General features: G+C 38.2%; 2 protein-coding genes and 1 pseudogene across 6 annotated transcripts; all 3 read right to left on the bottom strand.

Moving 5' to 3' along the window:
• Nucleotides 1-85,042: 85,042 nt before the first annotated feature.
• On the bottom strand, nt 85,043-86,864 carry LOC122437804 (annotated as a pseudogene).
• A 23,985-nt stretch (nt 86,865-110,849) lies between these two features.
• TMEM168 (transmembrane protein 168) lies at nt 110,850-158,783 on the bottom strand. Of its 4 annotated transcripts, none has more exons than XM_043463161.1 (6): nt 158,139-158,480; nt 156,430-156,475; nt 152,837-154,090; nt 124,304-124,446; nt 121,993-122,267; nt 110,850-115,768 (listed from the first exon to the last, which is right to left on the bottom strand). In XM_043463161.1, the coding sequence occupies exons 3-6, from the start codon at nt 153,962-153,964 to the stop codon at nt 115,221-115,223; spliced, it is 2,094 nt and encodes a 697-aa protein (XP_043319096.1). In that variant the 5' UTR covers nt 153,965-154,090; nt 156,430-156,475; nt 158,139-158,480; the 3' UTR covers nt 110,850-115,220. The 4 variants fall into 4 exon arrangements, with proteins under 4 accessions (XP_043319096.1, XP_043319097.1, XP_043319095.1 ...); XM_043463162.1 differs by lacking the exon at nt 156,430-156,475 and adding an exon at nt 155,454-155,537; XM_043463160.1 differs by lacking the exons at nt 156,430-156,475; nt 158,139-158,480 and adding an exon at nt 158,655-158,783.
• Nucleotides 158,784-169,019: 10,236 nt separating this feature from the next.
• Nucleotides 169,020-246,617, bottom strand: BMT2 (base methyltransferase of 25S rRNA 2 homolog). 2 transcript variants are annotated; one of them, XM_043463157.1, is made up of 6 exons: nt 246,319-246,452; nt 243,273-243,311; nt 230,629-230,770; nt 217,212-217,382; nt 180,318-180,432; nt 169,020-172,260 (listed from the first exon to the last, which is right to left on the bottom strand). In XM_043463157.1, the coding sequence occupies exons 3-6, from the start codon at nt 230,697-230,699 to the stop codon at nt 171,631-171,633; spliced, it is 987 nt and encodes a 328-aa protein (XP_043319092.1). In that variant the 5' UTR covers nt 230,700-230,770; nt 243,273-243,311; nt 246,319-246,452; the 3' UTR covers nt 169,020-171,630. The 2 variants fall into 2 exon arrangements, with proteins under 2 accessions (XP_043319092.1, XP_043319091.1); XM_043463156.1 differs by lacking the exon at nt 243,273-243,311 and having other exon boundaries at nt 246,319-246,617.
• Nucleotides 246,618-288,358: the final 41,741 nt, after the last annotated feature.

The following is a 288,358-nucleotide window of genomic DNA, read 5'->3' as shown; positions in this document are numbered from 1 at the left end:
CCCTGACCTTCAGTCTTTTTGAGTGTTGTGGTTCATAATTCCTAGCTGTTTAGCTTGTTGGCCGGGGTTCTGACTCCCCCAGGATTGTCCCAAGTTTTGGTCTCTTAGATTTTTTATTTCTTCCTTTATATGATTTCTTCTACAGCACAGATCCTCAACTTGGGATCACGTATCCTTAAGGCATTGGCTAGAGATGGGGAAGCCTATGAAATTCTTAAATTGTATACGGACTTTTATCGATATGTGTCTGGAGGTATTTCTTTTTTTTTTCAAGATGGACAGAGCCTGTATTTTATTAAATTCTCAGAGGAGTTTCTAGCTATGAAACCAACCTAATTTTATAATCTGCTCATTTTTAATCTATTATGTGTATATTAAGTAAGCTGCCTTAAATTATTTTTAGAAAGATATATAAAAATATAAAATCATAACTTATTTGAAGGATTCATCATTAATTCTTTGTGTCAAACAGACTCTAATGTTGTGCTATGGTTTACATTAGCCATCTATGCCCAAATATAACTTCTCCATTCATTTTTGGGAATATTTAAAATGATTGTGATCCAAGATGATATCAATCTATTAGCAACTGTGGCCTACCTGAGGAAAATAGTAGAAAAAGATGGGAGAGAAAGAGCCTAGGAAGATGACAGATTTTGAAGGAAGGGCTTCCCTGATAGCTCAGTTGGTAAAGAATCCGCCTGCAATGCAGGAGACCCTGGTTTAATTCCTGGGTCGGGAAGATCCACTGGAGAAGGGATAGGCTACCCACTCCAGTATTCTGGCCAGGAGAATTTCAAGGACTCTATAGTCCATGGGGTCACAAAGAGTTGGACACAACTGAGCGACTCACACACAGGTTACAGTTGAAGGAAAGAGTGATATCACTTCTGAAAAGAAAGGATGGAGATAAAGAGAGATTCTAACATGGACCGAAGGTGAGATGAAGGGATACACAAGTGATGGCTCAATATTTTCAGGAAAAAAAAAGGGGAAGATTTTAAGTATGTGTAAAAAAAAATGAAACTGGGTTTAGTTCTGATCTATACACCCTATTGAGATGAGAAGACTCAATAAAAGAGTAACAAAAGAAAAAAGTTAGGCTGTCAGTTCAACAGTTCAGCAAATTTCTGTGAACATTACTGTGATAAGATGCTCTGTAGGCACAGGGTCAGAGAAGAGAGTCCACAGAAAGTGGGTGTCATGTTTAACACATAGGCTACGCTCAGGGCCTAGTTGGAGGCAAGTGAAAGTGAAATATTAGCATGAACTCAGAACAATCTTCAACAATGTTTGTTAGACTTAGGAGGAGAGAAAGTTGAGTTAAAGTCTTGAAGTTTCAGGTTTACTTAATGACCTTATGTGAGTGTTCCAGGCAATAACAATCTTTGTGAACAGGCCATTAGACTAGGAATGGTGTATAGACTAAGGGAAACACTGTTCGTGTGTGGAGGGAGTGGAATAGGTGTCCAGAAAGATGGTGCTGCCTTGCTGGGGGCCATCAAAATAGAGATCTGCTAAGTGATAAGAGGCCCCACAGTCAGGTCCTAATGGCGGGTCACTGAGACAGTGTGGAGGGGTGCTGATGAGCAAGAAGTGTTCTAAAGATGTAATAAGGGCTTACCCATGTCATAATGTGATCTAAACAAATAGGAAGTACACAGGGGCTGTGGGGAGTTGGCCTCCCCACAAATCTGAGACCTAGACATGTACGGTCCTGCTCTTGTGTAAAGATCTCTAAGTACAGGAATACTGATTCTAGAATCATCTCCATTATATTGGTTTGTCTTTTTAAGACAGTTGTTTCCAAGCTGCCTTACTATGAAGATTCATTACCTTTTCTTGGCTCTTCTTTTCTCTGGCCTCTTATCTGCTGCAGGTAAGGCTTTAGCCATAATAAGGGAAGAGCTTCCCACATAATATGGGAGGAGCCGACACAGATGAGAAGTCTGTGAAATGACACAAAAACCATCCATCGCCAATGGTAGTCAGTAGGTGCTCAGTGAATGTTTTGAATGATTGAATCATTGTTTCTTTACAGATAACCCCTTGAGAATAGAATAGAATTTGGAGAATTCTAAGATTCCCTTTCTTTTTGATACCAAATTACCTATTTCAGCTATGAGGTAGAATCTTATATCCAAGGGGAAATCTTAAAAAAAATGACTTTGAGACCTTCAATCCAGGGTCTTCTGACTCCCAGTACACCATACAAATTTCTCTAACACTGCTGCATTTTTCTGCCTATCTTAAGGAAGGTACAAATGGGGTCCATTTCACAGACTTCTACTGTGTGTCTTAAATGTGTTAATCTATGTAAAGGACCTTTAAGAAGTACTTGACAGCATTTAAGAAATGTTAACTATTATTATTATCATTACTACAGTTTTTACCTCTTCTTTAGTTGATTCCCTTTAGTAATTTTTCCTTTCAGTTCAGAATATCCTCAGTCAGTCAGAAAAATATGTGACTTTATTGTTCATCTTTAGAACTTCAAGTGCCCATAAAATGATAAGGGGTTGATAGGACTAAGAATGGAAAGCAAGGGATGGAGGAGAGAAATAATATCAGGAAAATGGAAACATAGATGGTACAAAGGTAAGAAGTGGGAGGAGCATCAATGTTGGCACTGGGGATTGGACTGAGTGATTTAGAAAGTTTTGGGGCCATTAATAGCAATGAAAATGCAGGGACAGGGAGCTAGGGGAAGGAAGCCAGTTAAAATGATTTTAGAAATGGTTACTTTGAAGTGACAGTAAGATATCCAAGTGGAAATAATCTAGTAGACAGACAAGTGGAGATACGAAACGAGGAGAAAGCTTGTGGCTGAAGATAAACACTGTGGGACCTACCAAAGAGTATGACAGTTGTGGTTATGTGAATAGGCAACTACTTCAAGGGTACTTCTCCCTCTCTCCTCTTTCCGGCAGGCATGTTGTATTCTGGGCATGGTGACAACAAACACTGTGTATTAGTGGAGGACAAAGGCAATGCCAGAAACCATCATTCTCTTTTTCTTTATCCTCCTCTCCCTCTCCTTCTCCTGTCTACTCTTCTTATGTTCACTTTGCTTTTCTCTATTTTTCCTGGTCTTGTACAAATGAGGAAGTTTATAAGTTGCATACAGTAAGTGTTCTAAAGCTAAGTAATTAGGAAGAAGATTTTGGCAGAGGAAAACGAGCTTAGTAAAAAGTGATTTGGAGCAGTGTTGATATTGTATTCCAAAATGATCCCTGGGGGAGGCAGCTGAAAGTGGAGGACAGAGGAAGTTGATGTGCATTTCAATTAGGAATGGAGTGGTTCCTCCTGAGACTCCTCACTTCTTCACTTCCTGTTGTCCTCATTTGCCTGGAATGGCAGGACACCCAGCATGGCATGATCTTTTAGAATGTCTACTATTGGCCATTCTCCTGGGATCATCCTATGTTGCTGAGCGTATTCAGTCCAAAGGGAGGGTGATCAGTCTTCTATACCTAGTCAGGAGACATGTAGTGTCAGTCTGTTCCTTCTGAACTGTATTTTTAAAATCTAATTAAAAATTATTTTGTTCCCATGGGTCATTGTTACTGGTAATTCCACAAGTCTTTATATTTGCAAACTCTGCTAGAACTTTGTGAAACATCTGCAAATCAGTGTGACCCCCTGTTTTAGCTTATATGTTTATATGTCTGCTTGATTTCAGGAACTGAAGATGATCATGTCATCTCTAGTTTTCTGGAGTGTAAAAATCAGACACTGTGTGATCCTTCAGATGAAAAACAAAACTGCTCTTACGCTAACAAGGAGGTTGGAATATGTGTCTTGCGTCTTAGAAAGCATGAAAAGCTAATAATCATGAAGAAATAGAAAATTAGGAAGACAAAACAATCAACTCCCTTGTCTCATTAAAAAATAAAGTCAGTCTTCCTTTCTCTTTTTGTGACACATTTACTTAAAGTTTAGACAAAAGTTTATCAAGGAATAATGAGAGAGGACATTTTCTCTTTAGTTCCAACAGATCAAAGAGTATAGATTAAGAAAACAGAAGAAGCCCGGTTCCGTCTGAGTTGGGGTGAAAAGCTTAAGGGAGTGTGAGATGCAGTTGAAAGAACCTGAAGAGGCATTTATACTGTGTGTATGAGACACAGAAAGGGTACACGGGGACAGGTCATTACATTTTACTGTACATTGTGAAGTCTTCCCTACCTGCTTTGCAGATTTTGGTAAAGTCTTAAGTTGCTCTTTAAAAAATTATTTCTTTGTACTTGGCTGCATTGGGTCTTCGTTGCTTCATGCGGGCTACTGCTTGCAGTGGCTTCTCTTGTCGCCGAGCACACTCTAAGCCCACAGGCTTCCTTGGGTGCCGCACCTGGGCTCAGTCGTGTGGCTCCCCGGCTCTAGAATGTAGGCTCAGCAGTTGCAGCACTTGGGCTTAGTTGGTCGGTGGCAAGTGGGAATCTTCCCAGACCAGGGATGGAAGCTGTGTCCCTTGCATTGGCGGGCCAATTCTTATCCATTGTGCCACCAGGGAAGTCCTTAACTTGCTTCTTAATGATTATTTTTGGCTCAAACTCTTTAACTGTAATTAACATGTTAGTGTTTGTATCATAACCTGTGATTCCTTTCCCTGGCTTTTTATGCCAAATACCCAAACACCACCAGGGCCTGGTAAAGTAGGGAAGTGATTCTTTGAGCCCTGGTTTCCTTCAGGCCTGGGGTGCCTATGTTGCCCATGATATCCGTAGCAAATATAATCCCTGCTTGGCGTGTTAGACAGAGGTGTCCTCCCCAAGTCCCTTATCCACCCTTATCCAAGTTCTCTTGATTCCAGAACACCAGCTTCCCTCTGAAACGGCTGTCTTAGCCTTTCAGAAAAAAAAATGTGACTGAACACATCCGATTTGGGTAAAAAAGACCAACTGCATTTTAAATAGAAAGCTTAGCACTTCTAAGTGAGTTTTAAGACAACTACAGTGAAGAATTTCAGGCAAACATGAGCCTATCAGTCGGGGTTCTGACTGGAACAACCTCGCCAGTCAGAGGTTCCCAGAGGTCTGGGCGGGGCTACAGCCCTCCAGCGGCGCCCTGTGGCGGTGGGGGCGGGAGTGGGCGTGGCTTAGCAACGTGGGCGGGACATTTCCCTGGTGCTCTGCACCTAGAGGCTCACAGGGAGCGAGGGAGACGGCGTTCTTGGACACTAGCACAGGAATGTAAGCGAGAGGCAAAGGTAAAAGTTAACAAGGAAACAACAATAATTTGTCTCATTATTAATAGAATGGGGGGCAGCAGTAGGCCAATAAGTGGAAATATTGGTCCGGATGTGCTTCGAGGAAAGAGTTTTTGTTCCAAGTATTCAGGGTAACCCCCGCAGGCTCCGCCTTTTGGGTCTAGGTGGCCTCCTAGAGAGGCACCGTCCTTTCTCAGGGTCTACCCCTCCCCTTCTCCCCGGGTGAGTTGGTCCTCAGGGTCCCTCTGTGACGCTGATCAAGGTGCCCAGGAGGGAGATGTGACAATGACTCCCTTCCATTCGCATCCTCAGTCTTCTCTGCTCTGGCGGCCCTCAGGCCCAGCCCCAGGGATCAGCAGTCCTGGTCCAGCTGGTGTTCAGCACAGAGCGGTGGGGATGCAGATGCAGTCCCAGCTGCAGAACGCGGCCCTCCCGGCGCTTTGCAGGGCTCTGATTACTGAGTGCAAGTGCTCCTGGATGATTCCAGATGCTGTCAGGGGCCAGGCTCCTCCGTCCCAGTTCCCACAAAGCCCTCCGTGTCCTGTGGATCATTGAGATTATAGCCCAGTTCCTAGTGTCCTGAGAAACATGGGTGTATCCAAAACATGTAAAATGTACTGTTCAGATTCTGGCTGCTATAAGTGCATCATTTTCTGGTTTCTATACTAGTCTCTGCAACTGCACCCCCACCTCCCCAAATGCAGAGAGGTGGTTGCACTGGTTTTCCAGGAGGCCTTCCAGCCTCAGGCTTGCTCTCACATTTATTCCTCATTGTCCACCAAAAAGGGGTGTGCATGTGTACAGGTGAGTTTGTGTGCATGTGCATTTGTGTGTGTGTGACTTATAGTCTCTGGGAAATGAGTGCCAGAAATTCCCCTGTGCCTTACTTTTGCTTTGGCAAACCAGGCCACACCAAAATTACAGTCCCTGAGTCAGAGGGGCCGACAAATTAGAAAGGATGGACTGCTACTCCTATGTGGCTATGTTGTAAGCTGGATGGAGTTGCAGATGGTAGGGTTCCTCACCTCCACTCCCTCTGAACGAACAAACAAACAAGTAAAAATGAAAAGCAATGGCAGAGACAACCAGGCACAAGGAAAATAATTAGCACTGATAGTACTTCTTCAATTACCTATGTGAGGTAGGTAGTATTTTTCACTAGTGTACAGATGAAGAAACTGAGGCAGCTGAGAGGTTAAAGAACCTGCAGTTTCCAAGGAGTGGGGCCAGGATTCAAATCCAAGCAGAAACTTTAACTCATTCTCCAAACAAAGAAGCTAGAAGCAATGTATCAATGATAACTACTGGAAGCAGTTCATTGGAGGCAAAGCTGACTAGCTTGAGTGAGTTAAAAGTTGTGGGGTCCTTCAATTTCTGTACTAGGGGATGTGTTAACCTTTTAAGTGCAGCAGTACAGAGCTTGAAACAGTAAGAATCTGCAAGTATTAAACAGAGAAGAAACCAATTTTAAACCAGAAAAATTACCTTTAGTCTATAATATCTCGAAATGTAATTCAAGAGGCTGCAATCTCTTTTAAGAAAAGTAATTATGTATATTAATATCAGAAAGATATCATTTGGAATAACCCTGATCTAGTCACATTAAGATTAGACAGTGAAGCCAAAAGTTCTTATTGCTCTTAAAATAAGGCTCTGTCATGGTCATTATAAGGGTGACCATCAAATGCTAGAATTTAATATGACTAAGCTAGATAATGTATTAAATTTTTCCTTCCAGTTTTAGGTTGTTGAACTGCTGGACATTCTAAACCAAGTAGAAATATACCAGATACCCAACCCAGATATTCCTTTGGCCCAACTGGTAATTTTTAACTTTCTTACCGAAGAGTCTTACTTTGGGTGGTGATAAGATGATTCTTGAAAATAGAGTTGAATTTCTGGAATGAAAAGTGCAAACTGTGTGTTATGATTTTCAATATAATATGAGTTTTGTTTATCATTATTATCCTAAGAAGTACTTGGCTATGAATACAAAGTAGGGTTTTTTTTTTGTGTGTGTGTGATTCAGAACAACTAGTGAGACTGGATGAGTGTCATCATTAGGTCTTTGTTAAATAAATATTTATGCAGCCTCATTCTGTTGGATTTGCCTTTGCAAAGAATAGAAGAAAACAGAAGCTAAAGTAGTAGATAGAAAAACCTAATCTATCTGCTCTGCTCAAAGAGTGTACAGCCTAATGAGGCTGATAAATATAAACACTGTGTAGTGTTGAGATCACCAGTTTTCCAGAGCAGTGCTTATCAAAAGGCTGCACATTAGACCCACCTGGGGAGCTTATAAAAGTTCAGATACCCTGGCTGTACATCGGAATGTCTGGAAATGTTACCTGGGTTGTGCAATTTCAATGGGCAGTGAAGTTGGAGCAGTTAGCATAACTGTGAATGTGTTAGCCATTCAGTTGTGTCCAACTCTTTGCGATCCCATGGAAGGGGAAGCCCATAGGCTGCTCTGTCCATGGAATTCTCAGTACTGGAGTGGGTAGCCATTCCTTTCTCCAGGAGATCTTCACGACCCAGAGCTCGAACCTCGGTCTCCCACATTGCAGGCAAAATCTTTACTGCCTGAGCTGCCAACTGTATCACCTTGTTAATGAATTTCATTCTTTTAAAGCTTGATAAAAGCCTTTTAAACATGAGCCTGAATTTAAAACACAGGTAAATTTTAATGTGGGGATCACAGAAGCGGATGTGGGGTTCTTTTAATACTGTTCTTCTGACTGCAAAAGGGAATAACTAGGAACTAAAATGGTGTGAATTGCAGGCAAGAAAGCAATGTGTAAAAAGATTCTTAATTCATTGTGATACTTTGAAACCCAGTGCCTTAGATCAGGGAAAGGAAAACATCTGAGAAAAACTTGATTCATGGCAGTGTCTGGAAATGGCATGCTCATCACTATGACTTGGAACCTGAGTGTGAAAAGAAGTCTCATCAAACCCTGTTGTCTTTCTTGTGGAGACACTAAGATGGTTGATTTTACAAGCACTCACTGGTTTTTGTTTTTGTGTGGTTTTTTTTGGTTCTAGATGATTTTCATTTATTCACATATTCAGACTTAAATAACTCTTCTGATGAACTTATTTTCTTTCTCTAAAAGATATTGAAGAGGTAGAACTAAAGCTATGCCAAGTGCTTGAATGTGCACTTTGAGAGCTTTATCTGAGGATCTTCTGAGATGATGCCCTTAATTTTGCCAACCCACACTTCTCTTAGCATCCGAGTGGTACTCCTCCTCCTTAGAAAGCCACCCACTTATTCTTAGCTCAATAGCAGAGATGGAGTTTTTGTACTTATGAGCCAAGATTGGTTTTCAAAAGCTCTGTGGAACAAGCTATAATAAAGCAGAAATTAGCCTCAAGGCATTTTCCCCAGTAAGCCTCTTCCAGTCCTCCTACCACCAAATTGGGTTTAGACAATTTTAACATATCATTGTCTAAGCCATTAATTACTAAAATTATTAGTTGGAGATTTTGAATGCCTTACTTTTATTAAATACCATAAATTTTGTTGGTCTTGTGTTTTAAGAAAGAAGAACAAGCCCATTTAAATTTATCAGGTAGCACATATTTAGAGGAATTTTTTTGTCTGTACTAAAGCTGTAGTTTCAGACAGTGAAATTCAACATGTTTGCAAATAATTGGTTTCAACAAATGTTATTCTGAGTATATATTGGCAGTGATATATGAAGGAAATATTATAAAACAATAAAATGGAAATTGTCATGCTTAAATAAAAGGTTATTAGCCAAAATTATTTTAGAACATATTACCCAAACCATCTTGGGCCTGACCACCATTTGAATAAATATTCATACTTGAAAAAAACCTGCCTGTTGAATTGTTGGATTGTTGGTCAGATTTAGAATTCCTTGCAACCTGGCTTTCTATTCCTCACAGTGATAAGGGACATTTTTCAGAGATCATGGTTGCCTTTCATGATACCTGAAAAAGTTAAGCTGTCACTTAGACATCTCTCCCTTTTTTATGCATTGGCTGTAAGGCATATGCTAAATATGTTAGCATGTTTGGAATTTACTTCTTGCACTTCTTCTCGTTATCCATTCCCATTTTACAAATGAGGAAACTAAGGCACAGAAATGTTCAATGGCTTTCTGAAGTCATAAAACTAGCAAGTGGCCATGCTGAGATTTAAACATAGGTAGTTTGACTTCCCCTTAACCACAACAGAATACAAAAAAAAAAAAAAAAAAGCCAAAGCTTTTGAGCCTAATAGCTTGAGAGAAGAGCAGTATTATTAATGAAAATGAAAGAACTAGAGAGATGATCTAGCCTGGATTTTTCTTGCAAAGGGAGAAGGAGGAAACAATTGATTTAATTTTGGTCATGTTAGAATTACATGTCAGAATATATAAATATCTGTCCTAGACACAGATGCATGTGATTAGGGCAGAATCTGCACTGGGGATGTGGACTGGAAAAATCTTTACAATAGAAAATGTAGGTTAATAGATGAGAAAGTGTGATTTTTTTTTTCCCCAAGAAAGCGAATATACAGAAAGAAGAGCAGAGGAGAAGGAGTTTAACTTTATGGTAAATGCAGAGTTAAAATGGGGCAAGTAGAAGAGAAGTCAGAAGCAATCATAAAAGGGGATGGAGAATGAGGATAGGACTAAGACCCCACCCATGAGAGACTTTCCCAAAAGGTGAGCATGGGATATAAGTCTTTCAGAGAAATGGAGGAGAATGAAGAAATACAGATTTGGTGACTTCCACAAACTATTATAAATAGTAACTATCAGTAGCAGTGGACATTGCTACGCTTATTTTGTCTTACTTGTTTTAAAATTTTATTTTGTTTCATTTCTGGTATCTGATTTAAAAAGATATCTTATTAAGGTAATAAGATATTAATAAAATATTAAAAATCTTATTGTTCTTTTTTGACAGAAAGAGTAAATGATTGCTTCTCAAAGTGTTTCTGAGTCAAGCCTTAGAAATCTTGCCCAGAACTTAAGTATCAGCAAAGTCAGAGAACCACATGAAGTTAGCAGTGAGAAGGCCCTCAGGTTCATCTTATTGGTGGGAAAGTCGAGGTACAGAGTGGTTGAGTGTCTCCCACCTGAGATGCTTTCTGAAATGGGCCTGGAGGTCGGAGCCAGATCCAGGTCCCTCCTCTTCCTAATGCGTATCCATGTGGCTTTGGAACGATAGGGAGAGTCAGTTTAAAGCCTTAGGCTCTCTTCTGACTAATTTATTCAGTCCTCCTTTGATTTCCACAGGGGCCTGGTCCCCCACTCAATACCAAAATGCTCGACTGCTCAAATCCCTTATGTAAAATGACATAGTGTTTGCTTATAACCTATGAACATCCTCCCATATACTTCAGATCATCTCCAGATTATTTATATTATATAATACAATGTAAGTACTATGTACATAGTTGTAAATACAGTGTAGGTCTGTGGGCATGGAAATGGCAGTTTCAAAGGGCGGACTGTACCTTGACTTGTGTCAATGTCACAGAACAGAGGGAGACCCTAGACCAAATGAAGCAAATTTTAAAGAACATCTTTCATTATTTTGAGCTGGGACAGAACCCAGCTCCTGATTGGCAGGTGGAGGTAACAGACTGACAAAAACTTCCACAGTATCCACTACAGGAAATGTGAGTCTTAATTTCAAAGAAAGGCAGTGCCAAAGAATGCTCAAACTACCAAACAATTGCACTCATCTCACACACTAGCAAAGTAATGCTCCAAATTCTCCAAGCCAGGCTTCAACAGTATATGAACTGTGAACTTCCAGATGTTCAAGCTGGATTTAGAAAAGCCAGAGGAACCAGAGATCAAATTGCCATCATCCACTGGATCATCAAAAAAGCAAGAGAATACCAGAAAAATATCTACTTCTGTTTATTGACTATGTCAAAGCCTTTGACTGTGTGGATCACAACATACTGTGGAAAATTCTGAAAGAGATGAGAATACCAGACCACCTTACCTGCCTCCTAAGAAATCTGTATGCAGGTCAGGAAGCAACAGTTAGAATTGGACATAGAACAGCAGTCTGGTTCCAAATCAGAAAAGGAGTACATCAAGGCTGTATATTGTCACCCTGCTTATTTAACTTATATGCAGAGTACATCAGGAGAAACACTGGGCTGGATGAAGCATAAGCTGGAATCAAGATTGCCAGGAGAAATACCAATAACTTCAGATATGCAGATGACACCACCCTTATGGCAGAAAGCAAAGAAAAACTAAAGAGCCTCATGATGAAAGTGAAAGAGGAGAGTGAAAAAGTTGGCTTAAAGCTCAACATTCAGAAAACTAAGATCATGGCATCCAGTTTCATCACTTAATGGCAAATGATGGGGAAACAATGGAAACAGTGGCTGATTTTATTTTTTTGGGCTCCAAAATCACTGCAGATGGTGACTGCAGCCATGAAATTAAAGGACGCTTGTTCCTTGAAAGAAAAGCTATGACCAACCTAGACAGCATATTAAAAAGCAGAGACATTCCTTTGCCAAAAGGGTCCGTCTAGTCAAAGCTATGGTTTTTCCATTGGTCACATATAGATGTGAGAGTTGGACTATAAAGAAAGCTGATTGCTGAAGAATTGATGCTTTTGCACTGTGGTGTTGGAGAAGACTCTTGAGAGTCCCTTGGACAGCAAGGAGATCCAACCAGTCCATCCTAAAGGAAATTAGTTCTGAATATGAATTGGAAGGACTGATGCTGAAGCTGAAACTCCAATACTTTGGCCACCTGATGTGAAGAACTGACTCATTGGAGAAGACCCTGATGCTGGGAGGGATTGGGGGAAGGAGGAGAAGGGGACGACAGAGGATGAGATGGTTGGATGGCATCCCCGACGTGATGGACATGAGTTTGAGTAAACTCCGGGAGTTGGTGACGGACAGGGAGGCCTGGTGTGCTACAGTCCATGGGGTTGCAAAGAGTTGGACACGACTGCCAACTGAACTGTAAGCTAGTGCATACTATAAAAGGATGTGTCTGCCATTTCAAACCACTAAACTCCTAGACTAGTGAGAGTTTGGAGCTGTACTGTGTAGGGATCTGTATGTAAAATGTGTCATCATAGACACATGAGCTTGCTTTGACTTATGTATCTTTGGACTGGTGTCAGTGGCATGGAGCTTCTCTGGTGGCTCAGATAGTAAAGAACCTCCCTGCTAATGCAGGAGATGTAAGGGATGCAGGTTCGATCCCTGGGTCGGGAAGATCCCCTGGAGAAGGGAGTGGCTACCCACTCTAGTATTCTTGATTTCTTGCCTGGGGAAATCCCATGGACAGAGGAGCCTGGAAGGCTATAGTCCATAGGGTTGCAAAGAGTCAGACATGACTGAGTGACTAACACACACATATTCTCACTCTCTCTCTCTCTCTCTCTCAGTGGCACTAGGGAGCCTAAGGCTGCTTCCCTGACATGGATGATATTAGTAAAAGGACAGAAAGAACTTCTGTTTTATAGTTTAAACTTAGCCAAAATCTTGCTATTTAAAACAACAAGAACAACAAAGCAAAAACAAAACCACAAAAACCTTAAGTATTTTGACACAACATTTTTCTTCCAGTTCTATGAGGGCCATTTTCATTTAGCAGTTGCTCTCCAGAACCTGAATCTCCACAAAAAGTCATCTAGCAATTAATAAGTGCCTCAAGGATAGCCTCCGTACCAAAGGTGAACCTAGGGGCTACTGCTTAGAATTTTCAATAAGGTGAAAGTTGTAGAAATTTGAAAAATCTTCTATATTTCCTAAAACAAAGATATCACTCTCAAATAATTAAATGAGAGACTTCTGTTAAGAACTGAATTTTTCTTTTCCATTACATTTGTGTCTAATAAAGTAAGCTTGGGCTTCCTAGTTGGGCTAGTGGTAAAGAACGCCCCTGCCAATTCAGGAGACATAAGAGATGTGGGTTTGATCCCTGGGTAGGGAAGATCCCTTGGAGGAGGACATAGCAACCCACTCCAGTATTCTTGATTGGAAAATCCCATGGACAGAAGAGCTTGTGGGCTACAGTGCATAGGGTCACAAAGAGTCGGACACGGTTGAAGCAACTTAGCATGCATGGACACACAAAGTAGGTTTAGGGGAAAATTATAAGCTTACAGAGAAATTAGCCCTTCTGACTGTTCCTCAACATCGTTTTATTATACTTACATTTTATTTGTATTATTATTACTGCTAAAAATATACTTTCTCCCTGAGCACTAGGCGTGTTTGGGGCCAAATGCTAAGCACTGCATGTAAATTATCTCACTTAGTTCTCACAAGAAACCTAGGAGACTGGCAGGAACCCCAGTAACTTAATACAGGTGGGTTAGTGGAAGCCCAGAGTGATTGTATTGAATGTAATGAGCCTAAAGTCGAGAAGCTGGTAATGAGGGAAGGTGGATCCACACTCAGTTCCCTGCAGTCATCCCACTGCCTGACTCTGAAAGGAACAGAGGGAAGGATGAGGTTTTTGGAGCTTCTCTAGGTAGGGCGATGTGCTAGTTACTTCCCTTGCTGATTTTGTTGCATCCTCACAGCCTCACTAGGTAAAGCTTGTCATTTACATTTGCTGTTTTACAAACGTGGAAACTGACTTCCCGTTCAAGATGGTGGAGTAGGACATGTGCTCATCTCCTCTTGTGAGAGCAACAAAATTGCGACTAGCTATGGGACAACTATCGACAGGAGGATGCTAGAACTCACCACAAAAAGATACCCCATGTCCAAAGATGAAGCCGCAATGAGAAGGTAGGAGGGGTACAATCATGATAAAATCAAACCCCATACCCACTGGGTGGGCGACCAACTAACTTACCAAAGAAATTCTCCCACATTGTGAAGGTTCTGAATGCCACGTCAGGCATTCCAGCCTGGGGATCTGGCAAAGCGACTGGGACTCCCCAGGGAATCTGACTTTGAAGGTCAGCAGAATTTGATTCCAGGCCTTCTACAGGACTAGGGGTTTCCATTCTTGGAGGTTCGGAGGGCACATACAAATGTGGAAAGTGAGGTTTCGGGGGATTAAATACTTTATTAAATAAAGTCACACAGCTAATAAGCGGCAGAGCCAGGAGACAGATTTAGCTATTTTCAAAGAGGTCATTCCCAGTCAACCACATGAGAAAACTTCTTACATCTCTTTTCCCACATAGAATTATAAGACCAAAATGTGTTGCCTCTTTTTATAACTGTACAGGATAATATGTACATTGCATGTGAAGACTCTCTACTCTGTAGATTCAAGCTGAGTTAGACTTTGAGGTCCAGCTTGGAGAACTCCACCAAGGGCTCAACATAATGCCCAGAGATTTTATTGAACACACAATCTAATGTCTTGGTAATTTCACGTTGAATCTCAATTTAAAATAAATTGGGAAAAATAGATTTGACACTCTAGTTTAAAATAAATAGTACTTTAAATATGTGTAGGAGGGATTCAAGCACAATACTGAAGTTTTCCCAGTCAAAAATGTTCTCTCATTACTGATTAGATAACAAGTGAAAAATAGATTTATCATAATTTAGAATATGTTTTTCCTACAAAATAATTTTTGAAGAAATTATAGAAGAGAAAATTTCTATGAGAAACCTGGCTTAAGAGTGGTATCATAGTTTATTTATTCAACAAATATCTATGAGTATACTTTTCTAGGGCTGAAGATACAGAAGTTAAAAAAGCAAAATCCTGGCTCTCCAGATTACTTTCTAGTGGCAGAATGCAGACCATAAACATAAATAGTGTATCAGAAGGTGAGCTGTACTATGGAGAACAATGAAGATGGATAACGGGAGAAAGGAAGTCTGGAGTATAAGAGGAGGTCATTGTTTAAATAGAAAAGTCAGAGATCTCCATGTAAAGTGAAACCTAAAATTTCTGCCTGAAAGCAATCTTGTAAAAATGTGGGATAAATAAAGGTATGCACAGCTCCCTATGCTGAGTGGAAAGGAGTATTATTCTATTTTGTAGATGAGAAACAGATGTGGATCAACAAGGTTGCATTCCCTCAGTTCCTGCTAACTGGCAGAGTGGAATTTGAACTCAGTTTTTCTGACTCTAGAATCTGTCATCTTCCTACCTTGCAGTGGTGCTGTTTCCTATGGGTATTGATCACTCTTGGGCGGACATTGAAGATAATACTTGCTTGCACATGAACCTAACATAAATGCTTATTTTTCATTTTCATAAATTTTTCTATGTGATGCATTTGTGTTTGAAAGTATGAAAAAAAAAAAGGTGCTAGTCACTCAATCATGTCCAACTCTTTGCAACCCTGTGTACTGTAGCCCACCAGGCTCCTCCGTCCATAAGATTCTCCAGTCAAGAATACTGGAGGGGGTTGCCATTCCCTTTTCCAGGGGATCTTCCTGACCCAGGGATCGAACCCAAGTCTCCTGGATTGCAGGCAGATTCTTTACTGTCTGAGCCATATTTACTGTTAACTGTAATTTTTATGTTTGTTAAATGTATTTTTAAAAATTATAATCTTTAAGGATGTGAACTGATTTATATTAACGTGTCACTGATGTTGAAGTTTTTTTTAATAACCTCATAGGTGTTCACATTGTTTTTAAAAACTGAGTGTTATTATAAGAAACATTTATGGGATAATGGCATAAGTTAGCCCTGAAGGAATAGCAGAAATTCTGGAGAAGTCTTGTAGAGTCCTGTTAAGATTAATAAAGGTGGTGATTTAAAATAAAGAACTGATTGTGCTCATCCATTATGGTTTACAAATATTGTTAGATATGTTGTGAGGGATTTTTATATTTAGCAGTTCTAGCTGATGATTCAATCACTCTTAAAAACTGTACCACCAAAGAAATGATAGAGAAAAGTACTTTATTGTGTGTAATCAAAGCTAATGATGACATATGAAAAGAACATTCAGTTATAAGCAAAAAAGTTTTACCCCAGGATAATTGGCAAATACAAATAAAATTTCTTTCCAAAATGAAGTAGAAATATTAAGGAAACAGTAAAAATGGGTTTGTGGTTGCTAGTAATCATAGAATGAAATTAAAAGGCAGAACAAGTTATTTTTCTACTCAGAGGAAATGATTGAGAACAATGAAAATGGTATTTTTTATGCCTTGCAAGTGGGAAGATGAGTGATACAGCCCTCAGGGAAGGCAGAGTGGTAACAGAAACCAAGAGCCATGAAAAGATTTGTAATGTTTTAACAAGCAAGTCAATTTATTGAATGCATTCTACCAAATTAAGCTAAAATAAAAGGAAAAACTTGTTGAAGAAGATGTTCCTTGTAGTATTATCGATAACAGGAAAAAAAATTGGAAGAAAAAATAACCCACAATAATATCTTAATAGGTAAATTGAGTGGACCTACTTGTTAGAAGACTATGCAATTAGAAGAAATGATCATGAACTTAGCAACATAGAAACGCCTTAAATAAGTGAAAAATAAGTACATGAAATTAGAATGCAGACTATTATTATAGCTATATACAATTATGTAGAGAAGCCTGAAAGGAAACATATAAAATAATTTGTAATTTTTTTAAGATGGTAGGATTACCTATTTCCCTATCTATTTTTGAATGTTCTGTACCATTGTTTTAATAATAAAAATGTTAATTCATAATATATTAATAATATTTTTAATTTATTTTATAGTAATATTGGCTGTAAATATGAAATTTCTTCCACACACCAAGATTTTCAAGAATGGCATATTCTCAATGCAGTATGTGGTAAGATGCATTGTTTCTCTCTGAATTGGGCTGATACTAATTTTCAAGCTAGTAAACCTGTTTCCTCTATATTAAGTTTCCACTGGAGACCTTACTCTCACTCTATAGAAGCAGTAATTAGCAAAAAGCCATTATTTTGAAATGTCAAGTGTTTCCTATACTAAAGTGTTTTTATACTTTCATAATTTACAATCAGCTTGATTAAAGCGCTGCATCTTCCAAGTGCGTTGGGACAACACCTTCATATGCTCAGGAAAAACCCAGATGTTCAAGTATAGAACTTAATCCCAGAGACTCAAATACAGAATTTTTTTTTTTTTTTTCTTTTAAAAATTTATTTATTTTCTTTTTTTTTTTTAATTTTTTTATTAGTTGGAGGCTAATTACTTCACAACATTTCAGTGGGTTTTGTCATACATTGATATGAATCAGCCATAGAACACTTATTCCCCATCCCGATCCCCCCTCCACCTCCCTCTCCACCCGATTCCTCTGGGTCTTCCCAGTGCACCAGGCCGGAGCAATTGTCTCATGCATCCCACCTGGGTGGTGATCTGTTTCACCATAGATAGTATACATGCTGTTCTTTTGAAACATCCCACCCTCACCTTCTCCCACAGAGTTTCAAAAGTCTGTTCTGTATTTCTGTGCTTTCTTTTTCTGTTTTGCATATAGGGTTATCGTTACCATCTTTCTAAATTTCCATATATATGTGTTAGTATGCTGTAATGTTCTTTATCTTTCTGGCTTACTTCACTCTGTATAAGGGGCTCCAGTTTCATCCATCTCATTAGGACTGGTTCAAATGAATATTCCTTTTGACGCTGAGTAAATTCCATGGTGTATATGTACCACAGCTTCCTTATCCATTCATCTGCTGATGGGCATCTAGGTTGCTTCCATGTCCTGGCTATTATAAACAGTGCTGCGATGAACATTGGGGTGCACGTGTCTCTTTCAGATCTGGTTTCCTCAGTGTGTATGCCAGAAGTGTTTGTGGGTCATAATGGCAGTTCTATTTCAGTTTTTTAAGGAATCTCCACACTGTTTTCCATAGTGGCTGTACTAGTTTGCATTCCCACCAACAGTGTAAGAGGGTTCCCTTTTCTCCACACCCTCTCCAGCATTTATTGCTTGTAGACTTTTGGATAGCAGCCATCCTGACTGGTGTGTAATGGTACCTCATTGTGGTTTTGATTTGCATTTCTCTGATAATGAGTGATGTTGAGCATCTTTTCATGTGTTTGTTAGCCATCTGTATGTCTTCTTTGGAGAAATGTCTGTTTAGTTCTTTGGCCCATTTTTTGATTGGGTCATTTATTTTTCTGGAATTGAGCTGCAGGAGTTGCTTGTATATTTTTGAGATTAATCCTTTGTCTGTTTCTTCATTTGCTATTATTTTCTCCCAATCTGACGGCTGTCTTTTCACCTTACTTATAGTTTCCTTTGTAGTGCAAAAGCTTTTAAGTTTCATTAGATCCCATTTGTTTAGTTTTGCTTTTATTTCCAATATTCTGGGAGGTGGGTCATAGAGGATCTTGCTGTGATTTATGTCGGAGAGTGTTTTGCCTATGTTCTCCTCTAGGAGTTTTATAGTTTCTGGTCTTACATTTAGATCTTTAATCCATTTTGAGTTTATTTTTGTGTATGTGTTAGAAAGTGTTCTAGTTTCATTCTTTTGCAAGTGGTTGACCAGTTTTCCCAGCACCACTTGTTAAAGAGGTTGTCTTTTTTCCATTGTATATCCTTGCCTCCTTTGTCAAAGATAAGGTGTCCATAGGTTCGTGGATTTATCTCTGGGCTTTCTATTCTGTTCCATTGGTCTATATTTCTGTCTTTGTGCCAGTACCACACTGTCTTGATGACTGTGGCTTTGTAGTAGAGTCTGAAGTCAGGCAGGTTGATTCCTCCAGTTCCATTCTTCTTTTTCAAGATTACTTTGGCTATTCGAGGTTTTTTGTACAAATACAGAATTTTTGAGGAAAGTACCACTTAGAAAAATCATGCTTTGTGTGTCAGGAGAGATGTACTTTGAAATCCAAGGTTTTCGTCCCTTGGAAGATGAATGAAGATCCCTTTGTTTTTATCTTTCACCTCCTAGATTTCCCAAAACCTAATTTGGAGAGAAATCCACTTCTGTGGGTTGAGGAGAGAAGGTTGCAACAGAAGTTACATTAGTTGAGTGGATAAATGATTTAATGAATCCTACAGTGTAGAGTGCAGATAAAGTTAATCTGATGCTTTAAAGAGATGCAGCTGTTTTTCATAGGTGGGAATCTTTAGGAGGGGAAAAACCTGGGAAGGGGGTGTTCATAGACCTGGCCCAGACTAGAGCTGGAAGCAGATCTCTGACAAGGATTCTAAAGATGTTGTTGTTGTTATTATTCAGTCATTAAGTTGTGTCTGACTCTTGGCGACCCCATGAACTGTAGCACGCCAGGCCCCTCTGTCCTCTACTATCTCCTGGAGTTTGCTCAAATTCATGTCCATTGAGTCGGTGATGCTATCTAACCATCCGAGCCTCTGCCACTCCCTTCTCTTTTTGCCTTCAATCTTTCCCGGCATCCAGGTCTTTTCCAGTGAGTCGGCTCTTTGCATCAGGTGGCTAAAGTATTGAAGCTTCAGCCTGTTTAGCAACAACCCTTTCAATGAATATTCAGGGTTGATTTCCTTTAGGATTGACTGGATGAGGAAACCCACCTGGGGACGTGGTGGGTGCTGCACTTGAGGTCAGGAACCAAAGAGATGGATTGAGTCAAGAATAAAGTCAAATATAGTTAGAGGTCCATAGATCCTGCATTACTGGGCTGGCCAAAAATTTGGTTTGGATTTTTCCGTAACATCTTACAGAAAAACTTGGATGAAGGTTTTGGCTGACCCAATATCTTTCCTATAGTTTCCCATGGATACTCTCTTCTAATAAGTGGGACCCAACTATTTCTTCTGGTAAGAACTTGAGGTAGAAAGAACCTATGTAGGTAGAGTAAAATCCAGTATTTTGACAGACAACTTTGACAGGTCACTTCCATGCCTGAATATTAAGGAACTTAACCAACACTTGCATGTACTGCTGGCTGGAAATGGACCAAATATTCCAGTTAGAATAAATATTGATAGAATATACAAAGGATCAGGTCTGAGTATGGAGAGTAATTGTTTCTTAGGAGCTATACTTAACAGATTACACCCAAGAGCCTAATCTGCACCTGGACCTAATTCCTAATATAGATGATGAGATTTTAGACTTTGAGCAGATGCTATAATGCAGTGAGACTCTTGAGAAAGATAAATGCATTTTGCATGTGGAAAAGATATGAATTTTTAAAATTTATTTTTTAATTGAACTACAATATTGGTTTGATTTCTGCCATACATGAATTAGCCATAGTATACATAACTCCCCTCCCTCTTGAACCTCCCTCCCAATTCTCACCCTTTTCTACCCCTCTAGGTTGTTACAGAGCCCCAGTTTGAGTTCACACAGCAAATTTCCATTTGTCTATGCTATATATGTTAGTGTATATGCTCCCATGCTGCTCTTTCCATTCATCTTACCCTCTCTTTCCTCCCCTCTGCCCTTGTCCATAAGTCTGTTCTCTGTGTCTGTGTCTCCACTGCTGCCCTGCAAATAGGTTCATCAGTACCATCTTTCTAGATTCCATATATATGTGTTAAGATACAATATTTGTCTTTCTCTTTCTGACTTACTTCACTCTGTATAATAGGCTCTAGGTTCATCCACCTCATTAGAACTGACTCAAATGCATTCCTTTTTATGGCTGAGTAGTATTTCATTGTATATATATATGTACCACAGCTTCTTTATCCATTCATCTGTTGATGGACATCTAAATTGCTTCCATGTCCTAGCTATTGTAAATAGTGCTGCAATGAACACTGGGGTACATGTGTCTTTTCAGTTTTGGTTTTCTCAAGGTATCTGCCTAGAAGTGGTATTGCTGGGTCATAAGATGGTTTTGTTCCTAGTTTTTTAAGGAAAGAGATGTGAATTATTGATTCCAGAGGATGGACTGTGGCAAAAAAACTCTAAGGTAGCCCCCATGACCTCAGTTTCCTGGTGTAATTACCTCCTTTTCCTGGACCTGTGACTTACTTGGTTCTAACAAATAGATTGTAGCAAATGTGTAGGAATGTCAGCCTAATGATTGTTATGTTATGTTAGAATCTGTCTGGCTAGCTGACTTTTTCTCTCTCCACCTCTGGTTTTTAAACAAGTCATCTTCCATAGATCCTATAACTTGCACGGAAGTGAATACTTCCAACAACCACATGAGTGATGGATCCTTCCCCAGTTGTATCACCAGGTGAGAACCCAGCCTTGGCCAGTGTCTTTGTATTGTAATTTTTTAATCAGCAATAGATAACTAAGGCATTACATTGGAGGCAGAAGCCCCTAGTAAACTCTACTTTCATCCCCAGTCTATAAAAATAGTTAAAATATTAAGTTTTAAGTGGGAAACAATTACATTTCATCTTGTCAAGATTTGTCAGATCTTTCTGAAGTATTTTAATAGGCTTCTATTCAAAGAAGTAAAGAATTATTAAAACCAGTTTTATTTTCAGATTAATCTTCTATTTTCTTCTCTAACTCTTTTATATCTGCTTTTCTTCACTTCCAATTCAAGCCATGTCCAAAGCCAACCCTCCTGATCTGATGTGAGGGTAGTAGGTCCTTCAATAGCATTTAGATTTCACTGTCTCATTTTTATTTTAAAAAATCTCTTTCTTTATAAATCTGTAAGAATTTCAGCATGTCCTGTAGTACCTTTTCAGTAAATTGAAACCACCTATAAACATCATATAAATGAATATTTATCAGAATATGAAAAGCATTTAATTTCCAGTTTATCCATGGCAATAAAATGTGAAGAGAGAGACTATGAAAAAATACACTTACTTTCCACCTTCTCTACAGTGACTTAGGATATAAGAGAAGCAATAAAAGATGCTAATAAAGCTGTTTCTTTGAACATTCTTAACCTGATAAATTTTAGTGTAAATAAATGACTAATAATAGTGTGCTATTCCAAAAATTCTTCCCTTTATCTTCTCTGCTTGCTATTATTTAGATATTGTAATTACCTCTCCCTATTTTTATGTATGGCTTCCCTTGTAGCTCAGCTGGTAAAGCTTCTGCCCCAGTGAACAATACAGGAGATCTGGGTTCAATCCCTAGGTTGGGAAGATCCACTGGAGAAAGCAAAGGCTACCCACTCCAGTATTCTGGCCTGGAGAATTCCATGGACTGTATAGTCCATGGGGTCACGAAGACTTGGACATGACTGACTTTCACTTTCATTTTTCTGTATGTACCACTATATATTTCCTTGACTAGTTTTTAAGTTAGTAAAAATTGTGCACCTTGGGATAGAAGAATGAAATATAGGAATCCTTAAGTTAAAAACTATTATATCAATAACAGTAGACTATAACTTATTTACTACCATATACTGTCTTCATAAAATGTGCCTTTACAAGCTTCACTTTCTGTGGAATAGATTGATGAAATGTTGTGTTGACATTATGAATAATTTATTGCCAAATGGTATATGCAGTTTTCTGTAAAGATGGGCAGAGCTAACATATGTAATTAATGAAAATGCATGAAGAAGATTGTTGCAAGTCTATAACTTGAGAAGCCCAAAAGATATCTGTTGCAGTTGTCTTACTTTGCAGGTGAGAAAACTAAGGGGCACGGTTTACATGGTCAAGTTTGGGCCACATGAATGGTGCTCCTGAGTTTCCAGTGCTTGGCTGCATGGTTAGTACCACCCTGTCAGTTAATGGTCAGGGAACAAAAATCCAGATCTCTGAGCTCCTGAGCTGGGGCTCTTAAAACTATGCGACTTTAGCCTGACTTGTGTCTTTTTTACTTGTTTTGATTCTGGATTTCTTTTAAACCTAAAGATTAACCACATTTAAAAAAAAATGAGTTTTATGTTTTCTAGGAAGTGTATTGTGTTAGAGCTCTTCTGTGGAATTCATGCAAAGAAACTGAAAGAGCCATTTATGATTTAAACTATGGCCTCCAGCTAAATCCTTCTCACATTTGTACCTTAATATTAAGAGGGGCTATCACTGAGTCTATTGGAGATGAAAATTATTAATTTGAGTGTAAAGATAGTGAAAAGGTAAACATAATTTTCAAAAGCTTCTGACCTCACAAATTTGAAATGAATACATATTCCTTCTATTGTCTAATGTTTTAACTCAAATGAGAAATGTGATGTGGAAAGCACTGTATTAGTGATTATAATTTGGTGGGAGAAATTTAAAAATTATTGCATCATGATAGTACTGCCCAAGCCACATTATAAAACAAAATAAGGCCCTGTATACAGAAGTGATGTAAAGGTATATTACATCAACTCTCAAAGTAGAATATACTAACATACCCTTTTTATACGTTAATTCCCTGTAAAAGAAGATACTTAAATCTTTACACTTTTAAGTGTCTTGGAAAGAAATGCATGAAAGAAATGTTTATTTTTACACTTGTTATTTCACTGTCATATTTCTTGCATCTATCCATTAATAAAGCATGAGATAAGTTGCAAATAGTCCTTTTACTTTTACCCCAAGCCTGCTTTGCAGAATCTGAAGCTACCTTTTGGTGTTATGGGAGAGGCACTCTTGTGATGAACCTGAAGTAATCTTGCAGAATACTTAGAGTTCAACTGAAAAAAAAATTATAAGATTTAGTCCTTTTGTTTAAGTAGGTTTCATATTTATGTGAGATCACATAGTATCATATAGTATTTATCTTTTTCTGTCTGGTTTACTCCACTTAGCATAAAAAACTTCCAAGTTTCATTTATGTTGCTGCAAATGGCAAAATTTTCTTCTTTATGGCTGAATAATATTCCATTACATAATGTGTGTATATACCATTTTATTTATCCATTCATCCATCAATGAACACTTAGATTATTTCCATGTCTTGTGTGTGTGCTGAGTTGCTTCAGTTGTGTCTGCTCTTCGTGACACTAGGACTGTAGCCTGCCAGGCTCCTCTGTCCATGGGATTCTCCCAGCAAGAATCCTAGAGTGAATTGCTGTGCCTTCCTCCAGGGGATCTTTCTGACCCAGGGATCGAATCCGCATCTCTCATGTCTCCTGCCTTGGCAGGTGGGTTCTTTACCGCTCGTAAATAATGCTGCAGTGAACAAGGGGGTGTGGTTACCTTTTTGAGTTAGTGATCTGTTTCCTTCAGATAAATACCCAGATGCAAGATTGCTGAATCATACAGTAGTTCTGTTTTTAATTAATGAGGACCCTCCATACTGTTTTCCATTCTGGCTGTGCCAATCTGCATTCCCACCAGCAGGGCACAAGTTTTTCTTTTTTCCACATCCTCATCGACACTTGTCACTTCTTATTTTTTTGATAATAGCCATTCTGACAGGTGTGAGGTGATACCTCATTGTAGTTTTGATTCACATTTCCCTGAAGATTAGTGATATTGAGTACCTTTTCATAGACCTGTTAGTTATTTAAATGTCTTCTTTGGAAAAATGTCTATTCAGATCCTTTGCTCATTTTTCAAATTAAATTGTTTTTTTTTTTTTTTCTGATTGTTTTGTTGTTTTTCTGCTGTTGGGTTATGTGAGTTCTTTATATATTTTGGATAGTAAGCCCTTATCAGATATGTGGTTTGCAAATATTTTATCCCACTCTGAGATAACCTCATTTTGTTGGTTTTTTTTTTTTTTTTTTGCTGTGCAGAAACTTTTTAATTTGATGTGGTGCTATTATTTATTTTAGCTTTGTCACTTGTGTTTTAGGTATTGTGTTTATAAAATCATTGCCAAAACCAATGTCAAAGAACTTGTTTCCTGTGTTTTCTTCCAGGATGCTTATGGAAGCCTTAGTAAAGTCTTTATTGTGTAGGGCTATCCAGTGCTTTCAAAGATGTTTAGCAGCATCCCTGGCCTCTATCTAGGAGATGCCAGTATCACTCTGTCTCAGTTGTCATAGCCAAAATGTCACTAGACATTGCTAAGTGTTACCTGGGGAAGCAAAATGTCCCCAGTTGAGAATCACTGCTTTATTCCTCTGTTTGGATTTATGTAAGGTTTTTGAAAAAGAATATGAGCAAAAACAGTCTTAGCTCCTGATATTTGAGAGTGCATATGTAAGTTAAGTTTTTCCAACCTTGTCAAGCTCCAGACCTCTTACAAACTGGATAGTTCTTGCCTGATATCATTTCTCTCTTGTAATAACTTGTCAAAAGGTGCAAGGAGCTGCAGCTACATGGTGATATTCTGGCTTTGTTTAACCTCTTCTCCTAGAAAGTAGACATATAGACATATGATTTGCCTTCCAAATTATCGCAGGAGATTGTATGTGTGTGTGTGTGTGCGCGCATGCACATGTACACGCTCAGTCACTCAGTCATGTCTGACTCTTTGGGACTCCATTAACTGTAGCCCGCCAGGCTCCTCCATCCATGGGATTTTCCAGGCAAGAATACTGGAGTGGGTTGCCATTTCCTTCTCTAGGGGATCTTCCTAACCCAGGGATCAAACCTGGGTCTCCTGCATCCCCTGTGCCTCTTGCATTGGCAGGTGGATTCTTTACCCCTGAGTCACCTGGGAGGCCCTATCCTGGGAGATCCTGTAACCGAAAGTTTTGCAGCAGCAGAACAAGAATCACCAGATTTTTTCGCTTGCAGTGTCTGTGTCCATTCTTCCTGCTATGACACTGCTAAGCCAGTACCATATTTTAGGCTTTTATAATGGCAGCACTCCACTTCTGAGTATCAGTCTCCGTTACAGGAAAAAATAAGCCATTTGAGAATTAAGGGGGAGAAGATTTGGACAGAAGGAACAGTTAGTGAAAAAGTGCAAAAGTGGGTGCACATTGGGTCTAGCTGAGGAACCAAAAGAAAGCCGTTTAATGGAACTCAGTGGAAAAGAGGTGGAGCAACCCGAGATGACGTCACAGAGGCAGGCAAAGCCCAAATAGGAGATCTTCCTAGCCAGGGTAACTTGTTCTAGGAGCAATGGGAAGCCATTGGCATATATTAGGTAGAGAAGGAGAAAAAGAAAACAACTTGGATCATTCTGGCTACCATGGGGGAAATGGATTATAGGGAAACTAGAAAAGAAGCAGGGAGCAGTCCTATAAGAAGTTCATGTGGGATGTGATGGTTGCTTATATGTGGACTGTAGTCAAAGAGATAGAAGGAAATTAATGGGTAAGGGATGTTTCGGAGGGAACGCTAGAAGACTCCTTGACAAACTGAACATTCAGTGTAAAGGAAAAAGAGGAATGAAGGATAATTCCTGGATTGTGACTTAATCACCTGGAGGAATAATGTTTTAATTTATTTAACTGAAAAAGATTCAGAGATAAAAACAAATTTTTTTTTTCAAATTAAATTTGAGATGGCATTCATCAACTATGTGCTTATATTAAGGGACCAATGTGCTGTATGGTTCAAGATTTCCAGAAAGATGTATGGCATAGGAATTTTGACTGGAGATTCATCAGTTTTTGAGGATATTGAAAGCCATCACCCTAAATGAGGTCATTATTGGAGAATGGAGAAGAGAAGGGTGTGTAGGATAGGTTCTGAGGGTTGCCAGCATTTCGGATGTGAGTACTATAGGAGGAACAAGTCAAGGAAACTGACAGGGCAGACTGAGGGGCAGGAAGAAGCAGAGATTGGGAGTCTGGGATGTACAATTAGAGGTGAATCTTCTTTCTATTCCTGATTTCCAGCTCTCTTGTCAGTAGCAGTTTCCAGGATATCCTTCCTGGAAGTATAAGCAGGTAGTTTTTTCCTAGAGAAGTCATAGTCTTTAATGATACTCAAATAGAAGATACCATAATATTATTCTGCAATTTGCTTTCTTAACAGTACATCTTTCCACATTAATATGCAAATGTTGACCTCTTCTATGACTTCACAGTACTTGAAACTTATCTTCAGAGTCTAAGAAACCCTCTAATTATCAGATGAGTCTTTTTAAAAAATACTCTATTTACACACACATACATCCATACACACTCACGATAATAGTATACTGAATAAGAAGCTACGCAAACATGAAGCATTCCAGTTTTAATTAATGAGTACTTGGAGCATTAGCTCTGACCTTAGCTTAAAGACTTAATAATTGAGGGCTATGGCAAGCCAGCAACAGTTTTTCTAATCTCCAGAAGAGAAAATGTGGAAAAACAAGGGACAGTGTTCTCTTGTACAGGTTTCATGTGCTCAAAAGTAACAGAATTAAATGAATACCCTCTGACAATGCAGTGGAATGGAGAGTTATTTTAACCATGTATTCCTAAACCCTGACTTCTGGGATCTTTGCTCCAATTAAGTAAATAAAGCAGCTTATTTTGGTTTTATTGAGTTATAAGTAGAGTCAACCTGCTGTTTTCTGAAAAAGTTAATAATCATGGGTCTAAAAAACTTCTTCTACAAGTATTTCTGAACAGTGATGTTTATTACTATAGTGGAGCAATGAGTTGCATAAAGAATGAATCACTGGTTGCTCACTTTATTATCAAGCTATTTAGATTCATTTATTAGATTGCTTATAATTGGAAAACAGTTTTTTGCACCACAGAAATAGACTTTTATATAATAATAAGTATACAGTTAGTCACCATAAGCAAACAAATGACTTAAAACAATAATGATGGTTGAGATTAAAAATTTCCCACAGTGTTGTTCACCCAGTGATCATTGCATTTGAGCATCATTAACGAAGCATTAGCAATTCACATGAATGCAGTTGAGATATCATTTTTTTCTTTAATAGGTTTGTAAAATATGCCTGACTAAGAAACATTTTTTAGATTTTACAGACTTCAACAGTCCTAAAATGGTTTTTTATGACAAGTAAATGCAGTAATAGATGAGAAGAATTTTAGTTACTTTTAAAAAATTCATTGTTATCATGAAATCAGCTTAATTTTGGGGGGTCTGTTGGTATAAACATGCATCAACACCAAAGTCTGAGAGCCTGGGGAAGGAAGGGGACTCGGTCCTGAATAGCTGAATCAGGTCTGCTGTGTCCTTTTATCCTGAAATTATGTTCTACATCCACACAGTGCAGCCCCCCCCCCCCCAACGATGACTTGAGTTCCATGTCTTCCCCGAAGGGCTCTCATTCTGATCTGATGCACAAGCTTCCAATTGCTTCAGGCTTTGCCTTCCTTTCACTCTTCTCCTCTCCATCTGGTCAAGCTTGTGTGTGTTATCAAGAACATTATCCTTAAAATGTTTTTTCTTATACCATCTTTGCTTTTCTTCTCCTGGTAGAAATTTGTAAAGAACAGGATCTGTGTGATTCTTTCAGCCCAGATCAAGTCTCTGTCCACTGACTGTATGGAAGAAGAATTCCCCCTGGGGCATACTTTATTTTTATCACAGATTGCATGTACCCAGTCTTGTCCCTCAAAGTAGCATTAATATATTTTTTTTCTTCAGAATTTTGTCTTACTTCTTCAGCCCACTGTTACTGTTTTCCCAAGAGGCAGGACTCTTTCCAATCATCAGTACTGATTGTTATTTGCTATTTATTTGTTTGCTTGTTTTTTCATCAGGTTTGGGGATAGGCTTCTTCAATTCTGCACCAAAGCTCTCCAAAAGTGAGAATCTTGTTTTTTACTCCACTCTCTGCCCAGTACCAGACTATTTTTGAAGAATGAATGGGTCTGACATGATAGTTTCAGAGGTATATTGAATGTGAGAGGATGTGTCAGGTATCCTTTAAGTCTCTAGAAGCTATATTCAGTGAGTGATGTGGACCTACTAGACTAAAAGCATCAGGGTAGGGAGGTGTCTATTACAACCCACAGCTTCTCATCCCAGTGAACAATGCTCTTTACAATCCATGGTCTCTCCTGCCCACCCAGCTTCTCACCAAAGGCTGCTTCTGGACCCCCTCAAATCTTAGCCAAGTACTGAGAATTACAAGGGGTGAATACCAGTTTAGGTACTTGGCCTGATTCAAATGAACCCTGTATGCTAAATGTTAAATACTTATGTACAGTTCCTCTCCACAAAATATCAGTTCAGTTGCTTAGTCATGTCCAATTCTGTGATCCCATGGACTGCAACATGCCAGGCCTCCCTGTCTATCACCAACTCCCGGAGTTTACTCAAACTCACATCCATTGAGTCGGTGATGCTATCCAACCATCTCATCCTCTGTCGTCACCTTCTCCTCCCACCTTCAATCTTTCCCAGCATCAGGATCTTTTCAAATGAGCCAGCTCTTTGCATCAGGTGGCCAAAGTATTGGAGTTTCAGCTTCAATATCAGTCCTTCCAATGAACACCCAGGACTGATCTTCTTTAGAATGGACTGGTTGGATCTCCTTGCAGTCCAAGGGACTCTCAAGAGTCTTCTCCAACACCCCAGTGCAAAAGCATCAATTCTTTGGCACTCAGTTTTCTTTATAGTCCACCTCTCACATCCATACATGACTACTGGAAAAACCATAGCTTTGACTAGATGGACCTTTGCTGGCAAAGTAATGTCTCTGCTTTTTAATATGCTGTCTAGGTCAGTCATAACTTTTCTTCCAAGGAGTAAGTGTCTTTTGAATTTTATGACTGCAGTTACCATCTGCAGTGATTTTGGAGACCCCAAAAATAAAGTGTCTCACTGTTTTCACTGTTTCCCCATCTATATGCCATGAAGTGGGACCAGATGCCATGATCTTTGTTTTCTGAATGTTGAGTTCTAAGCCAAATTTTTCACTCTCCTCTTTCACTTTCATCAAGAGGCTCTTTAGTTCTTCTTTGATTTCTGCCACAAGGGTGTTGTCATCTGCATATCTGAGGTTATTGATATTTCTCCCGGCAATCTTGATTCCAGCTTGTGCTTCATCCAGCCCAGTGTTTCTCATGATGTGTTCTGCATATAAGTTAAATAAGCACAGTGACAATATACAGCCCTAACATACTCCTTTTCCTATTTGGAACCAGTCTGTTGTTCCATGTCCAGTTCTAACTGTTGCTTCTTGACCTGCATACAGATTTCTCAAGAGGTAGGTCAGGTGGTCTGGTATTTCCGTCTCTTTCAGAATTTTCCACAGTTTGTTGTGATCCACACAATCAAAGGCTTTGGCATAGTCAATAAAGCAGAAATAGATCTTTTCTGGAACTCAAGGCTAGGTCAAGTGTCTGTAGGTCCTTTTGTAAAGCCTGTCCAAAAAAGTGGGGGCTGTCTCTGAAACCCTGGAGAAGAACTGTCCATGTTAGTTTTTGGGAAACATGAGTCTCAGGGTCTTGCCAATTGAAGGTGAAAAGGGGTTGGTAGAGGGGATGGAGGGGGATGGTGAAAAAGGCATCTTTGAGATCTAATACCGTGAAGTGGGTTGCAGTTGGAGGTATGGTGGACAGGAGGGTGTAAGGGTTAGGGACTACTGGGAATGTTGTTGTGACGGCCTCATTGATTTTTTGCAGATCCTGGACCAGTCTCCAAGAGTTTGGTCCCTTCCTCACTGCCAGAATAGGGGTGTTGTGTGGTGAATGGGTAGGAATTAAGATAGAGGCTTGAAGAAGACGGTCTATGATAGGCTTAAGTCCCTTGTGGGCCTCCAGGGTAAGAGAGTACTGTTGTTGGGTGATTATAGTCGAGGGGATAATGTTTGGCTATCGATGTGTGGTCAGTGTCCCAGACTTGGGGGTCTAAGGTGGGTGGATCCAAGGGAAGGTCAGGGGTGAGGGATAGGGATAGTCCAGGTGTTATCTGCATGCAGAATATAGAGACTGTATCGAGGAGGGGTATGGTAATAAAGACTCCCAATTTGGATACCAAATCTCTCCCTAGGAATGCCATCGGGCACTGAGGCATTATGAGGAATGAGTGTATGAGGGTCAGTTTTCCAAATTGACAGAGTAATGGAGGGCTGATTTTTGGCCTTAGGGGAACTCCAGAGACTCCCTTGATTGTGAGTTGTGAGTCTTGAGTTGGGCCAGAGTAGGAAGTTAAGAGAGAGAAAGTGGCCCCAGTGTCTACTTTAGAGGAGGTCTTTTTCCTGGCCACTACCCCGTCTACCCTAAGTTCCAAGCTCGTGTCTGGTACATGGGATGGGGGGCTGGAACCCAGGTCCCACCATTGGAACAACTCTCATAGGATTGGGCTGGGGTTCTGGGGAGAAGTGGGGATCTCCCCAGGGGCGCCAGGGCATCCCTGTGGATATTCCACTCTCCAGGTCTGGGAGATGGGGACCTCCCCAGCGGTGCCAGGGTGTCCCTGGGAACAGTCCATCTTCCAGTGTCCCCACTGACCACAGGTTGGGCATGCTTTTGTGGGGGGCCATGGGTTCGGGCATCCTTTTCCCAGTGTCCTGACTGGCTGCATCAGAAGCAGGGTTCGGGGCGGGGTTGGGGGGTGGTCTTAAGTCCCGGTCTGGGATGACTTGGGCCTGGCTGATCTCTTCTCTTAATTGCTGCCACCAAAAAGGCATATTTAGCTTTTCTCTCACAGTCTTTTTCTCTCTTAGCCTCCTCCTCTCTATTATTGAACACCTTGAAGGCTATTTCCAGAAGGTCTCTTTGGGGGAGTCTCAGGGCCCTTCTCTAGTTGAAGCTCTTGTCTAATGTCAGGGATAGACTGGCTGATGAATTGAACATGAAGGTAGAGTAACCAGCAGGAGTGGTGATATCTAGGTTGGTATACTTCTGGACTGCCTCTGTGAGGCTTGCCAAGAATAAGGCTGGGTTTTTGTCTGCCCCTTGGGTGGTTTCCCTGACTTTATCATAATTGACATGGATATGAGTATTTTTTCTGTATTCCTTCTAGAAAGCAGGTAATCATATGATTGAGTCTCCTGATACCTGGGTCACCGGGCTGGTAAGTCCAGTGGGGATCTAACTGAGGCACCGCCTCATCAGCAACTGGGCTGTCATAGTCTGGGTTATGTAAGTGATCAGCATGGCTTTTGCTGCTTGCCAGATACAGTCTTTTTCATCTGGGGTGAGAGTGGCATTTAGGATATAATATACGTCACTCCATGTGAGGTTATAGGCCTGGGAGAGTCTCAGGAATTCTTTTCTGTATCTGGTAGGATTTTCAGAAGATGATCCTAATTTTTCTTCTATCTGGCTCATGTCTGACAATGAAAATGGCACATGGACTCAGGTGGAGCCCTCTGGTCCTGCCACCTCTCTCAGGGGAAACATGTGTTGGGTAGTGCCCATGTGGCAGATGGGGAGGGAAGGGGGAGGGGGAGTCGGGGAGATGGGTTAGCGGGGTTGAGGGAGAGTCAGGAGAGGTTTCAGAGTCAGTAGGTGAGTTGGATGAGGGGGATGGAGAGGGTTGGCGAGATGGTGGGTAGGGAGGGGGCTCCTCCATGGGGTTGAACTCCGGGGACGTGGATGGTAGCTATTGGTGGTTAGTTGAAGAAGAGCCCTTTTGCTTGGGAGGCAAGGTGCATAGAAGGACCTCCTGGGTGGAGAAGGCCTGGCGTAGGGAGGGCCTGCTCTGAAGGGTCCAAAAGGCTTGGGCATATGGAAACTCCGACCACTTGCCATTCCATTTAAGGAAGTCAGTGAGATTTTAAAGAATGCTGAAGTCAAATGTGCTGTATTCAGGCTAGCGGTCTTGATTGTCTAATTGGTATTGATGCCAGATCTGTATACAGGGTTGTTTTAAGCGGTTAGCTTTGAGTTCAGTAAGAGCGGTTTGAGATTTTTGAGAACACAGGCCAGAGGGGATTCTTTTGGGACAGATTGGCCAGACCCCATAAGTGAAAGGCAAGCAGAGGCTCCTATTGGGAGTTCGAGTCGTCACCCTTAGTCACAATAGGAGTTATGAGAAGAGAGCTCTGTGTCGCGGTGGAGCATCCCCCACCATTGCCTACATGGTGGCCTTAGGCTGGGGGGTCCCTGGGACCCGGAGAGGACTGAGGTCTAGGGCGCCTCTAGAACACTGTCCAGATCGTACCTTAATCTAGGGGCCGGCTTGAGTGGAGTGTTGCATGTAGAGCAGTCAAGTGGCAAGAGTTGCCTGTTCCGGAGGTCGTCAGAGAGAGAGAGAGAGAAAGGGGATAGAGCCAGAGGCCTGGGAGTAGGCAAAGCACCAATAAAAACTTAGGACAAGGCTTGCACCGCTCATGAAGGCATTAGGCGGCCCGAGGAGAATTTATGAGCCCTGGCAGAAAGGGAGCTCGGCAGGGGGCAGGCATTGGTGCTCCCAGACTCTGGGAAAAGGGAAAACAAGGAGAGGGAGGGAGAGTAAGAGAGAGAGACAAGTGCCTCGCCCTCTCCTGGGTTTCGGCACCAAAAATCTAAGGTATAGTTCGGGCTGAGGCAGAAAAGGAGGAGAGACGACCTCAACGGAGGTAGGTTACCTTTATTCAGGCAAGGAGTTGTGGCAGTCAGCCTAATGACCAGGCTGAGCACGAGAGGGATCAGGGAGGCTCCATATTTAAAGGGAGGTTTGTGGAAGCAAAAAGGGAAATGTTAGTCAGGTGGGACATTTTGGGTATTCTTTAGTTGAGATGGCATTTGTGGTTGAACAGGGGGTGGGAGGTTTTGGGCAGGGGGTGATAAGTCCCCTGGACAAGGGGTGATAAGCCCCTGGCAGATGTAGGGGGTGGAAGGTTTCTGGGCAGGGGAAATAAGTCCCAGGTAGATACAACCGGCCAGGAGCATCAGGGCGGGACCTAAAGTTCAGTTTTGTTTTCTCTGAAGTTAGATGATTCAGCAAGGGCCTTTGAGACCGTTGTTTTTTTTTCCTAGGCCCAAAGACGCCTTCATATTGAGTACAGCACTTTCACAGCATCATCTTTTAGGATTTGAAATAGCTCAACTGGAATTCCATCACTTCCACTAGCTTTGTTCATAGAGAGGCTTCCTAAGGCCCACAAAAAAAGGCTTCTCCTCAATCATGTAATTTTTTTCCTCAATGTGAACAGTTGTGTGTTTTGACTAAAGAGACGTACCATGCCTGCCTGCTGTGTGTCTGGCCTTGAGTACAATCATGACAAATAATCTCTGCCCTCATAGGGTTTATGCTCAGGTGAGAGAAAAAAAGTAAATACAAATTATTATCTGCAACCTGTTTTGATGGATAGGGTGGAAAAATTTCAAATTCAGTATATCCTGGAGGATTCAGGGATTATTGATAACAGAGATGAAAGTTCAGACAAGTTTTTGTGTTTTTTCCCTTACACATTGGAGGAACAGATTGGTGATTGGTTTTTAAAAACAAAATGCTTTTGAAATTTTGCCTGAAATTCAAACAGAAGATTTGCATAAAATTTTGGGGCTTCGGTGAGGGAGAAAAACATAAATATTTGACATCCTGAGTATCTTTGTGTGTTAGGAATCTTTTAATGCCTCTTTTGTACACACTTAAAGATTCACACCAGCTATTCAGTTCATTGAATTTAGCAGCTGTGTCTTCTGCTTAGCTACTAGTTTATTTTTCCCTTATTCTTTGGAAATGAATGCTGTATGCAAATTGTTAGGTATACTTGGTAAGGTGTAGGCATACATGGTACAGTCTGGAACTGTTAAAATGCATTTCACGTATACAGCTGTTTCATGGAAGAAAGTTAACAATGACATTCTATTTACTACACCAGGAAAATTTGCTGTGTTCATTTTAGATCATTATCTTTTCAAGATGGTATTTCCAATGCCTTATCAAGATTTTTGCAAGAGGAAATTTAAATTCTGCATTATTGTTTTAAAAATAAGTATTTTTCCATTCCATTTCCATTTCACTGCATTGACTGGCAAGCTACTAATCTCACTTTCTTTGAGAAACAAAGTACTGCTTCACTTTTAGACTGGTGGCCTTTATTTGTCCTCAGGAGCCTGCTGGGAACCATTCTCTGCACAGGTTTTTAGATATTTGATCTGGAATCTAATGGAATTAGAAAACAGAAACATGTAGAAACATGACTTTCTCATCATCTGTCTTCTTCTGGTAACACTAGAGAGAGATTCACAGCTTGTCTTGTTTGTATGTGGCAGCCCTCAGCGCTTTCCTTGAGAGAGGAAGGCGAGTGTGATCTAAGGTCATCCACACATTACCAGGACAGGCATTCTGGGCTGACCTACAATCCTGTGAGCAGAGGGAGTGCATGAAATACTGCCTCTACCTTTCTTAGGCCCTATTAATCTTTGCAGAAATGCAAGACTGTAGATGGCTGCTCTGCACAGGTTTCTTCCAGTCCCCTATCTGGGTATCAGGAAAAATGTGCAACTAGAACAAGAAAAGTAGAATCCCATAGCCAAATACTTACTTGCTCAACCTTCTCGATCTGGGTCTTACCTTAATTCACCTTTATTTCTTTGTGGCTTCAGGTCCAGATAGAAAGGCACGTATACTATCTGGAAGTGAAGTGTTCTACATGTGGGGTGGTATGTCAGTTAGTGGTTGTTTGTTGCAAGCAGCAGACCAATAAAAAATGAAGCAGATCATTTGACTTCATGTATTTGAGAGATGAATACATTAATGCATTATGGCAATGGCCTCATCTTAACATTATAAATATACTGTAAAATGCTCTTCCATAAAAACATCCAAGTAAAACAGAATCTAGCACACAGAAAAGAACCCATTACTCTTGCTTCGGGAAGAAACCTGGCAATGTGTATTAATAGCTAGGAAAATGATCATACCCTCTGACATAATCTTAACAATCTTATAGCAATCAAAAAGGTTTGTTCTTGTATTAGGCTTATATTTTTGGTGAATTTTCAAAATGCATTTAATATTGACTTTCATTTGGAGAACAACTTCATAAATTATGATTCTGTGAAATTCAAAATTTAATCAGTATTTCAAAATATTTCTTGAATAGCTTTGTGACCATGGAATTTAACACTGTCCAGTCTGTGGCTTCAAAAAAAAAAGTCAAAGTGAAGTCGCTTAGTCATGTCCGACTCTTTGCGACCCCATGGACTGTAGCCCACCAGGCTCCTCCATCCATGGAATTTTCTAGGCAAGAGTACTGGAGTGGGTTGCCATTTCCTTATCCAGGGGATCTTCCTGACCCGGGGATCGAATCCGGGTCTCCCGCATTGCGGGCAGATGCTTTATTAGTATTGCAGTAATCACTCCCAAAGGGTACCATTCCCTGAGATGTGTGGACTCAGGCAGAGAAACTTTTTGCACAGAGTATTGGTTGAGCCAGCTCGCTGATTTTCTGAAAATCACAAACATACTGCTGCCTTCAGCTGAGGGTGCTTTTCACTTAGAATTTGGATCAAATTTAGCACCAAAAGTCTTCTGAAGTGAAAGGTCAGCTATTTAATAAATAGTTTTAATTAAATGATAATGGCTTTTGTGTTATATAAAAAGAAAGTAAGCAAGTTCCAAAATGGAAGCCTGAATAGCTAATTCTAGTGAGGAAACCAGACTTACGAACACAGCAAAGTTCTTATTAATTACTTTCTTTAATGAAAATTTGTTTTGTTCCGTTTACCTCTGCATTAACTTTTATAAATGAGTGTATTTCCTCTATTTATATCATGTTTTTAATTACAATAGGTATTGCTGAGTCATCGCGCTCAGAATATGAAAAATAGAATAGGAATACTGAAGATAGACTGCTGTTGCAACGTGAGATGAACTTTAAGTACATTGATTAAAACTCAATATTCTATTTCAATAGTCTTTTTCAAAACCAAATTTTTAAGCCAGATATATTATTTGAAGTCAAAATGATTTTTCCTCCAAAATTAGCCATTTATATGTCAAAACTGAAAATGTTTCTTATTTCAGTGAATAGAAATATGGATGTTCATTATTGAGTTTATGGTTACTATGGTTAATTTAAACAACAAGAAGCAGAACAATTTTGTGAAAATTTGTACTCAAGTGAAATTAACAATGGAATAATCAGCATATTTAATGTGCACATAAACAGATATGGTTACCACGGTTTACATTGGGATCACTTATTAGTGAATGTATTACCGACTCAGGTCCTTGGACTCTAATCAATAACAATCAATAAGGGGTATCAATTGCTCAGTTCAGTTCAGTTCAGTCGTTCAATCAGGTCAGACTCCTTGCGACCCCATGAATCACAGCACGCCAGGCCTCCCTGTCCATCACCAACTCCCAGAGTTTACCCAAACTCATGTCCATCGAGTCAGTGATGCCATCCAGCCATCTCACCCTCTGTCGTCCCCTTCTCCTCCTGCCCTCAATCCCTCCCAGCATCAGGGTCTTTTCCAACAAGTCCACTCTTCACATGAGGTGGCCAAAGTATTGGAGTTTGAGCTTCAGCATCAGTCCTTCCAATGAACACCCAGGACTGATCTCCTTCAGGATGGACTGGTTGGATCTCCTTGCAGTCCAAGGGACTCTCAAGAGTCTTCTCCAACACCACAGTTGCAAAGCATCAATTTTTTGGTGCTCAGCTTTCTTCGCAGTCCAACTCTCACATCCATACATGACCACTGGAAAAACTATAGCCTTGACCAGACAAACTTTGTTGGCAAAGGAATGTCTCTGCTTTTTAATATGCTATCTAAGTTGGTCATAACTTTCCTTCCAAGGAGTAAGCGCCTTTTAATTTCATGGCTGCAGTCACCATCTGCAGTGATTTCGGAGCCAGGAAAAATAAAGTCTGACACACATTTCCACTGTTTACTTGTCTATTTGCCATGAAGTGATGGGACCAGATGCCATGATCTTAGTTTTCTGAATGTTAAGCTTTAAGTCAACATTTTCACTCTCCTTTTACACTTTCATCAAGAGGCTTTTAAATAGTTCCTCTTCACTTTCTGCCATAAGGGTGGTGTCATTTGCTTATCTGAGGTTATTGATATTTCTCCCGGCAATCTTGATTCCAGAATGTGCTTCTTCCAGCCCAGCATATCTCATGATGTACTCTGCATATAAGTTAAATAAGCAAGGTAACAATATATAGCCTTGACGTACTCCTTTTCCTATTTGGAACCAGTCTGTTGTTCCATGTCCAGTTCTAACTGTTGCTTCCTGACCTGCATACAGGTTTCTCAAGAGGTGGGTCAGGTGGTCTGGTATTCCCATCTCCTTCAGAATTTCCCACAGTTTATTGTGATCCACACAGTCAAAGGCTTTGGTGTAGTCAATAAACTAGAAATAGATATTTTTCTGGAACTCTCTTGCTTTTTCAATGATCCAGCGGATATTGGCAATTGGATCTCTGGTTCCTCTGCCTTTTCTAGAACCAGCTTGAACATCTGGAAGTTCTCCGTTCATGTATTGCTGAAGCTTGGCTTGGAGAATTTTGAGCATTACTTTACTAGCATGTGAGATGAGTGCAATTGTGCGGTAGTTTGAGCATCCTTTGGGATTGCCTTTCTTAGGGATTGGAATGAAAACTGACCTTTTCCAGTCCTGTGGCCACTACTGAGTTTTCCAAATTTGCTGGCATATTGAGTGCAGCACTTTCACGGCATCATCTTTCAGGGTTTGAAATAGCTCAACTGGAATTCCATCACCTCCACTAGCTTTGTTCATAGTGATGCTTTCTAAGGCCCACTTGACTTCACATTCCAGGATGTCTGGCTCTAGGTGAGTGATCACACCATTGTGATTATCTGCTTCATGAAGATCTTTTTTGTACAGTTCTTCTGTGTATTCTTGCCACCTCTTCTTAATATCTTCTGCTTCTGTTAGGTCCATACCATTTCTGTCCTTTATTGAGCCCATTTTTGCATGAAATTTTCCCTTGGTATCTCTAATTTTCTTGAAGAGATATCTAGTCTTTTCCATTCTGTTGTTTTCCTCTATTTCTTTGCATTGATTGCTGAGGAAGGCTTTCTTATCTCTCCTGGCTATTCTTTGGAACTCTGCATTCAAATGGGAATATCTTTCCTTTTTCCTTTGCTTTTCACTTCTCTTTGTTTCACAGCTATTTTGTAAGGCCTCCTCAGACAACCATTTTGCGTTTTTGCATTTCTTTTCCATGGGTATGGTCTTGATCCCTGTCTCCTGTACAATGTCATGAACCTCTGTCCATAGTTCATCAGGCTCTCTGTCTATCAGATCTAGTCCCTTAAATCTATTTCTCACTTCCACTGTATAGTCATAAGGGATTTGACTTAGGTCATACCTGAATGGTCTAGTGGTTATCCCTACTTTCTTCAGTTTAAGTCTGAATTTGGCAATAAGGAGTTCATGATCTGAACCATAATCAGCTCCCGGTCTTGTTTTTGCTGACAGTATAGAGCTTCTCCATCTTTGGCTGCAAAGAATATAATCAATCTGATTTTGGTGTTGACCATCTGGTGATGTCCATGTGTAGAGTCTTCTCTTGTGTTGTTGGAAGAGGGTGTTTCCTATGACCAGTACGTTCTCTTGGCAAAATTCTATTAGCCTTTGCCCCACGTCATTCTGTACTCCAAGGCCAAATTTGCCTATTACTCTGGGTGTTTCTTTACTTCCTACTTTTGCATTCCAGCCCCCTATAATGAAAAGACATGTTTTTTGGGTGTTAGTTCTAAAAGGTCTTGTAGGTCTTCATAGAACCGTTCAACTTCAGCTTCTTCAGCGTTACTGGTTGGGGCAGAGACTTGGATTACCGTGATATTGAATGGTTTGCCTTGGAAACGAACAGAGATCATTCTGTCATTTTTGAGATTGCATCCAGGTACTGCATTTCAGACTCTTTTGTTGACTATGATGGCTACTCCATGTCTTCTAAGGGATTCCTGTCCACAGTAGTAGATATAATGGTCATCTGAGTTAAGTTCACCCATTCCAGTCCATTTTAGTTCGCTGTTTCCTAGAATGTCAACATTCACTCTTGCCATATCCTGTTTGACCACTTCCAATTTTCCTTGATTCATGAACCTAACATTCCGGTTCCTATGCAATATTACTCTTTACAGCATTGGACCTTGCTTCTATCACCAGTCCCATCCACAACTGGGTATTGTTCTTGCTTTGGCTCCATCCCTTCATTCTTTCTGGAGTTATTTCTCCACTGATCTCCAGTAGCATATTGGGCACCTACCGACCTGGGGAGTTCCTCTTTCAGTATCCTATCATTTTGCCTTTTCATGCTGTTCGTGGGGTTCTCAAGGCAAGAATACTGAAGTGGTTTGCCATTCCCTTCTCCAGTGGACCACATTCTGTCAGACCTCTCCACCATGACCCAACAGTCTTGGGTGGCCCCACACTGCATGGCTTAGCTTCATTGAGTTAGACAAGACTGTGGTCCTGTGATCAGATTGGCTAGTTTTCTGTGGTTATGGTTTTAGTGTGTCTGCCCTGTGATGCCCTCTCGCAACACCTACCGTCTTACTTGGATTTCTCTTACCTTGGATGTGAGGTATCTCTTCACGGCTGCTCCAGCAAAGCACAGCCGCTGCTCCTTACCATCAATTGCTATAGGTACTTAAAAACAAGTGACAGGTATCCTTGCAGGCTCCCCAAGGAGGGCAGGCTGGGGGTTCTTAAATGGGCTGAGGGTAGGGATAGACAGTTGGCTCAAGCTGGAAGGGAGACAGGTGGTTTGCCCACCTCGTTGGTGGTGCCATGTGTAAGCATCATGTGCCCTGCTTTTGTGCCCGGCACCTCACAAGAGGCAGTGGATTTTGGCCTTTTTGTGTCTAACTGCACATGCATGTAGTTACTTTTAGTTCCTTATAGTTTCTTCTGTTCTGTTGCTCCAGGAGACCTTTGTCCAGGTACAGGCACTCCAGAAAAGGGTTCCAGGTCCCAGCCTATCTCAGTAGCTTCCATCTTTTCAGCATTTACGTACCAACTGCCTCCACTTCTTTCTCACTTTCACCTTATATATATAAAAACTTAAAATCTTTCTTTTAGCCAAGTTACTCTATTGAAAATGTCCTGAGAAATCGAATGATTTCCTAATTGTCATTGTCAATAATTCTTAACATATTTTTAAATGTTTAACACTATACTTCGAAAAATGCAGATTATAACTGTACATCTCAGTGAATTCTCTCTTCTAAAGGTAAACACTATCCTTAACTTTATGTTTTAGTTTTGCTTGATTTTTAACTTAATGTAAATACAGCCTTGCAACTCCCTCCCCCATTTCTTTTGCTTCGTATGGTATTTTTGAAATTCTATTATAGAATATAATTTATCCATCGTACTGCTGATGGACATTTGGCCTTTGACCAGGTTTTGGCTGTTGTGAATAATGCTTCCATGAATTTTCATGCCCGTATTTCTGTTGAGTTATATATTTAGGAGTGGAATTCTATGTCATAGCGTGAATAGTTTCAACTGTTGTTGATAATGCCAGAAAGTTTCTTAAAATGGTGGTGACAATTTATACCTCTACCAAAGCTGTGTGTGAGTTCTAGTTCTATAAACATGTTATTTTGAGTCTTAAATTTTAACTATTTTGGTAGGTAATTAGTTATATCTCATTGGATTTTAACTCTCATTTCCTTAATTACTAGTGAAATGTGTCACTTTTCACAAGTATGTTGTTTACTGGGATTTCCTCTTATCTGCAGAGATGATTCAGGGCTCATGCTCATTTTTAAAAAATGGGTTGCTTGTCTGTTTCTTATTAATCTGTGATTATATGTGTACCCATATTGCCTTCTAGTCTGTGGGTTGCCTTTTTTGTCTTAACTGTGTCTTTTGATGAATATATATTTTTAATTTCAACAGTCGTATTTGTCAATTTTCTTTTATTATTAGCACTTTGTATGTTCTATTAAAGAAGTCAGCCTCTCATCCTGAAGGCATAAGAATATTTCCTATATTGTCTAAATATTTTATTGATTTGCCTTTAACAATCATTTCTGAACGTTGTGGTACAAACCAAACAAGGCTTGTAGGGACATTATCTAGTAAAAGTGGAGTATCTTAAGATTGATGATATGTGGCTCCAAGTCAAGGGCTCAAGCAGTTTTTACTTAAACAGAAAGTTATATACTCTAAGGTTCAGAAGAAGGAAGATATAAATAGCATTTTTAGAAACAGTAGTAGCTCATCCTGGCGACTGTGAGCTTTGTGATTTTCCACTTAATTGGACTGAAATATTCCTGAGTGTGGTCAAGACTGAGTTCTTGGGCATGTCAGGAATGTCAGTCCAGCTTCACCGAAAACCATCAGTGGGGGGCCAAACACCTCACACAGAGGAAGAAGGGCTTTGAACTTGCAAAAAAGGCAATCATCTCAACTAAGAAATATGTGTTTGGAGAAAATCATAGTCCTTGTTCTTTTCCATTCAGTTGGACTTTTATCTGAATTCTGGTGTTTGACACTTAACAGAAAATAAAACTTGAGTCATTTACTTGAGAGATAAATGTATTAAAGGAAATCATTTTCACTATTACTTAAAGTGGAATCAGTTCTATAATTTGGTTTCTTTTCTTTTTTTACAACTCCTATTTTACATTTTGAGTTATTAATACTTTCATGTATTAGCTAACAGATGAAATAAAATTATATATGTTATGAAGATGGATATACTGGTCTCATTTGCCTTGTTAAACTAACTTTCTGTCAGACAAAATAGTCCAGTGCTCCCGGTTAAAGAAATTAATAATTGTTAGAATGGTCAAGATTCCTGGAAAAGGGCAAGACTTGAACTGAGTCTTGAGTAGGTTTAGTTTTAGTCATTTGAAAGGACTTGAGTAAAGAAATGATAGCAGTGTGAATTACTAGGCTGGGTTCTTGATGTGTGGGGGATGGTGGGAACATTCACGTTTAAGTGAGGCCTGATTTGGAGGGCATCAGAAACTAGGGAGAGGGGTGTGGACTAGATACATCAGGAAAGGGGGAAAACCGTTAGAGAAGTTGAAGTGATGAAAGCGTTGTTTAAGAAAGGCTTACTGTGCAGTTGTGAGTGGAAGGAACAGCCATGGTGAGATGCTGTGACAGGCAGGCCAGCTGAGGATTGATCATGCGGACTGCACAGGGGCTTTCAAATCAGAAAAGCCTGGCTGTGTTCTCAACTCTGCCATCTAGCCTCTCTAAGCCTCTTTTTCCTGGTGTTAACCAGTAATCTTTTGCTGGCAAGTGATTGAATCTCTCTTCAATCTGTGTTAAGACAAAAGGCATTGTACAGTAAGCTGGATTAACTCCCAAAGCTGAAGGAAAGCTGAACAGTCAAGCTAAGGCAACTGCAGGAACTCAAGAAATGAAACTAGAGGTTTAAAACCACTAGGATTCTCTCTTCCTCTCTGGGGAAGGGCTGTGAGCAGATTTCACTATGAAGTAGGGGATGTGGTAACTGGTAACTGTAGCTCTTCCTGGTTTCTTCACCAAGAGAAAAAGGACTCTTTCTAGAGCCACAGTTCTAAGTTTTGAGGAAAAAAAAACTAGCTTATGACCATAGGCAAGTTCCTTAACCTGTCTGTGCTTCTGTCTCCTTATCTGATAAAGGGTGAAAATACTAGGACCTATGGCATAGTGCTGTTGTGAGGATTGAATATTGAAACTATTTGGAATAGTTGCCAGCACAAAGCTATCTTAGTTGTTGTGTCGTTGTCATTGGCTCATCCCCAGCCCATCATTACAGTTCTGTGGTTGACCTAGACATGCCTGGGAGGAGGGTTAATCAATGCTCTGTTGTTGGGAGTGGGGTGGGGTAGGAATGATGCCCCGAAGGACTATAAGAGGAAGGAAAGGGGTGCCAGGCAGACAGAGACAATAGCTCTCCTCCACACCTCATTTGTAAAAGCTTTACTCTTGAGTTATAATGTAACTTTTAGAATTAATAGTTGTGCATGTAAAGTGCCTGCCCCATCTCAGGCCTTTAAGAAATGTCAGCTATGCAATCTGCACATGAAAAAACCAAGGATGGCCTGGGCTGGACACAAGTTATGGGAATTAATGAAATATTTTGAAGGAAAATCAGATAGACTTGGATTGGTTTGTGGACTGTATTCATGGTGGACGTAGACTGACACGTTTTATCTTTTGTCTGTGTTTTACAGCAAACAGCAGTCATATCCATGTGCGTTGCATTAAAAATACGGGTTTTGATACTTTCTCCTATGGGTGGGAGGGTTCCCCAGTAAGAGGTGCCTCCTGCAGTCTCTCCGGCTGGGTGGCATTCGGTCTATTTTAATAGAATCAGGCTTTAGCCTCCTGCCGGTCCCCTGGGACCTGGGTTATAGTTCCTTCTATTGCAGGTCCCAGAAGACAAGGTAGTTTCTATAGTTGGCCAAAGAAAGAATGCTAATCCAAGAAAGTTGATGGGAAAGGAATCTTGTTTTTATGAGGCTCATGGGGTGTCGTGGCTCTTGCCAATTGCTAGCAGACCTCCCAGACATTTACTCTTTGCTCCACACCAACATTCACATTATTCAAAATGCAAACCAACATTTATATCATTATATTACATGATTCCCAACTTTGAGTCTATGGGCTTCTACTAATTAAATCAGCACTCTTGAGGTTGTGTGTTTAAAAATCCATTATATGGTGCATTGAGAAGGGAAATTAGGCCCAAGAGTGATAATCCCAGACCACCTCCAGGCTCAGAAATGAGAGGCCTGAGTCAAAGAAGGCTTCGGGTGAGAAGTAGGAAACTGTCTTCATTTCAAACCCTTTGGAATGTGCAAAGAAGCATGCGAAGATCTTTGTGTATATGATGTGCTCAAAATGAGCACAAAAAACTAGATTTCAGCAAAACTTACCATTGTGACATTGCTCTGAAAAAAAAAAAAAATGTATGTGAAAGGAGGAGTTGTGTAAGGCCCTGATTGACATATATTATCCTTGCCGAAAAGAAAAAGCCTAGGAAGAGAACGAGGCAGAAAAACTGAACTTGTGCTTTGTCCTACAAGGGCCCAGAGGACTAGAGGGAATTAAAGAAAGGAGGTTGGAATGAAACAGGGAAGGTCAAATGTAGGGGGCAGTAAAAGAAGCTGTAAACACTTGTAAAATGGGAGATTGTGAGGTATCTTTGCTTCAAGTCGATATTCTCTAACATGCAGAGAAGTAAAAGGAGTTACTATTTGAGATGTTTATTTGCCCTCATGTTAACTGTTTACGGCACTCATTGACTAGAGTATTATTTGACACACACAATGCGTGCTGCTGCTGCTGCTGCTAAGTCACTGCAGTCGTGTCCGACTCTGTGCGACCCCCATTATAGACGGCAGCCCAGCAGGCTCCCCCGTCCCTGGGATTCTCCAGGCAAGAACACTGGAGTGGGTTGCCATTTCCTTCTCCGATGCAGGAAAGTGAAGTGAAAGGGAAGTCGCTCAGTCGTATCCAACTCTTAGCGACCCCATGGACTGCAGCCTACCAGGCTCCTCCATCCTTGGGATTTTCCAGGCAAGAGTACTGGAGTGGGGTGCCATTGCCTTCTCCGGACAAAATGCTTAGCTTGTACTTAATCTTTCTCATTTCTTTTACAGTCTTAATAATCCCCAGGGCTGCCATATATATGCAGTTCACCCCGGCCCTCTCCACACACTTGTGTATATATGTATAAACATAATACCTCTTTTAGAGAAGACAAAAGCAGTGCTGATCACACTCATTTTGGGGGTGTGCCCATGGAGCACTTAGCTCATTTACTTAGTTATCAGTTTCATGTGAACTTTATGATTAATGCATCAGTTCACTTTGGAATTCAAGGCTTCTATATAAATTAGCTAATTGTATTGACCAAATGAATTAATAATCACAGTCACCATCCTAATTAATCAACAGCAGCAGAAGCAGTAGCAGAAACTGTTTCCAGCTCTCTACTGTTTTATAATTGACAAAGCGCTCTCACAGATTTATCTCGTTTGATAAATGAGCCTGCAGTGAGTGCAGCATGCCTTCAACCAGCTCTTTATGTAAACAAAATGATACATCCATGGTTTTCTCACAGCCATAGAGCTCAACTCTGTTCCAAAGACTATTTGAGTAAAAAGCTTCACTTCAGTTCAGTCGCTCAGTTGTGTCTGACTCTTTGCGACTCCATGAATTGCAGCGCGCCAGGCCTCCCTGTCCATCACCAACTCCCAGAGTTTACTCAAACTCATGTCCATCGAGTTGGTGATGCCATCCAGCCATTTCATCCTCTGTCTTCCCCTTCTCCTCCTGCCCCCAATCCCTCCCAGCATCAGGGTCTTTTCCAATGAGTCAACTCTTTGCATCAGGTGGCCAAAGTATTGGGAGTTTCAGCTATAGCATCAGTCTTTCCAATGAACACCCAGGACTGATCTCCTTCAGGATGGACTGGTTGGATCTCCTTGCAGTCCAAGGGACTCTCAAGAGTCTTCTCCAACACCACAGTGCAAAAGCATCAGTCCTTCAGCAATCAGCTTTCTTTATAGTCCACCTCTCACATCCATACATGACTACTGGAAAAAGCATAGCTTTGACTAGATGGACCTTTGTTGGCAAAAGAATTTCTCTGCTTTTTAATATGCTGTCTAGGTTGGTCATAGCTTTTCTTCCAAGGAACAAGTGCCTTTTAATTTCATGGCTGCAGTCACCATCTGCAGTGATTTTGGAGCCCCCCAAAATAAAGTCTGCCACTGTTTCCACTGTGACCCCATCTATTTGCCATGAAGTGATGGGACCAGATGCCATGATCTTAGTTTTCTGAATGTTGAGTTTTAGCCAACTTCTTCTTACGTGGACCAAATAACAATCACAACATGAGTACCATGATTTAATTAATATGAGAGACACGATGAGAGCAGCTTAACATCCAGAACTGCAGTAGCCTGCCTGCTGAGCACTGGACTGTTCACAGAGAGGTACACTGGCTCCAGTGCTGCTGAAGAAGAAATGGAATGACTCCTGTGATGCTTGAAAAATGTTAAATGTGCTTAGCACTCTTTCCTTTTGTGATTAATTTATGGCTGATTATCATTTAAAAACAGTTTTGGGCATGATGTTTTCTCACAGTTTTGCTGTTGTTCAGTCACTAAGTCATGTTAGACTCTTGGTGACCCCATGGATTACAGCACGCCAGGCTCCTCTGTCCTCCACTATCTCCCAGAATTTGCTCAAATTCACGTATATTGAGTTGGTGATATCTGTATAACCATTTCCTCCTCTGTCACCCCCTTCTCCTTTTGCCTTCAGTCTTTCCCAGCATCAGGGTCCTTTCCTCTGAGTTGGCTCTTCGCATCAGGTGACTAAAGTATTGGAGCTTCAGCTTTAGCATCAGTCCTTCCAATGAATATTCACGGTTGATTTCCTTTAGGATGGACTGGTCTGACCTCCTTGCAGTCCCAAGGGTTTCTTGAGTCTTCTCCAGCACAATTCAAAAACATCAATTCTTTGGTGCTCAGCCCTCTTTATGGTCCAACTCTCACCACTCTAATGAGGGTTAATTGACATATACTAGCATATATTTACAGTGTACACTTTGATGAGTTTTGACATACATGTGTTCTTGTGAAACCATTAGCACAACCAAGATAATGAACATAGCCATCACTCTGAAAATTTTCTCAGTGCCCCTTCGTAATCCCCTTCCCACAGCCCCCCTCCCTAGAAAACCACAGGTCTGCTTTCTGTCACCATAGAGTAGTTTGCTTTTTCTAGAGTTTTATATGAGTAGAATAATACAACATGTGCACTTCTGGTTGTGTTCTTTCACTTAGCATAAATAATTTGTCCATGTTACTGTGTATAAATAGTTCTTTTCTTTTTTATTGCTGAATTGTATTCCTTTAGGCAGATGATCTATGATTTGGTTATCATTCTCCAGTTGATGGACTTTTGGTTTTTTCTAATTTGTGTTCTTAGAAATAAAGCTGCTATGAACATTTATGTGCAAGTCTTGGTATGCCTATAGTCTTTCAGTTTTCTTAGGAGTAGGGTAGCTGGATCATATGGTAAGTGTATGTTTAGCTTTTTAAGAGACTACCAAACTGTTTTCTAAAATGGAAATCAAGCAGATTGTTTCAAAACAAACATTTCTTCAACATAAATTTTAACTTGCGACTATTTGAAACAGTTGACTCCTGGTGTGCTGGTGTGTATTGTTCAAACTAATTAATACAATTAGTCTTAATTGAGTTGATATTTTAAAATTTTTGATTGACATGCTAAAGTTTGCTCCAACAGATTTTTTTTTCCGATCTATTGAGAGCTAATATGCCGAATATCATTTCATTATCCATTTGCAGCATCCATTTCATTGCATGGGCTGTCACACAAATATGTTAGTCATTTGCTCTGCTGCTTCTTCCCTTGTTTATTTTGAGATTAACAGAAAGATTGTTACTAAAATATCCACATTAGGATTTGCATTCTATGGAAATTTTAGTTATAAATACAGATTAAATGAGACTGGGGATCTCAGAAAAAGATTCATTTCTGAAAATACACATCTCCTTAGAAACAAGAAGTGACCAAGTTTGACACACAAGCCATAGGACATATAGAGAGTTGGATGCAGATTTACAGGTGCCTGTCCCCTTTTGTACTCTTTGGGGCTTTCTTCCGTTTACATGAAAATGGATATTATCCCCATTCCATGCATGAAACCACCTTCCCAAGTGGTTTAGTGGTAAAGAAACTGCCTGCAGTGCAGGAGATGCAGGGCACACGGGTTGGATCCCTGGGTAGGGAAGATCCCCTGAAGTAGGCAATGTCACTCCAGTATTCTTGCCTGGGAAAACCCATGGACAGAGGAGCCTGGTGGGCCGCAGTCTGTGGGGTCGCAAAGAGTTGGACACAGCTGAGTACGAGCGTGATGCCTGGAGCCGGCAACCCTGCCCCTTTACGCATTGCTGGAGACTTGGGGGCCTGTGTTTCTCTTGTTCGAAGCTTCTGCTTCTTCTGAACTCTTGCTCTGTCTCCTGTGTCTTGCCTTCTGCAACTGGTTTCTTCCATCTGCCCCACATCAACAAAGATATGGAGCAGCTGGCTTTTCTTCAATACAGACGCAGGTCTCCTGTCTATTGCAGAGCAGTATTGCAGCTTTGGGGACACAGAGGACAGAGGAGGTGGAAATGTCAGTTGCTCAGTCATGTCCAACTCTTTGCAACCCCATGGACTGTACCTTGCCAGGCTCCTCTGTCCATGGAATTTTCCAAGCACGAATACTAGAGTGGGTTGCCATTCCCTTCTCCAGGAGATCTTCCTAACCCAGAGATGGAAACTTGCTCTCCTGCACTGTAGGCAGATTCTTTACTGTCTAAGCCACCAGAGATTGTTTCGCAGCACAGCAAACAATTGAATAAAAAATTGAACATTATGTTTTTTTGGAGGTCTTTAACCATCTGCCTTAGACAATTTTTGCCTGACACCATGTTGCTCTCCTCCTCACTGTTTATCTAGACCTTCATCAGTCTTCCCTTCTCTCAGCTATCTAGAACTTCTTAATACCTAAAGGTTTTCAGAAGTGCCTACATTTTCTTGCATAGACTAGAGCAGTGCCTTTCAGTATGCACATGGATCACCTGGAGATGGTGTTAAAGTACAGGTTCTGATTCATGTGTCTGGAGAGGGGCCTGAAATATTGCATTTCTAACAAGCTCCCGGGTGATGTTGGTTCTGCAAGGCTAAGGGCCATTCATTTAAGAACCACTGGCTTGGAACATTCAACTCTGTCTCCATTTCTAAGCCTTTGTCTATCTCAATGGTTTTCAGCTTGGGTCAATCCCCACCCCCCCACCCCCATTTTTGGTTGTCAGAACTGAGGGGGGAGTGCAACTTTAAAAATTATTTTGTGTCTCTTTTTCCTTCTTTGTAAATGAAGTGTTTAGAACAAAGGCTGTCACATGGTCAACATCCAATAAATGCCATGTTGCCATTAATTTTCTTTACAACTGAGGCAAAGAGGTGGTAGGGATTTTTTGGTGAATTTGGGAAGTGCTACAGAGAAGGAAATAGAGGGGATTGAAGAGAAAAGAATATTTGCTATATACCCTCATTGTTACAACAACTCTACTCAAGAATAATAGGACAAAATTCTATGCAATTAATAATTATGACTACCAATACACAGCTTCAGGCCTCTTGAGTCAGAATGAGAGACAGTCCCTTTGCTTTAGGAAGAAATTGAGTCAGGATCAGGAATAGTCCAAATAGCTAAAGGAGAAAAATGTGGGAAGGCTTTCATTCGACATTACTCAACATAGTATGTACTGAACACAGTGATAGGTGCCGGCAATGCAGTGATGAGTGAGATGACAATGTCTTGTCCTCTGAAACTTATTTATTACTCAGTGGGAAAAACAGACAAGAAAGCAAGCAATTACAGTGTGTTAAGGACAGGGTGATTACGGAGCATGTGTTTTGTGTTCAGCCTAGGATTTACTATGTTTTTCTGAAAATGTTGAAGGAAAATGTTCTGAAATTTTTAACGGTAACAACTGTAAGGGAGAAAGTCGTTACTATTAAATACCCTATTCTTTTTAAATTCTCTATTTATTTATTTTTGGTTGCATTGGGTCTTCTGGCTGTGTGTTGGCTTTCTCAAGTTGAAGTAGTTGGGGGCCGCTCTTCCTTGTGGTATGTGGGCTCCCCATCGCGGTGGCTTCTCTTGTTGCAGAGAACAGGCTCTAGGCATTCAGGCTTCAGTAGCTGTGGGTACAGGCTTAGTGCTCGGTGGCATATGAAATCTGCTCACACCAGGGATTGAACCCACATCCTCTGCGTTGGCAGGCAGATTCATATCCCTTATTGCATCACCAGGAAAGTCCAAATACCCTTTTCTTAAGATTTCACATGGGCCGTGCTCCTTTCCTGCAGACTCCAGGTGGAGCATGTGACTTCCCCAGGGGTCCCCACCAAGCTCGCCCCCTCAGCATTCCTTCACTTCCCACCCTATGCCAAGGGACAGGTCGGGAAGGAGGCATCTGTGACAATTTCCTGTTACCATGAAAGGTGGTTTTGGTTAACTTTGTGAGGATCCTGTGAAAGTAATGGACTAGTTGTTCTCTGTTAATGAGATTCCAGAGAAGATGGAGAAGTAGCCTGAGGTTCTTGAAGAATTGTGGCCAACTAGCTTCACTGTTCACCTTGTCCTCTCGTTCCTTCACTCCTGAGTCAAGTCTTAGCGTCTCCTTTTTGCTCCTGGATGCAGGTTGTGTATCTCTAGTACAAGAAAGACTTGCATCTGCACTCTAGCCCAGCTCCATGCCCTAGTCCTGAACAGGCTCACATATCACCTTACTTGATCCATACCTGCCTCATTTCATTTAAAAGCCTTCACAGAACTGACTTGACACCATACCCACAGATCTTCTCCCCTTTGCTGATCAATGCTTTGGCCATACGAGGAGCTGTGTGTGTGTGTCTTTTTAAGAAAACACTACTAATACTGTATCTATTGCATTACTCAGTAAAGATCAGTGTGATTATTTTCCCAGAATTTACTGCCAGACAAGTAATGGTCTCTGAAGAAAATAGTATAGATAGTTACAGCTGCAAAGCCACCTGCCTCAGCTGCAAGGAAGTTCAGAGCTAAATTTAGTACTTAGGCAGAGGATGACATCATCCTCAATTTCCTTTATTTCTATTAATTTAGACTCTGTCTTAATTTTATTTCCCTATGTATATGTGTATGTGCCTTTTCTATAAGAAGACTGGATTCTTTTTATGAAAGTAGGAAAGATATAAATTCTGTATTTATTTTTAAGGTGATAATATATTTGATAATTTCTACCATTTTTCAAGTCATCCAGGCTCAAATTTTATCCTCCTCTCTTCCTCCCATCCCCTAAAGTTATGTCACATCAATTTCTTTTTTCTCTAGAAAATCTTTATAGTCATTTTTTCCCCTCCATCCCCATAGCTCCTGCTGAAGTCCAGGTTCTTACCATATTCCACGGGGTTGTTACAACATCCTTCTATCTGACTGCTTGGTCTTATGTGTACCTGTCCCCTGAATCTAGCCTCAATATCCACACTCAGTAAGTGCTAATTTCATCATGTTACTCATATGTTTAAAAACTTACAATGATTTTCCATTTTTTTCTTGCCAAGTTTTACCTTTGCCAAGCCCTTTGGCCATATCTTGCTTGCTTGCCTCTTATTTCCTTTTAACTTCTGTTATACAAACTCTCTTCTTGTTTAGCTTGTTCCCTACCACCCTGTACCTATCTCCAAACCTTTCTCTCACCAAGGATGCTTTCCTCCCCACCCTCCCCTTGTCAGCTGTTATGTCTTTTTTTTTTTTTTCTAAGTAGTATTATCTTAACAAGTGGCTTCAGAGTTTCTCTTAGGAGAATCATCTTTGTTTAGGAAACATAAAGCTAAACTTTGACAAGTTGCTTGGAGTGAAAGATGGAACACTGAAGGCTTAGGTGAGCAGCAGGAAAAGCAGAAAAGCAGTACCTGGTGGCTTTGCACTAGAGAGGAGCAGAACTAAGACTGGGGAAGAACAAAGGAGGGCAAAGGGGCAGGCTGAGCAGAGGTGGGAGGTCTTAAGAACACCAAAGTCCAGTACTGAATTTGAAATTCTTTGCTGTGATGGAAATATCCTCCCGGTTTTCTCCAGACTTTGCTTTCACTTGCTTTCTGAGCACAGGCCTAGTAGGATGGTTTCCTGATAAAAATCACAGAAATGAACTGTTTCTCATTTGACTCAGTGCAGAACAGAAGATTGTTTTCTTCTGAACTAGACTTTAAGCTCCTCGATGGCAGAAATGACACATTAATTTCTTTGAGGTTCTTGACAAGGTGAAGCAGAGAGCTGAGAAATTACCTACCCAATTTACTAGTTATGATACTTGCCCTCAGGTAGATGTGATGAACGATTCCCAGGGATATTTACAACAGGCAGAGTAGATAACATACCCACCTGTTAGTTCAGTTCAGTTCAGTCGCTCAGTCATGTCCGACTCTTTGCGACCCCATGAATTGCAGCACGCCAGGCCTCCTTGTCCATCACCAACCCCCAGAGTTTACTCAAACTCATGTGGAAAGTAAACTGTAAAGCATGTTTTTAGGAAGTGAGCTACATTGTTCTCGTTTACAGAAGAGGTGAGCAAACATTTTCTGTTAAGGGCCAGATGGTAAATATTTTTGTCTTTGTGAGTGATAATAATGTCTTTGTCACAAGAACTCAAATCTGTGTTGTAATATGAAAGCAGCCATACACAGTAAGTAAACAAATAAGCATGGCTGTATTTCAATAAAACTTTATTTATGGACACTGAAATCTGAATCTCGTATATTTTCATGTCTCATAAAAGGTTATTATTCTTCTGATACTTTTCAACAGCTTCAAAAGGGCTTCCCTGGTGGCTCAGATAATAAAGAATCTGCCTGCAATGCAGGAGACCTGGGTTCAACCCCTGGGTTGGGAAGATCCTCTGGAGAAGGGAATAGCTACCTACTCTAGTATTCTGGCCTGGAAAATTCCATGGACAAAGGATCCTGGCGGGCTACAGTCCATGGGATCACAAAGAGTCAGACACAACTGAGTGACTTCCATTTTCACCAGCTTAAAAATGCAAAAACCATTCTTGTGGGCTGTATAAAAATAGGTGACAAGCCAGATTTGTCCCTCAGATCTTGGTGGGTAACCCCTAATTTAGATAATCTATCTTGTTTGCTCATGTGTTTTATGAAGTAAGCTCTTATTTTAAAAAATCTACACTCCAAGCTCCTATTTTTAAAAATCAACACTCCACTATGGGGATTCCATGCTTAATTTTGTTCGAAAAGTTTTCCTGCTTAAAAAATAAAAAGAGATATGAGAACTCTTAATAATGACTTACACTGTTATCAAATGGTTTTATTTCCCATAAGTCACTATTAGAACTGTGAACTGTGCATCACAGCAAGAAAATATAAATGACTCAGACACGTGGGATGAGAGAGAACACACGTGGGGCATTATTACGTAGGCATTTGTATATTTGATGGTCACATTTCATACACTGGGTTTTTTCCCCAAATCTCTAGAGCAGCTGGAGACTGTTTCAACTAACTGTATGTCCATTTGTGTCTGCTGGTCTTGGAGAACTTAAAATGTATCTACATTAAATTTGTGCAACATCCCTGAGCTTGATAGTTGGTGATTTTAGGAATATTATGTACGTTTTTAAGCCAAAATTCAAAAGAATATTTTGGCTTCAGACTGGAAATAATGCAAGATTGTAGTTTTCTTACAGAAATTCCTAAAGTTAGAGTTTGACTTGCCTCAGGAAGAAATTAATAATTCAGAAATTCCTGTTAGCTTTTTGGAAACCTAGAGAAGCTTGAGTCTAACTCATAAACTATCAAACTTTTTTGTTGTTTTTTTTTTTTTTATTTTCTCCCCCCAGGAGTCATTTAACTATAAAATCTCATTAATCATTTTCATAAAATGATCACAATATACAGAAGAGATTATTGTAAACATTTTAAACAAATCATTCTAACTCATGTTACATTGATTATACCCTTGACTCACTAGTTAGAGTACGTTTTGTTCTAAATTTGTCCCAAAGGGCTAGAGAAAAAAATGAAAAAAGATGGAAAAGGATCATGGTACCAGAAAAGCAAATACACTTCCATAAACCCATGGAAAAAAGGCATAGGTATGCTCATGTCAAATAAATGTGCATGTCTTAGGACCAAATATAACATGAATCATAACCTGATTCCCACCCCACACCAGGGTATATCAATGTGATTTGCCTTCTTATTGCTATATTGGATTATGTTTAGAGAAGGTAACAATTTCTTCCAGTTTTAATATTTTTCTTTTTTTCCTATTGTGAATAGCGTTTACTCTTTTTGTGTTAAAAATGTATGGAGTTCATATCACATTTAAAATAGCCAAACAGTAAAGAAAATTGAGGCAAGGAAAGAAAACCATTACATTTGGCTTATTAGAATTGTCTTTCTTCTATATCTTTGTGGTCTCTGTACGTCCCTCACACTATCACTGTGGCAAAACTATCAGAAAGATATACTTCATCTTCTAACAAGATGTATTCAGATCTAGGTATGTACACTTAAAGTGGGGGGTAAATGTTAACTGGATAAATGTTGATTCTCAAGCAATTAAAGCCAATGATAATTGAGTAAAGATGAGAATGTGTAAGGTTTCCAACTAGGAGCAAAGCTACCAGAAATCTCCGCAGAAACGAAAGACAGGTTTGGCTCCTAACTGTGATGATGTTTAGTGTCAGTTCAGTTTTGAAAATCCAGTCAAATTAACTTGTAAATAAGTAAAATAATAATTTGGTAGGTTGACTTTTTTACCTTTTTTAAACCAGTTTTCTATTCCTTAGTCATAATCTGTGTATTAGAAAATAATACAGTGATTAGAAGTGAAAGGTTATGAATGATAAGAAAGAAAGAAAGAGAGGGAGACAGAAAAGGAGCAAAAAAAAGACAGAACTTGAGAAAAGGAAGAAAGTTTCTTAGATGGGCTCCTGAGAAAAAGACTGGATGATTTTTCTTCCCCTACTGTCTAGTTTTCAAAATTACAGTTACCATAAAATTCACTCAGTTAAACAGTGAATTCAATTTTCAGTTTACAAGCTTGCCAAGCAGGTTCTAAACAGCTTGGGGGATTGTTTGTTTGTTTGTGTTTATGTTCTCAGACAATGCTAGAATTAATTTTAATTCTACATAGTTAGATTTGAGGGGTGTTAAGTGTTAAAACCACAAGTGCAATGCTATTGATAGTTTCTGCCTACTCCCACCATGATCCCTAAGTAGGATATTTGGGGAAAATAAATATGTTTCTAAAGTTTAATAATTATTTTAGAAAACTTCCCTAGTTAAATCTTAGTCAATCATAGTCAAAGATAGACATCACCAAATTATGGCTCATGGGTTAAACCTAGCCAACCATCTGCTTTTATAAGGTCCATGAGTTAAGATAGCTTTTTATATTTTTAGATGGTTGAACAAAATTGAAAGAATGTTATCACAAATAGTTTTTACATGAAAATAATATGAAATTCCAATTTCAGTGTTCACACTAAAATATACTGGAACTTTGGTTTGAAAATCTGTGTTCCAATGTCTGTTCATCATTTGTTAATAGGCTGTCTATGGCTGTTTTCATACTGCAACTGCAGTTGACTAGTTGAGACAGAGACCTTATGATCATAGAGCCTAAAATATTTACTTCTGGCTCTTTATAGGAAAACTTTTCCAATCTTTACTCTAGAAGAGTCATGTTCCCAATGTAATGTAATGTCTGTCATGCATGTAAGTTAAGGAAAAGATGAAGAGAAAAAAAAAAAGTCCAGTTATTGAATGATACAACAAATGTAAATTACCTTAGGCAAGTCGGTCTCTCTGGTCTATAGTTGCCTGGCCAAGAGATTGGATATTAATGGAGGGAATTAGAGTGGAAGACTATAAGTATCGTAGTGTTTAGACTAGATCTAGAGTTTATTTGTATAGAATGGGAAAGACTAGAGATCTCTTCAAGAAAATTAGAGATACCAAGGGAACGCTTCATGCAAAGATGGGCACAATAAAGGACAGAAATGGTATGGACCTAACAGAAGCAGAAAATATTAAGAAGAGGTAGCAAGAATACACAGAACTATACAAAAAAGATCTTCATGACCCAGGTAACCAGGATGGTGTGATTACACACCTAGAACCAGACATCCTGGAATGCAAAGTCAAGTGGGCCTTAGGAAGCATCACTATGAAAAAAGCGAGTGGACGTGATGGAATTCCAGTTGAGCTATTTCAAATCCTAAAAGATGATGCTGTGAAAATGCAGAACTCAATATGCCAGCAAATTTGGAAAACTCAGTAGTGGTCACAGGACTGGGAAAGGTCAGTTTTCATTCCAGTCCCAAAGAAACGCATTGCCAAAGAGTGCTCAAACTACCACACAATAGCACTCATCTCACACGCTAGCAAAGTAATGCTCAAAATTCTCCAAGCCAGGCTTCAACAGTATGTCAACCTTAAACTTCCAGATATTCAAGCTGGATTTAGAAGAGGCAGAGGAACCAGAGATCAAATTGCCAACATCCACTGGATCATTGAAAAAGCAAGAGAGTTCCAGAAAAACATATACCTCTGCTTTACTGACTACGCCAAAGCCTTTAACTGTGTGGATCACAATAAACTGTGGAAGATTCTTAAAGAGAAGGGAATACCAGACCACCTGACCTGCCTCTTGAGAAATCTGAATGCAGGTCAAGAAGCAACAGTTAGAACTGGACATGGAACAACAGGCTGGTTCCAAATTGGGGAAGGGGTACGTCAAGGCTGTATATTGTCACCCTGTTTATTTAACTTATATGCAGAGTACATCATGAGAAACGCTGGGCTGGATGAAGCACAAGCTGGAATCAAGATTGCTGGGAGAAATATCAATAACCTCAGAAATGCAGATTACACCACCCTTATGGCAGAAAGTGAAGAAGAACTAAAGAGCCTTTTGATTAAAGTGAAAGAAGAGAGTGAAAAAGTTGACTTAAAACTCAACATTCAGAAAACTAAGATCATGGCATCTGGTCCCATCACTTCATGGCAAATGATGGGGAAACAATGGAAACAGAGACTTTATTTTGGGGGGCTCCAAAATCATGCAGATGGTGACTGCAGCCATGAAATTAGAAGATGCTTGCTCCTTGGAAGAAAAGCTATGACCAACCTAGATAGCATATTAAAAAGCAGAGACATTCCTTTGCCAACAAAGGTCCATCTAGTCAAAGCTATAGTTTTTTCCAGTAGTCATGTATGGATGTGAGAGTTGGACTATGAAGAAAGCTGAGCACCGAAGAATTGATGCTTTTGCACTGTCGTGTTGGAGAAGACTCTTGAGAGTCCCTTGAACTGCAAGGAGATCCAACTAGTCCATCCTAAAGGAGATCAGTCCTAAATATTCATTGGAAGGACTGATGCTGAAGCTGAAACTCCAATACTTTGGCCACCTCATGTGAAGAATTGACTCGTTGGAAAAGACCCTGATGCTGGGAAAGATTGAAGGCAGGAGGAGAAGGGGTCGAGAGGATGAGATGGTTGGATGGCATCACCGCCTTTATGGACATGGGTTTGGGTGGACTCTGGCAGTTGGTGATGGACAGGGAGGCCTGACGTGCTGCAGTTCCTGGGGTCGCAAAGAGTCAGGCACAACTGAGCGACTGAACTGACCTGAAAGTTTATTTCGTATACATAATGGGATTGGCACTGGTTTCAGTCCCATCTGTGGGGTTTCACCCTTCTTCACTAGAATTTGGCTGGTTCATAAACAGCCACAGTTATATAGGTGAGGCTGCCTTATAGACAGTGATACAAATGTCAAGAATTAGGATATAGTTTCAATATACCCATCCACCAAAAACAGCAAATAAGTTAATATGGACACCCCTTGGAGAGTCTGGGAGGATGGGAAGGTGAAAGGGCCCATGTGTTTGGTGGGACAAGAGAAAGAAATGGAGCTAAATTTGCGTTTTTTAAAATAATGGGAAATCAATAGATGATGCTTAAAACAAACCCTCCCCCCAAATCAAGAAACAACAATACTAATATACTGTTGGATATAAGTTGATAATGACCAAAAGACATCTAGAAAAGATTAACATGGCTACCTTTCTGGAGGGGAAAATAGAGGACATGACTAGGGGCTGTATTTTGATCTTGTAACACTAGTTGAGTCTTAAACTGTGTGCAAGTATAGTGCTGACAAAAATTAAAACTTAAAAAAATTATGTTTTCCCTGGCTTTGGAGTGGAAAAAAAATAGCTAATAAGTGATCTCTAATTTCTTTTGATTGTGTGCCATCAGCAACAGAATTTATGGAACATGGTTCCCATTCTTTTTTAAAGATAACTTTCAAAAGTTATTGGAAGTAGAGCTGCTATAAACTTCTTCATACAAGGTTTTTTATGGACGTATTCTATCATTTCTCTTGGGTGTATACTAAGTGAGCCAGGACTTAACGGAAGTGGGGACAAGTTTGCTTTTCCCTCTGAGTGATACTTCATTTTATGAGCTGAGTGCTTATTGGAGGGAATGGAAGTAGTCTTCAGCTTGCCTGTCTTGGCTTGGAACCTCTGATATATAAGCTACCAATGAGTCATGGCAAAGGGGATGTGGGCCTCAGCATTCTTAGCATGCTATAACTTAAGGCAGAGCCTGCATCCCACTGGTGGGTGATGGATGGAAGGAGCAAGGCCCCACTTCTCAGCGGCATTCACTCAGAACTTAGCCTCAGCAGCAGGTATGGGGGCAGGATGAGAAATGTTGACATTGGGCTTCTCTTGGCTGATGGCCTCTAGCTGGGCCCTGAGGGGAGAGGGAGCCCTGTGTGTCTGCACCAGTCTGCAGAGGAGTTTTTGTGTCACTGAGCTGGGAGAGGATAGTAGAGAAGTGAACATCGGTTCAAACATCACAGTCTCTGTTGTTACTGTTTCAGTGGACTTTGAATTCTTTATTTGCTATGTATCCTTCGGACCATTTCCCTTGACTTTAAATGGTGTTTGTTTGTTTGTTTTAAATAATTTTCACCAGTTTCACTAGTGAAATAGAAGATGGTCTATGGAACTCCTTACAATATCTTGTTGGAAATAGAATTTAATTTTAGTTAATTGGAAATCACACACACATGCACACATGTGTATACATACACAGATGCTTTACTAGTATATTATGCATGCTATAAATAGGTTACTATATACATTTTTGAATGATAAAATTATTTCAAATGAACTTTTTAAAAGATACTTTGTATTTATTTGTGATAGAAATTATCTCACTGTTTTTTTCAGAAGTATTATAAGTAATTATAATGATACTAATATTTTTCCTGAGAGTAGTGTGACTGAAATGCTTCTTTGTTTTTAAAGTCCTGGTTCTGATTTAGTTTGTTTTGATACTTGGTTTTAATGGTGAATTAGCTGGGAAAATAGCTAAAATGAGCTCTAGATCTGAATGGAAGAAGTACTCATTGGATGTACTTACTAAATCACTGTTAATCCTATTCAGCAATGATGTAGACTTACTGAAAAGCGACTAGTAAATTTTCATCTTCCCTATCACTTTGCCACCTTCCCTATGGCTATCACTTGTTTTTGCAAATGAAGTTGGATGGTTTTGCATTTTAATATTTTTTTTTGAAAAGGGGCTCAAACCCAATGAAACTTTTCACTTGAAAGATTTTAAAACAAATGATAATGTCAAAGCTTTTAAAGTGTTCAGACATAAAAATGTATCTCTGTGATATATTTCATTGGTTTTGCCACAAAGATTGCATAGTAATGAAAGTATTTTCAAATATGTGTTTTCAAAGTACTGTTTATATAGTACAATTTATTTTGAAAGACTTTCCTTCAAAAATCTGGTGCTTTCTCTCTCTTTTTTACCTTTAAAGGACAGATTAGGTGTGTTCATTTGTTTTAAAACATTTGATGGATAGCATATTACTAACTGCCACCAGTCATCACATTTTTCTCAGGGAACAAGAAATATTCAGCATCTTTTAAATCTGGTAGTTCTCTTAAGTATGAGATAACCAGTGAATCTCTGCTTGAAATTTAAAAATTTACTATCAGCTGCTCATCTTTTTATAATATTAGGAATGTACTATATTTCGATATTCTGTTTTTATATAATTAATTGCATTGCTATATGCTTCAGCATTTTGTTCACACCCAACTTTAATACTTTGTCTGTAATAGTGACCTAGAATAATCTGTTGAAAATTGTTCCAGTTAAAGTTGCAGCTCCAACTAACACAGTTTTCCCACAGAACATTTTTTCAGCCTAAGACACCGCTTACTGTTGAGACTGTATCTTCTCTGACGCATCTTCCATTTGTTGAGTCACAAAACAGCAGCTCTGTGTTTCAGATTGTAGAGGCTCATTCGTAACAATTATGGATGTATATACTCATATTTCATATTTCAAATAGTATTCTTGGTTACTTCTTGCTTCTTTTTATTTTTGGCTGACTTCCTGTCAGATTTAATTTCATCGTCGTTGCTTCTTCATTGCAGCATGGCTACGAAGGGCTTATATTAGGAATAGAAGAATCAGGTCTGCGTTTTCTTACTGTTTACCTGTATTTATATTGTTAGGGCTATCTTTGTTCCTTGTCTCCTTTGCAGACATCTTTTAAAGCTCTTTATTCATTTTGTGAATATGAATAGTTTAGTTTCATCAAAATTAGGGAATATAATCTGGAAACTATGAGGTATGGCAGTTTCTAATCACAGAAGGATTTGCTAACTCACCAAAGGAATTGTAACTTACCAACTTTAAAATACCACTTACTATGTGCCAGGTACTGTTTTAAGCATTTTATACATATTATCTCATTTAATCCTCATAATGATCCTATGGTATAAGCACAGTTATTTTCTTAGTAGGGAACTGAAGCCCTGAAGTTGGGGTACTCTTATCTAGTACGCCCAGCTATCTCTGCTTATTGAACAATTACTAGGAAAGTGTAACTCCAGTTGCGAAGACCAATGGAAAATCAATCCCAAACCTCTTTCTTGATCTCACTTCTACCAAATCCAAGGTCAGAAATCCTTTTGTGCTTCATTCTAGGTGTCAAGCCCTCTCAGAGATCACTCTATTTTCTCAAAATAAGTCTGCCCTAGGGGATGTTCTGGGAATACAAGTGGAATTAGAGTATTTTTTTATTCTGATTAAAATAATATTTATTCTGGTTAGGATAAACTCTGCTCTTAGGAAAATCAGGGAAAGGGAGACAGAAAGTTATTAGAAATTAAAGAAAAATGAGAACCTGTGCTCCCAGGTGATTAGAACCTGGTGATTAGAAGAAAGAGGACAAGAAGGAACCAAAGTATGCTTTGGAGGGAAAGCAAATGGACTCAATACAGGTCCTTTATGTTTGAGGTCATGGGAAGGAGAAGGATAGCAAAATGATAAAGATGAAGGACAGAGGATTTGTCAGCAAAACTAGGGAAGTGAGAAGTAGATGTATATTTTTAAAACTTAATTTCATTTTTTAACCTTTAGTTGATTTTTTAAAAACCTTTTTATGATGAGAAATTTTAAATGGATGCCAAAGTAAAGATAATTATGTGCATGACTCCTTGCATAAACATCACCAGCTTCAACTCACGCCTCATTTTGGTTCATCTATAACCCCCAGTCCCTTTCCTGCCAGAGGATTTAAAGGAAAAATCTTACATGTCACATAATTTCATCCATAAATATTTTAGTGTGCATCTCAAAATGATAACTTTTTAAAAAACATACTTCAGTACTGTTAATTGCACAGAAAATTTAGCATCAAGTTCATAATATCATCACTCAGTTCAAGTTTCCCTGATTATACCATAATGTTTCCCAGCTTTTTTGAATCAGATGCAACATATGATCCACACAGTTGATATATCTCTTAAGTCTCTTAAACTGTAAATGTCCCTTACATTTCTCTCTTTAAAAAAAGAAAAAGCAGTTTATCTATTTTAAAAAGTGAGGGAGTATTAGGGTAAAATGATGATTTGGTATTGCTTATACTATGTCAGAGGTGCCCGTTGACCATTCAGGTAGAACTACTGTGAAAAAAGTTGACATGGTGGGTCAGGAGCTGGGGTCAAGGTGAATTATATTGATTTGGCAAATATTTGAGCATTGGTTTATAGTAGAGTCATAGGAACAGATGAGATCACCTCCTGAGAGGCCACAGGGCAAGAAGAGGACTTGCTCAAGAGTTCGGCATGGGAAGAACAAGGACAGCAGGGCCAGAACAAACCAACGGAGCAAACTGCTTCAAGAGATGTTGCCAACAGTGCCGATCTGGGAGCCAGGACTAAGGGTGATGAGTGATCAATGAATTCAAGTGCATGCTGACCCTGAGACCTCTGCAGTCAGGAGGAGGGATAGTACACAACTGGGGGGAACTTTGATTTGTTTTGCTTTTAGAATAGTGGAAGAAATAACCAGTTGAGAAGGAGAAACTTATGGCCTCTCCCTGCTGAGGGAGAGACAGTGGAGATGGGAAAAAGTCATCTAAGGAAAAAAGTTTTGGAGGTTCTGCATGCCATGGAAGCAAAGACACGTGTAGTGAAGTTGACCTTGGGAAGGTGGAAGAGTCTGTGCTCTCTGAGTGTGGAGGGAAGTGAGACAGGCTGGATGAAGAAAGAAAATGTTTGGGAATAGAGAGGAAGGGAAGCTGAAGGAGCCCATATGGAGTGGCCTTCATCTCCTAAGAGATGAGGAAAGTTGGGGGCAAAGAACAATAAATAGTGCTTTTTCTTGCTAACCTGTTCTCTATTCCTAACCTTATAATTAATACCAACCTGAAGGACAAAGAAGTATGGAGTTAGTATGTGTCCAAATATTGAACTTAAAAAACTACCTCCTAGCTCTGTATTCAACTTATCTCACTTTGATGCTTATGTTGAAGGGAATTCAGCTTGTGCAAACTTCATTGCTCTTCTAAAACTTTCTACCCTCTGATACATGATCTGCTTGACTCTGGTAAATTTTGAAACATGGAGCAGATCTCACTATCTGAACACCCTCTACTAAACAGGAGAAGACTATTGTTATGAACTGAATTGTGTCTCTTATCCCCCGAAATTTGTGACCCCGGTAACTCAAAATGTGCCTGTATTTGGAGATAGAATCTTGTTTTATCTGTTTATTTATTTATGGCTGCTCTGAGTCTTTGTTGCTGTGCAGAGTCTTTCTCTAGTTGCGGTACCCAGGATCCCCATTGCAGTAGCTTCTCTTGTTGTGGAGCACCAGCTCTAGGGCGCGTGGACTTCAAAGGTTGTTGCATTCAGGCTTAGTTGCCTCATGGCAATGTGGAATCTTCCTGGAACAGGCATTGAACCCTTGTCCCCTACATTGGCAGGCAGATACTTAACCAGTGGACCAGCAGAAAAGTCCTGGAGTTAGAATCATTAAGACGTGATTCAAGTAAAATGAGATCATATATGTAGGTCCTAATCCAATATGACTGGTGTCCTTATAAGAAGAGAAGATTGGGGATGCAGAAACTCAGAGAGAAGAGCATGTGAGGGCACATGGAGAAGACAGTCATTTACAAGCCAAGGAGCGAAGCCCTCAGAGGAAACAAGCCCTGAGATACCTTGACTTTGGATTTCTAGTCAGCAGAATTGTGAGGAATAAATTTCTGTTGTTTAAGCCATCCAGTCTGTGGTACTTTGTTATGGCAACCCTGGCAAACTAATGCAAGTACCCTCCTGTGAAAGTCATTTGCACCCTGCAGACATTGGAATATGGCTCCCTATAGCAACAGCCACAGCTGCAGGAGCATAAATAATCATGGCCTCAGGTAGCACTCCAGTGGAGAGGACAGAAGCGTCCCTTCAGGCTGAATAAATGCCCTCTTGGAAATCAGCACAGCTCTCTCTGGAGAAGTCATCAGAGCAAAGAGGGTGCATTTAATAAAAGCTGATTTGATGTGAAAAAGAACTAAAAGGAAATTGATGTATTGTGAGAAGTGAAACTAGATTTTGGACAGCCAATAAGTAAAAAGCTATTTAATGCAATGTTGTTTTTTTTTAACTTAACAAATAATCATTAGAGTCTTTCAAATTTACCAGGTGGTTATCAAGCCTGCAGAGCATTGCTTTTCTCTAATATGTGCTAAATCTAGTCATGAGACTTTGTTTTCCTCGTTTGTACTGCTAATTCCTAAGGTTTATAGTCTTCAAGAAAATTAGAGATACCAAGGGAACATTTCATGCAAAGATGGGCTCAATAAAGAACAGAAATGGTATGGACCTAACAGAAGCAGAAGATATTAAGAAGAGGTGACAAGAATACACAGAAGAACTGTACAAAAAAGATCTTCACAACCCAGATAATCATGATGGTGTGATCACTCACCTAGAGCCAGACATCCTGGAATGTGAAGTCAAGTGGGCCTTAGAAAGCATCACTACGAACAAAGCTAGTGGAGGTGATGGAATTCCAGTTGAGCTATTTCAAATCCTGAAAAAGGATGTTGTGAAAGTGCTGCACTCAATATGCTAGCAAATTTGGAAAACTCAGTAGTGGCCACAGGACGGGAAAAGGTCAGTTTTCATTCCAATCCCAAAGAAAGACAATGCCCAAGACTGCTCAAACTACCACACAATTGCACTCATCTCACATGCTAGTAAAGGAATGCTCAAAATTCTCCAAGCCAGGCTTCAGCAATACGTGAACCGTGAACTTCCAGATGTTCAAACTGGTTTTAGAAAAGACAGAGGAACAAGAGATCGAATTGCCAAAATCCACTGCATCATCAAAAAAGAGAGTTCCAGAAAAACATTTATTTCTGCTTTATTGACTATGCCAAAGCCTTTGACAGTGTGGATCACAATAAACTGTGGAAAATTCTGAAGGAGATGGGACTACCAGACTACGTAACCTACCTCTTGAGAAACCTGTATGCAGGTCAGGAAGCAACAGTTAGAACCGGATATGGAACAACAGACTGGTTCCAAATAGGAAAAGGAGTACATCAAGGCTGTATATTGTCACCCTGTTTATTTAACTTATATGCAGAGTACATCATAGGAAATGCTGGGCTGGAAGAAGAACATGCTGGAATCAAGATTGCTGGGAGAAATATCAATAACCTCAGATAAGCAGATGACACCACCCTTATGCAGAAAGTGAAGAGGAACTAAAAAGCCTCCTGATGAAAGTGAAAGAGGAGAATGAAAAAGTTGGCTTAAAGCTCAACATTCAGAAAACTAAGATCATGGCATCCGGTCCCATTGCTTCATTGGAGATAGATGGGGAAACAATGGAAACAGTGGCTGACTTTATTTTCTTGGGCTCCAAAATCACTGAAGATGGTGACTGCAGCCATGAAATTAAAAGGTGCTTACTCCTTGGAAGGAAAGTTATGACCAACCTAGACAGCATATTAAAAAGCAGAGACATTCCTTTGCCAACAAAGGTCCATCTAGTCAAGGCTATAGTTTTTCCAGTGGTCATGTATGGATGTGAGAGTTGGACTATGAAGAAAGCTGAGCACCAAAGAATTGATGGTTTTGCACTGTGGTGTTGGATAAGACTCTTGAGAGTCCCTTGGACTGCAAGGAGATCCAACCAGTCCATCCTAAAGGATTTCAGTTCTGGGTGTTCATTGGAAGGACTGATGCTGAAGATGAAATTCCAGTACTTTGGCCACCTGATGCAAAGAGTTGACTCACTGGGAAAGACTCTGATGCTGGGAGGGATTGAGGGCAGGAGGAGGAGGGGATGACAGAGGATTAGATGGCTGGATGGCATCACTGACTCAATGGACATGAGTTTGAGTAAACTCCAGGTGTTGGTGATGGACAGGCAGCCTGGCGTGCTGCGATTCATGGGGTCGCAAAGAGTCAGACACGACTGAGCAACTGAACTGATAGTTTCCCCCGATCAGTCTCCTTATTCTCCTCAGACTGCATTTTTTTTTCCCCAAGAGATAACTGATAAGGAATGGAAACAAGATAGGGAAAGCATGTGGGGAATTGCAGTGGACCAATACATTGCTGTGGTGGAGGAGATGGGAGATATGTACATTTATAATTTTTGTGATTATCTTAAAAGGAGCTCTTGAATCAGAAAAAGGAATTTGCCAAATGGCAAGGGCAAGAATTAGGATTAGTTAAACTGAAAAGAAATGAATCTTGGTTCTTGTATCTTCTGTTGTTTGCCTTAAATAGACTTTGTCCTCTGGTCAATGGACTCATTCTAGTTGAGATTGCTAAGATTGTAGTAGGATCTTTAGGGTATGATAACACCTGGCATGCTATCAATTGTCTGACATGATGACTAATTCACTTTGGTGGTTGCCAAGTATCCTAGAGGAGAGTAGAAGGTCACACAAGGTTCTAGTGAAGACCTGTGCCCCCAGGGATGTTTAAGCATTTTTTTGACTGGTGAGTCCTAAACCTAGTAAAATGCCTCACTCGGATTAGTTTTCTTCTGTAGAGAAACAGAACATTGTCCTTCATGTATATAGAGAAGTTAATAGTTAGAACTGATAGGCTGCTTTGGATTCAGTTATAGAGACTGGGGACAGTCTAGATTGGTATGTCCTCTGAGCAAGCTTGTTTAAAAGGAGACAAAAACCAACTGTTGTTAACTCTCTATTATTTAAAGCAGCACCATTCTTAACATGTTTTTGCTGCACTGTCTTCAGTTTATGCTGATATTGATCTCCTTTTGTGCTGTTTTAAAAGCTTCATAGGGATAGTATTAACAAGAAACAAATTGATGCTTGTGAACTGTGGTGTTGGAGAAGACTCTTGAGAGTCCCTGGACAGCAAAGAGATCCAACGAGTCTATCCTAAAGGAAATCAGTCCCGAATATTCTTTGGAAGGACTGATGTTGAAGCTGAAACTCCAATATTCTGGCCATCTGATGTGAAGAACTGACTCATTAGAAAAGACCCTGATGCTGGGAAAGATTGAAGGTGGGAGGAGAAGGGGACGACAGAGGATGAGATAGTTGGATGGCATCACCAGCTCAATGGACATGAGTCTGAGTAAACTCTGGGAGTTGGTGATGGACAGGGAAGCCTGGCGTGGTGCAGTCCATGGGGTTGCAAAGAATTGGACATGACTGAGCGACTGAACTGAACTGAATTCTTGGACAGATGTGACATCAACAGACTTAAGTCACAGGAAAAGTGTGTGGGTGATTTGGCATTGAAGAGGCCAAGCATATTAGTTTAGCCAAAACAACTTCACATAGAATCATGAGAAATGTGAATAAGTGCTCCATCCTCACATCTTTTAATCTGGTGATCTGTTAGCCAGCTTCTGTAAATGGTAGGAGAAAGGCAAGACCTAATGCTTTATCAAGGGTGTGCCATAGTTTATCTTCTGGGTGTCTATTTCCCAGAGGGATGGTAAGCCATAAAGCTAGTAGTAAAATAGTAAAACCGTGGCACTGCCTTGCCTTGCTGAGACCAGAGGGGATAGTTCCCATTTTAGCCTGTAGCAGGCTATCACTCATCAGCTAGTTCCCATGCAAGCCTCCATCCAAAATATAAAATAAAAACACAAAGCAAAAAGTTCAAAATAGAGTCACATAGTGAAGACACACTCTATTCAGCAAGTGCAAGTGAGGGAGGGAGTAGGATTCCAACTGCAGCTTGGCCACCCTAAAATGTGCCCAGTGACCTCCTTTTACTTCCTGGATCCTTTGAACTTGCAGCTTCCTTGAAAGTAATCCCTTGCAATAGCAGCTTTCTCTTTGAGTCTTGTTTTGGGCTCTCATTTCCTATATTTCCCCCACAGATCTGATCTTGTCTACTTTTTGTTTTTCAAGTATTTCTCAGAATTTTTGATCCCTTTATTATTATCTAGTGCTGTTAATAATTTATTCTTTTCAGAAATACATTTTTTTTTCTCTTTCCTGGAGGTTGGAAGGCATAGGGAAGTTTGCCATCTTGATCCAACTAAAGATGAAAATTTACTTTTGAGAGGAAATTAGAGTTTACAGGAAAAATCCAGCTATTTACACTAGGTGATAAGCTATCATCTTACCCATGAGTGCTGGATATTGAAATGACTTAAACAAATATTTTAGAAAACTATTTTCTAGGAAAGCATGTATATCAAGGTTGTAAAGGTCACAGTTACTAAAATTATGAGATTATTTTCATGTTGTATTATTATAAAGAGGCTTCCCAGTTTATATAGAATTAAAATCTTTCATGTTAAGGCAGAGGGAAAGTTTATTTATAGAACAGAAGGACTAGCATTGTATCAAGTTTACCAAACAGGTGCTTACATAAATATTCTTAACATTTTCCTGTCTACTCTAGTTAGATGTTCCTACTTTGCAGCTGGTTTTCCTATACTTGCCCTGTGTTGAAAGTTTAGCTGGTAACCACTCTAGAATGTAAGAAGTAGCAAGCTCTTTATTGTTAAACATACACATACACATGTCCATTTGACTCTTTATTATACGTCAACATTTAGAATTAAAGCAGTTTAAATACTGTGGGTACAATAATAATTGACTTTTCTAGTGGGCTGAAAATCAGTAAAGATATTTTAGTTAAACTGAACATTTCTTTCAGTTAACTGTCAATCAGATTTAACAACAACAGCAGGATATGCATTCTTCTCAAGCTCACATGGAACATTCTCAAAGATAGACTACATTCTAGTAATTAATACAGATAAAACATAACTCAAATATGAATGTATAGAAATCATGTAGAGTATGTTTTTAGACCACAATGAAATTAAACTAAAAATTAATTACAGAAAGAAAGCTGGAAAATCCCCACTATTTGGAGATTAAACAACAGACTTCCTAAAAATACTGTGGGTTATAGAAGGCTCTAGAGAAATATAAATGTTCTTTAAGCAGAATAAAAATGAAAATACAACTTATCAAAATTGTGAAATGTAGCAAAAGCAGTGCTTAAAGGGAATTTCATAGCTATGAATGCATATATTAGATAAGAAAGATGTGTAATCAATAATCTAAGCTTCCACTTTAAGAAACTAGACAAAGAGTAGTAATATAAACCTAAAGAAAGAAGAAGAAAATAAATGGTAAAAAATTAGAGCATAAGTCAATAAAATTGAAAATAGGAACTTAACAGAGAAAATTAACAAAATCAAAGCTGGTTCTTTGACAAGATAACACTGATAAACCTCTAGCCAGGTAGCCAAGAAAAAAAGAAACAAGATACAAACTACTACTATCCAAAATGAAAGAGAGGCCATTACTATTACTATTAATCTCATGGACATTAAAAAGTTCTGTTTATCTGATGGAAACCTGAATGAAACACATAAAGTTCATACATGTAAAATATGTAAATATATGTAAAATATAAGGTATGAAAGAATTTTCACCAAAATCTATAAAATGGTTGGGGTGGGAAGGACCGGGGATAGAGCTTGAACTTAGAATTGGATTTTAGTCATCAATTTTTTTTTTTTTTAATCAAGAGAAGATTTCTTGTGCAATTAAAAAACACTTTCCAAAGAAGAATTGAAACCCTGGAGAACCATCTAATCAACAATACACAAGGCAAAAATAAATGTCAACAAGGTTTTATACCAGTCCTTCATGCAATATTCTTCTTCATGAGGTTGTCAAAATAACTGACTGTAGTCATGTGTCACAGAGGTTTGGAAAACAAACTCCTTCGGGAGGACTATGGAGCTTCTTGCCACAATATTTCTCCTGTATGTTAGTCTGTTCCCTGAAGTATCCTTCCCTTGGCCCCTTTTCCTGCAGTTTCTCTGCATGGACTCTTTTCCTCCTTATCCTCCTGGTAGCTACTTTCTGTCGGCCTTTCTCCCTTCCCCCTCTGGCTGCCTGCCTCTCTTAACTCCTCCTTTCTGAATTCTTATAACCACATTCCTGAGTTAAAAAGCAAAATTCTTCATCGTTCTTTGTTGAGGGAGGGTCAGGAGAGGAAGTATTTACATTCTTGGTTAAATTCACGGCTGTGTCTGTTGATCAGTTCTTTCCTGACAAGGTAACAGTATTTTCTTCTTCCTGTTCACCTGCGCTATCTTTGTGCTTGCGGTGGTTTAGTATCTCCCCCTACATGACAAACACAAGTGTTGATGGAAAACTGCCTCTATCAGTAAAGAACTGCCAGCTGGTGCCTGAGTGCTTAGACTGACTATTGCTCTTGAATCGAGTGCTGAAAACTTGATAATGAAACCCAAATCACAGAAGCATAAACACAGCTGCTTATGCCTATAAAGTAAGTGGCTTACAAGGGAAAGCATGATCAGTAGAATCTAGTGTTTAGTCAATTACATTAACAGCAGACAAACAGAAATCATATGTATTTGACAGGAGGCCATTTTAAGAAACTGTGTATTTGTATGCTGCAAATGTAATGTGACATCTTACAAGGAATGTGATCCATTATTCATGAACTTGGAGAAAATACAAAGAACTATCCCAAAAAACCAGAAAATTTAAATTCTGTTAAAAATATATGAGGGTTTTTCTTATTGAAATATAGTTGATATACAATATTATTTTTTACAGGTATGAAATAGTCACAATTTTTAAAGGTTATACTCCATTTATAGTTATTATACTGGCTCTATTTTCTGTGTTTACAATACATCCTTATAACTTATCTATTTTATACATAGTAGTTTATATATTAAAACAAACTTAGTCCCCTACTCGTATATTGCCCCTCTCCGCTTCCTTCTCCCCATTGGTAACCACTAGTTTGCTGTCTGTGAGTCTGCTGCTTTTTTGTTTTAGTCAAAAATGTGAGGATTTTATTTCTTAAATTGATTCAGAGGTTTATTGTTTAAGTGATTATAACCAGAGATTTAATGTCTCTTAAGTATGCCAGAGGTATTATTTCAGAAAACACTGTATTTGGGGGAGCTCCAAGGCTTTAAGAAACACAATCAAAATCAGAACTTGAATTGGGTTGGAGAAGGGCCATAGCAAATAGACCCAGTGGAAGGTGGGAGATGATATAGGAAGTTCCCTCAAAGGATAAGGGAAGGTAATTCGTGAAGGCAGCTGGACCATCAGAGGAAATCTCATGAGAGTACATGAAGGTCAGAGGTCAAATCAGAAAGCTAAAAAAAGGCCCATTGCTGGCTCATTGGTGGGGTTTTGGCCCTTGGGGTCAGAACACACACACACAAAATCACTGATGAAAAAGAATCTGGAAAGACCCCTGTACTGGGACTTGGGTACAAAGATGCTACTACTGGAGTTGGAGCTCAGGCTGGAACATGGTACCAGGACCATTTTTAGGGTGTCCAGACCTAAGGTACAGTGGTGGTCATTTGTTTCTTAAATTCTACTGATTAAGGACTGTTGGGAGAGCCTGGAGTGGGGCTGAGTCTTAAGGTTCCAGGTACATTGTCATAATTACAACTTCTGTGGGGTGTGGGACTGCCAATTGCAAATGAAATTTTACTAATCTGGTATAACTGCAGTCGTGATAAGTCAATAAAGGATAAAGTTCCAGTTTGTGAAAAACTAGTAATGGCAAATTTTGCAAGGCATTTTTGAAAGGCTTCCTATATTTCAATTACTACAGGACTGGAAGTCCTTAAGGTATCTGTTAATAAATGATAGATAATAATAAGTAAATGGATAATAAAAGATAATAATAAGTGGGTAAGGTGCATGGTTGTATAATTAGCAGAGGTTCCCTAAAACTGTGCATGAGTCAATTGCATTTGAAACACCTGCTGGTGCTTTAAGAAACTCCCAAGTCTGCAGACAGCCTAAGGAATCAGTATCTGAGAGAAAGCCTAGAAATCTGAATTTTCTCTAAACTCCCCAGGGAACTAAAGACAATTCTTAGAACCCTGTCAAGTTTATTACTCATAACATTTCATCTGCTCCAAACAATTTGAAAGTTTGAAGACTTTATTCTCACAAATAGTTTAGGCATTCCTTTTCCAATAGTATCCTATAAAAACATAAATACATCTTATTATATCACGATGTGTATATACCAGTATATCACCTTTAGCTCAGTGCTTCCTAGAATTATCATGAATTCCAATTTCAGTTCAGTTCAGTCGCTCATTTGTGTCTGAATCTTTGTGACCCCATGAACCGCAGCACGCCAGGCCTCCCTGTCCATCACCAACTCCTAGAGTTCACCTAAACCCATGTCCATCGACCATGTGATGGTCGTGATGGCATCACGTGATGGCATCAGTGATGCCATCCAACCATCTCATCCTCTGTTGTCCCCTTCTCCTCCTGCCATCTTTCCCAGCATCAGGGTCTTTTCCAACGAATCAGCTCTTTGTATCAGGTGGCCAAAGTATTGGAGTTTCAGCTTCAATATCAGTTCTTCCAATGAACACCCAGGACTGATCTTCTTTAGGATGGACTGGTTGGATCTCCTTGCAGTCCAAGGGACTCTCAAGAGTTTTCTCCAACATCACAGTGCAAAAGCATCAATTCTTTGGTGCTCAGCTTTCTTTATAGTCCAACTCTCACATCCATACATGACCACTGGAAAAACCATAGCCTTGACTAGATGGACCTTTGTTGGCAAAGGAATGTCTCTGCTTTTTAATATGCTGTCTAGGTTGGTCATAACTTTCCTTCCAAGGAGTAAGTGTCTTAATTTCATGGCTGCAATCACCATCTGCAGTGATTTGGAGCCCAGAAAAATAAAGATAGCCACTGTTTCCACTGTTTCCCCATCTATTTCCCATGAAGTGATGGGACCAGATGCCATGATCTTAGTTTTCTGAATGTTGAGCTTTAAGCCAACTTTTTCACTCTCCTCTTTCACTTTCATCAAGAGGCTCTTTAGTTCCTCTTCACTTTCTGCCATAAGGGTGGTGTCATCTGCATATCTGAGCTTATTGATATTTCTCCCGGCAATCTTGATTCCAGCTTGTGCTTCCTCCAGCCCAGCATTTCTCATGATGTACTCTGCATGTAAGTTAAATAAGCAGGGTGACAATATACAGCCCTGACATACTCCTTTTCCTATTTGGAACCAGTCTGTTGTTCCATGTCCAGTTCTAACTGTTGCTTCCTGACCTGCATACAGGTTTCTCATTAGTGAACTCTTAATTCCAGAAAATCATCCCCTTAAAATCCTTCTATTCCTCTACAGTTGCACTATCCACCCCTGGGGTACATATTCCCATGGCAACAATGTCCTTGAACAATCCCAACTGTTTCTTTTTGTGTGTGTACCTTATTCTTCACTGTCTTTCTGGTCATGTGGAAGTAGTTTTGGTCTGATGTTGTTTGGAAGTGAGGAGAAGCCTTAATCCACTTTATCAGAAGGCAAGGATTCTACGTGCAGTCAGATTATTGTTCCAGCTACAGGTGAAGACATAGGTACTTGACTTGCCGTCCGAGTACATTTCCTACCCCTAGCCCTCTGAGCAAGTCTCTTGTCCAACTGACAGCTAAAAATGTTTTCTATGTCTGTTCACAACCCCGGGTGATCCCAGACTCCTGCATGGGGAATCAGAAGACTGAAGTCTTGGTTTTGCCTCCAGGACTAGCCAACTGTGTGGTTTTACACAAACAGCATCATTTCTCTGGGCTTTATTTTCTTCTAGTGGTAAGATCAAGGGTTTGAATCATGGTTTTGTTTTCTATTTGTGTAATTTGGGGCAGATTATTGAATACCTAGTGCCTCAATCTCCTCACTTATAAAGCAGAGATAATAAAAGGACCCACCTTAGAGTAGTTGTGGCAGTTTGCTCAGATGGTGCCTGAAAGTGAGAAGTCCAAGTGTTAGTCGCTCAGTCTTGTCCAACTGTTTGCGACCCCATGGACTGTAGCCTGCCAGGTTCCTCTTTCCTCCACTTTCTCCTGGAGTTTGCTCAAATTCATGTCCATTGAGTCAGTGATGCTTATCTAACCATCTCCTCCTCCTCCGCCCACCCTCCCACACACATATTCTTTTTCAGATTCTTTTCCCTTATAGTTATTACAAAATATTAACTGTAGTTCCCTGTGCTACACAGTACATCCTTGTTGGTCATCTATATGTAGTAGTGTGTATATGTTAATCTGGGCTTCCCAGGTGACACAATGGTAAAGAATCTGCCTACCAATGAAGGAGATACTGGAGGTGTGGGTTTGATCCTTGGTCAGGAGGAGCCCTTGGAGAAGGAAATGACAACCCACTCCAGTATTTTTGCCTGGAAAATTCTGTGGACTGAGGAGTCTGGCAGGCAAAAGTCCATGGGGTTGAAAAGAGTCAGACCCAACTGAGCATGCACGCACACATATTAACCCCACCTACTAATTTTTCCCTCACCCCACCTTCTACTTTTCCCTTTAGCAGCCATAAGTTTTCTATGTCTATGAGTCTCTTTCTGTTTTATAAGTAAGTTCACTAGTATCATTTTTCTAGATTCTACATATAAGCCGTATCATATGATATTTGTCTTTGTCTGGCTTACTTAGTATGATAAACTCCAGGTCCATCCATGTGTTGCAAGTGGCATTATTTTGTTCTTTTTAATGGCTGAGTAATATTTCATTGGGCTTCCCAGGTGGCTTAGTGGTAACAAATGTGCCTGAAATGCAGGAGACATAGGTTTGATCCCAGGAAGATCCCCTGGAGAAGGAAATGGCAACCCACTCCAGTATTCTTGCCTGGGAAATCCTGTGGACAGAGGAGCCTGGTGGGCTACAGTCCATGGGGTCAGAAAGGAGTTGGACACGATTTAATGACTAAACAACATTTCATTGTATATATATATACCACATCTTCTTTATCCATTTATCTGTTGATGGACATTTAGATTGCTTTCATGTCTTGACTATTATAAATAGTTCTGCAGTGAACATTAGTGTCCATGTATCTTCAAATATTGGTTTTCTCTGGATATATGCTCAGGATTCACTTACTAGTTTTTAAGTGAAATCAGGACTTTTTAAAACAAAATGTTTTTAGGAAGTTCCCCTGTGATCTTGATGCAGACAACAATTTGAGACCCACTAGCTGAAGAGGTGAGGAAGGAGTGAGATAGTGGGTCAGAAACAACCAGAGAGACTGGGCAATGGCAAGGCCGTTGAGCACCAAGGCAGGGCTGACTGAGCACCATGCCCACCCTATGGTTTTAGTCCCTTCTTTTTCAGGTGGGAATCTTCCATCTTTGGTGAGATCTAGCCTGAAAACAACAGTCAGAGAAAGTAATTATGTGGGAATTTTTACTTGATTCCCATAAAATTTAAACTGGGAATGGCTTAAAAAAAAAAATCAGGACAGGTATGGCTCTTAATATTGGTACCTAGTAATAGCCCAATATCTCAAGCACCTGGGCTGGTCTTTGCCCTCTTTCTGGTGTGGGTTGTCCACCACAGGTGGGAAGTGCAAACTTTGACTGATGTGTGAATCCTTTAGCTTGCTTCTCACATATGATCTGCAATCATTGTGACAGGCTGACTTGGTTCATGTGATTCAACTCATAGGAATATTCCACGCTTCCTTGAGCTCATACTGATGCTAAAGAAAAGGTTATGTTGTGTTGTGAGAAAGCCAGCCAGACTACATGGTCTTCTGAGATGGTTCGTTGCTTCTATACTGTAGTGATTGTGGTCACTGGTCATGATACAGTGAGTGTGTGATTAATAAAACGTGCAAAGCCTAATGATCTGTGGCTATCTAAGCTAAGAGAAGAGAATCATAGAATTGAGAAATTCACAACTCTCATTGTTGGTAACATGCTATAGAGCACCATAAGCATTTGTTATTTGTGTCTCCTGTCCCCAGTGGCCACAATCAACAGTTTAGAAAACTGTGGAAAGATTATCCACAAAACCCTAAAGTTAAAAAGTCCAAAGGCATAGCCTAGGATGTGAATGAGACTTCTACTCACATACTGATTGCGCTCTGACCAAATTCTTTGTAACACAGAGCTCCAATTTAATAAGAAAGAGAGGTCTCATAGTGAGGGTCCATTTTTGGCAGTATTATGGGTCAGATATTCTGAACAGCTACCCTGCTAAATGAAATGCACATAGATCCTGAACAATGAATATATAGTTTAAAAATGACTGAGTTTGCAAGGAAGTAAATTCTGAAGAGCAAAAGAAAAAAACTGTGAGCTGAAATCAAGGTTGTAAGTAAATAAAAGCCATCCCTATCCAGGAGCAAAGTGTGTGGGCTCAGTAGTTGCAGCTCATGGGCTCCAGAGCACATAGGCTTCAGTAGTTGTGGCACTTGGGCTTAGTCGCTCCTCGGCAGGTGGGATCTTCCTGGTCCAGGGACGTAATCCATGTCCCCTCCATTGGCAGGCAGGTTCTTAACCACTGGATCACAAGGGAAGTCCAAGAAAGCAAATTCTTGTTTGTTTGAGTGAAAGTCTGCAAACACAGCAAACAGTAGTTTAGATCACATGAAATTCAGATAATGGGATTTTCCAATATTGACAATAAAATAGCTACCTAAAGAAATAAAGAATAAAATAAAAAGAGGGAGAATGCAAAAAAGAATAGTGGCAAACAGAATCCAGTACTACATTATAAAACTAATACATCATAACCACATGAGATTTATTTCCGTGAATGCAGAGTTGATTTAGCTTTTTATATTTAGTAATATGATTTGCCATATTAATAGTTGGAGGTGGAGGCACACTTTTTAAAGTTTTATTGAGATATAATTAACCTGCAATAAGTAGTACATATTTTAAGTTTACAATTTAGTAAGTTTTGACATGTATATATACTCATGAAATCAGCACCAAAGTCAGGATAATGAAGATCTCCATCACCTGCAAAAGTTTCCTTCTGCCATGTTGTTATCCTTTTCTCCCCTTTCCTTCTTGGGTTCCCTCCCCATCCTCATGCAACTACTGATCTATTTCCTGTCACTGTAGATTAGTTTACATTATGTGGAACTTGATGTAAGTAGAAACACAGTAAGTGCTCTTAAGTTTCCTGGCTTCCACTCAACATGATTATCTTAAGGTTCATTCATGTGTGTGTCAGTTATTCATTCCTATTTATTTCTGAATGTTGTTCCAGTGGTTGGCTCAGTTTAGAAAATTAGTGGTGTGTGAAGTAATTAGCCTCCAACTAATAAAAAAATAAATTAATTAATTAAAAAAAATTAGTGGTAGGTCCTCTCTAGTGGAGTGGGCTTTACCTGCTGCAGGCTAACAGGTGATGGAAGAGTAAGAAAGACCTCCACTTGCTTCTTGAGATGTGGCTCAACAGCCATATGTCTGTGTGAATTCAGAAGCACCAATAACCCTTAAGTTTGGATCATCTCCTTGGAGTGAGTAGAGCTCATGTTGGAAGTGGTCTGTGGCTCTAACTTGTCCTGGTCTGTGTCTGCAGTAAGCCAGGATGAGCTGTGCTTCTAGGTGTTTCCATTGGGGGGCATGTTGGGGGATTTTGCCACGTAAGCTGGATTTTCTTCTTGATTCCTTCTGAAGAACCGAAATGAAAAAGCTTGGTCAGTCAACTCTGGACAGGTCCCCTCCCAACTCCATCATGGGAGCTCAGAAGGAAAGTAACCCAGCTTTTTTGTTGCAGATTGTATTATAGGGTAGGAGGAAGGAGAGAAAAGAGTTTTGAAATGGGTCACAATGATTGGTACCCCTCTACCCACTAGTATGCTTATCCTTCCTTCTATTTCTTGTAAAATGTTCAATCAGGGGAGGAGGATATAGAACAGAAGGCAAGAAAAGAGTTCAGGAGGACTCACAACTCTTCAAAGATAAAGAAGCCTGTGGGTGTACAACGATTTCTTCAATCACCTTTTATATTGAATTGGCCAAAAAGTTCATTTGAACTTTGCAAACATGAAAAAAACTTGATGGAACTTTTTGGTCAACCCATTTCTAAGGTGCAGACAGTCCCAGACAGGCCTACAGGAAGGCAGGACCAGAGAAACTGCCACAGGGCCCCAGTAAAGACTGTAGATTTGAGAGAGGGAGTCAGAACCATCTAGAGGTGAATCCAGTGATCAGCCTGTTCTGATATTCCAGAAAGCATTGAGAAGAGCCAAGACAAACATTGGCTGAGGGTCAGGACAAACTCTGAGTAGGTGTAGGGAATTACAAAGTGTGGAACGGGAGACAGAGAAACAGCATCTGACTGTTAGGAAAAGTAAGAATGACTGATAATGGAAAAAGTAAATCAACAATTTTCAGAGTTGAGACGTGTATTAGCCAAGGTCATTGGCCTTGTCAGCTCTTGCAATGAAGTCCCTTCCAGCACTGGTTCCTGGAAACAGTTCTCAGTTAGGCTGTCTCGGGCAAACTGGCACGGCTGCTAGGGGAATGTGGTAGTGGAAGGAAAATTTACTTTCTTAGTGATATTCCCAAAAAAGCAATTATTTGCTTAAAGAAGTTTTTTTTTTAAGAAGTTTTTTGAATGGTGGCTCTTCTAGTGTCTTAAAAATTATTTGATTTATATCCAGAATTCCTGATTAGTAACCAATGTAACATATTTTTGAAAGTACAGTAGTCCTTGTTTAGCCACAGATTTGCTTTGTATGATTTTAGTTACCCATGGTCAATCATAGTCCAAAAATATTCAGTTCAGTTCAGTCACTCAGTTGTGTCCAACTTTTTGTGACGCCATGGACTGCAGCATGCCAAGCTTCCCTGTCCATCACCAAATCCCAGAGCTTGCTCAAATTTATGTTCCTTGAGTTGGTGATGCCATCCAACCATCTCATCCTCTGTCAACCCCTTCTCCTCCCACCTTCAATCTTTCTCAGCATCAGGGTCTTTTCCAATCAATCAGTTCTTCACATTAGGTGGCCAAAGTATTGGAGTTTCAGCTTCAGCATCAGTCTTTCCAATGAATATTCAGGACTGATTTCCTTTAGGATGGACTAGTTGGATCTCCTTGCAGTCCAAGGGACTCTCAAGAGTCTTCTCCAACACCACAGTTCAAAAGCATCAATTCTTTGGCTCTCAGCTTTCTTTTTAGTTCAACTCTCACATCCATACACGACTACTGGAAAAACTGTAGCTTTGACTAGACAGACCTTTGTTGGCAAAGAAATGTCTCTGCTTTTTAATATGCTGTCTAGGTTGGTCATAACTTTTCTTCCAAGGAGTAAGCATCTTTTAATCTCATGGCTGCATTCACCATCTGCAGTGATTTTGGAGCCCCCCAAAATAAAGTCTCTCACTGTTTCCATTGTTTCCCCATCTATTTGCCATGAAGTGGTGGGACCGGATGCCATGATCTTAGTTTTCTGAATGTTGAGTTTTATCAGCGTATCTGAGATTATTGATATTTCTCCTGGCAATCTTGATTCCAGCTTGTGCTTCATCAAGCCTGGCATTTCACATGATGTACTCTGCATATAAGTTAAATAATCAGGGTGACAATATATAGCCTTGACATACTCCTTTCCCAATTTGGAACCAGTCTGTTGTTCCATGTCCAGTTCTGACTGTTGCTTCTTGACCTGCATACAGATTTCTCAGGAGGAAGGTTAGGTGGTCTGGTTTTCCCATCTCTTAAGAATTTTCCATAGTTTTTTGTGATCCACACAGTTTTCAAAGGCTTTGGAGTAGTCAATAAAGCAGAAATAGATGTTTTTCTGGAATTCTCCTGCTTTTCGATGATCCAGAAGATGTTAGCATTTTGATCTCTGGTTCCTCTGCCTTTTCTAAATCCAGCTTGAACATCTGGAAGTTCAAGGTTCACATATTGTTGAAGCCTAGCTTGGAGAATTTTGAGCATTACTTTGCTAGTGTGTGAGAAGAGTGCAATAGTGTGTGAGATGAGTGAAAAAATATTACATGGGAAATTCCAGAGATAAACAATTTATAAATTTTAAGTTGCATGCAGTTCTCTCTCATCAACCTGCCCCATCCCACATGGGATGTGAATCACCCCTTTGTCTAGCATATCCTGCCCAGTAGTCATTTAGCAGCATCTTGGTTATCAGATGGACTGTCATGGTATTTTAGTGCTTGTATTCAAGTAACCTTTATTTTACTTAATAACGGCCCCACTGTACAAGAGTAGTGATGCTGGCAACTTGAATATGCCAAAGAGAAGCCAAAAAGTTCTTCCTTTAATTGAAAAGATAAAAGTTTTCAACTAAAGAAAAAAAATTGTATACCAAGGTTGCAAAGACCTTTTATACTTGATTTTGTGAAAAAGGAAAACGGAATTCATGCTAGTTTTGTTGGTGTACCTCAAACCACATGTTACAGCCATGATGCATGTTACATGCTTTGTTAAGATGGAACAGGTATTAAATTTGTACAAGATGTTTTGAAAGAAAGAGTGATTACATTCATGTAACTTTTATTACAGTGTATAATAATTATTCTATTAGCCATTATTACAGTGTAGTAATAATTATTCTATTAGCTATTATTATTAATCTCTTACTGTGCCTGATTTATAAGTTAAACTTTATCATAGATATATGTGTATAGGAACAAATATATAGAGAGTTCAGTACTATCTGCAGTTTCAGACATCTGCTGGGGGTCTTAGAATTTACCCCCCAAGGATTAGGGGGACTACTGTAATAATCACTGTAATTTCAACATAACTATAACCCCCACCCTGAGGATCTCTTTAATGCAGATAAACAGGAGCTATATCTGTAAGTAGTCACAGCAGCAATAGCAGCCAAAAATAATTTGGCTTCTGTGTATCACAGAGGCTGTTCTGAATGCTTTCCAAATGTTAATTTATTTCTCACAGCAGTCTTTTGAGGCAGGCATCATTATTCCCATTTTATAGAATGACCTATTTGCATGTCACTGGACTAACAACACTTTCATTAGACTAACAGATTTTTTTTTTAAACCTTGCAAGTTTTTACTTATTTGTTTTTTAATTTTGGCTGTGGTGGGTCTCCAGTGCTTTCTCTAGCTGTGGGCAATGTGGCTACTCTTCACTGCAGTGCACAGGCTCCTCACTGCGTGGCTTCTCTTGTCCGGGAGCACGGGCTTTAGGCGTGTACAGGCTTCAGTAGGTGCGGCACGTGGGGTCAGCAGCTGTGGCGCATGGGGGCTTAGCTGCTCCACAGTGTGTGGGATCTTCCTGGACCAGGGGTTGAAAAATTTGAACTCTTTTCATCTAATGATATAAAGTTAATTATGATGATAGCCCTATTTTTTCAACGAACTTCATTAACTAGAGATGTTTGGAGGGTCATGCAATGAGAAAAGTATCTTAAGCAGAATGAACATTTAATCTCCGCTTTTGAAAAGAAGCCATTTCAACTTGCTTATGAAAGAAATAATGTTTAATTATTCTGGACACAAAGCAGAGTGTTTGGGTGTTGTTTTTGTTTTTTAACATAACTCTCAGTGACTTCTGGTTTTTCCATTTTGGTGACAATTTGCACTGGTTACCTAGTGCAGTTTACATTCTGTTAAGCACAGAAGATAGAATAAACAAATTACACTTTTGAATTCATTGTTGTATAAGTTGGGAAATTCTAGAAATGAAACTGGTTCTAACCAGTTTGGTTTTTAGAAGATTTGCCTCTTTAACAACTGTCATACTATGAAAAGATCTCATTTTATTAACTATTATTTTATTAAGGAGAAATTAAATATGAAATGTATGCTGAGTTATAAAGAACATAGAAATGACTTCTTGGCTAAAAAATGCACTTTACCAGTCTGACTTGGGGCCAGCTGATAGCTGGAAAGGCTCAAGCATTAAATCTATATCTTCCATCAACAATTTGGCATCATGTTCCATTTATACTATAACCCATTTTCCTAAATTTCCTTTCATCCACTGTTCTTGAAAGGAGGAGTGAAGAGAGAGAGATGAAGGGCTTAGTATTCCTGTGGGACAGGTCCAAACTGAAGACTTTAATGGGAGATACTGGGAGACTGGGCCTCACAGAGAACATGATGAGAAAGATTAAATACTTTGACAATCATGTAGTGCTGCAAAGAGCTCTTAGCAAGTGAGCTGGGCACAGTCCTTCATCTTGACTTTCCCCCTCTTCAGCCTTCCTCTAGAGGAGCTCCGTATTGTCCTGGCTTCTGAGAGGATCCACACTACATCCTGCTGATTGTCACATTTTTAATACCAACCCAAATCTCTCTTCTGAGCTGCAATTGCATATGACCTCACTGCCTGTTCAACACCTCCAACATGAATATCTCTGGAGGCATGGGTTGCAGCAGTGAACAACAACAACAAAAAATCTATCATCCTAGAACTTATATTCTAGCCCCTACTCAAAAATCTCCCAAACAGAGGGGATATGGGTATACCTATGGCTGATTCTTATTGATGTATGACAGAAAACCACAAAATTCTGTAAAGCAATTATCCTTCAATTAAAAAACTAAATAAAAAAATAAGAAAAAAAATTTCCGAACAGAAATTACATACCTTAAACTTGTCTAAGTCATTCAGTTGCACTAGCTAAAAATCACATCTCATTAGTTCTACATTTAAGGTGCTTTTCCTCTTCAGTGCCAACCCAAATATCCAAGAAAGCCATCATTTCTCTTCTAGGCATCTATAAAGGGTTCCTAATAGTCCTCCTTCATCCACTTTTGTTCTCCCCACCATCTAAGCCAAATGGTTACTTTATTTTCCAGGAGTGGTCCTTTTAAAGTGCAGGCTGATCATAGCAGTCCCTTACTTAAAAATATTTCAAATACAATTTGAATAAAATTCAGAGCCTACCAGACTCCGCAGGACCTGGCCCCAGCTTCCCCTGTAGCTTTCTCCCCTTTATGCTCTAAGTTCCAGACACAGTGACATTCTGTGAGTTCCTAACTATGCCAAAATCCTTTGTACCCTAGTGACGCACTTCTTCCCTTTGTCTCTGTTAACTCCAAATTATTATCAGATCTCAGGTTAAGCATCATTTTTTGCTAGTCTACAATTCCTGCCAGACTACTTGTCCCTTTACATGTACATTTGTAGCATTTTTTTTTTCGTATGCTTGCCAGCATTGTAATTACTTGTGTGATGATCTGTTTAATGTCTATCTTTACCATTAGGCTGTAAGCTCCATTAAGGTAGGAACTTTATCCATCTTTTTCACCACAGAATATCCAGTGATAATCACAGTGGGATAGTAGGCGCTCATTGAATATATGTTATATTTATTCAATATAAGGAAAGGCTTCTATAGCCAGTATTACAACACTAATAAGAGGTCATTTTGGGAAAGGAAGGAATTGTACTAGAGTAATTAGAAAAACTAATTTAAATAAAATTTTTATTTTCCAGGTAAGAATAGTAAATTAATACAAAATGCTGCAGGGGAAAATGAGTGTTGATAGTGCATAACTGATAGGAACATGACAGACATTGTAGCAGCTCCAGCCTGGATAGAATGAGAAGGGAAATATCATGAAGGATGAGAAGTGACTTTTGTATTTATGAAAGGAGCTGCAGACCACATAGTGATTATAAATAGGACTTCTAGGGACCTTCCTGCACCTGGTATTTTGGAAACTATGATCTGCATTCAGATATTCAGATGTGGTGGAATACAGTTGTGTAGAGAATAGTATGAAATACTTGACTGGGGAGGGTGGGACTCTAGGCAGCTGGTGTATGGAAAAGGCAGAAAACACTGAATAGTTTGCCCACAGGTAGATGCCTGTGAAGATTTTTCAATCCAGTTTAGAGTGCATAAATATTTCATGGACTGAAAAGCTTTGAGAGTGGTCCTGTACTGGTAGAACATGATTGACTCTTGCGCAGAACTCCTGTTGACTTCAGATTTCAAGAGAACAGATTGGGCCAAAATTACTTGCTGTGTAGTAATGATTTCATAATCAGAATATTATGTCTCAAGGCTTAGAATCTTCTAAATTATTCAAATATCTTCTGAAATTTTTATTTTTCAGCCTCAAAGACATGGTTTATTTTGTTTTGGGGAAGAGAACATGTGTCTATAATTCTGAGAGCTTGTTCTTTTATGAAAATAAATCAAGATAAATAGGTTATACATTTGGAAATATGGGAAGAATGTTTCCTGTATTTTAATCCCAAAATATTCAGTAAAACATTCAGAGTCTTCTCATTGCCAAATATTACATCAGTAGACCATGAAAACTCTACTAACATGGAGCTCCTAGGTCAACATTAAAAACAGTTGTGAAGTTTTAAGTTGCTTTTGTTAGTTGCTTTTTTTCCCCCAAAGACAACCTTGATAATAATGCACAGTCACCTTCTTTTATTAATTAAGCTATGATAAGAAGATCTGAATAGACTTCTGGTTTCCTATTTCCTGTAAAAGACCTAAACTTGAACAAAGATATATTTTCTTTGTCTTTATCTTGTCTGGTATTAACAATAAACAGAACTACTTTTTCTTTCCTGTTTTTTTTTTTTTTTAATGTGTAACCAGGCCTGACTGACTGGTTTTGTTGGTGAAGGGGTCATAGAGTTTATAGTTTGAATGCAGTTGGGACCTGAGGTTGGAAAGAACAGCCTCCCCTCCCTGCGTGGTGGGTGGCTCCAATGGTAAAAGAATCTGCCTACAAATGCAGGAGACCCAGGTTTGATCCCTGGGTTGGAAAGATCCCTTGGAAAAGGGAATGGCTACCCACTCCAGTATTCTTGCCTGGAGAACTCCTTGGGCAGAGGAGCCTGGTGGGCTACAGTCCATGGGGTCACAAAGAGTCAAGGACACAACTGAGCCACCTGTCTACCCACCGCAACCCCTCCACCCAACCAATCACCAACTGTGGCAGAGCAGCTTGGACGGTGACTGAGGAGCATGGGTGGGAGACATGAAATCTGGGGGCAGCAAGAGAGACAGTGTTAGTGCTCGGAGGGCTGAGAGGCTGCATGAATAACTGGAGTACAAACCTCTGTATCTTCCACCTAGATCTATATAAACATAGAGAGATAAGTTGTTCTCCTTTCCCTGTCTGTCCCTTCAGCTCCATGCTGCTTGCCACAGTTCTGGCTCCTTTTTCTATGTGAGGGTGAAGGGAAGGAGATGATGAGCGAGTCATCATCCAGTTGCAATCAGACCCACCTCCATCAGCTTCTGGATTGTCCACATTATTGCAGGATTCTTTAAGAGTCTGCTGAGTGCCAGGGTTCTCTGGCATCTGTTCCAAGATAAGCCACATGGCCAGGTCACTCATCTCTTGCACCTTGGCCACGGCCTGTCACTTCACATCTTCAAGGCTGTTGTGCTGGTGGTTCTGTAACACCATGACTGTCAGCTACGTCTTTACAGTTGGAGTCCAGGTCTAGTGCCTTATAGCGGACATCCATGGCTTTTGTGTAGTCCTTTGTTGATTCTTGTCCAACTCTTTTCGACAGACGCTTATACCATCTTATACTGCTTATAGGCAGACACTTTTACCATCTGAGCCACCTGGTGGCTTAGAGGGTAAAGAATCTGCCTGCAATCCGGGAGATCTGGATTCGATCCCTGGGTCGGGAAGATCCCCTGGAGAAGGAAATGGCAACCTACTCCAGTACTCTTGCCTGGAAAATCCCATGGACGGAGGAGCCTGGTAGGCTACAGTCCATGGGCTCAAAAAGAGTTGGACATAACTGAGTGGCTTCACTTTGTTGATTCTTAGGGCATCTGCTTTCCATGGATAACCCTTGGTGAGAGTCAGTTCTAACTGGATATATTTCTCACAGTCCTTGAGTGCAGCTGAAACTCTAAGAGTTCGAAGGAGCAAGCAGCTCACTTGCTGTACAGTTTGGTATCTCTCAGGTTCCCATTTGATGGTTTCCGGCCTGGGGATAGTCCCCTTTCTGAATGCATTCATTGCCTTTGTTCTTCTCTTCCAAAGTCAGGCCTGGGTTTATGTAGTCCAGCGTTTGGTGCTCTGCCAGAGACTTGCAGAAATGGACAGCATCCTTGTACTTTCCTTCCATGGAATAGGCTCTTCCAATTTGAGTGTAACATTTGGCAATCTGTTGATGATAGCCTTCTTCCTTGTTTAGCCGCTCTTCAAAGGCCTTCTCACAAATCTCCTGACTTTCACTCTGGTCATCCTTTGTGAAGTACCTGGCTCCTTGATTGGTCATTTGAGTCATGTTGGTGGGGTCCTGGTGTTGGCTCTGTTGTACTATTTAAGGCTGAGTCAAAGATTTTTTTTTTTCTCTTATAGGCATCCTTCCCCAACTCTTTTTCCTTCAGTGCTGTTTCTTATTCTCTGGAAGATTTTCTTCCATTGGCTCTGGCTTGGTTTCCTTTTTGGGAGAAGATGGTGGTGGTGGAGGTATCTCAGCTTCTTCCTCCTCATCCATACTGCCCAGATCACCTTGGAGGAGACACTGAGGGTAGTCGTGACCTACGGATCTTGCAGTTTTAGCCCAAGTCAGACGGCCTGTTGTGTGTTGCTCCATCAGTTCCTGGTAGGTGGGATCCATGAGCCGTGTCCTTGTCCTGGAATCACTATCCAACTTCTGGTATGGATCAGACATGATGAAATTTGAAGTTCCTCTCTGCTGACCAGGGCTCCATATTCTGTAAACCATCTTTGAGCTGAGGATTGAGGATTATTTGCTTCATGTTTAAACTCTTGTCATAGGTTTGAGTGGTGATTTTTGAATGAGTTTAAAAACTCAAGAGCTACTGCTTTGGGGGAATAGAGCCCTCGCCCCAGTCAGGTTTTAAGTCAACAGTTTTGTCACCATCCTTGTAAGCCTTCTGATGATCACCTTTCTTGGTGAAGGGCTCTGAGCAATTGCCGGAGAGCACACGGGGACCTAACTTACTGTTTGAGGGCAGCACTGTGGTGAATCATTCATGTTGCCAGCACTCAGGGCCTCGTCACCTTTGGCTTTAGCTCATTTATCTTCTCCATAGCCTGGCCTCGCCAAACCCATTCAATAGGTTTGATCTGCTCTCTGTTCCCAGCCTAGAACTTTTAAAAAGATAGTTCCTAGATACTCTGGAAAATAGTTTGGCAGTTTCTTAAACTAAATATGCAACTACTGTAACACCCAGCTGTTATACTCTTGGGTGTTTATCCCAGAAAAAATAAACTTTTCCTCATATAAAAACATGTAAATGAATGTCTATGACAGCTTTATTTGAAGTAGCCAACAACTAAAAACAGATCAAACTTTCCTCAATGGGTGAATGACTAAAGAAACTGGAATTCATATCCTTGAGTACTACTCAGTAATAAGAAGGAAATGGATTATTGATACATGCAACAAGTGGAATGAATCTCCAGGGCATTATGATGAGTGCAAAGAGCCAATCCAAAAAGGTTAGCTACCATCTGTATGATTTCGTTATACAACATTCTTGAAATGGCAGAATTATACAAATTGAGGAGAACTTGGTGGTTGCCAGGGATCATGGGCAGGACAGGGAGTGGAGTGGGAGGTACAGTGGGGAAGGGAATTGAGTGTCATTAAAGAAGGGCAACCTAGGATTCCTTGTCATGTTGAAAATATTTTGTGTCTTTATCCCTCCATTTGCCAGTGGACATTTGGATAATTTCCAGTCCTAAGCCTTTGACTGTGTGGATCACAATAAACTGTGGAAAATTCTGAAAGAGATGAGAATACCAGACCACCTGACCTGCCTCTTGAGAAACCTGTATGCAGGTCAGGAAGCAACAGTTAGAACTGGACATGGAACAACAGACTGGTTCCAAATAGGAAAAGGAGTATGTCAGGGCTGTATATTGTCACCCTGCTTATTTAACTTATATGCAGAGTACATCAGGAGAAACGCTGGGCTGGAAGAAGCACAAGCTGGAATCAAGATTGCTGGGAGAAATATCAATAACCTCAGATAAGCAGATGACACCACCCTTATGGCAGAAAGTGAAGAAGAACTAAAGAGCCTCTTGATGAAAGTGAAAGAGGAGAGTGAAAAAGTTGGCTTCAAGCTCAACATTCAGAAAACTAAGATCATGGCATCTGGTCCCATCACTTCATTGGAGATAGATGGGGAAACATGGGAAACAGTGGCGAAACATTTCCATGGGGAAACAATGGAAACAGTGGCTGACTTTATTTTCTTGGGCTCCAAAATCACTGCAGATGGTGATTGCAGCCATGAAACTAAAAGGTGTTTACTCCTTGGAAGAAAAGCTATGACCAACCTAGACAGCATATTAAAAAGCAGAGTCATTCCTTTGCCAACAAAGGTCTGTGTAGTCAAGGCTATGGTTTCTCCAGTAGTCATGTATGGATGTGAGAGTTGGACTATGAAGAAAGCCGAGCACCAAAGAATTGATGCTTTTGAACTGTGGTGTTGGAGAAGAGTCTTGAGAGTCCCTTGAACTGCAAGGAGATCCAACCAGTCCATCCTGAAGGAGATCAGTCCTGGGTGTTCATTGGAAGGACTGATGCTGAAGCTGAAACTCCAATACATTGGCCACCTGATGCGAAGAGTTGACTCAATGGAAAAGACCCTGATGCTGGGAGGAATTGGGGGCAGGAGGAGAAGGGGACGACAGAGGATGAGATGGCTGGATGGCATCACCAACTTGATGGACATGAGTTTGGGTAAACTCCAGGTGTTGGTGATGGACAGGGAGGCCTGGAGTGCTGTGATTCATGGGGTTGCAAAGAGTCGGACACAACTGAGTGACTGAACTGAACTGAATTGAACTTGGCTATGATGAATAATACTACTGTGAATATTCATGTACAAGTCTTTATATGAACATATGTTTTCATTTTCTTGGGTAGTCATCAAAGTGTGTAATTGCTAGCTGGTTGTGGTAGTGGTGGTCGTGGATTAGTCACTAAATTGTGTCCAACTCTTGCAACCTCATAGACTGTAGCCTGCCCACCTCCTCTGTCCATGGGATTTTGCAGGCAAAAATATCGGAGTGGGTTGCCATTCCCTTCTCCAGGGGATCTTCCTGACCCAGGGATCAAACCCAAGTCTCCTGCATTGCAGGCAGATTCTTTACTGACTGAGCCACCAGGAAAGCCCTATAGAATTGTAAGTTAACTATAATCATAGTAAGCTAATATTTAACTTTTGAAGTGACTGCCAAATTGTTTACCATTTTACATTCCTACCAGCAATGTATGAGGGTTCCAGATTCTTCTCATACTTGCTAACACTTGGTATTGGCAGTCTTTTCCATTATACCACTCTGATGAGTCTGGAATGGTATCTCGCTATGATTTTAATTTGCATTTCTCTAATGATTAATGAGGTCTTCCCTGTAGCTCAAATTGTAAAGAGTTCTCCTGCAATGCAGAAGACCAGGGTTCAACCCCTGGGTCGGGAAGATCCTCTGGAGAAGGGAATGGCAATCCACTCCAGTAGTCTTGCCTGGAAAATCCCATGGACAGAGGAGACTGGCAGGCTACAGTCCGTGGGGTCGCAAAGAGTCGGACATGACTGAGCAATTAACACTACTAATGATTAATGATATTGAGCACCCTTTCATGGGCTTATTAGCCATTCATATATTTTTCTTAATGAAATGCTTGCCAAATCTGTTGCTCATTTATAAATTGGGTTGCCTGAATTCTTATGATGGAGTTTTAAGAGTTGTTTTTTTTTTTAATCTATTCTGGATATCAGGCATATAACTTGCAAATGTATTCTACTAGTTTGTGACTTTTTATTAATGGTGCTTTTTGAAGAGCAAAAGTTTTTAATTTTATGAAGTCTGTCCAATTTATTCATTTTCTATTTTATTGATCATGGTTTTGGAACAAAAAGGATTTCTAAGAAATCTAACCCAGTATCATGAAGATTTTCTCCTGTTTTCTTCTAGAAGTTTCATATTTTTAGCTCATATATCTAGATCTGTGATCCATTTTGAGTTTATTTTTCTGAATGTTATAATATGAAGATCTGAGGTTTTTATTTTCATATGGATATTCAGTTATTTTAGTACCATTTTCTGAAAGGACTTTCTTTTTCCTATTGAATTGCTTGGTACTTTGTTGAAAACTGATTGACCGTAAGTATAAAGGTTTATTTCTAGACTCTCCTGTTATATTTATCTATATGTCTATTCTTAAGTCAACACTGCAATGTCTTGATTATAGCTTTAGCTGGGAGTTTTGGGGAAAAAAAAAAGTGTAAGGTCTCTAACTTTTGTTCTTGAAAAATTTTGACTGTTCTGGGTTCTTTGTATTTCCATATAAAGTTCAGTGTTGGCTCACCCATTTCTACCAAAAACCTGCTGAGTTTTTGATAGGGCTGACCTTGCTTCTATAGATCAATTTGGGGAGAATTGCCATCCTAACAATATTGAGTCTTCCAATCCATGAATGTGTTATGTCTCTCCTTTCAGTTAGGTCTTTGCTTTCAGCAAAGTTCAGGAGATAAAGTGTATGTCTCTTCTGCTGTTAGTTCATACCTATTTTATTGTTTTTGAAGCTATTGTGAATGAAATTGTTAATTTTGTTTTCAGATTGTTCATTGTTTTCATAGATATATAATGTAATTTTGTGTATTTTATATCCTGAAAACTTGCTAAACTGATTTATTAGTTTAAGTAGTTTTTTTGATTCTATAGGGGTTTCGGCACATAACATCATGCCACGTGCAAATAATAAAGTTTTATATCTTTGTTTCTAATCTACATTACCTTGATTTCTCTTATTATTAAGTTGGCTAAACCACCAGTACAACATTGAAGTAGAAGTAATGAGAGTATAGATATCCTTGACTTCCTGATATCAGGGAGAAAGCATTCATTTTCACCAGAAAGAATTATATTAGCTATATGGTTTTTTTTAATTTTGTGAGGGTTTGTTGTGTGGAGAAACTCAAATGAACTTTTTGGCTAACCCAATATATTCTCTGTTGGATAGAATGTGGGTGGCTATATGCATCTTAACTTACCACAATCTACACATTAGATTAAATGAATTGTGTTCAATTTATCTATGTCCATTTTGATTTTATGTCTGGTTGTTCTATCCAAAATTGAAAGTGGGGCATTATAGTTATTTAATTGTCTATCCTTTGTTCAGTAAGTGTAGATTAAAACTGATTTATTTTCATGATATATTGATTCATCATTATGAAATGTCCCTCTGTCTTTAGTAATATCTCTTGACTTAAAGTCCATTAATCCTAATGTAGCCACTCCAAGTATATTAATATCCTTTTATTTTTGAGCAGTTGTGCCTTGGACTCCGTATTGTGTCTCCATAGACAGCATATAATTGGATAATTGCTTTTTTTATCCAGTCTGACCATCTCTGCCTTTCAATTAGAGTATAATCACATGAGTGCAAATATTGATTTCATTGAAAATGTCTGCATTTTGCAGTTATCTTCTAGATGTCTTATATTTTTAAAAAGTTGAGATGTAATTGACTTAACACTTTATTAATTTCAGGTGTACAGTGCAATGATTTGATAATTTTATTGCAAAATGATCACAGTAAGTTAGTAGCTAACATTTGTCACCATTGTTACAAATGTTTTTGTGTATGTGTAATGAGAAATTTAAAGATTTACTCTCTTAGCAACTTTCAGATATGCAATACAGTATCACTAATTCTAGTCACCCTGTTGCACACTACATCAGCATGACTTACTTATTTTATAACTGGAAGTTTTGTCTTTTGACCCCCTTCACCTATTTTGTCTACTCTAATCCCACCTCTGGCAACATCAACCTATTCTATCTAGCTCTGAGCTTAGCGTTTGATTTTGTTTCTAATGTTCCCCATGTAAGTAAAATCATATAGTAGTTGTCTTTGACCTACTGCACTTAGGATAAGGCCCTTAAGGTTCATCCCTGTTGTTATAAATGGCAAGATTTCCTTCTTTTTTATGGTCAAATAATATTCCATGTGTGTGTGTATCACATCACCTGTGTTTGTTCATCTATTGACAGATACACAGGTTGCTTCCTATCTTGGCTGTTGTAAGTAATGCTGCAATGAATGTAGTGGTGCCATGTATCTTTTCAAGTTAGTGTTTTAGTTTCTTTTAGATAAATATCCAGAAGAGAAATTGCTGGCTCATATATGGCAGTTCTATTTTAACTTTTTGAGAATCGTCCTGACTGTTTTCCATAAGGCTGTACCAATGTATGTCACACCAACAGTGCACGGGTGTTCCCTTTTTTTCACATCCTCACCAACACTTGTTGTTTCTTGTCATTTTGATGATAGCCATCCTAACAGGTGTGAGGTACTATCTCATTGTGGGTTCAATTTGAATTTCCCTGATTAGTGATGTTGAGCATCTTTTCACGTACATGTTGGCCTTTTGTATGTCTTCTTTGGAAAAATTTAAATTCGGATTCTCTGCCCATTTTTAAATCAGATCGTTTAATTTTCTTTCTACTAAGTTGTATGAGTCACATTTTGTGTTTATCTGTTCCTTCTCTACAGCCTTCTTTTGTGTCAAACAGTGTATTATTTTAATTCCTCTGCCAAATTTTTAAGTACATTTTTAAAGTTATTTTGTTAGTGATTATGCTAGTTATTATTTTTACATCAAAATTTATCACAATGTACATCAGGTTAAAACAGACCTAATTCTGGTAAAATAGCAGCTTTACTCTAAGGTATCTTCCCTCTTTTTTGTGCCATATATTATCAATTTATATTGTAAACACAACAATATAATTATTGTTTTATACAATCTTTTATCTCAGAGTAATTATAAGAAAAATAAGAATATTTATACATGTTTATAGTTATTCACATATTTACCATTTCTGGTGCTCTTTGTTTTTTCCTGTGGTTTCAAGTTACCATCCTGAGTCATTTCTTATTAGTCTGAAGGACTTTATTTAGTATTTCTTGTTAAGCAGATCTAAGTTCTCTCAAAGTTTGCTGCATTTAGATTTCTTGGTTGATAGTTTTTTCTTCCCATACTTTAATACACTATTCCTCTGTCTTCTGTGCTCTACTGTTAAGGTAATCCTAAGTAAATTTGGCTCCTACCTTCTTTTTAAACTCACAATCCAGGTCCTTCCTGCTTCATGATCTTGGTTTATAGTCTTGAAAACCCCTGAGCCTTGTTATTGTGCATTATGAAAGGACTAGTCTGTGGAAGAAAAAGTGGACTTTACTTTTCCATGACAATAATGATGTTGAGAAGGCAATGATGGCTTGTCAGAAAGTTGAAAATTAAACTTTTTGCAGAAAATAATTGCTGACTCTCAATATAATACCTTTCTGTATAGAACTAGCAGTCTTTATACCAACTTTAATTTTTTTAAAATATTCTGATAGTATTAAATAAACCAGACTTCTAACTGGGTTTAGTTTTTAACCTTCTAAGACCCCCATCCTCACTTTATTTACCATTTTCAAATAGAAAAATTAGCCCTTGGGAGGAGCTAATGGGGCCTTTCTACTCATGTGTAATTCATGCAGTCACGGGTCTGACTAACATAGTCCATTTACACATCCAAAGGAAGCAAATGACAATCTTAATGATAAGAATTTTACCAAAAATTAAAAATGGAAAAAAACAATGCTTTACATGCTTCTTTGTTAAAAGAAACATTATATTTAACAAAAGCTTGATCTCATGGGAAGACTTTTGATTTAAGGACTCAGGAAGTGTGTGGCTATCTTAGGAGGCATGCCGCTTCATGTAAGTAAACATATTAGGAGACATGACCTGGTGTCCATCATTGTATCCATTTAGATCTAGTCATGAGACTAAGTCAGACTATTTATTTAACAGAAAATAGAACGTAAGTAATTATCAATTAAGTGTAAAGTTACTTTGGTGACTGAAAAGGCAAAAAAAGAGAAAATAAGGTAGCAGCTGCCTCCCTTAGAACTGGAAAAATAAGAGAAAGATGTTGGATGTACTTAAAACCTCTCTCTCTCTCTCTCTCTCTCTCACACACACCCACACACACACACCCACACACTTAAAACCTCTCTCTCTCTCACACACACACACCCATAATTGGCAGAGCTTAATAGGGAGCCAGTTGGCAAAGTGGTTTGCAAAGTCCCCACTCCAGCATCACATAACACAGTTAGAAGGGGAGACAAAAACCTAGTAACTGGCACATTTTCTTAATCCTAAACAAAACCTTTTCCCTATATATCCAGTTTCCCCTTTGCCTAAGGTTACCAGAATATTCTGATATGAAATAATCAAATATTATTTTGGCTTATTGTTTTTCCTATAATTTTAACAAATGTTGAATTCAAAGTTGACTCACTTTTTTTTATTGTTGGGAAGGATAAATAGGAAAGAGGGGAAGAATTACTTTTTATTTCCGTAGTGGATATAGTTTTGCTATTGATCATCTCAAATATGTCGAAGGTATATGGAGTATAAATTGTAAATAAGTAAAATTTATTAAATTTATTTAATAAAATCAGTAGTGCCAACTAATGAAAGAGATTCTCAACAATTCCAAATTGTCTAACCTGGGTGTGGGGCTGTGCAGTTTTAATGGTGAATATTTCAAGCTAGATAGCTGGGCATGATGGAAGAAAGAGGAGATGGTTTGAGCAGATTCATCATTTCTTCAATCTCAACTGCATTTCTCATTCACCTGAGGACCACCAACCTAAAGGAATACCTTCTGATTTCAGGATAGAAAAGTCTCTTGGGAGATACAGAAAATGACAAAGTACATACATATTTAAAGACCAAGATTTCTTTAAGTTAAAAGTCAGATAGAAATAATTTTACTCTGAAATCTTCAGAGAATTAGGAGGAGTCTTTAGTGTTTTTCCCTTTAACTGATATTTCTAAAATTAACAGCATCTTTATCAATCTAGATATGAAAGAATCATTAAAATTGCTGCAAAAAAATATACTGATACATCTTACATGATAGTACTTAACATAAAACAGAATGCTTTTACCCTTTGGAAAGCTTGTTACATAAGTAAATTTAAACATAGAACTGTCCTCCCTGCCATCAAAAAAAGTCTATAAATTCCTAAGGATCCTGAAACTTGAGCTTAAAAGTTTTGAGGAATTAGGGAAATGTAGATTATACATCCCGTTCATTCCCCTGCTAAGAATGGTAGTTTTCAACATAACATAGTCTTGCAGAAGGGAAGGGTAGAAAGGTATGGGTTATATAAAATTTTTCCTTGGTGACTTTGATATCCTCCCCTCTCATACAGCATTTTAAAAATATTTTCATCTGATTGTTTATGATTATTGTTTAGCATTATAAGCTACCTTACATAATGATAACCAGAGAACTAACAGCCACCCACCCCCCAAATATCCTCATTCATAGCTAGGGATTAAAATGGCCCATCAAGGCAAGCTGCTCAGAGTAGCTGGTGCGTTCTCAGCCGCTTCGGTCATGTCTGAGTCTTTGCAACCCCATGGACTGTAGCCCGCCAGATTCCTCTGTCCATGGGATTCTCCAGGCAAGAATACTGGAGTGGGTTGCCATTTCCTTCTGCACAGAGTAGCTGGAATCTGTGGTAAAGAATATTAGATTGCACAAAACAATAGAATAGGAATGAGGACAAAATTTTATCAGGTAAGGGCTAATCTTAGCTGAGATAGAGCCAAAGGACATGGAAATCAGAGCTTATGGGGCTGCACACTTAGTACTCACGGGAGGTAGTGAACCTGCCAAGCAGCCAAGAACTGCCCCAGGCCGGGGCACCTCTCTGGGGAGAGAGCCCTGTGAACAGGCTTTCATTGGTAATTTTTATAAAATACAGCCCGAAAGTCTCATGTTGCCAGGTCACCAGCCCATCTGAGGGCTTTTTCTTTTCTTTTCCTATTTCTGCAGTTTTGAATCCCTTGGACTTAGACAGTCTATGAAACAGCCAATATTATTTCCACATTATTTTAAAATCGTTGCCTCATACGCCTCCTGTATTAACTTATTTATGTTAGAAAAACTAGAAATTATCATAGTGAAGAAAGCCAGGCAGAGAAAGACAAATATTGCATGATATCACTTATATGTGGAATCTAAAAAATAATACACGTGATATCACAAAGTAGAAATAGTCTCACAGGCATAGAACACAAACTTACCAAAGGGTAAAGGGGTGGAGAAAGGATAAATTAGGAGTATGGGATTAACAGGTATACACCACTATGTATGACATAGATAAACAGCAAGGATTTATTATATAACATAGGGAACTGTATTTGATATAATATCCTATACTGGAAAAGAATCTAAATATATGTACATATATATATATATACACACATACATACATATATATATATACACACACACACACCTATTCACTTTGTTGTACATCTGAAACTAACTCAATATTGTAAAACCACTATACTTCAGTTAGGAAAGCTCATTATAGAACAGACTATCAGAATAACTTTGATATTTTTGGTCTCAAATTTTTATGGCACAACTTTTTACAAATATATAAAAGGGGTGTAGAACTATATTAAACCCTTGGCATTTTCAGAATATTTGTGGTACCCTCTGCATTCATTTTCACAAAAGTCCACATCATGTCGGCTTAAATTAAGATAATAAATGCACTGCAGTCCATAAAGTTGTTGTGAGGATTAAATGATATATAGTAGAGCACCGAGCAAGACTTTAAATGTCAGAGGCTGAAAGTCTGCAGTTCAGTCTTCTATTAGGGAAGAACCCACTGACAGGATCCACTAATTGAATTAATGATTGGCGCCATTGTAAAGATTCTTCAAGACTTCCTGCATACACCTGAATTCCTCCAAATGTGCTTCTGTGCCTTTGATGAAAGAAAACTCTTTGCCCTCAATTTGAACAATTGAAGAGAGACAGCACATTGGTTAGAAATTAGATTTCTCAGCCAGACCACCTAGATGGGATCCTTCTGTTTCCTACTGAAGGATCCTAGTGATTTATTATAGCCCTCTGCCTCATTTTCTCATTCCTGAAATAATGATAACAACAGTACCTCCTTCACATGATTGTTGAAAGAAATCAATGAGTTAACATATACCAAGGCTTACAACAGAGGTTGGCTATGTTAGCATTCCTCTATCCTCTAGGGGTAAAGTCAAAAATATCTCCCAAATCAATCTGGTTTTGGACATTTATTTTTAACTTAGTTGCAGTAATGGCAAAGCTAGCCTTAACAGTTTTGTCCCACCTCCAACTATAAACAAACTATCAAAAGCATGTTTGAAACCTAGTTTTCTACTTTTAAAAAATATGGCTCTCTATTAAAATAAAAAAAGAGCTATTCCAAACAACTCTAAAAAGCTCAATGGATTATTTACTGAGACTATGGAATTGGCATTTTAAAACCCATATGGAAAACTAATGTTTTTGGCTCATTGTAATCTGCTTTGTTTTTATGTGCAACAATTTCCAAATCTGTTTTCTTTCAGTCCGTGACAAATATGTTGGTGATGCAGATGGCCTCAGTGCAATATTGTCAGAAATCTTGGCTGAAAGATGCTGTGGAAATATGAAAAAAAGAAAGCAACGTTACCTCGATTTTCCAAAAGCATCTTCATGATATGTTGGTGATTTTTAAGGTCAATTCAAATACAGTGGCAATTATAGCTGCTGCATTCGACATTTAATCATTAGTAATTTGCATCACAAAACAGTACTGGCCCAGCAGCTGTTTCCTCTTTGTGAATTATTCTTTAATTATTCTCACTGATGCAGTGAGCATCACCATGTGACTAGTTCACCTTATAAAGCTTAATTGTAAATGTGTATAAAGACTGACAAGAGCTCATAAATGATGAACATACGCATTAAAAATCAATTGCTGATAGAACTAGGACGTAAAGTTAATGAGGCAGTTCATGTTTCCTGGTAGCTTTTCATCTGCTGCATGAGAATTTCCATTAGAAACAGAGCTTAAGGTCCATGTGTCATCCATTTATTTTTTTCTAGTGAGAATTTTTCTTTCTCCGACTTGTTCTCTTGTAATGGTCTTGGGACAAGCTATAGTCACTTCAGCATTATATTGAATAATAGTTCAGTCGCTCAGTCATGTCCGACTCTTTGCAGTCCCGTGGACTGCACCACACTAGGCTTCCCTATACATCACCAAGTCCCAGAGCTTACTCAAACTCATGTCCATCAAGTCGGTGATGCCATTCAACCATCTCATCCTCTGTCCTCCCCTTCTCCTCCTGCCTTCAGTCTTTCCCAGCATCAGGGTCTTTTTCAATGAATCAGTTCTTCACATCAGGTGGCCAAATTATTGGAGTTTCAGCTTCAGAATCAGTCCTTCCAATGAATATTCAGGACTGATTTCCTTTAGGATTGACTGGTTTGATCTCCCTAGAGTCCAAGGGACTCTCAGGAATCTTCTCTAATGCTAAGTTCAAAAGCATCAATTCTTCCATGAACAGTATGAATAATATAAAATTAACAGATTAGTATAGAGGGCACTAGGGATTAAGCAGTAGAAAAAAAAAGTGACAGAAATAAAAGTGAACATACCTGGAAATAAATGACTTGAAGGAAAACAATGAAAATCTTCCTTTTTTATCATTTGAGCAACAAAGTTCTCATTTTGTGGTAAATAGATAACACAATCCTCATTACTGAAAGAGCATAAAAATAAATTGAATACTTTTAAAAAGCAATATGGTTGGAAGATAACAGTGCTGTGTAAAAAATCATAACCAACACCAGTTTCTTCTTGGGAAGTCATTAAAAAAATTGATTAGCAAGTTTGATATTCTTTGGCATAAATTAGATTTTATTTTGCACAAATCTTGGCTGGAAATGAATTTGCAAATTAAAATGTCTTCTAATGTAATTACATTGTCCTCCCATATAAATCATTTCAGAAATGAAAACTCTACTTTTAACAAGAAATGAATGCATATTCTTGGCAGAATTAAATGGATATCCAAGGAGAAACTGAAATGCATATGCAGTGTGGGCCACAAAATGGAAAAATATGGGATGCATAGCCTCTCTGTAAATGCTTGCTTTGAATATGAGTAGCTGTGCACATGACTGTAGGCTAAGTTTGGTATATTTGTCTTAAAAATCTGTTTATTTAACTTGGAGGAACCTTAGGAATTTTAATTTTTAAAAGTTGGGTTTGTTGCAAAACGTTTGTCCATCTGTTTCTTCTGAGCAGTTAAAAGCTTAAGATATATTTAAACAACATGACCAAACTAGATTTATAAAATGGTAGGAATTGTATCATGGTGGGATGTATGCTCAGGTTGGGATGAGTTTGAACTGTTTTGAATCCTGTTGGTCGCTTACTGACTGAGCACCCTCTGGCAATCCTCACCTCCAAGTAGGGGGTTCATTGTGAGGATAAGAAGATAGAATGGATGCAGAGTGCCTTGTTGCTGCTCTGATACCTGAAGTGTTCACCAAGTTGCCTTTTTAAACTTCCATTTTAGGGAACTTACTAAAGAGGACTTCTTAGCTTCCCTAGTAGCCCAGTTGGTAAAGAATCCGCCTGCAATGCAGGAGACCCCTGTTTGATTCCTGGGTCAGGAAGATCCGCTGAAGGAGGGATAGGCTACCCACTCTAGTATTCTTGGGCTTCCCTGGTGACCCAGCTGGTAAAGAATCCGTCTGCAAGGTGGGGGACCTGGGTTCAATCTCTGGGTTGGGAAGATCCCCTGAAGAAGGAAAAGGCTACCAACTCCAGTATTCTGGCCTGGAGAATTCCAAAGAGTTCAACATGGCTGAACGACTTTCACTTTCACTAGGACAAAGTAATTAAGTCAGTTACTCTTTTCTGTCAGACTCCCATGTACTGTGCTCTAAGTCTTAAAACAGTAAATGTGGATTTAAATCTATCATCTTACGTGACTTCTATTCTGCCAGTTCTATGTGTTATTTTCACCTCTTTTTTGCTTTTTTAATGAAAGTCACCAAGTTTTAATTCTAGTTTTTCCGGTGTTAGTCTGAAAGTTAGGCATTTTTTAACCCTAGAAATTATAAGTTAATTAGTACTTTTAACACTCCAAATGGAAAATACAATCAATATGCTATTATTTACCTATGCTTTTAATACTCTCTATACTTTAAACCCTGGAGGGAGAAATGGCAACCCACTCCAGTATTCTTGACTGGAGAATCCCATGGAGAGAGGAGCCTGGCAGGCTACAGTCCATGGGGTTGCAAAGAGTCAAACATGACTGAGCGACTGTCATGATACTTTAAACCACAGGTTGTTATTACTTTACATACTCAGTGTTCATTTAGATTTACCATGTATTTATGGTTCTCTTGGGAATTCTTTGCTTCCTGCATAGCTAACCTTCTAACCAGTATAATTTTCTTCTGCCCAAAGAATATACTTAATTCCTAACTGAAGGTCTACTGGTAGCAAATTCTCTAATTTTTACCTTGTTGTTCAGTGTCCAACTCTTTGCAACCCCATGGACTACTGCACACCACGCTTCTCTGTCCTCTGCTATCTCTTGGAGTCTGCTCAAATGCATGTCCCTTGGGTTGCTGCCTAACAATGTCTTTATTCCATGTTTGTTTCTGCAGGATATTTGTGCTGGGTGTAGACTTTAAAAAAAAAATTCTATTTAGTTTTGGTTCTGCTGGGTTTTCATTGCAGTGTGCAGGTTTCTCACTGTAGTGGCTTCTTTTGTTGAGGAGGACAGGCTCTAGGTGAATATGCTTCAGTAGTTGCAGCATGCAGGCTCAGTAACAGTGCTTCCTGGACTCTACAGCACAGGCTCATTAATTATGACACACAGGCATAGTTTCTCCACGTGGACACTTCCTGGACCAGGGATCAAACCCATGTCCCCTGCATTGCCACGTGGATTATTATACACTCTGTCATAGGAAGTCCTGGGTGTAGACTTCCTATGTTGGTCATTATTTTCTTTCTGCATATTGATTGCATAATTCTATTGCCTGTTGATTTTTCTTGCTGCTGCTGCTTGCTGTTAAATAATGTTATTAGTATACATTTTGCTTCTTTGAAGATAACCTATCCTTTAAAAAAAATACTGGTTACTTTAGATTTTTCTTTTTTTTTTTCCTACAATTTCACTCACATGTCTAGATACAGATTTTTTTTTATTTTAGCTTGATCAAAATCTAACACTAAAATAATTTCTTTTCACAACATAGTTAACATGATAAGATCATTCCTAGTTGCAAATATATGACTTGCAAAAAGCTAATTATAACCACAATTTTCTGTAACCCTAATATCCTCTACACTAAAAATGATTTCTGGGCTTATAAAATAAGGAAAGATGGAAATCTGTATTTATTTTACACCTATCTGTGAATAATAAACTGTGAGTTTTACATTTACTACCTTTTTTTTAGGTTTTCCATTCCTATAGGTGTGAGATTAAAAACAAAGGGTGACTGCCCAAGGATTCAAAAGCAATTGAATGATTTTAATGAAGCTTTTTTGGGGGGGACTATCTAAAACCAGTTGGTCCTGAGAAAGAGGGGTATGAAAACAAACTGTTTTGAAGAACTTTGACATTTAATTTTAAATATTTTTAAATTATCCTGTGATTTTGTTCTTGATCCAGCAGTTACTTAGAAATATGTTATTTTTCTAAAAATTTGAAGACTTCTATAGATGCCTTTTCATTATTGACTTTTAATTTATTTATGTTGTCATAGAAAATATTTTGTGTGATTGCAGTCATTTGTAATTTAATGAGACTTACATTTTGACCCAGCATATGGTCCATCTTGGTAAACATTCCAAGTGCACTTGAAAAGAATGTATGCTCTGCAGTTGTTGAATGTACTCTAGAATACTAAGAACACTCCTAGAATACTAGAAGTATCATTTAGGTCAAGTTGGTTAAATGCATTGTTCAAATCTTATATAACCTTCCTGATCTTCATCTAGTTATGCTAGCAATTAATTAAAGAACAGTGTTTCAGTCTCCAAATATGATTATAGATTTTCTTTTCCCTTTGTTTCTGTCCATCTATACTTCATGTATTTTGAAGCTCTGTTATTAGGTGCATGAACATTTATGTCCTTTTAATAGGTAGATTCTTTTTATCATTATGAAGTATTTCTATTTCTGCAAATGCCCTTTGTCTTCAAATCTACATTATCTGGTATTAATATAGTCATACCAGTTTTTTTTATAATTGGTATTTGAATCCTTTCCCTATCCTTTCCCTTTGAGAATGTGCAGCATATTGTTGGATCTTGGTTTTCATCTAGTCAGGTGGTTCTCAATTAGGGGTGAGTTTTTAAAATTAATTTATTTTAATTGGAGGCTAATTACTTTACAATATTGTGGTAGTTTTTGCCATACATTGACATGAATCAGCCACGGGTTGTACGTGTCCCCTGGTCCCAAACCCCCCTCCCATGTCCCTCTGGGACATCCCATTGGGTTGTCCCTCTGGATTGTCCCAGTGCACCGGCTTTGAGTGCCCTGTTTTATGCATCGAATTTGGACTGGTCATCTGTTTTACATATGGTAATATACATGTTTCAATGCTATTCTCTCAAATCATCCTACCCTCACCTTCTCCCACAGAGTCCAAAAGTCTTTTCTTTATATCTGTGTCTCTTTTGCTGTCTCGTATACGGGGTTGTCATTACCATCTTTCTAAATCCCATATATATGTGTTAATATACTGTATTGGTGTTTTTCTTTCTGACTTACTTCACTATGTATAATAGGCTCTATTTTCATCCACCTCATTAGAACTGACTCAAATGCATTCTTTTTGATAGCTGAGTAATATTCCATTGTATTTATGTATCACATCTTTCTTATCCATTCATCTGCTGATGGACATCTAGGTTGCTTCCATGTCCTAGCTACTGTAAACAGTGCTGCGATGAACACTGGGGTACATGTGTCTCTTTCAGTTCTGGTTTCCTTGGTGTGTATGTCCAGCAGTGGGATTTCTGGGTCATATTGGCAGTTCTATTTCCAGTTTTTTAAGGAATCTTCATACTGTTCTCCATAGTGACTGTACTAGTTTGCATTGTCACCAACAGTGTAAGATGGTTCCCTTTTCTCCTCACGCTCTCTAGCATTTATTGTTTGTAGACTTTCTGACAGCAGCCATTCTGACTGGTGTGAAATGGTACCTCATTATGGTTTTGATTTGCGTTTCTTTGATAATAAGTGATGTTGAGCATCTTTTCATGTGTTTGTTAGCCACCTGTATGTCTTCTTTGAAGAAATGTCTGTTTAGTTCTTTGGCCCATTTTTTTATCATGTCATTTATTTTTCTGGTATTGAGCTACATGAGCTGCTCATATATTTTTGAGATGAATTCTTTGTCAGTTGCTTCATTTGCTATTATTTTCTCCCATTCTGAAGGCTATCTTTTCACCTTGCTTATAGTTTCCTTTGTTGTGCAAAAGCTTTTAAGTTTAATTAGGTCCCATTTGTTTATTTTTGCTTTTACTTCCATTATTCTGGGAGGTGGGATCGTAGAGGATCCTGCTGTGATTTATGTCAGAGAGTGTTTTGCCTATGTCTTCCTCTAGGAGTTTTATAGTTTCTGGTCTTACATTTAGATCTTTAATCCATTTTGAGTTTATTTTTGTGTATGGTGTTAGAAAGTGTTCTAGTTTCATTCTTGGTGGTGGTTGACCAGTTTTCCCAGCACACTTGTTAAAGAGATTGTCTTTTCTCCATTGTATATTTTTGCCTCCTTTGTCAAAGATAAGATGTCCATAGGTGCATGGATTTATCTCTAGGCTTTCTATCTTGTTCCGTTGATCTATATGTCTATGTTTGTGCCAGTACCATACTGTCTTGATGACTGTAGCTTTGTGGTATAGTCTGAAGTCAGGCAGGTTGATTCCTCCAATTCCATTCTTCTTTCTCAAGATTGCTTTGACTATTTGAGGTTTTTTATGTTTCCATACAAATTGTGAAATTATTTGTTCCAGTTCTGTGAAAAATACCGTTGGTAGCTTGATAGGGATTGCATTGAATCTAGAGATGGCTTTGAGTAGTATACTCATTTTCACTCTATTGAGTCTTCAAATCCATGAGCATGGTATATTTCTCCATCTATTTGTGTCATCTTTGATTTCTTTCATCAGTGTTTTATAGTTTTCTATATATAGGTCTTTTGTTTCTTTAGGTAAATTTATTCCTAAGTATTTTATTCTTTTTGTCACAATGGTGAATCAGTGAATGGAATTATTTCCTTAATTTCTCTTTCTGTTTTCTCGTTGTTAGTGCATAGGAATGCAAGGAATTTCTGTGTATTACTTTTATAACCTGCAACTTTACTGTATTCATTGATTAGCTCTAGTAATTTTCTGGTGGTGTCTTTAGGGCTTTCTATGTAGAGGATCATGTCATCTGCAAACAGTGAGAGTTTTACTTCTTCTTTTCCAATCTGGATTCCTTTTATTTCTTTTTCTTCTCCAACTGCTGTGGCTAAAATTTCCAAAACTATGTTGAATAGTAGTGGTGAGAGTGGGCACCCTTGCTTGTTCCTGACTTTAGGGGAAATGCTTTCAATTTTTCACCATTGAGGATAATGTTTGCTTTGGATTGAACATATATGGCTTTTATTATGTTGAGGTATGTTCCTTCTATGCCTGCTTTCTGGAGAGTTTTTATCATAAATGGGTGTTGAATTTTGCCAAAGGCTTTCTCTGTATCCATTGAGATAATCATATGGTTTTTAATTTTCAATTTGTTAATGTGTATCACATTGATTGATTTGCAAATATTGAAGAATTCTTCCATCCCTGGGATAAAACCCACTTGGTCATGATGTATGATCTTTTTAATATGTTGTTGAATTCTGTTTGCTAGAATTTTGTTGAGGAATTTTGCATCTATGTTCATCAGTGATATTGGTGTGTAGTTTTCTTTTTTTGTGGTATCTTTGTCTGGTTTTGGTATTAGGGTGATGGTGGCACCATAGAATGAGTTTGACAGTTTACCTTCCTCTGCAGTTTTCTGGAAGAGTGTGAGTAGGATAGGTGTTAGCTCTTCTCTACATTTTTGGTAGAATTCACCTATGAAGCCATCTGGTCCTGGGCTTTTGTTTGTTGGGAGCTTTTTTATTATAGTTTCAATTTCCATGCTTGTGATGGGTCAGTTAAGATTTTCTGTTTCTTCCTGGTTCAGTTTTGGAAGGTTATACTTCTCTAAGAATTCATCCATTTCTTCCAAGTTGTCCATTTTATTGGCATATAGTTGCTGCTAGTAGTCTCTTGTGATCCTTTGTATTTCTGTGTCTGTATTTCTGTGTTGTGATTTCTCCATTTTCATTTCTAATTTTATTGATTTGATTCTTTTCCCTTTTTTTCTTGATGAGTCTGGCTAAAGGTTTGTCTATTGTATTTATCTTCTCAAAGAACAAGCTTTTAGTTTTGTTGATTTTTGCTATAGTCTTCTTTGTTTCTTTTTCATCTATTTCTGCCCTAAGTTTTATGATTTCTTTCCTTCTAGTAATCCTGAAAGTGAAACTGAAGTCTCTCAGTTGTGTCCAACTCTTTGTGACCCCATGGAATGTAGCTCACCAGGCTCCTCCATCCATGGAATTTTCCAGGCAAGAGTACTGGAGTAGGTTGCCATTTCCTTCTCCAGGAGATCTTCCTGACCCAGGGATTGAACCTGGGTCTCCTGCATTGCAGACAGATGCTTTACTGTCTGAGCCACCAGGGAACTAACTAGGGTTCTTCATTTCTTCTTTTCCTAGTTGCTTTAGGTGTAAAGTTAGGTTATTTATTTGATTTTTCTCTTGTTTCTTCAGGTAAGCTTGTATTGCTTTGAACCTTCCTCTTAGCACTGCTTTTACTGTATCCCATAGGTTTGGGTTGTATTTTCATTTGTTTCTATGCATATTTTGATTTCCTTTTTGATTTCTTACGTGATTTTTTGGTTATTCAAAAGTGTGTTGTTTAGCCTCCATATGTTTGTATTTTTAATAGTTTTTTTCCCTGTATTTGACATCTAATCTTACAACATTGTGATCAGAAAAGATGCTTGAAATGATTTCAATTTTTTTGAATTTACCAAAGTTAGATTTATGATCCAGGATGTGATCTATCCTGGAGAATGTTACATGTGCACTTGAGAAAAAGATGAAATTCATTGCTTTGAGGTGAAATGTCCTATAGATATCAATTAGGTCTAATTGGTTCATTGTATCATTTAACACTGTATTTCCTTGCTAATTTTCTGTTTGGTTGATCTATCCATAGGTGTGAGTGGGGGTATTAAAGTCTCCCACTATTATTGAAGATACTGTTAATTTCCCCTTTCATACTTGTTAGCATTTGCCTTATGCATTGAGGTGCTCCTATATATTTGGGTGCATATATAATTATAATTGTTATATCTTCTTCTTGGATTGATCCTTTGATTATTATGTAGTGTCCTTCTTTGTCTCTTTTCATGGTCTTTATTTCAAAGTCTATTTTATCTGATATGAGTATTGCTACTCCTGCTTTCTTTTGGTCTCCATTTGCATGAAATATCTTTTCCTAGCCCTTCACTTTCAGTCTTTATGTGTCCCTTGGTTTGACGTGGGTCTGTTGTAAACAGCATATACAGGGGTCATGTTTTTATATCCATTCAGCCAATCTTTGTCTTTTGGTTGAGGCATTCAACCCATTTACATTTAAGGTAGAAATTGATAAGTATGATCCCATTGCCATTTACTTTGGTGTTTTGGGTTCAATTTTGTAAACCTTTCTGTGTTTCCTGTCTAGAGATGATCCAAATTCAGCGTTTGTTGAAGAACTGGTTTGGTGGTGCTGAATTCTCTCAGCTTTTCTTTGTCTGTAAAGCTTTTGACTTCTCTTTTGTATCTGAATGATATCCTTACTGGGTGTAGTAATCTGGGTTGTAGGTTTTTCCCTTTCATGACTTTAAGTATGTCCTGCCATTCCCTTCTGGCCTGAATGGTTTCTTTGAAAGATCAGCTGTTATCCTTATGGGAAGCCCCTTGTGTATTATTTGTTGCTTTTCCCTTGCTGCTTTTAATATTTGCTCTTTGTGTTTGATCTTTGTTAGTTTGATTAATATGTGTTTTGGGGCATTTTGCCTTGGGTTTGTCCTGTTTGGGGCTCTCTGGGTTTCTTGAACTTGGGTGGCTATTTCCTTCCCCATTTTAGGGAAGTTTTCAGCTGTTATCTCCTCAAGTATTTTCTCATGCCCTTTCTTCTTCTGGGACACCTATGATTTGAATGTTGGGGTGTTTGACATTGTCAGTCAAGGGTGATTTTGTCCCTCAGGGCACATTTGGAAATACCTGGAGAAAATTTTTGTTGTCACAATTGAAGGGAAAGGATTGGTGTTTCTGGTATCTAGTGGGTAGACGTCACAGAGGCTGTTAAATATCCTGCAGTGAGCCTACTGCAACAAAGACTTATGTGGTCCAAAATGGTAACTACTGAGCTTTCTCTAGTTGCAGTCAGCTGGGACTACTCTTTATCATGGCTTCTCATTGCAGTGGCTTCTCGTTGCAGAGCACTGACTCTCACCCAGAGGGTTTTAGTAGTTGTGGCACGTGAGCTCTAGAACACAGGCTCAGTAGTTGTGGCACAGGAATTGAACCAGCGTCCCCTGCATTGCAAGGTGGACTCAAGCACTGGGCCACCAGGGAAACCCCAATCTCTTTTAACTGAAGCCATTAGTTTATTTACATTCAATATACTTATCAATGGAAAAGCCCTGGTGGCTCAGGGGTAAAGAATCCACTTATCAATGCAGGTTCCATCCCTGGGTTGGGAAGATCCCCTAGAGAAGGAAATGGCATCCCACTCCAGTACTGTTGCCTGGAAAATCCCACAGACAGAGGAGCCTGGTGGGCTAGGGCTCTAGTCCATGGGGTCCCAGAGTCAGATAAAATTTAGCAGCTAAACAACAATGCTTATCAATAAGGTTCATTTTAAATTTGCTATCTCACTATTTTCTATTTTTCTTAATGGTTCTCTGTTCTTTCTTTCCTACTTTCTTTAGAATCAAATATGTGTGTGTGTGTGTGTGCATGCACATGCACATACGTACATTTAGTATTCTATTGACTTTTTAACATATGCCTCATTTTAATACAACTATCCTCTTGACCAGTCATGAAATACATATGTATGTGTGTATGTATAAATATACACATACACACATAGATATTCATATATATGTAAATCCCATGGACGGACGGAGGAGCCTGGTAGGCTACAGTCCATGGAGTCGCAAAAAGTCGGACACAACTGACCAACTTAATATACTATACTATATCTATATATCTATATATCTACATATATATCTCAGTATGAGCACTTAGTTCCCTAATGCTCAAGTTGTCCAAGCTCTCTGGAACTAATATATTCCAGGTTCATCATGTTCTTTTGCTGCTCCAGCAGAAGTAATCAGTTATTTCTCCAGAGAGCCTTGGATCCTTTTCAGTGGAGAATAATACTCAGAATAACATTCAGATCTGGGATCTAAGTGTGTTCATTGCTATGTGGGCACTAGTAATCTCAGACCTTCTTAGTAAACAAAGCTAGGGGCTATACATATAAAAACACACATTTCCTTACACGTATTACGTCTACATTAATTTCTATATCTAATACTTCCTCTCTCCAACAACTTTGACAATTCTAGTTCTCTCCATTTCCATGTTTGCAATTTCCTTCATCAGGAGAATCTGCTCCCATCATCTTAAAAATATTTTAATACTTGATAAATCCTTATGTAACCAATCTCCCATGATCATCTCTCCCAATCCCTGGTGTGGATGCCCTCCTTAGCCTATGCCACATCGGTCCTCTTTGTGGTTCCTGCTATACATTCTGACACATCCTGCTAGGGACTGACCCCCACCCCCCAAGTACCATCCAGTGATTTAAAATTTTCTGGTATATTTATTAGCAGTCCTAGAATCATCTATTTGGCTTGAAAATTCATCTGTGTTAGTAATCTACAAGTCTGTCTTTTGACGGCTTACTCTTGATAAAGGGTCCAGTTGCTTCCCTCTTTTGGTCTGTATTATGTATATAAGAAAGTGAAAGTCATGTCCGACTCTTTGTGACCCCATGGACTGAATACTAGAGTGGGTAGCCTTTCCTTTCTCCAGGGGATCTTCCCAACCCAAGCATCAAACCCAGGTCTCCCACATTGCAGGCAGATTCTTTACCAGCTGAACCACAAGGGAAGCCCATTGGAAAAGACCTGATGCTGGGAGGGATTGGAGGCAGGAGGAGAAGGGGATGACAGAGGATAAGCTTGCTGGATGGCATCACTGACTCGATGGACATGAGTTTGAGTAAACTCTGGGAGTTGGTGATGGACAGGGAGGCCAGCCTGGCGTGCTGCGATTCATGGGGTCGCAAAGAGTTGGACACAACTGAGCAACTGAACTGAACTGAACTGATGTATATAAGAACAGTATAATCGGTGTCTGTGCAGACACAGCATGCCTTTCTTTCTAGGTTCCGCCTGCAATGCAGGAGACCCTGGTTCAATTCCTGGGTCAGGAATATATCCACTGGAGAAGGGATAGGCTACCCACTCCAGTATTCTTGGGCTTCCCTGTGGCTCAGCTGGTAAAGAATCCGCCTGCAATGTGGGAGACCTGGGTTGGGAAGATCCCCTGCAGAAGAGAACGGCTACCCACTCCAGTATTCTGGCCTGGAGAATTCCATGGACTGTATAGTCTATAGGGTCTCAAAGACTCTAGGTGGTTAGTGTGAAGGACTTACCCTTCAGAATCCCCCACAAGTTGAACTGAGCCAGAGCTGAGCCAAAGGTTTAATTAGATTGAGTTCACCTTCAGTTAGCCCAGTTCGTAAACTCCCAAGCCTCATCTGCTGATAACCAGCGATTTCATCCTTTTAGTGTTTGAACTAAAAAGTGTTTGAAAATAAGTCTGTTTGACATAGTTTGGATTTAAATTTGGTTCCAACCATGGCAATTCAGTGTGACGGGCAAAGCTGCATGAATTCTCTTCACTTACAAGGCCCTCCTTCACTGCCACTTTCTTGACAAAATTCCAGGGAAAGGGGGCAGAATTATGTCAGCAGTTACTGCCCTTGCAGACCCGTCTCACAGACCCATAGTGCTGTCAAAATTTGGCTGGTTTCCTCTTTCCTGCAAAATTTCCCAGTCCATGGCAGCTCCAATTCTAACACAAACCATCAAGATGTGGGGAGTAGGTGGGATCTATTGCCAGACCAGAGATTTCAGCACACCTCCAGGAGACAGAATGGATACAAGAGTATGAACTGGGTGGCAGAGAAAAGCAAACAGTAGCCTAGCAGCCTGGCAGAAGATGCCCCTGGGGAGGTGTGTCTGAGCAGCCCAGTACAACTCCAAAAAGGCTTCAGCATGAGACTGCTGGAAAATTAAGGAAGAAGCTGAGAAATGGAGTTGGTATTAGCATAATTAATAACTGAAGATCTTTGTATCAACTAATTGCCTATCTTCCCTATACTTATATTCCTACAGTGGTGATGGTGTAGTCGCTAAGTTGTGTCCAACTCCTGTGATCCCATGGACTGGAGCCTGCTCCTCTATCCATGGAATTTCCCAGGCAAGAATACTGGATTTGAAAAAAAAAAAAAAAAAAGAATACTGGATTTGGGTTACCATTTCCTTCTTCAGGGAGTCTTCCTGACCCAGGGATCAAACCCATGTCTCCTGCCTTGCAGGCAGGTTCTTTACTGCTGAACCACCAGGAAAGCCATATGTGCTTATAGCCAGGTGTTTGCCCCCTTGACAAAATATGCAAACAGTTCTCTAAGGGCATGTAGGTATTTATACCTGAATAAAACCTTGTTTTGGTATGTGGGAGTCCCACAGTATAAAATCTGGCTTAAAGCTCAGTTCAGTTTGAGATGCAGTTTCTTAGCCTGCCACAGGTTGTGTCATTTGGGGAGAGTTACTTAAGTTCATTTCCTCAGTTTCCTTTTATTCATAGAAGTATATCCATCATAAAAAGTGGTTGTGAGAGTTTAATACAATCATGTATATGGAAGTGCTTAGCACAGTGACTAGAACATAATAAACATTCAATAAATGATAGCCATTGACGTTTTTATTGTTACTGATGAATTAGTTGTTTTACGGGGAAAGGGGGGAAAGAATCCAAAGGTTAGGTTTTGGAAAAAATATAGCAGTATCTCTTCTAATTAGGTAGGAGAGTAATAGGTGAGAATGGGTATGAATGCATGTGGATGTATAATAAGATTACAAATCAAAATCCCCACCCCACTTTCCTCACCAATACCTAATTGTGTAGAACAAGAAATCAATATGCATTAGGATTCCAAAGAACCTAGAAATACCTATTTTAAAATTGCATTAAGATGGTAACCACCTGAAATTCCATCAGTATTCAAACAAAATTATTTATTTAGAGAAAATCCACTGTGTTGTTTGCGTTTCCAAGACATGACAAAGGATTTTTTTAAATATTCAGTATAGAATACCATTAACATTGAAAACTGTGCCCAAAGAACGTAGTGCAAGATTAAAACTGCTTTCAAGTCTTGTGATTTACACTAAGAATTAATCAAATATTGCTCAGCATGTTGGTATGTTTTAATATAAAAATATTTTTAATTCACATGGAGTAAACATTGCTGGTCTAGGGAGATATGCCATGTTCCTCACTTACCCTGCCACACCGATTTAAAATTGATCAAGAGTTCTAGGTCCAGACCAAACAGCAACAACAAAAGTTTACTAAACTTGTCTACTTGCTCTTAATTAAATTCATAGTTAAAAAAAATATAATATTGCGAGGTCATCACACAAGATGACTGGCCAATTCAATTTTTTAAATCAATCAAAAGGGTTTTTACATATTAACATTAAAAAAGCTTTGCAATCAGCCTACACTGTTCGAGTTTTGAATCAGCTTTGGTCTAAGTAATAGTTCCTAAAAAACATAAATGTAAATGTTTATCAACAAAATAGCTGCTCAAAATAATTGCTGCTTAAATTTCATTCTTTCATACTTTATACCTATATGCTGCAACTATTGTGGATATGCCAAAGATGAGATGATTTTAGTTTTCTTAGCTTGTCATGAAACTGCTTATGTTCTGAGGTCCTTTTTTTTTCCTCTGATTTTACAATCTAGTAGTTACTGACAGGCACAGGCAAATGCTTTGTTCATCAGACTTTCTTCTAATAATTTCCATTTGTGATAAATCTCCAATCTGTCTATATGTTTCTAATGGGATATCAATGAAAGATTCAATCATACTGGAGGACATGATGAAAAGGGACTCAACCTTGAAAGAGCTACTTTTTGGTGATAATCAGGTATGTTTTCAATCAAACCTATCTTAAAGTTTTCCCTTCCTTAATCTTGATCCTTATCGCTCTTTAACTACAAATGTGATATTTGTTTTCTTTTCACTGATGCTGTAATTGTCTTTGGTAATTGTTAACAATGAGGATCTTGAAATAATACCCACTTAAGGTAAAACTGTCAAGAAAATGTAATAATTTACAATCAGACTATTCCAATTTCTCTTTAGGAATCTAAATTCATTCACTCAATTAAACATATTTTAAAAATACCTCCTATTATAAGCAAGGCACTCTTCTGGGTAACTGTATGAGAAATATCAAGATGTGTAGGCCTTTGCTTGAAGAGATGACAGTCTAGTATCTTCCAATACAGATGTTAAAAAGTGCTGACAGATTTAACTCCTTTGAGCATTTACTATCAAATATACTTAATCACATGCTTAAAATTAAGCCATTTTTTCCTGGCATATGTAATATTAACACATCACCTGTGGAAAGGTAATGTAGAACATTGCCTTGAAGGAGGTTAGGCTCTGTGAAAGAATACCTATAAAAAATGCAGTACCCCAAACAGTAAACATATTTAAGCCAAAATTTACAAATAAAATGTAGTAACAAATAGACTTTAATGAAGATTCTGGCTCAAAAAAATTCTACCCACTAATGCATTAGATATAAATGCATTTTAATTAGCAGTGTAGCTTTTAAAAAGTGTTTAACTTATGAAAACACTGTTCATAAAAATTGTTTCCTGAAAAAGGTCTTTTCTCTAGAATTTCATATTAAGAAGAGTGAGATAGAAAGCTATACAAAAAAAGATAAATCCAAGTGCCAGAAGAGTTTAGTCAGAGCAAATTAAAACAAAATTTTGAATGAAATAATAGTTTTTTTTTTTTAAAAAAGATGTTTTTAGACAGGTTTTTTTTTGTGTGTGTGTGGTTTTTAACAAGGTACCACACAAGGAAACAAGTCAACAGTATGATGAAAAACATCTCCATGTTATCTATTTCTTTTAGTGGCATGGTAAAATTTTGCCCTTTCACAATTTCTATCACTTTAAATAACCCCTTCCCAAACATACGATATATAAAACAGAGGCCATAAGAAAATTAGTCTCATTGTCACATCTGTTTTTGAATCCTTAGGTAAAAGTAAGCAATTATCTTTCCTGTAATATTCCTTCTCCAAACTATCACTTTGTTTCATCAAAGTTAATAAGTAGGCTCAAATCACATTTTTAGCCCAGACCTTTTTCAGTTGTACTTTATAGAAAATATATATCAAAGTATTAGTGCTGTGGCTGTAAAAATGTCTGCTACCTTTTGAATGCGATTTTTAGTAAAATCTTAGTTTCACTTTATAAAGAATACAGGATATATTTTTATATTTGGCTTTCTCAGAGTAAAGGGATATGCTTTAGTTAAAGCTCATTTGCTCAACACTGGCTTGGAATTTAAAAGATGGTTTTACTTAACATTAATTAAACTTTTGTAGCTGTAAGCTCATCATTTTAACACTTGGCTTGTCTGCTACACTATTTCTGAGTAGTAGTGAAACACTATACTATTTCATTTGGATGATGTTGATGTAAATATGTAACCAAATATTAGAAAATTTCATAATACTTGCACATTTTTAGACTATCCCTTTTAATATACTAAAATATGTGAAAAATTAATTTTTGACAAAATTTTATTCATAGCATTAGGAAAATCATACTCAAAACACAGAAAAAATCAGACTATGTAACAATGCTGCATAGATAGTGGTATACAAGTTCCCTGACGCTAAGTGACTTCTTTCTAACTAGAACTGCTATTTTCAAGTCACAGGTAGAAAATGGTAGAGGCATTATTTCCTCTCTCTGAGGCTGGAAAAAATGGCTTTTATGGTGAGAAATTACACCATTTAAACAGCAAAGATTAGAGTATCCTCCAGTTTAAATCTATTCCCTTCATGTTATTTTTCAGAAATGAAAACTTAGAATGTTAGGATTATTAGAAAGGAATAGGAGGTAAATTACCTTTTAGGAGATAGCCCAATCCATGCCTGCTTTAATTAGATAAAATATTGAAGTTTAAAAATTACAACCACACCGTTATGCTTAACTAGAATTGCCAGTATGAATACTTTTTTACATAATACATTACAGGTATACAAGGAAAAAAAAGAAATGACCCTGTTTCCAATCCTTTGACCTCAAGTAGAAAAGAGTGTTACCACTAATGGGGATCTGAAAAATTGTTTTCATGACACAGCATTAACTCTACAGAGATCAAAATCATTTCTCAATACTGAAAATAGTCTAAATCAATGACAAATGGCTACATTTCTTTCATAAAATTACATTTTGAAAGGGAAGACAATTTATTTGGGAGGAGTTTGTAGCTGAAAACAAACATTGTTACCCTGAGAACACTCTTAAAACTGCCAGTGCTTTCAGAGGCTCCCAGCAAGGCATGAAGGAGCAAGTTGTAGGCTCTAGCTTCTTACAGTTACCTATATGAAGAATGTATTTACCTAAACAGTGATTTGGGCTTCTCTGCGATACTGGTAACAGGTCACAGCCAAGTGTCTAAATGTGATGGACGATAAGCAAATTTTACATATTCATTTTAAAGCAGACTTCTTCCTTTTCCCTTTTCTGAGAGTGAGTCTGAAATTCTTCAAATGGTTTTGGACTCAAACCTACTGTTCACAAAAATAATCTTCTGTAAGCAAATTGGTAGTTTTCTTATTAATAGTAAACAAATTGTCTGGTTTACATTCTCTAATCTATGCCTAGAAAATAAGGCATTGATAATTCATTGGCCACTGCAGAGCAGAGACAAGTCTTCTTTCTAATCAGAGGCATATGCAAACATTCCTCAAAGTGCATTGTTATTGTTTTTTAACATCTCTTATGTATGGACAAAGTCAACATTTTGACTCCCTATATACTTTTAGTACAAAATGCTTACTCCCAACTCCTTACACATACCATAATTACTTGAGAAAAGACAAAATAAGATCAGCTACAGAAGTAGCAAGATATTTTTTACAAATAAAAATACAATATACAAAAAATGGCAAGTTAGTGATAAGTGGTAGAATAAACTCTCAATAATACTCCACTTTGGGTTCCAAATTAAGATTTGACGAGTTTGAAGCCTTGTCCTGTATCCAGCACAGCAGGAAGAAACCAACTCATTTTTAATCTTTTCAAGCACCTAAAACAAGTCTTGCAGATCCAAAACAGGTTCAGACCACACAACCAATTTGCCAAATGCACTAGTGGATACGTAATACGAGGAAAGTGCAGCATCCAGTGCTTGGCCACGTCGCTCCCCGTTGGCAGGTGCAGCGTGTAGTCACTCCACCGCTTGGACACGCCGTACACTGCTTTCACCGTGCGTCCCTTTTCAGTCCAGCAGATGTTGTTAGTGGTGTTGCAGTTATATTCTACCCAGTCTTTGGTGAAGTCACCCAGCTGAGGTGGGTCAGCTTCTTCGATATCTATTGTCTTTGTCATCTCTGCTCCTTGCACTGCAATATACTGGTCGTTGATTTTTCTTACTTCTTTCACCCAAGGAGTTGAATTCTCACTGTCTAATATGATAATAAGTCGGGAACAGAAGGAACCATTTTTTTCTCGCCACCATTCTAAAAGTGTGTCAAGGCGTAGTATGTCGCCACCTGTGAACAAAAGAAAGTTCAGTAGAGCAATTTAAGTGTCTTACTAACAATACTGTTTTGTCTTGAGTGTATTGTCTTTAAGTTTTCAAAGTTAAATATGTAAGAAAAAAGGTGCCTTCTTTTCAAAGTATCTTTACAGAAGAATTTTCAGAAACAGAAAATAGACTTTCAAATTCAAGTAAAACCAAAAAAACTAAAAAATCCAATCACCCTGTTTCCTAAAGAGATATGCTATGATTAAAAAAAATGCTATGAAAAAATAAGAAAATTATTTAATAAAGTCAAATTTGGTGAAAAGAAATTATACAGCAAAGCTAATATTCTACATTGGGCAGCAAATTATGACTTGTGGTCGTATCTAGCCTGCCGCTAGTTTTGCATGGCCTGAGAGGTAAGAACTGATTTTAAATTTTGAATGGTGTAAAAGAGAAGTTTGTGATGTAAAAATTAAGAGGAAATTTAAATTTCATATTTCTATAAATGTCTATGACTGCTTTTATTCTACAAAAAGCTAAGTATAGTTGCAACAGGGACTTTATGGCCTACCAAGTCAAAAATGCCTGATCCTTACAGAAAAAAGGTGCTTACCCCTCCCTGTTCTACATCTCTGATAAACTGTTAACTTATCCTCATATGTGGGGACCTACTAGATAAAACACTTTCCCTCCTAGTAACAAGAGTTTGGAATTAGTTTATTTTTAAATCAGTTTTATACCCCAAAACAACAAAGGATTAAAAAAAACATATATCAGAAATGTCTAAGGTAAAAATATTTCTGACCTAGAAAGCTGTCTTACAGCTACTCATTATACATTTTGTTCATATTGTATGGGGGTTTTTTGCATTAAAATTTTAAATATACTGTATTAAAATTTGATCACTTAATTTTTAGTACTCCATTAAATTTTGTGCCCCAGGCATCTGCCATTCTCACCTCACTCTAGTTCTGGCTCTGTCTCAAATGGTACACTAATCCAATCCTTCCAATTCTAGGAATTTATCCTAAGAAGAGGCAGGGATGTGGACAAAAATCACATATAAAGATCATCTTCCCACTGCTACCTCAGATAGTGTAAAATCTGAAACAACTGAAGGAATGGAAGTAATTATAACCTTATGAGGGAGTTTTATCATAAATCATATTTATAAAGAAATTTTAGTAACAAAATATGATACTAGGAGAAAAAGTATGACATAGAAGTGTATCTACAAAAATAATAGCAATAGTTATTGTCTGGGTATTCGGATTTCAGGTGGTTTTTGTTGTACTTTTTAATATCTTCCAAAATTTTTACATTGTTATTTTTATAATTAGAAGAAAGTTTTAACATGCTACAATTTACTAATACAAGCTCCAACAACCTAGCTCCAGAATAGGTATTTCTACCAAGAGCAACCATCTTCTTTGCTAAACTATCAAAATGACAATACTGGAGGGACAGGAAATCTTTTAGAATTTGGATTCTATCAGTAATATGATCTATCAAGACAGAGCATATATCACATTCTTTATGAATAATAAATACTCTTTTATTCACCAGACTGTGACAATGCAAAATTTGTTTCATGAATTGCTCTTACACACGTTTGTCATCTCTGAGGCGCTATTTTTCACGTATTACTAATGTATTGCTTCACAGACACCTCTATAAGGTACGTTTTTAAAAGGATCAAGCTCACTTTTCATTATTTCTACTTATATTAAACTTCTCTGGAGAGGACAACATAGATTATAAGAGTTATACAAATTCCATCTGCCATAAAACATTGTCTAACTTGCCTTCTACAACTATTTCAATAAATATTCTGTAGCACATGCTACACTAATTCTTATACACATGCTCTTTAGATATTAGCAAGAAATTAAAGGGCTTTTTAATGCTGCTTTAATACTAATTCTCTTGTCTTGTTTTGCTCTACTTTCTCCTATGAAAAGGTTCTATGTCAAATTTGGCTTTTGGCCCAGATGTAAAGTACTTACATTTATCTCAGTAACATCTGATGCTGTTCAAGTAATTGAGACTGTTTTTAAAGACTTTATCTGTGATAAACTGCTTTATAGGTTAAATAGATTGTTTCATTTGTCTCTCTTGTCATTACCAAATTGTTTTTTACCCTCAAGCAAAGAGGCAAAGATACTAGGTTCCACATTATGAAGTCCTACAAGTGTAAGAAGACTACATATTCTAAGAAGTACTGTGAGTAAAGATATGGGTAAGGGAGCACACACACATTTTTTTCTCACAGTGAGTTCTGACCTATTCTTAACCTCAAGTAAAATCTAATCCTGATGCTTCCTATCTAAAGGTTTTAAGAAAAAAAATTTTTTAAAGAAAACTATTAATAAGTTCTCACACTTAGCATGCACGCAGAGCTTAGAGTTCTTTGTCACTTAGACTGGAATGGAAAGCATTTTCTTCAGAGCAGGGCTGTTCAATAACATTTCTGAGAAAGAATCAACTTCTGGGGCTGTTTCAGGCAGGCCAAGGGAAGGAACTGATTGAAAACAGGATGCATTCTCTGGGCCTGGTTTAACCTGCAAGTGAGCCAGGTGCCTCAGGCCAGCGGGGAGTACATGGTTGCTGAATTATGGGGCAAAGCCGAGCCCTCTTGGGGACGGTAAGGCCTGTCAACCTATGCTTTCTCCACTGTTTTGTTCTACTTTTACAATAAAGTGTCTCACAGAGAAAATTACACATACAGGAACAAGTCTTCTTGGCTAACAGAATTCTGTAATGGTCTACTTATCCCATCTTTATAATATTTTTAATGTATAATATTGTAGAAGGTAACTATTAAACTATAACACTACTTTAAAGTGTCTTCATAAATTATTCTCAATTCACAGTGAAGGAAAACATAAGAACACTGATATTTATGCTACTGCTATTCATCTTGGTGTCTATTACATTTTCTAAGAAAAAACTACTATATCAGTAAACTGAACATCTAGAGTTTATTTCCAAAGCCATCTTTTAAAAAATGTTTGAGATAAATTAAGAGTTAAGAAAATACAAACTTTTGGGAAAATGTTTATATCAAGTAATAAATACTTCATGTAAACATAAGCTTGCTTTAAAAACTATTAGACCTAGAGACTGTCATACAGAGTGAAAGAAGTCAGAAAAACAAATCGTGTACTAATGCATGTATGTGGAATCCAGGAAAATGGTATGGATAAATTTATTTGCAAAGCAGAAATAAAGACATAAACAGAGAGGAAAAAAATGTATGGATACCAAGGGGGGACATAAGGGTTAGTGGCATGGATTGGGAGACTGGGATTGACGTATCAACACTACTGTGCATAAAGTAGGTAACTAATGAGAACCAACTGTAAGCTGAGGAAACTACTCCGTGCTCTGTGGTGACCTAAATGGGAAGTGAAGTGGAAGTCACACAGTCGTGTCTGACTCTCTGTGACCCCACAGATTATACAGTCCATGGAATTCTCCAGGTCAGAATACTGGAGTGGGTATCCATTCTCCAGGAGATCTTCCCAACCCAGGGGTCGAACCCAGGTCTCCTACATTGCAGGCGGATTCTTTACCAGCTGAGGCACTAGGGAAGTCCAACCTAAATGGAAAGGAAATCCAAAAGAGAGGGGATAGAGGTATACATGTAACTGATCTACTTTTCTGTACAGCAGAAACTTAACAACACGGTAAGGCAACTATACTCCAGTAAAAAAAGAAAAGAAAATATACACACAGATAATCAAATGAAAGCACAGTGCCACAGAACACTATGGATTAGATTCCTTTTCTTCAGTGGAATTCTTTAAGTATTAACCAATTTAACCTTTGGAAATGAAGTACCTGTCTTGTAATGGAAAAGCTGCATTTCATTGTGAAGCTATAATTTGTCCCTGGCTGCTTTATTCTTCACTAAAGCATTCTCTAAGCTTTGTATGTTTAATATTTAGCATATAATAAGAAACGGTATTTTAAAAAGTCTAGATATAGCAATGATCTCAAAGCCAATACCCGGATATGGTTTTCTTGAACTTGTTCGGGATAAGCTTGTCAGTTAGCATGCTCTCCCCGCTGCCTCTCAGCCTTCCTATTTCAACCTGACACTCCAACCCACACATCTGATATCATCAATAATGAAAAATTTTCCAGGTTAAGTCTAAGATAATAGCCCCCACTGCTGATCTAATATCAATCGTTGTTACTGCTCCAATGAAACATGTTTGTTATTTATGTAGAGGACAGTATGCTTTACTAACTATTCAAAAGTCAAGTCACTGGGTAGAATTCATTACTTCTCTTTACTACAATCATATACTTAGGAAAAAACTATAATTCATGCAGTAATTAAAAGAAATAGAAATTTAAAAAATGAAATTACTTTCTTATAAAAAATAACGAAGAATATATGCATGGCCACCAAAATTATGCCCCTCCCCTTGCATTTGAATTATTATAAGCATTTCAGTAGTACTTTTCAACTAATCAATCCCTGCTTTTAGGTTTGAAATATATTTCTGTAAAAACGTTTGAACTGACTAAAACTTTTTCTCTTGGGCTCTGAAGTACACAGAATGCTATACTTTACCTGAATTTGAAATAGCTGTAAAGGTTAAAAAGTTATTTTATATGTTGTCTTAGTAAAAAGTCATAAGTTGAGTAAATGATTTTATAACCTTATGCTGAAGTAGTTTTAAGCTGACTAGTTTCTTTCATATTACAGTATTTCAAAAATGGGTGAACCATGCTAACAAAAGTATCTTTGGAACCAGAACATATCATTTCTGTGCCTTTGTGGTTTTTACCTTTGGCAGCAACATAGTACAGTGGCAGGGAGGGGGGATTTTAGGCGTCAGGCAAACACGGACTTGAATTGTGGTTCCATCACTTAGGAATAGTATGACCATAGGTGAGTTATGTAACCCCTTTCAGCTTTCATTTCATCCTTTGAAAAATAGAGGTGACAGTATCTCAAAGAATTTCAAGTGAAGATTAAGTTAATGTGTATAAAGTACCAAGCATAGTAGTTACGTGTCAAACATATTCAGTAAGTATTGGGGCTTCCCTAGTGGCTCAGATGGTAAACAATCTGCCCGCAATGCAGGAGACCTGGGTTCGATCCCTTATTAGTTTGACTTTACTCTTTCTAGACAGCCATTGACTTATTCAGTATTTGTTAGACCAAAAAATTACAAAAATCTATTATAATAAAACCCTGGAAACCAATCTGGCACTAAATTAGTGAGACCATGATGGTTTGAAATCATGTCTACTTTAACCTTGAGTTTATTTCCTTTCTTCTAGAATTCTTGTATTGGCACTCTATCTCTGTCCTTCCATAATACTTCTCTTTATATTTTTCTGTGAGTATCTTTTTCTACTTATATTTTATGGCTATTTTATTGTGTTCATGGTGTAAAACATCTAAAAAATTTTTAGAAAAAAAGGATATAATTAAGTCTAAATGAAGTATTCCTAATCTAAAATAAGAAAATTACCCGTTTTGTCATGATTCATTCAATGATTTTATCCATCTATGTACTACTTAAGGAACCCCACTATTTGCCAGACTCTCTTCTAGCACTAAGCAAGTTATCTCATAAAACAAAGCCTTCGATTTACAGAGTCTCCTCTCTAGTTGGGAAAACCAACAAACAAATTTACATCTAAATCTCATTTCTCCCTTGGCAAGGAGGTTTAATATTACCCCTTCTATTTTCAGATGAGAGAACTGAAATAGAGTAATATTCCTCAAACAGCAGTGCTGGGGCAAATTAGGACAGAGTGAAGGTCTCCTGACCTAAACACTACTCCAACCACATCGTATCACCTGCTGCTTAAAATTATGGTGCGTTTTCTAACAAACAAAATTGAACATGGGAAGAACTACTGAAGTATCTATAATCTTAAAGACTTAGAAGTATTAGTCAAATAAGTTAATCAGCTTCTGAGAAATGTAACTATTTAATACTTCTGAAAATAGTTTAAAGGGAAACTAATTGTCTCATATCAAGCAGTCAGATTTTTTTTTCTTCCAATCAACACAAAATATAATTTTCGAAACCTTTAGAGATCACTAAAATTATGCTAAACAAGTATGCCAGAGAAAAGGTAAACGAAACAGTCATATGTATACTTGGTAAACTATAAAGTGGAAAATTGAGAATTTTGAAACATTGTTTCAGTGTGAAGGACAGATTTTCACAAACAGGTGTATCTTTACAATAGTGAAATTGCCAGAGGTGGACTTACCTGCAAGAGCCCACTCTCCTGTACCATGGGTGTGCCCACTGTAATATAAAACATACGTATCATGCCTAGGCCCATCCACAGTCCGAAGTTCAAGGAAAGCTTTCAGTTTGGAATGTAGAGTATCAAAAGACAGTCCACTTGTAGAATAGTCACACCCATAGGTCTCAATCATGTGATAAGCAAAAAATCTTTGGATAGCGTTGAGCATGCCAGTAGACCTCAAATTTAACTCCTGTACATGTTCTGGTGGAAGAAGCGTTGGCTGACCATCAGGACTGAAAAAGGAGGAAAAGACATAATTTTGGTGTTCATGAAGTGTTCATTCTATGTCACATGACTATTTTTCATTAATAATAAATTATCTAAGATTCCTAAGTTACTAATAACTAAATGGCATAAGCTTTTTTTTAAAAACCCATCTTTTCTAAATTTTCCACAGTGCTAAGAATTATGCTTGGAAAATCAAAGCCTAGTTTCTAAAAATTATACCTCTTATCAATAAGATCTGGTGCTCTGTGACAACCTAGAGGGGTGGGATGGGGGCGGTGTGTGGGACGGAGGTTCTAGAGGAAGGGCATGTATGTATACTGATGATTGATTCATGGTGTTGTATAGCAAGTACCAACACAACACTGTAAACCAATTACCCTCCACATAAAAAATAAATAAAACTGAAAGCTGGGAGGATATCTCCAAATGTGGATTGTACTACTCTTCATTCTTTATTCTCATCTTCTTACCAAATGAGATATTAAACAAGACTTTAAAAAGCAAGACTGTACTAATTTTACCCCCCAAATGTTTCAAGAACACTGGATTGGGGACAATAAGGAAAGTACTTTTTTCTTGAGAAAAAACACAGTATGGAAACAGTATTTTAAATTAATTTCCATATTGAAAAATAGTCTTTATTAAGTGTCCAAGTTTTACTAACTTGAAGTACACAAATGACAGAACAACTTACCTTTTAATAAATGACATTTAAAACAATTATTATTAATTTAGGTCCATTGCCTTATACTACTGAACACTAATTGAAGACAGGCTTGATCCTGGAATACATGTAAAATGGTACGTTGGTAAAGATGATAAACCAGTTCTTAAAACTAGCAGGATCAAATCAATTTTCAGGGAGAAAAAAAATCATCACACCTATCCAGAAACTGGATTTCTAAATAGGAATTTTGAAAAGTTTACATTTGCTTCATGTATTATCCATACTATTCTGATAATTCTACAAAAGCTTTCATTAAAAAACAAAACATTTTGTCCCATATTTTATCATTTAACAGCCACAAAACAGTAAATGGGTAAACAATCATATTCAAAAATTACAATAAAAATCTGTAGATTACTACTTTCACATATTCTTCCTAGAGAGTTGTCATATCTTTATGGAATCTTTTGAAATGTATTTCTTTTACTTCTCATAAGAATCTTCACTTTATCAAATCTTTAATATGGAGGAAAATATTTACTACAAATAGTCAACTTTATGGTTTTATGTCAAATATTTAAAATCCAATAAAAACTTTATGTTCAGTTTTCTCCCACCTCTGCCAAGGAAAATATGATGACTACTTTGTCAGCAGAATTCACTACTGGCAGGAACTATTTTTTTTTTTCTATTTCAAAGGTACTTAAAACTATAAAAGAAAAACTAAAATTTGGTAATGATTATAGATTGAAACAGATTAGCCACATATTAGAGTCAAAATTATTTAAATAAAACTTTGATGAGATATTTGATTTTATTGTGAATGTTTCTGAATTCCTGGTATTTGGACTACATTTTCAAGTAGATAGTATTTTTACATTCATATTCTCACGACCGCTTCATGACATTCCTCTGTCTGCATTTTAAATTAAGACACTGAGGTTGAGAGAGGTTATGATTTGCCTAAAGGAACACAGAACTAGAATTTAGGAAGCTCAGGTCCAGTGTACATTCTGTTACCAGTGTACATTCTATTACACTTCACCATGTGGTTTCACAACTCCTTAAACAAGATATTCCTAAGAAAATGGAAGAACTTTACAAAGAAAATCTACTCATATTTTTATGATTTTTTAGCTAAAATATACTCTAATCACATTTACCAAAAACAAAACTTTAATTGAACCTTTAAGATTACTACTCAGAGTAGATAAAGGTTTTTAAACATTTGGGATAAATGAAAAAAATGCAAGAGTATTATATTTTGAGAATATTATAGCTTTGAAAAAATGAGCTATCAGCTTATATTCATACAAATATTAGAAGAATGTTAAGAGTCAAGGTGCTATGACTAATTACACTAGGTTACTGTACCTGCAAAAATTGGTGGGAATCACAATAGCATATCCAACAGATGTTCCTCCTAAACAGCTACCCAATTCATGGAAGAGGCCATGAGCCATAGATTCCAAGGGCAAAACAATTAGAAACATGCTCAAGAAGATTCCGTTTGTTGGCTAAAAAAAATTTAAACAGTATGTTTACATAGCATGTGTAATTAAACTTATGTATGTGATTATGCATATATATTTATATAAATCCATATTTATTCATTTTTTGCCCCTACTTCCAAAAAGGATTAAAAGGATAATTAATGATCTAAAATCCATTGTAAGTTGAAAGACACAAGTAAGAACACATGGATAAACAACAGAGCCTATGTTTATCTATAAGCTCCTGGACATCATGGTAAAACAAACATAACATATTGTATTTTTAAAATTTGTCAAATAATATCCCAAACTAAAAACATGTATAATATACATATATGTAACATCTTTAATATGACAGAGAAAAAAAGCCAGAAAACAAATCCTTTCCTGTTAAAACCCACATGCTTTAAATCATTTTTCAAATAACACACTTATTTATCAGAGTGTAGAAAGGGTCTTTTTTTCCCCTGTGAAAAGTCCGTAAACTAAGAGAAAATTTTAAAATGTAAACTCCTTAAAACTATAAAAATGAATTCCATTCTTGAACTTATAATACAGCTTTCCTTTGAAAATATCTAGACTCTGTAACTAAATCAAAACTAAAGTATGTTTATCTATACATTAAGGACATTTAAACAGCCTAAAAACAATGGAAAAAGGGAGGCAGGCGAAATTTTAAGAGAAGGCAGATTTAGGTAGTATTTGCAATTAAAATAAAAAAGGACCCATGAAAATGAAAGCATGAGTCACTCAGCATCAACCTGTATTCTTACAATATGGATAGTATTTCACATTCTCTGTGTTGCCACTGTACATATTACACAGTTAGGTGTGTATGTGCATGAATGAATACACGTTTTCCTAACACTAACAAGTGGTTCATTTGATCAGAATTTTAGTAAAAAAAAAAAAAAAAAAAGTTGAATCCCATAATGGAAAAATGGATAATGCCCTATTTTTGGTACACTGGTGGTGGTGGTTTAGTCGCCAAGTCATGTCTGACTCTCGAGACCCCATGGACTGGAGCCCGCCAGGCTCCTCTGTCCACGGGATTTCCCAGGCAAGAATAGTGGAGTGGGTTGCCATTTCCATCTCCAGGGGATCTTCCCCCTCCCAGGGATTGAACCCATGTCTCCTGCATTGTAGGTAGTCTCCTGCATTGCAACTGGATTCTTTACTGCCACCAGGGAAGCCCACTTTTGTTATATTCTGTGTTATCAATTACATAAATAATACAGTACATGCTCAATTTAGAAACAAGAGAAAAAGATATGATTAGATTCATTCTGAGTACCATTAACATACACAGATAACTGTTTAAAATATGTTCAAACTTCATGCAATATATGTAATCACAAATATTTAGTCTTTTACCAAAGTGGGATGATATATAATGTTCTGCAAACTTTCTAATACACTACAAGCCTATTAATGTAATTCTAAATCATTTGTAAATACCAAATGGCATTACTATCATATTTATGAAATGTTAATTAGCTGATTTCCTATTTGTGTATTTAGATTCCTTAAATTTTTCCTCTGTGATAAACAAAACCAGAATAAGTACTGAGTACTCTGATGATTATATTAAATATCTTTGATCATTTGGGTTCAACTTTGATGAAATATTTTGCCATGGGGCTTTCTATTAATGATTCACAATTTTGTTTTGCTATCAATGTAAGTGTAATGTAGTCATGTTATGTCTTGCTAAATGTTCTCCATCTACCTAAAGATCAAGATGGTATTTTACATTATCCTCTAAAGGTTTTTTTTTTTTTTTTTACTTTGCTTTTAAGTCTATAATCCAAATATAGTTGATTTTTATAAGAACAGTTCAAATTAAGTTTTTTTATATGAGCACTCAACTATTTACCAATTACTGAAAATCTCAACCATTCCACATTACTGTGCTAATTTGGTCATGAATCAGGCATTCTGATGCCTGCTTTTTTACTCTTATGTTCCACTGGCCTATCTGTTTTTTCAAATAGTTCCTTTTGCCCACATTTCCTCCTTTCTTTCTGGGACTCCAGTAAAACACAAATGAGATTTCTCTGTATCTTCTATGAGTCTTATCCTTCTGTACAGTATATCCTCTATTTTTCCTCTTCAAGATTCTACTTTCATAGCTTTCTCTGAACTATGTTTTCCAGCTCACTAATGCTCACTTCTCATTTGTCTGTTAAACTTGCATACTGAGTGAATTTCAGGTATTTTATTTTCTGATTCAAAAACATGTCTAAAAAGAAAATAAAAGCCTGTCCAGTTCTTTTTCAATCTGCCTTGTCGCTTTTTTATATTCATAGCTTCCAGTTTCCCACCATTATTTACTATCTTTGCTTTTGTCTTTACTATTTTTGCTTTTGTTTTTCAACTTGCTAAGTATGATGGCTTTCTGTGTTTGATAATTCCAGTAAACCAAGACATTCTGGTGTGCCTATTGTCTGCTGGTTCTGTTGCTTCTTGCTCTTGATGCCATGTGAGTGAGTGAGAAAGAGAGAGAATCTGGTTATATTTATGAGTTGAATACTGTATGCAAAAAATTATTATATGACTAATTTCAGAGCTAGGATAATTATACCTTCTCCAAGAGGATTTCTGTTTCTTCTAGGGAGCTGTGGGCATTAACAATTTATATATCTTAATCCAGGCTATATCACTAACAGGATACAGTATCAGGATGCAAATTCATTAGAGGGTGTAAAGTATTTATTAAAAAATACATTTCTACTATAAACACCAACTTCTTCTTATACAGCTTATGTCCAAGAGAATATACATAGTTTTAAACTTAGGTTAATAACTATATCAGTTAGAAAAATCACTCTTTTATGACATAGCTTACAATTTAAAAGATGCAACAATTGTCACAACAATTGCTACAGCAACTTCAATGGCTGTTTTTAAACATTACTTGTTTAACTCTTAGGTTTAACAGGTAATCATCCTATCTACAAATATTAATAATTTCATTATTTTCTTTTCAATTTCTATACCTCTATTGCATATACTGTTCCATTATAATAGGAAATACTTTGATCAATTAAACCTTTATCCACATTAAAGTGGATGGGGAACTTTCAGATATGGATGGCTAACTGTACTACACCATAAATATAAGGGACTCCAGCAACTGCAAATTTTGGTATTCAGAGGAGGTACTGGAATCAATCCATTGTAGATACCTAAGGATCACTGTACATTCAAATTATGTCAGCCATTTACATAAAATAATTACTGGCGGGGGCGGGGGGATCAAAATGGTGGAGGAGTAGGACAGGAAGCTCACCTTCCCTAACAAAAACATTAAAAACACATCTATGAGTGGAATGACTGAAATGGAACATGTACTGAAAGCCAGCGGAAGACCTCAGACTTCTCAAAGGGCAAGAAAACCTCCACGTAACTGGGCAGGACAAAAGGAAAAGGAAACAGAGACGAAGCCTGCACCCAGGGAGGAGCTGTGGAGGCAAGTTTCCCACACCCTGGGCAGTCCCTCACTGGCAGGGAGATCAGCCTAGATGGAGGGAGCTTCAGAGGCTAGGAGTAGAGCGCAGCGTTTGTGCAGGGCACCACAGTAACGTGAACAGAGGTTGGCTCTGCCACCCTGCACTCCCCGCCTAAGATGTTCACTTGTTGGTGAAGTTGGGGGCTAGGTACTAAAGTACAGGCTTCAGAGGTCAGACGCAGGGAGGGGACCAGGGTTGGCTATATGGAGACAGCCTGAAGAAGCTGGACGGTAGCAACAGAGCAGGTACTCAGAAGAAGCTGGGGCTGATGAGAGATACCAAGTGCCATCGTTGAGGGGGTGTGCATGGGAAAAGGGGTGAGACCACCGTAAGAGCTCCTTTCCCTGTGACCACTTGGCAACAGGACACTGCCCACAGCAGTTCTGGGCGTAGGCGCAAGTCATTGCGGCCATCCTAGGCCCCAGAGGTGGCTAAGAACTGCCACTACAAGACCTAACAGCAGGTGCCAAGCACTGCCACCACCCTGGGAGTGTGTGGACAGCAGCTGCCACAGGAGACCTGTGAGCAGCGCCAAGCTCCGGCCCTGCTGTCCCAGGAGTGTGCAGGCAGCCACCACCCCCAGGAGACCCAAGAGCAGGTGTCGAAGACTGCCCCCTCTGTCCTATGTGTGCACAAGGGCCTCTGAATCTGCACACCACGTACCAAGGGGGTAACGGCCAGCACACACTGAGGAAAGAGACAGAGAGCCTCCAAACTAAAAGCAGCCCCTTGACTCTGGAAAAGATGGCCGAGTAGAAGGACGCGAGCTCACCTCTTCTCATGAAGGGGCTTCCTTGGTGTCTCAGATGATAAAGATCCTGCCTGCAATGTACAAGGCCAGGGCTAGATTCCTGGGTTGGAAAGATCCCCTGGAGAAGGGAATGGCTATCCACTCCAGTATTCGCGCCTGGAGAATATAATGGACAGAGAAGTCTAGGAAGCTAAAGACCATAGGGTTGCAAAGTCAGACACGACTGAGCGACTAACACTTTCACATCTCATGAAAACACCAAAATCACAACTGCTGAACAATCATCTACAAAAACACTGGAACCTACCAAAAAAGGTATTTTACAATCAAGTCAAAAAGATGGTGGAGTAGAAGGACATGCGCTCATCTTCTCCTGCAAGAACACCAAAATCACAACTAGCTGCTGAACAATCATTGACAGGAGAAATGTTGGAACCCACCAAAAAAAAGATACTCCACATTCAAGGGCAAAGGAGAAGCTGCAGCAAGACAGCAGGAGGGGTGCAATCATGTTTAAAATCAAACTTCATACCCGTCAGAGACGCCTGGAAGGCACAGAGAAAACCTTTTGCACATCAAGATGCAGGGAGAGGAACAGTGATCCCCACGAGAGACGGAGCCTGCCTGTGCCTGTCTGAGGGTCTCCTGTGGAGGCACTGGTCAGCAGTCGCCTGCTGAGGGGTCGGGAACACTGACAGCAGCAGGCCTAGGAGGTGTGGTGTGCGGCATAAATCCTCCCGAGGAGGCTGCCACTGCATGCGAAGTCACTTTGGTCATATCCGACTCTTTGCTACCCGATGGACTGTAGCCTTCCAGACTCCTCTCTTCATGGGATTCTTCGGGCAAGAATACTGGAGGGGGTTGCCACTTTCTCCTGCAGGGAAAATTCCCAACCCAGGGACTGAACCCACGTCCCTCACGTCTCTTGCGCTGGCAGGCAGGTCCTCTACCACTAGCGCCATCCCCCATCTGCGAAGAGCTGCCAGGTGGCAATACATAAACGGGAGAACAGTTATACCAAAGAAGTTCTCATGCTGCTGCAAAAGTTCTAGGCTCCACAAAAGACTTCCCAACCTGGGGATTTGGTAAAGAGACTGAGAATCCCACAGGAATTTGACTTTGAAGGCCAGTGGGATTTGATTACAGAACTTCCACAGGACTGGGGAAACAGAGACTTTGGAGGGCACAGACAAAACCTTGTGTGACCCAGGAGAGAGGAGCAGTGACCCTACAAGAGACTGAGCCAGGCTTGCCTGTAAGTGTCCAGGAGTCTCTGGTGGAGACATGGGTTGACTGGGACCTGCCGCGGGGTCAGGGACACTGACAGCCACGGTCCTGGGAGGCGCGCCGTGTGGCGTAAGTCTTCTAAAGGAGGTCGCCATTACCACCATTACCCCTACCATAGATTAAGGCCAAACCACAGGCGGGGAGCACAGCCCCACCCATCAGCAGAAAACTGGATTAAAGACTTACTGAGCAGGGCCTTGCCCACCAGAGGAAGACCTATATTTCTTCACAGCCAGTCCCTCCCACCAGGAAGTTTGCACAGGCCTCTTACCCACATCCATCAGAGGGTAAACAGAATGAAAACCAAAATCCCAGAAAACTAAACAAAATGATCACGTGGATCACAGCTTTGTTAACTTAATCAAACTATGAGCCATACAGTGTAGGACCACCCAAGACTGATGGTGGAGAGTTCTGACAAAACATGGTCCACTGGAGGAGGGAATGGCAAACCACTTCAGCATTCTTATCTCGAGAACCCCAAGAACAGTATGAAAAGGCAAAAAGATATGGCACTGAAAGATAAAACCCCCAGGTCAGTAGGTGTCCAATATGCTACCGGAGAAGAGTAGAAAAACAGATCCAGAAGGAATGAAGAGGCTGAGTCAAACCAGAAATGAAGCCCAGTTGTGGATATGTCTGGTGGTGAAAGTAAAGAACAATACTTCATAGGAACCTGGAATGTTAGGTCCATGAATCAAGGTGAATTGGAAGTAGTCAACAGGAGATGGCAAGAGTGAACATCAACAATTTAGCCATCATTGAACTAAAATCTCCAGGAGTTGGTGATGGACAGGGAGGCCTGGCGTGCTGCGATTTATGGGGTTGCAAAGTCGGACACAACTGAGAGACTGAACTAAAATGGATGGAAATGGGTGAATTTTAATTCAGATGACTATTATATCTACTACTGTGGGCAAAAATCCATTAGAAGAAATGGAGTAGCCTGCAGAGTCAACGAATGAGTTCATACTGCAGTACTGGGCGCACTCTCAAAAATGACAGGAAAATCTCAGTTCATTTTCAAGGCAAACCAATCAATATCACAGTAATCCAAGTTTATGCCCCAGCGACTAATGCTGAAGAAGCTGAAGTTGAACGGTTCTAAGATGACCTACAAGACTTGCTAGAACTAACACCAAAAAAAAAAAAAAAAGATGTCCTTTTCATCACAGAAGTCTGGAATGCAAAAGCAGGAAGTTAAGAGATATTTGGAATAACAGGCAAGTTTGGTCTTGGAGTACAAAATGAAGCAGGGCACAGCTAACAGAGCTCTGCAAAGAGAACGCATGGGTCACAGCAAACACCCTCTTCCAACAACACAACAGACGACTCTACACATGGACATCACCAGATGGTCAATGCCAAAATTAGACTGATTAGATTCTTTGCAGCCTAGGTGGAGAAGCTCTATACAGTCAGCAAGAACAAGATCAGGAGCTTACTGTGGCTCAGATCACGAACTCCATATTGCAAAATTCAGGCTTAAACTGAAGAAGGTAGGGAAAACCACTAGGCCATTCAGTTATAAGCTAAATCAAATCCCTTATGATTATACAGTAGAAGTGACAAATAGATGCAAGGGATTAGATCTGATATATGAGTGCCAGAAGAGCTATGGACAGAGGTTTGCAACACTGTAAATGAGGTAGTGACCAAAATCACCCCCAAGAAAAAATGCAACAAGGCCAAACTGTTGTCTGACCAGGCCTTACAAATAGCTAAGAAAAGGAGAGAAGCGAAGGCAAAGGAGAAAAGGAAAGATAAATCCATCTGAATGTAGAGTTACAAAGAATATCAAGGAGAGAGAAGAAAACCTTCTTAAGTGAAGAATGCAAAGAAACAGAGGAAAACAATAGAATGAGAAGGACTAGAGACTGCTTCAAGAAAATTAGAGATACCAAGAAAACATTTAATGCAAAGATGGGCACAATAAAGGACAGAAAGGGTATGGGACCTAACAGAAGCACAAGATACTAACAATAGGTGGCAAGAATACACAGGAGAACTATACAAAAAAGATCTTAATGACTCAGATAAACACGAAGGTGTGATCACACATCTAGACACAAAGTGGCAGACTGGGTAAAACTAAAACAAGAGCCTACAATACTGCTGCCTACAAGAGACCCTCTTTACAGTAAAGGACACACATAGATTAAAAGTGAGGGGATGGAAAAAAATATTTCATGCAAACAGAAATGACAAGAAAATGGGACTTGCAAAACTCACATTAGACAAATAGATTTTAAAATAAAGACTATAAAGGAAGATAAAGAAGGACACTATATAATGACAAAAGGATCAATACAAAAGAGGACATCACACTCACCAACTTTTATGCACCTAATACAGGATCACCAAAATACATAAAACAAATACTTTAAAGGCTTCCCAGGTGGCTCGGTGGTAAAGAATCCACCTGCCAAGCAGGGGACACAGGTTGGGTGGAGAAGATCCCTTGGAGAAGCAAATAGGAACCCACTACAGTATTATTGCCTGGGACATCCCACGGACAGAGATGCTTGGCAGGATTTCCCCTGGCATGGGTTTCAGAAGAGTTGGACACAGCTTAGCGACTAAACAACAACAATATTGGACATAAAGGGAGACATTGAGGGGAACACAATAATAGCAGAAGACTTAAGACCCCACTCACATCTTCTAGACAAAGAATTAATAAGGCAACAGAGATCCTAAATGATAAAATAGAACTGTTAGACTGACATTTCATCCAAAGGAAACAGAATATATGTTCTTTTTAAGTGCACATGGAACTTTCTCTAGGACTGACCACATACTAGGGCACAAAACTATCATTGATAAATTTAAGAGTACAGAAATTACTTCAAGCATTTTCTCTGACCACAATGATACAAAACTAGAAATCAACCATGGGGAAAAAATGAGGAAAAAGCAATCACATGGAGACTAAATAAAGTTACTTAAAAAATAATAGTTCAACAAGGAAATCAAAATGGAAATTAAAAAATACCTTGAGACAAATGACAATGAAAACACAACCAATTAAAAAAAAAAAAAAAAACAACTATGGGACACAGTCAAGAGCAGTTCTTAGAGGGAAGTTCATAGGAATACAAACCTTCATAAAAAAACAAGAAAAACCTCAAATGAACAACCTAACCTATGACCAAAAAGAATTAGAAAAAACAAGAAGAAACAAAGATGGAACAAGGGTGCCCCAAATGGATTAAAGATATAACTGTTAGTCTGGACACTATAAAACTCCTATAGGAAAATGTAGGCAGAACCCTCTTTGACGTAAATCACAGCAATATTTTTTGGATCCACTTCTTAAGAGTAATGAAAAGAAAAACAAAGATAAACAAATGGTACCTAATTAAACTTAAAAGTTTTGCACACCAAGGGAAACCATAAGCAAAACAAAAAGACAACCTAGGAGAAAATATCTGCAAACTACGTGACCAACGTAGTTTTTTCAGTAGTCATGTACAGATGTGAAAGTTGGACCATAAAGAAGGCTGAGTGGTGAAGAATTGATGCTTTCAATTGTGGTGCTAGAGAAGACTCTTAAGAGAGTCCCTTGGACTACAAAGAGATCAAACTAGTCAATCCCAAAGGAAATCAACCCTGAATAATCACTGGAAGGACTGACCCTGAAGCTGAAGATCCAATATTTTGGTCACCTGATGTGACAAGCTGACTCACTGGAAAAGACCCTGATGCTGGGAAAGACTGAGGGCAGAGAAAGAAGAGGGTAATAGAAGATGAGATGGTTAGACAGCATCACTGACTCAATGGACATGAATTTGAGCAAACTCTTGGAGACAGTGCAAGACAGGGGAGCCTGGCATGCTGCAGTCCATGGGGTTGCAAAGAGTCGGACATGACTTAGTGATTGAACAACAACATGACCAACAGGGCATTAATTTCCAAAATAAACATGCTCTTGGATTGGAAGAATTAATATCGTTAAAATGACAATACTACCCAAAGCAATCTATAGATTTAAGGCAATCCCCATCAAATTACCTATGACATTTTTTCATACAATGAGAACAAAGAATCTGAAAATTTACATGGAAACACAGAAGACCCAGAAATACTAGAGCAATCCTTGACTGGGGAGAGAGGGGAAGCAGGAGGTATAACTCTCCCAGATTTCAGATAATACTACAGAGGCACAGTAATTAAAAGGTTGTAGTATTGGTACAAAACCAGTCATGCGGATCAATGGAACAGATGAGAGAGTCCAGAAATAAACTTGTACACCTATGGTTAATTATTCTTTGACAAAGGATGCAAGAATATAAAACAAGAAAAAGTCTCTTCAGTAAGTGGCACTGGGAAAGTTGGACAGCTGCATGTAAATCAATGCAATTAGAACACACCATCACACCATGCACAAAAGTAATCTCAAAATGGTTTAAAGACTTAAACATAACACATGATACCATAAAATTCCTTAGGAAAAAAACATAGGCAAAACATTCTCTGACATAAAACGTACCAATATTTTCTTAGGTCAGCCTCCCAACGCAAGAGAAACAAAAACAAAAATAAACAAATGGGACCTAACCCCAAGCTTTTGCACAGCAAAGGAAGCCATAAAAAAAATAAATAAATGAAAAGACAACCTACAGAACAGGAGAAAATATTTGCAAATGATGCACCAGACAAGGGCTATTTAATCTCTAAAATACACAACAATAAAAATCGCAAACCAATAAAAAAATGGGCAGAACTCAACAGACATTTCTCCAAAGAAGACAAACAGATGACCAGTAGGCACATTAAAAGATGCTCAACATCACTAATTATTAGAGAAATAAAAAATTAAAACTATAATGAGGTACTGGTACCACCTCATACCAGTCAGAATGGCTAGCATTAGAAAGTCTACCAATAACAGATGTGAGAGGATGTGGAAAAAGGGAACCCTCCTACTCTGTGGGTGAGAATGTAAACTGGTGCATCTACTATGGAAAACAGTGTAGAGGTTCTTCAGAAAACTAATATTACCATATGATCCAGACATCTCACACCTGGGCATATACCCAGACAAAAATATAATTCAAAAAGATACATGCACCCCTTATGTTCATAGCAGCACTACTCATAATAGCCAAAACATGGAAATAATCTCAATGTCACTGACTGATGAACTGATGAAGATGTATACATACTTACACACACAATGGGGTACTACTCAGCTATAAAAAAGAATGAAATAATGCCATTTGCAGTAACATTGGTGCAAGTAGAGATATCACACTGAGTGACATAGTCAGAAAGAGAAAGACCATATATCACTTACACGTGGCATCTAAAATATGGCACAAATGAACCTATCTACAAAACAGAAACAGACTCACAGACATACAGAACAGATTTGTAGTTGCCAAGGGAGAGGTGGGTGGGAGAGGAGGGAAGGACAGGAAGTTTGGGATTAGCAGATGTAAACTCTTAAACAGAGGAAGTATAAACAACAACATCCTACTGTATAGCACAGGGAATTGTATTCAACATCTTGTGATAAACAATAATGGAAAAGAATGTTTTAAAAAGAATGTCTGTACATGTATAGTTGAGTGATGTTGCTAAAAATCATGACACTGTAAATCAACTATACTTCAATTAAACAAAATTAAATTGATTTTTTAAAAAAGATAACATTCACAGATAAAAGTTAACAACATATTGCAAATACATCGAAGGGCCAAAATAAATTTAGGATGTTTTATCCACTTGCCACATTCAGAAAGTTTCAATTTCACTGGCGTGCAACTCTTTATACTATAGCCTCAACCTGAGAGTCATTTGTGACTTTGGAGTACACCTTATATTTTAAACAACTCCCTGTAACAAATTACTTGACCAAAACTAGTAAGTATGGATATTCATCTTCCTTTGCTTCTACAAACCACCATAAGCTCACTATCAAACATGAAGACATGGTCCAAATTTCAAAGCAGATATAAGCTGAGAACAATAGCAAACCAGTAAACAACTTTAAGTAATATCCTTTCAATAAAAGTAGTTACTAATTATTCTCTATTCATCTGGGCTTTCAAGTTATGGTCAAAAGATTCAATATCTTTATATACTAAAAATTTTTCAGCTAATAGGAACAAAATCTATTTATTCAATTGGAATTTCATTTTTAAAAACATGGCATTTACATAAGACATATGACTGCTGTTTGATAGAAATATTTTTTCACAAGTCACATTAAGTAAGCCAGGTTTGGGAAATGTTATATATACAAGTCTAATTAAGAAACAAAATATAAAATGTATGCTACAAAACAACATGTAAACAGAGATAATGTTCTTCAATTTAAGATACCCATATTTAAGAAACAATAGGCAACTTTCAGTATTCCTGCCAGGAAAATCCCATGGACAGAGGAGCCTGGTGGGCTACAGTTCCTGGGGTCACAAAGGGGTCACAAGACTGAAGCAGCACAGCAGGCACCGCCAAACTCTGCTTAGCTTAGAAACTTTGAGAACATCAGAAAGCTACTTAACAGGTTTTTTTTTTTAATTTTTTTTTTTATTGCTACTTAACAGTTTTAAAGCAGGGATTTCTTTGTGTACAGGCAATAGGGTGTAGTGGAAAGGACTCAAGGTTTGGAGTTAAGACTTTGGTTCATTCCTAACTTACCATCTGTGTGTACATGAACAAATTAATTAAGCTTTTCAGTCTGAATATATAAAAGAGGGATATTTTATGAGCTTATTCCACAGATCAGAAATAGGTGAAATACATCTAGCATAGTAAAATGGTAGTTGTAATTTAAAATTTTTTAATTGCAATGAGATCTTTGTGAGCAAAGCAGAAATTTAAATGACAATAACCTTTTCAACTAAATTGACTATTGCCATTTAGCAGACTGAGTTAAGGCCCCAGTAGATACATTAGCAAAAAAAAAAATTTTTTTTTAGTAACTGCAAGAGATGTCAAAAATAGAAATTTTTGTAGACCACAATCTTGAGAAAGGCAAAACACGGGTATGGGAATCAAACTTGAACAGTGTGTTGAATCTTACTTCTCCCAATGGGTAAAACAGAAGTTACATTAAATTATCTGCTCATTTTTAACTTTAAAGATACATGGAACTAAGTAAAGTGGTTGAGAATGAAAGCTGTGAAGGCAGATTGCCTGGATTTCCTAGTCTCTAAGTATGTTTCTTCTCTACAAAATGGGAATAATAATGATATCTATCTCAGATGTTCTCTCTTGCCATCTTCTGCTTGACATGTCCAATTTACCCTGATTCACGGACCTAACAGTCCAGGTTCCTGTCTTAGGAATCAGTGAACTAAAGTGGATGGGAATGGGGAAATTTAATTCAGATGAGAAGAAATGGAATTGCCCTCACAGTCAACAGAAGAGTTGAAAATGCAGTATTTGGGTGCAATCTCAAAAATGATAGAATAATCTGCGTTTGTTTTCAAGGCAAACCATTCAACATCACAGTAATCCAAATCTATCCCCAACCACTAATGCCAAAGAAGCCTATTGAATGGTTCTATGAAGACTTCAAGACCTTCTAGAACTAACACCAAAGAAAGATGTCCTTTTCATCACTGGGGATTGGAATGCAAAAGTGGAAAGTCAAGAGATACCTGGAGTAACAGGAAAGTTTATGAGTACAAAATGAAGCAGGGGAAAGGTTAAGAGTATTGCCAAGAGAACACACTGGTCATAGCAAACACCCTCTTTCAACAACACAAGAGATGACTCTACACATGGACATCACCAGATGGTCAATACAGTAATCAGACTGATTACATTCTTGTGCAGTTGAAGATTGAAAAGTTCTACACAGCTGGCAAAATCAAGACCCAGAGCTGACTGTGGCTCAGATCATGAGGTGCTTATTCCAAAACTCAGACTTAAATCGAAGAAAAGTAGGGAAAACCACTAGGCCGTTCAGGTATGACCTAAATCAAATCCCTTGATTACACAGTGGAAGTAACAAACAGATTCAAGGGATTAGATCTGATATACAAAGTGCCTGAAGAACTATCAATGGACAGAGCTTAGTAAATTTGCACAGGATGTGGTCACCAAAACCATCTCCAAGAAAAAGAAATGTAACAAAGTAAAATGGTTGTCTGAGGCCTTACAAATAACTGACAAGAGAAGAGAAAGAAAAAGGAGAAAAGGAAAGATATACCAAACTGAATACACAGTTCCAAAGAATAGCAAGGAGAGATAAGAAAGCCTTCTTAAGTGAACAACGCAAAGAAATAAAGGAAAACAACAGAGTGGGAAAGACTAGAGATTGCGTCAAGAAAATTAAGAGATACCAAGAGGGAACATTTCATGCAAAGACTGGCACAATAAAGGACAGAAATGGTATGGACCTAACAGAAGCAGAAGAGATTAAGAAGGTGCACAATTTCACAAAAGAATTATACAAAAAAGGTCTTAATGACCCATATAACCATGATGGTTTGGTCACTCACCTAGAGACAGACATCCTGGAGTGTAAAGTGGGCCTTAAGAAGCATTACTACTAACAAAAGCTAGTGGAATACTGTACACAGAAAACCCCAAAGACACTATCAGAAAATTACTTGAACTAATCTGTGAATCTAGTAAAGTTGCAAGATACAAAATCAATTCACAGAAATCACTTGCATTCCTATATACTAACAATGAAGAATCAGAAAGAGAAATTAAGGAATCAATCCCACTTACCACCGCAACTAAAAGAATAAAATACCTAGGCATAAACCCTACCTAAGTAGACAAAAGAGTTATATACAGAAAACTATAGGACACTGATCAAAGAAGTCAAAGACGACATAAACAGGTGGAGAGATATACCACGCTCCTGGGTTGGAAGAATCAATACTGTGAAAATGACTGCAAACCCCATCAAATTACGAATGGCATTTTTCAAAGAACTAGAACAAAAAATTTCACAATTTGTATGGAGATGCAAAAGACCCCAAGTAGCCAAAGCAATCTGGAGAAAGAACAGAGCTGAAGCAATCAACTTACCTGATTTCAAACTATACTACAAAGCTACAGTCATCAAGACAGTATGGTACTGGCACAAAAACAAAAGTATAGACCAATGGAATGAGATAGAAGCCCAGAGATAAACCCACACACGTATGGGCACCTGATCTTTGAGAAAGGAGGGAAGAATATACACTGGGGAAAAAAGTCTCTTCAATAAGTGGTGCTGGAAGAACTGGACAACTGTATGCAAAAGAATGAAATTAGAATACTGCCTGAAACCATACACAAAGATAAACTCAAAACAGACTAAAGACCTAAAATGTAAGACCAGAAACTATAAAACTCTTAGAAGAAAACACAGGCAGAACACTGTATGACATAAATCATAGCAAGATACTTTATGACTCACCTCCTAGAATAATGGAAATAAAAACAAAAATAAATACATGGGCCTAATTAAACTTAAATGTTTTTGTACAGGAAAGGAAACTATAAACGAGGTGAAAAGACAACCCTCAGAATGGGAGAAAATAATAGCAAATGAAACAACTGACAAAGGATTAATTTCCAAAATACACAAGCAGCTCATACAACTCAATACTAGAAAAACAAACAACACAATCAAAAAGTGGGCAAAAGACCTAGACAGACATTTCTCCAAAGACATACAGATGGCCAATAAGCACATGAAGAGATGCTCAACATTACTTATTAAAGAAATGCAAATCAAAACTACAATAAGGTATCACCTCACACCAGACAGAATGGCTGTAATAAAAAAAATCCACAAGCAACAGTCTGGAGAGTGTTTGGAGAAAAGTGAATCCACTTGGGAATGTAAAATGACACAGCCACTATGGAAGACAGGATGGCGATTCCTTAAAAAAAAAACAAAAACAACTAGGAGTAAAACCACTGTATGTAGATGATACCACTTTACTGGCAGAAAGTGAAGAGGAACTAAAGAGCTTCTTGATAAAAGTGGAAGAGGAGAGTGAAAAAGTTGGCTTAAAACTCAACATGCAAAAAACTAAGATTGTGGCATCCAATCCCATCACTGCACGGCAAATATTAACAGACGGGGAAAAAGTAGAAGCAGTAACAGACTATATTTTCTTGGGCTCCAAAATCACTGTGGATGGTGACTGCAGCCATTAAATTTTTGATGCTTGCTCCTTGGAAGGAACGCTATGACAAACATAGGCAATATTAAAAAGCAGAAACATCACTTTATCATCAAAATTCGTATATTCCAAGCTACAGTTTTTCTAGCAGTCATGTACAGATGTGAGAGTTGGACACATCTATACATGAAAAAAGGCTGAGTGCTGAAGAACTGATGCTTTTCATTGCTGAAGAATTGATGCTTGTGGTGCTGCACAAGACTCTTGAGTCTCTTGGACTGCCAAGGAAATCAAACCAGTCAATCCTAAAAGAAATCAACCCTGAAAATTCATTGGGAAGACTGATGCTGAAGCTGAAGCTTCAATAGTTTGGCCACTTGATGTGAAGATCTAAATTATCAGAAAAGACACTGATGCTGGGAAAGACTGAAGGCCAAAGGAACAGGTGGCAGGAGCGGGTAAGATATTCAGACAGCGTGACTGACTCAGTGAACGGGGATGTGCGCAAACTCGGGGAGACAGTGCAGGACAGGGGAGCCTGGCATGCTGCAGTTCCTGGGGTCACAAAGCATCACATCCGACTTAGCAACTGAACAACAACTATCGTAAAGTATCATGAGGATTCAATACACTCAAAGTACAGAGAATAGTGGATAGCACATGAAAAAAAATAAACAGCTAACAAATAAGTCTTATTATTAAAATTAAAATATCTCTAGTCATTATTTTAACTTTTAAAAGCTGGAAAAATCACAATAAAGGACAAATTCATGTTCTTATTCCATGAATAAAATTATACTCAGATTATTGCTATTGTTTTAGGAAATAAAGACATCTATTCCTGTTTCATAGTGTTCTGCAGAACAGATAAAACATCAAATTCAGAGTATAAGTTTAAGCTAAGAAAAGAGTTAGTGACCCTCTAATTGAGACCTAAATATCTCAAAACTTTAGGAAGAGAAATGAGACAAAACAAAAAATTGTGAAACATAAATTTCTAGTTTTGGAAACAAATTTGAAAACTCTCTGCTCTCTGTGCCAAGTGAAATGATATGGCTTTCTAGCCATCTTGCTAGAATTGAAACTGTGCTGCATCTGTGGATTCCCTCCCTTCCTAGGGTGTGAAACTGATCTTGTTACATCTGTCAAACCCAGTGATTACTAGAGCTTCCCCTGCAGAGAAATTAACTGTGATTATGGTTTTTCTGGTTTGTGTCAAAGGGCTCCTCCAAAAAGTTGCCTCAAAACCCCATGGACTCTGCAAATGACAGTGGGTGGCAAGGAAAGGCATATAAAATCTCATGTGAAAGATTTCAGAGAAAATTGCTAAACAAAACAGCAGGCCATGGGGAATACGCTTCCTTGGGAATCTGGACACTTTCCTCCCTTTTTATCCTTACGTGAATTGACAACTATCGATTTTAGAAAAACCTATGGCTGAGAAATAAAACTATCATCAAATGGCTATAGTACTGTGTTAAGTATTAATACTTCTTAATGACTTATTTAAGGAAAAAAGCACAAAAGTAGAACACATATAGCACATTCAGTGAACATAAGATGAACTGCAGGAAACAACAGCTGTAATGTTGCATTTTAAAACTGCAATGAGATTATGAACAAAACACAACAGACGTTAATGGTAAAATTCCAGCTTTTTAATGTAATGACTTGGAATGATATTACCGTCTTCATTATGAAAATGTTTCATTATTCAGTAAAGCTAACAAAAAATGAAATTATCCATGTGGGGTTAGTCAGAGATTCTATTCAAATGAGGTCAAAGGTTCCTCACATATGACATCAAAAGATAATCCATAAAAGAAAAAAATGATAAATTAAGACTAGCAAAATTAAGAACTTCTGCTCTTCAAAAAACAAGAAAAAAGGTCAAACACTGGGAGCAAATATTTGCAAGTCAAATATCTAATAAGGGACTTATATCTCAACACATTAAGAAAACAAACAACCCAATTTTAAAAGTAGCCAAGAGATCTGAAATTTTCATGACAAGCAATCACATGAAAAGATACTTAACATCATTAGCTACTAGGGAAATAGAAAAGAAAACCACAATGAGTTACCCACTACATACCTATCAGAATGGTTCAAAAACAAAAACGAAGAGATAAATCCCATATACTGCAAGTGAGAACACAAAATGGTACGGCAACTTTGGAAAACAGTTTGACATTTTCTTATAAAGTTATACATGACTCGTATGTTTATCATACAACCCACACAGGTAAAATAAAAACCCATGTTAACACAAAACCCTGTCTGAACGTTTACAGCAGCTCTACTTAAAAATACTAAAAACTAATTTCAGTGTCCCTCAATTGAGTGTGAGACTTCCACATAATGGAATACTGCTCAGCCATAATAAGGGATAAACTGATATAAAACAATAATATAGCTAAATCTCATATGAATTATGCTAAGTGAAAGAAGCCAGACTCAAACAGATATGTACTATATGATTTCGTGTATATGGCACTCTAGACATAAAACAGTTCTGTTGCCAAGTACTGATGGGTGGAGAAGGACTAACTAGAGAGGGGCAGGAGGGAATTTTGGGGTGATGGAACTGCTCCATATTTTGATTGTACTGTCATAAAACTATGTGCACTTGTCAAAATCACAGAATTGTACACAAAAAAGGGTGAATATTACTCTATGCAAATTTTCCTTATTAAAAAAAAATTGCTATTAAGTTGGATAAAAATAAAATAACCCCAAACTACTGACATGCAAAAAACCTTAAAATGAGGAAAAAATGGCTAAGTCCATTTGGGGAATTAAGTCAATTGTGCTCCACTGGATTAGTCTCATGTTTATGTCTGTTTGGTTTTACTATTCTGGTAGTAAAATGAGATAGAAATAGATTTGACTGTCTAAAAATACAAAACCTATTCTAAAATGTTTTGTTAATAACAAATGCCCACTGGGTGATCAACTCAATAAAATCAATTACTCTAAATTCCAATCTGCTCCCTTCATTCTGTCAACAATTTTTTAACATTGACTATCCACTGTCAGAACAGTCATCTCTACATTTCATCAGCTTATTTCAAATTCTCCTTAAGTTTTACTTTTAAACAAGATCTGTTTTTCCCTTGATACTTCTATCAGTCATATCCTTACCACAGGAATTTTTCTCTGTCACCTTAGTCCAGGTCTTTATCTCTTGATCCTAGCTAGTCTTCCAGATTTTAGTGTTACCTCTGCTTTCACTGATCCTACCTGTGGCTGACTAACTGATCTACTCTAAAGACTTTAGTTTCTCATTTTTACCTGGCTTGCCCCCGCTCAATCAGTGAAACTGTTTTTCAGTGGAAATTCATCCACTGAAGGACATTTTAATGGGACAGAGGAGAAAATTAATTTTACACTTTAGTATTACTCTCACAGAAATATGAAAAAATGGGTTTAGATTATATTATTAAAAAGCTTCCCTGGTGCTTCAGACAGTAAAGAATTCGCCTGCAATGGGGGAGACCTGGGTTCAATCCCTGGGTTGGGAAGATACCCTGGAGAAGCGAAAGACATACCCACTACAGGATTCTAACCTGGAGAATTCCGTGGACAGAGGAGCCTGGCATACTACAGTTCATGGGGCCACAGAGTCAGACACGATGGAGTGACTTTTAACTTAATTAGTATCTATATCATTTAGGAATATTAAGCAAAAGCAGTTTGAGAAAAATCTAATCGAAAAAAGAGCAGCAAGCAGCTGTGAGGAGATACTCCACATCCAAAGTCAGGAGCAGAAGCCGTGAGGAGATACCCCACGTCCAAGGTAAGAGAAACACCAGTAAGACAGCAGACACTGAGAGAGGGCATCAGAGGCAGACAGACTGAAACCAGGACCACAGAAAACTAGCCAATCTGATCACAGGACCACAGTCTTGTCCAACTCAATGAAACTAAGCCATGCCGTGTGGGGCCACCCAAGACAGCTGGGTCATGGTGGACAGTTCTGACAAAATGTGGTCCACTGGAGAAGGGAATGCCAAACCACTTCAGTATTCTTGCCTTGAGAACCCCATGAACAGTATGAAAAGGCAAAAAGATAGGACACTGAAAGAGGAACTCCCCAGGTCGGTAGGTGCCCAATATGCTACTGGAGATCAGTGGAGAAATAACTCCAGAAAGAATGAAGGGATGGAGCCAAAGCAAAAACAATACCCAGTTGTGGATGGGATTGGTGATAGAAGCAAGGTTCAATGCTGTAAAGAGCAATATTGCATAGGAACCTGGAATGTTAGGTCCATGAATCAAGCAAATTGGAACTGGTCAAACAGGAGATGGCAAGAGTGAATGTTGACATTCTAGGAATCAGCGAACTAAAACGGAGTAGAATGGGTGATTTAACTCAAATGACCATTACATCTACTACTATAGGCAGGAATCCCTTAGAAGAAATGGAGTAGCCATCATAGTCAACAAGAGAGTCTGAAATGCAGTACCTGGATGCAATCTCAAAAATGACAGAATGATCTCTGTTTGCTTCCAAGGCAAACCATTCAATATCACGGTAATCTAAGTCTATGCCATGACCAGAAACTCTGAAGAAGCTGAAGTTGAATGGTTCTATGAAGACCTACAAGACCTGCTAGAACTAACACCTAAAAAAGATGTCCTTTTCATTATAGGGGACTGGAATGCAAAAGTAGGAAGTCAAGAAACACCCAGAGTAACAGGCAAATTTGGCCTTGGAGTACAGAATGACGCGGGGCAAAGGCTAATAGAGTTTTGCCAAGAAACACACTGGTCATAGGAAACACCCTCTTCCAACAACACAAGAGAAGACTCTACAGATGGACATCACCAGATGGCCAACACTGAAATTAGATTGATTATATTCTTTGAAGCCAAAGATGGAGAAGCTCTATACAGTCAGCAAAAACAAGTCCGGGAGCTGACTGTGGCTCAGATCATGAACTCCTTATTGCCAAATTCAGACTTAAACTGAAGAAAGTAGGGAAAACCACTAGACCATTCAGGTATGACCTAAATCAAATCCCTTATGAATATACAGTGGAAGTGAGAAACAGATTTAATGGACGAGATCTGATAGACAGAGTGCCTGATGGACTATGGATGGAGGTTCGTGACACTGTACAGGAGACAGGGATCAAGACCATCCCCAAGAAAAAGAAATGCAAAAACGCAAAATGGCTGTCTGAGGAGGCCTTACAAATAGCTGAGAAAAGAAGAGAAGCGAAAAGCAAAGGAGAAAAGGAAAGATATTCTCATTTGAATGCAGAGTTCCAAAGAACAGCGAGGAGAGATAAGAAAGCCTTCATCGGTGATCAGTGCAAAGAAATAGAGGAAAATAACAGAATGGGAAAGACTAGAGATCTCTTCAGGAAAATCAGAGATACCAAGGGAATATTTCATGCAAAGATGGGCACAATAAAGGATGGTATGGACCTAACCGAAGCAGAAGATATTAAGAAGAGGTGGCAAGAATACACAGAAGAACTGTACAAAAAAGATCTTCATGACCCAGATAATCACAATGGTGTGATCATTCACCTAGAGCCAGACATCCTGGAATGTGAAGTCAAGTGGGCTTTAGGAAGCATCATTATGAACAAAGCTAGTGGAGGTGATGGAATTCCAGTTGAGCGATTTCAAGTCCTGAAAGATGATGCTGTGAAAGTGCTGCACTCAATATGCCAGCAAATTTGGAAAACTCTGCAGTGGCCACAGGACTGGAAAAGGTCAGTTTTCATTCCAATCCCTAAGAAAGGCAATGCCAAAGAATGCTCAAACTACCACACAATTGCACTCATCTCACACGCCAGCAAAGTAATGCTCAAAATTCTCCACGCCAGGCTTCAGCAATACATGAACCGTGAACTTCCAGATGTTCAAGCTGGTTTTAGAAAAGACAGAGGAACCAGAGATCAAATTGCCAACATCCGCTGGATCATTGACAAAGCAAGGGAGTTCCAGAAAAACATCTATTTCTGCTTTATTGACTATGCCAAAGCCTTTGACTGTGTGGATCACAATAAACTGTGGAAAGTTCTTCAAGAGATGGGAATACCAGACCACCTGACCTGCCTCTTGAGAAACCTATATGCAGGTCAGGAAGCAACAGTTAGAACTGGACATGGAACAACAGACTGGTTCCAAATAGGAAAACGAGTACGTCAAGGCTGTATATTGTCACCCTGCTTATTTAACTTATATGCAGAGTACATTATGAGGAACGCAGGACTGGAGGAAGCACAAGCTGGAATCAAGACTGCTGGCAGAAATATCAATAACCTCAGATATGCAGATGACACCACCCTTATGGCAGAAAGTGAAGAGGAACTAAAAAGCCTCTTGATGAAAGTGAGAGAGGAGAGTGAAAAAGTTGACTTAAAGCTCAGCATTAAGAAAACTAAGATCATGGCATCCGGTCCCATCACTTCATGTCAAATAGGTGGGGATACATTGGAAACTGTTGGCTGACTTTATTTTTGGGGGCTCCAAAATCACTGCAGATGGTGACTGCAGCCATGAAGTTAAAAGACGTTTACCCCTTGGAAGGAAAGTTATGATGAACCTAGATAGCATATTAAAAAGAGAGACATGACTTTGCCAACAAAGGTCCACCTATTCAAGGCTATGGTTTTTCCAGCAGTCATGTATGGATGTGAGAGCTGGACTATAACGAAAGCTGAGCATCGAAGAATTGATGCTTTTGAACTGTGGTGTTGGAGAAGATTCTTGAGAGTTCCTTGGACAGCAAGGAGATCCAATCAGTCCATCCTAAAGGAGATCTGTCCTGGGTGTTTACTGGAAGGGCTGATGTTGAAGCTGAGACTCCAATATTTGGCCACATGATGAGAAGAGCTCACTCATTTGAAAATACCCTGATGCTGGGAAAGATTGAGGGCAGGAGGAGAAGCGGACGAGAGAGGATGAGATGGATGACACCACCGACTAGATGGACATGTTTTGTGTAAACTCCAGGAGTTGGTGATGGACAGGGAGGCCTGGTGTGTTGCAGTCCATGGGGTCACCAAGAGTCGGAAATAACTGAGCGACTGAACTGAATTGAAAGAATTTAAGATAATCTCATAGAATACTGAGTAGAGCACAAAAGATTAAAGTTAAATTTAAAATGTTAATTGCATCTCACTGTTCTCCACAGTGGCTATGCCAATTTACATTCCATCAATGACGTTAGAAGTTTCCCTTTTTCCACACCGTCGCCAGTATTTATTATTGTAGACTTACTGATGATAGTCTAAAAAAACTGAAAAGAGAACTACCATATGATTCAGAAACCCCACTCCTGGAGATAAATCCAGAGAAAATCATAACTTGATAAGATATATGTACCCCAATGTTCACCACAGCACTATTTACACTAACCATGACATGGAACCAACCTAAATGTCCATCAACAGATGAATGGATAAAGAAAATATGGCACATATATACAATGGAATACTACTCAGCCATAAAAAGAAATTGAATAATGCCACTTGCAGTAACATGGATGGACACAGAGATGATCACATTAAGGGAAGGAAATCAGAGAAAGACAAATATGGTATCACTTATATGTGTAATCTTAAAAAATTATGGAATGAACTTATTTACAAGACAGAAGCAGACTCACAGACCTAGGAAACAAACTTATGGTTACCAAAGGGGAAAGGGAGGGAGGGAGGGAGGGATCAGTGAGGAATCTGGGAGTAACATACATAAACCAGTATAGGAAAAACAGTTAAACAACAAGGACCTACTATATAGCAAAGGGAACTAAGGTCAGAATTCTGTAATAACCTATGTGGGAAAAGAATCTGAAAAAGATTATGTGTGTGTGTGTGTGTGTGTGTGTGTGTGTATAAACTGAATAACTTTGCAGTACACCTGACACTAACAACACTGTAAATCAACTATACTCCAATTTAAAAAAAAGTTAACCGCATCAAAAACACAATGCCTGCATGACGGCAGAAGTTATCAAATAGCAACTAATGCATACACAACCCGATAGAGGACTTCCTGGTGGTCCAGTAGTGGAGAGTCCGCCCATCAGTGCAGGAGACACATTCCGACCCCTCGTCTGGGAGGATTCCACATGCCAGAGGGCCACTAAGCCAGCGCACCATAACTGCTGAAACCCACATGCCCTAGAACCCATCCTCTGCAACAACAGAAGCCACCACAATGAGAAGCCAGTGCACGGCAACTAGAGAGTAGCCCCCACTTGCAGCAACTAGAGAAAGGCCATGCATAGCAAGTAAGACCCAGCGCGGCCAAAAGGAATAAATACCAATTTTGATAGATACATATTAGTCTTGAATAGCTAAATTAATACCTTGCTACTCAATGGGTTTACTTCTATCTACATCACTTTTAAGATTTTCAGATGGTCTGCAGAGTTTTAGGCTCTCCTCCCAAATTACTTAATTCTAGTCTTTAGAATTTTAACAAGATCTCCACATGATTCCTACGTATATCAAAGTTTGAGAAGCACTGGCCTAAAACAAGAGTTGGCAAATTCTGTAAAAAGCTAGATAATGTTACATTTTGCAAGCTATTAGGTCTCTTTTTTAACTATTCAACTATGCTGCTTACCTGAAGATAAAAAGATCAACACATAAGAAAGTATAATTAAAGATGTATATACACCTCAAAAAAACCAGAGCCCCAAAATACCTAAGGCAAGAAAATGACAAAATTGAGAAACACACAATCTAGTAATTTAACAGAGATTTTCAGTATCACTGTCTCAGAATGAAACAGAAAATCAGCAAAGACATAAATACATGACCACCACCACCAACCAACTTAACCTGGCTGATATTTATAGAATGCTTTAGTCAACAACAGCAGCAACTTATTCTTCTTAATTAAACATGATGTATTCTCCAGAAGGGAGCTTCCCTGATGGCTCAGTGGGTAAAGAATCTGCCTGCAATGCAGGAGACAAAGGAGATGCGGGTTTCATCTCTGGGCTGGGAAGAGCCCCTGGAGAAGGAAAGGGCAACCCCACTCAAGTATTCTTGCCTGGGAAATTCCCACGGACACAGAGCAGGACGGGCTACAGTCCATGGGGTTCCAAGAGTCAGACCTAACTTAGCGACTAAGCACACACACACATTCTCCAGAATATAACACACGATAGACTACAAAACAAGTTTTAGAAAAACACTAAAATCATAGAAACTATGTTCTCCAGTCACCTGGACTTATATTGGAAATCAATAATAGAAAAAATCAGTCCTGGGTGTTCACTGGAAGGACTGATGTTGACGCTGAAACTCCAATACTTTGGCCACCTGATACGAACAGCTGACTCATTTGAAAAGACCCTGATGCTGGGAAAGATTGAGGGCAGAAGGAGAAGGGGATGACAGAGGATAAGATGGTCGGATGGTATCATCAACTCAATGGACATGGGTTTGGGTGGAATCTGGGAGTTGGTAATGGACAGGAAGGCCTGGTGTGCTGCGGTTCATGGGGCTGCAGAGTCAGACACGACTGAGCGACTGAACTGAACTGAATAGAAAAAATGTGGGAAATCCCCCAAAGATTACAGTATCACACAACAAACTTTTAACTTCAACATAGATCAAAGAAGAAATTTCAAGGAAAATTAGAAAATATCTTGTACTGCTTTAAGTATGAGATATATAGAACAATGGAACAAAGAGAGCTCAGAAACTGTTTTTGGACAAAGGTGCCAAGGCAATTCAACAAGAGAAAGGATAGTCTTTTCAGCAAATGGTGCTGGAGCAATTACAAAGCCATAGAGGGATGGGATGGGGAGGGAGGTGGGAGGGGGATTCACGATCGGGAACACATGTACACCCATGGAGGATTCAACTCAATGTATGGCAAAACCAATACAATATTGTAAAGTAAAATAATAAATAAATTTAAAAAAAAAGAAAAAAAAATTCCTCACCTCATACAATAACAAAATGGATCATACAACCTAAATGTAAAAGCTAAAATGATAAAATAAAGAAAACTATAGGAGAAAAATCTTTGTGACCCAGGCCTGAGGAACATTTCCTTAGATATGATCCCAAAACTGCAGTACATAAAAGAAAAAGTTGACAAATTGGATTCATAAAGTTAACAGTTTGCACTCTTCAAAAGAGATCATTTAAAAAAAGAAAAAAAGACCTCCCTGGTGCACACCGGCTAAGAGTCCACCTGGGAATCACTGCAGAGGACACAGGCTCAGTCCCTCATCGGGAAGAGCCCCCATGGCATGGAGCAGCTGAGCCCGAGCCCCACAGCTGCTGAGCCTGCGCTCCGGAGCCCACGAGCCTAGCTACTGAGCCTGTGCGCCTAGAGCCTGTGCTCCGGAGCCCACGAGCCCCAGCTACTGAGCCTGTGCGCCTAGAGCCTGTGTGCCGGAGCCCACGAGCCCCAACTACTGAGCCTGTGCACCTAGAGCCTGCGTTCCGGACCCCACGAGCCCCAGCTACTAAGCCTGTGCGCCTAGAGCCTGCGCTCTGCAGTAAGAGGGGCCACCGCAATGAGGGGCCCAAGCACCACAATGAAGGGTGGCCCCCACTCACCACAACTGAGAAAGTCCATGCAAAGCAATAAAGACAAAGTAACAAAGACCCATTGCAGCCAAATAGAAAAGAAATAAATTAATTAAAATTTTTAAAAGAGATAAGCCACATAGGAGGAGAAAAGTGAAAGTGAAGTCATTCAGTCATGTCCAACTCTGCAACCCCATGGACTATAGCGTACCAGGCTCCTCTGTCCATGGGATTTTCCAGGCAAAAGTACTGGAGTGGGTTGCCATTTCCTTCTTCAGGGATCTTCCCGACCCATTTCAAAATCATATACCTGATAAAAGGCTTCTAGTAAGAATATTTTTAAAACCCTTAAAATTTAATCATAAGACACAAAACCCAATTTAGATCAAAAAAAGATTTAAACAGATACGTCAGCAAAGGTAAATGAATGACTAACACACACATTAAAAGACACTCAACATCATCAGTCATTAGAGACAGTTTAAATGCATTTAAATTTGATTAAATGCAAATTAAAACCACAATAAGTAACCACTCCACATCTACATTGAGGGGCATTCTCAAGTAGATCAACTTTAAGAAAGGAGAATGGAAGGTAAGAATCTGGAAACTGATTGTCTTAAAATTATCTTTGCTGACATACTCAATGGAAAGCTTCTATACACCTCCAGTAGTACACATACCATGTTTAAGACCACTTGTATAAGAAAAGAAGAATTTAGTGACTTAACAAAATATTTGGTTAACAGGATTTGATGATCTGGAAAGGTGTCAAAAACGAATGAGGCTGATTTGGAAATGAAAAAAAAGTAGGGGTGGGAAAGGAGCAAGCAGCAAGGACAGAGAAGAGGAAGTGAAAGGAGAACTCTTGGTCGAGTTCTCACCCACCAGCATCGTTCTGACAGTCCCGAGCACTGGCAAACAGTTGTTTGTTTTTTAAATCATCTGATTGACTCCCACACAGGTTCTGTGCCCTAGCCCGCAATGACTAATAAAACGCACCATGCCCAGCCAAGTCTCCACATCTTCTCTTCAAACACTCGTATCTAGAAATCACTCCATTGCAACTAACTAGTGCAAAGCAGAGAACTGCACCAAGCAAAATTCACCTTCATTTTTGCCCTACATCCCAACCTGATGTATTCAAATTATACTATTTTTCAAAGTGTTATAATAATTACTGGTTTACATGCCTGCCTCTTCTGCCTCCCATTAGAGACTGCCTTCTTTAATGACAGAGGAAATTTTCATTCATCTTGAGATCTTCAGCCTCAGTATGCTATGGGATTTTCCAGGCAAGAATACTGGAGTGGGTTGCCATTTCCTTCTCCAGCGACCTGTTATATAGAACAGTCAATAAATGTTCAGAGAACGGAAGGCTGATATAAACTACAGATATAAACTCCAACCATTTAATTTGAATGTCTTTGTCTACAAAAGATTTTTTTAAAACATATTGTAGGCAAATGTATTGTAAAACTAATTTTTCCTTTCTTAGGAGAGGCTCTAATCTGAAGTTAAGAATTTGATATGGGGACTTCCCTGGTGGTCCAGGGGCTGAGGCTCTGTGCTCCCTCCCAATGCAGGCAGCCTGGGTTCGATCCCTGTTCAGAAAACTAGATCCTGCATGCCGCAACTAAGAGTCCAAACACCACAACTAAAGATTCTGCATGTCTCAACGAAGACTGAAGATCCAACATGCCACAACTAAGATCCAGTGCAGCCAGATAAATAAAAAAATCCTTTAAAAAAAAGAATGATATGTTATTACATATCTAATCAACTTCTATATAAAACCTTTAGGGAAATGAGGAGACCAATGGGCTAGACAGAAGCTAGGCAACCTCGTTCTGGCTAGTACCAGTGACTCTGGATATGTTTTCTGATTTTTGGTTTCTTCATGTGTAAAGTGAAAAAATTAAAGAACAATCTCTAAATATGCTTCAAATGTTAATATTCTAAGAGTCTTTAACCCATGAAGTGTTTCATTAATCAACAGTCAGAAGATAGGAGGCATATCACATGCTGAGTATTCCTAATATTTTCATACCTCTTGCTAGAAGGCAAATGAAATTATCCTGTCAATATTCATTCAGTACTCAATTCCAGAAAGAAAACTAATAAGTGCCCCACCCTTGACATCTACTTCTGAAATTATGAGCTTGACCTTTCGGTTCTAATAATTCAACTCTTGAAGCAAACATTTAATCACATATCATAGGCATTGACATAATAAACAAACTGTAAGCTTACCTGCCAGGAAACTGCTCCCAAAATTGCTGTTGCAAGAAGACTGAAAAAAACTAACTGCTCTGAAATTAAGCAAAAATGACGCATCCCTTTGGATGCCATGATTCTGTCAAGGCTATTGTTATCTACTCTGTGGGTAAAACACACCTTATGGCAGTCACTTAGTTTGGTATGGAATCCCCAAAGAGTTAAAAGAAAAATAATATGGCAAATCATCCAGAAAATTCCAAAAATGGAAAAGCCTGGTATTACAAAATACCAGAGATGAGTGTCTCTAAGTTTAAATGCTGAAAGAATGAAAAATGTAAGCTCGATCATCCCAGTGAAAACAACTGAAAGTCTTCTGCAAATTCTTCCACGGTACAAAAAGGGTTTCCACCTTTCAGTCACTGAAAGTCCACTAAAATAAATGTCAAGGAAAGGATCGGTTATCAGGCAAATAAAAAAACATGCAAAGGCAACTGGATTTTTGGGAGTTTCCAATGAGGAGAAAAACAGCAAGACTGCGAAAATAACTAAGTTTGGAATAGCTAGAAAAGACTTCATTCTCAGGTCGATGATCAGCATGGCCAAAGCTACAACAAGTAAAATGACACTCAGAGACTTTTCCACCAACATAGTTGTGCTGGCGATGGCAAATCCAACAAGTTCCAGAAATTCAACTGTGGTTAGTAAGGTGGGCCGATGACGGACATAACCAGAAATTCTCTCCACCAAAGAGCATAATATCCTTAATACTATGGAAGTTAGAAGCAAATATTTGGTTGATTCTTCTTTGACATCATTTTTAAAGGATGAATTATCAAGAAAACACAGGAGGCCAAGCAAGAATCCAAACCAAAGATTGGAGAGACTTAAACTTGCTGCTTCCATTGAAAAATAATAATAGAGTATGCTGGCAATTCCGAGAACAAAAAGACCAAGAATAAAAATGACCAAAATTAAGGAATTTGCTGTTTTTTCCCATCTTACATAAAGACCTAAGCATATAGCAACCAATAAATTGATTCTGGCTAAATAGCCAAGGTAACGCACTGAAGAATGCATGTTCACTTCTCTGTTTACTTCTTCCAGTCTTGTCATTGCTAAATAGAGACAATGACTAAAGCAGTAACGCAGTGATTTACACATTAATCTGTCAATCTGGGCTTTCTCCCCACGTTATGAAAATTAACTGCTTGTATTTCATCCAGCAAATCCAATGTATCTGTAACTCCTATTTCAGCACTTCCTCTGGTGGAATTTGTTTACAGTGATCTAAAAAGAAGAAAAAATATTTCACTGTTAATTTTATGTAATTTACCTTTCACATATATCTTTCTTAAAAAAAATAATGACTAAGTGAGAAATAAACTTTGTTTGGATACCCAGTTTAAAATCTGACTTGCGTGTATCTAAATGGTAACTGTCTCTGGCTTAAAAACTCTTCAGTTTATCCAAACAAAACTGGAGATTTGTTCTACTTATCCTATGCTAGGACTGTATGACTAGGTCGCCATCAACAAAAATTTTTCCAGAGATGGTAAGGAATTCACCTAACCCATTTTTATTCCAATATCCAGTTTTTCAACAACGCGCAATGATGAGATATTCAACTCAGCTTAAATGTAGCAGATAGGTCTGGAATAGTGGAAAGCTAGTCAACTCAAACAAAATGAGAGATGTCATTATTACCTCTAATTTGAAAAGCACCAGTATCCAATAATAGCAACCATTACCACCTGCCTAAAATCCTCCACATCTTTTTACCGGTTACTTCTAAAATGCTATAAAATCTTAGTCTCAACACTGTTTCACTAATAAACTTATTAGCAGTTTAACTGTATTAAAATTACTCAGCCACTAAAGTTGATCCATCACTCTCCCTGTACTTTTCCCTCCATTAAGTTACTTTGATGATCAAACATACAATCTCTGTAGCAAACCAATTCTGGACCTTTCTAGTCAAAACTGTAAAACTGAAATGCTGACCAATATTTATCATAAAGTAAATTTTAAAATCTATGATTTTACTTTTAGAAACTTACCACAACAATTATTTGTTAAAGGACTCAGATAATTATTTCAATCTTAAGGACCCCTTCAGGTTGCACTTCAAACATGACACCATCAAACAAAATGATTTAACTATCTATTAGATAATTCTTCAAATTTTCTAGTATGCTATTTCAGAAGAAACGATACATGCAAAGGTTTATGGTTGCACTGAATATCCACTGAGAACTCAACAAGATTAAAAACTCAGAAAGTAACTACTTTGCAATCAGCTTATTTCTGCTTTCTAATAGCAGGACACTAAAAGAGCCAAGAGAAATATGAGATAACCTGAATTAACCCTGAATTACCCGTACGACTGCAGAAGAATGACATTGGGTGACAACTTTAGGGTCTCTGGGAGGTTCAAAGTACTATTACTAACTTACAAGTTCAACAAGTATATTTTCTACAGCTAAGTTTATTTAATTAACTAAGAATTATGATTTTCAATCATTCCTTAAGATACCACACACCACTACAGAAAATATCTTCCTTTGGTATATTCAGGTTTTATCTTTTTACTTAAGTATGAGAAACTGACACTATCTAGAATGCACTACATTTTTAAAAACATCACTTATACCTGCTATATAATCATTCAACAAACATGCTGGAATACACGTCCTCTAAGGGTTGATGGTACAGTCTGGGTTCAGATGACTGAACACTGTTGGAGGAAAAAAAAAAATCACACACCAGACTAAATGATTGCAAGTCAACTCATGAGACATACTTCTGTGTTTCTCTAGTCAAACTCAGTCTCTGGGGCTAGGCAAGCCTCTCTTTCCTATTCTCAAATCTCTGACATCCACTTCTGACCAAATTCTTACCAGCTGACTTTGTCTCCAATGAAGTCATCAAAAGTGAGCTTACCTGAGTTTCCAACACCACAAACTCACCTATATCTACCATCTCCTGATTTAATACAAGAAGGCTCTCTGCCCGATCAAAGGCTACATCTTTTAGCTTTACATGTGACTCTTCCTCATGGTCTCTTCCAGAACTTCACACACTCTCCTCTCTCCAAACTCCTACTACTCTTCTCTTATCCACTGGTGCTTAAACATTTGCAAAGCTCTTTTAAAAAAATGATACCTATATATATATACACACACACACACACACATACAGAAACAAACTAAAACTCAGTAATCCCTATCTCCTCCTACAAGTTCAGTCATCTGTCCTCTCGACAGCCAGTATTTGATTGTTGTGTGAGTTACTTCTCACACAACTAAACCACGGTTTCCACTACGCAACAACAAACTGCTCTGCCAAGTTCTAAAATAACCTAAATTCCTAAATCCCATAAGTACTTTACACTCATTATCTTGTACATTCATCAAACAACCTTTGACATTTTTTACTCCCTTCACCTTCTGAAACCTGCCCTTCCTTGAGCTTCCAAAGACCAGTCTTCAGAATTTCTTCCTAACTCACTGATCTCTCCTGTCTCCTTGCAGGTTCTTCATTCTGAATCTATCCTTTGGATGTTCAAACCCAAGCCTAGGCCCTTCTCTAGTATACACTTAAATGTGTATTAATATATATTAACCTACCTGACAGAAATGAAACCACTAGCTCTGTCCTGCACTGAGGTGAAAGCTTAGAAAAAAAAGTAAAGGAAAACACGTAAATAATAAAGTATAGCACATTCATAGCATGGAATATATGCAGTTAATATGGGCCAAAATCAACATGGCAGAATATTATTTTTTTAAATGGCTAATTCACAGACGTTTTCCCCCATTTTGAACTTCTTTAAAAGACAAACATGCTGAATCAAGAGAGTAAAACAACAAAGCAGTGCAATCCTTTTCACTGGGTCTGCCAGCACAAATGATTCAGTGGGAATTACTTGAGAGGCAGATAAAAAAGGAGCACAGAAGAGTCCACTGAATACAGGAAAAGTTAATAACTGTCAGGTCTGTTTTATAGCATCCTATATACTATTCTCACCACCTATATTTAATGGTCACCAAGTCCTGCCCACTCTTCTTCTTAGACACTTCTTAAATGTTTCTACTTCTTTCCATCCTCAAGATCATAACCCCAATTTTGGTCACTATCATCTCATGGCTGAATGTCTCCCTGTATCCACTCTTGCCCTTCTCCAAGAAGTATACAAAAAGCCAATACTTGTCACATCATTCTGTTATGTAAAAGCCTCCAAAGACTTCCCATTACTCTAAGCAATAAAGTCCAAACTCCTTACAATGCCTTAGGCGGCTTTCCTCATTGGATGTGAGTAACTCTCCCGCCTCATCTCTTACCATTCTTTGTATTCTAGCCACACGGATCTTTCAATTCTGAACTACACTAATGCTATTCCCTCTCCAGGTGTACTCCTTTCTCTCCTCCAGACCCCACCGTAGGTCCTCACACCTGGCTCACTCCTACTCTTCAGATCTCAGCTTAAATCATTTCTTAGGGCAATCACCTTGACTCATTTATATGATCCACGTATTTTCTGTATAATAGGAAAAACATTGATCATCAACTGTTTAATATCTGCATTCCCCACTAGATCACAAGGTCCCTGAAAGTTTGTCTTCAAAACTGTACACCCAGGGTTTATCAGAAAGTTTGACTCCAAGTAGATATTCAACAAATACCTGAAGAAATGAAGACTGATACAGAAGTAACTATATTTAATAACAATGTCAATCAGTTATAGGACGCATATTAATATACAAAGAGAATAAACAAGTTGTCTAATAACCCACAACTACGAAGTCATAGAGCTAAGGGAGATACCATGAATGTTTGGCTTGTTTCTCTCTCAGCCTTACTCCAGCCTTCACTTAACTCATCCAAATTCCTCCAAACCAGCAAGTTCTCTTTTACGTCCTTCTAGATAATGGTTCACTGAGCCCAAGAAACACTATCACATGCATCGTCTTCTGACTCAGAAACTACTTACGTCCAGTCTAGGGGAAGTGTCAAAAGCTGAAAGAATCTACAGAGCAGCCAGGGTCGGGGAATTCCAGTGCTTCGGTTCTATGAATTCATGAGAACAACTCTTTGGACCCATCCCACACGAGGAGAAAGGCACCTCGAATATTAAAGCCCTCAGCAATACGGCAGCAATAGCAATTCTTCTTCCATTCTGCCTCCTCCTAGGAGGAGGCCTAAAAAGCAGCCCGGCTGTTGGGGACCACAAGTGGGCACCCAGCTGAGTGGGGAACCGCTGGGGGATACGGAGAGACGCCCTGCCTTCCATCCTCCACCCCACACCATCAACTTCTCCCCAGGCAGGTATCCCTACCTCCTTCCCGCGAGGCCGGCCGGGCGGAGCTCGGGGCCCGCACCACGCCGAGCCCTGCGCGCTGTCCGCGCCTGGGTCTCGCCGCCCCGCCGGTGACCCCGTGTCCCGGACTCGGCCGCTGCTACGAATGCTCTCTCAGCCCTCGGAGTCGGCCCTTGGGCCAGCAGGGGAAAGGAAGGGTCCTTGCGGCTGAGTCTGCGATTCGGAGCGGGGACACGGCACTCCAGGGGAGTCGAGGGCCCCACGCCACACGCACTAGCACACGCCAGTCTCATCGGAAACTTTCTCCGTTACTGGCCCGGCTGCGGCCGCCATATTCCCGCCGGCGGATTCGCGACCGTACGGAACGCCGCCGGAGTCAAGCCGCGCGACGCGCTTCCTCCGCGAGACCCGGCAGCCGGCCCCTGGCCCCGCCCAAAGCCGCCGCACCGCCGCGGGCCCAGCTGCTCTCGCACTGCTCCACCTGGGGCACGAGCCGTCGCCTCGGCGGACCTAGAGTGGGCGGGGCACTGGTACCTGGAAGATCACGGAGGATCGGCCGTGTCCGTCAAGCTTCTAGGCCGCCGCCTCGGGTTGGACCGAAACTGGGGCAGGATGGGCAGGCCGACTACCCAAGGACAGTAACTACCGTAGGAGGCGTTGCTGCTCTTAAGTATATATCGCATAATATATGGCTTTGTGTCCACTGAGCGGCTAAAAGCCCAAGCTCCTTAGTCTCGCCTTCAAAGCCCTTCTGGCTTCATTTTCTAATTAAAGCCTCCCTTTAGTCCACCGTCCGGTCTTTATTCCGCCAACAACGCTGAGCTCCCCAGTCCTGGCCTGCCCCATTCCCCTTCTCCCCCAGTCTCTTACGCGTTCACCCGCCCCACAGCCCGAGGGTCTTTCAGAGTGCAGGGCTGATTCTCTTTTGTATCTCAACTCTGAATAAACCTAAGGGGATAGTACTCAGAGGCAGCGTTTCACAACAGCTGTGGAGCTGATGATTTGCATTCTGGTTTTTCCTATTCGAATGTGCGACCTCGGCTTCTCCATCTAAAAAATATTGTGAATATTCAGGGAAACTTTTTTCCCCCCTGGAATCATAAGGTACTCAGAAAGTATAAATCCCCCTCCCTCTCCAAGAAGCACTTCCTGTTTGCCAGTCTTCTGTCCCTACCATTATTTTCTACTGTTTATAGCTCTTGGTGGTGGAGCTCTTGGTGGTGGCAGTTTAGTCGCTAAGTTCGTGTCCGACTCTTGCAACACCACGGACTGTAGCCTGCCAGGCTCCTCTGTTCACGGGCTTCTCCAGGGAGAGGTAACTATTTAACTTTAATCAGCACACTCCAGGGTGGGTAATTAGCATTTGAAAGATTAATCAGAACTCTTCAAAGTTGGATGCACAAGTGCCTACAATGCTCCTGCTGTTGCTGCTAAGTCACTTCAGTCGTGTCCGACTCTGTGCGACCCCGTAGATGGCAACCACCAGGCTCCCCCGTCCCTGGGATTCTCCAGGCAAGAACACTGGAGTGAGTTGCCGTTTCCTTCTCCAATGCGTGAAAGTGAAGTCGCTCGGTCGTGTCCAACTCTTAGTGACCCCATGGACTGCAGCCTACCAGGCTCATCTGTCCATGGGGTTTTCCAGGCAAGAGTACTGGAGTGGGGTGTCATTGCCTTCTCCGGTGCCTACAATATCAGTAAGTAAATCTTCCCTAGAGATGTGTTAATTAGAATAAAAGATTAGAATTTTTCATTGTGGAAATAACTGATGGTCAGGATATGTGGCCAGCTAGACTATTGTACAGGCACTTCTGTCTTTGCATAAATGTGGTATGTCTGTTGAGTCTAGCAGAGGGACACCCATCAGAGTGGCTCCTTTGGAGTCTAGACTTCTGTTTTGTACCTTGTCACAAAATATTGTCTGTGTGCTGTTATTTTGTGTGCCTGCTTGTTGATAAATATTTGTGTAGTATTCTCCTGTCTGAGACTTGCTTTCATTGTAGGACACTATCTAGGGCCAAGGGAGGATATGAGTACCTCTCACCCATCTTCAGTTGTTGAAATCTGCCAGCATTTACTAAAAGGACCCGACGATTGTGAAGGCCAAGTGCTGCTTATATTCTTTCACCGTATTTCTTTCATTTATCATTTCCTATCAACTTGCACTGCCACTATCTGAGCTGAGGTATTGACCCTGAATTACTTTAGGAGCTTCAATGCTGGTCACCTCCCTGTCAGCCTCACCACAGCCTAACCCACCACACGGGGCCCCTGACAGATATACTCTGCAGACACTGTGTCACTTCTTGTATTAAAATCAATGAAATATACAAACTAGAAAAATTAAGTCCAAACTTCCTAATATGGCACCTGAGGCCCTGAGGGGTTTGTTCTAAGCCCCAACCCCTTGCCTGGTGCCATTTATCTTGAAACTACAAGTATTAGGGTCAGTTCTTGGATGTCTGCCACATGGATAGCCAAACACCTGGATATGAAACAGCCACCTGGGAACTATTTCAGTGACAGAATTCAAGCTGCAGTTACTGATGACAGTGTAATGATCCTAACTGGGACATCCATTCTTCCAACACTTGCTTCTCTGCAGGCAAGATCTGTGTGCTCCAGGCCAGGAATTTCACCAGAGGAGTTACTTCAGATTAAGAACACCTGTTGAAAATAGACTCATAATTTTAACAAAAAGAGGAGGGGGCAGCACCTATGGCAGGGGAAATGGATGATCTTACCATTTCAGTCCTGTGTAGAAAGGGGGTCATAGATAGTTCCTACATTATTTCTAAGTTCTCTCTTATTTTTCTCCTACTTCTTTCAATTCTTCAATCCTGTTCTAGGGCTAAATCAACTCAGGTTTTCCATAAGCAATCTTCTTGGCCTGATTCTTTTTTATTTCTATGTATTACTTTGAGATTACAGTAATGTTATTTCACCTCAAACATATCAAATCTTTACAAAAACACAAGGATGTAAATGTTTTCATCACCATTTTATAGATAAAGTATCCAAGGTCCAGAGAAACTACACTGTCCCAATGCAGGGACTTAAACCTCGGTCTTTGGGCTTCAAGTCCTAGGCCATCAAGTACAACTTTCTACCATTCCCCTCTACAGGAAGCACAATCTCATCGTTGCTGTTCAGAGTAAGCAGGGAAGGATTACAGTGTTCAGTCCTGGTACACTTACTGTAATCATCTGGAAGCTCTTCAGCCTACATACCCATGCCGTCCAGATCAATTAGAGTCACCCCTGCAGTGAGTCCCAGGTAGTGCGTTTAAAAGACCCTCCCTTCCACCTCCCCAGTGATTCTAAAGTGAAGCACGAGTTGAGAACCACTGAGTTATTAGTTCCGTTAGTGTAGTGATTCTCCAAGTGTTAGAAATGCAGATTATCAGGACCTCCCCCCGAGGTCAACTGAATCAGAAACCCAAAGCGTAGAGCCCAGACTCCCGGATTATGTTCAGATGTATGTATCAGAAAGCTCATAACTGACTTCATAAGTAGTTGTTCCAGAGCAGATGTGGTGCTCCTCAGTGGTAAAGTTCCTGATTCCTTCCCCCTTGTTGCTCTTCTATTCAGGGCATAGCTCCCGCCTCAGTTCAAGATGGTTGCTTAATTTCCATCTCTCACTTCTGAATTCTCATCAAGAAGAAGAAGGAAGTACAAGAGGCAAGGGTATTCCCCCTCACCCCTACTTTAACGACACTTCTTGGAAACTGTATAAGACACTTCGGCTTATGTCACACTGACCAGTATTTACCATTTATAGAGTCTGAAAAATGTGCCATGTTTTTGAGTGGCCACATCCCTATCCAAAAACCAGAGTTGTCTTTCTGAGAAATAAGGGAGAAAAAATAATAGATGACAAGAAGCAGTCTTTTCCAGAGCTTAGTTAACTAACTTTGCATCTCCTGCCTCTCCTGCATTGCAGGCAAATTCTTTACCACTCAGTCACCAGGGAAGCCCTCTCTACTGTATCAATGATGGCAGATTTTTGATCATGTGCTTGAACCATGATTTAGTGAACATTTTCCTTAAATTTAAAAGTTGAGGATGCATTTGCTTTTTACTATTGAAAATACTACAATGATGAGCACTTAAGCTCATTGCACTTGTGATATTATTACATTTTTGATTATTATTTTGAGATAGATTCCTAGATGGGTTAAAGAATATGAATGTTTTTAGGACTCTTAACTAATACTGCTGATTTTCTTGCCAGAAAGGAATCATTTCTGTGTTACCACTGCCAATGAACTACATTATCAACTACAAAAACATTTCATGTTTTGTCTTTCAAAGATTTTTGGGGGGACTAATTTTCCTTTGACATTTTAAAAAAGTTATTTTTGGCTGTACTGGGTCTTCATTGCTGCATGGGCTTTCTAATTTTGACAAGCAGGGGCTACTCTCTAGTTTTGGTGCGTGAGCTTCTCATTGCAGTGGCTTCTCGTTGCAGAGCACAGGCTGTAGGGATTGCGGGCTTCAGTAATTGTGGCGCACAGTCTTAAGTTGCTCCGTGACATGTGGGATCTTCCTGGATCAGGGATCAAAACTTTGTCTCTTGCATTGGCAGATAAATTCTCTACCATTGAACCACAAGGGAAGTCACTTCTTTGACATTTTGGAAATAATGCAGGGACAGGCGTCACTTACATTTGGTGCTTCCATGATGAGAGATGCCCATATTTAGGTAAATTGCATCTAAACTGGCTGTGAACAGTGTGCCAGAATTTCATGAACAGATTTCATTGATATGTACCACTAGATGCAACAGTGCCAGGATATGCTATTCTTCAATTTTAAAATTTTTCTTTAAAGTTTTTCATGCTTTATATTAATGCTAATGAATTTCTTTTCTTCAGTTACATTGTCAGTCCTAAAGAGCACAGATATTTATTGCTTACAGTACCTAGTCTAGTGTAATAGTGTAGTAATGAAGCTTCAATTGATGAATCAAGCAAGGCTCTAAGGAGATGGTTTGACATTCTAATTCCTATTCTGTAGCTCATTCCAGTTGGCACCATTCTCCAGGTCACCGGGGTCCCTCCTACCTTGATAATATTTCTCCTTACACAAGCTTGAGATCTTTTCCTCTCCATCAAAATATTATCTTCTTAACTTTCAAATTCCTGACTTCCTACTTTCCAAGTAACCTGCACTCTGGTACTTTGATCTATACTCATATTTCAATGAAACTAAAAAACATGTAAGTTCCTTTTTACAATCAAGCCATTAGCCCCTCTGTCTTAAGACTGTTTCCTAAGCATCTTTCTACTTATAGGCAGGCTCCAGGGATTTAGCCTGCTTACTTCTCTTCTTTCCAGCAATCATGAATTTTTACTTCTAGGCCTGCTTTGGGAAACATGTTATCTACTAGATTCCTAGTGAAAAGGCCTGAGGTGATTTAAAAACTATAATTATTTCTGAATTACTTCATCTTTCCTACATGTTTTAGCATGTCTGGGCAAACTCACATCCAAACAGGGGACAGAAGTTTGAGGGAGAACTAAATTAATAATGGCCATGGCCATGTTTGTATTCTTTTTCCTTGGGAGAAGAGAATGGGAATAGCTAAAGTGGCATTAGTTAACTGTAAGAAAGATTTGTAGGTCTAGGGTATAAGTGTAAATAACTTAAATGGAGATCTGTAATAGCCTCAAGTGGAATATATCTCTGTGACAAGTCATTCTCCTCAATATCTGATTCTCCCCACACCAGCTCAAAGGTATATGGAAAAAATGTCATAAGGAGACTATACTGATTTACTTGGTGGTGACTGCCCCTTCAACATGTTAGATATACATGCAATTCAAAGATGTATGTGTATTATCCTGGCTTTTCTCTGTGAAGAGTTGTAAATAGGCTGAGAGCCAAGAAACACTTTCAGGCATTGTTTTGTCTTTTGGGTAGTGTTTCCTATTACTATTATGGTTTACATGGGCATTCGAATCCAACAATGAAAACAAATTTATGTTTTACAGTCTTCTAACTATTAATGACAAATTCAAGAGACAGTCCTGCAAGTCGTTATTGTTCAATGGCTCAGTCATGTCCAGCTCTTTGCGATCCCATGGACTGTAGCACTCCAGGCTTCCCTGTCCTTCACCATCTCCCAGAGTTTGCTAAAACTTAATTCCATTGAGTCAGCGATGCCATCCAACCATCTCATCCTTTGTCGTCTCCTTCTCCTCCTGCCTTCAATCTTTCCCAGCATCAGGGTCTTTCCAATAAGCTGGCTCTTTGCATCAGGTGGCCAAAGTATTGGAGTTTCAGCTTCAGCATCAGTCCTTCCAATGAATATTCCGGGTTAATTTCCTTTAGGATTGACTGGTTTGTTCTCCATGCAGTCCAAGGGACTTTTAAGAGTCTTTTCCGGCACCATAGTTTGAAGGCATCAGTTCTTTGTGCTCAGCGTTTTTATTGTCCATCTCTCACATTCATACATAACTACTGGAAAAACCAGACCTTTGACTATAGACCTTTGTAGGCAGAGTAACATCTCTGCTTTCTAATATGCTGTGTAGGTTTGTCATTGCTTTTCTTCCAAGGAGCAAGCATCTTTTAATTTCATGGCTTCAGTCACAATCTGCAGTGATTTTGGAGCCCAAGAAAATAAAGTGTCACTGTTTCCATTGTTTCTCCATCTATTTGCCATGATCTTAGTTTTTTTGAATGTTGGGTTTTAAGCCAGCTTTTTCACTCTTCTCTTTCACCTTTATCCAGAGGCTCTTAAGTTCCTCTTCACTTTCTGCTATAAAGGTGGTATCATCTGCATATCTGAGGTTATTGATATTTCTCCCTGCAATCTTGATTCCAGCTTGTGCTTCATCCAGTCTGAAATTTCACATGATGTACTCTGCATATAAGCTTATGGCCTAATTCTTCATATTTTCTTTTAATTTCAAAAACAGGTTTCATTTTTGGTACTGCTGATAGGCCCAATCTTAGAAATTGTTAAAATATAATGCCTCCCCAGTAGCTCAGATAATAAAGAGTCTGCCTGCAATGCAGGAGACCCAGGCTCAATCCCTGGGTTGGGAAAATCTCCTGGAGAAGAGATTGGCAACCCATTCCAGTATTCTTGCCTGGAGAATTCCATGGACAGAGGAGCCTGGTGGGCTACAGACCCTAGGGTTACATATAGTCAGACACTACTGAGTGACTCACACACACACACACACACACACACACGATGCAAAACAGTTACCAATATATAAAATTATTAAAGACAACCAGTGACATTAATAATAAATGTTTTATATTATTGCAAAAAGTGGAATAGCTTTCTATTAATTGAGCAAAGGTGTTATGTTTAAAAAGAAAATTCACAGTTGAACACTGCTTATATAGACTCAAAATTACTACTCAGTAGTGCCATCTGTAACAAAATTCTTATTTGAAAAATACATACTAAACTACCAAGCTCATTCTAAAACAAATCTGGGATGAAACACACATTTAAATCCGACTTTAAAATAAATTGATTCCAATTGTTATGGTTTGAATTTCTCTAAGACAAAATAATTCAAGGAATTAGATCTGGTAGACACAGTGCCTGAAGAACTAGGGACAGAGGTTTGTGACATTGTACAGAAGGCAGGGATCAAGACGATCCCCAAGAAAAAGAAATGCAAAAAGGCAAAATGGTTGTCTGAGGAGGCCTTACAAATAGCTGTGAAAAGAAGAGGAGTGAAAGGCAAAGGAGAAAAAGAAAGATATACCCATTTGAATGCAGAGTTCCAAAGAATAGCAAGCAGAGATAAGAAAACCTTCCTCAGTGATCAATGCAAAGAAATAAGGGAAAACAATAGAGTGGGAAAGACAGAGATCTCTTCAAGAAAATTAGAGATACAAAGGGAACACTTCATGAAAAGATGGGCACAATAAAGGACAGAAATGGTATGGACCTAACAGAAGCAGACGATGTTAAGAAGAGATGGCAAGAATACACAGAACTATGCAAAAAAGATCTTCATGACCCAGATAATCAGAATGTTGTGATCCCTCACCTAGAGCCAGACATCCTGGAATGGGAAGTCAAGTGGGCCTTAGGAAGGACGGACCACTACGAACAAAGCTAGTGGGGGTGATGGAATTCCAGCTGAGCTATTTCAAATCCTGAAAGATGATGCTGTGAAAGTGCTGCACTCAATATGCTAGCAAATTTGGAAAACTCAGCAGTGGCCACAGGACTGGAAAATGTCAGTTTTCATGCCAATCCCTAAGAAAGGCAATGCCAAAGAATGCTCAAACTACCGCACAATTGCTCTCGTCTCACACGCTAGTAAAGTAATGCTCAAAATTGTCTAAGCCAGGCTTCAACAGTACGTGAATCATGAGCTTGAACAGTTCAAGTTGGATTTAGAAAAGGCAGAGGAACCAGAGATCAAATTGCCAACATTTGCTGGATCATCAAAAAAGCAAGAGATTTCCAGAAAAACATTTACTTCTACTTTATTGACTACATCAAAGCCTTTGACTGTGTGGATCACAACAAACTGGAAAGTCCTTCAAGAGATGGGAATACCAGACCACCTGACCTGCCTCTTGAGAAATCTATATGCAGGTCAGGAAGCAACAGTCAGAACTGCAGATGGACCAACAGACTGGTTCCCAATCGGGAAAGGAGTATGTCAAGGCTGTATATTGTCACCCTGCTTATTTAACTTATATGCAGAGTACATCATGAGAAATGCTGGGCTGGAGGAAGCACAAGCTGCAATCAAGATTGCCAGGAGAAATATCAATAAGCTCAGATATGCAGATGACACCACCCTTATAGCAGAAAGTGAAGAACTAAAGAGCCTCTTGATGAAAGTGAAAGAGAATGAAAAAAGTTGGCTTAAAACTCAACATTCAGAAAACTAAGATTATGGCATCGGGTCCCATCACTTCATGGCAAATAGATGGGGAAACAGTGGAAACAGTGATAGCCTCTTTTTTGGGGCTCCAAAATCACTGCAGATGGTGATTGCAGCCATGACATTAAAAGACACTTGTTCCTTGGAAGAAAAGCTATGACCAACCTAGACAGCATATTAAAAAGCAGGGACCTTACTTTGCCAACAAAGGTCTGTCTAGTCAAAGCTATGGTTTTTCCAGTGGTCATGTATGGATGTGAGAGTTGGACCATAAAGAAAGCTGAGTGCTGAAGAATTGATGCTTCTGTGATCTAGAAGTGTGATGTAGAAGACTCTTGAAAGTCCCTTGGACAGCAAGAAGATCCAACCGGTTCATCCTAAAGAAGATCAGTCCTGAATATTCATTGGAAGGACTAATGTTGAAGCTGAAACTCCAATACTGTGGCTACCTGATGAGAAGAACTGACTCATTTGAAAAGACCCTGATAAGATTGAAGGTGGGAGGAGAAGATGACAGAGGATGAGATGGTTCGATGGCATCACTGACTCAATGGACATGAGTTTGAGTAAACTCCGGGAGTTGGTGATGGACAGGGAGGCCTGGCGTGCTGCAGTCCATAAGGCTGCAAAAAGTCAGACATGACTTGAGTGACTGAACTGAACCGAAGACAAAATAGGGTTTAGAAAACCTAATTACTTTTCTCCCTTGGTAATATCTAGAGGTCCTTAACTAAAATGTTAGCTATTGTAGCATGGTAGTTTCTTGGGGATTATGTAATTTGTGTATGTGTGGAGTGCTCACTCTCATCCGACTCTTTGCAACCACATGGGCCACCACTAACAATCTTGGGGAGCTTTGTGTTCAGTGGATCGTGGATTTGAAGTTTTATTGTAAACTTTTATGGACATTCTGGTTTTGAGGAAGAATAAAATTATCATGATACCAACATTCTTTGTAATAAACATTTGTATTATGCTTTTTTGGACTAGTAATTTAGAGGAATATTTTTCACCTTTAAGTATGTTATTTGCTCAGTTGTGTCCAACTCTTTGCGACTCATGGACTATTGCCACCAGGCTCCTTTGTCCATAGAATTTTCCAGGCAAGAATACTAGAATGTGTTGCCATTCCCCTCTCCAGGGGGTCTTCCCAACCCATCTGAGTCATTTGCTAATAATTTCCAACACCAAGAAGGACCCAAATCTTAAGTCTACATTTCTCTTACCTAGTATGTAAACTCTTGAAGACGAATAGCATTGCAGCCCTGTGCTCAGAAAAGTGTGGGAAAATGGAGCAAAAGCTCTGTTCTATCTTTTTCTTGCCTTTTACAATCAGAATTTTAGTTTGCACTCTTCTAGAGGGATGAACAATATATCCCTCTTATCTACAATATGTTTGTGATTTGCTAAACCGTTTTTCTTTTGTTTTACAACTTTTTTTTTAACCTTTTCAATTGTTATGAAACAAACTAATGGAGTTAAGCAGGGGCAAAGGTATAGGAGCAGTAGGCAATCATTCCTAGATACCGATATCAACTCCATGTAGAATGCTTGTCATCTTCATTAGATCATGTTCTATGAAAGCAGGGGGCTGTGAGCATACCAAGCCCTGCTGTTTCCCCAGCATATTGTACATGGTAGAATTCAAATGTTTCTTTCCTGAATAAAGAATTCCTTCACATTGTGAGAAACCCATCTGCTGCCCTAAAATAACTGATATACTTACGTGATTTATCTTGGATGTAATTTTCAAGGAAAGTAGGATATGATATAGTTGACAAATAATGAACAAGAATTTATGTTGGTTGTTGTCCTCACTCGTTGGTAAATAGTATGACAATAGGGAGGTCACTTGAGCTCTCTGAATCTCGGTGAATGAATTTATGAAATTAAGGGACTGGACTAGATGAAACCAGCTAGAAAATTCTAAGTCATTTAAGTTTCAAATTGCTCCCTAATTCTGAAATCGCTTAGTGAGATTACGTCAAGACCACAAAACTTTCAATTTGTAAATAACAGACAATGAATATTAGAAAATTTAAAATTTTTAATAAATGTGCTTTGTTCACAAAATGTGAAAAAATACAACAAACACAAACATACATTTTCAGGTAAGCCACCTCCCACCACTTGGCAACTACCATATAAACCACTTGATCTAGTCATAATCCTGAAGAAACCAAGCAAATGATCATTTGTTTTTGAAACATCAAATTGTTTTGGAGATACTGTTGTGAATGTGACAGGAGGCCCCTTAACTTTATATCCAAATGAAATCATTTTCAAGAGTACCCATACAGTATTAGAAGGCTCTATGGACTTCTCTTGTCATTATATAGAGAATCTGGCTCCAAGCCACAGGAATGCTTACATTTTAACATTTATATGTTAAATTGGCTTTGGTGGATATTAATACATATTAGTTTAAATCCTGCGCCAACCTAATTTTGAAGATGAATTTACAGTAACAAATGAGATTTATATATCCAAACAAACTTATACTAAATCAGAGTATAGGTTTTTATAAAGAGATATTTCTTTAAAGTACTATTTAAAATACACCATGCACACTTTGGAGCATAAGCAGAATCAACATCTGTAAACAATCAGAAGATTTTATAGCACCAACATTTTAGCTGTAACACAAAGGCTAAATCCAAGGTCAAATACTTATACCAGCCTCTCAAAAGTATGGTTTTCATTTACTTTCAAAGCACTTTCATTTCGTATGTTGTTTTCTTTGCCCTTAAGACGGCATTTAGCCCAATCACAGAAAATGGCTGTATGGTAAAGGGGGTACTACCAACACACGTTTCTATGTTACCCTCAACACAGTACTTTTTTTTCCCCTCCTTCTTTCGGGTGAACTACAAGATTTGACCTGTAGTGCTTAACTGGAAAGAAAGTCCTAATTTTTCTTTATAATTAAGTAATCTTATGTTATTGAAAGTAAATGCAAAACTTCAAGTTACTTCTGGCACATTTGAGCAACCAATATTTATTGCATTTACTCAACTGATTTTTAGGTTAATTACAATCTTGTTACTTTCATTAATTTAGAATTTGAAATTTACTTTGAAATATTGGGTACACACACTTAGCCGTTTATATCTTACAGGGTAAATTTTGTATTTCTAAATAAAGTTTGACATTCAAAGTTAACTACAGCAATTCACAATAAGCACAAAAACACTTTTACCAGAGTAAAGAAGTGCAGTTTATGAATTTAGGATCAACTATTGAAAATGCAAGTTTCCTTTAAAAACACACACACACAACATTAACCATGAAATCTGAAACTGTGATATTTCAGTGCAAAAACCTCAGTATGAGGTAATTTTAATGTAATAACCACTTGAAAAAAAAATCCACACAGTGGCACTCTTAAAAATGACAGTTTACATGACAATTGCTGGCTGACAAGACAACGGTGGACTAAATGTTCTTAGCCATTTAAACATTTAAACTGATCTTGTCTTGTTGGACATATATTTCTCCTTAGTCATTTGCTTCTGATTCAGAAACACAGAAAGGCATTTATCAATGTGGAAAGGGAAAATTCCCACAGCCAACTAATGTTTATATATTCAAAGACAAATTTCTGCTAGGGCTTTAGATAGAAACTAGAATACCGAAAGGTCAAAACCATTTTATGAGATTACCAGCAGAGGGTTAATTTAAAAATTTTCTATATAGTTTCCAGACTTGTAGTGCAGCTCCTCCTTAACAGAAAGGTGAGGACCCTACTAAGGTTGGTCTAGGTAGAACGTAAGCTCTCTTACAAGTGCAAACCCTTTCACAAAGGTGTGTTAGGTCAGTATCGAGTATTATATTGTTCCTTGCTTAAATAGAGAATTTTGTAATGAAACCTAAATTTAAAAAAGTAAAAGTGAATTCTCACAGTTAAATATACTCACCACCAATGCCCAAATCAACAAGAAGGATATGGAAACTCTATTTTGGCAATGGTGTTTACTGTACTGTGCTAATCAAATTAGAATACATACGTTGGGGGAAACAGATCCCCAATGTCTGATGTTGCCAAATGAGCAAGAAAGAAAGAGAGTCATCATCAGTTCCAAAAGGTCTAGGGAATGCTGAATCATCAGACAAAACTGAGCCAAAATGGCTTTCTATAACAGGTAACAATTTAGTTAGAAAAAAGGAATAAGATAAGTGCATCACAAAACTACTAAACCAATCTATCTCTCTCTGTCACATTTAACTTGTGAGTCATCAAAGTGCAATCTACAGCTTTCTACATACATATTTTAGTTTCTCATCACAATGGTTTAAAGTCAACACTGAGAAGATGAAAACAAAAATACATAGCAAATTATGCTTCATTTTTCACAATAGCACTAAAGAGAAAAAGGTACCTTTCTATAATATCTTAGTGCTAAATGCTAAGTAACAGTGGTTTCTGCTAGGACAGGAGTCACTCTGCATGAAACATTAAGCTTTCTCTATAAGAATAAATTTTAAAATCCAGAAGTAGAAAAAAATAGCAAACTCTGTAAACCTTTGCATTTCTTCTATGCAAACCAGGTTTTAAGTACTGAGTTCATGTTAGTATTTCTGATTAGTGTAAGCAATTAAGTTTAGGAGTCGGGATTGAAAGGGTCTTTTGCTTTTATATTAACTTAAAAGTAATATGGGGTCTTCTAGCTCATAGAAAGGAATAGAGCTGGCTTGACTTTCTCCAGAATCTGAGTCATATGGAGCATCAGGGAGCTCTGTGAAACCATATGCTAGTTGTTCATCTTCTATATCTGATCGAACGTAGCAGGAAGGGTTAGAATATTCCTCATCTTCTATACTGTTGAAATCTTGAGGAATATATAACATCCCTGGGTAGTTCCTACTAACCAAGTCACTTGTGGTTTTTAGGGAGGTTTTTCTAAATGCCATCAGATGCATATGTGAAAATTTTGAATACTTGAAACGTTTAAAGCCCAGGGACTCTATAGCAATCTTCCAGCTTTTCATCATCATAGCATGACGGTTCTGATGGGAAGAATCAGGTGTGATGATAAGCAATAAACCATTTAACACTAACAGTTCATGGGCTTTTTTGCAGCAAATCCATCGCTGGTAAGGTGATGGAAAATAAGAAAGAAGAAGAGAGAAAACAACCACATGGAAAAGTTCTCCGGGAAGAGAATCAATAGGGTTTTTCAGCTGCTTCAAAAAGGCATCTATAGCATCTTGTGCAAGCTGGAGTGGTTGCTGAAGCTGCAAGTTCAAGAAGTCACATTTATATACACTCTGCAAAAAGGAAAAAACAAGGCATATTGAGAATTTTAAGATCACTTCCATCGAACTACACAAATTTTAAACCAAACTATTTCACAGCATTTCTATATAATTCAAGTTTTAAGTATGTACCTTTCACTTCTAAATTATTCCACTTACAGAGACTTATTCAACCAAAACTTTTACTCAGAAAAGTCTGAGTAATTAAGGCTAGAGAATTTCTAGTCATCATTTTTAAAAAATGTATTTCTGAGAAACAATTAAAAATACTTTAAAAATATATATTTTTTAAAATATTAAGGCTTTGTTTGAAATTTAACTTGGATAAGAACTTACAGGGATGATTTATTTCTACACTGAGTCATACTTATGTTCACTTAAACATTTATAGTTACCTAAAACAGGCTAGTATAAAAATAACTTTAAACAAGAAATACTATGAAATGAAGATGAACCAAAGAAGTCAGAGGACAATGAAAGTGGATTTATAAATTCGTAAAAAAGCAAAATACCAAATCTTTTTAAAGTCATGTAAAGCATCTTTTCAATCCTTAACTTTTAACTATCTCAAAAGTAGTTTTAATAATATATCTATTGAAATAAACTACATATTAAATTTAACTAACGGAGTCAAGTGACCATGAGGCACACTACAAGTAAAGAAACAGCACTGCGTCATTTGCTGAATATTAAAATTGTATGAAAATAATCCAGAATAAGAAAGCAGTTTTAAAATTAGATAAAGGTAGCTATCCTTATATAAAACAATAGTTAATTGATTATCAAAGATATGAGCTAATACCTTAGTCCCTCATTAGTGTGTAGACAAGCTGGTCACATAAGCATCTGGACTATCTATCAAGAAAAGCAATACATAAAGTTCTATTATATGGGAAAAGATTGTTTTTCTTTTTTTGTTCCTTTTGGAGGGGAGACAGAGATAGCTTTATTGAAGTATAACTGACATACAACCTAAAGTAATAACCGACACACATTTAAAGTGTACGTTTTTAGTAAGTTGTAATGTTCATACACTTTTGAAACCACTACTTTAATCAAATTAAGAACAGATCCAACACTCCCTAAAGTTTTCTTGTGCCCCTTACATAGCCCTTCCTTTTATCCTCCCTTCTTCCCTGTCACTAGGCAATCACTGATGTGATTTCTATCACTACAGATCAAGTGTGTATTTTCTAGAATTTAATATAAGTGGAATAGTATAGAATAATGTACTCTTATTTTGCCTGGCTTCCTTCATACAGCACAATTATTTTGAGATTCATTCATTTTTTTTTTTTTTGCATGTATTGATAGTTTATTCCTTTTTAATAGCTGAGGTATGATACTATATAAAAGATACACCACGGTTTGTTTTTCCATATACCTTTCATAGATAACTTGGTTGTTTCTAATTTTTGGCAGTAACAACTACAGCTGCTATGAGCATTCCTGTCTTTGCACAGACATATTTTGTCTTTGAATGGACATGTTTCAATTGTCCTGGCAAGTATCAAGGAAAGTGGTGGCTGGATCATATAGCATGTGCATGTTTAACTTTTAAAGAAACTCCAAAACTATTTTCAAAAGTGCTTACACTGAATTTTACATTTCTACCAGGAGTTTATGGGAGTTCCAGTTTCTCCACCTCCTCCTCAACACTTGGAATGGCCAGCCTTTTAGATTTTAATCACAGTCATAGGTGTATGTTAGTATACTGAGGTTTGAATTTGGCTTTTCCTAGTAAGTAGTGATGTTTACCTGGGTATGTTCTTTGGTGAAGTATCTGTTCAACTTTTTACATGCTGAAAAATAACTGGGTTGTTAAAAACCTATTTTCTTATTGAATTTTGAGAGTTCTTTATTATAGATCCAAGTTCTTAATCAGATATATTGCTTGAAAATATTTCTCTCAGATTATGTCTTTTCATTCTCTTAACAACGTATTTTTTTCTTTTTTTATTGTAGTATTATTGATTTACAATATTTTATTATTAGTAGTTTCAGGTGTTTAGCATAGTGATTCAGTATTTTTATAGATTATATCCCATTAAAAGTTATTACAAAATAATAGTTATATTCCAGAATGTTGTACAATATAGTCTTGTTGCTTATCAATTTTATATATAGTAGTTTATATTTCCTCATCATATACTCCTATATTGCCCTTGTTCCCTTCCCTCTTCCCCAATGGTAACCACAAGTTTGTTTTCTATATCTGTGAGTTTATTTCTGTTTTACTATATACATTCATTTATCTTTTAGATTCTATATATGTGATAACATATAATATTTGCCTTTCTCTGTCTCACTGCTTCACTTAATCTGATAATCTCTAGGTCCATCCATGTTGCAACAAATGGCATTATTTCATTCTTTGTTATGGCTAAGAAATATTCCCACTGTGCAGACATATATACCACATCTTCTTCATCCATTCGTCTTGTTGATGGATGCTTAGGTTGCTTCCATATAAAGATATGGAAGTTGTAATAATACTGTTATGAACATTGGGGTGCATGTATGTTCTCTAATTAGAGTTTTCTCCAAATTCATGCCCAAGAGTGGGATTGCAGGGTCATACCATAACTCTACTCTTAAGTTTTTTAAGGAACCTCCAACAGAGTAGGTGGGTTCCCTTTCTTCACACCCTCTCCCTCATTTATTTCTTGTAGACTTTTTAATAATGGCCATTCTGACTGGTGGGAGGAGATAGCTCATTGTAGTTTTGATTTGCATTTCTCTAATAATTAGTGATACTGAACATCTTTTCATGTGCCTGTTGGCCATCAGTATGTCTTCTTTGGAACAATGTCTATTTAGGTCTTCTGCTCATTTTCTGATTGGGTTTTTTAAAAAATATATAAAGTTGCATGAACTGTTTCTGTATTTTGGAAATTAATCCCTTATCAGTAGAACTGTTTCCAAACATTTTCTCCCAGTCAGTAAGTTCTCTTTTGTTTCATTTACGGTTTCCTTTGCTGTGCAGAAGCTTTTAAGCTTAATTAGGTCCCATTTGTTTACTTTTGTTTCTATTTCCATTATTCTAGGAGATGGATTAAAAAAAATGTTGTGATTTATGTCAAAGAGTGTTCTACCTATGTTTTTCTCTAGTAGTTTTATAATATCTGGTCTTGTATTTAGGTCTTTAATCCATTTTGAGTAGATTTTGTGTAGATGTTAGAGACTGAGCATTTTTTTGGACATTAAACCAGTCTTACACTCCTGGAATATGTCAAACTTTGCCATAATGTATTATCCTTTTTGAAATATTGTTGGGTTCAATATGCTAAAATTTTGTGGAGAACTTTTGTGTTTATGTTCATGATGGATATGACCTATAGGTTTTTGTTGTTCTGTAATGTCTCTGGTTTTGGTATTGGGGTAATGACCTCACAGAATACGTTGGGAAGTGAAGTCATTTGAGCCTGGAATCTTCTTTATGGGGAAGTTCTAACTGCCAATTAAAATTTATTTAATACATTGTGAGCTATTAAGGTTATCTATTTCTTCATGAGTAAGCTCTGGTAGTATGTATCTTCCAATGAATTTGTCCATTTAATTTGTGGAATTTATTGGCATAAATTTTTTTTGCAACACTTATTATCCTTTCTTTTAATATTAGTAAAATATGTAAGATGTCACATGTTTCTCTTTATTTCCTAATTGGTATGCTTAGTGATTTAATCAATTTTATTGTTCTTCTCAAGCAGCATTTGCTTTCAATTTTTTCCCTACTATATTTCTAAAAGTTTTTTAATTTGTTGATTTCTGCTATAATCTTATTGTTTTCTTTCTTGTATTTTGGATTTAGTATGGGCTTTTTGTTTTTTTCTAGTTGAAAATTGATGTCATTGCTTTGAGACGTTTCTCATTTTATAATAAAGGTGTTTAGTATTGTATCCTTTAAGTACAGTACTACTTTATTTTTAAATTTATTTTTTGGTTGCGCCACATGGCATGTGGGGTCAGTTCTCTGACCAGGGATTGAACCCACGCACCCTGGATTGGAATCATGGAGTCTTAACTGCTGGACTGCCAGGGGAGTCTCTCTAAGTACACTTTAGTGATTTTAGAGGCATCCTATGCATACCTATGTTTTTGATAGCTTATGTTTTTATTTATCTTCATTCCAAAATATCTAATTTTCTTGGTGAATTCTTCTTTCACTGATGTTCTAATTATTCCATCAGTTATTGAAAGTTGATTAAATCTTCAACTATAATTTTATAAATGTCTATAATTACTACTTTATCAGTTTTTGGCTTATGTATTTTGAAGCTTTTATTAGATGCATAAATGTTGAAGACTGTTTTGTACTCTTGATGAAGTGATCTTTTTATCATGATGAAATAAGCATCTTTATTGCTAGTGATATATTTTACTCTAACATCTACTTTGTCTGATTTTAATAGGGCCATTCTAAGCCTTTTGACCATCCTACTTGTGTGTATATAATTGAAGTGCATTTCCTATAGGCAATATATACTTGAGTCCTGTTTTTTTATCCAGTCTGACAATTTCTACCTTTTAATTGGGTATTTAAGCCATGTCTATTTAATGTGAATATTGGTAAACTTAAGTTTAAAAGTACAATCTTGCTTATTTTCTATGTTTCCCATCTGTTCACTGTTTCCTCTTCTCTATATGCCATCTTTTGGATTAAAGAAATTTAATCCAATTTGATCCTATTTTATCTCCTTTGCTAACTTATTAGCTTTAACTCTTTATTTTACTAGTTGCTTTAGAATTTATAGTCTACATCTTTTACCTATCATAATATCTTACAACATTTACCTTCACATAATACCTTACCACTTAATATGTAGTATAAAAACCTATTACTATACATATAGTATATTTCCCTTTTTCCCTTCTTGTGCTATTGTTATCATACATTTTTATATAAACTCCATTTTACAGTTGACTCTTGAACAAACACCATGAGTTTTCACTGCACAGGTCCAATCATACATGGATTTACTTTTAAGAAATATACAGTCAGTTCTCTGTATCTGTGGACACAGAACCCAGGGATATGAAGACCTGACTCTACAGGCCTGAGCATCCAGATTTTGACATCTGTGGCGGTGGTGGGGTGTCCCAGAACCATTCCTCTGGGATGCTCAAGGCCAGCTCTACTATTAGCTTTTATCAAATTTGGAAGAATTCTGACCATTATTTTATTTCTTTTATTCTCTTCTCCCCTTTTTGAGGGAACTCCAATTATGCTTCTATTTGGCCACTTGAAATTGACCCATTGTTTACTGATGCTCTTCCACTTAAAAAAAAAAGTCTGTTTAATTTTGGGTAGTTTCAATTGTTATGTCCTCAGTTTAACTTCTGTAATATCTAGTGTACTATTAATCTCATTTAACACATGTTTCATATCATACACCATAGTATCAACCTTCAGAAGTTATATTTGGCTATTTTTAACTATCTCTCATGGCTCTACTTTTTATGCATATAGAATGTAGTTATAACATTCCCATCTTAATGTCCTTGTTTCCTAATTTTAACGTCTGTGTCAGTTCACAGTTGCTTTCTGTTGGAAGACTGATCTCATTGTGGGTCCTATTCTCTTGCTTACTTGGCTGATTACTTTTTTACTGGATATCAGGTATGGCGAATTTTACTTTGCTGTGTACTGGATTACTCTATACTGTTATAAATATTCTAACTTTGTTCTGGGATGTATTAGTAGTTAAATTATCTGGAGACAGTTTGATTTTTTTGGTTCTTGTTTCAAGATTTGTTTCGTGGGACTAGAGCAGCCTTCAGTCGAAGGTTATTCTTCACTACCGAGGCAATTATTAATTATTCTCCACTACTGGGCTTCCCTTGTAGCTCAGTTGGTAAAGAATCTGCCTGCAATGCAGGAGACCTGGGTTCGATTCCTGAGTCAGGAAGACCCCCTGGAGAAGGACATGGCAACCCACTCCAGTATTCTTGCCTGGAGAATCCCATGAACGAGGAGCCTGGCGGGCTACAGTCCATGGGGTCTCAAGAGTCGGACACAACTCAGCGACTAACCACCACGACCACTGAGGTAAGGCGGTTTTGTGTACTCTGCCCAATGCACTGTGATTCCTGCGGTTTTTAGCGTGGCTGGTGGGAATAGGTACTACTTTCCAGCCTGTGTGAGTGCACCAGACAACATAACGTAGACCTCTGAAGTGGTACTCCCCCAGGTTCATACAGTTTTCTCACAGAAATGTACTGATAAGTACTCAGTTGAGTACTCAAGAAGAAATCTTTGCAGACCCCTGGAATTTTCTCTTTGTGCAGCTCTCCCATCTTTGGTACTTTGTCCATGAACCGTGGCTGTCTTGATATCCCAGGCCTTTTACCTCTGCCTCCAGAATTCAGAGTTATCAGCTGTGCTCTGCTTGGGACCCCCTGTTTGTGCCACATACTGGAAACTCTCTGAAGGCTACATGCTGGTAAAACTGTATGCCTCATTTGATTTTCCATTTCTTGGGGATCACTGTCCTTCATTACCTGATGTACAGTCTCTTATATATTATTCTGAATATTTTGTCAACTTTTTAGTTGCTGCAGGAAGGAGGAAAGAGAATTAGACTGGTCCCTGTCACGCTATCTTGCTTGGAAGTATGTCTCTTCCTTTAGTTTTAAAATTAGTTATAGGGTTCTGGAAACTATAAAAGTCTGATTCTACTACTACTACTAAACTTATGTTCTTCTGCCTTCCTTAATGGCTTTACAGTTGAAAATTTATAGCCCTATCCATAAACAATTTAATATTTTAAGAATAAAATTTAAGCTTGAGGTTTAGATTAAATGGTCATCATGTCTTAGCAGTCACTGAAGGATATCTCTAATGTGTATCTTGAGGAAGGAAGGGGAGAGAATCCATGTGTACTCTGGGACTTCCTCTGTGGTCCAGTGGCCAAGATTCCATGCTCCCAATACAGGGGGCCCAGGGAACTAGATCCCGTGTGCCAAATGAAGACCTGGCACAGCCAAATAAATAAATAAATATTTAAAAGAAAATAAAATAAGACTATAGCTTCTGATGGCACAGGAATTCTCTGCAAAGTATTTGTCTAATTTTAGAAAGTAGAGATAACAGTAAAGGTTTTTAGCATTTTCTTATTTGTCAATGTTAGTCATAAAGACTGTCAAGCTCATTAAAATTAAAGAATAAATTTATTTAAAAGTTGACGCTTCAGGCAGAATTTTTCAATTATAACAGCAAACATTTCTTCAGCACTTACTATATAACAGGCCCTTTGCTAGGTGCTTTAAGTACTTTTTCTCAAGTAAACATGACAATCTTATAGGTATGGTCCATTACGAACCTCACTGAACAGATGAGAAAACTGAGGCTCAGACAGACAAAGTGAGGTTGAAAGTAAGATTACTTTCTCTTATTAAAGTACTTAATGGAGTAATTAATAAGCCAGGTACTCTTCTAGATCCTGGGAGCATAACAGTGGGGATAAAAAAATCTCTGACCCTTAGAGTTTATACTCTTAACACATAATCTCTTTATAGCAATAAAAATTAGTAAAAAAATTCTTGTGCCTGGTGCCATATCAAAAGCTAAAACTGCAAAGTTATGAATTTATGTCACTGAGGGAAATAAATCTAATTTTAAAAGCAGAGGAAACATTCTTTGTAAAGTAGTTTTATCTACTAAGTACAAATTTGGCAGTCTCCAAGACCCTGCTCTTTACTATTCCATAACAGCTCTACATCACAGTACATTTCAGAAAGAGATGCATTAAGAAAATCAAAATAAAAAATAAAAAGTCAAAATATTAAAACTATCTGGAAGCTTTGCAACCTACTACAATTTTTTGACTCCAACGACAGATGATAAACAAGAAACAAAATGACAAATATGGTATTGGTCAAATTGATATTAAAGAAATGCTCAAATTTTCATAGACTATACATTTATTTTTGAATAGAAAGAGCCTCTTATCAACTTGTACACAGGAAATATATTTGCTATTTTAGGAATGTAAAGATAGTGCCTTCCTTTGTATATATATATGTAAAATATTCAAGTCTCAGAACAAAACAAACAGAACTATGCATACCTCTACAGCAGGTACAATGTCTATGCCAACAGTTAGAAATTCTTCAAACTTCAGAAATGGGTTAAAGCAGCTGCCAACGTCAAGTAATCTGATCTTTCCTGAGGTTTGTAGCAACCTAAAAATAGATTATTTTCAGTATGCCTTTTATAATATGAGAAGTTGTAAGATAAATAAAATATATGAAAAATTCAAACGTTTGAGAATAAAAAAGACTGGCTTTTTGGTCTCAGGATCCCTTTACGTGTTTAAAAATTACTGAGGGCCTTGAAGAACTCTTTCATTTATGCAGGTTATATCTACCAATAACACCATGTTTGAAACTAAAACTCAATGGTTTAAAAGCATTAATTCATACTGAAAATCTAAATTAGAAAGGGAGTAAAAGTGAGTTATTGTTTTACATTTTTTCAAGTCTCTTTAATGTCTGGCTTAATAGAAGACAAATGGATTCTCTTTATCTGCTTTTCACTCAAGCTGTTGTAATAGGACATGTCATGAAATTTCTAGAAAACTCAACCCTAGATTCAAGAGAGACTGAAAGTAGAAAAGGCAAATAACATTTTAGTATTATTATGAAAATAATTTCCTCCCCAAAGAGACCCTGGACCTCTCAGATTCCTAGATTGCATTTTGAAAACTATAGATGAAAGAATTCATTCACAAATTAATTCTCAGTTGCCAATATAATGATGTCAATGACTTAAGGACCAAGAGAAAAGTTGTTATAGAATAGTATTTTTTAAGTAATGAAAAAATTTTACTTTGTGTGGGAGCATGCCTCATTTACAAAAGTAGTAGGAAAAAAGAAGGTAACCAAACTATACATGATCATTAGTCAAATGCAGCTAATATGGGTCTGAAGAAGTGAAGTGAAGTTAAAGTCGCTCAGTCGTGTCCAACTCTTTGTGACCCCATGGGCAGTCCATGGAATTCTCTAGGCCAGAATACTGGAGTGGATAGCCTTTCCCTTCTCCAGGGGATCTTCCCAACCCAGGAATCGAACCCAGGTCTCCCACATTGCAGGTGGGTTCTTTGCCAGCTGAGCCACAAGGGAACCTCAATATGGATCTACATAGCAGCAAATAAGGATGAAGGAAAACAGTAGAATTTTGTTGGTCTGAAGCCCAGAGTTCTAGTTTTCAGATGGTAGGGCAATAATAAAAACCAACTTCAGACATAAGCATTTTCACTGATATTTAGAAAATGTTTCTAAAAAATTATGAGTAGATACTGGAAACTTAAAGGAAAGAAATATAATGAAATAATTGAGTAAATAAACGGAATCTTGGGTTCTTTAAAGTCTGTAGGGCACAAAAAAATCTGCCCAGCTTCTGTTCCTTATACCTTGGCTAGTATACTGCCATAGGATCCATTAGAGAGGTGTTAAACTATACTAAGTTAAGCTTCTAGAAAAAGCACTGTAAGTCAAAATAATATAGATTTTTTTTTTCATAAAGGAATGCAATAAATAGGGGTATGTTTTTAACCAAGAGCCTGATGTCCTAACATTTTATAGAAATGACCATAATCACCATCTGATCATAAATAAACTGTATACTGGATCAGTCCGGTATAGGACACGGCAGGTTATAGTACTGTAAAAACAATATGAACAAATTAAAATATTTTTGTCAATAAAAGTTTATTTAAAAACTCATCTAAAGAGGGGGTTATGAGGGTATGAAGAAATAAAAGAATTAGCACTCTCAGCAAAAAGAGCTGCTCCTCGGGCTCAACAGATAATTCTCTTGTGTCGATTATTGTGTAGTCCGAGTGACATGTGTAACAATCATCTGTAAAGCTGAATTAAATTTAGTGATACTTGAACCATCACAATACACTAGCTCCAAGGAAGAAGGCAACAAGTGAACTTCTGTGGTATAGGCTGCAAGCTGTCAAATGGAGCAAAAGACTGAGTGGATAGAAACCATGGAAATGCCTGGCATACAGTTGACATTTACTGCTGAATTAACAAATATGAATACTCAAATCATAACCAGTTAGACTAAATGAGAACCTGTAACAATATGTAATGCTAAATACATCACTAGATTGCCATTCCAATCCTTACTTGGGGCTATGGTTAAAAAAGAACAGGAGTTCTGGAATCAGAGAGACTTAAAATAAAAACTTGATTCACACAGTCCTTTACCTGTGTGATATGGAGACAACAATGACAGTCACACTTAAAGAGTTGTTTCCAGGATTAAATGAGATAATGCATTTATAATGTTTGACCTCGTATGTGGTACATGGTAAATGCTCCAAAAAGTGGTAGATATTGTTAGCTATCAATATCCTGTTATATTATAAAATCCTATGTGGTTTGTCCACTAATGACCTTCTTAAACATAGTAAAAGCAGAATTTGCCTCACACTATTCTGATAGATCCTAGTAAACTGGGTAGAAAAAAGTTTCTAATAGTCTTTTAAAAGGTGTTTCTTATAAACTTTCTACCTGAATAGAGTATTCTGAATCATTTAAGTGATTCAACATTAAATGTGAAAGTGAAAGTCACTCGGTCATGTCAGATTCTTTGCTACCCCATGGACTATACAATCCATAGAATTCTCCAGGCCAGAATACTGGAGTGGGTAGACCTTCCCTTCTCCAGGGGATCTTCCCAACCCAGGGATCGAATCCAGGTCTCATGCACTGCAGGCGGTTTCTTTACCAGCTGAGCCACGAGAGGGGTTTCCCTGGTGGCTCCCAGTTGTGGTCAGTGCCCATGACACTGCGATAGACCACAATCAACCCACGTCTCTGCCAGAGACTCCTGGACACTTTCAGGCAGTCTGGATCAGTCTCTTGTGGGGTCACTGCTCCTTTCTCCTGGGTCCTGGTGCACACAAGGTTTTGTTTGTGCCCTCCAAGAGTCTCTGTTTCCCTAGTCCTGTGTAAATTCTGTAATCAAATCCCACTGGCCTTCAAAGTCAAATTCCTTGGGGATTCTGTCTCTGTGCCAAATCCCCAGGTTGGGAAGTCTGTTGTGGAGCCTAGAACTTTCGCAGCAATGAGAGAACTTCTTTAGTATAATTGTTCTCCAGTTTGTCTCTTGCCCACCCAGTGGCTCTTCCCAGATAGTGGATGGTGCTAGTGGTAAAGGACCTGCCTGCTGACACAGGAGTCATGGGTTCAATTCCTAGGTTGGGAAGATCCCCAGAAGGAAATGGCAACCCATTCCAGAATTCTTGCCTTGTCCAAAATTCCATGGACAGAGTAGCCTGGCGGGCTGCAGTACATGAAGCTGCAAAGAGACACTTTTTAATATAATTTAATATAATGGAATAACTTAATAACATTCTTGTTCAGTTGTTAAGTCATGTCTGATTCTTTGCAACCCCATGGACTGCAACATGCCAGGCTTCCCTGTCCTTCACTATCTCTTAGGAGTTTGCTCAAATTCATGTCCATTGAGTTGGTGATGCTATATAACCATCTCATCCTTTGCTGTCCTTTTCTCCTTTCGCTTTCAATCTTTCCCAGCATCAGGGTCTTTTCCAGTGAGTTGTCTCTTCGCATCAGGTGGCCCAAGTATTGGAGCTTCAGCTTCAGCATCAGTCTTTCCAATGAATATTCAGGGTTGATTTCCTTTAGCACTGACTGGTTGGATCTCCTTGCAGTCCAAGGGACTCTCAAGAGTCTTCTCCAACACCACAATTTGAAAGCATCAATTCTTCAGTGCTCAGCCTTCTTTATGGTCCAACTCTCAAATCTGTACCTGACTATTGGAAAAACCATAGCTTTGACTGTACAGATCTTTGTTGGCAAAGTGATGTCTTTGCTTTTTAATATGCTGTCTAGGTTTGTCAAAGCTTTCCTTCCAAAGAGCAAGAGTCTTTTAATTTCATGGCTACAGTCATTGTTTGCTGTGATTGTGGAGCCCAAGGAAAAAAAAAACCATCACTGCTTCTATTTTTTCTCCTTCTTTTTGCCATGAAGTGATGAGACCAGATGTCATATTCTTAAGTTTTCTGAATGTTGAGTTTTAAGCCAGCTTTTCCCCTCTCCTCTTTCACCCTCATCTAGAGGCTCTTTAGTTGCTCTTCACTTCCTGCTATTAGCATCTGCATATCTGAAGTTGTTGCTCTCAGTAATACACTTAATCCTTTTCAAATTTCTTTGGTTTAGCTCTGCAATTTTTTCTTTTTTTACATCAAACATATATTTACAGATTAAACACTAATCACACAGGGAACAGAACATCCAAATAAATACTACCCAGGGCAAGAAATAACACGCTGCATCCTAGAAACACAATCCTCCCTGACGACATCCCCTACCCATTCTGTAAAGACAGCCACTGTCCTGATTTTAGTGATAAACATTCCCTTGATTTCCTTTTATAGTCTTCCCACCATGATACAGTTTCACACTACAAATTTGCTTTTGGGACTTTCTTCTTTCACCTAATATAAATTTGTGAAGGTCATCTGTGTTTGTATAATTTAATTCAGATTCATTGCTGTGTGGTAGTACCTTTTACACAACACATCCCATTGTGATTTTGATGAGAATGGCACTGATCATTTGGGAAGAATTAACATCTTTACAATATCAAGTCTTCTAATGCATGGACATGCTATTGTTCTCCATCTACTTAGGTTTCTTTCATTGTCTCCAAATAGCTTTAACAATTTCTCTTAAAGGTCCCACGTATACTTTATTGGGTTTATATTTCTTGTTAGCTCAATAAATTTCTTGTTAGCACCATTTTTTGATGCTATTACTGCATCCCCCCCCCTCCATGGATAAACCCTCTTATTTTTTTAAAATTTAATTTTTCATTGTTGGTTACAGAAATGCAACTCATTTTGTATAATGATTTGTATCCAGCAGCCTGACTAAGTTTCTGTTATCTCAACTGCTAATCTGTATATTATTTTGAGTATTCTAATCTAGGTACATAGTTATATGAAATCTGTGAAAAACAACATTTATTACTTCTTTTCTTTTCTATCCATCCACCCACCCACCCATCCATCTACTATTTGCCTCACTACTTTTCCCAGGACTTCTGTTGGTGTTCAGCTGCTAAGTCATGTCTGACTCTTTGCGACCCCATGGACTACAGCACACCAGGCTTTCCTGTCCTTCACTATCTCCCAGAGTTTGCTCAAACTTCAGGCTTCTAATACAGTACTAAACAGGACTAGTACAAGCAGTTACTATTTTGTTTTCAGTCTCAGAAGAGACATTAAGTATAATGTTCACCATTAATATATAATTCACTATTAAACACAATGACTGCTGCAGGTTTTATATAGAAACCTTGATAAAGCTAAAGAAGCTCCTCTTATACTTTGCTAGTTCCTTTTGTAAAAAAAACATTTTCACAGAAATCCATGTTGGATTTTATGAAATGCACTTTACTCAGCTGCTGAGATAGGACTTTAGCTTGTTTATGTGGTACAGTACACTCAATTCTGTAGTGTCAAATCAAGCCTGCCATTATTGGGGATAATCTGACTTGGTTTTGATAAATTGTTCTTGTTATAAATTAAAGGATTTGTTTTATATATGTATATATAGCTGGTTCTGTCTGTGGTGGTTTTGGTCTATAAAGTCATCACAATCACTGAACCATGCTCTTAAGGGAAACAGAAAATTAGGCCTCTGATTACAATACTTTAATTATCAGATCAACATATAACTTGGATTTATGTGTATTTCTGTTTAAAAGTACCTTATTTAATACATATTACAATGCACCAACACTGAACTCATAACCAACACCATTATAACTCATGCCTAAGAGAGGCATATTTAATATAGTACTCCCTCTGTAAGGCGTAATACAGCCTTCTTGTTTTTAGATACACTTGATAGAATTTAAACATTATGCTCAGGGGTCATTTAAAAAGTGAAATCAATAAAAAGCGCAAAAAATGTACTCTAAATAGACTGAAAAAGGGACATTTTTATACTTGAGAATTGAACAATAAGGAAGAGCTTCCCTTGCTCAACTTCAGCTAGGAAGGTGTATGTCAGATGACTTAAACTTTTTTGCCACACTGACCATGTCCACAAATGAGGCTGAAAATGCCAAGGGTACTGATCTTGGAATTAAATTTTATTGATTAGGTGAATTTGCAGATAGGGAATTTTTGAATAATGAAGATAAACAGTGTGTACTCACACACACACACATATATATTTGCATCTATGTTCATAAGTGAGACCAGACTGTAATTTTCCACTCTTGTACTGTCCACAGTTTTCATGTCAAGGTTATGCTAGACTCTTTAAGGTGAGTGCAGGAGAATTCTTTTCATCTATTTTTAAGAGTATGTGTAAGAATAGACTTCATTTTCCCTTTAATGCTTATTAGAACTTGCTGGCAAAGCCATTTAGGCCTAGTCTTATTTATGAAAAGATTTTTAACCACTAATTTAATTTCTTTAATATTATTAACATCCACAAAGTTATTCAGTATCCTTCTACTATCTTTTAAAAGTCTTCAGTATGTATTGCTATATTCACTCTTTTCAATATCGAGCGCCAAAGAATTGATGCTTTTGAACTGTGGTGTTGGAGAAGACTCTTTAGAGTCCCTTGAACTGCAAGGAGATCTAACCAGTCCATCCTAAAGGAGATCAGTCCTGGGTGTTCATTGGAAGGACTAATGCTGAAGCTGAAACTCCAATACTTTGGCCACCTCATGCGAAGAGTTCACTCACTGGAAAAGACCCTGATGCTGGGAGGGATTGGGGGCAGGAGGAGAAGGGGATGACAGAGGATGAGATGGCTGGATGGCATCACCGACTTGATGAACTTAAGTTTGAGTAAACTCCGGGAGTTGGTGATGAACAGGGAGGCCTGGCGTGCTGTGATTCATGGGGTCACAAAGAGTCAGACACGACTGAGTGACTAAACTGAACTGAATACTGAAACCGGTTATTTGTGATTTTTGTTTTTTTGGGATGTACCTCACCCTGAGATTTCCCATTTTAATGGGAATTCCAGTTTTTATATTTGTTGACTTTTTCTACCTTCCTGCTGTTTACTTTTTTCAGTTTTTGAAAAGGAAGGAGCTTATTTTCTGAGTTATCTTTGACTTTTGTTTTTAACTCTTTAAAAATAATTTTATCTATTCACTTTTGGCTGTGCTGGGTCTTCACTGCTTTGCAGGCTTTTCTCTAGTTGCAGTGAGCAAGGGATCCTCTCTAGTTGCAGTGTGCAGGATTCTCACTGTGGTGGCTTCTCTTGCGGCAGAGCATGGACTCTAGGTTGTGTGGGCTTCAGTAGTTGCAGCTCTTGGGGTATAGAGCACAGGCTCAATAGTCGTGGCTCATGAGCTTAGTTACTCTGTGGCATGTGGGATCTTCCCAGACCAGGGATCAGATCTGTGTTTTCTGCACTGGCAGGAGGATTCTTTACCACTGAGCCACCAGGGAAGCCCATCTTTAACTTCTTGAGATAGACTCTTAATTCATTAGTTTTCAGGTTTTTTTTATACTATATGCATTTAAGCTATAAATTTTCCTTTCAGTGATGCTATAGCTATACCCAAAAGTTTTAATAAAAAGCATTTTTGTGACATTTTTTGACAAGAAATTCTTCACAAAAAATATTATTTAGTTGAAAATATTTTCTAATTTTTATTATAATTTTTCAGCTCATGAGTTTTTTGGAGGAGGTTATTTACTAATTTCTAAACCTTTGGGTTCTTTCTAATTCCCACTTGGTACCAATTTCTTGCTTAATAGCATTGTCTGTAAAATTCAACCCTTTGAGTCTTACTGACATTTGCCTTATAAATTTTTATAAATTAATAACATTTTAAATATTTACTATAATTTTTAAATAACATTTTTGGTATATGTTAACTGTATAGCATAGTTGAAATGAATTATTTTGTAGTTTTGGGGTACACTATTCTACATAGAGCTGTTAGGTTGTTAACTACGTTGTTCAAATATTCTACTGTGAATGCTTGCTCTCTGTTATTGAGAAGGTGTGTTAAAAATCTTAGAATTTTTTAAAGAAGCAGAAAAAAATCTCTATAAATTGATAAAACAGCACCACCTTCACAGTGTATAAAGATTAAATGAGTTAACTACATACTATACATAAGGATAAGGAGTAAAGAAGGAATAATTACCAAAAGTTTGGTACAGTTAAAAAAGAAAAAAAAGGCTCTGGAGAGAGATAATCAATAGAACTCTATCTTTACTGGTACTTTACTACCAAGTGACCTTAGAAATTTTACTTACCCATTTTGTGTCTGTTTCCTCATCTGTAAAATGAAAGGTCATTCTAATATCCTAGATCAGTTCTTGATAGAATAAAATATTACCCTCTTACTTATTTGAAATGTCTATATTAATATCTTGCTGAAAATAATCAAATAAACATAAGACTTAAAAAAATTACTACCTAGTGAATTTACCTGAGGTCCAAATTTCATGAAAATCTATTCTGTCAGATTGTTAATGGACATCTAACAGCAGCAAAGCTCTAAGGGGCACTTTTTTCTATGTGTCATACATAGAATAAAAACTGGCTTAGTTATGGCACTCTGTCAGATAACAATTCTAATGAACCAAAGTCTTTCACTGGAGGTAGAATGGAAAGGGACTCTTGTCACTTAGGATACCTCTGCTTGAGACTCTCTACCAGTAGTTCTTAATTTTTTGGGTAATATACTTCTTTGAGTATCTGATGAAATTTATGGCCATTTCCCCCTAAAAAACAATACATATATGATACACAAGTCACACTTTGCTATTATTTAGGGTGGTTCACAGACTCTGCTTGGATTATCTGAGTTTCCATGTATAGGCAGTGATGATGAAGACAAGTTTATATAGAATCACTGTCTTGGTCTGGTACAGTTTAGTGGCAAGGAACAGAAACCACTTAAACTAGCTTAAGTAAAATGCAAATTTATCTTAAATATGAAAAAGATACCTCATGGAATTCAATTTCAAGAAGCACAGTTGGTCTTCATGGGAACAGAAAGGGTATCAAGGAGATACTTTTCTGTCTCCTCTTTCTTTCCAGAAAACTGCCTTAGTTGTCTACAAGACATTTCTGGACATTGATGATTAAAATTGACATGGTTCTGTTAGGTAGTCAGAATAGGAAACAGGAGTCCAGAGTGGCGGTGGGGAAAAGACAACGAAGGGAAAAGCCCGAGAAAATAGAACAAAGGAAGGTCCAAGGACCGGAGTGAGGACCTCAGGTAGAACAAACAGCACTCCTGGCTAGCCCAATTTACATAGGGCAGGCCTAGGGGGAGGAAAAAACATATAAAAAGAGAAGCCAAAGGGCTGGGGCGCCCTCCTTTCTTCTCTTCGTGTTTTTGGGTCGGTATGCCCTTGCACCTCGAGGATGTATTTTCCTGCTGCTGCTAAGTCGCTTCAGTCGTGTCCAACTCTGTGCGAACCCAAAGACAGCAGCCCACCAGGCTCCGCCATCCCTGGGATTCTCCAGGCAAGAACACTGGAGTGGGTTTCCATTTCCTTCTCCAATGCATGAAAGGGAAAAGTGAAAGTGAAGTCGCTCAGTCGTGTCTGACTCTTTGCGACCCCATGGTCTGCAGCCTACCAGGCTCCTCCGGCCATGGGATTTTCCAGGCAAGAGTACTGGAGTGGGGTGACATTGCCTTCTCTGATTTTCCTGCTATTTTCTAAATAAAATTGAGCTCTAACATGGAACTGTAACACTGATCTGTTTAAGAGCTATAACACGGTCTGTCTGAGGCCTGAGAGCTATGACACACAGAGGGCTCTAACATCTGTGGCTTCAAATTTTTGTTGAGACGAGACAGAACCGAGGAGAATACACTCACGTGACAGTTCTATACCCCTGAACTATACTATTAAAGGATAACTATCTTTCATTTCAGTTTAGAGTACTTAGTATTTATATACACAGTCAGGATATGGGCTAGATTAATAAATAGCATCTGTGAACTACTCTCTGAGTTAATATTTAGCATTCTTTGTTAGGATGTGCTCTTTAAATTTCCTTCCAAGACACCTATGACTCTCAGATAGCCTTTCTCAGGTTATATTTTTCATGCTTTCTCTCTCTTTCCATTGCAACCTAGGACTTATTACAGCTATATCACTTTCTACGGAAACATCTCTCTGAAAATATACATCAAACTCAACCACAATATGCATTTTGCCACCATTAAGAATGTTGAAAAGAAATGTGATGTAGGCTCTGTAACTTCATTAAACAGTTGTAATCAATTCTGTGGTCTACGGCAGCACTGCTGGAATGTGTTAGTGTTCTCTGGAGACTACTCTGAGGCATTTGAACACATTTTTCTAAATGTACACTAGGCTGTAGGAAGCAAGCCTTTTCTAGACACGCCAAATGTGATTCCAAAGAGACTGAGGAAAAACAAAGTCATTATACCTTATGAGAAACAAAACAGAAAGAAATGGCTGAATTTACTAATGTTGGTAAGGTAAATATTTAGAAGATAGTAGTTTTATCTGACCAGGAAAATCTATAGAACAGATCAACAGTCTGATGAGTCAGGAAACAACTGGTTTTCTACAGGACAGCTAATTGAAATACAGTTAGACTGGTTCCTAATTTCAATATATAGGAACCCTCTTCATTTACATTCTGTGAAGTGATAAAACATACTGATTAAAAGACAAAGTTTGGTTACAAAGTTTGTTATGGTTCCTCTACATTTTATCGCCTCTTTCAAATGTTCATTTACATTCCTCAGTAAATTTTCACTTTGCTTTAGATAGATTTATGCAGAGAACCTTAAAACTGTATTATTTGGAAACATTTTTAAAATTTAAGAATTCAGTCTTCAACTTCACTTACAGTTTCTCAAAAGTGTTAAGTAAAAATCTTGCATGTAAAAATGTATAGGCTATTCATATGATAACTTTCTATTTAAATTTCTTTCCTATGTTGATTTTTACTCCATACTGCCTTTGTTCTCTTTTCTAAACCAGTTATAGTAAAAGACTGTATTTCTTTACTCCTGTCTGCCTAGGCTGTTCAAATGATAACTTTCTATTTAAATTTCCTATGTTGGGTTTTACTCAATATTGCCTTTGTTCTCTTTTACAAAACAGTTATAGTAAAAGATCATATTTCTTTATTCCCTCCCCCTCAACTCCCATCTTGTTGGTTAAGGAGCTTAATAAGGAAATACAGGATTTTATTTCCTACAAAATTTTCTATCTGGCATGCTGCCAGTGTCAACAACAGAATCTTGAATGCCTCAAGACATTTTAAGAGGGAGCTATAAACTCTAAGTAAAATGTTTTCCTTGTTACATAAGAAAACCTGGCAATATTTACCCAAGTATACAGTTTAAAGCAGGTTTTCAAAGTGCTCTCTGTTCAAAGCCTTAGGTATTTTCCAGAGTCCACTCAAGGGTCAACAAAGGTAGACATGGGAGATATTGGGTGGTTACAATTTCTATACCCTTGGCCTATACCACAAAATGTTTCCTCTGAAGAAAATATTCTGTGGCTAAAATGTTGAAATCAATAATCCAGGCCTTACTTATTACCCTACTGGTTTGATATAGAGGAATGGGAAATTAGATTTCCATATAGTATCTTCTTCAGGAGAAACAAAAGAAGAAAACGCACTATTGAGAATCAGTATGTAAAATAGCACTGTCACTCTGAATTCATGACAGTCATATATATGAGAAATGTTTTTACAATCCAACTTTTAGGGGTGATAGATAACAAATAAGTGGGTAAAATTTATTACTAGAAACCCTGGATCACATTAATAATTTAGTTCCACCCATCTTTCTGTCATAATCATTTCTTCAAGGAATAGCAGAAAAAACAGCTAAACAGAAAACTTCTGATTCTGATTGATGGTGTGGTTTATTATCATTATTCATATTTAGATAATAGCCAAACCAAGGACTGAACCTGGGTCTTCCACATTGCAGGCAGATTCTTTACAATCTAAGTTACCACGGAAGTCTGGCATTTAGCAACTTGCTCTTAGCATTTCATATCAGTTCAGTTCAGTCATTCAGTCATGTCTGACTCTGTGACCCCATGAATCGCAGCACGCCAGGCCTCCCTATACATCACCAATTCCCGGAGTTTACTCAAACTCATGTTCATCGAGCCCGTGATGCCATCCAGCCATCTCATCCTCTGTCGTCCCCTTCTCCTCCTGCCCTCAATCCCTCCCAGCATCAGGGTCTTTTCCAGTGAGTCAAGTCTTCGCATGAGGTGGCCAAAGTATTGGAGTTTCAGCTTCAGCATCAGTCCTTCCAATGAACACCCAGGACTGATCTCCTTTAGGATGGACTGGTTGGATCTCCTTGCAGTTCAAGGGACTCTCAAGAGTCTTCTCCAACACCACAGTTCAAAAGAACCAATTTTTCGGTGCTCAGCTTTCTTCACAGTCCAACTCTCACATCCATACATGACCACTGGAAAAAACATAGCCTTAACTACACAGACCTCTGTTAGCAAAAATAATGTCTCTGCTTTTTAATATGCTATCTAGGTTGGTCATAACTTTCCTTCCAAGGAGTAAGCATCTTTTAATTTCATGGCTGTAATCACCATCTGCAGTGATTTTGGAGCCCCCAAAAATAAAGTATGACACTGCTTCCACTGTTTTCCCATCTGTTTCCCATGAAGTGATGGGACCAAATGCCATGATCTTAGTTTTCTGAATGTTGAGCTTTAAGCCAACTTTTTCACTGTCCTCTTTCACTTTCATTAAGAGGCTTTTGGTTCCTCTTCATTTTATGCCATAAGGGTGGTGTCATCTGCATATCTGAGCTTATTGATATTTCTCCCGGCAATCTTGATTCCAGCTTGTGCTTCTTCCAGCCCAGCGTTTCTCATGATGCACTCTGCATATAAGTTGAATAAGCAGGGTGATGATATACAGCCTTGATGTACTCCTTTTCCTATGTGGAACCAGTCTGTTGTTCCATGTCCAGTTCTAACTGTTGCTTCCTGACCTGCATACAGGTTTCTCAAGAGGTGGGTCAGGTGGTCTGGTATTCCCATCTCTTCCAGAATTTTCCATAGTTTATTGTGATCCACACGGTCAAAGGCTGTGGCATAGTCAATAAAACAGAAATAGATGTTTTTCTGGAACTCTCTTGCTTTTTCAATGATCCAGCGGATGTCGGCAATTTTATCTCTGGTTCCTCTGCCATTTCTAAAACCAGCTTGAACATCTGGAAGCTCACAGTTCACATATTGCTGAAGCCTGGCTTGGAGAATTTTGAGCATTACTTAACTAGCGTGTAAGATGAGTGCAATTGTGCGGTAGTTTCAGCATTCTTTGGGATTGCCTTTCTTAGGGATTGGAATGAAAACTGACCTTTTCCAGTCCTGTGGCCACTGCTGAGTTTTACAAATTTGCTGGCATATTGAGTGCAGCACTTTCACAGCATCGTCTTTCAGGACTTGAAATCGCTCAACTGGAATTCCATCACCTCCACTAGCTAGCTTTGTTCGTAGTGATGCTTTCTAAGGCCCACTTGACTTCACATTCCAGGATGTCTGGCTCTAGGTGAGTGATCACACCATTGTGATTATCTGGGTCGTGAAGATCTTTTTTGCACAGTTCTTCTGTGTATTCTTGCCACCTCTTCTTAATATCTTCTGCTTCGGTTAGGTCCATACCATTTCTGTCCTTTATTGAGCCCATTTTTGCATGAAATTTTCCCTTGATATCTCTAATTTTCTTGAAGACAACTCTAGTCTTTCCCATTCTGTTGTTTTCCTCTATTTCTTTGCATTGGTCGCTGAGGAAGGCTTTCTTATCTTTCCTGGCTTTTGGAACTCTGCATTCAAATGGGAATATCTTTCCTTTTCTCCTTTGCTTTTCGCTTCTCTTCTTTTCTCAGCTATTTGTAAGCCCTCCTCAGACAACCATTTTGCGTTTTTGCATTTCTTTTCCATGGGGATGGTCTTGATCCCTGTCGCCTGTAAAATGTCACGAACCTCCATCCACAGTTCATCAGGCACTCTGTCTATCAGATCTAGTCCCTTAAATCTACTTCTCACTTCCACTGTATATTCATAAGGGATTTGATTTAGGTAATACTTGAATGGTCTAGCGGTTTTCCCCCCTTTCTTCAATTTAAGTCTGAATTTGGCAATAAGGAGTTCATGGTCTGAACCACAGTCAGCTCCCAGTCTTGTTTTTGCTGACTGTATAGAGCTTCTCCATCTTTGGCTGCAAAGAAGATAATCAATCTGATTTTGGTGTTGACCACCTGGTGATGTCCATGTGTAGAGTCTTCTCTTGTGTTGTTGGAAGAGGGTGTTTGTATGACCAGTGCGTTCTCTTGGCAAAACTCTATTAGCCTTTGCCCTGCTTCATTCCGTACTCCAAGGCCAAATTTGCCTGTTACTCTGGGTGTTTCTTGACTTCCTACTTTTGCACTCCAGTCCCCTATAATGAACAGGACATCTTTTTTTGGGTGTTAGTTCTAAAAGGTCTTGTAGGTCTTCATAGAACTGTTCAACTGCAGCTTCTTCAGCATTACTGGTTGGGGCATAGGCTTGGATTACTGTGATACTGAATGGTTTGCCTTGGAAACGAACAGAGATCATTCTGTCGTTTTTGAGATTGCATCCAAGTATTGCATTTTGGACTGTTTTGTTGCCCATGATGGCTACTCCATTTCTTCTAAGGGATTCCTGCCCACAGTAGTAGATATAATGGTCATCTGAGTTAAATTCACCCATTCCAGTCCATTTTAGTTCACTGATTCCTAGAATGTCAACATTCACTCTTGCCATATCCTGTTTGACCACTTCCAATTTGCCTTGATTCATGGACCTAACATTCCAGATTCCTATGCAATATTGCTCTTTAACAGCATCGGACCTTGCTTCTATCACCAGTCCCATCCACACTGGGTGTTGTTTTTGCTTTGGCTCCATCCCTTCATTTTTTCTGGAGTTATTTCTCCACTGATCTCCAGTAGCATATTGGGCACCTACCGACCTGGGGAGCTCCTCTCTCAGTATCCTATCATTTTGCCTTCTCATACTGTTCATGGGGTTCTCAAGGCAAGAATACTGAAGTGGTTTGCCATTCCCTTCTCCAGTGGACCACATTCTGTCAGCATTTGATACAGTCTATTTCATTCCTATATGTATCATAAATGCTTGAAATGATTCTTAAACATTACTGATTTTGATGGCAATATGTAAAGCTAGACAATAGCTTCTGCTTCACCTTTTGGTAGTAAAGAACAAAAAAATGTACTAGAAGGAGATTAAGTGTGTGAGTCAAGGTTTTTTATAGGCTAAACAATCTGCACTATGTAGATGAAGTCAGGCTTTAATAAAGATAAGTGTTAGCTCAGGGAGTTAATGATTTATATCTGAAGGACAGTTCTTCCCAAAGTGCATTTCACAAAAGTCTTAGAAGATGCTTCTTTGTTGATAGGTCAAATGAAAATATAGTCTCTTCTTTGAAGAGCTACAGCCATGTAACCATATAATAGCTCTCTAATTAAAAAACTGAACTTTAATGTCCAAATTTATTTTGTTGACAAACCCGTTTTTAAATTATGTCTTACTCATTTTACAGAATTTGTCAGGAAAACAAAATTTTGAGACTGGCGATAAGGAATTCATAAGAAAGGCGTGGATATCTAGTTTTTAAGCAAAACATATGAAAAAAACTGAAAGGATAACCCAGAAAATCCACATAGAGATCACAGCAGGCTTATGAAGAAGTAAGTGAAAAGATCTTAGCCATGGCTTCACATGAATGCCCAGATGCTGCTTTTATTGAGAACATTTTTTGTGTTGCATCATGGTGATCACTGTCATAACAATGGCCAGTATATCAGCAATGTAAAATTCTTATGAGTAGGTACCATTACTCTTATTTTACAGATGAGGGAATGAGGCTTAGAGAGGTTAAATACATACTGAAGGTCATTTGCTAGTTAAGTGATTTCAGATGGAATTAAAATCTGACCTGTTATGCTCACTGTGTCTCCCACAGAAGGAAGTACCAGTTTGGATACAACTTAACAGTTGTCCATGCATAAAATAAACATGCTATGGAAATATTTACTATAAATGTAGGTCTGCATTCTAAAAACAAGCTAATCATATGTATTAGTTTTTATTATTATGTAATAGACTACCACAAAGTTAATTTAAAAATACAACCTAATTTTGTAGAAGTTCAGGCACGCTTGGCTGGTACTCTGCTCTGGGTGTGATAAAGCTGAAATCAAGAAAGCTGTGGTACATATACACAATGGAGTATTACTCAGCCATTAAAAAGAATACATTTGAATCAGTTCTGATGAGGTGGATGAAACTGGAGCCTGTTATACAGAGTGAAGTAAGCCAGAAAGAAAAACACCAATACAATATACTAACGCATATATATGGAATCTAGAAAGACAGTAACGATAACCCTGTATGTGAGACAGCAAAAGAGACACAGATGGGGCCCCGCCCCCGCCCGCTGTGCGCGCGCTGGCCGGGCAGCATGGCGGCGGCGGCGGGCGCCCCCCTCCCCCCCCCCAAAAAAAAAGAGACACAGATGTATAGAACAGTCTTTTGGACTCTGTGGGAGAGTGCGAGGGTGGGATGATATGGGAGAATGGCATTGAAACATGTAAATTATCATACGTGAAACGAATCGCCAGTCCAGGTTCAATGCATGAGACAGGATGCTCAAGGCTGGTGCACTGGGATGACCCAGAGGGATGGGATGGGGAGGGAGGTGGGAGGGGGGTTCAGGATGGGGAACACATGTACACCCATGGAGGATTCAAGTCAATGTATGGCAAAACCAATACAATGTTGTAAAGTAAAATAAATAAATAAATTAAAAGAATGGGGGGAAAAAAGGTTTCAGCAGAACTAGGCTTTTATTTAAGAGTTTTGTGAGGGGAGAATCCACTTCTAGTCTTTTTTAGGTTGTTGGCAGAAACCAGTTCCATGTGGATGCAGGACTGTTTTTTTGCTGACCGCTCAGCCTCTAGAGGCTACCTGTACACCATGGCTCATGGGCCACCCCATTTTCAATGCCAACAATAGCACATTTATTCTTCTTATGCTTCCAATGTTCCTGAGACCCTCTGTACCCCTTCTCTTCTGTTGCATTTGGAAAAAATTATTTGTTTTTAAGGGCTCATGCAATTAGAGTAGACCCACCCAGATAATCTTCCTGTCTTGGTCAATTGATCAGTAACATTACCAGAAAAAGACAGATCACTGGAGGAAGAGGGATTTTTGCCTCCTTCAGACTACTTTTAGACTCAAGATACAACATCTTGCAGATTTTAGGCCTGCCAACCCCTACGATCATGTAAGCCAATTCCTTAAAATACATCTGTCTCTCTATGTACACACCCACACACTATATTAGTTCTATTCCTCTGGAAAACACTAATGCACACTTCCCAACAGAATACCATGTATCTGGTGGTCAAGATTCCTATTTTCGTGTAGGGCTACCTGAGAGATGAGAGGAAGTTTCAGAACACAGAGGAATACCAGTGGCATATCCCTACTAACTGTTCCCTAGCAGCAAACCACAACATACTGAGTTTCCTTGCTCCCACGTAAGTCAGTAGACAGACTGAATCATTGGTCTTAATCAAACTAAACCTCATGAAAGAGTAGCTTATCAAGATTCCTAGCAAAGAAAGTTAAAGGTTTAAGATACTCAAAAAATGTGAATGCAAGGGAGTTAGAAACAACACAACACAATAGATCTGACACTTCTATTTCTAGTAAAAACATTTTCAGCTAGATTGAAGCAAAAAAAAAAAAAATGACTAAGTCAGATCTGGCATGAAATTAGAAAAACTCAAAATTATAAATAAAGTTAATTGAAATGCAGACTTATATTCACTCATGACCTTGTCCTAAGTGATTAACCTACATTTCAGCATTTTTTAACAACTCAAAATTTTGACAGGGCATGATTCTTTCAAGGCAAGGGTCTAGTGCTTGAGTGAGAATACATTTTATATGCAATGGGAATATTTTAAGAGTTACTATACTCTTATCTGTCTTCTTAAAAATGACTTAATATCTTTTCTTGACATGAGAGATATTCAGCATGACTGTTCATCATTTTTATAGATATATAGGACTCTATTCCTACAAAAAAATTGCCTGTTCCTAGAATTATTTGTTTTCCTCTAAGATAGTTGTCTTTTCTCTCAGTGTCACATTTTGTTATTATGTAACAGACTCTTCAGTTTTCTTAAGGTTTCTAATATACTATGCTTGAAAAATTCTCCCCTTTATTTCCTCTTTTCATTTTTGTGTATGAAGGCCTCCTTCCATGGCAATTACTTGAACTGATGTCATCTCTGTTCAGAGTGGTTAAACTCAAGTGGGTTAAAACTAGATACATTGTCTTTTATTAATCAGGGTAAGAAGCCAAAGAGTAGATAGAGATATTGGATTCCCACTGTTTTCTCAAGATATAAAGTGGCACACACAATCCCTCCACCACCTAAGCCCCCCTTTTTAAAGCCTTTTCTTAGTCTGCTTCTAACATTTTAATCCTTTGTTTTTCTCCTTGGGATGACTCATAATGTTGTATTAATCCCACTCTAGATACTTTAGGCCAACATCAAAGTACTCAATGGTACACAGAACTAAAAAGATGTTATAGGGATAAAAAGAAAATAAAGGAAACAAAGTACTACTAATTTCTCCTGTTTTTAACCTCAATTAAGTTTTCTTTGTTCTAAAGACACAGTAAACTTAATCATGAGACTGGCACTATCTTGGGTTTTGGTTAAAATTCATTTTATAGTCTCTTTTAAGAGAATTCGTTCATTCATTGATTTACTGTGTTCACAACTCACTCCAGTACTCTTGCCTGGAAAATCCCATGGACAGAGCAGCCTGCTAGGCTGCAGTCCATAGGGTTGCAAAGAGTCCGACACAACTGAGCGACTTCACTTTTCACTTTCACTTTATGTGAGTTGGGAAGATGCCCTCGAGAAAGAAATGGCAACCCACTCCAGTATTCTTGCCTGGGAAATCCTATGGACAAAGCAGCCTGGCAGACTACAGTCCCTGGGGTCGCAAATAGTCGGATAGACAGAGTGACTAGCACTTTCTTTTCACTTTATGTGCAAGGTTACTGTATTAAGCCCCCAAATTAAAGCAAAGAATAACAGAACTTGAACATCTGTCCTGCTGAAGTACTCACTACTACATGGTTTGGAAAATTATAATGGTTAGGAAGATTATTATAATGACCCTTGGGCAAGTTACTAAAGTGATTAACTTAATTCTTTTACAATTCTCTAATCCTTTCTTAAAGTTCTCAACTATTATTAAAGCCTAAAGAAAAACCTGGCTTTTAGACACAGACACAAGTTCTCTTCTGATTTTATGATAGAGTAGATTAATTTACTGTGAATTCTGTCAAATATACAGACTTTCTCAGGTTTTCAAAACTATTTCTACCTTTGGGAATATGTATTCAAATCTACAGCTAATGCGTAAAAGTACCCAGATCCTGGAATGAATAGGCTTTTTCCTCTTAGCGGTCCTTAATACAAATAAACACTGCCTTAAAGGCTGCAACTGACCGCGCAGAAGCGTGGCCCTGAGGACCTACCTCTTGCCCAAGGTCCGGGGTAGCGACGGAGAACTCATGGCTGCGACACCGCAGGAGCGGCCGGCGAGAGGAGCTTCCCTACATCCGAGGTAAGGGGCAGCGGCCGAGAGGAGTTTCTCCACACCTGAGGTCAGGGGCGGCGGCCAAGAAGAGCTACCACATGCCTGAGGTCAGGGGCGGGGGCCGAGAGGAACTACCCCACCTCCAAGAAGCCGCTGCTGCGCTGGCGCAGGAGGGCCAGAGGAGCTACTCCACGTTCAAGGTCAGGAGGGGCGGCCGTGAGAAGACACCCCTCGTCCAAGTTAAGGAGCAGCAGCTGCACTTTGAGAAGCATCTGTGAAGAGATACCCCACGTCCAAGGTAAGAGAAACCCAAGTAAGACGGTAGGTGTTGCAAGAGGGCATCAGAGGGCAGACACACTAAAACCATAATCACAGAAAACTAGCCAATCTGATCACAGGACCACAGTCTTGTCTAACTCAATGAAACTAAGCTATGCCATGTGGGGCTACCCAAGATGGAAAGAAAGGTCATTGTGGAGAGGTCTGACAGAATGTGGTCCACTGGAGAAGGGAATGGCAAACCACTTCAGTATTCTTGCCTTGAGAACCCCATGAACAGTATGAGAAGGCAAAATGATAGGATACTGAGAGAGGAGCTCCCCAGGTCGGTAGGTGCCCAATATGCTACTGGAGATCAGTGGAGAAATAACTCCAGAAAAAATGAAGGGATGGAGCCAAAGCAAAAACAACACCCAGTGTGGATGGGACTGGTGATAGAAGCAAGGTCCGATGCTGTTAACAGCAATATTGCATAGGAATCTGGAATGTTAGGTCCATGAATCAAGGCAAATTGGAAGTGGTCAAACAGGAGATGGCAAGAGTGAATGTTGACATTCTAGGAATCAGTGAACTAAAATGGACTGGAATGGGTGAATTTAACTCAGATGACCATTATATCTACTACTGTGGGCAGGAATCCCTTAGAAGAAATGGAGTAGCCATCATGGGCAACAAAACAGTCCAAAATGCAATACTTGGATGCAATCTCAAAAACGACAGAATGATCTCTGTTCGTTTCCAAGGCAAACCATTCAGTATCACAGTAATCCAAGCCTATGCCCCAACCAGTAACGCTGAAGAAGCTGCAGTTGAACAGTTCTATGAAGACCTACAAGACCTTTTAGAACTAACACCCAAAAAAGATGTCCTGTTCATTATAGGGGACTGGAGTGCAAAAGTAGGAAGTCAAGAAACACCCAGAGTAACAGGCAAATTTGGCCTTGGAGTACGGAATGAAGCAGGGCAAAGGCTAATAGAGTTTTGCCAAGAGAACGCACTGGTCATACAAACACCCTCTTCCAACAACACAAGAGAAGACTCTACACATGGACATCACCAGGTGGTCAACACCAAAATCAGATTGATTATCTTCTTTGCAGCCAAAGATGGAGAAGCTCTATACAGTCAGCAAAAACAAGACTGGGAGCTGACTGTGGTTCAGATCATGAACTCCTTATTGCCAAATTCAGACTTAAATTGAAGAAAGGGGGGAAAACCGCTAGACCATTCAAGTATTACCTAAATCAAATCCCTTATGAATATACAGTGGAAGTGAGAAGTAGATTTAAGGGACTAGATCTGATAGACAGAGTGCCTGATGAACTGTGGATGGAGGTTCGTGACATTTTACAGGCGACAGGGATCAAGACCATCCCCATGGAAAAGAAATGCAAAAACGCAAAATGGTTGTCTGAGGAGGGCTTACAAATAGCTGAGAAAAGAAGAGAAGCGAAAAGCAAAGGAGAAAAGGAAAGATATTCCCATTTGAATGCAGAGTTCCAAAAGCCAGGAAAGATAAGAAAGCCTTCCTCAGCGACCAATGCAAAGAAATAGAGGAAAACAACAGAATGGGAAAGACTAGAGTTGTCTTCAAGAAAATTAGAGATATCAAGGGAAAATTTCATGCAAAAATGGGCTCAATAAAGGACAGAAATGGTATGGACCTAACCGAAGCAGAAGATATTAAGAAGAGGTGGCAAGAATACACAGAAGAACTGTGCAAAAAAGATCTTCACGACCCAGATAATCACAATGGTGTGATCACTCACCTAGAGCCAGACATCCTGGAATGGGAAGTCAAGTGGGCCTTAGAAAGCATCACTACGAACAAAGCTAGCTAGTGGAGGTGATGGAATTCCAGTTGAGCGATTTCAAGTCCTGAAAGACGATGCTGTGAAAGTGCTGCACTCAATATGCCAGCAAATTTGTAAAACTCAGCAGTGGCCACAGGACTGGAAAAGGTCAGTTTTCATTCCAATCCCTAAGAAAGGCAATCCCAAAGAATGCTGAAACTACCGCACAATTGCACTCATCTTACACGCTAGTTAAGTAATGCTCAAAATTCTCCAAGCCAGGCTTCAGCAATATGTGAACCGAGAACTTCCAGATGTTCAAGCTGGATTTAGAAAAGGCAGAGGAACCAGAGACCAAATTGCCAATACCCGCTGGATCATCGAAAAAGCAACAGAGTTCCAGAAAAACATCTATTTCTGTTTTATTGACTATGCCAAAGCCTTTGACTGTGTGGATCACAATAAACTGTGGAAAATTCTGAAAGAGATGGGAATACCAGACCACCTGACCCACCTCTTGAGAAACCTGTATGCAGGTCAGGAAGCAACAGTTAGAACTGGACATGGAGCAACAGACTGGTTCCACATAGGAAAAGGAGTATGTCAAGGCTGTATATTGTCACCCTGCTTATTTAACTTATATGCAGAGTACATCATGAGAAACTCTGGGCTGGAAGAAGCACAAGCTGGAATCAAGATTGCCGGGAGAAATATCGATAAGCTCAGATATGCAGATGACACCACCCTTACGGCAGAAAGTGAAGAGGAACTAAAAAGCCTCTTGATGAAAGTGAAAGAGGAGAGTGAAAAAGTTGGCTTAAAGCTCAACATTCAGAAAACTAAGATCATGGCACCTGGTCCCATTACCTCATGGGAAATAGATGGGGAGACATTGCAAACAGTGTCAGACTTTATTTTTCTGGGCTCCAATATCACTGCAGATGGTGATTACAGCCATGAAATTAAAAGATGCTTAACTCCTTGGAAGGAAAGTTATGACCAACCTAGATAGCATATTAAAACGCAGAGACATTACTTTGCCAACAAAGGTCCGTCTAGTTAAGGCTATGGTTTTTCCAGTGGTCATATATGATGTGAGAGTTGGACTGTGAAGAAAGCTGAGCACTGAAAAATTGATTCTTTTGAACTATGGTGTTGGAGAAGAGTCTTGAGAGTCCCTTGAACTGCAAGGAGATCCAACCAGTCCATCCTATAGGAGATCAGTCCTGGGTGTTCATTGGAAGGACTGATGCTGAAGCTGAAACTCCAATACTTTGGCCACCTCATGCGAAGACTTGACTCACTGGAAAAGACCCTGATGCTGGGAGGGATTGAGGGCAGGAGGAGAAGGGGACAACAGAGGATGAAATGGCTGGATGGCATCACCGACTCGATGGGCATGAGTTTGAGTAGACTCCGGGAGTTTGTGATGGACAGGGAGGCCTAGTGTGCTGCGATTTTGGGGTCACAAAGAGTTGGACATGACTGAGCGACTGAACTAAACTGAACTGAACTGAAAGGCTTAGAGATTGTGTGAGGCAGACAATGTCATTCTGAAATACCTTACTACTCTACACTCATATCTATAGTTTAAAAGCTCTATGCTGTGACCTCTACTGCTATGGGTTTAGATTAAAGTTAACATAGGTAACAATGTTTCTTTGAAGGTAAAAACCACTGCACTGGCAAACTGAGGCAGAAAAGAATCCAGTTGGCTAAGGTTCTTCAAGAACTTACATATTTCAAAGAAGGCTTCCATCGGAGGTTCATATTATATCTATGGTCATCTTCTTAAGGCCACACTCTTAATTTTAAAATATTCTCCAGAAGTAAAGCAATCACTTTCATACTTTCTATATCATATTACTCAATTGTTTCCATATTTTTCTTTCACTTACTCAAATATATACTGAGTAATTACTGTATGCCAGGTATTCCATAGGTACTGATGATATAGTTATAAGGCAAAGTTACTGACCTTAAATTTACACAGCAGGAATATAATTTAGGTAACTTGTTATTAATAAAATATCACGAATTATTTTCACATGCCTTTCTATAAGTAAAGTTGAACTGAGAATGGGAAATACACACAATATAATAAATATATAGTACTACATGAGGACTACCACTTCAAAAAACATCATAAATAATATATGATTTGGGAACTGAGGTATCTGTTCACTCCTCCATATACTGTTCTCAATATGACTAATTTGGCTATTATCAGTATAGTATGAATAAGCATAGTAACAATGTGTTATTAAATTTGGTGCAGGGAAACATTCAGAACTCTGTGCAACCCTGGGACTAATCTAAAGATTCCAGCTGTCTATGGCAGATCCATGGGTAGGCAGTTTCCATGGGCCAAGTGAAGCAAGGAAATGGGTGAGAATCAGGGAAAAGCCGTGCCCTCCAGTGACCAGCAGCCTGTGGCTACAATAGCTATTGCCTGGTGAAACAGAAGTGGTCCGGCAGGAGTGGGCTGAAACTCAAGAAGGCAGTTGTTTATTGATTACAGGCTTTCAGCTCCTATTTTATCTCTTTTAAACAGCAGCTTCCCCATAAGCTTCATGGTAGAAGGTTTAGAAAGTCAAAGACACTAACCCTCTTCTTCACCATAAATCCTGTCTAGGCCTAAGTACTAGATCTCAGAAGAATTTTATATTTCCTTTGTTTCACTTAATTAACAGCAGTCTTCCAATTTACCCATATTGTTTCCCCCTCTTAAATATGCTTTCAAACAATACTACAGCTATACTTTCTCCAAAGAATGAGAGTGTAAGCAAAGTAGGGAAACTGTTAAATAACACAAGATGAAGGTATTTAAAAATTGGGATTCATGTTTTTCCCTGCACATGCCATTATCAGTTATACCACTTATTGCACTGTCTATTGTCTTCATGAAAATAACTGAAAAATTAAAATAATACTGTGATAAGGAGCTTAGTTATCAGTCTTAGTACAATGGAGGCAAAGATAAAATTCATTAAACCTGCTTAAAGCTGTGAATTTTCAACCTCCCAGTTTCATACTTAACTGGGCATGCAACAGAAAAGCTAAAATTAAACTGTGTACTCAATTTTATAATTATTAAAGAACATGTAAAACATACTGGAAATATATTATCACCAATGCTAATTAAAACATGAGGTATAATTATCTTATCTTTTAAGGGAATGGAAATGAAAGATCTCTTACAACTTTCCAACTTTCTCATATGAATCCACTTGACTCTTTTGAAAAGGAATTACCTGCCCACAAAGAGTTTTTAAGTGTCTGCAGGTCCAATGCCATTGAGCACACTGAGAGTCTAAGTGAAATTAAATCTGTCCCACCTCTTTTCCCTTGCTCCTGTGTATTATTTTGATGTATCAAAACTTTGAAAAGAAATTAACACTCCTCCTTGGATAAATCATAAAACAGGGTATACTGATTCTGAAAAGCACAATATCTGTTTTTCTTATACTCAGCAAAAAAGAACTGAATTTAAATTAAAATGCTAATAAGCCAACTACTGTGGTGACTTCATACTGTTAATATTTAAAAATAAGACATGAAAAACAATGGCTTTGCTCTGGGAACACCCTATACTTTCCAACTACCAAGTAAACAACCAAGAGTAATAAATACAGAAATATGAAGTTGAAGAAGTAAACTAAGCCACCTACTACTTTTACATACATTTACCTCCCTTGGTATTATGCTATGTTTTTTAAAACCTTACTTTTCCATGTTATCTAGCATTGAGTTAGAAATACAGTAGCATTTAGTAAATATTACTTTTTTGAATGACTGAAAATATACCTGCTTAAGTGTTCTGGTTGCTGGAGCTACTTTATACTTCACCCTACTGGTCACTAGTTTTGCCTTTCAAATACAGACTTTTGGACTGTGTGTAACAAAGTAAAAATTACAGTGCAAATTGAAGGTCAAACATTCCACCAGTTAAAATTTGTCTTAACTGACTTTCCCTCTTGATAACTGGCTATGATGCTTCTAAATAAGACAATGAAGAATCCAACTATGTTCAGTATACCTTATCATGAAATGTACTTTACTTATCTGAAATCTCTGAAAATCACTATTATATGTTTAACAGTTAAAATCTGCAGAGTACTCTCCATGACTTACCACAGAAATATTTTGACATTTTCATATCAAAATGCTATGACAAAGAATGAGTTACACTTATCAAAATGCAAGTGATTTAAAAATGGCAAAGAAAACATAAGTACCATCACCCTCCAACACTCCATATAAAATTATTAAATAAAAAAAAATTAGTAAATGTTTTCTAAGATTCAATGCCAAAAGAGCAAGTTATTCTAATTAACTAGAAAAGACGGCATTAACCAACGAAAAATCCATTCTCTGAGTGTAATCAGTGATTTTAAAAATTTTGGACCAGAAAGACTTATCTACGAAAGGAGAGGGGATAAGAACAAAGCTTTCAACTAAAGCATTTCTTCTGGAGAAGTACTATAGAGGGGATTTTTATTAAGAAAGTGATTCTCCTGGAGATAAGGGGTGATGATTTAAAATTGCAGCAGAAACAACACAATTTACTCTTCAACCCACTCAATTCTATATATATACATATGCCTTCTGTTCCGTAACTTTAGCCAATTGCCAGCATCTCTCCATTCTCTAATTTAGTTAATGCTGTTGTATTAGCATAAAAAATAAATTCAGTTAAATTCTATTTAGGTGATTCAAGATAATAAAAAAAATTATAGACTTAACAAATACAAAATAATACATGTGTTGGAGTCATTTGGGGAAACTCCTGAGTTTCCTGAAAGACATTATCCTATCTTAACCTTTTCACTTGCTACCATGGTTCTCTTAAGAGAAGAACATCTTCTCAATCTGTGTCCAATTAATGATTATCTTTAATTGGATAATCCATACTGAACTATTATGTTCATAATAGTTTTCTTTTCATTCCTATTATACATAAGCACTATCTAAAGTTCCACAACTAAGGTTTCTCTTTCTTTCTCTCCTTCTACTTTACAGTTTTTCTCCAGACTGATTCAGGTGATATTCTGTATATCCAGATGATATCACGTACTTCCAACAGTCAAAATAATCCCAGATGCAGATTATATTTCTATATCTATTTTCTGATTTTTAAAATTTTTTATTAGCCTGAGACTCACATTTTCAATAATATGCAAGATAATAATAACAAATATATGCTGTTGAATTCATTTATTTAACTTAACAAGTATCTACTGAGGACCTTGTATGTGTTGGCACTATGCTAGGAGCTGAGTTGCAAGGCAGATGTGGACCTTACCTTCACAGGGTTTACAAAGTGGCCTAAGAGGAAAGATAAACCATAAATAGAATAAGAAAAATACAATGTGTTGGAGCAGGGGTTTTCAAACTTTTTGGTCTCAAAATCCCTTTCCACTCTTCAGAGTTACTAAAGATCTCAAAGAACTTTTGTTCATACAGGTTATATCAATTGATATTTCCTGTATAAAAACAAGCTGAGAAAAAAAATTTTTATTTAAAAAACAGCAAAAATAAAAATCATCATAGGTTAACATACATAGTATTTTTTTTAAAAAAATTCTACTTTCCAAAATAAAAATGTTAATAAGAAAAGTGACATTGTTTAACATTTTTTATTGTTGTTGTTGCAAATCTGGCTAAATAGATAATAGCTTAATCATGCCATGATGTTTTAGTTTGCTTTTTGTGCACTTCCCATTTCATCATATGACATAATAGAAAGATAATTACTCAAGAGTTAAGTTAAATACAATTTATAATTTTTATTGTCTCATCACCAACAATCTTAAATTGAAACTGGCCTTTTTTTAAAAAAAATTGTGGGTCCATGATGAGGAATACAATGACTATTAATATAACTTGGTTTCACTGCCTTGATCATGCTTAGATGCCAGAAACTTTATCTACCACTGCTTCTGAACTATCAGTACAAAAGCAACATAGTAAAAAAGGCAAATAATATTTTAATATTAATATGAAATACTTTGAACTCACAGACCTCCCCAAAAGGACCTCAGAGACTCCCAGAGATCCATGGATCAAACTTTGAGATCTGCTGTTAGAGAAGGATGTAGCTTTGTAGATGATACCGAACCTAGGAGTAAAGGAAGTTCTTCCTCAGAGTGTTGAATGTTTAAAATATGTAAGGATTAAAAGGAAATTATGGAGGTGAAGGGGTTGAATGCTGGCTTGTGAGAGGGATGTTCTAGGCAGGAGGAAAAACACCAGGCAGAAGCGAGAATTTCATATGAATAAAAGGAAGATCAGTATTATTGAGTCGTATAGTTAAAAAGAAAAGGTACTAAGCAAATGAGGGATGCAAAGGTCAATAATGAAGGATTTTTTTACATTATGCTAAGGAAACTGCATTTTATCTTAGAGCAAAAGAAAATCCCTGAATGGTTAGGAGAGTTTGCCAAGTGAGCATCAGGTTTATGTTTCAGATAAAATTCTCAGGTTGAACTGCGGAGAAAGAATTGCAGTAAAACTGGAAATGGGAGTCTATTGTAATTGCCCTGGTGGGAGAAGAGGACACAGAGGGGTAGGCAGACTGAAATGATATTGATAACCTGGAAACGATAATAGGACTTGGTGATAAACTAGATGTGGGAGAGACAGGGAAGGAGTCAAGAATAAATCTTTAAGTTTCGACCTTTGGCATACAGAAGCATTTAATGAAAAAGGGAACACTGGAAGAGGAACAAATTTGGGTGATTCAGTAGTAAAGGGGAAAATATTAGCTTGCTCATGATACAAAGGTATCTCACAGGCTTTATTACAACAATAGGTAAATAACTCCATTGAAGTAACTCATTGATACAGAGAACTGTTGTTAAACTTGCACTGTGCTGTGCTTAGTCGCTCAGTCATGTACAACTCTTTGTGACCCCATGGACTGCAGCCCACCAGGCTCCTCTGTCCATGAAGATTCTCCAGGCAAGAATACCAGAGTGGTTTGCCCTGTCCTCCTCCAGGGGATTTTCCCCACCCAGGAATCGAACCAGGGTCTCCTGCATTGCAGGCAGAATCTTTACCAGCTGAGCTACCAGGGAAGCCTTGAGATAGTGAAGGAGTCAAGAAAAAAATCTTTACGTTTCTCGCTTAGGCATACAAACACATTTAATGAACCAGGGAATACTAGAAGAGGAACAAATTTGGGTGATTCAGTAGAAAAGAGGAGAATATTAGCTTGCTCATGATGTAAAGGTATCTCACAGGCAAAAACACAACCAGGTAAGTTTACCAGGCACCTAGATATGTGAAGATCAGATCAGAGCTCTGAACTGGAAATACAGATTTGGTATCATCAGCATATACATGGTAACCAAAATCATGGAAATAAATTAAGCTGCCAGGGGATGATATGAAAATGAAGAGTAGAGAATACAGGAACCACATTTAAGAGGGAAAAAAGGGGATGCACTGCTATTAGGTTGGTGAAAAAGTAATTGTGCTTTTGGATGAAAAAGTAATTGTGCTTTTGGACTTTGAATTTTAGATCATTATAACTAGGCTCAAACACATCTTTATTAATCAAAATAGGAACAATTAAATTACAGTCAACTAATTTTTGCCAATGAGAAATAAGTTTATTCCTACAGCATAAAAATCTGTCCTCTGGGATTCAATGAACTCTTGGAAAGCATTTTCGGGCTCCTGCTGGTTCTGGAAGCATGTTCCCTAAAAAACATTGTCGAGATGACTGAAGAAGTGGTAGTCAGCTGATGAGAGATCAGGTGAATATGGAGGATGAGGCAAAACTTCACAGCCCCATTTGTTCAACTTTTGAAGCACTGGTTGTCACGCGGTTGGGCATGGTCATGGAGAAGAATGAGGCCCTTTTTGTTGACCAAAGCTGGCTGCAAGCTTTGCAGTTTTCAGTGCATCTCATTGATTTGCTGAACAACTTCTCAGATGTAATTGTTTTGCCGGGATTCAGAAAGCTGCAGTGAGTCACATGGGCAGGAGACCACTACACAATGACCCTGATCTTTTTTTGGTGCAAGTTTAGCTTTGGGAAGGGATTTGGAGCTTCTTCTCGGTCTGATGACTGAGCTGGTTCTTGCTGGTTGTATAACATCCACTTTTCATTGCACGTCACAATCCGATCTTTGTTGCTGCACAGAATAAGAGAAGATGACACTTCAAAATGACAACTTTTTTGATTTGTAGTCAGCTCATGAGGTACCCACTTATCAAGCTTTTTCACATTTCCAATTTGCTTCAAATGAGGAATGACTCTAGAAAGGTTGACGCTGAGTTCTTGGGCAACCTCTCATGTAGTTGTAAGATCAGCTTCGATGATCCTCTCAATTGGTTGTTGTCAATTTCCAGTAGATGACCACTACGCTTCTCATCTTCAAGGCTGTCATCTCCTTTGCAAAACTTCTTGAACCACCACTGCACTGTATGTTTATTCGTTAGCAGTTCCTGGGCCAAACATGCTGTTGATATTAGGAGTTGTCTCCACTGCTTTACAACCCATTTTGAACTCTAATAAGAAAATCACTGGAATTTGCTTTTTGTCTAACATCATTTCCCTAGTCTAAAATACATATTAAATAAACAGCAAGTAACAAGTCATTAGCAAAAAAACATAAAGTGAGAAATGTGAATTAAAATGACATATAACACAATCACATTTATTTAAGAATGTATTCCAATATCACACAGCAAAGTTCAACAATGCAAAACCACAATTACTTTTGCACCAATCTAATATTAAGAATAGACAAGAAATGGACTGATAAAAGGACATGTCCTTATATAGTACATGTATTAAGATGAAGACTTTTTTTTAAAAGATAAAGAGAAGAAATGGAAGAAGTTGATTGCTCAGTTCAATTTAGTTCAGTCGCTCAGTCGTGTCCGACTTTTTGCGACCCCATGAATCAACAGCACGCCAGGCCTCCCTGTCCACCACCAACTCTTGGAGTTTACTCAAACTCATGCCCATCGAGTCGGTGATGCCATCCAGCCATCTCATCCTCTGTCGTCCCCTTCTCCTCCTGCCCCCAATCCCTCCCAGCATCAGGGTCTTTTCCAATGAGCCAACTCTTCGCATGAGGTGGCCAAAGTATTGGAGTTTCAGCTTCAGCATCAGTCCTTCCAATGAACACTCAGGACTGATCTCCTTTAGGATGGACTGGTTGGATCTCCTTGCAATCTAAGGGACTCTCAAGAGTCTTCTCCAACACCACCGTTGATTGTTAATAACCACTAAATTATCATTAAGAATTATAAAACAGGTAATAGGACATGCCTCTGCCACCCCCATAAAATGAATAACATTCACGGATATTTTAGGATGAGTTTTACTAGGTTTTTAGGTAACTCACTAGAAAATGGTAAATTGTTAGTTAAAACACCAAAGACCCTATTTTCTAAATTACTTTTCTATAATTCTACATAAGTCTAACTAGCTTTATATCTTTATTAGATCAAATTAGATTCAATTCTAATTACTAAGATAATAAAGAAATTGTTTTAGATAGTAAATCTTTAATTTACTATCTATTGAGGGCATAATATACAGAACTATAATAAAAATCTTAAACTGAGTTTAACAGAATTTGGGGGGAATGCTTTCTATCTTACCAACAGCACATTTAGTTGAAGAAGCCCTCCAAAAAGAATTTTGGGTCATCATTTTTTATACATACAGTCATATCCATTTCATCTAAGTTATCAAATTTGTGGGCATAGTTATTTATAATATTTCTATATTATCCTTTAACTGTCCATGGTATCAGTAGTGATAGCTTTCTTTCATTTTTAATGTTAGTAATTTGTCTTTTGTTTCTTGGTTAGTTTGACCAGAGGTTTATCAGTTTTACTGCCCTTCAGAGAACCAGCTTTCAGTTCCACTGATTTTCTCTGTGGTTTCCCTGTTTTCAGATTTCATTAGTTTCTGTTCTAATTTTCATTATTTCTTTTCCTCTTACTTTAGATTTAATTTGGTCTTGTTTTCCTAGTTTCCTAAGATAGAAGCTTACACTACTGATTTTACATCTTTCTTCTTTTCTAATATATGCTTCAATGTTAAAAATTTCCCTCTAAGCCTGCTTTCACTACAGCTCTTCAATTGTGATAAGAAGCATTTTCATTTAATCCAAAGTATCAATATTTAAAAATTTCTACTGTGACTTTTTATTTGACACATATGCTAATTAGATAGTCTACAAACATTTTGGGCCCTTCTAGCTCTCATTGTTATTGATTTATAGTTTAATTCTATTGTGGTCTGAGAGAATACCCTGTATAACTCAAATCTTTCTAAATTTGTTAAGGTGTGTTTTATAGCCCAGAATATGGTTTATTTGGTAAATGTTTTGAAAAAAACAACCAAACTTTTTAAAAGGCAGCAAAGTACTTATTTCATATCATTTACAAGTATATATGTACAAGATGAAGGAGGGTTGGGACACAGCTATCTTACTATTAGAAGGAACGGCAGTAATTGGGGCTTGGGATAAAATTCAAAAAGTAACATCTCAATTCTGAGCTATAGATGCTATTTTAAAAGTGACTCTAGCAATAATAAATTTTCGGTCTTCATAAAATGTAAGTGAAAAAAGATCAAAGGTATTTTTGCTATGTGAGAACTTATCTGAACCCAGAAATCAAAATGACTTTATTCTGGGATAAGACCAGGAAAAAGATAACCTTTGCTATCTACATTTGCAAGTAGCACAGTGATAGAGAGTCCACCTACTAATGCAGGAGACACAAGGGATGCAGGTTCAAGCCCTGGGTGGGGAAAATCCCTAGCAGGAGAAAATCCCAACCCATTCCAGTATTCTTGCCTGGAAAATTCCATGGACAGAGTAGCCTGGCTATAATCCATGGGGTCACAAAGAATCAGACACGACTGAGCACATCTACGCTTGCTATGCAAAATCACAAGTCAAACAGATTCAGATAGCAATAAATGCATATCATCCTACAGTAATATCTATAAATAGAGTAAACATCTGACCTTTGACTATTTCATCTACCTCTCTGAAAGTGTTATGTATAAGAGAGCAGAGATTCTCTTTGGGAAAACTGAGTATTATTTTGTACTGAGTATCATTTTATATTTAGATGCATACAGTGGTAGATTATGATAAAATATGCAGAATGATTGTTTCAATAGCATAGGAAGAGCAGTTTACATAAAAATTTTTATACTATATGGTCTCTATTGTGTAAGAAATGAGGCCTATTAAAAGGACTGGAAAGAAATATAACCTAAATGTAACCAGAATTGAGTAATAATTTTTCCACATTTTCATACTGTGATCTTATTTCATTTGGAGTCAGAAAAATGTACAATAATTACTTTAATTCAACCTGATAAGTACTACAATAGAGCTATAAAAAGGTTTGCTATTGGCCAGAGTATCAATTCTTTTGAGAAGTTCAAGTTAAATTCTGAAATGGAAGATATTTCAAATATATCCTAATGTAATATAGCAATAGTTGATCAGAAAAAGGATATACTGCACTTGCAACTGCCAGTGAGACCAAGCATATACCACCAGGGAAACTTAAATAGTTCCATAATACTAGAATACAGGCTGCAATAAGAGCAAGAGGAATAGGAAGAATAAGTACAGTTGAACATACTGGGGCCAGATGCTGTATGAAATAGTTTCTAGAATGAAGAAAATCTAAACCTAGCCATCTTAGGCTAAGATGTTTCAATGCTTAACTTCAATAATTAAAACAATCAATAGTTACACAATGACATTAATAGTTAAACAATGACATATAAACAATCATATTTCTTTTGAATACTTAAAACTATTTTTTTTCCTTTAAAATTAAACCAGAGACTGACATTTGACTATAGCAAGGGAGAGGCTGGCAAATATACTCTTCAAGAAACAACTGTAACAAAGAACACAATCATGAAAAACAACCACTTGAGGGCTCAAACATACACAAATGTGTTGCTAAATGTTAATTCATGAAAACTAGCTGAATCTTGGTTAACAACAGTGGGGATTTGTGGTGCCTTTGCCTGAAGCCACTCTCATTACCTTCACCGTTTGCTCAGTTGGTATGGAAATTCTTCGAGGATAGGGCTGGCTGTGAAAAAGAGCAACTTCACTTCTGGAAGGGGTTAAAGGGGTTTTGAGTGAAGAGTGAAAAGCACACACAGAATTAAGTATCAGACTTGGTAAGGAACAAACAGGGAATGTAAGCAGCTATGCTAGCTTCAGGTTGCAGTTTTGGTTGGCCTGAACTGTAGCCTGGAAGGCTGGTCAGAAATTCAGAAATTCCACAAAGATTCCGGAAATGAGAGAGACACAGAGGGGCTACAGAAACTCTACACATAGTCTTGGCTGGTTGGGAGGCTAGATGAACATATACGGGAGACCCATGAGGGCCTGACGGAAAGCAAAAGGTGAGGCAGACTTGAAAACTGCCTTAATTTTAAATGTACTCCCAAATCAACACACATTCACTGGCAAAGGCTGGAGGCCTCACAGGTTTAGAGAGGTGTTTGAGCACAACTTCTGACTTACCATCAACCCCTAATCTGTCTAGACACAGTTGCAACCCTAGCAAACCAGCCTAAAAAATTAAAAATAGTAATGTACAAACTACCAGGGAAACAGACCCCACAAACTAAGTACAGGCAGACTACCAAAAAAACCATCACTACCCATCTTCCTTGAGGGAAAAATCCAAACAAGAGTTCCTATAACAAATTATCAAAAATATATTGGACAGTTTTCAACAAAACATGATGAGACATGCAGAAAAAACAGGAAAGTGTAATCCAAATTCTAGAATAATGGCAGTAAATAGAAAGATTCTGAGTGAGCCCAAATGCTGTCTTTAGCCAAGACCTCAAATCAGCTATTACAGAAATGCTCAAAAAATTCAAAGAAACCATGTTTAAAGAATTAAAGGAAAATATGACAACAATGTAACAAACAGGGTTATCTCAACAATGAAACAGAGCCTGTAATAAAGAACCATATAAAAATGCTAAGATTCATATTTTCCACATGTACCTGTTTTTTGGTAGTCATGTAACTATACAATTTCTTTCTCTTTTTTTTTTTTTGCCACATCATGTGGAATATGGGATCTTAGTTTCCCAACCAGGGATTGAACCCATGTCCCTTGTGTAGGAAGCGCAAAGACTTAACCACTGGACCATGAGGGTAGTCCCTGTAATTTCTTACACTGGTCAGTATTTTTTAAAATACTTAAGAATGAATACCTGAGGTATAAGCTGTTTAGCAACTCATTATGCTTTGTAAGCTTTGTAGTAACCTCTGAATAAAGGTAAAGATCTTTTCCTACAGAATTAATCAAACATATGTTAATTTTTTAGTGAAACTGTTTATACCTAACTGGGCTTTCCTGGTGGCTCAGATGGTAAAGAATCCACCTGCAGTGTGGGAGACCTGGGTCCAATCCCTGAGTTGAGAAGATCCCCTGGAGAAGGGCACAGCAACTCACTCCAGTATTCTTGTCTGGAGAATCCCCATGGACAGACGAGCCTGGTGGGCTATAGTCCATGGGACTGCAAAGAATCACACGACTGAGCGACTAAGCAAAAAAAAAGTACCCAACTAGAGAATATTTCAACATGGTAAAAAATCAAAATAACCAAAGGATATGTTATGTTGATAATGACAGGTGTGTAACTGTTTTAAGAGGCTAATTTAATTTCCATGGTTAGCCTCCAGTGTCTGTCAGGAATGTTTCTAGAATTATTTTAAGGGAGTAATAAAATATTACTTGATTCCACAAACTTATTCTGATACTACAATATATAAATAATTTTAATATTATTAGTAATTAATTGTATTGAATACACAGTGAAATACTACTTAGCCATAAAAAAAGCGGGGGGGATCTTGCCATTTTCAAGAATACAGATGGACCTTGGTCATTACACTAAGTGAAGTCAGACATGAAAAGATAAATACTATATGATCTTCTATGTAGAATCAAAGAAAATCAAGCTCATAGGAACAGAAATCAGATTTGTGATTGTCAGAGCTAAGGATTTGAAGGTAGGAGATTGGGTGAAAGGTATTTCCAATTAAGTTCTGGAGATATAATGTCCAGCATGGTGACTATAGTTAACATTAGTATATTGAATATTTGATAACTGAATTAAAAGTTCTCATAAGGAAAAAAGGGTAATTAGGTGAGATAAGGTATGGTTAACTAAACTCACTCTGGTAATCCTTTTACATTATATACACATTAAATCATTTTGTTGTATGTCTTAAACAATGTTACATGTCGACTGGTGGTGGTGGTTTAGTCGCTAAGTCATGTCTTAACTCTTGTGACCTCATGGACTGTAGCCTGTCAGGCTCCTCTGTCCTTGGGGTTTCCCAGGCAAAAATACTGGAGTTGGTTTGTCTATCCTTCCCCAGGGGATCTCCCAGACCCAGGGGTTGAACCCACATTTCTCCTGCATTGCAGGTGGATTCTTTACCATTGAGCCACCACGGAAGACCCTATATGTTGATTGTATCTCAATAAAACTGGGAAAATACTCATGTATTTATTAAGTAAAGTTTGTGCCTATATGCATATATATTACCAGCAGGCAGGTTTTTATATTGACAATAAAATAATGGCAATTAATTCTATTAATAATCTATCTGTTAGTCACTCAATCATGTCCAACTCTTTGCAACCCCATGGACTGTGGCCTGCCAGGCTCTCCTGTCCATGGATTTCTCCAGGCAAGAATAATGGAGTGGGTAGACATTCCCTTCTCCAGGGCATCTTCCCAACCTAGGAATCGAACCTGGGTCTCCTGCATTGTAGGCAGATTCTTTACCAGCTGAACCAGCACAGAAGCCCAATCATCATCATCATCATCTATCAGTTCTTTATTTGTGATTTCTTTGTACTGGACAGCCACTTTAAATTTAACTGGATTTTGCTGTTTTGATATTTTCTATTACCATAAAAATAATTATTATAACATTTAATGAATGATTCTTTCTCATTTTTAGTAAGACCAGTCTATGCTATGGAACTATTAGTTTCCCAGATGTCCCTTCAAAGTTTATGCTATTTTCCTGTGTAACAGTATTACAAATTTACATTTCTCAAGCTAACACTGCCAGAGAAGCAAACTGCCCACTCCCTGTTGTAAACCATTATCTTACATTATTAGCACAGAGGTACTTACTCAGTTATAAACTCAGGGTTTGTAAAGCTGAGGTTGGTTAAAGGACCTTCAAGTTTAGAAGATTCGTGCGTGTTTAAGGCTGGAGTGGTCTTAGTGCCGAGTACAGCTCTTTTCTCATCTTTTTCAAGTGCTTTTCTCTTCCCACCATTTTGGAAATATTCTCTGCACACACTACAAAATAAAGTTATATTTTAAACAATAGGTATAGATGTAAAATTAAAATGGACAAACATTACCCTTTATTAATAAAAATGGGAAATTTTTAAATTATAGTTTCGTATTTTTAAAATGTCACACAGAGGTTAAGTTTGAGTACCTGTAGCACTTTCAAATTTTTTAAATTACCATACAACAAAGCATGATCATAGATTATGTTTAATAAATTAGAAGTGTTTACCCAGAAGCATAATACCTATATGTTTTGCTGAACTTTATTCTTACCTAAAACATAAGTTCCTCCAGAAAAGCTTAGATAACTCTGCTCTACAGTGACACATTCAAAAAGAACAGTAGTCACAGTTAATTCTGAGCCAGCTCTGCTGGTAGCACAGCTGTTTTTCAGATCCCTCCTAGTTTATAAAAACAAAGTCACAAAATCAGGTTGCCAACATAGAAAGAAGAGCATAAAAATCTAGGTCAGGTAAAAATAGTATCATATTATAAAGGTATGCATTCAGAAAGATCAAAGGTTTGAAATATAATAGTGATTTTTATAATACCTGGAAATTATTCCTACCCATCAAGAGACCATTACTGTTTGTCCCAATTTTTATAATATAAATGAATATTAAAATGCAGATTTTCCAAGATATATTGGAAAATATAAGCCCATTATCAGGTTGTTATCTAGAATCAGACACTAATGACTGGTATTAACATTAAATATTAAATGATTTTCTTCATACCTAATACAATTTTGGAGACGGAAATGGCAACCCACTCCAGTATTCTTGCTTGGAGAATCCGTGGACAGAGGAGCATAGTGGGCTACTGTCCACGGGGTCGTAAAGAGTTAGACACGACTGAGTGACTAATACACAATACAATTTTAGTATGAATATAGTACGGTACCATGCCTAGGTATGTAACAAGGCAATAAATATGAACCACAGAATCAATTCAAGATATTCACTAGCTATTAAAGACAAGAAACTTAAAGGAAAAAAAGACTGCTGTGATCTGCCTCTGGCCCTTGAGCTTATTACATGACAGGAGACACACAATTAAACAATTAACTGATATACTTATCAAAGTTTAAAGTGAATGTGAATGGAAGCTAAACAAATCTTTCTTTACAGAGTCTTAAAGGTGGCTCAGACGGTAAAGCATCTGCCTACAATGCTGGAGACCGGGGTTCAATCCCTGGGTCGGGAAGATCCCCTGGAGAAGGAAATGGCAACCCACTCCAGTATTCTTGCCTGGAAAATCCCATGGACGGAGGAGCCTGACAGGCTACAGTCCATGGGGTTGCAAAGAGTCAGACACGACTGAGCAACTTCATTACACTTCACTTCAAACCATTATTACTCCATATAGCTCATTCTCTGAACAAAGATGGACTATTTTAGTCCACAGACACTGCCTGGTACAGTTCCATAAACACATGGCTAGACAAGAACTGAAAAAGTACTTTAAAACTAATTTTTGCAAGTACAACTATGGTGTCTAAGGAAACTGTGCCCATTTCTCCTCACACTTAAAAAAATACTATTAGCTCAATTTCGGTTTGCCTAAATATCTACTAAAGATGTCTTCAACTGATCCTATGGAGATTTAATTTTAACTCAAATTATATACAAGAGTTGAAACTCATTTATCATTAATCAAACATTTATTAACTACCTATCATGTGCCGGGCACACAGGTGATAGGAAAGCAAATTGAAAAAGACACTGCTGCTTTCAAGGAGCTCAAACTAGTCAAGGAGACAGTTATATAATAAAGAAAATACAATTTATAAATACCTATCATTCAGTCTAAAATCAGTAGTATAAAAGCTGATTTTAGGAAGATGAGTAGGAATAAATCAGGCTAGGAAGAACGGTAGTTAAGGAGGAAAGTCCTTTCCTGGTAGAGAACAGCATGAGCAAAGTCAAGGAAGAGAAAAGCATCATGGATTCTGCAGAGACAGACATCACTTCAAGGCATGTGAAATTTAAACTGCCAGGCAGAGAATGCACTGATGGACTCATAAATGAAAAGGCCAAAGAGAGGAATGATAGCCAGGTGACACTTGGAGAGATAAGCAAACTTCAGATCATGAAAGACTGACAGGCCAATGTAGGAATGTGGGCTTTAGAAATCTAACCTAATGACAGAAGTGATCTACTGGTTTCTTGGAGTGGGGGGTGAGGCTGACTACAAAGGTATATATTAGAGCTTTTCAGAGTGATGGAGAAGTTCTATATCTTGACATGGTGGTGGTGCGTAAGTGTAAACAACTGTCAGCACTCACTGAACTGTACACTAAAACGGGTGTATTTTATTGTATGTTAATTAAACCTCTGCAGGGTTAACTAAATACAGCCTTAAAACCTTGGAATTAATACTAAAAATAATACCTTTATCATATACACAAGGGTAAAAAGATTGCTTACCTTTCTATCAGGTGGAACCATACAGAATTGCTGATATTCAATAGTTCTTGATCCACAAACACTGCAAAACTGAACCAAATTTATATGGCTCAGTCTCATAATTACCTAGAAGCTGGACTGCAAAATACTTAAAGGGCTAGGATTCCAGATACTCACAGGATAATAACCACTATCTAAATACCAATCTCCATACACAAGTTCCAAAAAATATACAAATCATTAGGATAAGAGCACACACAGCTCATACCTATGGCATAACTAGGAAATAGGAATAGTACCTAATTATATATGTAATTTGGAGATAGAAATCTGAGGCCAACTGAGTTGGCTTTGGAATTATCCAACTACAGAGTCAGATGAGGACTATGTAAAAGAGGAAGGTGCAATAATGTATCTCAGTAATGCTGAAACTGGATCAGTTCAATTCAGTTCAGTCGCTCAGTCGTCTCCGACTCTTTGCAACCCCATGAACCACAGCACACCAGGCCTCCCTGTCCATCACCAACTCCCAGAGTCCACCCAAACCCATGTCCATCGAGTCAGTGATGCCATCCAACCATCTCATCCTCTGTTGTCCCCTTCTCCTCCTGCCCTCAATCTTTCCCAGCATCAGGGTCTTTTCCAATGTCAGTTCTTCGCATCAGGTGGTCAAAGTATTGGAGTTTCAGCTTCAGCATCAGTTCTTCCAGTGAATATTCAGGACTGATCTCCTTTAGGATGGACTGGCTGGATCTCCTTGCAGTCCAAGGGACTCTCAAGAGTTTCCTCCAACACCACAGTTCAAAAGCATGAAACTCGATACTGAATACCAAAAATGAACCTAGACACAGACAATACAACCTTCACAAAATTAACTCCAAATGGATTACAGACCTAAATGTAAAACACAAAACTATAAAACTCGTCAGAGAGTTTTGTAAATTTCCAGGAGAAAATCTAGATGACTTTGGATGTTGTATCTAAAAAGTCATGGTCAAATGCAAGTCACAATCTATAAAAGAAAAAACTGAGAAGCTAGACTTCACTAAAATAAAAAAACTTCTGCTCTGCAAAAGACAATGCCAAGAGAATGAGAAGACAAGTCATAGACTAGAAGAAAATATCTGCAAAAGATATATCTAATAAAAAAAAAGATATATCTAATAAAGGACTGTTATCCAAAATATACAAAGAATTCTTGAAACTCAACATTAAGAACATAAACAACCTGATTAAAAAATGGGCAAAAGACCTAAACGGACACCACAGTAAAGAAGGTATATAAATTTCAAATAAGCTCAAGAAAAGATGCTCCATGTCATATATCATTGGAGAAATAAATGCAAATTAAAATAGCAATGAGATACAATACCTTATTAGAATGACCAAAATCCAGAACACTAACAACACCGAATGCTGGTGAAGATGTGGAACAAAACTCTCATTCACTGCTAGTGGGAACGCAAAACAGTACAGTCACTTTGGAAGATAGTCGGTAGCTTCTTACAAAACTAAATATATTCTTCCCATATAATCCAGCAATCGGGTTTTGTGGTATTTACCAAAAAGGAACACTTATTTCCACACAACACCCTGCACATGAGTGTTTATAGCATTTATTCATAACTGCCAAAATATGCAAGCAAACAAGATCTCCTTCAGTTGTTGAGGTTCAGTTCCTAAGTCATGTATGGTTGCAACCCCACAGACTATAGCATGCCAGGCTCCTCTGTCGTCCACTATCTCACAGAGTTTGTTCAAATTCATGTCCATTATTCAGTGATGCTATCTAATCATCTCATCTTATATCACCCCCTTCTCCCTTTGCCTTCAATCTTTCCCAGCATCAGGGTCTTTTCCAATGAGTTGGCTCTTTGCATCAGGTGGTCAAAGTATTGGAGCTTCAGCAACAATCCTTCCAATGAATATTCAGGGTTGATTTTCTTTAGGATTCCCTGGTTTTATTGCCCTGCAATACAAGGGACTCAAGAATCTTCTCCAACACCATAATTTGAAAGCAACAATTCTTTAGTGCTCAGCCTTCTTTATGGACCAACTCTCGTATCCATGTATGACTACCGGAAAAAACATAGCTTTCTCTATCCCAACCTTTGTCAGCAAAGTGATATCTCTGCTTTTTAATACACTGTCTAGGTTTGTCATAGCTTTTCTTCCAAGGAATAAGCGTCTTTTAATTTCATGGCTGCAGTCACTGTCTGTAGTGATCTTAGTTTTTTGAATGCTGAGTTTCAAGCCAGCCTTTTCACTCTCCTTCTTTTACCCTCATTAAGAGACTCTGGTTCCTCTTCACTTTCTGCCATTAGAGTGGTACCATCTGTATATCTGAGGTTGCTGATACTTCTCCTAGCAATCTTGATTCCAGCTTGTTGATTCTTTCAGCCCATACATCAGTATATCTCATGATGTACTCTGCACAGGAGTTAAATAAGCAGAATGACAACTACAGCCTTGTGGTACTCCTTTTCCAATTTTAAACCAGTCGTTGTTTCATGTCTGGTTCTAACTATTGCTTCTTGACCTGCATGCAGGTTTCTCAGGAGACAGGTAAGGTGGTCTGGTATTCTCATCACTTTAAGAATTTTCCATAGTTTGCTGTGATCCATACAAGGGCTTTAGTGTAGTCAATGAAGTAGAAGTAGATGTTTTTCTGGAACTCCCTTGCTTTCTTCATGATCACCAAATGTTGGCAATTGATCTCTGGTTCCTCTGTCTCTTCAATATCCTTCCGTAGCTGAGTGGATAAACAAGCTGTGGTTCACCTAGACAATGGAAATACTATTCACCACTAAAAAGAAATAAGCTATCAAGCCAACAAAGACATGGTGGAACCGTAAATGCATATTATTAAAGGAAAGATGTCAATATGAAAAGATTAAATACTGTAATTCCAAACATATACATTGTAGAGAAGGCAGAACTATGGAGACAGCAAAAAAAAAAAACTAAGTGGTTGTTCGGGGAGGGGGAGAATGGGAGTAGAATGAATTAAGAGCTGGCGCACAGAGGATTTTTAGGGCAATAAATTATTCTGTATGATACTATAATGATAGATACTTATCATCACATTTTTGTCAAAACCCATAAAATATATAACACCAAAAGTGAACCCTGATATAAACTATGAACTTTGGATTATAATGATGTGTCCGTGTGGGTTCATCAACTGTAACAAAGGTAGCACTGTTTGTGGATTGTTGATAGCGCTGTGACTGCCCATATGTGGGGGCAGGGTGTACATGGGAACTACTTGAATTTTCTGTTCAATTTTGCTGTGAACCTAAAACTGCTTGAAAACAAAATCAAGACTATTTGAAAGGGAAAAAAAAATGAACACAGAACAGATATAATTTGCCTCCTGATAGTACCCTGAGAAGGGTACAATGTCACCGATGTGACATTCTTACTAGTAATAAGCTTAATTTGAACCTAATTACAAAGAAACAACCACAGAAATCCAAACTGAGGGACAGTCTATAATTTGACTTTACAAAATGTCCATGTCATAAAACACCAAAAAAGAAAAAAATCCCAAACAACCCAAAACCCTAGAGAATTTTTCCTAGATTAAAGAAGAGCACATGGGTAACAACTAAGTGCAATAATACACCCTGAATTATTCAGGAACAAAAGTACTGTGATTTCTACAATTGACTTGCAAATGGTTCAATACAGTGAAGGGGAAAGGAGACAGAATAGTGGAGGTGGGGAGAAAAAGAGAAAAAAGATACAAAATGAGACTAAAATAGCCCAATATTTTTTTCAAAACAGAAGGGAACAAAGTGAGTCAAAGGTTTTATATCTAGCCAAGCTATGCATCTTGTAACTATAAAAAAAAAATAGCTTTTGGTATGTAATAACTCATATAATATCATAATTATAAGATGTTTTGAAAGGATGAGCTTCATCTATGACTTCAGAGATGTTGGTGAAAAGGCTGGAGGCAAATAAAAAGCATTAAATGAATTTAAAAAGATAGTTTATAATGCTGAAGGCCACAATTCCCAACAAAGCAATGTCTATGTATCATAGCAGCCATCTTTACAAAGCAGAAACTCCATGAAATGCACAGAGAAACAGATACAACTAAAACAGGAACTTTAAACACACCACTGAGATATTCTCATTTTTGCTGGCGGAATTAAATGATATAACTTCTATGGAGGATGATGTGGCAATATCCAACAAAATCACATATGTATTCACTCTCTTACTCTGCAATTCCACATTTACAAAGATACAATGTCAAAAATACAAAATGAATATGCACAAGGCTATTCATTACAGCACTATTTGTAACAGAAAAAGCTTGTAAATAACATAAGATGAGTAAGATATCTATATACTGGTGATAGTCAATTTATGTGTCAACTTGACTGGACTACGAGGTGCCTACATATCTGTCAAACATTCTGGGTGTTTCTGCAAGGATGCTTCTAGACAAGACGAACACTAAGTGGGCAGACTGAGTACAGATTTCTTTTTCATGAGGTTAGCTGCATCCAATCACGTAAAGGTCTGCATAAAGGAAAAACACTGACCCTCCCCAGGGCATGAGCTGCTTTTTGCCAAACTGCCTTTGGGCTGGAACATTGAATTTTTCCTGCCTTCAGACTCAAACTGCAACAGCAGCTCTTCCTGGGTCTCGAGCCTGCTGGCCTTAGAACTGGAATTATATCATTGGTTTGGTTCTCCTGGGTCTCTGGCATGTCAACTCATCCTGCAGATCTTGGGACTTGTCAGCCTTCACAAACACGAGCCGATTCTCTGGAGAATCCTCAATACAACATCAAATAAGAGTGATCTCCGTGACATACTATTAAGTAAAAACGAAAGGTAAGAAAGAGAGTACGTGACATGTACCATTTGCAGAGATAAGACGGGGGGATCCATGTGTACACATTGTGTGAATTTGCTAATTTCTGCAAAAAGGAGAAAAAAGAAACAAAACGGAAGGGAGCCTCTTCTGAGTATACCTGTTTTTGTAAAGTTTTGACTTTTGAATCATGTAAATGCCTTATATTTCGCCAAGTTAAAAGAAAATAAGAAAAAACCCCATAAAATAAAGTGAAACTAACTGCATAGTAAATTGGTAACATAACCATAAACAAAAGAACTGTTTAAAGTAACTTTCAAACAGAGTATACACAGTATTCTGACTTTTAGTAAGCTATGTTCTAAAGACAAAAGAACTAACTGCAAAGAAATCTTAAACTTCACTCAGCTTATTGTTAGAAATAAAACTGGTACTGTAATTTTGATACCATTTTACGTGAACTATAGAACAAAGCAAACATGTTAATGTTATTCAGTCCTTCAGGGTAACAGAAGAGATAAGATAAAACATAAAAAAGTTAGGCAAAAAACCTATAATGTTACATTTGAATAGAAAATATCAGTTATGAATTTAAGACTATATGTATTTTTTAACATGTTCACTGAAAAATTCCAGAAGAAAGGACACCCCAGTAGTACATCTCCTGCCCAGATCTTAATTTATAATTACTATTTTCCACTACAAGAAATTAAGGCTCCTTGATTCTAGGTCTTGACTGGGAAAGTAAAGATTTATCTTGTCATAGCTACCAAGACAGTGCTCAAAGGTAATGTCAGAACACAGAAGCCAGCTTTGAAGAGTCTCCCACTGGCTAAATATGGAATAATTTAAACATACACATTCACAGACAAATCAAAGACTGATGGAAAAAGCAAATAAATAACAATCCAGGAGGCTGCAATAATATTCCAAAAACAAACAAAATTCACCAAAAACCAAACCAAACAAAAAAAGTCACAAAAAACTCACTTGCTACAATTCCAATCAACTACTATTGAAAATTGGTAAATAAACAAAAAGAATTAGAAGTATATGTTTATTTTGACCTAGTCTTTCTATAACCATTCCCTGTTCATAAAGGAAGGTTTTTTTATTAACAGAAGAATGACCGCTAATAAATGCAAGGAATGATATGATGAAAAAAAATCATTTTGCAACCCAAGATGGAGTAATTTATTTAATAAAGAAAATAAACCTGTTACTTGAAAGACTGTTGAGAGACAGCATTGATCCACAGGCCAAAAATGCCAATCTACACATTACTTGCTAATTACAAAAGGAAAACATAAGTTTACAATGGAAAGATCTAGTAGTTACCACCTTAACCAAATGGCAAAATTTAGCATCTCTAACAGTGGAATAACCTGAATAAGAACTTGCTATCGTGATGCAATATGAAGTATGCAGTCCACCTAATAAATATTTTGGCAAAAATCTGAGACCTGAATCAACATTTTAGACTCAACTTTCACTTTAAAAGAAATAAAGGAGTTTGAGCAAATAGTTAAATGGCACCATGAGAAAATAATCAAATAAATTCATAACAAAGACACAGAGCTAGTTTTGGATTAGGATACAGACAATCACAAGAGGCCCCTGGTTGTACTATAACTAGGGGGAAAAAAAACCCTATACAATCTAAAAAATAATGCATTAAAAAGAAACCAAGAGAACTGAGGATGCAGAGAGATCTAATGGAACTAAATTTCAAAAGGTGACAAGCCCTCCTAGGTGAAGTGATCCGAGGCACTTTGTGGATTTGCAGAAAGGGTGGGCGAGTGGTAGAGGATCAAGCCTTCCAAAGTAGAGGAATTTTGTCTGCTTAAAGGAAAAGCAGCCGAGCTTTCAGTGGCAGCTTAGAATGATGTGACAGACTGGAAACTTTAAGAAACTCAAATGCAGAGATTGTTCTCCCCATTCTCCTGCTTTCCCACTTAGGTCTTTTTGCAAGTAAGAAAAAGGTGGGGGAGAGGGGACTCACTGGAGACGTGGAGTGGGAGGGACTAAAAAGGCAAAATTCTCTGCACTCTTCCATGGGCGTCTTCCCTGATAGCTCAGTTGGTAAAGAATCTGCCTGCAATACAGGAGACTCTGGTTCGATTCCTGGGTCAGGAAGATCCCCTGGAGAAGAGATAGGCTACCCACTCCAGTATTCTTGCGCTTCCCTTGTGGCTCAGCTGGTAAAGAATCCGCCTGTAATGAGGGAGACCTGGGTTCAATCCCTGGGTTGGGAAGATCCCCTGGAGAAGGGAAAGGCTACCCACTCCAGTATTCTGGCCTGGAGAATTCCATGGACTATATAGTCTGTGGGGCTGCAGAGAGTCGGACATGACTGAGCGACTTTCACTTCACTTCACTTCCATGGATATACGTCCCAGAGTCCCGCTAGAGGATGGCGCCTGGAATATACACGCAACAGGACTCACTCACTCTCATGGCATTTAAAGCCAGAAGTGAACTGAAACTATCTAAAGAGGTAATCCAGTTTCAACCCAGCTTAACTCCTAATGAGTTCAAAGTGTTCAATCTCTCATCTCAGTTGCCTATCAGAAAAAAGCATGCCCTCTCTGGGTAAATGATATTTAAATATTTACTCCAGTCTCTTCTAAATACTAGGTTAGTATATATATTTTTATTACCAGACATACAATGAGGCAGGAAAAAATGATCCCTGACCAAAGGAAAAAACGGCCAAAAGAAACAGATCCACAGATTAACTTTACGTTGGAATAAGCAGACAAGGACTTAAAATAACTATTATAAATTAAATTATATGAAGGAAAATATTAACTGATGAGATGAAAACATGGAGAACTTTAATAGAAAAATGAAATCTTTAAAGAGCAGCCAAACTATTAGAGAAGAATCAAAAGTCTTGAAAACATCTCTCTTGGTAATAATAAAATAGAATAAAAAGCCAAAAAGAAAAATTGGTAAGGATATGTAGAATATTTGAAAAATGCTAGTAATCACTTTGAACCGACAATCAAAAAATACAAAACGTGGTATCTTTTACAAGTCAACTGACATTTCTTTAAAAATTCAGTGTTAGGGAAAACAAAAACAAGAACCTAAAAAAATCTAACCACCAATACATGAGCCTTGATTTAGAGAAAATATTATAAAGAATGTTTTGGGGATAATACCAAAAATCTGAATTTATGAACTAGATATTTTAGGAAATTAGGAAATCACTGTTGATTGCCTTAATGTATTTACAGTATTATGGTTATGGAGAAAATGGAGATGAAATAGCATGTTATCTGCAATTTACTTTCAAATGGTTCAGGAAATGGCGTGTTTATAGTTTCCTCTGTGTGGAGAGTTAGAAAAGGGAAATTCTTTATTAAACATACAATTATAGCTTTATATCATGCTTTGTTTCCAACTTAAATACTTCATATTACAAATAAAATTTTACTCATTTTTAGAAGGAAATCTTAAGTATAAATTTCTTCAAGCTAAACAGTCATCAAAAATCTCAGCAGGGTAGTAATGTCAGTAAGTCTTATTTCACATATCAAATTCCTCTTAAGTTTTAGGTATAAATACTTAAAAGCAAACTTTTATCAAACCTCTCTTAAAGTTCATCTTAGCTTTCAGACTTACACTGCCCTCAGAATCGTCAATAGGGAAAGGAAATACATATAGCCCCAGTTAGAATGACAGATAACTCATTTCAAAATTCTATACTGTTTGAAGTCTTTTTTCACTCCCAAGTTTTAAGTTTACGGTAAAGCCACTATAACCTCTCTTGTGTTTACTTCCCATAGTAAAATCTTTTTAGTATATTTTGCCACTGTTCTTTTTTGGCAGTTTGATCTAAATTCTTATTAATGTCTGTTTTTAGCAGTTTGACCTAAAAATGACCTCTTTCAGAATACATGGAGATACAGTAACTATTGATAAAAACACAAATCTGAGGAAGAAAAAGGAAGAGTGAAGTGTGAGGCAGATTCATTATTCAAGTGGAAGGTACAAGTAAATGCTCCTGTGAGAATACCACATATCAAAGTGGTATTTGAAATAAAGTCTAAAAGCTTGCCTGAAGTACTGGAATACTAATTTAAAAACAGTGCTGCTAAGAGCAAAGAACGATGGTCTTCAGTAGTGATAGTACTGATTTCCTGATTGGATTACATTATTACTTTGTGTCACAAGAGAAATGACATGTCTCAAATCGCGTTTCTTAGCTTGAAGGAGAAAATGTAGTCTGTAGAACAGTCAGATTTATAACCAGTTTCTGCTCTAGAAGAGGCAAAAAAACCCCAAACGTTTTAATTCCAAGCATCTCATTTCTTATGATTCTGGCTCCTTCCTTTAGTTCCCCAATTCTGTAATTCTTTGGCTCCACAATCCATTCACAATACCAATCTTTTCACTGTTCCTTACCTACCTCCTATTTCCAGCTCCTTTCTTACACGTCATCATGATCACCACAATGTATACATCAGCATCGCCCCTGCTCCTCTCTTAAGTCACTACACGTGTGTGAACTTTAACCCTACTACACCATCTGTCCTCACTCTCTCCCTCTCCAAGAAAACTGTTTCACTATAACTCTGTGCCTTGATTATTGTAGTAGCTTCCTAACTGGTTTCCTTACTAACATCCTTGCCTTTTCTGTAGTCTATCTTAACACTACAATTAATTCTTAAAAGATTCTTGACACATTTCTAAATGTTAATAAGAGCCTGTTACTTCTTCTTAAAACATTTAATGACTTTTGATCTCATGAAGCATAAAGGTCACTGACTTTATAATGGTCCACAAGATCCTGCAAAATCTAGCTATTTGTTATCTTATGTTCTACCACTCTTCCCTTTTCACCCTGGTGTCCTTGCTGCTTCTGAAACATGCCAGCGAGCTCCTGGCTCAAGGCCTCTGGACTTGTTCAGGCTTGCTCTCTCACTTCCTACATGTCTTTTACGCGTCACTTCAGTGAGGCCTTCTTTGCTATTTACTTTATTTTATTTACTTATTATTTTTTTTGCTTTACTTTTCTCATAGCACTCACCACTTTCTGACCTGTATATATTTAGTTTATGAATTGTTTCTTGCTTCTAACTCCCACTAGCATTTAAGTTCCATGAGAGCAAGCGTTTTAACTGTTTGGCTGATTATTGTACTTACAGTGCCTCTGATGTGACTGATACACAGTAGACAAACATTTAAATTATTTATTAAATGAATAAATAAAAGAACTAAGTAAAATACATATTTTTATCTGGGCTATCTGTTGAATGGATGAAATAGGAATTATTATATAATTTTTAAATGATATTAAAACAAAAATTTTGAATAAAGAATAATTGGATTGAAATATAAACTTAAAGTTACCATAAACTTATTGTCCAAGCAGAAAGATAATGTTTTGCTTTTGAGAATTCATAATTCAGTCAACATACAAATCTGTTCTCATAATTTTACCCCTTGAGAGAAATGATCAGCAGTATTCCATTTTTTGATGTTTTTAACATTAGAAGCTTTGCTATGAGAAAATAAACATTATCCAAAGTCAATATAAAAGTTGGAATACGCTGAATCATATATAAAAATTCAGAAATTGGAAACTTTTACAGATGTTTTCAACTTTAAAGAATGGAAAATATTAATTTTTACTTGAATTCAAATATAATTATCTAAAGAAATTTCTACGCCATAACATGAATGATGACTCAATTGCTAATTAAATCTCATATTTTAAGTGTACCAATGCTTAAATATATTAAATGTACTTAAAGGTATACTTCTAAAAAGTTGAAACAAAAAATTTTAAGTTGTATCAAAGAAAAATAATTTGATTTAAAAAGATGAATGAAATAAACCTAGAGAAAGTAAGGCAAGGGGGAGAAACTATTTAAAAGACATCATCTGTTCTAAAAATTTCTATTTTGGTACAATGAATCATATTCAGCATTACTTAGACTTAAGAATTTAAATAACACATCAGAAACCAAAAATGTTAGTTCATAAAAACACTCACCTACAACACCATTCAATACGACCTTCGCCCTCACAAGTTTTTGCCCAATGATTATCTGCCAAATTTTTCATTGCAACAGCATATTCACAAAGAGTTTCCTCATCCTCACAATGTTCTCTCCAGATCTTATCAAAATCTCCCACTAAAAACAAGGGAAAAAAAAAGGTTTACTTAAAATATGTCAAACTCTTAAGTTTCAGCATAATCTAAAATTATTATTTAAAGATGAATGTAAACAAAGTTATGAAGCAAAATTTCATGAAATTTAAACTTTATAAATTTTGAAGCTTTTTTATGCAAATAGATTCACCATTTTAACCATGATGATTTGATAAGCAAATAAAATTTACCATTTTAAACAGATTTGTGACACTAGATCTCTACATATTTATCAGTGTCCTATATTAAAAAGGGTTGATAGGTGAGATGGCAACATACATTAGCATGCAAGTTAAACGTTTGCATTGATATACTTGGATTTGCTCTAGGAATACTACACTTTAAAAAATTATAATCCTAGGGCAAAATTTTGCTAGAGAAATTACCCTGGAAACCTCTCCAAGGTTTTGAGTCTATATACGATGAATAAAAATTGTAAGGTGACTACATTATCTGGCCACAGCATTACTTCCATCTACTACCTTTTTCCTTTTTAATTAAATCAGTGATCATATTTAACATGAAATTTGAAATATCAATGTGAGTTCTAACAAAGGTATGAAAATGACACAGTCAAATAAATAACATTAAAACAATTACAAAGTTAAAAAAGTAAACAAAAATTATCAATGTGGCTTGAATCAATGCTCTTAGATATAATTTAGGTTCTCTTGCCACGTGTTCAAGTACAGGCAATTGTTTAGTGACACAATAAACTTAAAAACATAAATATGACAGCCAAATTTGGGGGGTGATAATTATATTAAGTTCTTTCCCCAGGTGAGACAATTAGTTTCAGTAAGACTTGGGTTTTTTTAAATAGAAAAGGAATTGTAACGGCTCAAATTTAACAGTACTTATCTCTTCATAATTTGCAAACCTTTATTGGTTATTTTAAGCACCCAGTTCAGCAGGTACAGAGTTGAAAACCAAACTATTAGCCTTCCAGTTTGACCAATACAGGAAAAAGCAATTAAGGGTACAAACATGCCCTCACACACACACTGCTCAGTTAAGATGAATGTGTATCAGTCTCAAACTTGGTCTGTATACTCATTTTAAACCCACAAAGGATGAAAAGCTGTCTCTTTTCTGTGTGTGATTATGTTCTTATACAGTAATATTTCCAGTAATCACTAATACTTGGTAGTAATAGGGCTCTCATTTGTTATATAGCAGACTGGCAATAACTGGCCATTAGAAACAATACTTGTGTAGTAACAGGGCCCTCAATTTGTTATATAGCAAACCGGCAAAAACTAGCCATTAGAAACAAACAAGCAAACATATTTTTCTAAATTCTCAAAGAAACACTCTCCAGTTTTAGTAACATCTTTCAGGTGTACTTATTTATTACATCTCTAAGTAGGACTATAGGAAGTAAAGTCTTTGAAACAAATATACTGATTGATTCTTCAATATATCTATTATGTTCATAAAACTATTCCTGACTTTACTCATCAGATTTAATGTCAAATGGTTCATTAAGGTACAGATTCATTTTCAAGGTGCTTTATTTTTATTTGAAATGGATATTGTCAATTCTTTTGCAATAACACAAGAGACGACTCTACATGTGGACATCACCAAAACCAGACTGATTACATTCTTTGCAGCTGAAGATGGAGAAGCTCTGTACAGTTAGCAAAAAAAAGACCTGGAGCTGACTGTGGCTCAGATAATTAGCTCCTTATAGCAGAATTCAGGCTTAAGCTAAAGAAAGTGGGGAAAACCATTAGGCCATTCAGATATGGCCTGAATCAAATCCCTTATGATTATACAGTGGAGGTGACAAACAGATTCAAGGGACTAGATCTGGTAGACAGAGTGCCTGAAGAACTATGGGCAGAGGTTCATACCACTGTATAGGAGACAGTGACCAAAACCATACCAAAGAAAAAGAAATGCTAGAGGGCAAAGTGGTTGTCTGAGGCAGCCTTACAAATAGCTGAAGAGAAAGAGAAGCAAAAAGCAAGGGAGAAAGGGAAAGATATATCCAACTGAATGCAGAGTTCCACAGAATAGCAAGAAGAGATAATAAAGCCTTCTTCAATAAAAAATGCAAAGAAATAGAGGAAAACAACAGGATGGGAAAGACTAGAGATCTTTTCAAGAAAGCTGGAGATATCAAAAGAACAGCTCATGCAAGGATGGGCACGATAAAGGACAGAAACAGTAAGGACTTAACAGATGCAGGAGAGATTAAGAAGAGGTGGCAAGAGTACACAGAAGAATTGTACAAAAAAAGGTCTTAGTGATCTGGATAACCACGATGGTGTGGTCAACTCACCTAGAGCCAGACATTCTGGAGTGTAAAGTCAAGTAGGCCTTAGGAAACATTACTATGAACAAAGCTAGTGGAGGTGATGAAATTCCAGCTGAGTGATTTCAAATCCTAAAAGATGATGCTGTTATATTGCACTCAATATGTCAGCAAATTTGGAAAACCCAGCAGTGGCCACAGGACTGGAAAAGGTCAGTTTTCACCCAAAGAAGGGTAGTGCTAAAGAATGTACAAACCACTAGACAATTGTGTTCACTTCCCATGCTAGTAAGGTTATGTTCCAAATCCTTCAAGTTAGGCTTCAGCAGTACTTGAACCGAGAACTTTCAGATGTAAAAGCTGGATTTAGCAAAGGCAGAGGTATCAGAGGTCAAATTGCCAACATTCACTGGATCATAGAGAAAGCAAGGGAATTCCAGAAAAACGTCTACTTCTGCTTCATGGACTGCACGAAAGACTTTGACTGTGTGGATCACAACAAACTGAGGAAAATTCTTCAAGAGATGGGAATACCAGACCATTTAACCTGTCTCCTGAGAAATCTGTATGTCAGTCAAGAAGCAACACTTAGAACTGGACATGAACAACTGACTGGTTCAAAACTGGGAAAGGAGTACAGCAAGGCTGTATATTCTCACCCTGTTTATTTAACTTACATGCAGAGTACATCACACGAAATGTCGGGCTGGACAAGTTACAAGCTGGAATCAAGACTCCCAGGAGAAATGTCAGCCACCTCAGATATGCAGATGACACCACTCTAATGGCAGAAAATGAAGAGGAACTAAAGAGCCTCTTGATGAGGATGAAAGAGGAGAGTGAAAAAGCTGGCTTAAAACTCAACATTCAAAAAACTGAGATCATGGCATCTGGTCCCATCACTTCACGGCAAATAGAAGAGGAAACAGTGGAGGCAGTGACAGATTTTCTCTTCCTGGTCTCCAAAATCACTGCAAATAGTGACTGTAGCCATGAAATTAGAAGATGCTTGCTTCTTGGAAGGAAAGCTATGACAATGCCAGATACCATATTTAAAAGTAAAGACATCGCTTTGCCGACAAAGGTCCATATAGTCAAAGCTATGATTTTTCCAGTAGTCATGTATGGATGTGAGAGCTGGACCATAAAGAAGGCTGAGCACTGAAGAATTGATGCTTTTGAACCCTGGTGCTGAAGAAGACTCTTGAGAGTTCCTTGGACAGCAAGGAGATCAAACCAGTCAATCCTAAAGGAAATCAACCCTGAATACTCATTGAAAAGACCGATGCTGAAGCTGAAGCTCCAATACTTTGGCCACCTGATGCGATGAGCCAATTCACTGGAAAAGCCTCCGATGCTGGGAAAGATTGAAGGCAAAAGGAGAAGGGAGCAGCAGAGGATGAGATGGTTAGATAGCATCATTGACTCAATGGACATAAGTTTGAGCAAACTTGAGAGATGGTGGAGAATAGGGAAGCCTGGCATGCTGCCATGGGTTCCAAAGAGTCAGACTTGACTTATCAACTAAAAAACAATTATCAATTCTAAAAGACCCTTTGTTTGAACATGCAAGTTTCACTGTTCTATGTAATGTACATATTCCAAATAAATACATAAACTTACTACATTTTCTGGTAATAGAAGTCATTCAAACCAAGGTTCTATGATCATATATGTTTGGGAAAATCTATGTTTAACTTAAAAAGATTTCCTTTTTTCAAGACTTAGTTTAGATTCTACAAAAGGTACAACTTAGGGAGCCCTAGGAAAACAGGAGTGAGGGAGTTGGGGAGAACAAGTTAAGGGAGGAGAAAATGCTAATACAAGGGTGCATTGTTGAGGCTGCGGCTGTGGACAACACAGAAGCATAGAGTGTGCCTCAGGAATTGTGCACCCAAAGGATGGGAGGCTAGAGCATTTATTTTACAGTTACTATCCCCCAATAATTAAGAGTTGGAACAATCTGTGCTTCTACCCTACACTAAGGCACTGAAAAAGGGGATGCCCTTAGTGGGCTCCAGCAGTTTTGGAAAAAGCTGAAAAGCAGAAAAGAAAGCAGCATTTAAATGGGGATTCTGTCAGAGCTAGTCCCTCTGAGCTCACAGTATCTGACCATCACACCTGAGGACCAATGTTATGTTACACACATGAGCCACCAAAGACATCTACTATAAATTCTCTGAGTCCTTACTATGTCATTGTATACTGTGAAACTATATTCAAAATTCTCTTTAAATACTGCCAACTTTTTATGAAGTTTTAAGGCTTACAATTAATATTTGCTCCACTAAAATTTTGAGGAAGGATTCAAATTTGTCTGTAAGCCTATAAACCCAAACTGTTTGCAAACTTCAATTTAATGTTTTCACTAACATTTAGAGTCTCCAGATTCTCCAAGTATGCTGATACTGAGACTAATATGATTAATAGTATATTTAATATATAACCAAGACTAAATGCAATTGTACATACTTTTCATTTTCTTTAGCAAATTTGCTGAAAAATACTCTATGTTAAATACTACAGAGAATAATAAAGTTAATGAGCAAGCACTGGCATCAAACAAAAGGGAGAAGACATGTAGTAGAATGTGGTATCTGTTCTCATAGAGATATAAGCCTGACATATTCTCTATGGTTCACGTAAGCCATTCCAGACCCAGAAGTTTTAAATCATGAATTTATTCAAGTTACCAAACCCCAACCATGAGGTATAACACTATGTTGCACGTCTGGTGGTTACAAAGTTGAACAAAAAACATAGTTAGCCTTCAGTTACTAGAAAATTCCACTTTCCAGAATACCCAAGAAAACTTATTTTTAAAATAAATTAATTTATTAAAAATAGATGTTCTGCAGCCGAACCTGAAATTAATCGTTAATAAACATTTCCTGCTGCTGCTGCTGCTAAGTCGCTTCAGTCGTGTCCGACTCTGTGCGACCCCACAGACAGCAGCCCACCAGGATCCCCCGTCCCTGGGATTCTCCAGTGGGTTGCCATTTCCTTCTCCAAGGCATGAAAGTGGAAAGTGAAAGTGAAGTCGCTCAGTCATGTTTGACTCTTAGCGACCCCATGGACTGCAGCCCACCAAGCTCCTCCATCCATGGGATTTTCCAGGCGAGAGTACCGGAGTGGGTTGCCATTGCCTTCTCCAAAACATTTTCTAGTCAGACTAAAATAATAAATGTAGAGAAGACATCAGTATTCGTTTGTTCAAATACATCATTTTAAGATCAAGTTAAAGCTCTGCCAAATCTTTAAAGTCCCCTGATTGTCACATAAAATTCTAAAATAAAGTTTGCATTAACAGGACTATATATTATATCCTTTCTTTACATTTAAACTTTAAAAAGTTTAAATGTAAAGAAAGGATATCAAGCTGGTTTTAGAAAAGGCAGAGGAATCAGAGATCAAATTGCCAACATCCGCTGGATCATCGAAAAAGCAAGAGAGTTCCAGAAAAACATCTATTTCTGCTTGATTGACTATGCCAAAGCCTTTGACTGTGTGGATCACAATAAACTATTGAAAGTTCTGAAAGAGATGGGAATACCAGACCACCTGACCTGCCTCTTGAGAAACCTATATGCATGCTGGTCAGGAAGCAACAGTTAGAACTGGACATGGAACAACAGACTGGTTCCAAATAGGAAAAGGAGAATGTCAAGGCTGTATATTGTCACCCTGCTTATTTAATTTATATGCAGGGTACATCATGAGAAACTCTGGGCTGGAAACAGCACAAGCTGGAATCAAGATTGCCAGGAGAAATATCAATAACCTCAGATATGCAGATGACACCACCCTTATGGCAGAAAGTGAAGAGGAACTAAAAAGCCTCTTGATGAAAGTGAAAGAGGAGAGTGAAAAAGTTGGCTTAAAGCTCAACATTCAGAAAACTAAGATCATGCCATCTGGTTCCATCACTTCATGGGAAATAGATGGGGAAACAGTGGCTGTCTTTATTTTTCTGGGCTCCAAAATCACTGCAGATGGTGACTGCAGCCATGAAATTAAAAGGCGCTTACTCGCTGGAAGGCAAGTTGTGACCAACCTAGACAGCATATTAAAAAGCAGAGATATTACTTTGCCAAAAAAGGTCCATCTGGTCAAGGCTATGGTTTTTCCAGTGGTCATGTATGGATGTGAGAGTTGGACTGTGAAGAAAGCTGAGCACCGAAGAATTGATGCTTCTGAACTGTGGTGTTGGAGAAGACTCTTGAGAGTCCCTTGGACTGCAAGGAGATCCAACCTGTCCATCCTAAAGGAGACCAGTCCTGGGTGTTCATTGGAATGACTGATGTTGAAGCTGAAACTTCAACTTGCTTTCTTGCCATCTCATGTGAAGAGTTGACTCATTGGAAAAGACCCTGATGCTGGGAGGGATTGGGGGCAGGAGGAAAAGGGGATGACAGAGGATAAGACGACTGGATGGCATCACCGACTCGATGAACTTGAGTTTGAGTAAACGCTGGGAGTTGTTGATGGACAGGGAGGCCTGGCGTGCTGTGATTCATGGGGTCACAAAGAGTCGGACACGACTGAGCAACTGAACTGAACTGAAACTTTTAAAAACACTAATTAAAAAACTAATTAATAATTCAAAACCCAAGTGATGCCAACTTAAAGTTGTGAAACCAAATTCAGCATGAAAATCAATGAATCAAATTATTCTAAAACTTGGTCCTACTCTCAGGATTAAACTGTAATTATTGACTAAACTCACCTTCATAAACCTATGCCACAACTAAAGAATATTCAATACAAGTTACTGCCAATGAAAAGACAGTAACTAGGAAAAAATAGTACATTCATTAATTGATTAAAAGACAGAGTTCCATGGAATATAAGAAGAAAAAAAAAATCAAGCTCATAGATGCAGAGAACTGACTGGTAATTCCCAAGGACAGGGAGTTGGGCAGTGGGCAAAATAGGTGAAGAAGGTCAAAAGGCGCAAACTTTCAGTTATTAAATAAATATGTCATAGGGATATTTTTTTAAAAGAATTCCATTTTTAGTAATTTTGAGATTAGTTTAAGATATTATTACTTTGATTGCAACGATCTTTTTAAGAACCAAGTATAAGAAGCTAAGAAGTTATTTCTTTTTGCTCTTACTCAATAACCTCAAGAACTGCTAGATTACAGGTCCAAACTCGAGTGAACCAATGGAATCTCTATACTGTCTCTTTAGAATGGATACTATTCCTTCTTTCTGAATTAACTTCTCTCATGCCATCTAGAATAGAAACTTGCTTTCTTTCAAAACATAAAAGAATTCTCATACTCTTCAAGAGGGTTTACCTCCCTCCCACTGGATCTTCCCTGGTGGCTCAGATAGTAAAGAATCTGCCTGCAATGTGGGAGACCTGGGTTCAATCCCCAGGTTGGGAAGATCCCCTGGAGAAGGGAATGGCTATCCACTCCGGTGTTCTTGCCTGGAGAATTTCATGGACAGAGGAGCCAGGCTACAGTTCATGGGGTTGCAAAGAGTAGGTCACAACTGACTATTAACAGAATAAACGAAGTAAGCCAAAAAACTCACAACCAGGTGGAAACAAGTTCAGCAACCATTACAAGACATTAAAACAAAGTGATCAGGAACAGATTATCTACATAGTTAAACCACACACTGACCAGCTTTCTCAGTATTCTTGAGCGTTTGATATAGTAGCAAACCTAAAGATGGCACAAAAACATCTAAGATGTTTGATGTTGAAGCGTTCCTGAGAATCAAACAAAGGAACCACCTGAAAAACTTGCATATTACACCTAATGTGCTGCTACTAGTCATTTCTCTGATAAGAGGAAAAATCCAATATTCTAATGTGCTAAAAAGGTTGAATCTTTCATATACAATGTTATTAACAGAAATATAAGCAGCAAAGGGGGCGGAAAAAAAAAAAAAAAACCAGATAAAGAATAAAAGCTTCAGCAATCCTAATACTGAAGAAGACACTACAGAATAGCCTAGATAGAAATTCCAGGAACCATTCAATCTTCAATACCCTTAAGTGCATCCAAGTGGTAGTTACAATTACACCTTTTATTTTTAAAAGTATGTATTTAACACAAATAATGCTTTCTATATGCCAGATACTGTTTAAGTACCTTACAAATATTAACTCATTTAACTCTAATGCCAACCCATTTTGACAGATATTTTACTTTACAGATAAGGAAACTGAAGTACAGAAAGATTAAGTAACCCTCTCAAAGGTACACATCAAACCTGGCAGTCAAATGCCAAAGTCCATGCTCCTCACCACTGTACCACCTTGCTTCTCATAATGAGTTTCTAATTTATGAACTTTCATGGATATGAACAAAGCTTTGCACTAAAGCAAAGTACACTGACTCTACTAGCCACAAACAAATGGTCTTTTGTCAGTCAAATGCAATTATTTAGCCTCTAGGTGGTGGTGATTTAGCCTCTGCAACTGCATTATTTGTTAGATTCCTGACAGCAATTTCAACTCTGGCTGCATTCACCTAGACGTTTAATTTAATTGGTCTGAAGTGGGAACTGGTCATTTATTTTTACTGCTCCCCAGATGAATCCACTGTGCAGTCATGGCTTAAAACCATGGATTTATGGCAAGACTGTAAACTCAAAAGCCTGGTGAAATAATATACAGAGCAACTGAGGCTTGGGGCAAACTGAAGAGCCAAATTTAATTCAAAAACAAAACACTGCATGGATAAAAGTTCACATTTATAAATATAATTTGACCCATGGTGCATTTTTTGTTTGTGGAGCACTCTCTTATTACAAACATACTTATGATGAAAAGTTAATTCAAACTGTAAAACTCTGAATACACTCTATACAAGAGATGGAAAGAATCAGTTAGAATCAGTATCTGTTATTCCCCTGTGAAACAACTTTACCTAAATGCATATATCACCACACAGATCTCTTGTTTAGTGTAAACAAAGGACTTATGGAGAATCTTCTAGGACTTAATTTTTATGTAACTGGGAATAGGAATTTCCATATAAATAGAGGAATTTCTGTTTAAATGAGAATAAGTAATACTCAGATGTCCCTCTAAAGGCATGGGGTTCTAAAATAACCTGTGCAATGAGCATCAATGATTCTACATGTAAAGCACAATTAATTAGTACAGTTTACATCAGTGGTTCCCAGATGTTTAGATTTTAAAACCAGCACAAACTTCACCTCAAAAATATAGGAAATGAATATGGGGGTTGAAAAATTTTGTGTGTGAAGTTAGAGTATATTAAATAAATACAAAGACATATACAAAATTATTATCATACCAACACACACAGAGACACTTACACCACACACAACATCCTTATTAGTTCACATTTTTTGAGAAAAAAAAAATTTTTATCTATACTTACTCCTGACAGTTTTAATTAAAAAAGTGGACTGATGTTAATGATATATGAACCATTTCAAAAGGCTAAATTAATCTAATATACTCATTTAAGCTATGACCATAAATTCATTACAAAAAATTTGTACTGAAAATTAAAATTTAAAAATTATGAATATAAAAAGATTAGATTCAAAGTACAAGGACATATTCTATATCAGCTTCCTTCTTTTGTGTGTCTGCCTTAAATCTACAAGGCAAGGTGCTAGATACTAGGGACACATAGATAAAAAGGCAGAGTCCTACTAAAGGAACTAAATTTAGTGGGAAAGACAGATAACTCAACTGGTAAGTGATAACTATTGGCTTCCCAAGTGGTTCAGTGGTAAAGAATCCACCTGCCAATGCAAGGAGATGCAGGAGTCGTGGTTTGATCCCTGGGTCAGGAAGGTTCCCCTGGAGGAGGAAATGGCAACCTGCTCTGGTATTCTTGCCCATGAAATTCCACGGACAGAGGAGCCTGGTGGGCTACAGTCCAAGTGACCGCAAAAGAGCTGGACACGACTGAGCACGCACGCAAGTGGTTAACTACAATCAAGGAACGGTAATGGCATCTTGGGAGCATAAAGGAGCATACTTATTTACTTATGTAAAACCAGTAACACACTACTGGTATCTTCCAAGAGTCTCTCCTCTATTATACATTATCATCACTCCATTGGGCTGTTCATCTGCCCTCAAAACTTTAACAGAGGACTTCCAATCCTTTACTACCAAGGGATACATCTGAATTAAATCATTACCATTACCCTATGACAAGCCAACGTGCCTATCTACTCTTTTCTCCATGCCCCCATCTCAACACACACATTTCTAAACTGGCTGGAAATGGCTATTTACATTTTTCCAGGCAAGAAATCTTGGCATCATCATTGACTCTTCCCTTTACTTTCACTAAAACTGTTCACTCTGACTTTCAAAAAGTATTTGACTTATCTTTCTCTATTTTCATGAACACTACTTTTACTTATACTATTATTAACCTTTAAAAAATAGATTGGTGTAAGAGTCTCCTAGCTGATTTACTTTCATCTAGACTCCTTCCTACTTCAATCTACTGTACTTCACCTAGGTGTTCTTCAACTCCTTTGCCCACTGTATAATCTACAGAGTTTTAAAATAATACAGATGCCTGTGCTCCACAAAGTTCCATAGACCAAACTAATGTGGAATCAAGGTTGATATCCACTGCATTTGTTGTTATATTTTCCCCCCCAAAATCAAAGGATCTATACCAATACTCTTGATTTTTACTGTATCTTTTAAAATGTAAAAATTTCCTAAAAAGATACCTACTACAAGGTGACTAAAAATAACAAAATCAAATAGTTACTATGTGTCCCTCACTGAGTTTATTCATGTTCCCTTTATCTTCCAGTGTTACTGATTATTACATTTTTTTCATTTTTCTTTCCCTGCTAGAAATGCAGTTCAAACTCCCAGCAAAACTAGGAGACTCTCCTTTCTGAGGACAGTTTTCAACTTACTCATTTGGTGATTGAGCAAAGATTCCATCACTAAAAAACAATGCTTTCAGATTTTGTATCAGAATCAGAAAAGAACATGTAAAGAAAAAAAGAGTTAAACGTCACTTGATTAAAAAAAAAAAAAAAAGGAAAACAAAGGGAATCTGTTAAAGTGTCTTGGGGTCAAAGAGTTGGTCAGTAATTTAAAGCAGTATTGAAAGCCCCCAAAGGAGAAAAAAATTAGGAAATTTCAACTAAAAGCACACAGTCTGTTATTCTAATTTTAAAAGTAATTTCAAAACTTTGTTTCATGAAAAAACACTAACAATACATTTATTCTTTCACTTTTAGACCTTTTGATTTTAGTTTAAAATTATTTCTAATTCAAAGGTTTTTCCCTTCCCCCTACAATTCTCTTGTTTCAGCTGTATGCTAAGGAAAAATCAATCACAAATGAGCAGCATATCCTAAACTGCTGTTGCAGCACCCTTTGTCTTAAACAAGGAGAATAATTTGAATAATCAATAAGAATTAAACATCTAAACTAGGCTACTTAGTAGCTGACTCTTAAAATGCTGCTCACAGCTGTTAACCTTTGTAACACAATTTTTTCCCTGACTTAGTCTACAAAATCAACTTATTCTGTGTTCTTCTCTTCTGTTTCAGTATCAGTAACCTATCCTATTTATTCTAACTACTTTTAAAATATTATCACTGCTACTAGTAACACTGATTTTTTTAAATGTAGAAAAGTATAATAAAGATCAACCATTAACCTATGCTTTGAGAATATCATTGTTAACAGGTTAACATGCATTTTAATTTTTTTCTGATTGATAACCTGTACCGGTCTATGTGACAAACTGTTTTAACCTGTTTTGGCATGCAGAAAAAGTAAATTCAGAGACAATTAAATTGATGAAAACTGCTAAAGACATCCACAAGATAGGTTAAAAAAAAATAAAGGTTTCCATTTATATAAACTCAATCCTTTATCTATAAATGACTGACACTAGAAACACTCCTTCTCATCTCCATTGCTAAACATTTCCTGACCATTTCCTTTTGGTAACTACTTCAGATATCAGTGCTGCCTGGAACACTGACCTTTATCTCCAACTCTCACTTTACTCTTATACAAAGAGGCAAAGGGTCTCTAAGTGCTGACAGAGGACAGGCAGTAAAATGGAGTAGAAAGGGGAAAAGTGTTAAAAGAAAAGAGTGCATTAAACTTAACTGCTAGTCTTCACAATTTTATCCACTACCCCCTACCCCAAGCCTGCTCATTGCCACAAGCATCAGTTTGGACAAATACACTGGGAAAGGTGGAGAGAAACTTTTTTCTACCAACCTTATTTTCAATCATATTCTTGCTTCATTTTCAATTCCACTATCAAAGAGAAGGAAAGGGAAAACTTCATTATCCAACATTACACTCATTATCCAGGACTCACTCCTGTCTTTTACTATCTAGTGAATGTTTTGCCTCTTCCTTCATTCTACCCCAATTTATCTTCTTCTCTGCTGTCACTCCAGAAGAAACCCACACTTCACGTAGCTCTAACTCAGCAAATCATTCCTATTATTCCATGGACTGCCCCATTCTCATCAATTTACATCCTTTTACCCAACACAAATTCTAGGGCTACTTCCTGCTTCTCATTTTCCCTCCCACTCCAAGAACATTTGGAGACACCATTAGGCTTTGAACTGGGGGGAAAAGAAAAAGAACACTCATCTCATAAAATCTGTTAAAATCTCATAAAATATGTTTGGTACTAATGATGAACTGTCCAAACTTCAAGCAAGTTATTTTACTATTTTTAGGACTCAGCTCACTCATGTGTAAAAACGAAGGAAGTCATTTAGATTATCACTTGAAAATCTGGCTGACAAATTTCCGAGCACCATTGACAGGGGTTCTGAAACTGTATATCTGAGGTGGAATGGAGTAATTTTCTAAAAGGCACCCATATGAGTCTACTGTTTATTCATGTTTGGGAATCACTAAAGTTCCTTCTAGTTTAACATTCAAAGATTCTATGCTGGAATTTTCACTGTATTTTCTGATAGGAATATTGTTATAAAAGGAGTACAGTTTCCATAATTATTGATATTACAGTACAGGCATGTTACTGATTAAATAGGCCTTTGTAACCTGACCCAGCACCATTTGTATTATTATTTTATAACCAGAGAAGACCTGCAAACGACACTATAATGACACTAAGACCTCAAAGTAAAGCACTAAATTAGTAAAGCACTAATTCTTGGTATTATTATGTGAAAAATCAGACTTTTTCAGGTGGCTTTTTCACAAATTTTTGTCAAATCACAAGTCTTGACCTACATGTCAGAAATAAAGATAGAAAGGGCATGCTTTTTAGGATCTTTTACTTTGCTAGTTCACTGATGGGGCTTTGTATATCATTAAAACCCAGAGAAGTCTAGATCATTGGTGGAATTCAGGGCATTAAAACACCTAAAGAACAGTCTCATTCATATGCTTACAGACTGCCAGGACTTTACCTGCCCTAAAGCAAACTGTATCATTCACTTATGAACTACATGTATCTATCCTAGCTCTGGTAACTTCCAAATACTAATTCTCGTTATAAACAAGCATTCCCCTGGTTAATATTCAGGCTTAGACACATGCTTCAACATGCGGGAACTAAGAGAGAATAAACAGCACTTTCTGATGACACAATAGTAGTATATTTAGTAGAACCTAATTTTTGAATGAATTAACATGGATAATCAAATTATAAAAAGGTAAAAATGGAAAATGAATTATATGCTATTCATTTTTTTCTTTAAAAAGAGGTACTCGCTTAAGTTTGTACAAAATACACGATAAAGTGTGTCATTTCTTCATTTTTCCAAAGAACACAAGACCCTACTGAATGCCATTATGTAAGTGAATTCTCTGAATATCAAGAATGATGCAATCGTTGCTATGGTAACTACTCATTTTATTGAATAAATTGTGCGTTGGGGTTACAGCATTCTTTTAAAAAACAAATTTCAATGTCTCAATATGCCTGATAAGTCTCTATTGCTAACTATTAAACAATAACTATAGGCTATTTTTTAGGATTACTTTTAAAGCAGCTATTTAAAAATCGAGCCTTGAGTTGTCAAGGGGAGAAAAACTTTAAAGTTTGAAAAATGAAACACATCACGTACATTCAAAAGAACAAAAGACACTTAGTTTTACTCTTCCAGAGTAACCGAAAAGTGTTTGTAACTCAAAAGTAACATTATCTTAGCTATCTGTTCCTTCCCACTGTCATAATTTTGCTTCTGATCCAAGCTTAACCAAGTGTAAGACAACCACTACAAGACTACCGACTTCTTAATATGCAATTAAGCTAAAGCCAGAAGAAAGTAAAAAAATTATCCCTCGTTTTGATCTTTAGAAGAACTGTCTCCTGAGCACAGGAAAAAACTGGGAATTTTCACTGTCAGTTTCTTATAAAATAGTTCTGTTAAAAAAAAGCCTGTATTTTAAAACACCAAGTATAACTGTAGATCCCAACTATAAACACTTCCCAGGCCCAAGCAAAAGCTACTATGGCTTCTCCTTTGCTCAAGATCTTCCATAAGAGGGGTTCCCAGCGATGGCCTGTTTCGCGGGGTACCCTTAGGAGGCTTAGTAGTTGCATACTATTCATATCTAAAGAATATTTTGAGAATCTGCCCCAGATCTCTCTCTCTCCCGCCTAAATAAACACTAAGACCCAGCATTTAAAGAACGGGATGGGGGGGCGGGGGGTGGCAAGGATGGAGCCCCTCCCCCTTTTAACAAGGTGAAGTCCAGTCAGCTAAAAGGCCTGCTGACTTCGCAGCCCTGGAAGCCAATGCGAGGAAGCTCCGGCCCGGGCTAAACCCGCAGGAATGAGGTAGTAAGAAGGGGGTCAAACGCGGCAACAAATCAAACAGGCTGATCAAAGCGCAGGGTAATCAACTCGCGCTTCTTCCAGTCCATCTTTCTCGAATGGATTTCTACCTCACTTCGTGTTTGAGCTGCTAGTCTCTCGTAACGATCGACCTCCACCTCCTGTGTGAGGGTCTGGGTGCTTGTGTGTGTGGTGACAACAATCTCAGCACCCAGGCTGGGGACAGGGGATGGGGGAGGTGGGGACTCGGCTCCTCCACAGGCCTGGAACTCTCCTGAAGGGCCTTCGAAGAAAAGGGGGCGGGAGGAGGGCGCCTGAAGCCGAACCGAGGACTCGACCGAGAAGGGGGCGTCCTGGCCTGGGAGAGCGGCCCTGGCAGGGGCTGACGTGCAGCTCCTTCAGGTTGTAATGGTGGCCCCTTGGGGGAGGGGAGAGGTTGACAAGGGGCCGGGGGCGACGAGGCCTCCCCTTCCCCCCGCTCCATTCGCTGTTTACCTTCCCGGTACTTCTTGCGGAGCCGCCGGTGGACGCTCTTTACCACCCCGGAGAGCTTCTCCTGCTCCAGCTTCCGCTCCTGCTCCCTAGGCGGCGGAGTGCTCGCGGGTCCGGCCCCGTGCCCGCGAGCAGCGCTTCGGCCGCCGGGCCCCGGCTCCATATCGCTGCTGCCGCCGCCGCCGCCGCCCCTCGGGCCCCCGCAGACGCCCGCCTGACGGAGGAGGTGGGGAAGGAGGAGGCAGCAGCGGAGGCAGCAGCGGGAGGAGGCAGAGGAGTCAGAGCGGCTGCCTAGGAGGTGGCCACTTACTCAAACGCACAAGCTGATTGGTGGAGTCTGGAGGGCTGGGAGGAAACGGAAAAGGCCAAAGGCCAATAGACGGAGAGCGCTAGGCCGCACCCGCTTGTTTGGGAAGGCGAGCAGCTGAAGGAGGCGGGGCTTGCAGCTGAGGTTGCTGAAGCAGTGGGAGCTCTAGGCCCGACAGCTCCTCTCCCTTCCCCGCCGCTCCAGGGATCCTGTGCGCAGGCGCTGTGATGAGGCCACGGGAGACGCGCTGCAAGCCATGCGCTTGCGCGACTGAGTTTGCTTAGGTTGGGCATCTTTCTACCTCCCAGCTTTCTCACGTCTTCGAGCCATTTCCCCTCCTGAGAGTTACATTCTGGTGTGACGCTGTCAGGGTCCTCTATCTGAGACTCAGCTTCACCTTGTCAGTTGTTGGTTCCCTTTAGCTGCGTGGCCCTGAGAAGCGCTTAGGAGGTGACTTGGGAGCACGATAATTTTACATTTTAAGGAACCCAGGCATGGATGCTTTGGTGGGCACAAGAAGAGGTCTGGCTACCAAGTGCGTGCGTCCTGAGTTGTGCCCGGCTCCTTGCAACCTTATGGACTGTAGCCCGTCAGGCTCCTGTGTCCATGAAATTTTCCAGGCAAGAATGCTGGAGTGGGTTGCCATTTCCTACCTCAGGGGATCTTCCCGACCCAGGTATCGAACCTAAGTCTTTGGTATTTACAGGTGTATTCTTTACCACTGTGTCACCTGGGAAGCCCAAGCACTGTTTAATTCAAGAGCCAACAGTGAATGATGCCTGTAGTGCTAGGGTTGGGCAGAAAAACATGGGAACTGGGGAAAGGAGAGGGGCAATAAAAAGCAATATAAGATGGAGGAGGGGAAAGGAAAGCTAGAGAATCCATAACAGATGCCCTGGAGGACGTCTGTGGTGGCCCGGGTGTCAGAGAAAGCCTGCCTTGGTCTAATTCGCATCAGAACTCTGAGCACTTTTAATGTTGGCATGGGTAACTTGACGCCTTTTAAATGGATAGGTTAATCTAGGCAGAGTGCCTAAGTGGATTTGGCAACCTGTTCTACCTCCCTCCTCTTATCTCTTCTCATAGTAAGCTTATGGGGAATATGGTTACTGACTTCTGTCCCAGAAAGGTGGAACACTGCTTGAGAGAGAGAGAGAGAGAGCATTAGGTTTCAAGTGGTACAGAGGCTGCTGGAGTTTCAGAGATTCAACCAGACGAGGGCCCTTAATGAATTGTGTTAGGCTGTAGTGTTCCCACCCCACCCACCGCACTGCAGTTGTTGGTTACATGATGTTTGGAAATTGTTGCAGTAACAATCTGATCAGTAATTTTATAAATATAAATGAGGCCTGCATTGTGTAACCATTTTGTATGCCACCTTTTGAATAATGAAGATCTTGAAAAAGATAGCATTATACCCTCTCCAGAAGACAGGAGGAGCGAGAGTGTGGAAGTGAAGGGAGAAGATTGGTGAAATTTAAGATGAAAAATATGTCCCTACCCTCAGTGAAGAAGAAGATCAAACACAGATAAACTTCATAAGTAGTTATGAACTTAGTTATGAACTAAGTTATAACTCCTCATGTAGTTATGAGGAGAAATTACACAGACATGCCTAATAAAATAATGCGTGCATGCTAAGTTGATTCAGTCGTGTCAGAGTCTTTGATTTGAGAACCTGAGGACCATAGCCCACTAGGCTTCTCTGTCCATGGGATTCTCCAGGCAAGAATAGTGAAGTGGGTTGTCATGCCCTTCTCCAAATAAAATGAAAACATGGTTTCTTATTTGGGGTGGGGGGAGATTTCATTTGGGAAAAAGAGGAACTTGAAAAGACAACATCGTTTCGCTCTTTCCACATTTTAATATTTATTGAAGGCAGAAAGAGGTACAAATATTTGAAAGTTATAATCATAGTAAAGAGAGCATTAAATTTCATTTATACGGAATTGGCTTCCCTGGTGGCTCAGACCACAGAGTCTTCCTGCAATGCAGGAGACCCAGGTTCAATCCCTGGGTTGGTTCAATCCCTTCTCCCCTGGAGAAGTATCCTTGTCTGGAAAATTCCATGGACAGAGAAGCCTGGCGAGCTACAATTCATGGGGTCACCAAGAGTCGGACACGAGTGAGCGACTAACACACACACAATCATAAAGAGAGTATTAAATTTCATTTGTACTGAACTGTAGTTAAAAGAATTTTTCCCTCCATGCTACTACTAGCACATGAATTTGTCTGTGTGTATGTGCACTCAGTTGTGTCTGACTCTTTGCAACCTCATGGACTGTTAAGAGTCAGACACGACTGAGTGACTGAATTGAACTGAGTATAGAAAAATATCCTTGGCAAGAAAAGTAACTTGTCTTCTTTGTTCAGTTAAGTTCAGTTGCTCAGTCATGTCTGACTCTTTGTGACCCCATAGACTACAGCATGCCAGGCCTACCTGTCCATCACCAACTCCCAAAGTTTACTCATACTCATGTCCATTGAGTTGGTGATACATCCAACCATCTCATCCTCTGTCATCCCCTTCTCCTCCTGCCTTCAATCTTTCCCAGCATCAGGGTCTGTTCAGATAAGTCAGTTCTTCATATCAGGTGGCTAAAGTATTGGAGTTTGAGCTTCAGCATCAGTCCTTCCAATGAACACCCAGGACTGATCTCCTTTAAGATGGACTGGTTGGATCTCCTTGCAGTCCAAGGGATTCTCAAGAGTCTTCTCCAACACCATAGTTCAAAAGCATCAATTCTTTGTCACTCAGCTTTCTTTATAGTCCAACCCTCACATCCATACATGACCACTTGGAAAAACTGTAGCTTTGACTAGACAGACCTTTGTTGGCAAAGTCATGTCTCTGCTTTTTAATATGCTATCTAGGTTGGTCACAACTTTCCTTTCAAGGAATAAGCGTCTTTTAATTGCATAGCTGCAGTCACCATCTGCAGTGATTTTGGAGCCCCCCAAAATAAAGGGGGTTCTCGTGCCTTGAAAACCTCATGAACAGTATGTCTTCTTTGTAAGGAAACTAAAGTCCCACAGACAATGAGAAGAGTCAGCATGTAAAAATAAAGTGCATTCTATTTTCAGTATGAATTCAAAACATATTAATTGATGATGAAAAGTGAACTTGTAAAATCCATATCAAAATCTGGGTGGTGGCACTGAGCTAGCAAATGGAAAAATTCTGGGCATACTTTGCAAAAGTGTTGTACTTTTCATTGCTACATTTATTGAGGTTTCCTGTAGGAGGGAGAAGGTGACACGATGGAAATTAGGGTTCTTTATCGAAAGCATTAATCCTTGGTATTTTTTACTCCTCTTTGACCCTCCTTATCATTAAAATCTTAAAAGCAATTAGGTTTTAATGTATAATAGAAGTATTAGTATTAAATTTATATTTATAAAATTCACAATGGTGTACAATAGTGCAAAAGACTTGTTATTATTGAAGAAAGAGATATTCCAAGCTGGGCAAATATTCAGCTCATGGCTATTTAGAAATAGAATTTTTAGCAATTCAGTTAAAATAAGGACAAGAAAAATAAAAAGCTGTATTGTTAAAAATATTTATATATTATTTTTATAGCTTTTACCTATTAATATAAAAATACCCATGAAGTTAAGTATTTTTCTTCTAGTAATTCAAGCTTTTAAAATGTAGATGTATCATTAATTTGGCACATTTAGAGAAACTGTTGAAAAGCTCTTGCTTTTCATATTTCATTTCAAATCATAGAAACTTTTTTTTTTTTTGGAAAATGTATTTAATGTTTTGTTAGAAACAAACATAGCAGAGAACTGGCAAGAAAAAAGAAATTTCAGTGATCATGACTGATCAGCATGACAGATCATAACTTTAGATTTCTTTCTATTTATTGAAAATAAAATTATTTTCTTTAAATATTTGTTTATAGTTACTGATACAATGTCTTCCCTGCAATTAACATATCTGCCAACATAAAAATCTTTAAAATAACACAGATTAACTGTCTTTTCAGAGTTAATATGTAGAATATGTTGACTAGTATTAATTACAGCAAGTGGTAACCATTAACTATTGCCTCACAAATGCAACTATGAAGTTTACAATATTTTTGTGAGATACTAAATATAAAGTTCATTTAATTACCACAACAAGGCTAATGTAGGAAGAGATTTACCTAGGAAATGGGAAGTATTCTTCCAGGTGATGGATGTTGTCCTTATAATAAGAGTAGGACTGAGAGATTTTCTGAATCTTGATTCCATCTTTATGTTAATTACCAGAGCAAGGTTAACTATCAGAGCAAGGACTGAGAGATTTTCTGAATCTTGATTCCATCTTTACGTTAACTACCAAGCAAGTTAACTACATTAACTCAGATTTTCTGAGTCTTCTTTTTTCTCCTTTTAATGTAAATGAAAAAGGTGGGTTAGATTAGTATTTTTCAAGTTTTTATGTTCACCATGACTCATAGTAAAAAAATGCATCTTACATCAGGGCTTGGGATATACATATGTAAAATGTGTATATATAAATATACACTGTATATACAAATATAAATATATATTATACATATGTATAAGTATATATATATTGTACATATACATATATAGAGACACACATATATAATTAGGATGACTGTTTTATCACCAGACAATACTTACCTTCCCTAAGTGCAATCCATGGTGATATTTACAATTCTATTTTAATTTTTAAAAGTTTGGAGCACACTGCATTGATTTTTATGGTGTTTTAATGAGTCATGGCTTAAAATTTGGAAAACACTGGTGATTTAAAAGATCCCTTTCAACCCCAAACCATCGTAATTCTATGACTCACATTGATTTTAAGAATGCTTTGTGAGATGTACCTTGCCATGTTGAGGCTTCTCCGTGCCTTTTAAACATCATTTTTATGTCTGGGGAATTTCCACTATTATGAATGCAGGCCCAAATAAATGACTAGACTCTGCTAATCATATTCTCTAGAATGAACTGTCTGTTCAGAAAAGAGCAGAACAATGAAGCAGAAGCTGCAGGGAAACTTTTGTTTTCTTGAGTGAGACTGTGCTGGTGTGGGTCTTTTAGGATAATAGCAACCAAAGTCCTATCTTCTATTGTCCAACATTTGCCCTTTAAGCAAAAAACAGTGAGGCGAAAGCTAACACATTAGTAGCTGACAGTGAGATCTGACCTAGCACATTAGTTCCTGGGTCTGACTTAGGTGTAGATCCAGGCTGGGTGGTCTGTAAATCTTCCTCACTGGTCCTTCTGGAGATTGAGGGGACAACTGACATCCTTTAAGAAGTGCCTTGTCTATTTGAACAGCTGGAGTGAGCCCTGTTTTTTCCATAGAAATGTCTAGTGAAGAAACATCTCAGAAGAGAATTAGTTGACCTGAAGGCAGTTTTCACTAGCCTTCACTGTGACTTTTGGTGATCTGTTCTCTACTGGGTTCCTCACCTTCCTCTGTTGCAATGATGGTGACTTGTTCTTACTTCACAGTTGTCTGAGTAAAAGAAAATCATAAACTGAAAATGTTTTGAATAGTTAAAAAATCACAAAAGCAAATAAATTTGATAGGTATCATTTGTTTTTAAGGGACTTGATAAAATTTTCCTGGATACTGGAAGCTAGATTTAGACTTTCTTTTATTGAATGTGCATCAGTCTCCCTTTAGATTTTAATAGCTTGTCACTGAATCATCTTTTGTTTTTCTTTTCCTAAAGGAAAGATCTTTAGAAAACACAGATCTCATCCATACATCTAGTACACAGATCTCATACTAGATCTGAAATTACAAGATGCTATATGTCAAAGAAGGAAGCAACCACAATACATTTCCCAAAGTCAACTGTATTTCCCCATAATTTTAAAAATACAATTAGAATTTTTTTTGGAAAGCCAAAAGTTCCAGCCGTAACATTTTAATAAAAATGATATTTCTAATTTACCTAGAGTTCTGAAAATTCTTTATTCTAAAACTGAACTTCAACAATTCTTCTTTTATTCAGTAAAGATGTATTCAGCCATGGTCAAAAGTCTCAGTATTGCTAGGATGTCAATTTTCCCTAAATTGATATAAAGATTAAAGGTAACCCCAATCAAAATCCAAGCCATTCTTTTGGTAGAAACTGACAAGTGATTCTAAAGTCCATATGGGGGGTGGGGAACACAGCAAAAACCAGAAGATTCAAAACAACTTTGAAAATGGAGAACAAAGCTGGAGATCTCAAGACTTAGTATATGGCCAAAATATTCAAGAGTGTGTATTGGCTTAAAGAGAAACAAACAGATCAATGAAACAGGAAAGAACATTCAGAAATAGACACATACATGTACAAATAACTGATTTTTCCACAAAGTTGCAAAGCTGACTTGGTGGAGAAAGGATACTGTTTTTGACAAATGTTACTGGAAAAATTGGACATCCATGTGCAAAACAATGTCCTTCATCCCTACCTCATACCATTTATAAAAATTAACTGAAAATAGAACACAGACCTAAATATAAAACCTAACACCAAAACGTTTAGATAAAAATCTTTATGACCTTGAATTGGGCTAATAATTGGCAAAAAGTTCATGGAAACGTGCTCAATATCATTGGTCATTCAGTTCAGTTTAGTTGCTCAGTCGTGTCTGACTCTTTGCGACACTGTGGACTGCAGCACGCCAGGCCTCCCTGTCCATCACCAACTCCCGGAGTCCACCCAAACTCATGTCCATTGAGTCAGTGACACCATCCAACCATCTCATCCTCGGTCATCCCCTTCTCCACCTGCCCTCAATCTTTCTCAGTATCAGCGTTTTTCAAATGAGTCAACTCTTCACATCAGGTGGCCAAAGTATTGGCATTTAAGCTTCAACATCAGTCCTTCCAATGAACACCCAGGACTGATCTCCTTTAGGATGGACTGGTTGGATCTCCTTGCAGTCCAAGGGACTCTCAAGAGTCTTCTCCAACACCACAGTTCAAAAGCATCAATTCTTCAGAGCTCAGCTTTCTTCACAGTCCAACTCTCACATCCATACATGACCACTGGAAAAACCATAGCTTTGACTAGACAGACCTTTGTTGGCAAAATAATGTCTCTGCTTTTTAATATGCTGTCTAGGTTGGTCATAATTTTCCTTCCAAAGAGTAAGTGTCTTTTAACTTCATGGCTGCAATCACCATCTGCAGTGATTTTGGAGCCCAAAATAATAAAATCAGCCCCTGTTTCCACTATTTCCCCATCTATTTGCCATGAAGTGATGGGACCAGATGCCATGATCTTAGTTTCCTGAATGTTGAGCTTTAAGCCAACTTTTTCATTCTCCTCATTCACTTTCATCAAGAGGCTCTTTAGTTCTTCACTTTCTGCCATAAGGGTGGTGTCATCTGCATATCTGAGTTTATTGATATTTCTCCCAGCAATCTTGATTGGTCATTAGGGGAAAGCAAGTTAAAATCACAGAGCTACAACTACACATCAATGCTAATGACTAAATTTTAAAAGTTTGCCCATACCAAGTATTGGCTTGGACATAGAGGACGGAGAATTCTCACACAATGCAGGTGGAAATGTTAAATGATGTGATTACTTTGGGAAACGGTTTGACACTCTCTTAAAGAACTATACATACACCTACCATATGACCCAGCCATACCACTCCTAAGTATTTATCCAAGAGAAATGAAAGCATGTATCTTTATAAAGACATACATGAATGTTCACAGAAGCTTTATGTGCAAGAGTCCCAAATGAAACAAATTATTTTTTTTTTGAGTGCTGTGTGTTTTTATTTTTTTTTCCATTTATTTTTATTAGTTGGAGGCTAATTACTTTACAATATTGTAGTAGTTTTTGCCATACATTGACATGAATCAGCCATGGATTTACATGTGTTCCCCATCCTGAACCCCCCTCCCACCTCCCTCCCTATCCTATCCCTCTGGGTCATCCCAGTGCACCAGCCCCGAGCACTTGTCTCATGCATCCAACCAATCTGTTTCACACTTGGTAATATACATGTTTCGATGCTGTTCTCTCAGATCATCCCACCCTCACCTTCTCCCAGAGTCCAAAAGTCTGTTCTGTACATCTGTGTCTCTTTTTCTGTCTTACATATAGGGTTATTGTTACCATCTTTCTAAATTCCATATATATGCGTTAGTATGCTGTATTGGTCTTTATCTTTCTGGCTTACTTCACTCTGTATAATGGGCTCCAGTTTTATCCATCTCGTTAGAACTGATTCAAATGTATTCTTTTTAATGGCTGAATAATATTCCATTGTGTATATGTACCACAGCTTTCTTATCCATTCATCTGCTGATGGGCATCTAGGTTGCTTCCATGTCCTGGCTATTATAAACAGTGCTGCGATGAACATTGGGGTGCACGTGTCTCTTTCAGATCTGGTTTCCTTGGTGTGTATGCCAAGGAGTGGGATTGCTGGGTCATATGGCAGTTCTATTTCCAGTTTTTTAAGAAATCTCCACACTGTTCTCCATAGTGGCTGTACTAGTTTGCATTCCCACCAACAGTGTAAGAGGGTTCCCTTTTCTCCACACCCTCTCCAGCATTTATTGCTTGTAGACTTTTGGATAGCAGCCATTCTGACTGGTGTGTAATGGTACCTCACTGAGGTTTTGATTTGCATTTCTCTGATAATGAGTGATGTTGAGCATCTTTTCTTGTGTTTATTAGCCATCTGTATGTCTTCTTTGGAGAAATGTCTGTTTAGATCTTTGGCCCATTTTTTGATTGGGGCAAATGAAACAAATTAAATGTCTCTCAACAGATGAAAGGATAAACAAGCTGTGATTTAGCTATACAATAGAATACTAGTCAGCAGTAAAAAGAAATAACTATTGATTCACACAGCACAAATTAATCTCAAAATAATTAAGCTGAGTGAAAGAAACTAGAGAGAAAACAAAGCACTTTATGGTTTCACTTACATAGGAATCTAGAAAATGCAAACTAATCCATAGTGACAGAAAGTGGGTCAGTAGTCATGATAGGAGGGATTAAAAGGGAGCATAAAAGAACTTTTAAGGGCAATGGATATGTTTATTATCCTGATTTTGGTGATAGTTTTATGAGTTTATACAGATGTAAACATTTATCACACTATACACTTCAAATGCATGTTCTCTATTGTATATTCTGTTAAAAATAATATGTTTGGTACCTATTATATCCCAGACATTCTGCTAGATATTGTGTCTTCAGCTGCAAAAAAAGAGAGAGATTGTATTTTCATAAAGTTTGCAGTTACTAGTTAGAGGATGCAAACCAGTGGAATTCTTATTTATGTACTATTTATAAAATGAAGCAAGTGGAAATTTGATACAAACTAGTTATTTATGTTGCTACCTAGATAAATTTAGTGTAAAAATAAAAAGGGCTTAGCATATCCATTAAATGAGAATATATATAAAAGTGAAAGAGATATCAAATAATTCTTGAATATGTCTCTTAACAGTGCCCATGACTTTAAGATAGAAAATGACAGGCAGCATTTTAAATTCATGGTTTGGATTAATTCCTAGAAGTCAATAGTGATAGAGACTGGATTTTTGTGTTGAATTAAAATATGTGCTAGTTAATTTTAGGAGAATATGTTTTCCTAAATGGAAAAAGAAAATTCCCATCAAAGTATCAGTCTAGTTAAAGATAACTAGTGATGGACTAGTTGAAGAGAAGTATGATAAATTTTTGTTTTACCCTTTTGTTCACTTTGCATGTTTTAGGAAAAGCATTAGATGGGGGAAATCTTTTGTTTGTTAATTATTTTAAAATATTCATCTAAGTTGATTTTAGTCTATAAAAATTGGCATTTGAGGTTTATAAAACAGTCAGAGTTGGTAATTAACTTTGCTCAATTGAAAAAAAAGCTACAGTCAGTGACATAGCACTTTGGAGTAGAGAAATTAAGCAAAGAAAAATTGTGAACTAGATCATCTAAAGCAATATAGTTTAAATTGGACATTTAAGGCTTTTATATGATGATTTTATACTTTTCCTTTTCTTTCTTTTTTATTACATTCCCACTCTACATCCTTTCCAGCCTTTGCATCTTAAAGATATTCCTATCTTCCTTTATTAAAAGATAAATACCATTAGAAGGAACATTTTGACCTTTTAAAAAAATAAATTAACCAGGCATCATATGATATGGATTTTGAGGAAGACTAAATGCTATGTGATGGAGAAGACAAAGGTGGGAAAGTGAACAATAGTGAAGCCATTTTGCTTATTATAATTTTAACCCATAACAAGGAAAGAGGCAGTGGTTCATTCCAAAATTTAATGATTTAAAATAGTATTAGTAAATTTTTGCTCAAAATTCCAAAAATTAGGCAGGGCTGAGGGATGGTATCAAGCAGGTAGCTCAACTGCTGGGAGAAAACCCACTTCCAAGATGACCTCACACATGTTCCTGGCAAATTGGTGGCTTCACCTGGGGCTTCTCACAGCATCATAGGTTCAGGGTGCGAATGTGTGTGCTAAGTCGCTTCAGTCATGTTTGTGACCCTATGGACTATAGCTTGCCGGCTCCTCTGTCTATGCGATTTTCCAGGCGAGAATGCTGGAGCGGGTTGCCATTCCCTCCTCCAGGGGATCTTTCTAACCTAGGAATAGACCCACATCTCTTATGTCTCCTGCATTGCCAGGCGGGTTCTTTACCACTAGCCCCACTGGGAAGCCCCAGGCTCACGGTAGTTAGACTTTATTCTTAGTTGCTACTTCCTCTAGAGCATAAAAGACACTTCCAGGCCTTCTTCAGGGTTGATTGGTCTCATATAGTCTTGAGTAGTTCTACATCTCCTTTGGATCATTGTTTAAGCTATCTTCCCTGCCTGAAAGGCCTTCCCCATGCCTTTTTGCTAACCTATGTCTTATATTTCCTCCCATATCTTCCACATGAAGCACTCTCCTTTGTGAAACCTTTTCTAATTATTTCATATTGGTATGGTAAACCTTTCCTTTTGAAATCTGATAGCTCTTATAATCTGTAATATTCATTTGTCATTGAAAATATACTGTCTTATATTATTATTTACTTTCCTATGGATAACATATTCTTCCTCCTCAACACACTGGATAGTTCTTAAAAACACAAACCAAGATCCGTACCTCTATATCACAGTGCCCACCGTATGATATATACTAAGCGAAGATTTGATAGCAAGGACAGCTGAATACTGGGGCATCTTAGTTCTTAGTTCTTTCTAGGAGATATTATTCTGCTCAAAGTGATGTAGTCTTGAACTTACATAGATGCTGTGTAAAAAATTCTATTTGATGAGATGTTTACTTGTACTACTAAAGAATATTTTTAACTACTTAGTAGATATAATGAGTTTGAATCATTTATTTTATTACCTTTTTTTCAATCTTTCTTTTTTCACTTCATGTCTCTTGGTCTTTCTCACTGATCCAAAGAAGCAAGATTATTAGGATGTTCAGCATCAGTGAGGTAAGCCTAGAAAATGCAAATATAAAACTAGTTAGCCTGCAAATAATGAGGAGAAATGTTTATTAACCCAATTGTCTTCAACTGGACAGAGGAATTTTAATAGGATACCTTTTCCGAACCACAGGCAAAGGTACAATTAGGCAGAGCTGTACTGATTTTGTCCTCTAGTAGAAGTAGTGAAGTCGCTCAGTCGTGTCCAATTCTTCGCAACCCCATGGACTGTAGCCTGTAGACTGTAATCAGGCTCCTCTGTCCATGGGATTTTCCAGGCAAGAATACTGGAGTGAGTTGCCATTTCCTTCTCCAGGAGATCTTCCCAACCCAGGGATCGAACCCGGGTCTCCCGCATTGTAGGCAGACACTTTACCGTCTGTCCTCTACTACTCCATATGTTTGTAACTGTTATGACTTCGAGAATAAAAAATGTACCGTTACAATGAGGAAGGAAAACCAGTGAATATAAGAACTTGACAAAGAATAAGTTGGATCTATAAAACAATGAATTCAATCCAAAAAATGTCTTGGCTTATAGATGTGTCAGCATCTTCAAAAGTAGTTTCTTTTCAGGACACTGCAGTGATTTCAGTTTGAAGAAGTTTCTGAACCTTTAACTCAAGGTAATGAGCCAGTTAATAGGAGACTGGGTTTTGTGTAGGAAGCAATTACCCCGATTGATAGGAAACTTGAGAAAATGAGCACAAGCTTTAATGAGATCGACAAAAAGGTCATGTGTCTGAGAGCTGAGATGGAGTAAAAAGGAATGATGATGGGAGAAATCATTAAAGAGGATGGCATGAAAACCAGTAAAAATAAAGATGAGATATAATATCATTGGATCTACCTCTCTAAAAGGCCACAGAATTAATTTATTTAAAGATAAAGTGATCTCTAGATATTTGGGAGGAAGGAGTTCATGGTTCAATTGTACCTTTGTCAATTATTTAGTTTTAATTCAACCGAGTATAGTGATAAAATAAGTATTAATAGAATAAATCATTCTATACTGATATATATTCTAGTTTATAGATGACTTTTGGAAAGAGCAGGTCATAAGCACTGCTTCCATTTCCTCTTCTCTCAGTCACTTCTCAACCCACTGCAATCTGGATTCCACCCCCACCAGTCTACTGAAATTGCTCTGAGAAAGGTTAGCAATCATGTGATCACCAAAGACTTTAGCCTCTTTTCAGCTCTCAGCCTATTTCTCCTTCCAGCAGAATTTGACATTGCTGATCATTTTTCTTTCCTGTAAAGCTCTTTCTTAACTTCTCAGACACAATTATGTCTTATTTTTCCATTGTGTTTCTGCCTCCTCTTTATTTTTCTCCTAGTTTCATCTCTTCTGCTGGAGTTTTCCAAAGGAACCGCTATCTTTTCTCACTTTACATGATCTTCCTGAGTGAATCATGCAGTTCTGATGTTTCAAATATTATCTCTGTGTCTCTCAAATACTGATTTTTCAACCCTTTCTTGAATTTTGGATGTATCATTGGATTAACTCTTCAGGTTTCATATTGCCCTTTCAAAACCTGTTTTTTGTTGTTGTTATTGTTTGACTTTTGTTTTTTTGTTGTTGTTGTTTTTTTTGTCTCAGTTATCAGCAATCATATTTACCCTATTGCCCAAGCTAAAAATCTTGGAGTAATCTTTTCTTTTTTACCTTTCCTCACTACTTATATTAAAGTTTGATCCATTCCGCTTCTTAAGGTTCCATACATGCCTTTCCATTGCTACTATTGCTATCCCAAGTCAGATTCATTTTATTTTTTTGCTTGGCATTTTTCTTGGTGTTTTCCTAACTGGACTTACCTCTTAATCTAACTTATCTCTGTTTCTATATATTCTTTATATTGCTGCCAGAGTTATCTTTTTAAATGATGGGTTTGATCATATTACTTCCATATTAAAAAAATCTTCACATATCTTGATGACTTGAAGGCTGCCTACTTCACTTCTAAAAACATTATCTTCTATGAGCTCAGCTATTGATCCACAAGAATGGGCCATGAGAAACTATATATATTTAATGACACCCCAACTAGTCATAGTTGACTGAAACAGGAGGAGTAGGTACTTGAACTGGCTCAATCTCTCTCCCTCCTGTAGAAAGGTTATACTTATGAGCAATGGAGTCACCATGTTCTAGTATGTGAAATGGAGAAGAAATAAACTAGGAAAGAAAAGGAGAAATGAGTGATGATATATATGCTAAATTCCAGCCCTTCCCTGGCTGTTACTGCTTTTCCACTCTTGAATTCTGTAAGATATTTGTATCCTTATTTTTACATCCCCTTTCATTATAGACATCACCCAAGTAGATATCTGTTATTTGCAACTCAAAGAGTCTTAATAATTACGGTTGTCAACAAATTAAGTTCTAATTCTTTGGCAGGCATGTAGTACCCTCCAAAAACTAGCTTTCAAGTTCCATCTCTTTTCACCGCCTCCACTTTCCATTATAGCCTCAGAAGACAATTCAACATTGGCTCAATCTTATGTCTCCATGGGATTGTCCTCTTCCTTTTCCAAGTATACTTCCTTCTAAGAAGGACAGATGTTCATTGTTCTTTCTAGTTTTCTTTTTTGTTGTTGGCTTGTTTAGCTTTATCATACTGCAATCTCCTACTCTCCTCACTACCTTCCTTGTCCAACTTAGATTCCACAGGCCATCATTCTCTCAAGGGCTTCCTCAATTACTATGCTCCCTTTTCAAACTTCCCCTTTAATACTTCCTCTTTCTCAGAACCATCAATCTCTTTGTCTGAACTAGGACATCCCCATCACTGTACAAATATGCTCTCATATCTTACTCCTTGGAAGGAAAGTTATGACCAACCTAGACAGCATATTAAAAAGCAGAGACATTACTTTGCCAACAAAGGTCCATCTTGTCAAGGCTATGGTTTTTCCAGTGGTCATGTATGGATGGGAGAGTTGGACTGTGAAGAAAGCTGAGTGCTGAAGAATTGATGCTTTTGAACTGTGGTGTTGGAGAAGACTCTTGAGAGTCCCTTGGACTGCAAGGAGGTCCAACCAGTCTATCCTAAAGGAGATCAGTCCTGGGTGTTCATTGGAAGGACTGATGCTATAGATGAAACTCCAATACTTTGGCCACCTGATGCGAAGAGCTGACTCATTTGAAAAGATCCTGATGCTGGGAAAGATTGAGGGCAGGAGGAGAAGAGGACGACAGAGGATGAGATGGTTGGATGGCATCACCAACTCGATGGATATGAGTTTGAGTGGACTCCGGGAGTTGTTGATGGACAGGGAGGCCTGGCATGCTGGGCAGAGAATCAGACATGACTGAGTGACTGAACTGAACAGAACTGATCTCTTGATTCAATATATTCCTCCAACTTTCATTCCATTTTTCTGCTTCCCTTCAAAACTAAACTTCTTGAAAATGTTATCTACTCCTGCTTCTTTTATTGCCTTAGCTAGTTACTGTTAGTCACTCAGTCATGTCTAACTCCTTGGGACTCTGTGGACCGTAGCCCACTGGGCTTCTTTCTCCATGGGATTTCCCAGGCAAGAATACTGGAGTGGGCAGCCATTCCCTTCTCCAGGGGATCTTCCCAAACCAGATATTGAACCCGGGTCTCCTGCACTGCAGGCAGATTCTTTACCATCTAAGCCAGGGGAAGCCCCTTGGGTGACCAGGGAAGCCCATGGTAGCCGGGCTACCAGGGAAGCCGGGCTACTCCTGGCTACCAGGGAAGCCCCTTCATTGCCTTACTTCCTATTTACTCTTCAGGGCTTCCCTGGTGGCACAGTGATAAGGAATCCACTTGCCAAGGCAGGAGACACAGAGATGCAGGTTTGATCCCTGGGTTGGGAAGTTCCCTGGGAGTAGGAAATGGCAACCCACTCCAGTATTCTTGCCTGGGAAATTCAATGGACAGAGAGGAACCTAGTGGGCAACAGTCCATGTGGCCGCACACGACTGAGCACAACACCTCTTTCATCTGAATTTTGTTTCAATAATTCTACTGAAATTGCTTTAGTCAAGATCACCAACAACTTTTGTTTTATAATATCCAGTGGATACTTCTCTGCCCTTAGCCCCATTGAACATATTTAATCACTTCTTCCTTCTTTAAATACTCTCCTCTTTTAGGGAGATTTTTAGATTCTGAGATAACCTCATACTGTAGAACTCTCTGTTCCCTCTCTAATTATTCCTTATTCCTCCTTGGTTCCTTTTCTACCTAAGCTTTAAATGTTGGAGTTGATCTATTCTTCCCCATCTATATAGTTATTTCCTCAATCCTCCCATTCTTGTAAATCTGAAACCTTTGGTCATTATTGATTCTTCCCTTTTGCTTGCTCACATTTTAATTTCTCACCAATTCCTGTCAAACTTCTCTTCAGATATATTTAGAGCAGCTCACTTTTATCCATCTGCCCTGGAACCTCTCTAATTCACTGCCTTTATAATTTCTCACCTGGACTTCTGTAAAAACTTCCTAACTAACCTTCAAGAAGCCTCTATTTTTGTCTACCTTCCAATCTATTTTACATTTGGAAAAAGAAATTCTTTTAATCTTTTAAACATATAAGTTGTATCATGCCATTTATTGTTTAAAACCATTTTATAGATTCATATTGCCCTTAGAGTAAAATTCAAACTTTCTACCATGACCTACCAGGCTGTGAATTTAGTAACATCTATTATTTCACTTTTAACTTGTTCCACTTTCCATTTATGCTCTAGCCATTGGGTTCTTTCAGGCCCTCGAACATGTCAAACTCTTTCCAACCTCAAGTATTTTGAACATATTTTCTCTGCTAGAAATTCTCTATGCATTTTGAAGTTTTGGCTTCTTCTCATCATTAAAGCTTCTCCCTAGAAAAGTATTTCCTGACCATCAAGTACAAAACAGTGCCTTTTACCTGACCAAATTCCCTATCGCAGCATTATTGTAATTTTCTTCATGATATTTGTCACCAAGTATATATTTACCCCTGTTTATTATCTTTCTCTTTCAGTAAATGGGAAGAGAATTATCATATTTGCTTTGTTTGCCACAGCATATCCTGGCACATATGTGCATGGCACATAGTAAGTGCTTAACCAGTATATTGAATTAATGAATAAATGGATGAACATTATTGTCCTAGACTTTCTCTTTACCACTAATCCCAAAAGACTGGGAGTTTCTCAAATGCAGGACTATGCCTTATTCACATTTGTATACCTTACCCTGAGCATAATTCCTGACACATAGGGAATGCTCAGTAAATGCTTAGTAATTTTTAGCTAACATGAGTACAAATCACCAGATATTTTTTAATAAAATAACTGCTTTACATTTCTGTGCTCTATATCATCTAGAAGAATCCTGCCATTATGAACAATACCAAGATTGTCCTTGGCTTATAATAACTAGTGTATTCTTCATCCGTACATCAAATATTGAGAGCATAACAGTGCCAGGCACTGTTCTAAGCTCTGGGATATAAGAATGAAAAAAAATAAAGAAAACAATAAAAAGAGCCTTTTCCCTCAAGAAGTTTTTATTTCAGTGAGAATAATAACTCAAGGATTCTGCTTCAATTAGTGAGTCTTAAATCTTGGTATTTAGTATTTTTAAATTAGTATTCTAATGTACAGCGGGAGTTAAGAACCATTGCTTTAGGATGAATACTCCTTATTGCTTTTTTTTTCCCCTGACCATATACCTCTAGTGGCATTTTTTTTCTATCAGAGTGTGAGTTTACTTTCCATGTGTCAATATTTGCTTTTTTTTTTTTTACTACTTGCTTTTTAACTTAAAATATTTTAGGATAAAACAAATATGCAAGATAAAGCACCATATTTTAATGAATTTTTCTCCTTAGCTAGACACAGAATCCACTCCAGAGGAGTGGAGTAATTTGAATCTCTCCGACTTAGAATGTAAATTTGAATCATGAAAGCAAAAAGAATCTGAACAAGGAACAGAAAATATCTGGAGTTTCCCTTTCCCAAGTAAGCATTGTTTTGTAAGACTGGAAAATTTCTTGTTCCTTTTTTTTTCTCATTGCTTTCTATATTTACTATTTCTATTTATTGCATGGAAAACTATATTCAGTGATAATTATTCATAGATGATAATTAGATGCAACAGGTCCATGTTCTCTAATGTTGTTGAGGACTTTAAATTTTGCAAGTGAACATGTAGTCTCCAGATACTTTCTGACACCCGTTTTTATTGAGAAAAATATACATACACTTTGGTGAGTTATAATAGATGGATGCAGCCATGTAAACACCAATTCAAATAAAGCACAGAATGTTTTCATCATTCTAAGAAAATTACATTGTGCCCCTTCCAGTCAGTCTTCACTTCCCATATACAACTGATGTCTGAATATGCTCACATTCCTTTGCTGTGTCATCTTAGGAATATTTCTCCTGTCCTTCAGCTTCTTATAAAAGGAATCATACTGTAAATGTACCTTTGTGTCTGGCTTCTTTCAAATCAAGCCTCTACAAATTCATGCATATAAGCCAGTTACTTAATTGCTTAGTCACACAAAAATTAACAGTTCTCAGAGAAATATAGTGAAATCTAGAGTCTTTACAATGTGTCACCCACAATATCCAGTGTTCAATCAAAAAGGAATAAACACACCAAGAAACAAAGGGTATAATCCCTAGTCAAATGAAAAAAGAATCAATAGAAAGAGATCCCAAGTTGATCTGGATGTTAAAATTAGCTTTCAAATACTTTAAAGAAATATTTATGAAGATGTTCATGGTTTAGGAAACAGATGATCAAAATGAGTGAATAGATAAGCAAATCTCAGCAGAGAAGTGAAATGATATAAAAGAACCAAATGGAAATTCTATAACTAAAAAGTACAAGAAGCATATGAAAAGTGATCAATTTCATTAGTCATCAGGAAAATGCAAATTAAAAACATAATGAAATAACATTCATATCCCCAAATTGCCAACATTTAGAAGATGACAATCAAATGTCAATAAGGATATAGACCATCCTTTTGGGATATTACTGGTGGGAGTGTTAAATGATAAAGCCACTTTGAAAAGTTTTGGCAGTTTCTTATAAAGTAAAATATATACATCCTGTGACTTAGTATTTATATTTCTAATTAATTAATCAAGAGAATGGAAACATAGTTAACCAAGTGAATGGAAACATGTCCATACAAATACAAACACATATATTAATAGCAGAAACAATTCAAATGGCCAACAAGAGTTTAATAAACTAATTATGATCTGTTTATACAATGGAATACTACTAAGCAATAGGTAAAATGTATTAAAATGTATTTCCTTGCAAATCAAAACCACAATGAGGTACCATTACACGCCAGTCAGGATGGCTGCTATCCAAAAGTCTACAAGCAATAAATGCTGGAGAGGGTGTGGAGAAAAGGGAACCCTCTTACACTGTTGGTGGGAATGCAAACTAGTACAGCCGCTATGGAAAACAGTGTGGAGATTTCTTAAAAAACTGGAAATAGAACTGCCATATGACCCAGCAATCCCACTTCTGGGCATACACACTGAGGAAACCAGATCTGAAAGAGACACATGCACCCCAATGTTCATCGCAGCACTGTTTATAATAGCCAGGACATGGAAGCAACCTAGATGCCCATCAGCAGATGAATGGATAAGGAAGCTGTGGTACATATACACCATGGAATATTACTCAGCCGTTAAAAAGAATTCATTTGAACCAGTCCTAATGAGATGGATGAAACTGGAGCCCATTATACAGAGTGAAGTAAGCCAGAAAGATAAAGAACATTACAGCATACTAACACATATATATGGAATTTAAAAAGATGGTAACGATAACCCTATATGCAAAACAGAAAAAGAGACACGGAAATACAGAACAGACTTTTGAACTCTGTGGGAGAATGTGAGGGTGGGATGTTTCAAAAGAACAGCATGTATACTATCTATGGTGAAACAGATCACCAGCCCAGGTGGGATGCATGAGACAAGTGCTCCGGCCTGGTGCACTGGGAAGACCCAGAGGAATCGGGTGGAGAAGGAGGTGGGAGGGGGGATCGGGATGGGGAATAAGTGTAAATCTATGGCTGATTCATATCAATGTATGACAAAACCCACTGAAATGTTGTGAAGTAATTAGCCTCCAACTAATAAAAAAAATAATAATAATAATAAAAAATAAAATAAAATAAAATAAAACAAAATGTATTTCCTCTAGATTGTGTTGTAATGCCTCTGTGTTATTCTTCTGGGGATAAAGGATAAAAGTCATAATATGAGAATACTGAGATGTTTCTTCTAACTGAGAATAAACTTCCTGTGATTGTCACAATTAATAGATGTCTCATGCCAATTATTGCTAGCTTGACCTTAAGTAGAGAGATCAATATTTTGAGGGATTTCCAATGGATACCAGATATTAAAAACTAAATCATTTTCCTACAAAATTCTTAGGTTACAAGCTTAACCCTCGTGGCCTTTCCTGACGGTCCAGTGGTTAAGACTCCGAGCTTCCACTGCAGAGGGCACAGGTTCAGGGACATAAGATCCCACAAACCACACGGTGTGGCCCAAAAGAAAAAGAAAAAAGCCTAACCCTCCATGTGACTGTACTTAGATATGGCCTTTAAAGAGTGATTGTGGGTAAGTGAGGTCACAAGGGTGAGACCCTAGTCCAGCAGGACTGTGTCTTTACAGGAAGAGACGCCACAGCTCGTTCACCCTCCCTGCGGACACATGCCCAGGGGGAAGGCCATGTGAGGATACATGGAGAAGATGACGCTCAGCAAGTCAAACAAAGAGGTCTCACCAGAAAGCAAGACTTGCCAGTGCCTTGCTCCTGACTTCTGTGAGAAAATGAATTGTTTAAGCCACCAGTGTGCGGCACGTTGTTATGGTAGCCCAAGAGGTCTGATACATCAAGACTGAAACCTTCTTGACTCTTCATTATTAAACTCATGATGTTAATTCCTGGGGTTTCTAACTAAAAGCTATTTAGATTTCTCTGATCAGGTAATACTATCATTTTTCTTAAGTTTTCTTGTCCTCTCCCTGTTCTTTTTATTTTTAAATAATTCATATTCACAAATAAGAAGATAGGATCGATTCTTTAGAACTCTTGAATGATTCTGAAATTCTCTGGAAACACGGACTGACAGTAAAATGCAATATCTCACTGGATTTCAAAATGTGGCACCAAACTTACTTTAGATTCATATAGTGTCATGTGTGCCATTCAAGTTTATCTTCAGAGGTAGGCATCACTGAAATCCAAACATTACAGAATAAAGGATCTTTTACCATCATTCCTGTGTGTACTCTTGACAAAGGGAGGGGGGATTTTTAGTTTTTCCTGTTTAGTTCACTTTCCTATATTGCTAGTATTGCTTAGCAAAATAAATACTTTTTTTTTTTACCATACGCATCTATAACCCAATATTATAATTGATTTTATACAATTTTATAATAGTAATATATGATGGTTTGCTTACTAAGTGTTTGTGTCTGCTCTGGGCTCAGCTGCTCAGTTGTGTCTGACTCTTTGCAACCCCACTGACTATAGCCTGCCAGGTTCCTCTGTCCATGGGATTATCCAGGCGAAAATACTGGAGTAAGTTGCCATTTCCTCCTCCAGGGGATCTTCTTGACCCAGGGCTCAAACCCACATCCCTGCGGTTTCCATGTTGACAGGTGGATTCTTTACTGCTGAGCCCCCCGGGAAGCCCTGAGTGTTCCAGTATATGGGATAATGCTGATTTATTGTCAGTTTTTTTCCAGTTCTAACTACACAAAGGAAATAGTTCAAAAATCTAAGGGAAACAAGAGCAATTATGTGTATTAGTTGCAACTTCATAGAATGTCCACCTTATTTCATCTTTAAAATTCTGAATACTTTATAGCAACCTGTTAGGCTTACCATAATGTCTCTCACCTCACATGTGTTATAATCTTATAATTAGAGAATATCACTTCACTCCTCTGTAGACCTGCCACCATAATGGGAAAAATCTCATAATTACATCTTTATGGAACTTTGCAAATGAATGTTTATTAAAAACCTGAATTTAGTAAAGCAGCATATAAAGAGAGATGCATTTGCTGCCTAACAAATTGTTGGACCATATTATTATCTGATTATATTAACATGATATATCATGGTATAGACATTGAAGTGGCTATTTTAATTTCCTAATTAGATCTTAGGTTATATAGTTTAGCATCCCTGTTATACAGATGAGGAAAGTTCACAGAAGCTATTCATAGAAAGTTCTTAAAGAAGTGAAAAAATCATTTTAAAATTGACATCTTTCATTTCCCCATATATGAATTCAGTTGATAGTCATTTCTCCAAGTGTATCATGTCTCATGCATGTAGAAACACAGAGTTTTCTGTTTGCAAATGTTAAATGTTTATTTCTGGTACTTGAAGATGATAAAGACTACACTATGAGAATGGGAAATGGGATTGCATTGACAGTGCAGATTACATAGAAAATAGCAATTTTTTTTAGAGAGGGGTACTAAAAAGCTAAATAAAAAGCATGATCAAATAAAACAAGAAAATACCAAGCTAACTCTTCAAAAATTAATCAGCAATACTTAACAATATTTAGACATTTCTAAGTTATTGTATATGTTAACACATTAAGTTATTTTGCACCTTGAAAGGCTCGAGCAGATGTTAGATTTCGTGCATAATTTGGTAGATGTAAAGCCCTTGTTTTTTCTGGGTGGTGGTTTAGTCGCTAAGTCGTGTCAAGCTCTTGTGATCTCATAGACGGTAGCCCGCCAGGCTCCTCTGTCCATGGGATTTTTCTGGGTAGCATACCCTGTATTGGGCTTCCTAGGTGGCGCTAGCGGTAAAGAACCCGTCTGCCCAGGCAGGAGACTAGACAGGTGGGTTCGATCTCTGGGTGGGGAGGATCCCCTGGAGAAGAGTATGGCAATCCACTCAAGTATTCTTGCCGAATAATCCTAGGAACAGACGAGCCTAGCGAGCCACAGTCCACAGGGTCTCAGAGTTGGACGGACTGAAGTGATTTAGTACGCACCCGTAACTTATATTATCACCATCATTTCTGATGCTATGGAGTCAGTTAGTCATACGATACAGTACCATTCAGGTTCTTGGCCGGTTATCAGAAGGCATGAATATAACTGAAAAATTACCTTCAGGATGGAAAAACCCATATTATAGTCTCATTTATTTATGAACCTATTTGTTCATCCTTTTTCAATTCATGTAAAGCTGAAAAAAAGGACAGGGAAAGAAATTGACAGTTTTAGGGTTAGAAGCAAAATTATTATACAATGAATGGAACATGAAAAGGATGCTTCCGGAGTGGCTCAATCAGAGCAAGATCTTTCGGGTTCCTAACTTTATGTGATGACTCCAAAGAAAGCAAAGAGAATAAGACTATGGCTCTCTCCACCTCCTATAATCCCACATGCCTTAGCACAATTAAGACTGTGCATCAGAACCATTGAGGCTGTTCTCTAGAACTGGGGAGCCGCTACTAATGAGCCCACGTGCCGCAACTACTGGAAGCCAGCGTGGCATAGAGCCTGTGCTCTGCAACTGGAGAATCGGCAGTGAGAAGCCTGTGCACCACAACTAGAGAGTAGCCTCTGCCTGCTGCAACTAGAGAAGTCCACGCAGCAATGAAGACCCGGCACAGCCAAAAAGAAATAAATAAAATTATGTAAAAAAAAAAACAACAGAAGAGAGTATAAAAGAGATAGTATTTTTGCTGTTGTTAAAAATGTCAGAAAATTAATGTTGTTATTCCTTAGGGTATATTTCTAGATATCAACAATATAGCTGGAAATTTTGATATAGATTTGATTTCAATTTCACCATATTTCCATTGCTGAAATGTTGGTTCTTAGTGATTCAAACAATTGAAAAAGGAAGGGCTGTGTTATCCTTGGGGAGATGGCCTAAAGGAGTAAGGAAATTTGGGTTCTGAATAATTCAACTTTGATACTAAGTTGCTGAATAACTGAGAAAGTTGCTAAACCTTTCTGGGAACACAGTTTGCTTCTAAATAAGAATATTGAACTAGATATCTGTGCAGTCTTTTGCAGATTTTATTTCTAATGATTGTTAGACCTCTGCTTTCATGGCAAGGTATGGAATCAATTATTTCCAGATGAAAACATTAAATTTGTTTTGTGAAGAGACCTAGAGAAGGACGATATGAGGCTGAAGCAAGTCTGATTATAATTTTGAATTAATGATGCTGGAGTGATTTAGTACTTATCAAGTACACAGCAGATTTAGATTTGAAAAAGCAGGGCATTCAAATTTTTGTGAGCTAGTCTAGAGACTACATTAGATTTTAAAAACATAGTTTTTTAACAGACCTAAAAGAAATTCCAAGAGTTAATTAATAAATGTACAATAGATAAGATAATTTATTAATAGATGGTTGTATGGGGGATTAAGAAGTGACACATACCTATAAAGTTAGCAAGAAAATAAACTTTGCCCAAATGTTCAGCTATTATTTTAGATAGCTCAGGTTGCTTGGCAATGCTAAATATGGATAATTGGAATAACAGCAATTTACATTGTGAAGGCTCTAATTTGACTGCTAATTCAGACTTTTTTCAAGTCAGCAGAGTTTTTCAGGGCTTTTAGCAGAATGATCAAAGGCCCTAAACATGCCCTTGGATATTGCAAATTCAGAAATCAGCAGAATATTCAGCATTATCTCCAGAGATTAGTTGGTAATACACCTGGCAAAGAGGCTCATTGGGATGGAGAACTGGGAATGGAATAGTGATCTCAGATGACATAGAAAAGGGAGGATAGATATCTCTGAAGCTTAATAAACAGCTACAAAGACTCTCATCAATGTCATGATTAAATCTTAGATTTTCTATGTCTATATTTCTGGAATCTAATTATAATAATTGGGAGGGAGGATACCATGCTGAGATTATTTCCAAGCTTTCTTCTTCTCAGAGCTTTGACCCCTATGACCCCTATTATAAATTTGTTGTAAATTGACCTAAGGAAATTTGGCCATACATAATAATTAACTTTTGGTATAGATAAGTAAGGTCTTTTCCCCCATAGCTTCACTGTGTAGTGAAATGTCACAGTGAAGGCAAGTCCAAATTTGCCACAAATACAAACATTACATAGCAATGTTTATTGGAAAAAGTTATGATGCTTTATAAACTGCATCATTTTAGGCACTCTGACAGAATCTTGCATATAAACTTCAGTAAAGATGAATATGGCTATATTGTAATGCCAAATATAGCTAAACTTTTACTTAGAGTCAGGTGAGAAAATCTGCCATTAGGCAGCCAAAAAATGTACTCATAAGTCCTAAGTCAGGGCTTTCTTCCAAAAGGCGTAGGATAGTGGGTTGCTTAGATATTAGGTTATTAATCTGAAGGTATGAAAATCTGTACATTTGTAGCCAATGCACATACCTTGAACACCATTCATTTCACAGTGAAAAACTACTTCTAACAAAACCTCATGTGCTGATTGGAGATAAAGATATTTGAAAGGCTAGTGTAGATGTTTCTGGATTGTTTTGGTTAGAGCCATTAAAATCCAGCTGACCAACCATGAAGTGTATGTTCTTTATTAGGACACTTCAGTGATAATTACCTGTTTGGTGGCTCAGAGAGTAAACAATCTGCCTTCAATGAAGAAGACCCAGGTTTGATTTCTGGGTCAGGATGATCCGCTAGAGTAGAAAATGGCAACCCACTCCAGTATTCTTGCCCGGAGAATCCCATGGACAGAGAAGCCTGGTGAGCTAGAATCCATGGGATCACAAAGAATTGGACACGACTGAGTGACTAACACTTCTAGTTACTTCTAGGGTAAAATTAAATTGAGATTCATATATCTCTCCGTCCACATTGCGGTATTTTAAAGTAAATTACAGACAGTATAGAGCAGCTTCCTTAAAAATGTTAAAAATAACAGTAATATGTGTGCTTAGTCGCTCAGTCGTGTCTGATCCTGCGACCCCATTGACTCTAGCCCTCCAGGCTCCTCTGTCCATGGGGATTCTCCAGGCAAGATTCCTGGCGTGGGTTGCCATGCCCTCCTCCAGAAACAATAATATGGGTTTATCTTTGAAGGGGGTGCCACTCGTCAGCACTCACCTTTCTCTTTCTTTCTCATAGTTTCTCTTGCACCCCCACTGAACCTTCTAATTTTGAATTTGTAATCCTTCTGTCCCATCTCCTTCAAGCCCAGTTGAGAAGGAAAAAAAATAAAGGGAACAAACTCCCTTTGCTGATAAGTCTCTCCAGCTGTGTGGCTCTCCTTTTGTAATCAGTGTTTCTCTGACAACATGAGCACCTCAATAAATGGAGAGAAGAGGTAACTAATAAAAAAAAAAGTGTGTTTGTTTATAAATAAATAATGAAAATAAAGAAAATAAAGACTGACCTAAAATTCCATTACCCAGGTAATATGTTGACACGTTAAATGAATAAATACTTGAATATGATTGGAAAAATCCGTACTGTAGAAGCATGTGCTAGTGACTCAGTCATGTCTGACTCTTTGTGACCCCACGCACTGTGGCCCTCCAGGCTCCTCTGTCAGTAGGATTCTCCAAGCAAGAATATTGGAGTGGGTTGCCGTTTCCTTCTCCAGGGGACCAGGGGAGAGACTGCCTTCCCCATATCTCTCCAAACATCTTCACTCATAGCCACAGTCTTTTTTGTGTAAAATAATGATAGGCACCATTTTGCTGCTTTTTTCTAGAGGAAAAATCAAATCATTCCTCTTATTCTCTCTCACAAAATGATCACTTTTCCTTATTAATTTATGAGTTCTTTGTAAATATGTTACAAATATTTTTTCTTATGTATTCTTTGATTTTGTTTATAGTCATAGTTTTAGTTTTTATTATTCAGAAGTTACTCCACATTGATTTGAAACACAGCTTTACCATAATGGAAATCTCTATGCACGCTGTGCACCACTTGACTTTTTCTGTTTCATTGATCTATTTCTTCTCATGTTCCAATCTGTTTAATTATGGAAGCTACATGATGTCTTAAGAGCTAATAGGGCTAGCCCCATTCACTCTTCCATTTAAGAATTTTCTTCGTCATCTTTGTGTGTTTATTTTTCCAAATGATCTTTAGTATAATTTTGTCCAGGTTAAAAAAAAATCCTCTTGGTGTTTTGTGACAGCATTTAACCTACAGAGTAATTTAGAGAGGAAATGACAATATCATCTCCTTTTTATACAAGTGAATGGTGTGTATAACAATTTATTTAAACTCTTTCATATACTCTCCTACGTAGTTTTAGATTTAGGCATATAGATTCTGCAAATTCTGTAAATTTCCTGCAAGTTTATAGTTAAATATTTAAACTTGTTACTGTTCTTGTAAATGGGATAATTTCTTCCAGTACAGTTTCTATCTGGTTGTTTCTGAAATATTGCAAAACTAACATTGTTTTGGCAATAGCACCCCACTCCAGTACTCTTGCCTGGAAAATCCCATGGATGGAGGAGCCTGGTGGGTTGCAGTCCATGGGGTCGCTGTGAGTCGGACACAACTGAGCGACTTCACTTTCACTTTTCACTTTCATGCATTGGAGGAGGAAATGGCAACCCACTGCAGTGTTCTTGCCTGGAGAATCTGAGGGACGGGGGAGCCTGGTGGGCTTCACACGACTGAAGTGACTTAGCAGCAGCAGCAGCAGCAACGTTGTTTTTAATATTTACTCTGTAACCCATGGGCTTACGAATTTTCATGTTATTTCTAACAGTTTTCAGTTACTCTTAAATATATACACATGCCCTGACATGGAAATGGCCAGTAGATATATGGACACATGTACCACATTTTGAATCTCCATAAAATCAGTCCTAAAAGGATAAGGTAGCCTGTAAAAGTTTTTTCTCCACCTTAAGCAGAATGGACAGGCTAGATATGCATATTTTATTTAGGTAATGGCTACAGGGCTTCCCTTGTCTGTCAGTTGGTAAAGAATCTGCCTACAATACAGGAGACCTGGGTTTGATTCCCGGGTCAGGAAGATCATGGAGATCAAAAGATCTCCAATTCCTGGAGAAGGAAATGGCAACCCACTCCAGTATTATTGCCTGGAGAATCCCATGGACAGAGGAGCCTGGCAGGCTACAGTCCACGGGGTCGCAAGAGTTGGACACGACTTAGCGACCAAACCGCCACTGCCATATTGGACAAAAGAGAGAGAATTGTGACCATTTACAGCATTTTACTGTGGTTGAACTCTTTGTCTTGAAAAGCTTGGCATTTGTAACTATGAAACACTGACATTTTGTGAACAGTTTGAGGAAGAAGTAATAAGTTGACCAATTCTTCAGACTTCCTGACTTATTATTTCAAGACTTAAGTCTGAGAACATAACCTAATTGGTCCATTAGCCTTACTCTAGGTTTTTAAATGAACCTTTTGAAGACAAAATTTCTTTGCTTTTACCATGGGCAGAGGGAAAAAAATGAGCACAAAATGCAAGCATTCAGGTTACAACTGAACAGAGAGAAGAGACAGCTCCTTCCATCTCCCACCAAATAGATCTATAATGTGCACGTGTTCAGTCATTTCAGACTCTTTACAACCCTATGGACTGTAGCCTGCCAGGCTCCTTTGTCCATGGGATTTTCCCAGCAAGAATACTGGAGAGGGTTGCCATGTCCTCCTCCAGGGGATCTTCCCAACCCAGGAATTGAACCCGCATCTCATGCGTCTCTTGCATTTCAGGCAGATTGTTTACTGCTGAACCACTGGGAAAGCTCAGATCTATAATGGGGAGCAGCAATTTTCAGCCTGTAGTGACTGAAATCAAGGTAGGGTTTATTGTGTAAGGAGTGTCACCCAGGAAGCCTGGGTAGAAGTGGGGACCAAAAAATGAGTCCCAGTCTCTGAGAGTTAGGCAATGGACCTTTGTAAGACCACTTCTCACCAGAACATAGGGACATAGGGTTTTTTTTTTTTTAATTTTTATACAGTTTTTAAAGGTTATACTTCATTTACAGTTATTTTAGGTTTTTGGCTGTATTCTCCATGTTGTACAATACATCTGGAGGATTGGTGGATCTTAGTTCCCTGTCTATGTATTGAACTTGGGCCCTGTGCAGTGGAAATGTGGAGTCCTAACTACTTGACTGCCAGGGAACTTTCTGACTCTATTTAACTGAGCTTTCTGTGTATTAATTTTTTTATAGCACTATCTGTGATCTCCTAGGTCTTTGTCCACATTTCTTTCCAAAAACCTGTTATCTTTTATTGTAGTTCATCTCACGTTATATCTCCTAGACTCTAGGAGCCTTAAAAGCAAGCCTCATATCCTGTTTACCTTTATATTTTCAGGATTTGGCAAAGTAGCTGATATAAAATAATGTCACATAAACATTTAATGAAAAAATAAGTTATTGAGATTAGAAAGAGGCGGACTGGCAAAACCCAGAAGGGAAGCAAAATTCATCTTCCTCTGAAATAAAGAGGCAAGAAAGTTGTACATATGTAGTATTGGTCCTTCATGAATGTGCTCTCACCATTTCAAAGGTAAGGTAAAAAATCTTGGGGAAAAAACTGGTTCAGCTAATTATGAATTTGTGTCCTAAGTATTCACACTTCTATTTTGGCCAAACTACAAATATTGACAGTTGTAAATAAAATTTTACAAGATATTCTCCATGAACCAAGGATAAATGAAGAGCGTGATTCCGGAAATTAGAGAATAGTTCAATGAGGTGATTATCATCCCATCCATTATCAGATCAGGCTGTCCTAAGGATGAAAATACTCAGCTTAATCCTATTTTAGGACTAGAATTGAGAAACCAGAGTCTATAAAGTCTTGAATGCCTGTAATATGTAAATGTGCAGGTATTGTTTTCTTCTTCAATGGCACTGAATATTTATTTTGGCTGAAACTTGTGAGCTGTGTGATATTGTGATTAATAATAAGAAATGTACATCTAGTTTTTATTTGCATTAAAGGAATAGAGCTCCTAAAATCCTTGGAATTTCCTAAGTGATGAAAGCAGTAAAGGTGTCTTTTGTTATGTTCTTGATGTGATTTTTGGAAAGCCGTTGGGTAACCTAGCATCCTAGGTGGCACTAGTGGTAAAGAACCTGCCTGCCAGTGCAGGAGATGCAAGAGACTCGGGTTTGATCCCTGGGTTGGGAAGATTCCCCTGGAGGAGAAAATGGCAACCCACTCCAGTATTCTTGCCTGGAGAATCTCATGGACAGGGGAGCCTGGTGGGTTCCAGTTCGTGGTGTCACAAAGAGTCGGACATGACTGAAGCAACTTGCCTGTGTAACCTAAGGTGGGGGCTGGTTGCTAAGCAAATCAACCAGGTGATCAGAGGGATGAAACTTTCATTTCCACCTCCTGATCTGCTGGGAGGGGAGAGGAGCTGGAGTTCAATGGCCAATGATTTAATCAATCATGTCTATGTAATGTTGCTTTTAGTCACTCAGTTTTGTCTGACTCTGGACTACAGTATGTCAGGCTTCTCTGTCCTTCACCATCTCCCAGTAATGAAGCCTTCCTAAAGCTCAAAAGGATGGGATTTGGGGAGCTTCCGGGTTGGTAAACATGTGGAGATTCAGGGAAAGTGGCACCTCCAGAGAGCATGGAAGTTCTGAGCCCTTTTCCCATACCTTACCATGTGGCACCACTTTCAGCAGGTGGTTCCTGAATTGTCTCCCTTTTAATAAACCAATGACCTAGTGAGTAAACAGGTTTTCTGGGTACTGTGAGCCACTGTTGCGAATTATTCAAACTCAAGGAGAGACTTGTTGGAGCCTCTGGTCTATGGCCTCTTGGTCAGATATACAGATGATAACCAGGGCTTGTGATTGGCATTCTTGAGTTGGAGGAGGTTGTTGGAACCTCCTGTTTGTAGCCAATTTGTCAAAAGCACAGGTAAAAACTTGAACTTGTGACTGACCAGTATCTCAGATGAGGGGAGGGGCAGTCTTGTAGGGCTGGGCCCTTAACTATGGAATCTGAGCCTATCTCTCAATGGATAGAATCAGAATTGTAGAATACCCACCTGGTAACCTGAATCTTTAATTTTACTATTAAATGCTATTTAAATAGGAATCTGGGGGCTTCCCAGGTAGTGCTAGTTGTAAAGAATTTGCCTGTCAATGTGGGAAATTTAAGACATGCAGTTCTATCCCTGGGTTGGGAAGATCCCCTGGAGGAGGAAATGGCAACTCCCTCCAGTATTCTTACCTGGAGAATCTCATGGGCAGAGGAGCCTGGTGGGCTACAGTCCATAGGGTCACACAGAGTCGGACACGACTGAAGTGACTTAGCATGCATGCATGCAAACAAGGATTTTAAAAAATAACTTAGCTACTGAAAATACAGAGCTTATTTTCAATCACTGAAAGTATCTGGTAAGCTAGTGTGGGTTCAAAAATATTATATGTGTTTCCAAGTAAGCAACATTATTTTATCAATATCAAAAGTTAGTATAGCCATATCATTAAGAAATATGATGAAATTTCTGAATTTGTAATTTGTGTTCTAGTAGCACTGATTTATGGCAACCCACTCCAGTGTTCTTGCCTGGAGAATCCCATGGATAGAGGAGCCTGGTGGGCTACAGTCCACAGGGTCGCAAAGAGTCGGACACGACTGAACAACTACACTTACTTACACTTAGCACTGATTTAGGAAAGTGCAGTAGATTGAATCTGTGCTTTTGAGTAACTGTGAGGACAATTTATTTAATTGCTATAGAGAAAGAAACCATGTTATATGTATGTTTAAATGTATGTTTATGTATGTTTAAATGTATGTTATCGTCTGTTTTAAAATGAGAAGGGCATGCCCTTTTAAATAACAACAAAAATAAGTAAATTTTTGAGTGATCTCAAGCTTGCTATACCTATTACCGAGAGAAAATGCAATATGAGCCAAAGTACAGGGCAAAGTTGGATTTAAACAAGCCCTGGCTTCAAAAAGGGAGAAGAATGGGCATGAAAAAGAAACATGGTCAGAAGAGGAAATTTTTCTGCTGATTTGAAAAATGCTGTCACATGGAAGTTATAATGGGAAATATAGGACATATTCAACCTTGGGCTCTTTCTGTCAAATCCTGTAAGGAAGGAAAAGTTAGAACTCTGAAGCAAAGAGAGTTAAGCCTCCGGGGAATTCAATAGCTAAGTCAAAGGTAAGCTGAGATCATAGATAACTATTAAAATGAGAAAAGGTGCAGTAAAATTTTAACTCCAACAATTGAGGAAATTTGGACTTTTAAAACTTGAGAATATGAATATTCTAAATCTGTAGGGGTGAGGCAGGGGAGAGAGGCTTAAAAAAGAGGTGATATATGTATAATTGTGGCTGATTTGTGTTATCATACAGCAGAGACCTACACAACAGTGTCACCTTCCTCCAATTAAGAAATAAATTAAAAAAGAAAAAAAGTTTAAAAATTTGTAGGGAATATAATTGGATTAAGGTTCATAATTGCTACATTTAATAAAGATGCTCTCAAATTTTACCCAAGTATTTGTACTTCTTCAGACTTTGATCTAAATTATCTAACCTTTAAAAGCATTTTATCATAGGTTATAATTTGTACACTCTAAGATATACCATTTGGAAATTTGGAAAACTCAGCAGTGGCCACAGGACTGGAAAAGGTCAACTTTCATTCCAACACCTAAGAAAGGCAATGCCAAAGAATGCTCAAACTACTGCACAATTGCACTCATCTCACACGCTAGTGAAGTAAAGCTCAAAATTCTCCAAGCCAGGCTTCAGCAATACGTGAACCGTGAACTTCCAGATGTTTAAGCTGCTTTTTAGGGTTATCGTTACCATCTTTCTAAATTCCACATGTATGCTTTAAAAAAAGGCAGAGGAACCAGAGATCAAATTGCCAACATCTGCTGGATCATCAGAAAAGCAAGAGAATTCCAGAAAAACATCTATTTCTACTTCATTGACTATGCCAAAGCCTTTGACTGTGTGGATTACAATAAACTGTGGAAAATTCTGAAAGATGGGAATACCAGACCACCTGACTGGCCTCTTGAGAAACTTGTATGCAGGTCAGGAAGCAACAGTTAGAACTGGACATGGAACAGACTGGTTCCAAATAGGAGAAGGAATATGTCAAGGCTGTATATTATCACCCCGCTTATTTAACCATGCACATGGAACAACAGACTGGTTCCAAATAGGAAAAGGAGTCCGTCAAGGCTGTATATTATCACCCTGCTTATTTAACTTATATGCAGAGTACATCATGAGAAATGCTGGGCTGGAGGAAGCACAAGCTGAATCAAGATTGCTGGGAGAAATATCAATAATCTCAGATATGCAGACACCATCCTTATGGCAGAAAGTGAAGAAGAACTGAAGAGCCTCTTGATGAAAGTGAAATAGAAGAGTGAAAAAGATGGCTCAAAGCTCAACATTCAGAAAACTAAGATCATGGCATCTGGTCCCATCACTTCATGGCAAATAGATGGGGAAACAGTGGAAACAGGGGCTGACTTTATTTTTCTGTGCTCCAAAATCACTGCAGATGGTGATTGCAGCCATGAAATTAAAAGACGCTTACTCCTTGGAAGGAAAGTTATGACCAACCTAGATAGCATATTAAAAAGCAGAGACATTACTTTGTCAACAAAGGTCCATCTAGTCAAGGCTATGGTTTTTCCAGTAGTCATGTATGGATGTGAGAGTTGGACTATGAAGAAAGCTGAGTGCTGAAGAATGGATGTTTTTGAACTGTGGTGTTGGAGAAGACTCTTGAGAGTCCCTTGGACTGCAAGGAGATCCAACCAGTCCATCCTAAAGGAGATCAGTCCTGGGTGTTCATTGGAAGGACTGATGCTGAAGCTGAAACTCCAATACTTTGGCCACCTGATGTGAAGAGCTGACTCATTTGAAAAAACCCTGATGCTGGGAAAGATTGAGTGTGGAAGGGGAAGGGGATGACAGAGGATGAGATGGTTGGATGGCATCACTGACTCAATGGATGTGAGTTTGGGTGAACTCCGGGAGTTGGTGATGGACAGGGAAGCCTGGAGTGCTGCGGTTCATGGGGTCACAAAGAGTCTGACATGACTGAGCAGCTGAACTGAACTGAAGATACACCATTATTTATTTTGGACAATTTAACTAGAATATGCTAAAATATTATTTCATTTTGCATAGTTAAATTTTAGTGAGGTTGAACAGTTTTTCAGGTCATCATTTTATGTGAACTATTGATTCATTCATGCCCTTTTTTATCTGTTATTGTGATTTCTTACTGATTTGATGAACATATTTGTATGAATGTTGACACTTTGCTATATTTACACATGAAAGATAACATGATAATGTGAGTAAATGTTTTATAGAAGTAACATAATTGTTATAAAGAAGTGTTTTATTTTCATTGTACAGTAATGGAAAGCAGACTTTTTGGATCTGGAGGCCATAGCCTAGGTGCTCCCATTTATTGGCTGTTTAATTACAAGAATTTCAGGTATGTAACTTTGAAATAACTACTAGAGGGTTTTTGTTTGTTTTTTCAACTGAAAATGTCTATAGTGGTAACTACAGTTAGAGTACGAAAAGTCAATTAACTTAAAAAATATCACGGATCTTTGTGCAAAATAACATAAAATAAGAGTTTTAGACCCCCAAGAGGAAAGTTAAACAATTCTCTGAAAGTTTTTTTTACAGCTTTATGATAGCATGAAATAAGTTATTATTGTTATTTATATAATAAGTCCTTGAAAATAAAGATTACTCTGCAAATGAAATTTCTGAGGATAGTGTGTAGAATCAAAGGAATGCGATAATATGCTTCACAATCCATTCCTCAACTTGCTAAAAGTTTGGGTCAAATCCTAGTATAAAAGGACCTATATAAACAATAATACTTAATATTTACACTGAACCAGATATCCCCCTCTGATTAAAAATACCATACCAGACATGTTTAAATGTTGAGTCAAAATTTTTAGGCATCAAAGAAATAAAGTTAGGTACTGTAGAATATTTCAGAGCCCATGTAGGCACACTTCTCAGTCTTAATCCTCTTAATAGTTCTGGTGCTTCTTAATCTCTCCCATTGTTGTGTAGGCAGCTTGCAGCAGATGTAGTCAACAAATGCCAAGGTACTCTGGGATCACGGTTGCTTCTAACACCAAGTACATTAATAGAACTTTATCATTTCCACATATAGGCTGATCCCTAGTCAAGAAAATTTGTAATTTGGGGGGTATCCTGACTTACAGTGAGGACTCAGCTACATTCTTGTCAACTACCTCGCTTGGCTATGCCTTTGGATGTCAGAAGTGCTTGTTTTAAATGTTTGGTTGCACAGAGTTGGTGGACAAGCTTACCCTTATTTTTGCCTTCTCTCTCTGGTGCTCTCTTTTTCAGGCAGAAGACATAACCCTTCCACCTAGGTAGAGGGGAGAGTCAGAACATTCCGCAGTGATTTATACCTCTATTAATGTTCGTACTTTTGCAATAGAAACATGTGCCTCCCTTGGTTGTAGAATTTCTATTTTAAAGTTGCCAGGAGTACATTAGGGAGTTTTGCTACCTGTGACTCTCTTGCCTCTCTCCCAAGTTCCATTCCATGGTTAGAATAGTCCTTGTAAAGAGTAATAAACTACATCCATGTGTCCTACCTCCAAGTCACTTCAAATGTACGTATTGTAACCCTGTTTCAGACTTCTGAAGAATTCAGCCCCTGGGTGAGTTCAGCCCCTAATATGAAATGTCAAGAAAATTCAAACCCATGCACTTTCCTCAATTTATTACTCAACAGTGTTGCATCACAAAGGGAAGGAAAAATCCTTTAATTATTTCACATAAGATATTCCACTTTTTAATTTGCTGAGTACTTTTCTTAGTCAATAAGTAGTGCGGATTAGGGCTTCCCTGGTAGCTCAGTGCTAAAGAACCTGCCTGCAATGCAGGAGACCCCAGTTCGATTCCTGGGTTGGGAAGACCCCCTGGAGGAGGGTATGGCAACCCACTCCAGTATTCTTGCCTGGAGAATCTCCATGGACAGAGGAGCCTGGTGGGCTACAATTCATGGGGTCACAAAGAGCTGGGCATGACTGATGACTGAGCACAGCACAGTGGTGATCAATTTCCATATTTTCAAAAGGCATCATTTTTGTATTTTCCCTGTAATATGTATTTTTCTTACACAAAGTTGTATATGTCTATGTATTTTGTGGGACCAGGATAAACCTAAGCTTAACATAACAAGGTTAGAGCAAATGAAAAATGGGAAAGAATTCAAGAGATGATGGCTGTACTGGTAATTGAGTAAGGGCAAACTACTATCATTTAAAAGAAAAGCAGAAGAGGATAATTTAAGAAACAACGATTTCCTTTATGCCTCTTGAGCAGCTGGTTAAACCTCAACTGATTTTTTTTTTTTTTTTTTACATAACAGGATACCAAGTACCAAGGAGCCTTGTTGGTAATGCATCACTGAAAAACGTTTACCCAATGCATACAGAGCTGATAAAACTTGAAATATATCTACTGGCCAAACATCAAGGTTTCAAGGTCTCTAAGTACTTTCTGCACAGCACAGAGTTGTATTCATTACCTGAAAGAATGACCTGTTAATGGGATTCAGTGGTATTGGTATTTGACACATAAGCTAGAAATAAAATTGAGTGAAATGGGTAACTTTTCAAAATGAATACCAGGGTAGGAAGAAAAGTTTCTCTCCATCATTATTGAATAATGTCAATGTTTTCTGTCTAGGGGGATTTTCCTTGCTGTACATTAGTAATTGTTCCTGAAAACAGCTTGTGAAATTGACCTTAAATATATTTCATGATGATGCTCACCTCTAATGAGGTGTGTGTGTGTGCGTGTTTAAACCAGAATCAAATTTCCATTTCCTACGGGCTTTTAAAGGCTGTCTCCATAGTGATGGCCAATGAGCAGAGAGGATTTCACAGGTTTCTTTCTCAGTACATGCGGCACAGTCGTCTCTTTTCATGTCCTTCTGTTTGTTCCCTGTGCGCCATTACTGGCTGCCTCCATGGCAACATCCAATGAGCTCTTGCACGTACATCAGCGCACTCTCTGTGTGTGCCCCTCTGTGCGTGCCCTCACGCGCTCAGTGTCATCATAAAGCATCTGAGCGCCACACAGGTCCAGTCAGTTGGTTTTATGTCCCTGGCAACCGCCTTTTCCTTCCATACCCTCAGGATGGTACCAATTCTGATTGTCCTAAGAATTGTACCTATTGAGTTGTCTACCTGCACCTGATACACATTAATCTTCTATGACTTTGGTTTCATGGATATAAACTGTTAATATATTTAAATATGGAGATTATTGGCTGCATACCTACAGAAAGGCCCTAACTTCTAAAATATCAAGTCTCAATATGATAGCTCTTTTAGCCTGCAGTATTTTCACATAAAAGACATTCTATTTATACATTTTTGCATTTCATCTATTTCTTCCTAGAATTTAAAACACTCTAGCTTCAAATTTGTATTGTTTTGTTGTTTGAATGACTTCTCTCTGTGTGGTATTTTATTTTATAAGAAAACATTAAATCTGCCCTCAAGACACTTAATTGTTTTGACAATCATCTGACATACCCACCTTGAGGAGCTATATGCCTAATGAGAAGAAGTTGATAGTGATCTCAAGTAATATATGGATCCACTAATTAACTGAATTATTAAAAAATCTGTCCATGAACGCAGGTAACTGAAAGTGTATATTATTCTATTTTTTCAACAGGAGAGGAAAAGAATAAAAATGAAAAACGATTTGATATAAAGTTGATTTTTGTGAAAATAAAGTAAAGTTACTGGTAGTGTATTGTACAATTACTGCTATTCCTTACCGTATATATTTGGGAAATGAATAGATGAAAAGTATGATTCTTTTGAACTGATCTAAATTATTCATTGATAAATGATTTGATAACTGCAATAAACTAAAGATTGATTACCAAATTTTCTTATATTGATATCTTAATTCAGAATGATAAATTTGATTTAGGTCAGATGAAGTTAATCATAAAACCTTCCAAAGTAAAAGTTTTGGCTCAGAAAAAAGTTATGAACCATAGGATGAAATGAACCCATATAATTATTAATTATCCAATTTATTTTAATTATCTTCATAGAGAAAATTTTTGTTTTCCCTAAGCTCTATGATGAATTGTAGAAAATGCATGTTTATTCATTTGGTACTCTGGATTTTAGATTCTTATAAATATAATTCTGGTATCAATTATCTCAGGGTAAAGACCCTTTGTAAATAAGAGGAATGCTACTCATTCAAGGTATGAAAACATTTTTGAAGGTTCCTTAACTTCAAGCACAAATTAAAAGAGTTGTAAGAATGTGAAAGTGGAAAATTTTTAAATCAAAATATTACATTTAAAATTTATTTTAACTCAAAGAGGCAAAAATGAAAACAGAAATATTGATTAATAGGTCAGAAGCATAAAGATGGTACACTTTAGACATCAGTATGCGATTAAACTAAAGGGAAGATTACTCTGGTTTTAGATGTTTTTGTTATTTTGCTTATTTTTAACTTTTAGATTTCTTACTGAGATATTTTAATTAAAATCTGTTCTATTGTAATACTACACTTGTAATTCCTACTTCAACTACTAAAATCATCATTTAATATGAATCAATTCAAAGTCTGGGAGCACAGTTTAGACTATTTGAACTTGATTACATCCAGTTATTGTCATCATTTTGTGTTTTTTTTAAAGTTAACACATATTGCAATTGCAATAATGCCTTTCAAATGGGTGATTTTCCCATGCATTTTGGTGCTGTTATCCCCTTAAACCAGAAGTCCCATGTGTTTGTCTTTGGGAACAGCAAGAAACCTTGAAGTTGCAGAGACAATTATAGTATCATTCCATCCAGAGTACTTATTAAGCAACACTTGGGAATCCATGTTATTTGGAAAATTTCTGACTTTTCTCTTTTAAAGCAACCTCATATTTCTAACTCATAGTTCTGCTTCTGCTTCAGCATTTCCTTAAGAGCCTCCCAATTTCCTCTCTTATTTTATTCACCTATTGCAGGAGCAACAAATTACCGGCAATGGAACATTTGCAGTCATTCTTTGTTTTTTCTTTGTTTGCCAAGAGTCATTTTATGTAATTGTTCAATATCAGCTTTTCTCACCCAAACAGTCTTACTGGCATGTCTTAGGTTCTCTCTCACTTTTATGTAGGATATTAAACTGTCAGGTAAAACGAACAATTCTTCTAGTGTTAAAAATTATTCTTTGCTTATTGCAAAGTTTTTAATATGTTTCCTTTTTGTTTCCTTTAACTATGGTGGAACCTAAAATTATACAAGACTAGAAATTGTTTAATATTTATGCCCTTGCTATTGTTATGCAAGCAAGTGGAAAGCCATTTCCAACACTACAATTCACTTCATTAACAGCGAATAAAATTTCTATTTCTTTTTTCCTTCAATTTTCACACTGATAATTTAATCTCAGTGACTCATAAGTAAATTATAAATTTTGTGCATGGTTATTATTATAGGATCATTATATTATCAAGAAACCTTTATATTTCTCCATTTACAAGCTGAACAACCCTCAAAATGATTGTGAAAGTAAAGATAGCCCTTTTTTGCAGTTTTATTTCCTGCCTTCCAGTGACAACTTCAAGTAAATCACACTATGAGTTCCTAAAGTGCCACAAAAGTCAATCTGATGCTTCCAATATTAATGGTCATGTTTATTGAGGTCTTACTACATGATAGACTATGTCCTAAGCATTTGATATGAATTTATTCAATTTATTCAAACTTAGAAAGCAGGTACTTACTATCCCAACAAACTAGTTCACAATAAACTGTGGAAAATTCTGAAAGAGATGGGAATACCAAACCACCTTATCTGCCTCCTGAGACATCCGTATGCAGGTCAAGAACAACAGTTAAGAACTGGACATGGAACAGCAGACTGGTTCCAAATTGGAAAAGGAGCACATCAAGGATGTATATTGTCACCCTGCTTATTTAACTTATATTCAGAGTACATCATGTGAAATGCCAGGTTGGATGGTGCACAAGCTGGAGTCAAGATTGCCAGGAGAAATATCAATAACCTCAGATAAGCAGATGGCACCACCCTTAACGGCAGAAAGTGAAGAGGAAGTAAAGAGCCTCTTGATGAAAGTGAAAGAGGACAGTGAAAAAGCTGGCTTAAAACTCAACGTTCAATAAACTAAGACAATGGCATCTGGTCCCATCACTTCATGGCAAATAGATGGGGAAACAATGGAAACAGTGACAGACTTTATTTCTTGGGTTCCAAAATCACTGCAGATGGTGACTGCAGCTTTGAAATTAAAAGACGCTTGCTCCTTGGAAGAAAAGCTATGACTAACCTAGACAGCATTTTAAAAAGCAGAGACATTACTTTGCCAACAAATGTCTGCCTAGTCAAAGCCATGGTTTTTCCAGTAGTCATGTAAGGATGTGAGAGTTGGATTATAAAGAAAGCTGAGAGCTGAAGAATTGATGCTTTTGAACTGTGGTGTTGGAGAAGACTCTTGAGAGTCCTTTGGACTGCAAGGAGATCCAACCAGGCAATCCTAAGGGAAATCAATCCTGAATATTCATTGGAAGGACTGATGCTGAAGCTGAAACTCCAATACCTGGCTGCCTGATGTGAAGAACTGACTCATTGGAAAAGACCCTGATGCTGGAAAGATTGAAGGCAGGAGGAGAAGGGGATGACAGAGGATGAGATGGTTGGATGGCATCACCCAACTGATGGACATGAGTTTGAGCAAGCTCCAGGAGTTGGTGATGGACCGGAAAGCCTGGCAGGCTGCAGTCCATGGGGTCACAAAGAGTCGGACATGACTGAGCGACTGAAGTGAACTGAACTGAACTGACTATCCCAACTTTATAAATGAAGAAACTGAGGCACAGAGAGGTTTAGTAAGTTGTCCACGGCCATGCAGTTAGTGAGGGGAAGAGCTGAGATTTTGAATCTAGACCATCTGGCTCTTATTATTCTACAATTCCATGATATTCACACATTTTAATGTTCTTTTTAGGGGATTCTTGGTGGCACTAGTGGTAAAGAACTCACCTACTGATGCAGAAGACATACAAGATGTGGGTTCGATGCCTGGGTCAGGAAGAACCCCTGAAGGAGGGCATGGCAACCCATTCCAGTATTCTTGCCTGGAAATCCCATGGACGGAGGAGCCTGGTGGGCTAAAGTTCATAGAATTGCAAGGAATCAGGCAAGACTGAGGTTACTTAGCATGCATGCATTACAGAACTCTAGTTATAATCCTCCCATTACCTTAGTATGCTAAGTGAATTACAAAAATTGAAATTGGAATCATAAAGGCTACAAGGAAAACCAATGTGTCCCTGGAAGCTGCCTAAGCCCCATTTTCCCCCAAGTCCTCTGGATTTTGTTTTCATAAACATCATTGCCTATGAGACTGCTTTTAATACTATTTTTCCTTCAACAGAATGCTGGTGTTCTTCTAGTGCACTCATACTGAGAGGCAGAAAGATGAAATAGCTGGGAAAGCATAAGTTTGAGGGAAGTTAATACAAATTGGTGGTCAAAAATTATTTAAAGATTTTTGAAATTTATTTTTAAAAACTATATTTATATAAGCTCCATGGCCTATATATTTATAGGTAAATATTTCCTAGCTCCTCCTGGGATACCTGGATTTGAATTGAGTGCTCTAGTTTGTATGTCATCCCACTTTTCTTCCCAATCCTCCTTAAAAGTATTAGGCATCCTCAGTTGAGAAACAACTCAGGGAAACCAAGAAAACCAAAATCTAGTGAATGCCACTCTTTCATTCAGCTCACTTTATCAACCATTTTTGATGGTATGTATAGTGAGTTCTCTATCCCTGGCTGTCCTGATTGAATTTCACGACCTCAGTTTTACAAGGCACAGCCATCTCTGCTTCTGGATGACTTACTTTCTCTCTGGGATGCACAGAAGGCTCATCTCAGAGTCTTGTTTCATGTTTCTGTTCTGAAGAGCTCTAAAACCTGCAGGCAAATGTAATATGAAACTTTGGCGGAGGCATTGTGAATCAGGCCAGGCTGGAGAGAAGACCTTGCTGGAAACGTCCCATGCCTTGGACAATATATATATATGAACTTGAATTCAAAGTTCTTTCCTATTTACAAAATATTTTTGTATTGTAAAACAGTGTGACAATAATACTAGAAAAGAAAAAGTTACTTAGATTGTCATCACCCTGTGAAAACAATTCTTTTTATCTTGTCACAAACATA

Source organism: Cervus canadensis, chromosome 3, assembly GCF_019320065.1.
Source record: "Cervus canadensis isolate Bull #8, Minnesota chromosome 3, ASM1932006v1, whole genome shotgun sequence".
NCBI classification, from domain to species: domain Eukaryota; kingdom Metazoa; phylum Chordata; class Mammalia; order Artiodactyla; family Cervidae; genus Cervus; species Cervus canadensis.
Note: the sequence above shows the minus strand (reverse complement) of the source record. Positions and strands in the feature narration are given on the sequence as shown.

Excerpts from the sequence above, each read along its gene's own strand:
- TMEM168 (XM_043463160.1), bottom strand. The coding sequence starts at position 153,964 with ATGTGTAAATCACTGCGTTACTGCTTTAGTCATTGTCTCTATTTAGCA. Across the intron at positions 124,447-152,836 it reads TGGGAGCAGTTTCCTGGCAG|CCAACAAACGGAATCTTCTT; the intron begins GTAAGCTTACAG and ends AATTTTTTTTAG. Across the intron at positions 115,769-121,992 it reads AGGAGAGTGGGCTCTTGCAG|GTGGCGACATACTACGCCTT; the intron begins GTAAGTCCACCT and ends TTTTGTTCACAG.
- BMT2 (XM_043463156.1), bottom strand. The coding sequence starts at position 246,478 with ATGGAGCCGGGGCCCGGCGGCCGAAGCGCTGCTCGCGGGCACGGGGCC. Across the intron at positions 217,383-230,628 it reads CGTATTGAATGGTGTTGTAG|TGTGTGCAGAGAATATTTCC; the intron begins GTGAGTGTTTTT and ends TTTATTTTGTAG. Across the intron at positions 172,261-180,317 it reads ACATTGTACCTGCTGTAGAG|AGTGTATATAAATGTGACTT; the intron begins GTATGCATAGTT and ends TCCTTTTTGCAG.